General features: G+C 38.3%; 5 protein-coding genes and 2 long non-coding RNA genes across 7 annotated transcripts; 4 read left to right on the forward strand and 3 right to left on the reverse strand.

The window, feature by feature from the left end:
- Positions 1-6,267: 6,267 nt before the first annotated feature.
- LOC307163099 lies at positions 6,268-19,044 on the reverse strand. Its single transcript, XR_013822017.1, has 2 exons — positions 16,252-19,044; positions 6,268-8,645 (listed from the first exon to the last, which is right to left on the reverse strand). It is a non-coding gene; the product is annotated as an uncharacterized lncRNA (long non-coding RNA).
- Positions 19,045-24,403: 5,359 nt separating this feature from the next.
- On the forward strand, positions 24,404-28,797 carry sox4a (SRY-box transcription factor 4a). The gene has a single exon (XM_079880173.1). The coding sequence runs from the start codon at positions 25,971-25,973 to the stop codon at positions 27,054-27,056; it is 1,086 nt and encodes a 361-aa protein (XP_079736299.1). The 5' UTR covers positions 24,404-25,970; the 3' UTR covers positions 27,057-28,797.
- A 2,669-nt stretch (positions 28,798-31,466) lies between these two features.
- LOC307162701 lies at positions 31,467-174,861 on the forward strand. The gene is made up of 4 exons (XR_013821967.1): positions 31,467-31,622; positions 51,840-52,024; positions 151,344-151,441; positions 174,161-174,861. It is a non-coding gene; the product is annotated as an uncharacterized lncRNA (long non-coding RNA).
- LOC307163468 (sterile alpha motif domain-containing protein 3) lies at positions 57,213-63,825 on the reverse strand. The gene is made up of 6 exons (XM_079879507.1): positions 63,765-63,825; positions 62,686-62,719; positions 59,009-59,964; positions 58,768-58,926; positions 58,582-58,674; positions 57,213-58,407 (listed from the first exon to the last, which is right to left on the reverse strand). The coding sequence occupies exons 3-6, from the start codon at positions 59,948-59,950 to the stop codon at positions 58,084-58,086; spliced, it is 1,518 nt and encodes a 505-aa protein (XP_079735633.1). The 5' UTR covers positions 59,951-59,964; positions 62,686-62,719; positions 63,765-63,825; the 3' UTR covers positions 57,213-58,083.
- A 58,985-nt stretch (positions 174,862-233,846) lies between the features above and the next one.
- nrsn1l (neurensin 1-like) lies at positions 233,847-239,208 on the forward strand. Its single transcript, XM_079878212.1, has 3 exons — positions 233,847-233,963; positions 235,717-235,903; positions 237,497-239,208. Exons 1-3 carry the CDS (start codon positions 233,902-233,904, stop codon positions 237,896-237,898), a joined length of 651 nt encoding a protein of 216 aa, XP_079734338.1. The 5' UTR covers positions 233,847-233,901; the 3' UTR covers positions 237,899-239,208.
- An 8,313-nt stretch (positions 239,209-247,521) lies between these two features.
- On the reverse strand, positions 247,522-280,727 carry lpcat1 (lysophosphatidylcholine acyltransferase 1). The gene is made up of 15 exons (XM_079878211.1): positions 280,670-280,727; positions 280,446-280,566; positions 265,802-265,941; positions 262,535-262,749; positions 260,169-260,281; positions 259,946-260,006; positions 257,644-257,702; positions 257,120-257,154; positions 256,594-256,648; positions 256,181-256,263; positions 254,716-254,841; positions 251,108-251,261; positions 250,869-250,961; positions 250,574-250,715; positions 247,522-249,561 (listed from the first exon to the last, which is right to left on the reverse strand). Exons 2-15 carry the CDS (start codon positions 280,563-280,565, stop codon positions 249,365-249,367), a joined length of 1,593 nt encoding a protein of 530 aa, XP_079734337.1. The 5' UTR covers position 280,566; positions 280,670-280,727; the 3' UTR covers positions 247,522-249,364.
- Positions 280,728-283,519: 2,792 nt separating this feature from the next.
- On the forward strand, positions 283,520-285,076 carry ndufs6 (NADH:ubiquinone oxidoreductase subunit S6). The gene is made up of 4 exons (XM_079877897.1): positions 283,520-283,701; positions 283,912-283,965; positions 284,079-284,201; positions 284,915-285,076. Exons 1-4 carry the CDS (start codon positions 283,558-283,560, stop codon positions 284,981-284,983), a joined length of 390 nt encoding a protein of 129 aa, XP_079734023.1. The 5' UTR covers positions 283,520-283,557; the 3' UTR covers positions 284,984-285,076.
- Positions 285,077-288,358: the final 3,282 nt, after the last annotated feature.

Raw genomic sequence — 288,358 nt, forward strand, 5'->3', positions numbered from 1 at the left:
TATGTATATTACAGCTCATATTAAATTACACTGGAGTGGTCTTGCTGCTCTCAATGACACTCTGTTTGAACCCAGTATTATTTGAGATGCACATTGAAAAGAAGTGTTGCTTTTAATCTTTAAGTCAAAGATGCATTGAATGTCCTCAGGCAAGCTGTAAAATAAATAACAATGTGATCTACACAGCAGATATTTCATATTGTGCATTTCTCAAATGTCAAGCATGCCTCATGCATGACGTCTATGTCTTTTCGATGATATAAACATCCAAGCTAAATATATTACCCAATGCACATGTGGGATTTTCAAATGTCAGTATATTCATGGGTAAACTCACGAGACGAGGGTATTTAAACATGTTAGTTGTGCTGTTAAATGCGAGAGAGAGATCACTTCTGAGTTTTTAGCTGTGGTTATTTATTTGGCTTAGTCGTTATCACTCTTAAAAGGTCTTTTTAGAGGTTCCCATCATGGATTTAGCTTTAATAATTTAATTTAGTTTAATTTGAATTGTATTTTTATTAATTAAACAGCTCATAAACATACTTTATCACTATAAAAAACTGAAATAACCTGTTAAACATGAAATTATCATGCAATCATTTAAGACATTTCTTCTTATTTAGAACCTTTTGGGCTTAAATGATTCTTTAAAACTGAATCAAGAACCATAGGGTTTATATAGAACCCCACTGAACCTTTTTTTCTAAAACTGTAGAAATGTGCATTCATAGTTAACATTTATAATGGTGAAGCAAAAATGTGTCATTGAATTATTTCTAGTGCAGCCCTTCAGTAGGGATCTGTTAATGAAATCATATTTCCACTATTCAAAATAATATATTCAAGACACTTTGGTCAGATTAACCATAAACCTGCGGATAATAGAATGTGTAATTCATAATTACAGCGACAAAGATTCTGATTAGAGTGCTTTCAAAGCCCCTTTCAAGGAAAGTCTGTTCAATCGGTGGCCATATTTGCAACGTCTCAGGGCAGCTATTTCGGGTACCCAAGACCAAGTCCTATTGAAATGGGGGATCCTGAAATCTCAAAAAACTGCTTGCCGAACTCACAATTAACCCTTAAATGCATGAATGTTTCGGCAAACATTATTACACATTCGGGTCTTTAGCGACCCGGATCTATATCTAACACGGATGGATCTCTACCTGTCGCGACAATATAAAACTATCCTGATATTAGAGTTAAGATTACAGAAGAATAAAATAAAGCCTATTTTGTTACCTTTTGGAGCTTGAAAGGGGTTAGTTTGAGCAGATGTTTTATACCATTATCACTGTCCTCATCAGAGCTCATTTTTCAGTACATTCAGCATCTGGCTCATATTTACAATTTCAAACATATTCTTAAAACTATAATTTTCAACATCTTCAAAATCAACATTTTGCTCGCTGACGGCTTCTTCACCAGATCCACCATCAAATGTCAGTGACTCATAATGAATAAGAGTTATATTAGGAGTGAATCATCTTTCTATATCTATTGTCTTTTGTGCTTTTTCATTAGATGTGAGGGTTTTTACTTTAGTCTTCCATATTTAAAGCTGATTTGTGTGACTTTTTCGCTTGTAAATGGGATTTTCCAAAAACGTTTTTTTTTTGACTGGTCCAAAAAACCTGTTTGGAAACAGTCATTGGGCCTCATTCATAAAACAAGTGCAGAAAGAATTTATCTGTGGTTCGTAAAACCAGTCTTATGTTTAATGTTTTTTTGCAATTCTGCATTTTTAATTATTGTTGCTATTCTTTTTGGTACAGGTAGTGGCACAGAAATTGCATACATCAGCTTAACTAGTGAAAATAAATTCTGCAAACAATATCTTGAGTTTAGTGATATTTATACCATAGACTTTTTACCCCAGTGAATATTTCTCAGAGTAGGTTTATATTTGAAAATCCATATCTGGCACTTACAAGTATTGGCTACAAAAAGAGTATATTGAACATTTCCAACCGTTACTGCCCAGAACAGAGTCACAGTTCATTTAACACACACTGACCTTCTGTGATAACATCTCAGTCAGTAGCACATCACAGAGGAAAAATCCCACTAAAGAGCACACTAAGATTTTCAGCAAGTAAACATAACATAATTCATGAAACATTTTATTAAACAGCCATTCAAAAGTTTGGGGTCAGTATTACTTTTATTCAGCAAGGACACGTTCAATTAATATAATCAGCATATTCAAATTAAGTATCACTTGACACTGAATCGCTGCTGAAAATTCAGCATTGCCATCACAGGAACAAATTACATTTTAATTATATCTTAAATAATTTTTATATATATATTTATTGTAAATTGTAATAATATTAAACAATATTACTGTTTTACTGTATCAAATAAATTCAGCCTTGGTGAGCATAAGAGACTTCTTTCAAAAACGTTTAAAAAGCTTACCAAACTTTTAAGCACTATTGTGTGTGTGTATATACTCTATAACTAACAAATCATTAATAATTTTATAATATTTAACTTTTCCCTACTTGGCATTTATAGAAAAATACACTTCCCATGAGAACAGTTAAAAAAAAGGACTTCCTATCATTATCTATCCTATTATACAACATATATCAGCTTATACAATATAAGTAATGTTACTTTAAATATAACTGTTTCCATTTTTCATTATATAAACAAATATGTTGTTAGTTGCCATCATTGCTATACATTGCTTTTGTTTGTTGAGTGATTCTAAAAGCAATTCCATTAGTAATCTCTATATTCAAAAACAACAGGATTCACTTGTACTCTCCCTTATAGTAATTGCTTACATTTACAAGAAACATCCAAGGCTTTTTCAGAATGCCCTATGCACGGATACTGTATGAGGCCAGACTGCTGTAATCTATTGAAAGCGTAGAGTGCAACACTCTTATAGCTGAATTCCATCCAGCTTTTAAAATCAATATTCCTTTGAAAATGTTTCTTGAGCTGCTTAAGGATTTCTGGCACATACATAATGATTTTGCTGCTGGACATAAGTGATTTTTATTGATCTCCTAATGAATTTCCAGCAGAAGGTGAATACTACTGCATAATTGATAATAATGCTGACCAAAAGTTCACTTTTGAGAAAGGAAGACGGCTCCTGGCTAAATATTGTTATGGAAAACTGCTAACACACAGGGAATGCAGACTTTGTTCATTCTGTAGGCATTCATAAATGTTTTAACACTGTTATTTCCATCGTATTATAGATGGTGCTTCCTGAAAATCTGCACGTCTGCCCATCAGAGCGATGTCGGAATTGCTATATGAGGTTCTGGATATGAAGAGGGATTTATGCATATTTTCCTGTCACCATGGGATCAAAGCATAGATTTGGGTCAAGGGGGTTGATTTATTAGTTCGTGCACACCTCTGCTTCTTATCAATCTGTTTCAGATTACATATGCAAACACGGCACCAAATATCTTGCTACAACAGTAATGCAATTGTGGCTACGACTGAGAAAAAAAATATCTTCTTTCAGCTGCCATTTTAATATCATGAAATATCTTCACTTGGTTAATACCTGTGGCTTTACAGAAGAAAAGACATGGGCAAAATGAAAGTAGAGATGATTTCTTTATTTGATTCCACTTTGATACACACACACAAGAGGTTATTCGGTTAGCTGTGGCGATGCTGGAAGGAAAGCAAAAAAGAGGATTTCTCCATGGGAATGGAACTGAAAAGACACCTCGACAACTTTTGGATTCAAAGGCACGCTTTTCATTATTTAATGCCATAAAAAAAAAAACACATAAAACACACATATACATGAGGAAATCTAGTTATTGTTCACCATCAATATTTTACTCTAATCCGATTTCATCAGATAGTCACCCTGTGCCTGTTTTATTGTGGTTCTGGATGAAGTATATGAGTGTTAAAGTTGATGAAAAGCTGTATGTGTGTGTTTGAGGCACTTTGAACATTCAGCTATTCTCAGTAGTCCATAATCGCAAGGCCAAAAGCAGATTTGCTACAGTGGCTTAGAGTGCAGCGATAACGCTGAAGAGTGACGGTAACCTTGAGGAGTCCATTGAGACTTTAGAGAAAGTCACTGCAACACAAGGCATAGTGGGAACGCCGAGTGAAGGCATTCGGCCAATTAGAGCCGAGAATCTCCTCAGGCAGCCCGGACCCAATCCCCCTCCCTTAGGGATCTCTCTCTCTCTCTCTCTCTCTCGTCCCTTTGCTCAATCTCACTCGGCCAAGTTTCTCTCCCTCCCTTGACTCTTTCCATCTCCTTCCTATTCCAATGCGGGTTGGCTCTTAGTCCTAAACTCTATTAACTCTGCCTTATTTTATGCCTGTTCTTTACAACAGAGAGGCACAGATTGAGAGAGGTCAATCAGAGTTGAGCCCGTACGGCTGGGAAGGAGAAACTTTTCTATTTCAATTCAAAGGTCTTTGTGGAAGGGAGTTTCACTTTGAAATGCTGATTTAGTGGCCTCTGTAGGCCTGGAGTAATTGAGCTCCTTTAGGACCTGCGGAGAATTATTGAAAATTGTACGCCGTCTTTAAAATCCTCTGGTAGGAAGAGACAGGTAGGGTTAAATGTGCAAGAGAGGGAAAAATAAACCAGCATAGGGAATGTTCAGGAGGAATGTTCAGGCACATATCTATTTATTTATTCCACAGTGACAATAAGTTCTTTCACACAGACGTTGATGTAAATTAAAATGTATTTTATCCAGTTCAGAGATCTTGTGTGAGCAGGAACTGAATTTGAAGTGGCTTTATACCTCACCAGCCAGTTATGCTGTTCAACAGTTTATTCTGTTTATTCAACCTGTGTTGGGAAGTGAATAAAATAATGATAATAATAATTCAGTGATTTGTAAATGCTGCTGTTTCTGTATTGTAGTTTTTAGTTATATTTATTCAAATGTACACTATTTTTAAAAGGTTTGGGGTCTGTCATTTTTATTTATTTATACTTTCATTCAGGAAAGATGCATTCAATTGATCTAATTTCTAGTCATCGAAGCATATATACACATTGATAATAATAAAAAATGCTTCTTGAGCACTAAATCAGTATATTATAATTATTTCTGCAGGATCATGTGACTTAAGTAATGGCAGCTGGAAATTCAGCTTTGCCATTACAGGAATAAATTACAGGATTCAATTATTTTGTTGCATTTAAATGATTAAAACAACTGTTTTAAACTGTAGTGATATTTCACAATATAATTACTGAATAAATGCAGATTTTGAGCATAAAAGACTTTAAAAACATCTAAGACTTTGGATGTTGCCATGCATTCAAAAACCCTAATTGGTTGTGTGCCAAAAATATGGCAAAAATAATAATAATCAAAAAAACGCTTAAATGATAAATGAATTACCTGTATGACTTTCTTCTGTTTATATTAAGAGAGATGTCTTGTTGTTGTTGTTGTTGTTTTTTTTGGTCAATACAATGGAAGTCAGTGGTCACCATAACTGTTTGATTACAACTGATCTTCAAAATCTTCGTTTGCCCCACAGAAGAAAGTCAGGTTTGAAATGACATGGGGTGTACTCCTGGATTGCACATCATCAGAAGTGGATGAGGGAGACACTACAGTGTTTTAATCTGTCTCTTTTGTCCACTTTCGACCAATTATACAGTGATTTCTTCAAGGGGAGGGTCTATGGGCGGATAAATGGATGGGCTTTTTCAGATCTTTCAATCTAATGGATGAAATAAGCTCACAAAATTTACATGTGAAAACGAAAGAAGACGACGGAAAAACATACGGAAAGCAGAACCTTTCGTTTCTGCTCTGATAGCCACAAAACGACGTCGAACGCTGTGAGTGTGTGTTAGAAATCAGGAATTGTGAGAGAATATTGTGCTTGGTACGTTTTTCCAACCAAATTTGGGTCTTCAGCCGACAAAGTTTAAATCCCATCTGGCTGGTGCGCTTCCCATAATGTGTAAGCATCAGGTCATTAGGCGGGGATAAGGCGGTCTTTTGTGGCTGTTCAAACACATTCGACCACATGAACATCTACACTACGCTTTGTTTTCGACTACCTCTGGAAGGGGCTGAAAGTGGACAAGCTCAAAACGTTTTAGACCCTGTTGTCATCACCCACTTGTGATCCGATCGACCAAAACGCATCTTAATACCAGGTGTACTAAATGTAAGGGCCTAAATTATGATAGAATAGTTGGGTGAACTATCTCCAATTTAGCTACATTTTCTCAGTAGCTTGCTTCTACTATATAGAGTACATTGACAGTAGTTTAACTACTTTATATAATGTGTCTTACCTTGGCAAGCTACAGTTTCTAAATAGCTTCCCCAACAACATAAATGTTTCTTGGAGAAACGTAATGAATTTATGCATTCACATACTTCTCCGTGGACAGAAAAAAAACCCCATGGGTTTCTTTCTCCTTCCAAAGCCTTGTCTTCTCCCATGACTTGTGGCATGCTGGAGCAGGATTTTCTTGCTGAAATAAAGAAGAAAAATGTTTGAATATGAAAAAGAACAGTCTGTCATCCCATGTGCCTTAGCCTCTATAATTTTTAAACAACAATAAACAAATGTCTTGTATATGTTATGTTGTAGTACATCACTCAGACAGTAATTGGACCCACTATGTATCACTTACATGCCTTTACATAAGTTAACAACATGGCCTGTATTTCTGTGGGTGTCAGAATGTGTTTATATGCAGAGTCATTACGGGTGACTTATGCGTTGCTTGTGCAAGCAGAACTCATGTTGCAGAAAACATTTTGTCCTTCTCTTCGTTGATGGAGAGCAGGGAGGAAGTTTGGCCCTGCAGCTCCATTCATTCTGCTCCAGTAGTGCTGGGCTTCATGTACTGCATGGTCAGATCAAGCAGAAGGGATTGTTTTTGAGTTCGGTTTGATCGCGGACCACCTCCAGGCAGATCAACACATAAACAATAACCAGTGAGATAGACTCTCATAGGCCCCACTGGCCGGACAGCACTTTGATTACAGCATCACTATTTCTCTTTCATGCTGTTTAGGTAACTATCCTAGTCTCATGTACTGCAAGGTCTATATAAATACTTGAAGTGTGAAAGAAAGAAAAGTGAGGTTTTTCAAATTGAACAGGTGCCAAATGTGGCCTTATTTTGCTCATCTTTCCTGAAAAAGCTCTGAAGCCTTTCAGATTTATTGACTTAGCTCTCTGTCCCTGTTTGTACATGTTGTTCTTATGGAGTTGGAGTCTTTCCATCAGTCTGGTGTAGTGTTTATTTGTGCGCTGCAGGCAACTGGTGGAGCACAATAACACAACACACATCCTAGCGTGGGAGCAGCCAGTATCTGTTCAGCTAGACAAATGACTAATACCTTTATGTCTCATTATGTAATTGTTGTGTAAGCCACAGGACGTGGTGCGAACTCGTCTGAGTGCTTGGTCACTCGCTTCCATCCGCAAACCCGGACATTCAACTGACCCGACAGTGAATATCAACATTCATAAGAATAGTAGTGCACTGATATTGATAAATATAAGGCAGTGTGGTTGTTTCCTGATAAGGAAGGATGTGACTGCACTTCTCAAACAAAGGGCATGTTGGTACATGTACAACCTTGTGAAATAGAACTACACAGTGGCATACTTTTTTTAAAAAAGAGTACTTATTACAGAAATAATATACTTTAAAAGAATATACTCAAGTGTGAAATGTTTGTGGACACTTAAAGGTTAGTTGTTCCTAACCTATATGAGTTTCTTTCTTCTGCTGAACACAAAGAAGATATTTTGAAGAATGCTGGCAACCAGCCATTGACTTCCATAGTAGAAAAAACAATTACTAAATTAAATGACATAATTTAAATTATTGGGTGAACTATCCCTTTAATTGCATGTTAATTGCAATTAAATGAAAATGTATTATGTTTAAATTTATATTCAATTAAATTAGCTGGACTTTAAGTAGGACTTACAGTAAGTACATTTTTACATGTCATTTCATGATTGCTTCAATATCATATTGAAGAAAATCATATTGGAAAATGTAACTTTTTTATGAGGTGGTGATTTTTAAGCATAATAAGCATGAAGGTCAAGCTTAAAGCATAATTTAAACATAATTTAAAGTGTACTTTAAAGTAAAACGTTTTATTTGTACAGTAGTATAATTCTTAAGTATGTTAAGAAACAGTCAGGAAAGTGTACTCTCTATAAGTACACATAAGTGACCTTTTATTTTAGCTTTATTTCAATATTACATTATCTGTAAGTATGTTTTTTTTTAAAAGACACTTTTTCAATTTGAAGTACACACTACACATTCAATGTAATTAAGCATACTTCTTTTTCACAAGGGCATCCACTCTTCTGTTGAACTGCTTTTGGCATAGCAAGCAGGGACAGATGCCTCATGGCCTGACAAACTGACATTGTGCTAAAGGAACAGCTGCATCGTGGCGCCCTTGGGATTTGACACTAACCTTGAAAGATATCCCTTACTTTACCAGAGTCTCCTCATGTACGGTAGCTTGTTGGTGATTGCCCAAAAACTGCATCTGCACAGTAGAGCACATCAAAACACCACAGCGGTAGCAAAGCAGCAGAACAGCCTGTGGGTTTGGCAAGACCTGTCTGACCAACTCACTTCAGCACGCCTTTTATCCCGCCGTTTACTGTAAACACACAAACACAAACAGAGCGGAGCTCGGCTTCAGTGGGAATGGGTAATGATGCTGGTGTGTGTGTGTGTGGACTGCTGTCAAGGGTGAGCAGCAGATTGCACAGCCAAAGGATCCTCACAGGAAACACTGCTCACATCTCAGGCCCAAATGCCTCGTACTGGATCATAAAGTGTGCGAAGGAACGCCAAGCAACCTCTGCAGAGAGCTATTCTGGAGAAAATGGAATCGTGTTTATGCAGGCATGCTGTGTTGAACAGTATCAACTTATCTATTTATATAAACAACATTTCTGGGAGTCAACTGTGAAGGAGTTTATAGTCAGCTGTAACAAAACTAGTTTTTTTATGCTGCATCTGCTCTTGATATGTCAGGGAAAACTTGCAGTCAGCAGGTCATTATAAACCAAAATAAACCCCTAAATGGCAATTCGGGTTCAGATATGAAGCTGAGGTTATCATTTGTTTTCAATTGTAATTGCTGTCAAATGTAGCTTGGTTTAGAACAATCAATAGTAGACTCAAAAAGGCACAATGAGTAATGCAAGCATGGCTGGGAGCATCAGACCAACTACGACAATGAGTAATTAAGGATATTATTGAATTATTTTAGGCAAAATGCCTGAAAAATCATAAATACAATCACTATTAATTAGATTTAATTACTTATCACTTTTGACCATAGACTGTAAAAAAAAGATGGATGACGCCCCTTCGCTCTCTTCCATTGATGAGAACTGAAGCCGCCAGCGTCCCGATATGGCACTGACATATTGGAACTTGAGTCTGCGCAGTAGCGATCTCGGGACCAGACCTGCGCAGTAGTGAGCAGGAAGCAAAGCCGTGAAATCAACGCTCCGCCCTCACTCTCGCCGAATGCACTCAGGGAGAGTGGATTCTGCACACTTTTTTAAAAATTGATTGCAGTACGACAAGAGGCTTGTTAAAATAAAGTAAATACAATCTCCTCAGTCCTCCGAAGATCCCGAAAAAATGTCCGTTGGTGCTTCAGTGACTACTTCGCTCGGAGAACCTGTCAATCACAGCTGTCCATCATGACGTTACACCACCGCATCACGTAACTAACTAAAAAACAACTTATTTTGGAAACAGACACTTGCACTTAAATCAGCGTGATAAAAACGACAGCAAATGAAAGAAACCACCTTTGGAAAAAAGATATTTGAAGTGTTGTTTAGTTGGTCTCACGTCCCGTTGAATAACACGTAGAGGCGGGGCTTATGACCTATACTAGGACCAGTCACCGGGGGGCGATCAAGACGTTTTGGCTTCACTTTTCAGGGCTTGTGCGGCACGCTTGCTTTTGACCAATAGGTGGCCAAATTGATGTGGTGTGGTTAGTGTGAGGTGACAATGATACCTCCAAAGTTTGGAGTCAATATGCCAAAGCATGCAAAGTCACAGCCTCAGAATCAGCTTGGCACCATGCCATCAAATTCGTTAAAATTCAAGAATGGTTTGGTCAATCAAAAAAACGTTTAATAATTTTGTGCTGCCACGGTCTGAAGATGATCTGAGCTGATTTTGGTTGAAATCGGACCAACGTTTTAGGAGAAGGTAAAAAAAGTAGGCTTTCGAAGAAATTCAATATGGCAGACAGCAAGCTCAACCGAATATGGCATAATTGGTATCATTGTTCTCATATGATTCAAGGAATCTATCAAGACCAGTTTCATTAAAATAGGCAAATTTAATCAAAAGCTATTAGCATTTTTTAAAATTTCATTATAATTTTTGACCACAAGGTGTCTGGAAATTTTATGAGTACCAGGCCATGGTGCCAAAAACACGGAAAAAAGTTTTCTAACGATGCACAAATAGGTTCGTAAAATACAGCATTTTATGTCAAAATTTCGAAATGGAAGATGCTCAAAATGGCTAACATGGGATAATTTGGTTTCATTCGACTCGATATGCTGCACTGAATCAAAAGAGTTTATTGATTTTTTGGGCAAACAATTCAGAAGTTATAAGCAAAAATAGCTTAGAAATGTTTCATATCCCCTGACCAGTAGGTGGTTCTGTGCCAAAACGTTGCAAGTAGCCTCAGTTCATGCTTGTGATTAAATGTACCAGGACTCTTCTCAATACGCTAAAGCATTGCAGAGATAAAGCCTCAGTTTTTGTTTCTAGCCCTTATGGTTCATATGGTTATGGAGACTCCAAATTTGCTGTGGTTAATGATGAGAATGTCATCTGTGTGCCAAATTTCATAATTTTACCACAAGCGGTTCTATGGGCTGCCATTGACTCAAGAGTGGAAGAAGAAGAAGAAGAAGAAGAAGAAGAAGAAGAAGAAGAAGAACACTAACAGATACAGTACAATAGGTGCCTACGCACCTTCTGTGCTTGTCCCCTAATAAAAACTATATAGTACATAAATAATACTAAAATAACACAGATAAGGGATAATGTACATTTAGTGAATCACTATAAAAATAAACCCTTAAAGGGGTCCTAATGCCCTTTTCACAAGAGGCAAAAGAGTGTGTATGTGAAGTTTTAGCTAAAAATTTTTATAGCTTGTTAAAATTGTCACTTTTTGAGGGTGAGCAAAGACGCGCCATTTTTGTGTATGTTCCTTTAAATGCAAATGAGCTGCTGCTCCCAGCACAGAGGGCGGAGCTTCAAGAGCTCATGTGTTACCAGCTACCTCACGCACTATAAATTAAAAAAACTTTTAGCGTTTTATGTTCAAACCAGAGTCGGACAAAGATGGAGAGAGTCAAGAAGAAGTGACATGTAGAATGCAACAGGACATTTCTGAATGGTTAGTTGATGAATTTATGTAGCTGATGTGGAGTTAACTATCTTCTAGTCATTGATTAGCATTTTCTGTCATGATAATCTATAAATTGTGTTCCTGGGGGCGGGGTTTATGTCAATTGTAGGGTTAGTGATGTCACTAACCTGTGAAGAAGCTCATTGTAGTCCCTACCAGCCGTTTGTTGTAGTCCGTAAAAAGCGATTTCTGTAAAAAAAAAAAAAAAATACTCCCTTTGCTTTGAATTTTCGTAACTTTGCAGATGTTGTTTATGCTCAAACAGCAACATTACACACTAACTAAAATTTAAAAAAGTGAAATCATAATCAACCACCCCTAATGCGAAAAAGAGGGCTTATTACATGGCTACTTAAAGTAAATTATTTTAATACATGAGAAAAAAAGAGACCACAAAATGCTACAATAGCCATGAAACTAGCCCAGCTTTGTAGTTTAGGGGTCATAATGCAAATATATTTTACCAATCAGAATCAAGTATTCAAGAGAACCGTGTAATTAGCATGCTTAATGACTACAGTAAACATCTGAACTAGATTTCCAACAGTTACAAGCCATGGTTTTTAATAAAAACAGTCTGTGTACATGCGTAATTCAATTTTGATTCAGATATTGTGGCGAGTTAGCTTCAGGTGGTTATAAAAGGGAAAGCTCAGGGGAAATAACAAGCCCAGTGACCGCAGCAAAACACTGAGGCACAGTACACCCCATGCCAGCTTTAAAAATGGACATGAGCTCGGCTGAATATTACACAGCCATAATGAAGGCATGAAAAGTGCCCTGAAGTGCATTCCACGCATTTGCTTACTGTCAGTGTGTAATGAAGACAATAACAAAACTAGTCAGTGCAATACTCCTGCTTATTTATGCATTCAAAATACACTGAACTGATGGAAACAGCACGACCAGGCAAAAACATGCATTGATATGAACATCGCGCTGTGCTTTTAGATATAAATATTCAAATAAGTTGCATGCTGAAATTGTCAGCCTCAAACAATTTAGCAAATGTGTGTTTTTGCACTACATTGCATTTGAAAATGTTTGTCCCTGGTTTTGATGGCAGCGTGTGATTACATGTGATCTTTACGGTGGTTATTCAACAGAGTGTGTCCTCCGTGATTTCGCAGGTCGCATGTCACTGACCCACATATACGGATCAGGGCAGTCTGCTGTCAGTTAGAAAACATTATCAGTGACACATTACTGGCATCTCCAGGCTATGTAGTTAATGCCACAAAAATGAAATTGTATATTTAGAGGAATATACAAAAATGGACTGGATTCTGACTGAGAAGTTTATATTAAGCTCAAACTGAGAACACTGAGTGAACCGAGTGAATTTATGGTGTATACAGACTCAGAGAACTCAATAACTTCTAAAAGTGTTTGAAAAGTGTTTGTTTCTTTTTGGTTTTTGGTTTCGAAAATAATCCACAGCATAAGGAATCCTTCTGGAAACCTACGGATAATGGAGTGAAGCTATTTACTGCTTGTTCGCCTGTAAATTCTCACTTATAATCTAAGGACCTCAAGTGCATTCAGATGTGTGCTGTTTGCTGCGGCGGGGCGTGCGGGGGGATGGGTTGTGGGCTCAGTCATTTGATGTCATTTAAGAATGATTGAAGGCAGTTCGGAACAAAGGAGGCTTCAGAAAATAACCAAGCATCAAAGCTGATGCTCAAATGCACTGTATTAACTAAGCAAAAAGGGATACAATAACTGATGTACAGGGATGAGCTGGCAAATGAAAGTAGATTGAGCAAACATATGGAGATGAGTAGGGTCTGGCACGAGCTGAGATGTGTGACCCACTTTCTGGTATGAAAAGCAACAGATTGAATGCATGTACTGTAATCCTGATATGACATAATACACTTGCATTAAATGCTATGTTGCGAGTACTTAAGATTCCATGATTTCATGTAAGTCATTTAAGGTCATTTAAGGAAACTGCTGATGTAGCTAATACGATCTAACTGTCATTTTGATGTTGAGGAAAAACAAACGGAAAACTGGATGCTTGGCACAGTCCGTGACAATGTAACTGATGCGATGCCACTGAATCCTGTGTGAAAGTTGGCACAGAGAGAAACGGCATTGAATTCGTCCTAAAATCTATTATTCATATTCATTAACCTAGAGAGGGAAACTTAAACTCATCCACCACAAATGACTGGTGTTGATTGCAGTGACAGAGATGCTATGACAACAAACTTTACTGCAAGTGTCAAGCGGGGATACGGACTTCACCACCAGCATATGGGCACTGAAGCAAAAGAAAGTGAGTAATTTGAAGTACAATAGTTAAATACACTCATTGGGGATTAATAAAGTCCAGTTGAGTTATGAATTGCAGGGTAGCCTGTCAAAACTACCACTGATTTTTTGCAGTGATGGAGTGCATTTGTTTAATTGAGCTACAGGCCAATCCAATAAACCATACTGTATGACAAACAGTGGCTCTTTCTAATGTAAGTCTAAGTACTGTATGTTAGCTTTAAAATGAATGTAAAACAAATGATCTAGAAAATATGGTAAAACTGAAACGTTTAAGGGTGACAAGGTATCCAAAAAGGATATGCAAGGTGTTTATTTATCCTTTTCTTAATCTTAAAATAAATAATAACATTTCATGGCATATAGAAAACCATGCAAGCAATTAGGTATCATTAATGAATAAAACTGCCCTGTTGATACAGATGGTACTTTATAATTCTTAAAAGTCCCCCTGTGGTGAAAATCAAGCCTATAATGTTGTATATATGTCTATGTGGTGTTTTTAATATGCTTTGAGACAAACCATGTGCAAATTCACAAGTCAATATCATTGCGGAATATTTTCTCTGCAAAAACTACAGTGAACCAAAGACAGTGTCAAAAGCGCGGTTTGAAATTGCTGGTGTTTCTGACGTCACAAACTACCTTGTAACCAATCACATCAACATGTGATCGTCAATGAGTGGATCTCTTAGCTGGTGTGAGTGAGTGGAGGCGGGGCTAATATTGCATATTCATAGAACCGCGTATTTTAAATAAGGCAAGAGTGTAGAGTTACATTCAAGCTATTTTAAAGCATGAAGACACTTTTTTCAAGGAAAAAAACATTTAAATATGTAATTTTGTTGATCAAAGATGAGCTTTAAGGGATTAAATTATTGGCTAACGGAGGACTTTAAGGTAATTCATTTAATAAAAAAGAACAGCCTCTCCTACCATGTTTGCCAGTGGCAGAACTAGCACTATTAGGAGAGTTTGACAGAGACCAGAGTACAGTAAATATGAGGGGTCATTACTCATCCTAAATTGATCACTGTAAATGCATCAGTAAGAATTAGCATAGAGCTTTGGTTGCCAAACTATCTATATACTCAAAAACAATCCATGTATTTTGGACTGAAGTAAACAATAAATACTGTTTATAATAATATAATATAATATAATATAATATAATATAATATAATATAATATAATATAATATAATATAATATAATATAATATATAATGAGTAATTGTAAAATTACATATATTACATTTATTACATTAAGTGTTCCGCCATCTAAAACATAGTTGAAGTTATTCTACACCTGCATGGTTGACATTACTTTATGCCCCCCATGCAGTACAGATGGTCCATCTTGTTCTGGCGCCGTGCTGCGTACCCACTCTTTTTGACACTGAAAGTGCATTTATACAAGGTTACATATCTCACAGTAGTGAAATGTAATATGACACCTGTAACTTTTACCTGAGAGCCTCTTAACAGAGAAATACCTCTTTGAGTTCTTATCAAGAACAGCTGCGTGTGAGAACATTTACTGTGGCTCACTGTGCAGGTGGATTTGAATAAAACTGTAAAGTTATACTTTTCCAAGCAATGACTAATAAGTGATTTGCTAGCAGGAGGAATCCGAGTGGAGATGTTCTAGATATCAGTCTTCTGTTTTCCCCTGTGACCAGCATTGCGTTCCTGCTGAGCGTGGGATGATTTGTGCCAAGAAAAATATTTAGACGTTGGCATGTATTGTAATACTTGTTGCCAGGAGCAAATAAAGGCATACATTATACACTTCTACTTACTTTAACTCACTAACACTGTTAAAAGATGTTCCTACATTGATTCTACTTTTAAAAGGCTCCATCATTCCCACTATACTGTGATTAATCTACTATCTGAGGCGTATCTGAGTGATGTTATTAGCTGTCCTTCAGTTCAAGAGAAACGTGCACCTCAAGCATACCCCACTAACTGTACATTCATAATATTCCCTTGAAGTCTGCGCATGGGAGGAGGGGAATGTGCTCTTGTTCACGATATTGCGTTTTAATGTGCCTTGGATTTACCAAAAGCAAATAAATGCAATGCACAAAAACCGCCCTCCCACCCGCACGCACTCAAACTAAGGGGTTCGCATATTTGGCTGTCGAAGACGAATAAGTGAATGCCTTACCTGAACCCAAAAGTGCAAACAGGGGAGTTGAGGGGGACTACGACTCTATGTTTCGCTCTGCAGCAATGGTGGAGATAAACGCAGACACGCTGAATATGAACACCAGCTAATAGAACGAAATAAAGCGGTGCCGAAAAAGAGCGAGAGAGGGAGAGAGAGAGAGAGAGAGAGATAACTCCGTCTCCCCCCTCCCCGCACAGCCTCCTTCGTTTATCTCCATCCCTATGGCACAAAGATAGAAGCGCAGCCACAGACAAGCTAATCTCAGCTAAGGAAAGCATCAGCAAGAACTGAACCAAAACAGAAGGGAAACAAACTACAGGCTACTTACAGTCGTCTAAACCTACCGTAGTGCGAGTGTATGTACTAGTCAGTACGTGGGGGTCGCTTTCTCTCCCTCTCTCGCTCTGTCTTCCTCTCCGTCTGCCTCGCTCTGGCTGCGTCCAGACATGACTGGGGCTGATTTAGGTCAACACGTCTGTCTGGCTGAGCTCGGCTCAGCTGCTGCGTTGCCGTTTCTGTTCGGCTCTGCCCTGCTTTCTGGACAAGGACTAAGTCTAAGATCGAAAGCCACTTTAACCTTGGAGCGGAACGGCCACTTTGGCCGGTCGCCGCGAGTGGGAATGCAGGCGGGCCCGGCTGACTGGACGTCTCAGGGTGGGACGGGTTTACGACGGGACGGCTAGGTGACGCACTGAAATCCAAGTCTTTATCGTCGACTTTTCAGCCTGGGAACACCGTCCTGCACATGCAGGCAATGGCATCAGCAGCTCCCAAAAAAAATAATCTTGATCCGGGCTCGCTTCTCCAAATTTTCTGTCTGCATGTGAGACGGAGCGTAATTCCAAGTTGTTTGACTCTTCTTTCTTGGCTCTACTCTCTTCGGTTGCTCTGCCCCGATGAAAATGATCCCTCAACGGCGGAGAGGAGCAGAACGGCGGTATTTTGAGAGGAAGTGCTCGGCTCCTCTGCCTCCCCAAAACAAGCCAGTAGACTGCAGCTGCGAGCTCCTGTGCCTCCACTCTAGTTGTCTGGCTGTGCCGCAGTGCGTCTGGGAGAAAAAAAAAGACTCTACGTCTGTAGCCAGAGCGCTGCCACTCGCCTAAAACCATGCCGTGACACAGCAATCAGATGACTTGTGTCAGCAGAATGATGCGTCATCATTTCGTTGAGCAGAAGGGATGCCGGGAAAGTTTTTCGGGGTGTGCCATGCCACCCGAAAACCCTGTCTTAACATTCTGCTATACTTGTCTCCGCTGCCGGGGAGTAGCAGCGGCACTATAGAATAATAAACAAGAGAAAGCGAAATTGTATGAGAGAGAGAGATGGCAGCAATGCATCTTGTTTGCGCTTCATCCACCTTAATTTGTATTCCATTTTTTTGTTTGACTTCCCTCTCTATCTCACTTCCAAACATCCTCTCCACCGTTTTTTTCTTTCTGCCACTCTGTTCTCTCTTCTTACCCTATGAAGTGCATCAATGAAATGAAAATGGCTTCTAAGTTTCCAATTTTCAGTATGAAAAGGGTCTCTCATCCTTTAAATGTCACAGTCTCCTCTGATGGAACAAACAAGACATATAAACATGCTCACATGCCCAATCTCATACGCATGGCATTCTCAGTGTCTTTATCATGGTACAGGTACACCTTTGCAGTCCTTTGTCTGCACATGGCTGTTGTAATTAGCATAAACGTAATATGTCTTTGTTCTAAAATCCATATGGTTGAGACAGTTAAGGGAGAGAATTTAGAAAGGCAGCCAGTACGTGAGCTGCAGAACTGATCTGCTTTCTCCATCTCCAGTACTGATGCCCTGCTGTCTGCAATTGTGAAAGCAATAATTGTTCTGAGTCCAAGAAAAACACTTTTCTCTATTTCTCCTCCCTTCACTACTCTCACTCTCTCTTTCTCTTGCGTATGTGTTTATTAAAGGAGCATCTCGCTCAGAAATATTTCCCTTGTGAAAAAGTACACTTCAGCAAACTTAATAAAAAGAATCCTTATTATGGAAATTACAAACTCTAAAAGAATATACTTAAGTGCGAAATGAATGTTATTTTTATGGACACTTAATGTGGCATGTTAATTGCCAAAAAATGTAAATTATAGATTACATTAATAATACATTTAGATTAAATGCAATTAGCTGAACTGCTTGCTTAAGTAAGACTTAAGTAAATCTTTATATGCAATTTAAAAATTGCTTCTTAAAATGGTTAAAGTGTACTGTCGAATGTACTGACAAGCATTTATGGTAAACTAAAATATCCTTTGTCATTTCTATTGAACTTGTATGCCGGTAATTACACATTTGTAATGATCAAGTTGCAATTTAGTACGTTTAAAATATTTTAACTTTAAATGTAATATTGAATAACACATTACAGTTAAAATGATAATCAAGTATTTTAGTATGTTAGTAAACACATAAAATAAGTGCACTGATGTACAGAACGACAAACAAATCTTATTGATTTAAAGTGTACTTTCTTGAGTGGGACACAAAAAGAGAATTGTTTCTAAAAACTGAAAGTCGCCCTTTTCAGTGCAAAAGAGCTTTCAAGCTTCAAGAGGGACACAAAAACACCATAGTGGATTCATAAAGTGATCCATATGACTAGTGGGTAGCACTTTACTTTACAGTCTTACCCATGAATATACTATGTACTTATTATAATAGTAATTGCAATGGGTAATGACAAGGTACTAACCCTGAACCTACCCCTAAACCTAACATTAACCCATGTAGTTACCTTATATTAACCAGTACTGTAAGTACACGTAAGTGCATGTTCTGTAAAATAAAGTGCAACCGACTCGTGTGCTATTATATTCCAAGTACTCTGAAGACATGATATTTGTGTTTGGAACCAACCAATTTAAGTTGTTATTCAACATTATTACTACTGTTAATTGCTGCAAACGGATCACTGAGTCAGTGGGTTTAGAGAATCAGATCAGTTTAATTTGTGAAAGAATCTGGCAGACTGGTTTTGTGATGTGGACAGTGCTTGAAGAGTGCCGGTACGCGTACCACCAGTTTTTCTTACACACCGGCACTACTGACATGTTGCCCGTACGGAAGCCCGCTCAGCCCTCCCTTCCTCAGAAACGCATTTTGAACCGAGCATCGGGAGTACCGGCACTTTTTTTTTTTTTTTTTTTATCAAGCACTGGATGTGGATCAACTGATTCATTGAAAATATCTGTTTCAGAGGAATGATTCATTCATGAATCCATCATTGTTACTTCTCTCATAGATTCTGTCATGCAGAGCAAGTCATATGGATTACTCTTATGATAATTTACAGTGCTTTCACATCATTTTTGAAGCTTGACAGTTCTAGTCTCCATTTATTGTAATTGCGTCTTTTCTTTCTTTCTTTTTTTCTTTGTTGGTTAAACCTAAAACATATGTTGAATATCGCTCATCTTTGTAGACCTGACTGAGATTAATTTAGGTCACTGGGTTTGGGTTTCATGTACTAAAGGTGTGTGTGTGTGCATGTGTGTGTGGCCGGTGTATGATACAGCACCTGTTAAGTCAGTGTTGGGTCCTCTCTTCCAACAGACAGGAAAATGTCAGCAAACACACACACACACACACACACACACACACACACACACACACACACACACACACACACACACACAATATTGTTGTTCCAATATTCACCTAAACATATTCCACTTTTGGTACAAACCTTGAGCCAAATTACATAACTTAACGCAGAGTGGCCATTCACGCTCCATAACTGTATATATTTAGCCATTCTTTCTTCACTCGCTTTACTGTCCACAAAACATTTCCATCTCATGTTACTTAAAAGCACAGCCTACTTACAATAACCCAGAGAAAATCTACTGCTCAAGGTTGCTTGCAAAACATAAACAAGAACTTTCTACAAGTGAATGCACTCTGCTCATCAAAACACGTTTTGTTGCCTCCAGAGCAGCACAATCTCTATTCGTAACCTTGAGTAAAACCTCTAGTGTTTACTAAATAAGAGATCAAGTTTAAGCTGTCAGAGACACAAAAGTGTAAAAAAAAAAAAAAAAAAAAAAAAAAAAAAAATTCATTTGGTGACTATTGTACATCATATATGGACACTCGTTCTCTTCTTCTATTTATATATGTAAATATACACTTTACAATAAATAAATACATTCTCAACTTCACATTTTCAAACTTGTTTTTCCCGAAATCCTTCGGTAAATCACACTAAAAATATCTCCAAGTCACATTTTTGGGGGGGTCACACAATTAATGGGGGAGAAAAATAAATTTGATTTAGCATAAATATAACAAAGACTAATCTTAAGACACAACCTTTTTCCATTGTGAAATTAAATTAATTATCATAATAGATTGACACTTTACTTTTTTTTTTCCTTCAAGAAAGAATCATTTCCATTACTCATAATGGTGATTCTCATTATGCTCTCATTACAGTAATCCAGTGTTTTTACCACTTTAGCACATTGAGAGTTTTTTATTATTTAAATAAGCATTCTTTGCTTTGCTATAAAACGAATGCTGCAATGATAAAAAAAATACTTCACAAATAATATGCAAATATGTTTTTCCACATTAAAATAATAAAAAAGTAATGTTTATATTACATTACACTAATGAGAATTATGTGGGAGTGTTTAACTGTCATAAAATAATAGCACAATGTAAAAACTAAAATCTGTTGTAAAACAGGCTTTGTTGCTTTCCTTTCTTTTCATTTCTTAATGATCTTTCTTTTGGTTTCAGGTTGAAATATAACTTGACAGGTTTCATGAGATTCACCCACTTAATAAATAACATGGAGATGAATTGAAAAAAACATGTCTCTGGATGAACAGTTCTACCAGAAAGACTCGGGGAGGCGAAATAACGTAACAAGCATGCATTTATTAACAGCCCAGCAAGCAAGTATTGTGATATAAAGTTCTTTGGCATAGGCCAAATATTTAAAATGTTTTAATAATTAACTATAGCATCACTTCAGTTTATAACGGTTGGTAACACTTTAAACAAATGAACTGACTATATCATGACTGGAATCTATCCAACAAATTCTGTTCAGTTTTTCTATGGACTCTTTATCGAGAAAACACATCAGCTCATAATTAACATGAAACCACTTTTGAGAATAGCTGTGCTGATGAAGTGATGCTATCAAGATAAACGTTACTGTTCTTGGAAGCTCTTGCACTGAGTTGCACTGGTGAACGTTAGACACACGTGAAACCTGAAAAAGGAGGCGTGCCTTTGGGCGCCGTTCCTGATTTATTGCTGCAATGGGGAAGTAAACCCTTGTGAAAGATAAGGCATCAGCCGTTCACTCCTGAAGTTGTGTTCTTACCTCAGTCTTCTGCTCAGGGGGAAATAATCTGCTGAGCTGGACAATTGGCTGTAACCGTTTTGGCTCTCTGGTGCTAGTTATCTGGGTGACCTCACCACAGGCAAGCTTATCCAACTAAAGAAAGGGACAGACATTTGGGTGACCTTTTTGCAGAAGTTAAGAGTTTAAGTAATGAGAACTTAAAGCATTACAGATGGCATACACAACTTTAAAAGCTAAGAGGAATACCTGCTGGGGTCAGATTGGACCACAGTTATATTTCAGTTGAACAGTTTCAATGGAGCTTAGCAATCTCACGCAGATACACACACATGCTCGCATGCACAAAGACTCCATTGTGCGATGGCAGCAGCACAGAGAGGCTGGAGAAATTAGCCTGGTAATGAGGAAGGCAGCAATGATGGGACAGAAAGAATGTAATGAATAACTCGAAGGCACGCTCCTCCAGACCGTGTCATAACGGCTCCAACTATCATTCTGACCTCAGTGTACACACTGTGTGCACTGTTCCCTGCCCCAATTCATCTTCCTGGCAACTGCAGGGTAAGCTCATTTTCATAAACCCAGATCTAGTCTGTTGGTCGCTTGTCCATATAACCCAAGGCATCAGATTGACATCTATGCAAATCCCTTAATTTGTTTATGTATGGGTTTGGCGGCAGAGAAGAGATCGACAGGCAGATTGATAAGGACGTTCCCGTGTCCTTTTAGACTGTGTAGTTCAGCTCCGCTGGGCTAAGACTAGCAAGATCATGTACTTTCTTGTCTGAATGTGTTTTGAGAGCAAACAGTCAGGATTTCCATGGCAACACTAAGCCAAGCTTGAGGAGTGGGGTTTGGATTGAACACCGTGGTAGTGGGGAGTGAATGAGTGAATTAAGCAAGCAGCCGTCGGTGCGCCGTGCCGCCAGACCATTACTAAAGCCTCTCGTTTCAGCCTATGAGATCAAATACTCTCATTATGAGTGGATTTGTCCATCTCTGATCCTTCTGTTGTAGGTCATTTTTCGGTGGCAATTGCACATGAATTTTATCCTGTAGGTGATTTTGTTTTCTTAAAAAGACACCCCTGGTGAATAGGATACCGAATTTAACTAAAAGATATCACCACATTTTCTCAGTTGTTAAGAACTGCAAGAAAAAAAAAAAAACATTTATTACAGTTTTTCTGAAATTTGATGTTTAAATATGCAAATTATCTAATTACATATGCACTCATTTGCATAAATTTCCAGAACAGAAATCTGAACAGTAAATAAAGACAGGCAGGTTCGAAATTCTTGTTTCATTTTATTGGCATATTAGAGTCAAAGGTTTTAGAGGGGATCTCTTTTTGTCACTCTATAAATAGGAAAATACTGTTAACAGCTAAAAATCACCTTGTATTTAGGAATGAAATGTATAAAATCAGGCATATGCAGATGTGAATAAAACGGTGTTTGGTGTATGTAAGTGCTGCTGAATTTGAGATTTCTGTAGGAGAAAAAATAAAACAGTTTTTTGAGAAAACAGCCTTTAAAATATGTATTATAATTGGAATCTACAGATTCAAATAGATAAAGTGCAATCTGCTTGTTAAGACGTGATGTAAGAAAACCTGTTTCTGGATCCAGGCCTCTATTTGTTTCAATACTATCTCAACAGCTGTTTATGAACACTATTTATTCATATCACACATTTAAGCTAAACTTTTATAAAGTCTCCTGGGTCACGGCATCCCGGACACCAACATTTCAAAGATTCAAAACATGAATCATTGTCTGGCCATCTGAGATTTCAGTATGGATATAAAGGTTATGATCATGATTCTTCAGCCCTATTACAGCACACCGTCCCCTGGTTTCACAGACAAGGCTTAAAGGGATAGTTCACCCAAAAATGAAAATTCTGTCAGTAATTACTCACCCTCATGTTGTTCCAACCCCGTAAGACCTTCGTTCATCTTCGGAACACAAATTAAGATATTTTTGATTAAATCTGAGAGTTGTCTCACTCCTCCATAGGCTTCTAAGGGACTGAAACTTGCTGGCCCAGAAAATGTATTAAAGACATCCTTAATATAGTCCAAGTGACTCCAGTGGCTCAATCTTAAGTTTATAAAGCGACGAGAATACTTTTTGTGCGCAAAAACAAACAAAAATAACGACTTTATTCCACTTTTCATTTCCTTCTCTCTGGGCCTCGGGTCTTTTCACGTAGTGTTTAAGCGTAGCGCGTCTGTGTTGCACGTCACCACGTAGGCTCACTATTGGCCGACGCTGGTCATGTGTGATACGTGGTGACGTACAACACAGACGCGCTACGCTTAAACACTATGTGAAAAGACCCGACATGAGGGTGAGTAATTACTGACAGAATTTTCATTTTTGGGTGAACTATCCCTTTAAGTCCCAGGCTAAAATGCATGTTTGAGCTGTTTTAACTGAAAGCAACTTGCACTTACACTTAAAATCTTAAAATAAGTCAGTGCCATTGTTTGGTCTCAAAAAGCACACAAGTAATGTTTTTTTCTAATTTAATTTAAACTTTAATGAAACTAAGGCCTAATCCTGGCTTAATCTAAACCCTGTCTGTGAAACCAGCCTGTGAGAGTATATTATCACTGTTATCACTTATAAGTGTATTATGGATGTTTTATTTCCACTAGTCTGGAACACATTATGAAAAGTCAGATAGCCCAAAACCTCATAACTGACCATGAAAAAACAATGTTTCTGCCTGTAGTGACTTAAATAACAGACCTTTTGATATAATACACTTGCTGTGGTTGTCAATATTTTGAAAATTGAAACGTTAACAATCAAATTTTACAATCGATTCTGGCATGCAATAGTACTCACCTTTGACTCACCTGGAGAAAATAGCAGTTGTGTGGCCTATAGCTGGTGTGTTCCTGTTGAGGTGTAACTGCTAAAGTAAATAATCGTAAGTGTAGAAGGGTGGCCATCTGTCCCTGTAATGAGACACGATAAGGTAAACTAGTGTGCATTCTCTCCCAGCACACCTGTTTAAACAGTCAAAGGTGTTTGATTACTGTATTCAAAATCAAATGGCCACAGAATTGCCTTAGAAAATCTCATGCACACAGTGTACAATTGGTGTGGTAAATGGTTAACCTTTTTTTTTTCTTTTTTAACTAATACTTTAGCCATGAGGTCACTGAAGTATTGATTTCAGTTATATTGATTCAGGGTTTAGGAAGTCACTGTCTGCAGAGATAGTGGAGATGAATCTTCACATCTCACAATAATGAGACTTGAGACACTTGCCTTTTGTTGTTATTTTCTATCCATGATAGATGACTTGATTACGTAATGCATATTCAGATCTGTTTTATCTAGTTTAACAATTATTCAGAGCAGACACTTTCTGTGTGGAATAACAACTGTTTTCGGTCCTACGTTGGCTCTAGTACGCCATCTGGAGGCATGAACGAATGCAGTTTTAACAGAGTCACGTTGCCAAACGCTTTCTTCACCTCTTGCATTTGACTGTTTGCTGTGTGAGTGCATTCTGGTATCAGCTTCATTCTAGTAGCCTAGCTAGAAATATAAAATTTGGAAGAATATGAAATGGACTGTTTAAGAAATAGACATCGCTGAAAACCAACCATAAAACACTTTTATCATTATTTTATTTTTTTCAACCCGATAACTATAGCGCGAGCTATCAACACAAACAAGAACATGCTGCTTTTGAATGGAGAAGCGCGTGGCATGTGGGCGCGCGCTGTCTTTGTGTATAAATAAATAACGCACGGTGCTGTGCATGCTGAATATATAGAGGAGCGATTTTCTTTTTTTTACCAACTACTAGAAGATTCTATTCATATCGCCATTTATTATTGTAAATAAAACAATCATTTGTAGACCCTCTATGATACATGCAATACCCGCGAGAAAAAAGTAAACACTTTGTGGAAAGCTGGGTTTAACAATCTTACATTTTAATCCGTGTTATCGCTCATAATCGAACATCAGAATTGCTTATCCTAACTTACACCCTTGCCAAATTCGGCGTGCGATCTAGGAAAGGGGGAGTGCATAATGTGCCTTTAAAACTAAGTTTGCAGTGTAGATGGAATGAGGTCAGACAGAAAGCTTCTCATTGCACGCGCCGATTATTATTAGATACTATATTCAGCCAATGAACGGCGACGAGGTGTGGCTTTGGCTGTGGATAGGCTAGTGACAGCAGCTGATTGGCTGGAATCTCTTTCCTTTATACCTTCGGAAAAGGATAAATCCTTGTGAGGCGGTTTAGCAGAAGTATTGAAAGTTGTGAAGGGTGATAGGAAGTTCAGAGCATGAAAAAGTGCAGTCGTCTAAACCTACCGCATGGTCATACGACAAACTATGATGAAGACACTTGTCCGTTTCCATTAAACGGCTTCAGATACTTCGCGTCCAGAGCGCACTCTGGGTTCGTTTTCAGTCGAACCGGCAGTTGAACGGCAGACTGTTGATTTTGACGACGTTGCCGGGACTTGACAGGGATATGCGCTTTGTGGACGGCGTGCTGAACCAAAAGACAGTCAGCAGCAGAATCAGCAGCAGAAGCAGCAGCAGCAACTTTGTGTACAGACTGACTAAATCATATTCCACACAAGAGTGAAGAAGAAAGACTCTTAGCGCTATCAACGCGTCTCGAGCTGCAGCACGTGTAGGATTTTCGTGCGCAATTAAAAGTTGAGACTGTTTGTAGCGCATGGGCACAGACCTGGCTATGGTGGAGCAAACGCACATCAGCAGCAACAACAGCGACGTGCTCCCCGGCGATTCTATTGATTCGGGGGAGATGGACCTAGACATGGACGCGTCTCAGACCCCCGGCTCCCCAAACTCAGCTGGGGATAAAATGGACATCGCCTGGTGCAAAACCCCATCGGGGCACATCAAGAGGCCAATGAACGCGTTCATGGTTTGGTCGCAGATAGAGAGGCGCAAGATTATGGAACAGTCGCCGGACATGCACAACGCGGAGATCTCCAAGAGACTCGGCAAGCGCTGGAAACTTTTGAAAGACAGCGACAAGATCCCCTTCATCCGCGAGGCCGAGCGTCTGCGGCTCAAGCACATGGCAGACTATCCTGACTACAAATATCGACCTCGGAAGAAGGTGAAGTCATCCAGCGGCAAGACTGGGGAGAAGGGGGAGCGCGTGAGCGGCAGCCCCGGCGCGAAGTCTGCATCCAAAAAGAGCTCGAAATCTTTCAGCAGGACGCACAGAAAGTCCACGCCGCTTGAGCTGACCGCCCACTCCGTCCCTGCAGACCACCACGCGCTCTACAAATCCAGGTCCGTCTCCGCCGCCAAACAAATACCCGAGAAACCAGCAAAGCGCGGGCATGTGTTCGGGGGATGCAGCTCTGACAGCAGCCCGCCCTCCGTCGCCGTGCCGGCCAGTCCCACTCTGAGCAGCTCGGCGGAATCCAGCGACCCGCTGAGCCTGTATGAGGACGGGCTAGCGAGCGGGAAAGAAGACGCGGAGCCCGCCGCGCGCTTTAAGTACACCCGCGCGCCGTCTCCGACGCCCTCCGCCTCGCACTCGTCCTCCTCGCAGTCGTCCTCCTCGGATGAGGAGTTCGAGGACGAGCTGGCGGACCCCAGTCCCGGCTTTGACAGCTTAAGCACCTTTGGCACAGCGCCTCTGGACAGAGATTTGGAGTTCAACTTTGAGTCTGGCTCCGGCTCGCACTTTGAGTTCCCCGACTACTGCACCCCAGAGGTGAGCGAGATGATATCAGGGGACTGGCTCGAATCGACAATATCAAACTTAGTGTTCACTTACTGAGCGCTAATAATGAGTCTGGTTGAAAGGAGAACTTGAAAATATGACTGGAGGACTGCAAAAATCCTCCGAGACGAGTCAGAAGACGAATCAACGACATGATTCCTCTTGTTTATCATGCAGCAGATACTGTGGGCTCTCATTATCCACTGACAAGAGTGCAGATGAAAGTGCTTAGCTTGCTCGTTTGGTGCTGGAAGGAGGCGCGCTTTGGACGCAGAGGAAGGCGTTGCGCGGTGGCGAGTTCACGTTGTGCGCCCTCTTCGACTTAAAAAGGGACGTTTTTAAACAGAAAAAAAGTCTGGTCAAATGCTTGTTTTTTGCTGGAGGTACTGAATGGAGGTGCTCGCGCTTGAGGTTGTTTACCAGAGTCGTTTGTTAGACCAGAATCGCATGCTTTCATTACGATTTAACTACGAAAGGCTGTTGAGAAGCGTAACTGGTGTTGATTCATTGAAACCGAATGGCAGCGCCATATCAGACGCAAAAACAAAACAATCACAATCACCAGCTTTTCTGTCGTCATGACATCAGGATTCAGACGCAACTCAGATGATATTCGACTCTTTACACTACAAATCAGGACCAAAATTCATCCGAGGAGCGTTCTCTCTCTTTCTCTGCCTTTTACTTTTTTCACCCTCGTTCTCTCGCAAGTAACTTTTAAGCGCTGGCATTTTTATATCGATGTATTTATAATGGCCAAACATTGCTCCCCTCAGTCAGTTGTGTTCTAGTCATTCTGTTGTGTGTATAGGCTACACATGCACATGTCCGTCTGTCTCGCGGAAGGGCTAGTCTTGTTTCGTATTATTTAATTGATGACCTCTCACATGGAACGGAGATTAAATGTTTCATTATTTTCTGAGTGTATTTTTGTACAAAATCTATCGAGGGGGTGTCAATCGGTGAATATCGCTGTTTGGATTTCCGATTTTTAAAACCAGGGGGTTGGGTTGTCTCCAGAATCTGCCCCCTAAACATGTTTACAGTGTCAATCCACAGGCTTCTTAAAGAGACAGTATCTACATTTCAACGACCAATCATCATTAGCCTACGATGCGCGCGCTGAATGAAGTTGTATGTAGCTGTAGCTGCAGCGACAGCTGCGATTTATCGTGTCCTTATTTGGGATACTGTACCTTTTGAATACCGATTTCTTTGTGCTTTTATAGTGACACGTTTCGGTTTTAACCACTGGATGGAATTACAGATACGGTCGAAATGCCTATAATTCATGAACAATGAAGTACGTCTTCACTCCATAATTGTACAAGGATATTTAATCTTTTCTACTTGTTGGCTAAATGTAGCTAATTGTTTTAGTATATTATGGCATGGCGAATAGCATTTTGTATTTCTGAATTCAGGTTTATGTAGAGCAGTTGTGTTTAAGGCAGAGGATCAACATGAAGATTTCTATGTACATTGACTGTAAAATAAGTAAAAGATTGCGTGTTTATGTCTGACGATGATATATCATGACAGGAACGAGAACATATATCTTTATACATCCCTATGTTTAAGAGTGTTGTTCATGACTTTTGGAATATATAGATATGTTTTATTGTTTCATTTTGTGCAATATGCTGTGTACAATATTGTTTTGTCTTGCCATACCATATCTCAACATTTGAGTAGTTGAACTCAAAAGCCAGCCAATTGTGTCAAGTCACTGCCTGTCAGACCTCTGTACAGAACTTTGTCTTTTTCCAAGAAGGAAATAAAATCAGCTGGAACTGAACCTCAGTTGCAAGACTGTTTCTCTTCATATTCCCTTTTTGTTTTTCCTAATACAATTTGTCGTTAAATTTAACATAAAGTCATAAAACCAAAGAATCTTTCTGCACCACCATGCATGTTCATTTCTGAGAGAAGCACTGCCCCACAAAGGCAAAACACAGTAACTACGCCAACACTGAAACAGAAAATGGCTTCACAAATATTTTGATTGATTTGAAATCACACTGATTCACAGTAAAGTAATCATACAACTACTGTTACTGTGTTTTTTGCATGGCAGACCAGTAAACAAACCCTAGTTTGTTTCAGAAGTCTAAAAATGTAAACTGTGTTTCACAACTTTGATGCCTTAAAAACATTCCAATATAACATATTAAGCTCAAAAGCTGAGAATAAATAAGATTATTTATCAATACCACTGATACAGTCCCCTGCATCGTCACTCTAAATGAGACATATGTAGTGACGCATGGCCAAAAGATTGACTGTCAGGCCTGTTGCAACCTGGAGGGACAGGGAACTGTCACATAATAACATTACACCACTGTTTCAATTCTCTATCCTTAGTAAACATCCATCCATTCACCCCTCCCTCCCCGGTTGTCCGCAATAAGACACAGACGGGTGGGTATGCGTCTAACAGAGGTGATCCAGACATCACAAACATGCAATAATCACATTACATGCCTGCAGTATGGCATGTTTACATGAGGGGTAAAAAATAGATCAGATGGTTCGTCAGTGTCTCAAGAGCTGAGTGTTTCTGCAACTCGGCCTGAGTCATTATCTAGCATCATCCCAACTGATAGTGCAGGGTGTGAACCTAATGCCCTAGTCAAGTGTGAGCATGGATGCACACTGCAGCAAGAGGGTCTAGACGTCGGCTCTGTGGGGGAGGAGTGTGAGACAGATGAGATGTCTCTGCCGGGAGGCTACATTGGGGGCGCTCAAGTGGATTGTTCAGAAGGGATGACTGCTGAAACCAATTAATTCCTTCTGGGTGCACTGGTTTGTGTCGGGAATGGGGAGGGGGGCCCTCGAAAGATTTTTGCGTTAATCTGTTTACATCCCCCAAATGAGAAAAGAGACAGGAAGCCGTTTGAATACCACAGTTGTGCAAAGTAAAGATATGAATGTATCAGTCTGTCAAGCAGACTTGGATGATGGATTGTGTTGGGGTGCTGGTTGCAAACTCATGTATCTGTGTTACTTGCTATACACTGACTTGTTATCTGGAGTCAATGACACAGGCAAAGTTCATATATACAGTATATATTGAAAATCCCCATAAAACACGAAATCACAAAGTGTGTGTGTGTGTGTGTGTGTGTGTGTGTGTGTACAATATATATATATATATATATATATATATATATATATATATATATATAACATTAGACACACACACACACACGTTGTTTTCGTGTTTTATGGGGATTTTCAATAAACACAAAGATTTTATACTGTACTAACTGTATATTCTATCCCCTTACACTAACCCTGCACCTAAACCTTCCCATCACAGAAAACTTTCTACATTTTCAAAAAACATAATTTACTATGATTAATACGCTGTTTTCCTCATGGGGAACAAAAAATGTCTCCACAAGGACAAAGATTTTGGATATTGCCATCTCCGTAATGTAGGTTGTACTAGGCCACACACACACACACACACAAACATACACTCACACACACACACACACACACACACACACACACACACACACACACACACACGTGTTCGGGGTTACATACATCTATTTGTAACTAAATAAAAGAGATAATAAAAATTTTATGTTGTTTTTTATTTATTTAATACTGCCCGGAAAATCCATATCTCAAAACAAACAAACAAAAAAAATACTTGTTGAATATGATAATCAGAGTTGTATTTATTTTGTCTTCTGGAAACCATGTACATATCTCATGTAGCTTCTGAAGGGCAGAAAAAAAGCATATGTAACCTTTTGAACAGGGTCATTAAAAAAAAATAAGCTATTATTTTTTTCTTGTATATATGTGTATATGTATGTATGTATGTATAGCCTATATATATATATATATATATATATATATATATATAATACAGAATACAGATTTTTTTACTAATAAGATTAATTAATCACGATCAACACACTAAATAACTCTTTAGCACTGGCAGAAGGCAGCACAGATGGTTTGAATCAGTGCACGTATAGAGATTAGAAACACTTAGAAATATTTACACCGATCCACAAACTAGTGTCTCCACGCATGTCACCAATACAACCTGATAAGCTTTTGTGAATGTATATTTATTTACAAACATATATAAGCAATTTACTCAAAAACCAAGCCCTCAATACACTCAGTGACCTATATATTCAATTGAAGAAACAAATGTGAATCAACATATTTCAGAATCAACATATCTCTGGATGTGCTGTTAAGAAATGATTCATGAGTGCTCAATCATGTCAAAGTAAGATTATTATTCTCTTGACATTTTCTAACCTTTTGAAAAAGAAAACAAAAAAACCCAAAAAACAAAAATAAACTAAGACAAGCTTGAATAAAGTTCTTCACAAACGTTTGTAGGTGAAATTGTAGGTGTCAGGCTGCTAAGTGCATGGTATTGGACGGGGGGTGGGGTCATGGGTGAAAGGGGCGTGGTCTATCGAGCTGTCTAAGCACGTGCAGACAATGCACTATCATCAATACAAGCCAAACATCTGAACGCTGAAAGTTTTACGCTTTTGGATTACAACGATAAAACGGGATCACGCATCTATGGACTTAAACAAGTTTTAGATAAAATTCTTCGAAGATGACTTCCTGACATAGGTAAATGATTTTGCAATATTTTAGCGGGAGTTTTGGTGCGTCTGCTCTCAAAGTTGAGCACAAAGGGGGAGTGGAGTATTCCTTTGTTCATCTTGTAATGAACTGACTGGTCACAAACTTCACTTGGCCACACGATAGTGGGATGAGAACACAGTAACCGAATGGAATATCAGTACTGGATGACTTTTCATTAACCTGGCCTTTGATTTTAAGAAGCTCTTTGGGAATTGTATTTACTCACCACCACGATTGACACGAGGAATAATCAACAAAGAATGAACCCACACATTTTGGTCCATCTCTCCTAAACTTTATAATAATATATTATTATTATTATCTTGAGTGTTAATCAAGATTTTGACAAGAACTAGGTTAGCAACAGGTAGATTGTTTTTCACGAATTCTATTTAGCAATTCTGCAAAAAAAAAAAAAAAAAAAAAAAAAAAAAAGTGACAATCTTCAATGTATTTTTTTCATAATTAGATTAGGCTACTATCTATATTGTCATGATTATATTATTATCTATGTTTCCATCCATTTAACTCGTCACAATAATTACATTTAAACTAGACAGTCAAACTATTCTATTTTTAAACAGTTCATCATAATTGAAATATGATTAAAGTTTATTATTTTGACATACATTAATTTATTTTAATCAAGAAAAAAAGCGTTATAAAAAGTGAAAGTTGGAGAGGTTGTAAGGTTGTTTTATAAATAAATAAAAATCACAGTGAGTTATAGTATTAGAAAGTGCAATGGCAAGTTTAATTGCAGGGGAAATCTATTAATGCTTAATAAATGTTTCAATCTCAGAGAAAGCATTTTGGGATGTTTTTTTCGAAGTATTTCATTCTCACTGGTGCATCTTTTCAGAGACATGAAATCATGTTGAGGTCACTGGTTGTGCAGTACAATATGTGGTGATGACTACAGGTGTTCCTGGTCCTTTTAAAGTCATAGGTCACCCTTGTTGTTCAGTGTTACAGAGAGTGATTTTTTTTTTTTCCCCACTTGTGAATGATATACAATAGATAACTATTTTGATATTGATTAAATGCGACACAAGCAACCTTTTCTGAAAAATAAGAATGGAATAATGTGCAATACAGAAAGATCTGTAGCTATAACACCAAGAGAGAAAATCATTTGGACACTTAAAGCCACATTTTACAATGCATGAATGCCATTGCATTAGTTATCAAAATATCAAACCGATTGGCCTTTTCTCAAAACTAATTTCACTTTTCTTTTTTGCTGTTAACCAGCTGATTGTTGATGCATTCATGAAGTTAGCTCTCACAGGTGTCAGATCTCAGTGTTGTTTATCACATTGACTATGAACATGACGCAGAAACATTTGACAACGGCTGTGTATGAAAGGATAAAAATGCTACCTTCGGAGGATACATTCCAAGGCATGTCTGAATCCAATAGTTAGCTTCATTTCCTGTCTCCTGAGATTCATCTAAACCATTTTTGAAGGCAGCATGTATCCTTCTCTGCCTTTGTTATCCCACATTCCCGTGCATTCTATTCTGTGACAGTTGAGCTAAAAAATATAGATGGCATCTGAAAGTCGCAGTTGGTGGTCATGCATGTTTTTTGAGCAACTTTTCCCACTTTTGATGTCATTTCTAGTGAGACATTACTATTGAAGTGGTTCAATATTAACTCATTTATCACCAAATGTATCACTTTCGTGATGTACCTTCGTGTGCAAACGTTGTCATTACCTATGCTTTCGGATGCAGCCAACCACAAAGTCTATAAATACTTTCTGGCTGTATCTAAAATCTGCCCTCATTATACTTTTTCCCTGCTTTATTCCATTAAAATAGTCCAGTGAAAGAAAATTAGTTAGTGAATTTGGACCCTGGATATCTTCCGTCGAGAATTCTTTCTCACAGTGAATGGTGTATTCTGTGCATCAGTTATACACTCATTATTGAGGTGCATTGTGGGATGCCCTTGATCATGTCCACTATGATTTTGGACGCCACTACAATTGGTTGTCCCCTCAAATACTGCACTGTATAAGGGTATATGGAGCGATTTCAAACGCGTCCTTTGTCTTTTTTGAAACTGACAAGGGGATCAGCTGGAAACTTCTACCCATCACTGAATTTGTTCTCCAAGTAAACTGTTTAGAGGCTGTCTGCAGGGGTTTAGAGACACTGTTTGTGTATGTGTGTGAGAGAGCGACAGACATGGTGTATAATGTATGCCTGCTTCGAAAGGTTGCTACAGAGATAGCTGTGTTGCCTTGGGTTGTTGAAATGTCTTGTTTTGACATGCCTTGTCTTCCATACAAAAAAACAGGAGAAAAAAAAAAGACATTGCAGGCATCAGAAGACAGCACAGCTAATTAGTCACTTTTGTGCGGGAAGCGTGGTGAGATGATGTCACCGGCAGTGAAGTAATTACTACCCATAAATCATAGTGTGTGTGTGTGTGAGGTAGGTACAGAGGAGCGAACGCTGGTTCTGGCAGCTCTATTGTCTTAAACTCATGAGCCCACTTCTGTCTCCTTAGTGGAAAGGTAAATAGACACCTTCTAGCTCTCAGACGTGCTTTAGGATGAGGGAGATGAACCTGAAAACGCTTCCGTGCCTGAGAACTGCATCGCCTCCCTATGGCTTCCAGTGTAGTTATGCATCTGTTCAGCACAAGGGTCATTGTTTTAGAAATTAATTTCAGATCTCAGAGTTTTTTCGGAGTAAAAGCTCTCCGGCTGCGCCGTGACATCAGGCATCATCCGCAGCATTCATTTTCTTCCCAGCATCACAGCGGTTGTTTTGGCACCCCCTTATGTTTTTTAATAGTTTGGTATCTTAGGGCCTTGTCAAGATCGTGGTAGAGGCCTTTGAAATTAGAGTGAGTTTCTGTCAGCATATGCTTTGATTTACTTACTCCCCTTCTATCGCTCTCCATGCAGCCAAGAAAGCCTGATGTTTTACTGTCTCGAAACAGAGTGTGAATTTGCTGACGGTGCTAAACTGTAGGGATGCGCAGGCAGGGCTCCACAGGCTCTGCCCAGCCACACCACTTCTGAAGTTCTCCAGCACTCTCATGTGACAAGCTGTCGGTTTCTGACTGGGAGCAACTGGTAGAAGTTTATGACATGTTTATGTGTGGTTTGAATGCGCACATATGCTGAAGGGTAGCTTTGCGTCACGACTGTGCGTCGGTGCTTTTTTCTGCAAGAGTTTATGATTAAATATGTTGTTTTGAAGTGGAGCTGCTCTACGTTCTTCACACTTTTGCGCATTTGGAGGGACTGAAGGGCACATCTGGTTCCCCATAGGGTATTTCAATGGAGCTGAGACAGGCCTTTCTGAGTATATTGCTCTATTTAATGCTTATGTTTATCATGCAGGGCCTAACTAAGGAGAAAAATAATTGTAATTTTACAACAACAACTAAAAAACAGCTGTGGTTGCAGAATAATTCTGTAAAAATACAGTAAAATGAAACACTGTACATTTTACAATTTAAAATAGTAATTGACATAAATCCAACTGCCCCTTTCTGTTGATTTAGCAAGGCCATTCTGCTATTAAAATCTGTTTTGTATCTTTAACATCTATAACAACCACCATATAAACGTATATGGTAAGAGATAATCACAAGTACATCACAGGTGGTAGTTAATCACAAATAGCTTTTCAACGAGCTGAGGTAAATGCTAATATATAGAAGCCAAGGTGCACAATGTTAAATACAGAACACCATGGTAAAACATAAGGGAACTTACTGTTAACCAATTTTTACTGTAGCATTTTTACAGTCTTTAAAGTTACATTCATTTTTTACAGTGCAGCAGGCAAGGCCTAAACTCTTTCCCTGCTATTGACGGAATTTTCCGTCATTTATGACCCAACGCTTCCTCACCATTGATGGAATTTTGCCATTTTCTCACTGTTATGCATCCTCTGAAAGAGTACAGAATCTCCGGATTGTAACACAGGCGAAGCAGAAGCGTTGTAAGCGTGCTAATCAAACATTAAACTGCATATAAATCAAAACTTCTTATAAGGTTACCGAATGAAATGTTGCACCCACAAATAAATGTACATAATAACTGTGCAAGCCTTGGGGACGTTGATGGACGCAATCTATACTCTGATCTGTTTTGATAATTGCTCTGAATCACATTCAAGTGTTGTTAAAAAAGAATGCATGAAGCAAGAATTTATTTTATTTATTTTGCTTAAAAGCAGAGGCTCTGTTATTTCTTTTGGTATATTGTATGTTCAGATATTCATACAACAAAATATTTGGGGGGCATGAAATGTTTGAGAAAATTAACAAAAATGCTGGCGGTGGCTGGCAAATAATAAAACAAAAAAAATGCTGGCAGGGAATGCGTTAAAGATCTTAAATTCACTTTGATCAAATTTAACGCCATTGTAAGTCTTGGTGCATACAGTACAGTATTAATTTTATTTGTTCAGGTCTATAAAGTATTAAATTTGACTGTGTAGATATCCTGAGCAGTGAGACTGTTGCAAATTGCTCTCCAGCACACAAGGAACACATGAACCTGGTGCTCTATTCGCAGCTCAATGCAAATGCATCACAGATGTTACTGTACTGTGAAGTCTCCTATCCTCTCTTTTCCCATCCTCTCTCCTGCTTTCTCATCAGAAAATCCCTTTATGGTTCAGATTGGCACACAACATCCAAGCTTCCTTGTTCCACCCAGAATAACCTCCCCTCCTCTTCCTCTTCTTGCCTGTTTTCCATTGCTGCTTCTCACTCACACCCTGACACCTACATATTACTTCTGTTTTCTTGAATTCATTCCTCTGCTATTCCTTTTTCCATATTAGTCGACTCCTGTAGAAAATGTAATTTGAGCTGAATGAGATAAATTTCTGTGGTTTGGCACTTTGGCTGTTTTGTAGCTTGTGGGCTCACAAGATTTCATACTTTATTTCTCGCCTGTGCAATTTTCAGCATGCATTACTGTACTAAATTAATCTGTTTAATATTAAATAGATTCATATATTTAATCTCTGTGCTCTACAAAATGGCAGTTGTATGTGCACTATATATTTTTGGTATTTTATTGTAGGCTTTTTAATTAATTAATTAAAAATGTAATCTCCATACTTTTTGTAAGTATCTGATTATTTTACAAACAAAGTGTGCAGTTATTTTAGAGGGCTCTTAAAGCATGGAATGGATTAGTGTTATGTTAATAAACTATTAAAAATCGTTTTCTGTAATTGAAATAAAGCTTAAATAAAATATGAAAACTTAAAAGGTGGTGAAGTGCTAAAATGACTAAAAACGGAATTAAAAATAAGTTAAAACAAAAAAGAAATTTTTATATATATATATATATATATATATATATATATATATATATATAAATAAATAAAAATAAATAAATAAAAATAAATAAAATAAAAAATAAAATAATAATAATAAAATAAAAAAACTATTTCAAATAGATTGATAAATAACAATGGTATATAAATGTTAAAATAACACTGAAATTAACTATGGAATAAAATTAACTTTTTTTTCCCTGTCTGCTGCATTAAACGTTATAGGCCCGTTAAGGCCCGTTTACAGCAAGAATAACTAAAACTATAATGATAACTATATTAGCATCCACATCAGCAGATGATAACGTTCTGTTTATTCTAAGCGCGCGCTGCAGTTTTGGCGTCTGCCGCTTTAAATTCTCGAGCTCTTTAAAGTCTGGTGGATTCTGATTGGCTGTCAGTGTTTTTATCATTCATCAGCTGGAAAAAAAATAATTCTGAATGTGATTCCAATGATATCCTCCTCCTGTGCCGTTATCATAAGTCGTGATGTGCAGTCTGCTATTCTTTTATACTTAGAACGATTTTTAGAAATATACCTTTAGGTATCGTCGTTGGTGTGAAAAGGCCTTTAAAGATAAAGGTTCTTTATTGGCATTGATGGTTCCATGAAAAACCTTTAAAATCCACTGAACCTTTTCATTGCACAAAAAGTTAGCATTTTTATTAATACAATGTTCTTTAGATTTAAGAATAAAGGGTGTTTTCTTTATGAACTGTTCACTAAACGGTTCTTTGGTGAACCTAAAATGAATAGTCTTTGACATTGCTGTGAAAACCTCCTTTTGCAACCTTTATATTTAAGAGTGTGATTAATATTACAGGCTCAGGTGACTGGCTCAAAAACAACCACAAGATGCAGAAATATTTTATATTGTTTATTTTTGACTAATTAATTGAATGGAATATCATATTTTTAGAGATTAGAGTTTTATTCCATGCATTGCAGGGCTAGTTATAGACAATTGAATGTAAATTATGGGATGTGATAAGGTGACAATTAGAGATAAACTGAAAGGCAATGAGTTGCTGGAACTTTCTTTATAAGTTTTGTTACTACAGAACACATCTGTGAAAGCAATCACTGTATATTGCACTTGAGGATGAAGGTCAATGTCCTGTGACAGTTGGAGATTGGCTTTACACACTGTGTGTGTGTTTGTGTTTAAGCAGTTCCACATGGTTCAGAGAGGATTGAATAATGTTCCGGGACTACATGAGACCCAGTCACTGAGAACATTTCACATGGTGGAGACTGAGAGACTAAATGGTCTTCACTGCAATCTAAACTCGCAGTTTGCAGAAATCACCTTTGAACACTGTATTGACAAGGAACTCTTCCATGTCTGAGCTGCGTAAACTGGAAGGTGAGAGATGTTTTCCCATGAGAAGTTTTTAGCTAATGTGCGGTGGTTTAGAAAAGATGAGAAGACTCTGATTATGAGAGTAAGATCTGAAACGAGAGCTTTGAGGTGGGCGGCACAAATGAGAGAGTGGCAGACCTTTGGAACATCTGCCAATGTGCCTGTGAATTCTAGCAGATTCATTAGAGCAAGTAGGCGGAGGGTGTTTCAGTACTGACAGTTCACAATCTGCAGGAGGCCGCTCCACTAGTTAGGGTGTGGATTGTTCTACTCTCTTTCCTGACCCCCATCCAGTCAGCTGGTGTTCAAGACAGCTTAGAACCAAATGTGCATTATGTCTTTACACAAATGAAGGTTAAATGGGGACAGTGCATTACTGTGAGAGAGAGCCATTGCTTGGTTTGTTGGAAGCATCTCGGTCAATATACACAAAGTGTCTGAGACATTGTGGCCATTAAGAACTACATATTCAAGACTTATTACTCTTTTGTTTAGGGTCAGTGAAATTCCTTGTCTTAAGACTTAAGATATGTCATACATGCACTGGTGTGGAAAAACACCCTAAAGACCCTACGTATACAGTATATGGCTATGTTTACACCGCAAGCCAAATTGACCAATTTCTTTTGTCAAGTCAAGTCACATTTATTTATATAGGGCTTTTTACAATACAGATTATTTCAAAGCAGCTTTACAGAGATAACAGGAAAATAATGCAAAAAGTTTGTTTCCAGAAGAAAATAGCATCACAGTCTAGCTTAAGTAAGTTTAGTGATGTTTCATTTTTGTTTTAAATAAGTTATTAATTTAGTTCATAAACTATACTGAGCTGGACAATGACATTACGGTTTACTCCAGAGTGGAGATATATAGCCGCTCTGGAGTAAACTGTGATGTCATTGTCCAGCTCAGTTCAGTTCTTGTATAATAGTGGCAATGCAGGCAGATCAATATTATTGTTGAATATTAAATTAAATTTAAGTGTCCCCAACTAAGCAAGCCAAGCCAATGGCAACAAAGGTGGAAAAAGGTGACGGTGGCAAGGAACCAAAACTCCATCAGGTGGCAGAATGGAGAAAAAACCATGGGAGAACCCAGGCTTAGTCAGGGGGCCAGTTCTCCTCTGGCCAATGAACGAACAGTGTATGATTATGATTCAGGCAGCATTACAGGTCAGAAGTCAGACTGGTTTGGAACAATCAGAATATTATCCAGTTCCATCTGGCTGAAGATCACGCCAGTATGGAGATGGGTTTGTTGAGGATCCTTCCCGATGGCTGTTGTGTCGATGAGGCCTTCACAGGGGAGAGTCTAGTTGACACAGTCCCTGCTGACACTTCAGGGATGCGTTGTGGTCATGTCTAGGTCCTCGATCTGGTCTGGATACGGCCCGGATCCGGCTGACTACATCATGCGTTGTGGTCGTGTCTAGGCGCAGGTCCACCATCTGATCTGGATACGGCCTGGATCCAGCTGATTACATTAATCCTCGGAATAAGCAGAAAGACTAACATTAGCGTAGATGTCATTCTTCTTATGATGTAACGAGTACATCAGGTGTTATAGGAAGTGTTCCCGTTTCTGGCTGATCTAATTTATGCAGCCTAATAATCATTTAACTGATTTGAATAATATGAATGTATAATTTTCTATGTGTATGCAAGGTTAAAGAGATGTGTTTTTAGTCTAGATTTAAACTGACAGAGTGTGTCTGCTTCCCAGACAATGTTAGGAAGACTGTTCCAGAGTTTAGGTGCTAAATAGGAAAAGGATCTACCGCTAGCAGTCAATTTCGATATTCTAGGTATTATCAACTGGCCAGAGTTTTGAGATTGCAATAGATGTGAAGGACTATAATGCGTTTAGAGCTCGCTCAAGTACTGGGGAGCTAAACCATTTAGTACTTTGTGAGTAATCAGCAATATTTTAAAATGTATACGATATTTAATAGGGAGCCAATGCAGTGTTGACAGAACCGGGCTAATATGGTCATACTTCCTGGTTCTAGCAAGAACTCTAGCTGCTGCGTTTTGGACCAGCTGTAGTTTGTTTATTATGCGTGCAGGGCAACCACCCATATCATTTTGTGCATGCAATGACTTGAATACCCATCTTCTTCTTAATTAATAATTACTGAATTTTAAATCATAACAGCAGCCCTAATGATATAATGAAGACAAATTAAATGGATGAAATTCTTAAAAAGAAAGTCTTAAGTTGTTTGTCATAATTTGTTATAGTATAACCGCATAATAATAATTTAATATAATAATATAATAATATTATTAGCACCACAAATAATGTTTATATTAACAGCTAATAATAATTATTATTAAAGTTTTTTTTTTTAAATAATATATTAATAAATAATAATAAAATGGTATAAAAGTTTTTTTTTCAAAACCATATGAAACCAACATAACATATTTCATAATACACTTTAATATGACATTCAGTGTGAAATGTCATTATTTAAAAAAAAAAAAAAAAAAAAAAAAAAAAGGGGGGGAATAAAAAAAGATATGGACTGCATTTGGCTGCAGTGTGAATGTAGCCATAGTCATCTGCGCTCTACTCATATAAAGTAATTAAGAATTTGTGTGTAAAAAGAAGTGCTAAATCTGTCACTTGTGAAGTGCAGTGCTTGTAGTGGTTTGTCAGTGGAGCCTTTTACTTTGGAAATAATGGTCTTAAGCTCCTAGCCTTTAATTCATTAGTGGTACCTAATACCTTCAGTTGCTTCATCAATATTCACTAATTGGTTTTAAAACTTCTCATGGAGTCTGTGCTGACAGTATTGGATGGAGTTGTTCTTCAGTCGGCTTTAACATTTGTATTCCTAATGCTGCAGTTCCGCCGACTTCTCTTAGAGAATCTGAAGAGTGTTGGCGCCATTTACCCTTTTTACTTGTCTTTTCTTTAATTAATCCCTTTCTAACTGTGGTGTGCAAAGAGAATCCTGTCTCATTAAGTGTCTAAATTCATGTGGCAGACTTGTGCTTTTATAAAAGGTACCAATCAAGGGTGTTAGAATGGTGCACTGTGCTTTTATTATAAGAATCTAATGCATCACTGTTGGGTTTTCAGCACAGAGTGTGTAATGGCCAACTACGACTCATGTGCTCTGAAGTAAGTGCAGTCATAGCTGATTGCTTACTAGCTAAAGGGGACAAACCGAGCTCTACTTAATACAAAGTTTACTTTAGCATTGATGAGGTTTATGACCTCAAGGAACTCGGCCACACATTAAATCTTTGATTCACAGCGCTGTACTGTGAACAGTTTGTACTCATGTTGTACTCCTCTAGGTGACTAGTTGGAGATCAAGCTGCATTTACTCAGCCTGGACAAGTCCAGCTCAGTCATGTTGACTTGATCTATGAAAAATAATGAAACGTGGTGCTAGGCCATTAGTCATTTTGATGGAGTATGTTGACATTGTAGTGTCTGTACCAGTGGCTTTTGCTCCTGGTCCTTAGGACCCACAGCACTGCTCATTTTGTATGTCTCCGTCATCTGACATCAGTTCATGGAGCTCTCTGATACAAACTGATGATGGTCTGAGACTATGGAAAATCCTTCTTCCCTGCACGCACGCACGCACGCACGCACACACACACACACACAGACAGTGTTGGGTAGTAAATGTAATCTGGATTACGTAATCACATTATGGAAATTAAATAGGCCTACTTGTAATTAGGTTATATTGCATTTTAAAATACTCGTAATCAGACTACAGTTACGTTTTTTGGATTACATGATTACTTAATATTCACAAAATGGCAGCAAATTATTCATAATTCAATGATTCTCCCTAATTCTCCTAACTTTTATCTTTTAAAATTTCCTTTCTAAAAAAGCCTATTGCTAATATATATTGGAAAGTCTACCAGTTTTGTGGAATTGCGGACACAAGAACTGCTACTAGTTAGGCAGCTATAATTAAATACAGCACAAACAAGGAAAGTCTTTTTTGTGTTTTTATTTGAAAATATTTTAAAAATCTTGATTTCCTCGAAACACCAAAGTCGCTTTATTTTATGATGTGTTTTATTAGACAGATGAGCAACTGTTTGGATACATTCATCAACAACAACAACAACAAAAATAATTGTTACACAGTTAGTCTTTTTGTTTAAATCTCGTTTTCTTGAATTACCGCGAGTACCATATTTACCATGCCTAATATCGATCTAGCTCACTGCAGTGTGCAACAAGTGTCTCATATAGTAGCTGCCCTGAGCAAATGCAGAGTAGCATTATAACAACTTTCAACACACTCAAATGTATCTAATATGATAAAACAGCGTTGTGTTACCCCACATATGCATGACCGGAAGAAGCGGAGCAGTCTGCGGCATAATAAAAGATCCACTAGTCTCGAGCTGTGTGTCGTGCTTGTCTTTCATTAGCAATCGCTCCAGCGGCCTCGTTCAGCTCCAACGGCTTTCGTAACGTTAATAAATCTTAATACATTACCGGTCATCCATGAATAAGATTCCTGCCCGAGTCCCGTTGTATTCTCCACCGGCTGTAGAGGGGAAGACAGCAACTCCCATGATTGCATGAAATCAAGGCATCATCAAGCTACGCCTTTATGAATAAACGACCTCCAGTGGCGAAAAATTACATAGTGTGCCTTTAAGATTTAATTCATTATTAGCTTTTCATCAATTTACGAACCCCCTGCAGTTCCTACTAGGGTGAGAGATATGAACATTTTGGGAGATACCGATAATTCTTTATATTTAAAAGTTCTAATCCTTATTTACTTTATTAATGAACCACTTTTGTGGAAATTCCCTTAAGGTTTTTCAGAATTGGTTCTCATCTGAGGGCAAACTTGTCCCCATAAATTAGAAATACAAACACACTCTGACATACACGTACATGCTTTTACAATTATTTTACAAAAATTTTACAAGTATATATGATGATGACTTATAGTCAACCCGATCTCTTCTAAAACATACTGTACATGCACTCTAAGAGAGGGAGAGCAGCATAGTTGAAAGTGTGGTCTAATCCACTGGCTGATTCCTTGCATGCACATCATTTCTTTTTGACATTGGGCTGACTGGGCAGAAACACATACACAAACTTTCTCACTTGCAGTGTTGGAATTCAGCTAAATAAAGTGTTGTGAGGGCACAACCTACAGCGCTATTCTGTGCTCAAGACTTTCAGCTTCAGTCAGTTGTTTAAAACATCTATATAAAATTTCTTGAAGTTCAAAATAACCACATATTTGAGGGAATATGTATTGCTTTCTGGGGAGAAACTAGAAAGAACTTGAGCCGTCGTATGATAAGTCAGCATTTATTTTCCTAGCCTGTGGTTTGATGTATGGACTAGATGTTTGATGTATGTGCAAGGTGGACATGTTCCTCATTAATTCTGACGGTATCTAAACACAGAGCGTTAGTGAAGTATGATGAAAATCACCAAACCCCCCCCTCCTGCCTGAGTGCAGATCCTAAAGCCGTCCAGTCTGGGGGTGGAATGCAACTTTTGGCAGCGGTAACAGTGGCCGCCTTTGACAAAACACACCCTGTGAACTGCTGCATCTCGCACACTTGCGTTCCTCTCTGAAATATTTCCAGTTCCAGTCAGTTGCCGTTGTCAAACATGATTATTGATTCGCAGCTTTTATTTTCATTTCATAGCTCTCTATACCTCCCTTTTCCGCCGCAGACGTATGTTATCCATAAGGCGGCCTCAGTGCTCATGCGGGGAGGTTTCTCATTCAGCAAGGGTCCACACGAGTAATGATGCCTTTATGTTTTACTTGGGCACCGACTTTAAACAAAAATACACAACTTTCTGGCCACCTCACACATGCAAGGAAAGGAGCACACCCACCTCCTCTCACTTTAGCACATGCACAATTCTCAGCATGCTACCGGTTTCATCTACCCCACGCTCATGGGTTTGATGCTAAGCAAGGCATACGTTTATATCTGGTTCTTTTCCTGTGACAGGTCGTAACATAATCTGCAACTTAAAAGCCCTCTGCTTTCTTCATTTCAGCCTTTCAAATAGGTCTTGTTTCATAAGATGACTTGCTAGTAAAAGGAGACATCAACAAACATGGTAGCAACTGAGCCCAGGAGAAATTTTTATCCCTCTGATGTTGCGCTTGCATAGCTTAATGGAATTAATGAATTACTCAGTTAAGAATTAACCTCATCTCAGATGTTTCTCCTTAAATTCCTTAGGAGAAATATAATACAAATTAGACTGCTAAAAGATGAATGTAGAAAGGACAGCTTGGATAATTTGCTATTGAAAATTTGATGAGAAATATTTGAGTTTATATTGTATTCGTAACCCTTGATTTCAGATGACTTGTTGTTGGCAAATCTGACAAATATGTTGGCAAAAAAAAAAAGTGTTAAAAACATTGTTGGGAATGGGATTACTTTGAAAACTCTAGTGGAGAGTGGAGAGAAAGAAAAAGTCTCAATTTGTTCTACATTTTAATTTAATTTCGGTCTGGGACAGACTTTTTGATGTCAAGGTCCCCCAGAAATTGCAATGGCTCCAAAATATACAGGCAGCTGTATATTTTCTTGAATAAAGGCCTATTTATACAGTGTGTGAAAATATTAAGAGTGATATTTGAATCACCTTTATAAAGTATTGTATGACATTCATATTGTTACTATATTTTAATTAAATATACTAAATTAAAATATTATCTGGGCAATATTTATTTTGTATGTTGACAGTGTATCTCTTTTCAGCCCCTGTTAAAGTGATATAAGAAATATAAACATTTATTTTACAGTTTTTATATTTGACTGTTTAGAAACTAGTGCGGTCCGTAGAATAAATACGTTTGGGATTTATCACATTATTTCTGACTAATTGTGAAAAGCAGAATAAATCAGTGATCAGTAAGTTCTGTAAATGCGCTTAAAAAAGGTAGCACTGAACATAACAATAATAGCATTGAATAATATTTATATAAATATTTAGTTTTCTCAAAAATGATCTGCCGACCCCCTCCCGGGCCTCAAGTTTGACTCGTGGAGATCTAGTTTCTGTATTCTGTTCCGTATGAGACGATTTGCAAAGAGAAAAATACGTTTTTTTTAACTAGCCTACATGTTTTTTTTGTTGTGCATGGATAAATCAAATGTCCTGTTTGAAGGTGTGTGTCTGTGCGTGTGTGTGTGCGTGCACGCTTGTACTGTATGTGTGAGTGAGTAATTCCCTTATAGATCTGACCTTTACATACATGTTACGTCATCGGCTCCCCTGCGAGGCCACAGATCACAGAAAGCGGTGGGTACATTTATAAAGACTGGTACAATCTTGTTTTGTGCTTTCTTACTAGACTTTCACTGTATACTTCTGTCTTTAGAAACTCTTTTTCCATCCTTTCCCATGACCCCTCTCTATTCTCCAACCGAAAGCACCTGTGTGGCTTGACACACCTGTGTGAGCACTCTGTGTTTGATAGGTTGTTGTCATGGTGACTGGTCAGATATCTCACTGTGGAGGGCCGCTTGATAGGATCGGCCAAAGTGGACCACCCTCAGGGCAGCATGTGAAAGACCTCATTGTGCCAGGAACCACAACCAAATCTATTTCGCCGTGTGTGGCGGCCCAGCTCAAAGCTGTGACTAAGCGTTCTGTGACTAACCTATTTTCTCTCTCTGTTCACGTATGCTTGTCTGAGGTGTATTGACTGAGCGGGTTTTTTTATTTATTTATTTTTTATCACCTGACTTCCTGTTCTTAGCATTGACTTTAATACAGTGTCTTTTAAAGAAGACTCTCAGGACCTAAAGTGCCCTCAAACTTCCTGTCACCCTCATACACTTTGGCCATAAACATACTTGCAATGATGCAACTGCAGATGTGAATGCTTGGCCAATGGTGAATCTAAAAGTGCTCTCATGTAAGTTTGATTTCATGACAGTCAAGTTCAAGCAGGTTTTAACTTCTGATTACGATTTTATAATTTCTGGCTGACCTAGAAATCTTTTTTTTTTCTTTTTGTAGAGCAACTGTTCTGTAGTAGTGTTGTCACGATACTGGAATTTCCAACTTTGAGACGATACCTTGAAAAATCTATTTACGATACCAGGGGGAAAACTGCATGTATACCACCATAAAAATAATTTGTTAATAGATAATGTTTGATAATTTGTGTAATTTTGTTGTAATAACTTACACAGAGAACTACATTTACCAAAAAAAAAAGACAGGTGAAACGTCATTAATAATATAAGAACAAATATGCCTAAACAAATTGCCTATCATGATAGCACAAATAAATACAATAGAATAAAGAGGCAAATGAAATAAACATGGCTTTGAGATTTTCAGGTGGGTCTAACAGTAGTATTCAGGTAAATACTACAGAAATGAAAGTAATCAAATGTAAAATAACACTGGGTAGTTTTCATTGTAAAGATTAAATGCAGATTAATGCATAGAATTAAAGTCGAGAGCAGCGAGTGATTTTTCTCTTTGTCTCTTGTTCTTTGATTAACATGACAGACAGCAGCAGGGTTATTAGGTTGCTGTCACTTTAAGAGCGTATGCGCGGATCCAATATACTGTCATACAACATACGTTTTCTCTTTACTATTTACGTTGTAAAACTGAATGTATTTACCTGAATACTCAACAAGATGGGCATTTTGACAATTTTGAATGTGTTTGACCGTTTTAGTGCAATAAGTCACAAAAAAAAGTCAATTTGGTACTAGCAAGCTGTTTGAGAGGGAGCTTTATGAGAGCGCCATATAGATCAGTGGTGCACATGCTTTTTGGTGTGGGCGCGAAACCTGCGGGAATTATTAAAATGATGTGCAATATAAGCACTGTTCAACCAACTGATTCATTTAGTTTTTGTGTCAAGTGAGTTGCTTTAATGAGTGTTATAAATGATGAGTCACTGAATTATTCACTCAACCAAACACTGAGACAACCAAACACCAAAACAAGTCTTCTTATTCGTTATTAAAATTTGTGCGTACAAATATACTAAGAGACTCTAGAAAGTGTGTTTAAGCATCATTAGCATGTCCCCACAAATGATAACAAAGCAGACATGTCTTTTTCTTAATTTTCTCAGCTGCTGCAACATGCCAAATTGAACGACCATGATTCTGCCTCTCATTAGTATGTAATCCATAAATTAAATTAGAATAAGACACTAACAGGGGTCTTGTCAATCACCAGCAACAACACAATCCGTCTTTGCACTGTGTGTCAGACGCTGCATCTGAAGTGGCATTTCGATTTATTTACATTGACTGTTTTATGCAGTTCAGAGGTGGCATGAATGCATTTACGCTGCAATTATGCAATTACAAATGCATAAATGGTGTTAGATTGTTTTAAAAACAAAATGTATGGGTGCTGCACTGCTCTCACAGCTGACTTCCCCCCTTTTTTTCTGACAATGAAAAAAAACACAATTTTGACCTTTTTTTTCAGCAAAGCTGACAATCATTTTGAATCTGTAGAAGATAGAATCACACTTGAATGCTATCTGCTCATAGTCAGTCTTTAAAGGCAGGAAATCAAAACTGAGAGGCTTCAGTCGAAAAAAAAAGTGTCAAGTGAATTAGTCATTCGTTCACAAACAAAAAACTACTAGCTGAAATGCTATCAGTGTGAAAGAACAACTGCAGTCATGCCGCTGCTTCACTTAGTGCTTGTACGTATGGTGTAAAACAGGCCTTTGACTGTCCCCACACACTTACACACACATGCTTTCATTTATTATCATTATTTTCTTTCCCTCTCTGTTTCTTTGTCTTTCTCCCACCATCTCTATCTTTCTCTCTCTCCCCCCACCCCCTCCGGGGTGTTAAGTGAAGAACTTTTGATGTGTGTTTAACTCAAAGATGGCAGGCATCTGGCAAGTGCTTCAAATCATGTGGCTTTTTTAGCCCTTTGCAGCTGCTTGCAGGATTACTGTATCTTAAAGCAATGGATATACAGCAGTTGTACACAGTTAGCAGTGATGGAAAGTACATTAGAAAATACTGTTGGCACACAAACCGCAGACAATTCATTGTAAAAATAGCTTGGCACTCATATGCTAATTCCTAAGTAAATTTTCTCGCTTAGCATTTGCGTGTGACCAAGTTTCATTATAAATCCGAGTCATTTTGCCTTTTTAATCACAATGTGCCTTTGCTAAAAGCTTGCTTTATTAATTAGCTTGATTATGAGGTCAAGTGGTCTCTTTATGCGCTCACTGGCTGTGTGAAGGAACTTTGAGAATGCGCTTCAAACGACCTCCTCTGACTGTGGCGGCACGATCTATGAAGAGAAACGTCAGTGCTAAGTGCTGAGAATCCAGTGTCATTCGTTTTAAAGGACCGCTATACTGCTGAAGGCTGGGAATGCATAATCAGGCTCTTTAAAGAAGTGTTTGGCTGTTGAGCTGGGGGAATGTGGGCTGTCACAGAGCTGCTTTGGTGCCCAGCTCTGCCTCAGCTGTTGACCACTGCCAGCTTGGCCCAGCTCAGACAGGCAGCACAGCTGTGAACTCAGAGAACTGCCATATTTTGATCAATTTCAGCATATGTGCTCTAAAGATATGGTCAGTCCTTGCTGCTCTTTACCTTTGGACTACCCTCCTGGTAAAACAATGTCATAACATCTTAAGGTGCTCAAGCTGCTCACAGTGGTTTTTGCTTGACATTCCTTTGAAACAAGCGTAGTCTTAGTAGAATATTGTTCTTTTTCAGGACATTTGTCTTGGACTCAAAGATTCAGTAGTACACAACGCACACAACATGCGACAACAACATTAAAAGGGAAAAATAATAATAATTCGGATTTACTGCACAACACTGGGCCCAGTTGTAGTCCAATTCACATTTATCGACCATTGATCAGCAAAAATGTGTGTGGCAAAAACCAGTTATTTCAATGGGAATCTATGTGATGAGGAATTTCACCTGATGGAATTCCGGTGGCAAAGAACTGTGACACGTGAATTCGATCAATAGCAAAGTGACCTGGGTGTGGGTGGAGATCCATAGCTTGGAAACAAAGCAAACTTTCGACCAAAAAAAGTACATCAAAATGATAAAATGGCTGTTTGGAAAGCAGTTATTTAGGTTTGTTTGGTAGCCTGAAGAATAAGTTTGGATGTGTATTTTGTTGTCATTAGTCCTGTAATCCAGTAATTCATGGTCCAGTATTCTTTTGCCTATGACATTTCACTGAGCAACGGTAAAAGTGACTGCACCTTTTAGTCTAACTTTTTAAAAAGTTAGTGTTTTTGTGAAATTTGATCATGAAATTTTAACCCGATCTCATGAAAAATGTTGTATGTATTCGTACAATGTAATTTGTATGGAAACATCAGATTTTTGGAAAAAAAAAAGTAAGCGTGAAGGTCCACCCCAGTGTGGTGTAAACAGATTGTATGAAAATGTATAAGTGAGATCATACATATTCATGTAAATTGGCCACCAATTTGCCAAAACAGTAATACTTACAATTTCCCATTAGAGTGTGTTGACTGTGCCCGGTCAAGATAGATTTTGAAACGATGTAGGCCTAACTTTTGCTGGTGCAACACTGTAGAAACTCTACTGTAGGTCCAAGATTAATTATCTTGATAAGGTGGTTGACTGTTTAGCCTTACACTAAACTAGTCAAAAGTGTTTAAGGCGGATAAAGCTGGTCTCCCAGTCTTGCCTAGCTGGTGTTCAGCTGACAGTCTTCTACAGTCTTCTAGTCTGACCAGAAGAGATGTTTACCAGCCCTAACCAGCTTGACCAAGATGGTCTACCCGTCCAGCCAAGTTCCTACCAGCTGGTAATCTGGTCAATTTCCTAATCCAGTTTTGGATCAATGTAACTAACTACTATCTTAAAGGGATAGTTCACCCAAAAATGAAAATTCTGTCATCATTTACAGTACTCACCCTCAAGTTGTTTCAAACCTGTATGAATTTCTTTTTTCTGCTGAACAAAAAAGAAGATATTTTGAAAAATGTCTGTAACCAAACAGTTGATGGACCCCATTGACTTCCATAGTATTTTTTTTTCCTACTATGAAAGTCAATGGGGTCCATCAACATTTTTCAAAATATCTTCTTTTGTGTTTAGCAGAAAAAATAAATTCATACAGGTTTGAAACAACTTGAGGGTGAGTAAATGATGACAGAATTTTCATTTTTGGGTGAACTATCCCTTTAAGGCTTTAGAATGATTGTAAGTTTGTACTGCATCCAGATACACATGCATTTGGCACACTGCCTTGAGATGGAATCCTCTATGTAATTTTTATGTCCAATTTAATGTTTGTGTTTTTCAGGGAATCAATTGACTGTTAGATTCCTCTGCAAAGGTGTGTAACTCTATGTCCTATAGATCAGCAAAGTATGGCACAAGGGTCCATTCATAGCCTCAGTTATTAAGCACCGAAATATATTTTGATAGGTGTAAAAGTGGGGTATGTTCATAAATAATTACCAGAGAGGCTTTTTCACACTTCCTTTCCTGCTACTGAGTCCTTAGAGAGCACTTGTCAGTGACTTGTGGGTAAACTTAGCTATTGCTGATAGGGAAGAGGTGGGAAAAATTTCAATAGGCAAGTGGCCATGTTTGTTCTCTCTCTCTCTCTCTCTCTCTCTCTCTCTCTCTCTCTCTCTCTCTCTCTCTCTCTCTCTCTCTCTCTCTCTCTCTCTCTCTCTCTCTCTCTCTCTCTCTCTCTCTCTCTCTCTCTCTCTCTCTCTCTCTTGTGTGTGTGTCCATATTGAGTCATGAGCTCTGCTACAGGGATCAGTAGGGCTGAGGGGGAAAGTCCCGAGTCTTTTCGGTCTGCACCTGGACACACTCACATTCCACAGCCCACAGGCCTGAATGAAGGACCTGTATGAGAGTGTGGGTGGGTGTGTGCTGCAGTTTGTGTCCTGAAATGTAAAGTATGCTAATGCTGTATCCACATGAATCCTAACCACATGAAACAACCTTTGGAATGACATAAATTTAACAGTTCTGTTTCTTTTTCTCCACCTTAATGTGTGTCTCACTCAGAATGGTCTATTTACACAACCTCTCACCTGTTTTAGCACTAACAGTAGTCATTCAATCATACACACATTTACATAGCTATCTTACTGGAGACTTCTCATTTACTAATTATAGTTATAGCAACCAGTAAATTATTCTAAAATGTCTCCTAATGTGTTTTGTGCAAGAACTAAACTGGCATGAGGGTAAGTGAATTAGGACCGAAGTAAACAATTTTGTTCATCCAATCCTTTGGAAAAGGACAAAAAGATAAGACTCCCAGAGTTTAGTCTCTAAAAGTATAGCTTGGTCAGAAACGCACAGGTCTTTCTCCCTGCCTAGCCTTCTGGCTGATTGTCTAAGTGTTTGAAAACCCAGAGCTCGGAAGGAATGCGTTCCTGATAGCTTAAAATAACAGTAGGACGGGGTTTTTACACACACTCTGGGCCAGAACCTTGTTGTTTCCGGAATCATCTTTGACCTTCTCTCTTTTGTCCATGCCACAGATTATTGTGTGGGAGCTGAGGCCTTTCCGAGACACAACAGAAACCAGAGGCTGTGGTTCATTTCATGACTTCCTCCTCATTGTTTGCTTGTCTGTGTGACTGGAAACCGGCAGTGACAGACAGATGACTTTGGTCGCTCTTAAACCAAGCCTGTGGAGAAACTGGACCTGGCTCCTTCAGAAGTAGTGAGTAATCAAGGCCGACGGCCGAACGCCATGCTTTTCCCACACTTCTCTAACCTGTCATGCTGACCTTGTTGCTCCACTTTGCTTTCAGCTTGATGTCCAAATTATCCCGGCACACTGCTGCCAAGTTGCTTCAGTGGTTTACACAATCCTGTGCCCAGTGGTCATTGAGTATTTTGCTCTCCACTCTATTTCCTTTTTCGTTCGGTTGTGTGTGTTGTGATAAGAGTGTATAGCAGGCCGTATTGAGGTCAGAGATGGGGATCTGGCCTCTTCAGCTGCATATTTAAAGCACCGCAGTGAGCACTAACTTAGAAAAACAGGACCCGTAAATTGACAAGAGACGTTACAAGAGCGCTGATAGCTTAGCCAGATGCTAGGCCCCCTGCGTGGGTGTTTGTAGATGTCTGTCTTATGCTGTGTGTGTGTTTGTAGCTGTGTCCTCGGTTGACAGTGAGGTCCAATGTCATTCATTGCATTAACCCTTTTGGCTATGCCTTTTCAGGACGATTGTAAACACACAATGCGCACTGAAGTCGATATAGATAAACACATTTGCCTGTCAGTCATACTTGTTTTATCTTATGGTGGCTTCAGGCTCTGTCAATACTATTGAATATTGCATACAGGCAGGAAACCTTTGTTTTGAATTGGTTTTAAATGCAAGGATAATTGTAACCACATATTTGAGGACTGCAATTTAAGAATCAACCATTTAAATATACTATTTGTCTCATGTTGGAAACCTTTTATTGCCTTTTCAATTTAATGACTTTAAAGATGTTGTGGTGTAACCAAGTAAAAAGTAACACCATATTTTCTTTATACTTTGAAAATATATTTTACAAATATCATGAATTATTAAATTACTATCATTACTTTGCAGAGTCACACCACATGGCAGTGTATAATCTAACCATGCCTTGTCATAAAAAAGGACCAATTATTTGATATTTAAATTATTGACCTTAACACACAGTAATGACGGTCTTCAGGGAACTGATATATTTTCCCGTTTTATTTTTCTGTATGTTGGTTGAACTTGCACTACGACTTTGTCGCACATGACTTAACTTGGTGGCTAAAAGTTTTTTAGCTATAGATCCTAAATAACATTACAGCATTATTATGCCAAAACTACTTTAAGGTTTTAAATTGTCATCCTTTTGGTAACATAATGCTTGTATTGGTTTTGTGGAGCATTAACTTTGTTTGATGCAGTCAAACAATAATACTTGTTCAAAGCGAATGTTTTCATTGTCCTCAGTGCTCTTCTCGGCTGTATTTGACTGATTTGTGTTCTCTCAGCTGCTTGGGGTCCACTGACCTACTTGCTCACAATGACAGGGCTGTTTCTTCCTGGCGGTAACAAATCGTGAACGGGGGGCATCCTGCAGGCCTGGAGAAAGGGTGATGTATGGGACTCCCACCATTTCTCTCACGTCTCTCTCTCTCCTGCCATCTATTCTTTTGTTCAGGGGCCGCTCAGTTACCCTGTGTTAGCTCTTTCCCCTTTGACCTCCCCCACAGGAAGAACCAGTGACAGACTCTGAAATTCAACCGCTCTCCCGAGACACGTGTGTGTTACAGCTCCATCCACATCCAGGCAATGGGCCGTAGCATTGCTACAGATACTGACGCTATTAGTTTAACTACATTTCTCAGTAGTGAGGTAGTAGTGTGGCTATTTTTCAGTACAGTAGCAAAGCTGTCTTTACCCTATAAAGCCTATTGTATCATATTTGATACAAATTTCCAAGGCCTTTGAAAATCTTTAATAATTTTAATAAAGTAAACATAAGAATAACTTTTATATTGTAATAAATATTTTAAGATGAACACTTATGGTGCACATGGCTCGTCGGCCTTGACGCTTGATGGAGGGCGTGTCAGGAGCTTGGTACTGATGCGACCGTCATAGTGACAACAGCCAATTACATTACTTTTCCGGTGTTGCATGAACGCAGTTGGCTAGCGTCTGCGCTAGGGTATTTGTATAGGCGATCTGATTGGCTGACGCCTGTGTTGGCACTTAAAGTTGAACATTTTTCAACTTCTGCCGCAAGCAACACCAGTGACGCGATGCAGCAGAACCCACATTTCAGTTCGGCAAAGCATGACATCATCACCCATTTAAAGGAGACATATCATGCTTTTAAATTGTTCCTTTTTACATATAAATCATACATTTGTAGTCTATATAAAGCGGAACTGCAATGCTTGGGTCTGAATTCCTCATTATTATAGCTCCACAGGCCCCTTTTCTACCCCTTTTCTGATGTGCGTCTGAGAGCAACTCGTTTTGGTGCGGTCTCTTTAAATACAACTGAGACACTTCATACCCCGCCCCCTCTCCAGGTTGCAGAGGTTCAACTCCACCCCGTTCGGCCATTTTTGTAGTTTGATAGCAGAGATACGATTATCTAGCGGCACAGAAACTTTTTATTCACACGTTATTAACAAAATGTCAACAACGGAAGACTTGTCCAGCCAGCCTTACATGTTCGAGCCAGAGTCGGAGCCGGAGCGAGATGAAAATGAAGATGACGAACCTGCAGAACAACGTCTTCATATGGATGTATCGCAATGGTGTGTTACTGTATTTACACATGAAACTTTGGTCTTCCGACCTTTTACCACCGTGTCGATTTATTTTGATTAATATGTGCGAGGGAGAGAGAGCAAGACAGCGTCTAGTTTGGAGACGGTGAAGTCTTGTTTACACTTTCGCCTGGCTCCGAAGAGAGAGAGTGAGCGCGCGCGCGACCAGGTCTCTCTCTCTGCTCGTTCTTTTAGTTAAACATGCGTCCTGTCACAAGCGCGGCAGTTCATCTACTTTAGACGGTGTAATGAAGCGTGTGGGTTACTACATCCAACAACCGAACATTTTAACTTACCCTCTCGTAACTTCTGCATCCTTTAGCTTGAACTACAAAATTGCAGCGAGAAATAGAAATGGCGGATTGCTCGAAGTGTTGGGCCGGAAGTCAATGTCCTTATTTGGCAGTTCCGCTGCAAATACTGTGACGTAATAGTTCAAAAAACGTCATAGATAACAGAAAAATCGGAACAGGTTGAAAAATATGACCAAAACAGAATATAAAGATATCAACGAAGCACCTGAAGAGAATAATTTCATATTTTCTGTAATTCTAAACACTCCAAATATACAACAAAATGCATTTAAGGGCTAAAAAAGTGCATTTGGCATGATATGTCCCCTTTAAAGTAAATGAGAATGCACCGTGTGAATACACCGTTACTGGACTGAAGCAACTTTGGTTTACTTGATTATCCATACATATGTATATATTTTTTTTTAATTGCTAAAAATGTGAGTATCAACAGGCTTTTGAGGGACATTTATATGTACATCTCTCAATCATCATTGCTTTGCACTGTATTATGTTTTGACCCCAGCAATAAAAGTACAGAGCTTTGATCATGAAATTAAGCATTTAAATAATCTTACTAAGACATATTATAGGGAGATGCAGTATAGAGTGACAACTGATATTTAATTGCATTTTATAGAAGCAATCTGTAATCCTATTATAAAGATCTCATTGGTTTACAATACAAGCTCAATTTCATAATATAAACAATATAATATAATGTGGGGGAAAGTTACTTTTAAAAGTAATGCATTACAATATTGTGTTACTCCCAAAAAAGTAACTAATTGCGTTAGTTACTTTTTATGAAAAGTAGTGTGTTAAATTACATTTGCATTACTTTGTATCACCTGGGGCCTCATTTATAAACGTTGTGTACGCACAAAAGAAGGCGTATGCCGCTCTCTACGCAATAATTGGTATTTATAAAAAGCAAACTTGACGGGAAAATGTGCGGTCCTTCGCGCAAACTCTGACCCAGGCGTACGCACAAAAACGGGTGAAATGAGAAATGGCGACACCGTCGGCAGATGGAAGAAACACGTGAAAGTGTGTGAAACTGTAGACCGTTGTGTAAAAGAAATGGCAATACTGCCTCTCATAAATAACATGAAGACTTCACAAAGCAAGTCTTACAATTAACAGCCTACACGAACACCCGTTTGATCGTTCTGCAGTGTAAAACAAACAAAATCAAACAAAGATTACAACAGAAATGCCAATTGGCATGTATTTGCAAAAAGAAAAGTGAAATATGTTCTGCAATAATATTGGCATGTTATGCAATTCATCCTCATAACACATCTGTAGCTTGCCAGATGCAATCAAATGGATGGTAATAAAATGCCATGATGCCATCACAATGCGTAATGACGTGAGTGAACTTGCGTTTCTTGGTTTTCCAACAGGTTTTCCTCTGTTTGCCATGATTTCGCAATCGATGAATATTAACTTGTGGGCGTTTCACGGACTATTTATGGGCAACTATGGGTGTGACATGAAGCCGAAAAAGCTGCGCTACATTTAGAACTGATTGTGATGTATTAAGGGAAAACTGCGTAGGATGTGAGTGCGCACGGTTTTATAAATCCGAATATTTCTGTGTGTACGCACGTCCTATGTTTCATCCGTACGCCACTTCTGACGCAAATCCTACGCAAAGTTTTATAAATGAGGCCCCTGGGCTGGGGTTGCTTGTTTGTTTTTTAATAACAAAAAAAAAAAAAGTGGAAAAAAACAAACAAAAGTGAAATGAATAAGCCTCAGGCTGAAGGAAATGCATATTTACGCCTGTACAGTAGAGACAAACCCGATTAAAGAACAATAGGATACAGGAGAAGGAAATTCAACACTCTCACTGTAAATTCTAACAAGTTCAGTTTACTTAAAAAAAGTTTGGAAACCGATTGCCTTATTTTTGCAAAGCAAACTTAAAGGGAAAACTGAAGTTAAGATAATAATCAGCTAAAAGTAAAGAAAGCAAACTCTTCCCAAGTAAATTAAGTAATAAATATCAAGTTAGTTTAATGTCAATTTTAGTTAACATACTCTATAATATTTACTAATCTTACTGAAGATTTAATAGTAAGATTACTTAAATAATTCCATTTAACAGTATTAAAATGTATTCTGAAAACATATTAAATACTATTATTCTCAACATGGTTTTAATCTGCCATTTTAAGCTACGTAGACTTAAAAAAATATGTGCAATCGGTTTCCACACTTTCTTCAAGTAAAGTGAACATATTTTTAGTAGTTCAACTAGCATGGAATGCACTTACCACAAGTGTGAAATTCTCAACTGTTTATTTTTTTGTAAAAAACAAACAAAACAGGTTTTACAGTAAATTTAAGAACATCACAATGCAAATATGCTTTAAAACATCAGTGTTTTTAAACACTATTGACTTCTTGGCTAGCAGCATTCTGCTGTCATGACATTTTCAAAACAAGAGACACAAACAGCAAAAATAACAAAATAGGCCTTTACAACCCTAAAATACAGACCTTTTCTTTGATTGAAATACAAACCTTTCCTTCCTTGACACAGCATGTGTCTCTGGAAAGGTTTAAAAAAACATGGCGACTGTAACAACTTATTTGTGGCCACTCGAAATTAGTGCAAATGAATATGCCTACATCTTAAACACGGCAGCTTAGGCATCCAATGCAGAAAGTATAGACACAAGTTTAGCTTAAAAGCTGATTTTTAAGGGTTTGGAGTTTGGGTTTGAGATTCTTCCCTCCCAAAGACAGAAATACCCGCTGAATGAAATTTTTACAGTAAATTTAAGAACATCACAATGCAAATATGCTTTAAAACAGTGTTCTTTTAAACACTGTTGACCTCTTGGCTAGCAGCATTCTGCTGTCATGACATTTTCAAAACATGCAGTGTGCAAACAAAACAGCAAAAATAACAAAATAGGCCTTTACAACCCTGAAATACAACCTTTTCTACCTTGAATAGGCTTTTACAACATTGAAATACAAACCTTTTCTACTTTGACACAGCATGTGGCTCTTGAAAGGTTTAAAAAACATGACAACTGTAACAACTTATTTGAACTAGTGGCCACTTGAAATTAGTGCAAATGAATATGCCTACATCTTAAACACGGCAGCTTAGGCATCCAATGCAGAAAGTAAGGAGACACAAGTTTAGCTTAAAAGCTGATTTTTAAGGGTTTGGAGTTTGGGTTTGAGATTCTTCCCTCCCAAAGACAGAAATACCCGCTGAATGAAATCAAATGTGTTCCTCATTGTCTTTGGGTAGTCTAAATTTAGAGCATAGATCAAAGCAAAAAGGAGACATACAGCATGTGGCAAATTTGGGACATCATCCACAACAATTGTTCCCTCCAGAACGATTGCCCTTATTGCGTCCACGTTGAGGGCATTTGGACGCTTGGAAGACATTTCTTCGGGTAAAATTGTGAGCAGGCCAACATCTACTTCACTGAAGTCTGCATCTACATCCACATCCTAAGTAGAGAAGGAAAAATCAGAATTGTTTCACAAGAGACATATATAGTATCTACTGCAAAACTACAAAAATTATACCCAGAATTAATATTTTTTCCTAACATGAGCTATACTCTCATGGAATAAAACAAAATGGCAATTTAAGAAAGCAGAAACACCAATAACATTACTTACAAAGCACGTCCGGAAAAATTCCTCTGGGTCATCCCCCATGAGGACTGGAAGTCCCTGAAGTACTGCGGTGCGAACACATGTTACATCAGATGGCTACGAAAAAGAAGAGACAGGTAGACACATTATCGGCCTAGGGTAACAATAATATGCAAATCATGATTCAAAGATAGCATCATAAAAGAATACCTTTGAATTAACTTGTTGCAAAATTTCATCAAGTATTCTTCCCTGGTTTCCTCCTTTTTTTCGGAAAATTTCAAACAAGCGTGCAGAGTGCGTGTCCAACGCTGCGTAGAACTGAGATCTCAGATTTTTCCCAGATATGCGATTGAATTCTGCTAAGATCTAAGCACAAACATAGAGTGGTTGTTAAAATTCAAACACACCCACCCACAGGATTTTGAAGAGGAAAAGAAAACAAACAAACCTGGCTTTCCATGAAAAGTGCTGGCCACTTCTTCAAAATCTCACAGACAGGAGGTTCAGAGTGGATGATTTCTTTCCGTCTCAAAGCAAATGTGCTGTCCATCTTCTTGCCAATCAGGCTCATGTTTAGGGGCCTCTTTTTCATTTCTTCTACAAGTTCTATTCTTGTGCATTCTTGACTTTCTTCATCTTCCCCATTAGGAAAGTTTGGCAAGAAATTTAATTCAAATCGCCTTGGTTTTTTAAAGCCTGACTTTGTTGCCACCGTTGCACCTCTCTTCGCCCCAACTGCAACATCACTACAGCCACATTTACGCAGTTTTGTCCTATAATTGGCCATTTTAAATTTCAGGCTGTTTTTCCAGCCAGCTGAGCCTGTTGGGGAGCCCTGTTCAGTCAAACAGGGATGTGCTTTGATTAGAGCAGCAGCAACTTGGGCAAAATCTTCATCTCTTGGATATGCCTTAAAGGTGTACATGGCCCCAGCAAGTGCTTCCAGTATTTCATGTTTTATGTCTCTTCCAACATTAAGAGTTGTACCATCCTTCATGAAAGCAAGGTTTCCCTGACGGAGACGGTACTCAACATTAACAGATAATTTTGGTATTTCAAAATCCTCAGGCCATTCAAGCTGTCGTTCAGCAGACAACTGGTCTGATGTATCAGAACCTGAGAGAAGTACAGTGCTAGCTTGACTTGAGGAGGGAGATGTTTGTTGAGGAATTATTTTCAGTGTTGCCCTCTCTGGCAATTCATTAATGTCACTGACATTACATAGTGCATGATTAAAGTCAGGGTCTTCAAATTGGACACTGAACGTGTATGCGAGCTGCAGCTTCTCTTGCAACACTTGTTTTAAGGCATCAACATTAGCTGGTTTTTCAGGAATGGTTACTTTTCTGATGTCACTGTCGTGCACAATAACGCGGAGTATCATCGACATGGCTAAGTGAAATTCTAAAATGGAAGAAAAAGAAGAACAGAAGTAAAAAAAACAAGCTATAATACAAAAGAAAGTCATTTAGCAGCAGATGTAATACTTCAATGTGACATAGAACTGGCCTTGGATATTATAAGCAGCCAAAGGGAAGGGGTCGTTTAGTTCAGAAGGCAGAACAACTTTCAGTGAATGTAAGCTGCACAATTCATAAGAGCGCAAATGCTCAATGTACCATGCAGTCTGAGGTTTGCAGAGGAACATTATGTCAGTGTTGATCGTCAAGATTTTTTCAATCTGCATGAATTCTGGCAAACCTGAACAAGATCCAACTGAAACCACCATGTTTGGACAGTACTTAATTCCATCAATGTAAACACTGGACGCAACTAGCACAGTACTACAATTAGGACTCCTCAGCTCTAGATATTCCTGAACATTTTCAGGAAAGGCTGTGATAAGTGAACTACAGACCCTGTCCATTTGTACTCTTGGCTTGAAAAAAGAACCGGCATCCATGTGATAGGCAATTGCCATTTGGTGCTTCTTGGCCAGCATTAGGGGGACATTTTTGAAATTTTGTGCATCACGGATTACTTTCTTGAAGAATTTATGTTTCCCCTCAAATCTGATTGTCCATAAATTCCTCAATGGCCCATACATTCTGATCAGCTGAGGATAATGCTCCATGTAGTGATGCTTTGGACGCAGCACAAAATTTGGAAACACTTCTTTAAGCAAAGCTCTGTGATCTGAGATCTTGCAATTCAAGAAATCCACAGTGTCATCAGAAAAGTGGGTAGACAAAGCCAATTCGACAATATCTTTCAACAACATTAGAATTTCCCAGGTATGGTCATTCTCTCCCACTTCATGGCCAATCAAGAGTGGGAGGAGCCTCAAGAGGGCCCAATTCTCATGGCCGTTTCCCCCTATTGTTTGCTTACTTGTGTATGTTTTTGGAATTGGCTGTGGCTGGTCAGTCCTGTCTGAAAATTTGTATGGGAATTTTTTGATGGCATCATTTAGGGAATCCAGGGAAAAGTAATGTTTGCCAATTAAATCCTTCAAACACACCGCCATCTCTACAGGAACAACGCCCTCCAAGAGATCATGCAACAGATCTGGGGGAAAACCATGAATTACATTGAAGTGTTGCAAATTCTCACTCAATGGACAGCTACCCTTCACGCCATACTGTGCCACCAAAGTACTATCCTGTAGAACATCTTGAACATGCTGTTCGTGTGTTTCTTTTGTCCTCATTTCAAAAGAGCCGGACCTAACTTCTTTGACTTGAATGTCATCTCTTGTGGCCATGCAAAATCTACAAGGAAAATTCACTCTGAAGCTCTCCTGAAAGCCTGCCAAAGAATGGGCACCCAGATTATCTGCCAGCACATGCAGAACCGATCCCCTTACACATGATCCCAACTGTTCAACATAAACTCCCTGCTCTTCAAGACATTTCAGGTCTTCAATTAGTGGGTGAAGTACTTTTGAGTAGCCATGTTGCTTAACTACATTTGTTTTACACAGAAGAGCTAGCTGAATGGTGTGCAAAGATGATGTGTGTTTTGCAGGCAAGTTCGCAAGAACCCAGTAGATGGCACACAATTTGTGTTTTTTCCGAGATGTTCCTAGTGGATTGGCCACTTCAAAATCATCTATGTAGAGATTAAGGGATATTCTACAATCACCTTCTGCAAAAAATGAATTATCCCTATAATGGGTACCATCCCTGTAACTACTGTATCCCCTTGATGTCTCACCTGCCGCCAGCACCTCATCAAGAACTTCCTGTTTATTTAGCAATTTCTGCAACATTTGAATAATTGGGACATACACATAATATTGATCATCTCCATCAATTTTGTACTCAAAAGGAATAACAACTGGAAATTCTCTCATAAAGTATGATGCTCTCCTATTAATTGTGGATAGAGGACCTCCTTCATTTGTACAGTGTAACAGCACATTGCTGTCAGTAACTGCCTTGACAAGCTCTTTCACAACTGTGCTTTCTACCTCACCGTAGTGCTTAACCATAGTCTGCTGTATTGTGCTATATAACAGTGGCCCTGACAATAAATTAATCTGATTCAACTGTTGGATAATTTCTTGTGTTGCACTATCAGAAATATGCAAGATTGTTTGCATTTTCAGAAAAAGTGATGCCAAATTGTGTTCCAACTTTTGTTTTGTGTCATCCAAATTGTCTTGTTCCTCTGCCACATTACATTCATCTTCACTGCCTGATCGGTCAACAAGTGGATAAGCTGTATCTTCTTCTGTGTGACTAAGTTGGGTGCTTAAAACAACCCCTACTTTAAAATCTTCAAATAAGTGGTGTTGGTGTGCCTTACTTTTATGCGCATTAAATGTGGAGTACACATTAGTCTCAAATGAACAGTCTTTGAAAGGACACTGAACTTTCTCATTATTCCTCAAATGAGTACGCAAATGGGCAAAATAATCTGGTTCGCTACATGGCTCAGTTAAGTCACAAACATGGCACTTGTAAGAAACTAAAGCATGACCAGAACTACTTGATTCTACAGTTCTATCCTGGAAATGGATTTTTGATAAATGCACTTTTAATGCATTGAATGACTTAAAAGTACATGGACATTCAGTATGGAGACATGGTACTGGAACAATTCGTGAATATGTTCCATGGCTTATGCGGTAGTGTTTGAGAAGTTGTGCCCTCTTTTCTGATGTGTAAGTGCATAACTTACATTTCCACTGCATAGCAGCTCATCAACTGGTATTCTAAAAAAAAAAGAAAAGAAAAAAGACGACATCAATCAAAAGTCAAAGAACAAACAACATAATCAGATGCATAGACCAGTGTTCCTCTCCCTCTCTTTTTTTTCAAATGGTTGGACACGTGCAAAGTAGTTAATGAGTTAAATGGAAACATCACATGCATTAGGTATTATTTTAAAACTAAGACTATTACAGTTTACGTGCTAACTTGTATTTAAATAAGTTGTTTATACAAATGTTATACAATATTTATAGTATCTATGAGGAGGTGGGTTAATGGGTCTGCTAAATACTAAATAATCGCTAACAAACTCGATTGAAAAACACCACAATTTTCATCTTATTATGCTGCCAGCCTGCATATTGCCGTACTGATCATAATAAGCACGCACTATGTTTTCGAAGCAACCGGCTTGACTGGAGTTCAGCTTTTATTGTTGCGTTTAACGTGTCCTGTCAATTTTAAAAAAGTTATTTATAAAGATTTTAAAATAACTAATCTAAAAATGTAACGTATAGCGGTCTTTTCCATCCATTTGTACTTTGCCTGTATTGCGCGCTCTCTAGAGTGAATGCAGCCGTGTCATGCCTCGTTCGAAATTGGCGCGTCCAGCTATCCCATTGAATATGCTGAGCGTCAAATAAATCATACCATAACAAACACAACATTCAAAACGAGGTGACCCATTTGAAACGTTTTGTAGAATTGTCAGTTTCAAATTCTGTAAACATTCACGTCAGCATAATCATGACCAATCATCAGTTTAAATTACTAGCTAACCCTGCCCATCAGTACAACAAATTAACGAATTAACAGTAATTAATAGGCAAACGGGCAGCTGGATTTACAGATATAAAGCGGCAAATAAGTAGTTTGAGCAGAAATTGCTTCAGATAATGTGTAGTGGTCAAAACGTGTTTGTTAGTTCGTAACATGGGCTATATTCAACAAAACAGAATGCAACTAACAAAAGGCAGAACATTTTAAGATTATAAAGACTAGCAAACAAACACAATCAGAAAATGAAGTTTAAATTAAAAGAGTTACCTTGAACTTCACGAAGTAGTTGATCCTCTCTGCAAAAGCTGCTTGTGGTGCTTCTGTGAGTGTGGGGGAGGGGAAATTGTGGACCAGTACGCATGCGTGACAGCACGTCTTAGACATTTTGAGTAATTTTACTTAAATTACATTAGTTATGGTAACTATATTTTCAAATATTTCAGCAACAATATACAATTTTTAGTAAACTCAACATTTTGGTTAAAATCAAGTTAACCTACTAGTATTTTTATAGTAAGGAATACAATTTGATTTTACAGTGCTTATTTCTAAATTTTTGCTTATTAGTATGGTTGAATTAGATCAATGGAGGTCAGCAGCAAAGACATTGGTTAATAAAGTGAGATTAAATGCATAAAGTATATTTGTGTAATTTAATATAGTTAATTATAAAAGTTGTGCGTGCAATTCTGAGATTGCATTTTACTGTTTTTAATCATTTTGAGGAATACTGAATGTTTTTGTGCAAGTGAGATGATGGAGTTCACGTTTGGAGTTCACGCATGTTTGGAGTTCACGCATGTTCACGTTTAGTCTGCTAAAATAACTATCATGTTAACACAGCGCACACAACACCTCACTTTATTTCTCTCAACATGGGGACAGGAGAGCTGTCAGTCAATAAATGTGAAAAAGTAACTAGCGTTACTTATTTTAAAAAGCAACTTGGACATTTTGTTGTAAATTGAAAAAGTAATGCGTTACTTTACTAGTTACTTGAAAAAGTAATCTAATTACATACCTTGAGTTACTTATGAGTTACCCCCAACACTGAATATAAATATCGGAATTTGCAGCAAATTTAGTGTTTTCTTAATTTGGGCTGCTGTATAAAATCGAGGTCTCATACTCAAGGTGGAAAAAACACCTTGATTTTATACATGCGTCCATATTCTCCTCTATTGTACTATATGATTTAGACATTGAAATTCTGTACTGTTACATTTTCCCTCACAATAATTTGGCAATCAAAGTCAGTTCCGTCTTCTCTGTCGGCTGTTCTAGAGTGATTCATGTGTGAATCAGATGAGTCGATTGTTTACAATGAATTAGTCAAACATTTTTAGCAAAACAGTATGAATCCGTTTACGATTCAGTCTGAATCATTCTGACAGCTCAATCAGGCAATTAATCTTTAGGAGTAAAACAATAACAGGATTTATATAACAGATTTTTTAAGTGCTCTGTTTGTTGTAATTTGTAGTATGTTTTGTTACACCATTTAGGTGAACAGTGAAGGATACAGTTTTTAATGTTTTAAAAAGAGGAACTGCAAACTGAATTGAGCACTCATTGTTCTCTCATGTAAGACTTTCTTAAAGACAGCACTTATAATGCTGTACTCTGAAGATCACCATGCACAGCAGAAACTGTCAGATCTCATGTCTAGCTCTTCCTCAAACTCGTATTGTGAATTAATAACATAAGTATGATCAATAATAGATGCCACTATGACTTTTGCCCCCAGACTAGACAGAAGACTATGAATTATGGATTTTTTTATTTTTTTTTCATGGCTATGGAGGTTTTTATTTTCTTGTTTTGTTCATGAGATCTCCTGCTTATCACATCTAACAGAAAGGCTTTTTAATTTAAAAAGTGATGAAAGCCTTAGGAGCACTTGTTTCTGATATGAGAATTTCATTGATAATCTTACAAAAGGAAAATTGTGCAATAGTCTAAAACATATGAGATCTACTGGAAAGTTGTAGAACACAAGAAGTCAAAAAGTACTTTTGATTTTGACCGTGTACTTCTTAAAGGGATAGTTCACCCAAAAATGAAACTTGTCATGTCATTCCAAACCTGTATGGATTTCTTCAGTAAAGAAGAAAATATTGAGAATTTTTTTTTTTTTTTTTTGTCCATAATTCAGTGTCAGTGGTCAATGCTAACCAAAACTGTTCTTGAAAATATCTTTTCACAGAAGAAAGTCATATAGGTTTGGATCGACATAATAATGACTAAATAAAATGATTTTAATTTTATCCTTTTAATAACTAGAAGCATTTGTTAGAAAGATTTATGGTTTGCATTTCTCAATAGGAAGAGTTTACCAATCGGCATCATGTCTTTATTTATTCATAGTGATGATTTTATGATTTACTCTTTTATGTTAAATTCCAAACAGCAATATTTTGGCAATTTAATTGTCCACACTTTTTGCCAAGGAATAACAATGAACAGTGGCTGAAGCTTTCAAGCTTTAAAAAGGATATAAAGTCACCATTAAAGTATCATAAAAAAGTTCATATGACACAAAAGTAAGTCATATGCAATACAATAGTTAGTGTGATTATAATAAGTAATAATTCACTGAAAGTCACATTGATGTAGAAGGACATATGTCCCTTTTGTGAGCAAATTATTCTGAGTCTAGTCAATGATTGACAAAACCTGAATGATTAGCTCACAAAACATACTGAGCTGGTCCTTGGATTCGAATCACTCAATAGACTCAATGAACTCAATGGGGGAAAGATCGTCAGAGAATGAAGATCAATCCACTCTCTGAATTTCTGATCGATCAATCCGCAATCTGACTCGTGATGCAGCCTGGAATCATAATCACTCCATGTTCGTTCGTTTAACCAGAGGAGACCTGCACCCCCCCCCCCCAACTGAGCCTAGTTTCTCCCAAGTTTTTTTTCCCGCTCCATTTCTGTCACCTGATTTTTGGTTAGTTGGGACCAGGGGCGGCGCTAGGACTGGGCTAAGGGGGCTTAAGCCCTGAATGTTTTTTGGTAAAGCCCTGAATATTTTGTTACCTTGTCTTTCTCATAGAGCAAAACAATTAATCAGATGAACAAATGTGAATAATATTACAGCTGCCGCGATTACCTAATCATGAAAAGTGTCACATATCACAGTTTTATTTAAATTTTTCCCTTTGCATTTTAGGTACTTACAACGTGCTTTTGCAGCATTGAGCATTGTAGCCAATCACAGACATGTCTGTTGAACGCATCGGCCAATCAGAGGCGTTTAAATGAGTCGATGTGCTGAAGATGTGTTTTGCGCAAGCTCACAGAGTTCTACACTTTCTCAAACCTGTCATTATTATTGGCAATGAACTTATAGGGAATAAGGGATTCACTGCAATGTATTTGATATTCTTGATGCTGCTCTGATGCACTTTATTATGCACCGCTCTGTTTGTTGTTAGGATGACTAAAAGTTCAGCGGTCTAGCTCATCAATGTCAAAAATGATTAAAGAAAGCGGAGCTTACCATTCACAGAAGGGTGTTAACAGTGAACGAATGCCTTGTAAAATGTAAGTAGATAAACATTTAATATTTGACAATTGTTTTACAATATAAATGTTCAACTACAGTTCGACAGTATCCGGTGACGCAAATTACTCAACTTTTTTTTATTCATTAAATTTTGCCTTTTTGAATTGAAAATATGCTATCATTTCCTTGATTAATGTAGAGCGAATGTATGCATACTTAAAAATAAAATATTATTTACAAATAGTTTTAATTATTTCACTAATACAATAAGACTTTCTTTTTCTTTATTCCCTTAAATCGCTTTTATAACTAATTCATTCCTTTAAATAAAAATACCCAATTTCAGTTTGGGCTAAAGCCCCGAATATCCACTGACCTTAGAACAGCCCCTGGTTGGGACAGTATTATTGATTTGACTGCCCTGGCTCTCTATTGGATGAGAACTGGATAATGACATCACTGTTTTCTGCAGAGCTGCTTTATAGCTGAATTAAACTAATTTCATAGTTGCTAAACTTTTCAGTTATTGAACTGAATCAACACTTCACTGACTTCAGATGAATAATGGCACTATTGTCTTTTTTAGAGCTGCTTTACTGCATAATTGAAGTCTGTTAGCATCATTCATCATTATTTTCCTGTTTATCGCTGTAAAGCTGCTTTGAAACAATCTGTATTGTATAAAGCACAATACAAATAAAGGTGACTTGAATAATGACAAAATTCCTGAACAAAGTATTGTATGGCTTCAAAAGACTTTGAATGTAGTGTGTGAGTCATATAGGCAATTTTTATGATATTTCTGTGATGATTTTTACATTATTTTCCTTGTGATCTTCAGTCCCCAATCATTGTATTTGCATAGACTGAAGAGCTCGACACGAGAGAAAATCACAGGTTTGGAACAACATGCGGGTAAGCGATAGTTCACTTTTTTTTTTTTTTTTTGGTGAACTATCGCTTTAAGCTAGCATATTTAGCTTTCATCAGTCTGCACTTAAGTTTGGGTTTCCATCTGCTCATCAGAATGTTCAACATCAAAGGCAGGCATGTTTTAAAGACTATTTAGGAGAATTTGGAAGCCCTGCAAACAATAATGATCAAAGTTTAGCATGTATTTCTTGGTTGTCCGGCATGTTTAGTCAAAGTGCCGTTCCTTCAGTTCAAAAGCTAAAGATTAAAAATGTGCTTGTTAGCGACTGTGCTATTCATTGACACACCAGTCACCCACATGTTCATAGCAACCCAGCCACTTTGATTGAGAAACTTGATGCATTTTCTTTTGTGTTTTGCTGTGTGTGTGTGTGTGTGTGTGTGTATATTCAGCCACCCTGGATTCCTGAAGATTTTTCTTCCCACTTAAGTATTTTCATCTGTAGCATTTCGCCTGCTATGATGTGACTGACACAATACCTCCATCCCGCTCCCCAGCCGCCCCACTCCATCGCTCTCTTCATGCTGATTTACGCTGTTAGAAATTTTGCTGAGTAAATTCTGTGCCATATCCAAATCCCCTTCGTCCCGTCCTCCCGACACTCCCTCCCTCAGATGGATTTATACCGATTTTAAGACTTTTATCTTTTTCGGGTTTGTAATTTCTGTAAGCAGACACTTAACCAATGCAAAGCTTTGCTGACTAAGATGGTTGGGAGTTAGCGAGAGAGATCACAACCGCTCAGAAGCATCAGCAGTCACATATCCATCCATACAAACACATGCATTTAAGGACATACACTCATGCAATATCTGCATGAAAACCTTATGTTTATTGGTAATGTTTCCTTCCTCCTTTTATATGTCTATACTGTTTACATACGGACTCATTTATAGTGCCTATAAACAAATCCCTTATCATGGGATTTACACACAGATATGGGCATATGTATGCAGATCTATTTAAGATAATATGAGCACATGAGTAAATTGGCTTAAGATAAATAATTAAATAAAAATGCAATTCATATATACAATGGAATTAATACACATCTTCTATGATGAGCATGTTTCATTTCTGAGTTAAAAATAATAATAAAAATATTGGAGCATAATGTAAATCAGTTTATTTTTATAATAGGAACAAAGTCAAGTGTTGCAACCAGCATGCAGTGGGGGAAAAAATGAAGCAGGATATAAATAATATGATGGCCATTATGAATGTGTGTCAAGATCAATAAGCCGATAAATATTGAATAATTCAATATTTTAATGACAAGGTAATGTTAGTTCATGTTGTAAAGAGTCAGGTTATGTGACTTCCCCAAAATGTAATATTTTTCATAAAATTAAATAGTAACAGGTGTGACAAAAAATGTGTAGTTTGGGCTACTTTTGTGTAGTCATACTCTTCTGAAAAAGAGACCAGTTTTTGAAACATGGTTTTATTTATTTATTGTTTATAAATCAATAAATGCATTCATGCATATATTCACAAATATTTACAAAAATCTATAAATATTTAAAAAATGTATTCAATAAATGCATTCATGAATGCATTCATAAATATTTTAAAAATGAATCCATTTAAGTTTGTATATTTATGCTCTCAAATCAATTAATTGCGATTAATCGCATCTAACATAAGTTTGCTTATATAATATGTGTGTTTATATAGAGAGAACTTGGCATATTGGACCGTAGATATTGAAGTGTTAAATTGACTGTCATAATTATCATATTAATGATATAATATAATTAAACATAATATAACTATTAGATAAAAAAGGAATCTTTCCATAACTAAATAAAAGGATGAGCCATAATCCAATCCACTTACATCAGTTTATAATTTCCTATCCAGCACCATTTTACCTCATATCTTCTACCATTCTACAGCCAAATAAACATGTAGGACAGAGGCTGTTATTTGGACATCTCACCACACAATTACTGATTCTCATTCCAGCTGAAAAGGCCGCAGTGGCCCTAGAGAGAAGAACATTGTGTTCATTCAGTGAAGATAAATGTCTTTATTTTCAAGCCTTATAAGTTAACTGACAAACCATAAGTCAGTATCAGCCTTTTAAAACTGATATTTGTCCCCAGACTGGGAGTAGATTCACCCATCAAACAAACAAACTGAACAGGCAGACGCGTCTCCTCTCCCAAGCCTGTTTGGAGAACGGTGAGTTCCTTGTTTGTCAGTGTGTTTGGGGAGTTGTGAGGGAGAGAGAGAGGATGTACGTTTAAGTCAGTTCCTCTTTTTGTGTGGAACGATATGAGGTCTGAGTGGGGCAGTTAAGGGTGCGCTGGTGCCAAAAGCATTATTTGGAGTGAGCCAGACAGTAGCCGTCAAAACAGGAAAGGCAAACAGCAGATGCTGAGATCTGCAGCACGCCATGAAGGTAACCTCAAGCCTTGGCCCCCTGCTCTCACAAACTCAACTTCCTGTTTAGCAGAGCACAGGGGGATGACCCTGTGGTTAAACGCAAGTAGAAGTAGTAACAACTGACCAGAATCTAACAGTCACTTGAAGCGTTTAAATAGTAACAGGTGTGAGAATGAAAATGTGTAGTTTGGGCTGCTTTTTTGTAGTCATGCTCCTATGAAAAGTTTATTGAAACTACCTATCTATCTATCTATCTATCTATCTATCTATCTATCTATCTATCTATCTATCTATCTATCTATCTATCTATCTATCTATCTATCTATCTATCTATCTATCTATCTATCTATCTATCTATCTATCTATCTATCTATCTATCTATCTATCTATCATCTATCTATCATCTATCTATCTATCGAAATAAATCAAACAATTAAAAAATTGTTGTAGTTATAAATATATCAAAAAAATACATAAATAAATAAAAGAAAATAATTGTTTACTTGTTTAAATAGCCTATATATTTTAGTTTTAGAAATAAATACAAATAGTTATAAATATTTAGATTTAGAAATCAATAAAATAAAAATGTTTTTTTTTTTTTTTTAAATAAAATATTTTTTATTTATTTGTTTGTTTATTGATGGGTTGATTGGCTAAGCTAATGCACTCAATCAAATCTATAGTGGCCAAGTTGATCTACCAGCCCTCATGCAAAATCCCACTTAAAGGGGTGGTTAATTATGATTTCACTTTTTTAATTTAGTTAGTGTGGAATGTTGCTGTTTGAGCATATACAACATCTGCAAAGTTACAACGCTCAAAGTTCAAAGCAAAGGAAGATATTTGCTTTTAAAGAAATCGTTTTTTAAGGACTACAACAAACGGCTGGTAGGGACTACACGACATTCCTCCCGGGTTAGTTACATCACTAAGCCTAAAATTTACATAAACCCCTCCCCCGGAACACGATTTATAGATTATCATGACAGAATATGCTAATCAATGACTAGATGATACTACACATAAACTACATAAATTCATCAACTAACCATTCAGAAATGTCCTATTGCATTCTACATGTTGTCACTTCTTCTTGAGTCTCTCCATTATTGTCTGACTCCGGTTTGAACATAAACATTGAAATTTTCAGTGCATGTCTGTGTGAGGTTTAAGGACACAAACTGTTGAAGCTCCGCCCCCTGTGCTGGGAACAGCAGCTCATTTGCATTTAAAGGGACAGACACAAAAACGGTGCATTTTTGCTCACCCACAAAAAATTACAATTTTAACATGCTATATAAAAATATCTGTGGGGTATTTTGAGCTAAAACTTTGCATATACACACACTCTGGGGACATCATAGACTTATTTTATATCTTGTGAAAAGGGCATTATACCACCTCTTTAATCCGGCCTTTTCTGACTTTAGCTGGTTTAGGCTGGTATTATTTTGTTTAAGATGATCTAGCTGATCTTTCTAAAACCAGTCAACTGACCATGCTGGGAGACCAGCTAAGACCCGCAAGCCAACTTGGGACCCCCAACAGGGTGGACTAGTTTGAAATCATGTAAAACCACTGGTTTGCACTCTGCACATCATTATTTCTGCACCCCAAGGCACTTTTGTGACGAGAAATGCAGGCATTACTTTCACATTAGTGATATGATGTACATGGCTCCTTTCTAGTGATATAGTTGGTGAGTGAGAGCCTAGAGAAGGATGAAGGGTTGGACTGATGTGGTAAGACTGATCCTTATGGTTGCCCCCTGCTGGCAGGAGCAGACCGGAGCCAGCATTATTGTGCTCCCCTATTGATTTCAGCAGGGAAAGGGGAGTCGAGTCTACCTCATTAGGAGGGGTGGGCTATAAGGAGCAAGAAATAGAGATCCTACTATTGCTGTGGTCTTGTGCTGTATAGGCTTTTCATTTTTCAAAGCTTCTCCAGGCACAAGAATGCTGCTCAATTAGGCTGTCCACTCACGACTTAATGAGGAACCAGCCATGACGGCGTCCTCTAATTTATGACAAATTGCCTAATTGTTCCTGGCTATTCACATGCTCTGGGCGAGGTTTGTGGAACGTGCAGAGACAGCCTCACTGCCACAATAAGTCTGTATTTTCTTGCAGTTCTTCTCGTTTACTGAACACTTTCTTTTGTTCATTCTTCTATCTAACTTTGTGATGCTCCAAACCTTGCGTTAGTCTTGGTTGTCATTTAAACTAAAACCCAGTGTCTTAAACATGATTGTGATTGGTCCGCTCCTGGAGGTCAAATCGGCAGGATATATGTTTTAAAGTAAAAGTTTATTATTCAGAATAGCATACCACTCTTACTAGCAGTACATATCAAATCACTCTCTGCTGAATATTATATTGCACAATGCAACATGCTCAACTTGACATTCCATTTGCAATGTGATGAATGATCTGGAAATAATTGCAGTTTTTTTTTTTTTTTTTTTTTTTTTTTTTTTAAAGAATTTAAAATGCATAATGACAATTTTTACTTCCAATATGTTAGTTGGACGCCACTTGCTGTATTAAACATGCAACATGATGAGGCAGGACTCATCATTAAATTGACTATATAACCAGTGGCTCCTAAAATAAAAAAAAATAAAAAAAATTACAGAATTGCTTGATAAAGATGGTTTTTCAAAAGCGGTTAAGTTTCATTTGATGTAGTCATTGTAGTGAGACTGACTGTATGTGCGGCATATAAATGTGACTGTTTTTTTTTTTTTTTTTTTTTTTACAAAACAATCTAATATTGTTGATTTATGGTTCACCTACTTTACAGTTTTACATGCAATAACCTTTTTCTTTATATTCGATTCAACATTACAATTAACCCTCACAATGCTTTTCAATAATTTGTTTGTGATTTATTTGTTTTGTTTTACTATTATTGAATACAATTTATTACTACAAAACTCTGTTGTGCATATGTATCTTTCATTTTAATTAGCGGTTCCCAGTTCCTATAAAATTGGGGTTCAATGAGAGAGTCAGTAGCGAATCAGTAACTTCTCTGAACAATTCACACATTGAGTGATTCTGAATCGTTAACCCTTGAGTGAGTTTGAGACTGTTTCATGAATCTTTTTGACTGACTCATTAAAAAGAAGAGTCATTGTTTATGAATCCAACATTTCAACTCATGCTGACGTGAACTCTAAAGCTGTAATTAACTAACCGCACATCATGAGATTATAAATAACGAAACCATGCATAAACGCATGACTGTAATGACTAAAAAAAGATTAACTGTTGCATTTGTCATGCATTTGAACCATTTAAGTCCCAATCTGGAGCCCTGTGTTCATGTAATGACAATAGAGAAAACTGTACTACAGTTTAAAAAAAAAAATGTTTTCACATGTACTGTTTGTATTTAATATTTTCTGTGTACAGATTATATGTACATTTTTTATTTTCTGTTTTTATTTAGTTAGTTAGTTTGCAGTATATAGTGTGTACTTAGTATTCCATTCTAAATATTGCTGTGTCCAGGGCTTGGCATTAAATTGTTTGCTCACCAGCCACTGTGGCCAGTGGTTTTCCAGTGGTTACTAGCCGCATAGCATTTTCACTGGCCACAATTTTGACATTGATACCATGGGGTAATCTGCCATATAGATATTTTTAATATTATCTCATAATTTGGCAGCAGGTATATTAGGCTGCTGTCACTTTAAGATCTGAAGCACGGATCCATTAGTTACACGTGTTTTCTTTCTCAACTGTTACCATCCACTTAAAACATAACTGACTGTGTGCGTTTACGTGAATACTTGCCAAAACTGGCATTTTTACATTATTTTGTGTGTATTTGACTGTTTAAGCGCAATAAACAGTGAAAAAGAACTAAATTTAGCACTGAGAGGTGGCTTTATGTGTGCACACTTTGGTTGTGAGCACAAAATGAGTAGCCTATTGGAAGCCTTTCAGATATTTCAGTATCGATAATGTCAAGCCCTGCATGTGTCTCTCCATATAGCTTCTGTACATTTGTAAACTAATGATAAAGTAGAAAAAACAACCTCACCACTTCACTACACTCAGTAGAAAATAATACGATAAAATGTATCTGTATCTTATAAACAAGACATTAAAACAATGTTCAGCCTCCAAACCCATGTGTGAGGATATTGGCTGAAGCTGAAGGTCATTGCAAGGCAACAGAATATTTCCAAACAGTCCATTATTATGCTTGTGCATTTCAGTCTTGGACACACATAGAAAATGTGTTTGCGTAACCCTTCGGTAGACCTGAATTGCTTTTTCACCTCATTGAACATTACCCTGAATTCTGATGCAATACCCGTGGCTTTCAGCTTGTTTTCCGTCTCCTCCTTTCATGCAAACACACACACATATGCACATCAGTTAGAATTATGCACTTTATGTCTTTCCCTGGCTCTGTTTCTGCTTACACACTATCTCCTGTGCTCCGTTTCTGCCTCGCAGACATGCAGCCAAAAATTGCGAAGCAGTCTAGCACAGGCTTCTCCCAATCAGACACTCACTGGTACCTCCAGACACTGCTTTAACAGCCCTCCCCGCGCACAGCTGTGCCAGTGACCCAGTAAACTCTCAAATGAACCAGCGCTTGTGCCATCTCATTGGCTGGATCAGAGACGCATGACAAGCCTCTAGCCTTTCCATCTCTGTCAGCTTTTCTTTAATCCCATTCCAAAAAAATCCTCCTTATTTTCCCCTGCTATACCCACAACAGATCATTTTTCTATCGCAAGAGGTCGTGTCCCCTAATAATATCATTTTGACTGCAGACATGTTGCGATTTCCTCTAAATCTGTCAAATGAAACAACACGAGACGGATTAGTTCTCTCTGTTCTCATGCGCTTTCCACTTCCACTTTCCCATTGGCTCTTTCTGCTTTCGGAAGGTCTCCCTCCCTCCACGCTTTCACTGTAAATTGCTATTGTTTTTATTTATATACAAATCGTGGGAGAGCGGAGTGCTGGGAGTCTGTCTCTCTCGCTCCGTCTTGACCAGTCCCATGAGTAGTGGGTGGAGTATATGGCGGTCTTATTAGTTGGGAAGAGTTGCAGAAGAGTCCTCGTGACCTCATGCTGGTCTCTCTCCTTTCTCTATACTGATGTTAACTATTATTATCTTTTTTATTTACACTTTGGATTGATTATATACATTTAAAGGACAAGTTCGGTATTTTACACTTAAAGTCCTGTTTACTGATCGTTTCTGATGAATTAGAACGGTTAAGATTAAATTTTGGACAAATGCTGCTGTCCCGAGAATTTTAGGTTTCTTTCGCTTTCCCCCCCACCAGTAGACTGGTTGTATAGGTGCACTGGAACAGTCCTTCCTAAAACACATTAAACTTTCGTTTACAAAGACGTGAAACTCACCGAGTGGTCAGGGGTGTTCACTGATATGCTCACACAAAAATCGCTGCAAAAGATGCTTTCCAACAGGTGTTTTACCATTCGTTGTAAAACTGTGGACCTATTTTTCCAAACGTCTCGCACCCGTACATTCTTCCGTTGAGAGCTTGAATAATAGACACTCCAGCCCAGTTGGTGGCGATAATGCACCTTTGCAAGCAAACCACTGGCATTTCATTGTTTGCGATCCGCCGTAAAAAAAAAACACGAAGAAGAAGAAGAAAACAACCCCACTTCAGTTTCCGGCGGCGGAGTAATACCGTACCTCACAGCACATCCAATGCAAGTCAATGGAGTTGGACAAAAACTACGATAAAACCTGTTGGAAAGCATCTTTTGCAGCGATTTTTGTGTGAGCATATCAGTGAACACCCCTGACCACTCGGTGAGTTTCACGTCTTTGTAAACGAAAGTTTAATGCGTTTTAGGAAGGACTGTTCCAGTACACCTATACAACCAGTCTACTGGTGGGGGGGAAAGCGAAAGAAACCTAAAATTCTCGGGACAGCAGCATGTGTCCAAATTTTAATCTTAACCGTTCTATTTCATCAGAAACGATCTGTAAACAGGGCTTTAAGTGTAAAATACCGAACTTGTCCTTTAAATTGTTATTTTAGCTATTTGGTTATCTTATAAAATGGCATTGCTTAGTAATGGTGGAACAGGTCACAAAATTGATGGTTCGGATTATATACGTTTTTTGAGCCTCGGATCATTTTTCGAATCAGCAAAAAAAACAACTAATATATAGCTACATTACTAACTAATATATAATATACAACTACATTTATAACAAATAACACATTATTTAAAACCAGTGAACAGTCAGTAATAAAATAAGAACAAATACACAAATTACAAGCAGAGATGAATACTAAATAACAAAGTAACAGTCTTACAGTAGTATTCAGGTACAGAAATGAATAATTTAGCCTAAATGTAAAATAACACTATTTGTTCACTGTAGAAATTCAATTTGTTAAAGCTGTATTTTGTGGTTTTATTAATATTAATGACACAGACAACAGTAGGCATATTAGGTGTGCGATGTCACTTAAGACCAACTGCACGGACCGAAAAATCTGGTTTCTAGCTTTCTCAACTGTCAACTTATGACATAAACGAGAGAATACTTGCTGAGACGGGCATTTAGACGGGGATTTTGACATCATTTTGTACAATTTTAAAAAAGGCTATAAAATAAGTGTATTGTAAAGTCCATACTGGTCAAGAAAGAGTTTGGTGAGGAATGTTTGAGTTCATTGATTGGAAGATGCCAATGTTGATATCTTGTTCTGAAAGATGAGATAGCCAGATTATTTTACTCTTAAAAAAAAAACTGTTTAATCTTGTTGTCTTAGAGAAACAATTGAGATATTAAAAAGATCTCGTTTGTGATTTTTCTTTATGGGTGGGTTAGCTTTAACCTTTTCCAGAGGTCTAGATGCAACAAACACTGTTCCTTCTCTCCCTCAGGTCCTGCTCCTCTGGAGAGGTCAAGATAGACTGTTCTATTTTCATCGTCTTGATATTCCACAGTCAGATCTCAGAGAGACAGTGAGCACTCTTGGGAGAGTCAAGTGAAGATGTGTTTTCCTCTTAAACAACTTGGTGTTGATATGAAAATGATCTGAATCCTCTTACTTTGAAGAAAAACAACACTAGTTCATTATTCTGGGGTATAAATATTGTTCCATGCCAAAGAAAACTGTATTCCTGCTCTTGATATGTAAATATTTAGAAAGGGGGGGAAAAACTGTTTGATTGGATTACCACAAGGGAGGCGTCTCAAAAATCTCTATGCTTTTTCATTATGTGCTTCTTGAATTTCCTCGCTCTAAAACATAATAAGAACACTATACTTGGAAAATATACAGGCTCATATTAAAGTTAGAATACATCATTGAAATATGTCATGTGCCTTCACATTCATCTTGAGAGTTGCTGCCTTTTTGTGATAATACTCGACTGAGTGCGAACGTAGTCATCATTTCCTGACGGTTGGTATTGGATTGGAAGTCGTTTTCCATTGACTGAGGTCTCACTACTTCCCTTTGACGGCCATTTAAAGATAAATGAGAGGAAAAAGGATTGACACCCCTCATCCTTCCTTCTCGATGGTGACATCATCACTCACACGCTGTCACAGGCCCGTGGGTCATTCGCACACGCTCCCTATGCGCGGTGACACATGCTCTTCGAGCGTTGGTGTTGCATTTACCCATTGAGATATCGCACCTATCTGTCCATCTTCTTAACTGTGAATGATGGCGGTCTAATAATAGATGGAAAGCATGGAAAGAAATTACATTTTCCTATTTTCTGACTTTCTGGTAAGGATGTAAGCCACAGGTCTGGTAGCACTTGTGTCTCTTTTTCTCACCCAATGCTCTGCTGGCCGAAAACGGGCATGAAGGAAATAGAAATAGTCACACTTACTGATTAATTTATGACTTCTAAGTGGGGGTCAAATGAGATGAGGTATTTTCACACACTAGCGTTGGATAAACCTGAGAGATGTTCGTGCAAGGCTGTTACAAGATTTTTTTCACCTTTTTCCCACTCTTCTGATTTTATTAACACTGGGTTTCAAAACTCGTCTGAAAAGCCCAGATTAGGCTAGCATGCATTTGCTTGCTGGGAGGGAACCTGCATCCAAAACACAATCTTTTCTAAGGTGACCTGATTTCTGAAATTAAAATTAGAAACATAGATTTTATAGTTGAAGAGTCAATATATCAATGGAATTACCTATTTTATTATGACTTAAAATGTAATTTGACCATCTTAAAAGCAGTACAGTATGGAAGCTTGTATTAAAAAAAAAAGATTTAAAATGAAATAGTTACATTTTGAGACAAAAAAAAGCAAGAATAAGTGGCACTTGAAATATTTTGTTTATATTTTTAATTTATATTACAATTTTAAATAGCTGTTTTCTATTTAAATATATTTAAAAATGTAATTTTATTCCTGTGAAGGCCAAGCTGAATTTTCAGCATCATTACTCCAGTCTTCAGTGTCACATGATCCTTCAGAAATCATTCTAATATGCTGATTTGCTGCTCAAAAAACGTTTCTTATTATGATCACTGTTGAAAACAGTTGTGCTGCTAAGTATTTTCAGTGGAAACTGTGAAAATCGTTTTCTTAGGTTAATATTTAAAGCTGCAGTCCGTAGTTTTTCCTCTTTGTCGCCATCTCTGTTTGTAATCTGCAATTGCAGTTATTCGCGGAATGATCAACTTTACTTGGGTTGGGCCTCGGCACGGCACAACGCGGATTAATACAATGTTTTGAGGAGAATGTGCGGCTGTCAGTCACCGCGCCGGAGTGGATACTGTCATTTGGAATCACAGATTCTACTTTTTGGAAGTATGACCAACATAAGAATTTTCACCGGAAAATGTAATCTGAACAAGTAACATCCACTTTTGTTCTGACCAACTAAAAAAAGCATTGCAGTAAATCACTCTGATTAAATCTAATGATCGCTTATCATATCACGTCAAACCATGCAAATTATACTTTCTTCTCAAATTGTTAATGTTAACAACATCAGCATTGCCTGACTACATTTAATGTGTATTTGGGCTATCTGTAGTTCAGTACTCAGTAACTGTATGAATTAAGCAAACAAGTGTGCTACTGTTACTTAATTGAACCATTGAAATGTCTTACCTGTTCAGCAGAAAAAGCTGTCTCTGCGTCCGTTTTGAATCCCTTCAAAACACGGAGTTCGCGCCACCTTTCAAAAGCCCTTCCGATATTTATCCTTGTTTTCGCATGGGCCCGGTTGCAGTCTCTTTTTTTTCTCTAGCCACTCTGAAGTCTTTTGCATTTTACGACGGGTGAATATCCAGTTGTCATTGGGGATTGTCGTTTGAACCTTTCTGGATCCGCCATCAAACTGTTTTAATTATATCAAGTGCTGTGAGAAAGGCTATAAATCTCCACCTCCAACATCCTCATACGCAATATGTGACCATGGACCACAAAACCAGTCACATGGGTCAATTTTTTGAAATTGAGTTTCAATTGATGTATGGTTTGTTAGGATAGGACAATATTTGGTCGAGATACAACTATTTGAAAATCTGGAATCTGAGGGTGCAAAAAAATCGAAACATTGAGAAAATCGCCTTTAAAATTGTGCATTTATGTTCACGATTGTGCTGCATTCACTCACAAAAATAAATGTTTTATATATTTATGGTAGGAAATATACAAAATATCTTCATGGATCATGATCTTTACTTAATATCCTAATGATTTTTGGCATATAAGAAAAATCTATAATTTTGACCCATACAATGTATTGTTGGCTATTGCCACAAATATACCCATGCGACTTATGACTGGTTTTGTGATCCAGGGTCACATATAGCCTACTAACTGAGACCCCTTCTTTATGTGTACAGATGTGACGTAATGACACAAAGACATGCTCGAATTTCCTGCGGAAATCCACCAGTACCACTGGAATTATAATTTTTTTTTTTTTTTTACAAGCTTACAAGCTTAAACTTTTGAACGGTATTGTATATATAATGTTTTAATATAATTATTAAACATATTAAATAATAAATAAATAATAGGTGTAAAAAGCTTCCTCAGTGATAAGTTATTTAGCTGACTACTTTTAGCTATACACACACACACACACACACACTCGTTTTATAAAACCTCTAACATCTCTGTGGTAGGCCATCAGCAAGTAACCGAACAAAAACACAAATGCTAAACATCCATCATAGTTTCTTTTGAACTGCATTTCGAGACTAAAGGCTGGAGCCTAAATCCTTCCTGAGCTGAGAGGCTGTAACTGCTACCACAAGCTCTCTGTAGAGTCACGGCCCTGAAGCCAAGACGTACCTCCTCATACACACATTAACTCAGCTCTCTCACTGATCTCCAACACCGCAAAATACAGTCAGTCATCAGTAAGTGCACAGTGCGCCCCTTCCAATTACCACAGTGATGACATCATGAGCACATGTGCTCTGCAGCCCAGAGCTGAGTCTGAATTAAAGTTTGGCGCTCCAAAACGGAATACATCACACAAATGTAGAGTATAAGGAAAAGCTGTGGTGTCTCTGGGTGCCGAGATAGTCACTCATTTCCCTTCAATCGCACTTTAGTTGAGTCCAGTATGAGGTAAGGCACAATAAACTGCCATGACTCTTATGGAATTGGCCTTTATTGCTCTCTAGATTAGTAACAAATCCATAAAACCTTACGAGCCAGTTGTGTGACTGTATACACATATTGTCTCTAATCAGATAATCACTACTTTTTTTTTTATTCCCCAGAGGTTACCTTTTTTTTCATCTTTAGAATCTTAATTATGTTCTTGGTTATGTATAAGTTTTGTATCAGATGATTCTCCTAAAACTCTTTAGGAACAATACGAATAAATGGGACGATTGTTGGCAGACAGGAGCAAAGAGCTATGAAATTAATTTGGCTCACGTAACTCTGATAATCTGGTCTTTGAAGAATTGAATGAGAAATGGGTTCGTTGAGTTCATTTTGAAATCTTTAAAGTCTGAGCACAGTGTGTGACTTTGTTTGTTGAGATCTCTTCTGAAGCTCTAGAGGAGACTTATGTGAGATTACTGGGGACATTATCTGAGACAAAGGGGGCTTAAAGGAATAATTGACCTCAAAATTAATGTTCTGTCATAATTTACTCACCCCCTTGTTGTGTAAAACTCACATTACTGTTTTCCTTTAGTGGAACATAAAAGGAGAATGTACTTTATCATTTTTAGAATTTTTTTTTTTTCATGTCTTCTAAATGAATAAATCACCAATTTTATTCATTACATTGAACAGTTTTATCAACATTTTTTTAAATGTTAAATTTGGCATTAAAGTCAGAATACAATGTAAATTAACCTTAAACCTTTTTTTTTTTTTAAATGCATGTTATTGATAGTGACCTATTGTGAATGATTCATCCATTCATGTTTGTTTATCTTATAAAGATAATTGGTATGTCATATGAATGCTGGACTTCTCTAATCATTTAGTCTGTTTTAAACTTTTTTACAATGGGCTTCAAGCTTGCGTTCAGATCTCCCTCCATCCAATCAAAAACCAATGGATTTAATCAAGTCCCGCCCTACAATGTTTTTCTTAAAGGGGGGGTGAAATGCTCATTTTCACTCAATCTCCTGTTAATCTTGAGTACCTATAGAGTAATATTGCATCCTTCATATCTCCAAAAAGTCTTTTGTTTTATTAAATTTTTAACAGAAAGATAGACTGTACCGAGTCTTTCCGGAAAAAAACGAGCGGCTGGGGGCGGGCCGTGTGGGCGAAGCTTAGCTGTGCTAACGCGCCAAGCTAGTGACAACACACAGAGACATTTGTTCAACAAACAGTTTTACTCACCGTCCGGTTCCAACGCACGACCGCGAACCTTTATCATTGTGACTGCTCGATCCTTAAGCATTAGACGATCTGCAAATCCGTCGATATGGGCTTTGTTCATAAAACAATCATCGTCGAAATGCAGGGAACAACAGTCTTACACAACTCCGTTTATGCTCAGGAAAACAAACTCCATCCACGGGTTCCTTAACGCTGGGTTCTTTGGGAATCTGTGCAGGGTTGTCTTGCCCTGGCAACCAAAAACACACTTCTTTGGTGACATTGACTTCCCAAAAGCCGGGCAGGGCGCTTTGATGGCGAACTGCTTTCACTCTCTTGCTCTAGTCTACGAGTGCGCGCGCGGCCGCGATCTTACCGGAGAAGTGCCCTTAGGACCCATATAAGGAAATTCCGCCCTATCTTACGTAAGACAGAGCCATACTCGAAAAAAACTTTCCGAAACTTGTGACAAACCGGAAGGAGTATTTTTGGAACAAAAATACTCCTTCAAACGTACAACTTAGTTTTTGAAACTTTGTCCATGTTTAGCATGGGAATCCAACTCTTTACCAGTGTAAAAAACTCAGTATGCATGAAATAGCATTTCACCCCCCCTTTAAAATACTCCATTTCACTTGACATCCCAATTCAAAAGAAAATATCTGTTACTACTTCCATGCCACTTTAAGAATTCAAAAGCGACATTTTATACATGGAACCATAGAGAACATGTCCTTTGAAGAGCAATAACCAAATCATATCAAAAGTCTTACATATTTGAGACAACAAGAGAGTCAAGAATGTTCCTTTTAAGCAAAAGTCTGTTAGCACTCCATTCAATCTCATTACTAGCCTGGCTCCGCCCTCCTACGTACTTCCGCTCAATTTTCATTTTCCTTCAGTACTCCATCTGGGTTTGCGGTGTATTCGTGGGTTTTCTCCGGCCAAATTTTTACCGGTCCAATCAGCGAACAGAGGGAGTGGCTGAGGACGATGCCGTTGAGGTCGTGCGCTAGTTTGAGTTGTAGGGTTACATCATGACCACACATTAGCTATTGGTTATGGCAGATCCAGAGTGGCTCTGGGCAGATCCAATAGTTTTAAACTTCAACAGAGTACCCGCCTTCAAGGAAGTTAACGAAATGTACGAATGAAATGTAGGTCGAGTCTGGTAGGGCCAGGCTATCTCATTGCTGCCTTCAAGAAACAATTGAAATATGTTTTGTTAGGTATTGTCTTGACCTCTCCAGGCCTTGTCTGTGTGCATGTGTGTTCCTGCATATACTTTCATAAACATGATCAGCTCTCAGTGGGGTATGACTCAGTGGCGTCGTCAATAGGGCAACAAATCAGTGATGTGTGAAATCTGAAAAGCACACAGTGACTATAGAAAGTCAGCCATGCTGAAACAATGGCACAACAGCCTTTTAGAGAGGGTTAGACAGAAGCAGTGATGTATTAACAAGGTCAATTGCCTTGATATTTGACTTTTGATATGTGGCAGAGAAAGCAAATACGCTGTTTACTGAGAGGGTCCACTGAATGCATGGAGACAGGCGGCGTCTCTTCATGGCTTTTTGAGCTTAACCGTCATCCCCTGCAGGCACGTTTACTTCTCGTTTTGTTCTCGCCACTGTTTTGCAGAGGGATGTAGCCACTATCAAAATGGGGAAGTTTGTGTGTGAGTGGACAGATTATCATCCTTCAAACTAGGATCCTGAGGGTGTATGACATGAGCTGGAAGTGAAATGTGCGTGTTTGTGACTGTTAGATAGAAGTGGGCTGTTTAAAGCATATCCTGCGGAGAGCATGTGGGGATTTAAACGCTCTGTCCTGTTTGTGGGAATGAATTCAGAAGGTGAAGTTGCCTGGGAGGCAGACTGGTTTGGCAGACTGATTGTCTGTGGAAACTGTATTGATGGGACAAAGAAAACATTAAACGTTTCTTTCAACATCTAATCCTGACTGACAAACTACTTTTAAACCACCAATTTTGGAAATTATTTAGGGTAGTATTAGATGAATAATATATGTATTTGAATGCAGATTCACATATTAATAATGTTACACATCAGTGGTGGTGATTTTTAATGACCTCAATGACGTTTTTCGAGTCAGAATTCAGACAGAGACAATTTCTGTATTATTGTTAATAGGTAGTGATGAGTTTGAAGTCGCTGAATCATTCGCTCAATGATTCACTTTTGTGACTTTTGCCACAATGTTACACCAGTAGGTATAGCTTCTGTTTGTATGTTTTCAGCAAGTCATTTTTGTTTATTCACATGGTTCATAAATGAGATGCCTAGTTCAGTGCTGCGAGACTGCGAGTCCAACCAGTGAAATGTTCCATTATGGCCTGCATTTGAATGCTATTTACCTGTGCTTCAGTCAGTGTAGGCTAAAAATTATAACTTTCGTTCACTTAAAAGTTTTGCTAAAAATATTTAATTGTTTATGAACCAAACACTGCTATTACAAGTTTACACATTGAATGTCTTCAATGTCACATTGAAGGTTCCTTTTGTCAAACAATGTATAGTTATTGGAAAATGAAAACGGTATCTCAGAAATCAGTTCAGGTTCTTATTTGTAATGGAAAGATTAGTTGTTTTTTTTCATATCCATCATTTAGCCACATCCAGAGCAGTCGTCAGGAGGGTACGGCTGCGAATGTTGTCCAGGGCCCTGTGATTAGGGGGCCCACTGAGTTCCTCTTTGTATAGCTTACTCATTGGCCCTGGGAGAAAGGTAGAATATCCATAAAAATATTGTATTGGGTCCCGTGATTTTTAGTGACGACCCTGGCCGCATATTCTGTTTGGCACAAATACTCTTTGAAATCCACTTGAAACAAAAATCTATGTGTCCTTCCCCTTCTCAAACTCTCTCAGGGCTTTCTTTAAGGTGTTGACTTCTGTGAAACATCTGCGAGCAATGTGTTCTTCTTAATTACAGTTGGAGTTCAGCAGCAAAGAGCATCAAGGAAGCATTACCACATCACTCACAGTTCAGCTCTCCAGCATTGCCCTGACCTCCTGAACCTTGACTTCACGTGACCTCTCTTCATACTCTCGGTTTAACTAGCTCAGCGTCTCTCAGTATCAGGTCAAAACCTCACCACTTCCTTTTAAATCGCTACCCTCTCACTTATACTTGCTCCTGTGGATATTTTCAGATCATTTTCATATTTATGTCCACTATCTCAGGTATTCACTCAGTAGCAGTTTTCAGACATGGAAACATGTGCATGATGATGTAACAGACTCATGTGAAATGAAAAGGCCACTTCTATGTGTTTCACCACGTCAGATTTATTGGGTTTTGGGTTTCTATCAAATGGCTTAGTCTTGTATGGCAGGTCACAGAAGAGTCACTTGTTCTAATGTGAAACGTTGGGACTCGGTTTTGGCTTTCTGTTTTATTTCCTCGTGAAATTTATACAGGCATCTGAAAACACTTTTTGCTACTTGGAATATAATGTAATGAAGGCCTTCTCCCTATTCCCTAGGTTACTAAACAAAATTACAAACAGCTAAAGCCAGAATTTATTTTGTTATCTGGAGAAAAAAAAACAATACTTTAGCATTAGCAAGCAGTTTTAGCAGTAGTTTTATTCTCCTGGGTTAATAACATGGCACATATTTTTGTCTGGATCTCTTAATCACATATAATGCAGTAATAAATGCAGCTAGTAATTTAGTTTGAGCTTTTGACATTTTTAGTATATTTCCAGTATTTTTTATTATATTTTTTTAGTATTAGTGTTCATTTCTATTTAGTATTTAATACAATTTTATTTCAGTTTTAGTCATTTTTGTACTTCAATTTAAACTTATTTTATTTCTATTAGTTGCCAAGGCAACAATTCTAATTTACATTGAAAGTTTAAGTTCATCACACATTTTATTTCAGCTTTATTTCGATTAACGGAAATGTTTTATTAGTTTTAGTTAACAATATCTACACTGATGTGGTGTGTCCCAAAACAATGTAATATTTATTAATTTGTTCATATTTGTCATTTTTATTGATCATTTTAAATGCTACTATAAATACTATAAAATAATTCTGCAAAAACTTTTAAACAATAATGATTAAGATGTGTACATTCGCATGCATTCGAAATATGTTGTTGATTTTTACTTGACGGATACACCACATAACATTGAATTTAAACGTTCTGTGTGATACGTGAAATAATTTTCTTTATTATGGATACCCTTGGTTGATATTGACCTCTGTATCTTTGAGATGCTCAAAGGAAATGGCAGTAATTGTCTATGTCGATGTTAAAGCACTGATGTCAGTTTGCGTGTTGCACTAATGGAGTGGACTTTCTGGGAGAATGACCTCAGCGTTGGGCAGGATTAGGCGGAGTGTGGCATGGTGATTAAGAGATCTTCCTTTAATTGTATTAGTCTGTCAACAGATGTTCCACTCATTATACAAGGAGGACTGGGAGTGCAGCTTAGTAGCTGCTGTTAAGTCTGCTTTATCTACTCCTGAGCAGAACCATTAGTGCTAATAGAGTCATACTGGATGCTTGGTAGTCCTTGCGCCAATTAATACTTGGTGAGCTCTGATTAACATCAGCCTCGTTGGGTTCTGATTGGAATTTAGAAAAGTAGGCCACAAAAAAAGTTACAAAATTCACAAATCCACAACTTTTTGAGTGTCCAGAGTGGCTCCTTTGACAAATCCCTTTATCTGCTTTAGAGCACTATGAAATCCAAATAATCTAAAATGGCACAGGAGTAGAATTGTACAGGACGTATTCAGACAAACATCCCTACGCCGTTCCTCGTTCTCAGTTCCCTGTTCCTCCTCTTCGGCACGTCAGGCAGAGGATGTGGAGAGGAGCGAGGGGTGAGGAATGCGAAAGAGAGGAGGAGTGGGAACGAGGGGGCGGTTTAAGCTTCATCAGAAGTTGAGCTGGAAGAGGAAGCAACCAATGTGGGGAAATAAACAGAGTCTGAAGTGGCTTAACCAGGTTTGCTAATCTGAAAATCCCCTTTGTTTAGTGGGATGCTGTTAGGTGTTTAATTGGCCTGTATAAAGCTCTCCAGTCATGTTTTTCATGAGAGAGGCTGTCATGTTTAAAATAAGGTTTGTTGGGGATAATTGAAAACAATCAGATGACTATGGAGTTGAGAGATGTTTGTTGTGCCACCACTCTGGAGTCTGGACTGTGAACAAGCAAAATTTTAGGTATGGGTCAGGTTGACAAATTTAGTCCAAATTACATTCCAAATTACATTCATACTACACATATTCATACTATATAGAATATACTTTTTTTTTTTAAGTTGAGAAGTTCATATTCAAGTGTAGAACCTACACAGAGAGTAAGGTGGTTTTGGATGTTGGGATAAACTGACAGATTTTTTTTTTTTTTTTTACAGCATCTTGCAGTATGATCATTATGTAAAAAAAAAAAAAAAAAAAAAAAATGAATACAACATTAATGTAAAGTTAATGTTATGTTATGTTGCACTTTTAATATAGAACTTCCTTAAAGTTCACCCAGAAAAGAAAATTGTCATATTTACTCTTTTTTTTTTTTTGGGAGGTGAACTATCCCTTTAATTCTGACTAGCCAATTTAAAAAAAAAACTAAAAGTATTTTTACATTAAACTCTAGTTTGTGAAGGTAATTCCTATGGGTGTGTGGACAAAGCATGTCAGCATGCTAAAAATGACAGCGTTTCTAATTGACAATAGTTACTTGAGATTTACAGTATATGAAGTTGCAGGAAAACAAATTTCTGCACATCTGGACTGAGTGGGATTTTTGTCTTTCCTGTATTTATCGTGGTTTGTTTTATTATGTATTTCCATCCTTTATCTCTCAAAGCCTTCAGCGTGGGAACCACATATTACTGATGGCCGAGTGTGGAGGATAGCCGTGTTCTGGTTCTGAATGATACCTTTGGGCTAAAGCGGGAAACTGTGGACATATCTCTCCATCTGCTTCCATGTGACATCAAAGGAAAAGCCTTGGATTCTACGGCCTATATATAAAACCTGCAGGAAGACATGTGTTATTCTGGCTCTCTTCCTGTAACCTAAGGCTGATCTAGAGCACTCTTTTTCTCATTCTCTCTCACTTTGTGTGCTTTTATTCTCTCTGGTCTCTGCTGAAGTGGACCATCTAAAAACTATAAATGCAGTAATTTTTGTGGTCCTTTGGACCTTTCATGGTATTCAGTCTTGGGATGGGATCCAAGACTTTTACAGGACATCTTGAGGTTAAAAGGACAGTTCACCTAAAAATGAAAATTCTGTCGTCATTCATTCACCTTTAAGACATAAATAAAAAATATGGGTTTGGAACAGCATGGGTAAATAATGACACAATTCTCATTTTTAGCTGAAATATTATTTGAATTCTACCTCATCAAACAGAATTTCTATAAATAGTGCAGTTTCTAAATTAACTTCTGCTTCCACCCACAGAGGACCACAGTGTTAATTAGACCTCAGTGTTTGCCATTCTTTAGCGGTATATGAATTCACTTGTTTGCTAATGACCTGGACAAATAGAGGAATATCTCTGACAGGGTGTTAAAGAGTTCCATGCTCGTGACAATTAAAAAAAAAGCGTGTTTTGTGTTTGTGAGAGCACAGTTGATGGATCATCATGTACATGACATTACTAGAGCGTAATTTGGTTGGTTCCAATTAGCTTAGCATGTCATGCTCTAGTGACTAAAGACAGTCCACTTCTCCTGTTTTATTGACACCGTGGCCTTTGCTTTCATCAGTGTTCGTGGGAGCTATTTGGAGATATAGATTGGAACTCACTAGAATGTGGCTTCTAGTGATGCATTGAAAATCCAAAAGGGAAGGTTATATCATTAGCAGCAAATGGTCAATTTAGCTTTGACTTCACGTATTTGTGAAGGTCAAAATTCCAAATCAAAATGAGTACCAATACCAAGTACCAATACTTTTTCTTTTTTTTTTCTTCTGGCAAATAAATACATACATGCATGCCTACATACATACACGCATACATACATACACACACGCACACATACATACATGCATGCATACAGTAATATTTATAAAAACAGTAATATCATATGTCTTTTCCACAGTTTCAGAAAAGATCTGTGTTTCAGATTAGGGCTGTCAATCTTCCTCTATAATACTATTCGAATTCCATTCCTTATTTTATTTAATATTCGAATAATATTCGAATATTAAATGCTCAAATTCATCCTATTATTAATATTTACGACATTACACAGTCTTATGGATCGCCAATGCGTGATGTTTATCGGTCTAATATCTTAACAGATAAACCGTTAAGTTAGTTTGTCTGTTATTGCCCGTTTGACGGACAGCTGGTAAGCCCCGTGATGAGGAGAGAGGCAGAAAATAAGTAATTCTTGCCTGTTTTAGCAGCGGTTCCTCGGACAGATCGCCTAGCTTGTCAGGTTGTAAGTTGTCATAAAAAAAATAACGTATATTTTTCTCTCCGTTTTGGCCTTCCGTCCACAATGAGATGGCGTTTTTATTAATGAAAACGTACTCCAAAGTGGATACATTTGAAAACGCCGTTTTCACGTTGTAGTGTGGACTGTCTGTGAATCAAATTGTTGATCTCCGTTTCCGTGGAGACATTCCTCTCCGCGATTTTTGACAGTTATGATGATACAGCGTGGATAACGTGTTATATGATTCAAAAACTTTGTTTATCAGACGAAACAAAAGCATTTAATTTTCTCATGCGTGTGCCAAGGCGGCGAGAAAGGCAAGATTGCATTTAAAAAAAAAAAAAAAACATAAAAAAGCAATATTCGAATAGGAACTTCAGCATTCGAATAGTATTGTTTTTTTTAATATTCGAATTATATTCGAATTTCGGAATTCGTTCCAACAGCCCTATTTCAGATACACTATGAAAAGGTACTGCAGGCTGAAATCAAAGGTCAGACATTTCAGTATGATAAAACATTTCTTAAATTCCTCCATGACTGAATGTTCTGAGCTATGAGGTCCATATTGTTCTTTTTAGCTTATTATTATTGTATTACCTCACTCAGGATTTAATTTCTCTTCAGGTTTTTTAGAAGAAAAATCTGATACAAGGTTGAAATATTTTAAGTTTAAGTAAATCTTAAAATGTTATATTGAAATATTCATTGCTGTATGCACTGAAAATACACTACAGTTCAAAAGTTTGGCTGCATTTATTTGATCAAAAATACAGTACATTTAGTAATATTATTACAATTTAAACTAACATTTTGTGACACTAACACTAACTGTTTTCAATTTTCATATATTTTAAAATGTACTTTATTTTTGTGATGCAAAGCTGAACTTTATTACTTCAGTCTTCATTGTCACATGATCCTTCAGAAATCATTCTAATATGCTGATTTGAGAAACATTCAGCATAGGTGAAAACTATTATGCTGCTTAATATTTTTGTGGTAACCATGATAAATGTTTTTCAGAATTCTTTGATGAATAGAACGTTAAAAAGACCAGCATTTATTTGAAATATAAATTGTATAAATGTAACATTATAAATATCTTTACTGTCAGTTTTTATCAAATCAATGTGTCCTTGCTGAATATTATTATTTTTTAAATCTTATTGAGCCCAAGCTTTCGAACAGTACTATAAGCTTATGAAGTCTATTGGCCACTTCCTTTACAGCAGATTGCATTTTCCTCATAAAACCACATTACCAGCATTACTTAAGCTCTTGGGTTGGAAATTTGTTGACTCCCTGACTTGTATTCACGCAATCACAATGTTAATGATGGTCTCCCTCGAGTCTTTAATTGGCCTTCCATACAGCTATCTGCAGCTGTGCTGCTCCTGTGAATGTGAACACAGACCCGCTCGGGTTCTGCGCAGCCAAACCTCATCGTTAGAGCAGAGCCGTACTTAAACACAGAGGAAACATGTCTGAAATATCCCAGCCCCCTTTCTGTCCCAACCACATACATAGCAAATTTCTAAACCTTTTGAATGTATGGGTTATTATGCAATTTGGGAGTAGTAATTGTGGTAATTATGTAGGGTCTAGAGTTATTTTATCCTGCGCCCGTGAAATGGGAGGGTAAGTCCCCCTTAATTTAAGCACTCCCCGGTGCATTTGAAAGTCAAATGAAGCGTTCAGTCTTGTGCTGTCTAGACGGAGACCAAGAGCATGATGCTGCTCTTGCCCCTGTTAGATCTATGACATATTTTTAAGGAACTGGACGTTGAAAGAGAATTTGATTTAGGTCTTGTCCCAAATTACCTACTTGTGAACTCATGGTCTTGTAGTCTTAGCTTGCATGTGTCATTGACGTCCATGTGACCGTATGGTCTCCCATATGTTTGTAAATGATTCAGAAGGGTGCTCATAAGCGCTTGTGATCCTTCCCTTTTCCAATGTCACAATTACTCAACAGTCTGTGGGCAATTACATCCTCAAAGTTTGGAGCTGGAGGAGGACCACAAAGGCTTGGGAAAGGGCCATAGACTGTTTGAAATATGCAAGGGGTCAAGGTTTGACTGGTTTAGCATGTTCTAGGGTGTGTTGACAGTTGGCCTTTTTGGTTTGATTAAATCAAACCCTGGTGCGATTGCTCTGTTAATGCAGTTCATTTGAAAAAATGTGAACGCTGCCATCCGAACCCTGGTGTGCACCAAACAAGTGGACTGAGGCCACTTCCAAACGCGTTATGTCGCAGTTCGAATGAAACATGAACGCAACACGGACTAAAGACATGTAAACGAACCAAAAACGGAACATGATGCGACCCCCAAAAGGGACAGAATGCTGAAGCACACCTGTTTTTTTCTCAGCGTAGTTGAGAAACGATGTTACCCATAAAATTTCGGTACAGGCATCAGAACCGTGTCTCCTCCCAGCAGATCTTCATTTGTGGGAATCCTATGGCTGTTCTGACTTTTTTAACACGTTTTATAAGCTCTTCACAAGTTCTCAGGTGGTCAAAATGCCATCAAATGTAGGCTACGCACATACAGCGAGTGCATTTATCCCAGCACACAGCACTGTTGTGGATGTTCGATAAGTTCCGTCACAAACTATTATTTGGTTCCAAAAAGCATATTTTTCAGTCGATCATTCATTCAAGCATGGCTGTTTATTTTGATATAATACATTTGATAAATATTGAATTTATTATATAGATATTTTACAGATAGCCTTTTAAGTTTTAATTATACAATCAAAAATACAGGAAAAACAGTAATTTTCAGCATCATTACTCCAGTCTTCAGTTGCACATGATCTGTCAGAAATCATTCTAATATGCTGATTTGCTCATGAGACATTTCTTATTTTATCAATGTTGAAAATTACCCTGGAAATCCAGAGTTCTCACGAGAGCACAAATTGAATTTGCTCAGCGAGTTACTCTGGCGTCGAGTAATGAAGCTCATTAAATATGCTCTTGTATCCGACCAATCATATCGGGTTATCTGATATAGGCGGGCCAGAGGTGAACTAAACAGATGATGACAGCGCTGTGATGTCGAAGTCATTAGTAAACATTGCAAGATGGCTATGGATGAACACCAGTTTTTTTAAATGGCTTTGGCCGCTACAATGAACGAGTTAGACTTGGCTTTTTATCTAAAAGAGAACCAGAGGATGGCGCTCAAAACGTTCCTTTACAAGACGGGCGTTTTTGCTGTTTTGCCGACCGGATACGGTAAGAGTCTAATGCCGCGTTCCAGGCAACCTGTAACCCGTGTTTTTCCAACTCGTAACTGGGAGTACATCGATCTAGTACGAGTTCACGGGTGGGAAGTCACGGGTTTGACTGCCGTTCCAGTGCACTTTCACGGGTATAAGGTTGGAAAAACACGGGTTACAGGTTGCCTGGAACTTTACAAAGTCGTGAGTCGTGGTTTGAAGTTGTGATTTACGTGCTCAAAAACCTCCCTGGAACGCAGCATAATCTACCAGTTAGCTCCGATGGTAGCTAAGCGATAACTTGTTGTGATTGGTCATAGTGTTATCCAATTGCGTGCAATGAGATTTTCAAATGCATGCTTGGTGCCGCCCCTAGAGCTGGCCGATTTTCATTAGTCGATGCCAGACCTTAATCTTTCAGATTTAGGTCTGGATTTCCAGGCTAGTTGAAAACAGGTGTGCTAATATTTTTTCTATATAATTTTTTTGTATGTATGTATGTGCATTTGTATATACATACATACATACATGCATACATACATGCATACATACATACATATAAAAATATACATGTATGTGTGTGTGTATGTGTATATATATATATGTGTATATATATATATATATATATATATATATATATATATATATATATATATATATATATATATATATATATATATATATATATATATATATATGTATATGTATGTATGTATATGTATGTATATATATATATATATATATGTATATGTGTATATATATATATATATATATATATATATATATATATATGTATATATGTATATATATGTATATATATATATATATATGTATATATATATATATATATATATATATATACAGTATATATATATATATATATATATATATATATATATATATATATATATATATTGTGTATATATATATATATTTAATTCCCCTTTATTTAGCTTATCCATGCAGTCTGCTCATCCTAAAGAGAGTTCTGCTCTGATTGGCCAATACCAGGTGTTAATTTTCCGACGCAAACTCTAAACTCTCTCACTGTTAATCTGACAGTGGCGTTGTTTGTCATCTTGAGAGTGCAGAGGATCTCTGTTTTCCCGTGCCTCTACGTGACGTCTTTTTGAGGATTGCTCTTAAAGGCCATCAAAGAAAAAAGCCCTACTCTAAGCTGCTTTGCTTTAGCACTCTTTCAAGGTGCATGTAAAGCTGTGTACACTCCACGAGCGCAACTTCGCAAATCCCCTTTTTTGGACTCATGCTTAACCTGCTTTGAATAAAACTTGAGATGACATCAGACGAGCGGGAACGTCAAAGGACCGTGGGGAGGTTTGAAGTGTTGCATATGCGTATATGTGTGAGTTTTAGATAGTGAGCAAGTGTCTTTGTAAATGTCACTTTAGCGTGTGTGTGGAATCCTGCAGTTCCCGCTTCCTGTTGTGAGAGGTGATTACAGTCTATCAGTCACACACCAACCCTGCCTTCAAAACCAGTGCACAAAATACACTGTCGTCATAGCAACACGGCTAAAAATTGTCAATGGGAAGTGCAGTGGATTTATCAATGATGGCCTCATTCTAGGTACTCTAGCAGGGTTAAGCCATCATACATAGTGCTTTTAAAGGGCACATGGATATGCAGATTTCACCACCACGCCATTTCACGGCACTGATAAATTGCATTTGCATAGAGCAGGACCTCGTCCCGTATTTTAGTCTTCAAGACTTTAGATAGAGGTTAAGAGGTATAGTATGCCCATCAGTTACACAAGATAATTGGAAACTTCAGGTGATGTCCTTATCTCAGAACTAGAAATGACACTTCATAGTGAACCTGTTGAACCTTTCCTTCCAGCTCCTCGGGGCTTTTCTGTATTGGTTATTTTGCCAGACTTCATTGTAATGTCTTCTTGTGCTACATAGCATATTGTGTTAAACATGATAATACGCACTGTATTGTTAGCATATTACATTGACAGTTTACAGAAAAGGGTCATTCATGGGTCAGGGGATTTTTGCTGTCATTTGAATTACTTTTATCCCAGGATTGTGAGAAGGTTGCTAGGGCTGTTGGTATGCATTGGCGAGTAGCTAAAGTATCGACAGTGCTAACTTAACAGCATTCTTCCTTATTGTGACAGTGTTCTTTTTAAAACACGGTGGTTTCCTAGTAATTAGCTGGTATTAATGCTATAGAGCTATATTAACACTATATGGCACACCTAGCATTTATTTGCTAAAATGAATAAAGGTAAGAGAGAAGACATTTTCAGCAAGCAAGATTCAGATACAGAAAAATGTCTCTGCAAAAATTTTAATTGTTTTTAAATATGAAAATATTTTGATATTTATTAGTGATTTTGCTAAATATTTAATCAAAAGTCTTCATCAATATTTGACCTAGTTATATACTTTAAGGTACTTAATGCTTTCACCCTAATTGTTATTATATTATTCTTTATAAAAATAAAATGAAATTAAATGAAGTAATGAAAAAAAAAAAAAAAAAAAAAAAAAAGCTTCACTGTATGAGTTACTTACTTGGGACTTTTTGTATGATGCACCCTGAACAACAACAATTACAATTAAAGATTACAAGTACAATTTAAAATATTGAGTTAGAGATACAAAATTGTTTAGTCTGTTTTCTCTAACTTGAATTTTACTAAACCACTTTATTCATTGTATTGTTTGTACCTATCTATTGAATGTTAAAACTGTCTGTTACGCATGAAATCACATGCAAAGCTGATTTGGCAATAAACTTAAATACAACAATAACAACTTGCTTGCTTAGGGCACGTTTACATGACAACAATGTATTAAAACAGAAAAGATTTTCTTTTTGAATAGTTTCGTGCACAGACTACAATGTTCTCAAAAAGATCGCTGTTCACACGGATCTACAAAAATGATTAAAACCGTTGTATTATGCATGCCAGGCCAGTAGTTGGCGATGTGACTTCGTAAAGAAACTACGTGCATATAGACTTAACACATAATAAGCATGTGTATGGCGTCACCGTTTAAAAAAAAAAAAAAGCTTTTTTGTAGTTTACGTAGAGACGATAAAGGTATTGTTGTCAAAAATTTGTACTTTGAAATCCTTTTTCAAAAGTTTACATTTTCAGGCCCCCACTGTCGTGTAAATGAATGACAAAAGTGCAAAAAAAGTTCCCCATATTAGTTGAAAATGGTTTTGTGTAAACACCCCCTAAATTACACTACTTATTAGTAGCTGGAAGTGTTGGTAAATTTGGAGATTGACTGTAGTTCAACTAGTATCAATTATAAGAAGCTTGTAGCTTTTCAAGTTTAAAAGTAGCTTCCCCTGACAATGTCGGTATGTACGGAAGACTCTTGGAGCCTTGTGAGAAATTAACTCGATTCGCCAGAAGAGTTAATTACACTCCTTTGGAATTGCTCTTGTTTTAAAAACAACAACAACAACAACAACAACAACAAAAAAACACAACAGTGTGTTCTCTAATGAGTGATTGAGTCTTTTTTTTTTGAATTTTTTTTTTTTTTTTTCATCCCCATTATTTTGAAGCAGCTGTACATTGGCAATGATAGCTGCTGAATCAATAGGTTACTGTCGTAACCCCGGTTCTCTGAAACATCGAGTGGAGAGATCCACCTATGGGAAGGGCATCCGGTACCTGACCTCTGTAGAAGCATCCAATTGCACCAAGTCTGGTTAACAGACAGAAGCGCGCAGCCAATGCCCGGTAAGGTCACACCCCCTTACCTAAGGCATATATACCCCAATGCGCGCTCGTGTACCTCAGTAAGTATATTCGCTTCTCGTGCAGCAAGCGGGGCAAAGCTGGTGGATCTCTCCACTCGATGTTTCAGAGAACCGGGGTTACGACAGTAACCTATTGTTCTCTTTCATCATCTCGTTTCGAGATCCACCTATGGGAGACCTGGACAGCTCCCCGATTGCCCAATACACCTACAGTGAAATTCTGAGACCAGAGAAGGACGGTCACCTCCGAGAGGTGGTGCCTGACACGTCCTAAAAGAAAACATGGCCCTGCCAGCGTGACGTCACGCTGACTGCAGTGGACAAGCAGAGCATGCACATGCATGAGACACATACATGAAATTAGCCCCCCATTACCAATGCACATAGCTAAACCCAAGAAGGAATGCGAGTGTTTGGTGACTGGAATGAACACAACTGACCCGCCCGTTCACTCCTTGTTGGATACCCAACGGGGCTTGAGGGAAAGGGTTAAGAGGACCCTACCCCTAGGACCGAGTGTGCCACCGAGGTTCTAGTGACATCTAACTGGTAGTATCGCACGAAGGTATGAGGAGAGGCCCAGCTGGCAGCGGAGCAGACGTCCTGCAGTGACACTCCCCTGAACAAAGCCCAAGAGGTGGCTAAGCCTCTTGTGGAATGAGCTCTGATGCCCTCTGGGGGCTGCACTCCCTTCGCTTCATACGCCATAGTTATAGCATCCACAAGCCAATGTGAGAGGCGTTGCTTCGAAATGGGGCTCCCCCTGTGCGGGGGAGCCCATGAAACAAAGAGCTGATCGCTCTTACGGAAAGCACTGGTCCTGGTCATATATGCTCGCAGAGCGCGGACGGGACACAGAGCATTCAGCCTCTGATCCTCCGGGGAGGCAAAGGGTGGAGGGTGAAAAGCGGACAGCTCCAAAACCTCCGACGTGAACGCAGGGAAGCATTTCGGCATGAAGGCCGGGTTAGGCTTAAGAGAAACCTTATCTCCACTTAGGGAGAATTTGGCGCACGAGGGATGAACCGAGAGTGCGTGTAGCTCACTGACCCGTTTAGCAGATGCCAAGGCCAAGAGCAAAGCTGTCTTGAAGGACAGCAGCTTAAGGGAGATACTCCCCAGCGGCTCAAAGGGATGTAGAGACAGCGCTTCCAGCACCATGGAGAGGTCCCACTCCGGAACAAATCTCCTGGTGACCGGTAAAGAGCGGCGTGCACCCTTCATAAACCTGCGGATTAGAGGGTGCTGCCCAACCGACGAGCCCTCAAAACCCACATGGCAGGCTGAAATAGCAGCCAGATAGACCTTAATAGTGGAAAAAGACCTGCCCTTTTCCATGAGGTCCTGCAGGAAACACAAAATATCGGGCACCGAGCACTGATAAGATGTGAGACCACGCCCATCACACCACCCCTCGAACACTTGCCACTTACAGCCATACAGGGATCGCGTGGACGCGGCCCTGGCATTCTGGATCGTGGCAATTACACGCGGCGGGAGCCCTAGTGCATTTAGGTTCGTCCTCTCACGGGCCAGGCCCAGAGAGCCACCCTGTCCGGGTGGGGGTGGTAAATCTCCCCGTTGGCTTGGGACAACAGGTCCGTGCGAGGGGGAAGGCGCCATGGCTCGGCGTATAACAGAGGGATTATCTCTGCCAGCCACGGGGCTTTGGGCCACCTGGGTGCTATCAGAATAAGAGACAGGCCATGCTCCCTCACCCTGGCCAGAGTAGGAATTATCAGGCACAGAGGAGGAAAAGCATACAGCAGCACTTTGGGCCATGGGTGGGCCAGTGCGTCCACCCCGAGGGGCGCGTCCACGTCCTTTAGCGAGAAGAACATAGGACAATGATGGTTTTCGCGCGAGGCGAATAGATCTACGGCTGCCTGTCCGAATCTCGCCCATAAAATCTCCACTATCTGCGGGTGAAGACGCCAATCCCCGTAGATTGGGTTTCCCCTCGATAGCAGATCCGCGCCTCTGTTCAGAATGCCTGGAACATGAGTCGCGCGTAATGACAGAAACACCCGTCTGCTCCACACCAAAAGCTTGTACGCTAGAGCGTGGAGTTTCGACGAGCGCATGCCGCCCTGACGGTTGATATAAGCCACTGCCGTGGTATTGTCGCACCGTACTAGAACGTGATGTCCCTGCAGACGAGGCAGAAAATGGTTTAGAGCTTTCCAGATGGTCAGGAGCTCTAAATAATTTATGTGCGCTGAACGTAGTCTGCTCGGCCACAGACCGTTCACCGTCCTGCCTTCCTGGGTGGCTCCCCAGCCTGTTAAGGACGCATCTGTCGTCACAACTTTCCGCATCGTAACCGTCCCGAGGGGGGTTCCCCGTGCGTAAAAGTCCTCGCTCTCCCAATGACGCAGGGCCGCCGAGCAGGCGCGCGTCACCGTTACTGAGCGGCAGAGATCGTGAATCGGGCTGAAATGCAGTGACAAAACCCATTTCGTGAACGCTCTCATTCTCAGTAGACCCAATGGCACAACCTGGATAGATGAAGCCATGAGACCCTGCAGCCTGAGGCATGTGCGGTATTGTACTCTCGCCCCTTCTCTGAACCGAGACAGACAGTCCATCAGAGAGCGAACGCGCTCTTGAGAGAGACGCGCTCGCATGGAGACTGAGCTCAATTCCAAGCCCAGGAAAATGACATTCTGACTGGGAGTCAAGTTGCTTTTCCTCATATTCACATTGAAACCGAGGGATGTGATGTGCGCGAGTACCCGGGTGGTGTCCCGCGACACACTTTCCTTCGATTCGGCTATGATGAGCCAATCGTCTATGTACGTCAGAATTCTCAGCCCTGATAGTCTCAGGGGTGTCAAACCCGCTTCCGCACATAAACAGAAGGTTCGGGGACTCAGACTGAGTCCAAACGGCAGAACTGTAAATTCGTAACAATTGCCTTGGTAGGCGAAACGAAGATACTTCCTGTGTGGGGGGTAGATGCTTATGTGAAAGAAGGCATCTCTCAGATCGACTGATGTGAACCAGTCGTTCTGCTTTATGGCACGGGCGAGAGAGCCTTGTGTCAACATTCTGAAATTGTATTTTCTCAAATGCTTGTTCAACACTCGAAGATCCAATATGGGGCGGGGTGGGCCGCATTTCTTTGGAACAAGAAAATACCGGGAATAGAAGCCCTGGTTTATCAGATTGGGTGGTACCCTCTGAATCGCTCCCTTGCTCAGGAGAGAGGAGATTTCCTCTTTCAGAATGTGTGCGGCGTTTTCCTCTGTGTGAGAAGAAAGAACACCGTTGAAATGTGGAGGTCTCATTGCAAACTGCAGCCTGTAACCCTTGGTTACGGTACGCAACACCCACTCGGGAGCTGAAATGGTCTGCCAAGCCGCTTCGTGGCTCGCGAGCGCCCCCGCTCGGACTGGAGCGGAGCTGTGAGCGTCCAGCTGGTTTGTCAATGATGCAATGCCGCCATCCAGAGGGCACACTGGGGGCGGCATGCAAGGATTCGGAAGAATTTCCTCTTCCTGCAATGAGATGGGATCTCTCTGCAGAGAGGGGATTTCCTCCCGAAACGAATTTATGTGATTCGTGTTTTTTGTGTGTGTTTTGTGCTGGACATGCACTTGGGCCGAAGCCTTTATTGAAACCGTGAGGGGAACAGAGGGCGAGTGGTGCTTTGGTGCCACTACACATGAACGTAACCTCACAGAGTGCCCCCTGAACGTGGGGGGAAAACACACACTTGCACCCGCGAACTGGGCAGTCTCGTGGCGCGGTGAGCCGAGGGCACCCCTGGGTCTTTTCGACGGGGGTCCTGAACAAAGAGGGGAGTCCGACGGGTTTGTGACCCGCGACGGCAGACTCGAAGCCCCCATCGGTAGAACGTCAGGCAGGCCGCTTGCGTTTCGAGTCGGTAGAAGTGGGGTTAGCCTGTCTCCCGGCCGCGGCCGCGGGGGGATTAGACTTTCCCCAGCGCTTGGCCGGCGCTGGGGCTTGCTGCCGTGGTGGAGGGACGCTGCGGGGTTTTTCCTTGCCCTGAGCAAACTGTCGACCTGTGGCAGGTGGGTTAGGCCCACGCGCAGGGGGCACCTGGCGTGGGGCAGCCTTCCTGGGAAGGCACAGCTTAAACGCCTCATCTTCTTTCTTTTTATCATCGCACCGTTGTTGCATCAGTGCGACGGCGGGACCGAAGAGAGCCCGGCCGGGCTCCACCGGCGCGCCTGCGATGCGCCGCTTCTCGCTGTCTGGCAGTCCTGACAGATTGAGCCACAGCGCGCGCTCTCCCACTACGGAAAGCGCCATGGAACGCCCGCAAGCTTGGACGGCCTGCCGGGCGTTACGGAGAACGAGGTCGTTCACCGTTAGGATTTCCTTCCAGAGGGTATCCGAAGGATTTCCTTTCACCAGCTGCTGTCCTAGTTCCTCGAGAATCTCCGCCTGGTAGGCGGAGAGGAGGGAGGAAACGTTAAGCGCCCTGACAGCCACGGCCGAAGATTTATACGTGGCTTGGTGAATGGAAGCAGCAAAACGGTCCATCTTATTTGGTAGGACCGGCTTAGGCGGGGCGAGTAGCCCACCCTGAGCGGGGTTAAGGTGTCTGGCGATGGACGGCTCGACAGCGGGGGGGTCGCCCATACCGTGAGCCGCCATATCCTTCGCCTCGAGTCCCGAGAGACCGTGTCTGAAGTCGAGCGGGTCGCTCCAGTACGTTCTCATGTGCTTCGCGCACGCCGGGAGGATGGGGAAGAGTTGTTTCCTCGGGCCGGGAGGGGGTCCCAGCACTTTCCCATCATAAATGTCCCTCTCCTGGTCGGTGACGTTCTGGGGAGTTGGCCACTCAACGTTGAGACGAGCGGCCGCTCGCTCACACACTTCCAGGAGAACGGCCTGTGGTAAAGCCGTGTGGGCCGTGCTAGCCTGGGGAACACCGGAGGGCGGGATGGCCTCCTCGTCCTCGGAGACCCCAAGGATAACCGCATCATCCTCCTCGCCAGAACCGGCCGGTTCGTGGACGAGAGAGAGGCCGCCCTCGAAGATGTCCTCTTCGGGGAAGGCGGGATTGGGCTGGTCAGCCCAAACGAGCTGAGTCGCGCCCCGGGAGGCCCCCGGTAGCGCGTCATCACCGTGTCCTCCGTCCGAGTCCGAAGTTAGGGAGAGCTCGGTGCACTGTGTAACAGCTACCTTGAAACGGCGCTTAAGCAGCTTCCTAGGCAGCATTAGACAAAAACTGCAATTCTCAGGATACTCCAAGGCTTCCCGAGCATGCTTCGGACCCAAGCAAACCACGCACAGCTGGTGAAGGTCCTTAGCGGCAATAAGGGCTCCACACGCGGCCGGGCAGGCCCGTGATCGGGAGTCCCCCGACGTGGCGGCAGGCTTGGAAAGCGACATATCCGCGAAAAAGCTGGAGAAATCCGTGGCGGGCAGCCGTTATAGGAGGAACGGAGATAGAGAGCGTGGGCGGCTCAGAATGCAACGCAGCAACAGTAGAAAACACGACTGTCACGTCCGGCGGAGGCTGATCGAGTCGATATGTCCTCCTGCAGACACGCGGTGAGCAGTGTGCAAATTTTCACTGAGCTGAGAGATACAGAGATCGCGAGAAGCGAATGACAACTGAGGTACACGAGCGCGCATTGGGGTATATATGCCTTAGGTAAGGGGGTGTGACCTTACCGGGCATTGGCTGCGCGCTTCTGTCTGTTAACCAGACTTGGTGCAATTGGATGCTTCTACAGAGGTCAGGTACCGGATGCCCTTCCCATAGGTGGATCTCGAAACGAGATGATGAAAGAGAACCATTATTAATATGTTTATGCTGGAGTTCCTCTGATGACTGTCACAATTTCAAAATGGAAAATTAAGCTATTAGCGGAGTCTGTGTGTGTGTCTGTATTTTTCATAATAACGTGCATTGCAAATTTAACAACACAGTGCCATTTGTATAATTGGAATAGTGAGCTGAATTAGTAATTTATTAAAATTGCCCTTTCTTGATGTACTCTTTTAGGTAATTCTTGCCTGGAGCATTCCAATCTCTCAGTATGTTAATGAGTTACACAAGGAACATGTTAAATATGTACACTCCTCATTTGCATACAAATTCAATTAACCTAGTTGAAGGGGGAAAAAAAGAGAAACAAATCTTTTGATTGATGTTTTTGTGTGTGGTGGGATACCCAGTATGTGCACTGACTGACTGAGGGCGATATATCTCAATAGACATTGTTTTGCTTTGATTGTCTTGCATGATGTCCAAAACCAAAATTCTTGACATCCTGAGAGTAAAATATCAGGTTAATCACAATATCATACCTCGTAAAGATCCTAATGCGATCATACTGTATTACAGTCCGCCAACATCGGTGTGCAATGTCAGTGCGTCCAATCCGCAAATTAACGACTTGCTTCGAGCGCATATTCTAATTAAGGATAAGCTTAATTGGGACATACAAACCTCTGCATATTAATGAAGGTGGAGTGGGTGAACTACAGCAGAACGTCATGTCAGTGCATCGGCGACTGAACGTTAGCATGGCAGCGGCTTGGATATATGGGACCTGGACTCTCCCAACATTTACATATTAGACAATTAACCAAATTGATTTCTGCCGCCTGTGATTAGAGGCGATGGCAGAAGCTGCTCTTTCTCCTCTGGGGTTTGGACACTCTGGCTCTCCATCAAAGATGTCACAAAGAACTCTGGAGCTTCATTAGCATCATTCTAATTAGATGGTCACATGTACCCGCTAATTAACATATATACTATCTTTTGTTGACACCCTCAAAATGTATGAATTTTCAATGTAATATCACCTTCATTTGCGTGAGTGAACCATTAACATGGGTTTAATTGGCTTTAAATGTCTTCACGGACACTTTTATGCAAGGCGGAGGCCTATTGATGAGTTCAGCTGTTTTGATCTGAAACAAAATTACACATTTTGCTCATGTATTAACATCTTGAAAGAATATTGGCCTTTCCTTGAACTACGTCCTCCGGATATTTCCAGTATGCTTTTGTGTTACAAGAACAATTAGCTGACAGTTCTGAATAATATTTGCCGTATGATTTACTTTGAAACAGTTTTTACTCTGTAATTATTTGTGAAATTTACTAGCAATTTCTAAAAATTAACACACTGAACTAAACATAATATTTTTGAGGTAGTATTTTCTTGTAAAGTTTACTCTATTTTATTAACAATTTTGTAAAATCTTGCATGACTTGATGTAACATTAAAGTTTGCAAAACAAATATTTCTCCATCCTTTATCTTTACTCAAAGAAGTAAGAACAACAGACAATCTGCATTAATAGACACAGTTTTAGGTAATAGTGGCCCACAGTTGATTAGCAGAAGTATTTCAGTAAGACAGTAATAATGCGAGTTAGCCGGAGACAATATAAAACACAAAACTATGTATTTTGAACACCCGGTAGAAAATATGTACATTAATAATTTTTCATACAGGTTGTGATTCTGAGGAGCAAGCTGGTCCAAATAAACTGAGTACTGACCCATCTTTCACGAGCAAGCGTTTTGCGAATCCCGCTTTGAACTCAGAGATTTGAGAAGCAGTCATCAGTAAAATGATGTGTTTGAGGGCGGGTCAAGTTTTTCGCAGGCGGACAACATACAACAAAGGCGAGCATTATGCAGTTGATGTAGAACCATCGTGCAGTGGGATTCGAATTATAGATGACTAGTTTATAGGCAGTTCAGAGTCGATTCTTTTTTCGTGCACTTTAATCGTGCACTTTTGACTATACAACTTTGTAGAATGTTCACAAACAGTTATATTACACACTGCATAAAAGGGAATATTCGGAAAAAAAACATAATTGGGGCACTTTAAATTCAACGTAATCGATTGGGTCGCAAGAGTTAACGGCTCATTAGTGGATGATTATCATTGAGTCAGTATCTGACTTCAGAATGTGATGCATAAGTTGCATGGCCTGATTTTATGGTGCTTTTTGCATCTTTTTTTGAAGCTTGAAAGCACCATAGATTGTAATTGCAAGGAAAAGAGTCACCAAATGATTCTCTGTTTGTGCTTATACAGGTTTGGAACTACATGAGGGTGAGTAAATTATGACAGGATGTTCATTTTTTGGGTGAACTATCTTTTTAACTCTGCCCTCTGGTAATTAATAATAAGAGTTCTGATAATACTGTCTATCCACAATACTCTCACATGTGGAAAACCAGTCTCACTCTTCTTTTCTGAATTCACAAATGAAGAATCGGGCTGTCGTCCAGTGCCGGAGAGTCATGGGATAAAGTATAGTGGGTGGGTGTGTGAAATCAGTTCTCAAGGGCTGCGAGCAGGCACCACAGTTTTTCTGAGAAAGCCAGAGACACTCAAGAAAAGTGGAGTTATCCTTGGCACAGTCTGTCGGTCTGTTTGACATCCTCCTCTCCCTCGTATGAGAATGATGGGGGTGTTTTCTCAGGGTAATGAGGAAAAAGATTCATGAAGCAGAGTTGACTTTTAAGCATATATTACAGCTCACATGCTCTCATAATTTAATAAAGCGATTTATTAATGTAGGGGTTCTCAGTTGCCTACATTTTGGGTTGTTTATTTAATAAGTCTTGGACTGGCTTCAGGACTCTGTGATCTTTTAAAGCAGTCTAAAAAATGAAATAGGAGAGAATGTAGAACCTTCACAAAGTTAAAGTGGAACAGAAGCTGTCGAACAATGAACTCTCTCCATCTTTTTAGTATATTTTTTTCAACATATGAAAGCCATTGCCGTAATTTTGCATGTTGTAAAGCAGCACAGTATCCTTAAATAAGAAGAAAGTAGGAAACAACTGTGTTTAGCACCTCCTTAAGCTGAGTGGCCACCAACCAAGACCAAACTGATGAGAAGCATTAGGCAACGATTGTTTTCATTTACTGAAGTGCACTTCCTCTATAAACCATTAGCAGAGCTCAGTGTAAAATAGCACAGTTTTAGCTCCCAAAGCTCTCTCTTCCACATGTTAATCACATCTTGTCCAAATATCCGGGTTTTCCCAGGAAGTACGCCTGTAATGTAATCTGTTTAAGCACAATCCTGTCTAGCACATTCTCACTGGGAAAATCACACAGTGTGGTTCAGTTAAAGACCTCATTGCTCTAAGGCCTGTCTGCTTAATGCTAGTGTACTCCTCAATTAAGCAAAAGGAACATTTATCAGATATACAGATTTAAAATTAAAATAGCTTAAAGCTTAAAATTAAAAATTTTAGGAAAATGGTTTAAAAAATGTTGATAACTGATCCTGAACTGTTGGGTGGGTGGGTGTGGGGTGTTAATAGGGGAGGCACAGTTACTTCTAGCAACAACTGTGATGTAAGCTAAAGGATAGTTTCAATAAATAAATAAAAAAAAGGTTATTTCCCACTTCAGCTTCCTGTTTCAGTATGACTTGTCGACACGGGAATAAAATTGTCTCATCAAGCCATTATATGTGTTCTTTAAATGATTTAAAAAGTATCTACACATCTTTCAATGTTTGAGTATACGGAGCCCCTAAAGCCTGGGACACACCAAGTCAACGTCAAAGAACTAGCGTTGACGAAAGCTGACTGTTGCCGGCTACGTCTCGGACGAAAAGCTGTGCTTGAACACACCAAAAGGATTAAAGGCGGCTGTCAACTAGCATGTGAGTTCTGAACCTGCTTGCAAGTAAATATCTGTCTATATCAGAATCAATAGTCTATTTTCGTCATTTAAAAAGGGAAACCGAAACTAGCAGCGCTTGCTTACCCTTTGAATATCAATCACGCTGATCACTTTCTTCATTCCAGTCGGCTCGTGTTATTATGAAAATATTTGTGCATTTGAATGCTCAGGTAAGATGACCTAAAATGAAATAAAAAACAGCCAGACATTGTCCGACGGTTGGCTTGGTGTGTCCCGGCCCGGGCCGGCCTTAGTGATGATGGCGAAGAAAAATATGAGATGGGAGAAAAAAATTTAAACTTCAAGTGCTTTTGCGAGCGAACGAGCTATCGCAAAAGTATTGAAATATAATTTTTCCTCCATCATGCCCCCTTAATGGATTCTGTAGAGTATTGATAGAAATATTAGTATTTTCATTCATCCTTAATTAGTAAACAGTGAGGTCAGCGAGAATTTAGCGTGAGTGAATCTTTGTTGTGGCCAGTTGTGTTAGGTCTGAAAGTTACTTCTGTGCCACTAGTGGCAGCAAACAAAATGGCAAAAATAATTTCCCAAATCTACCTTCCAAACAAATTGTCCCACCCCAGACTCACAGCATTGGCTGAGGTTGCTAGAGAACCACTTCAAAGTTATCTGATTGGTTAACACACACAGGCCACAAGTCCATTTGGTCTGCAGGGCTGTCAAAGAACTGTTATTTTATGCATGGTAGTTTAAAAAGAAAACATTTAAAGCAGTTTAAAGAGTCAAATATCCCATGTCTGAGTGATGAAATAGATATTTGGTCATTCCATGGACATTCCTCTGATTTAACCCTTTCCTCCTTTTCAGTCTGAACACACTTTCCTCTCAAAGCCTTACCTCATCTTTTTCCAACCGTACTTTGCAGTTTTGCTCTCTGTTTTTAAAATGTCCTTCCTTTTCCATTTATATCCTCCCCTTCTTCTCTTTATTTTCCATCTTTCTTGTTGGCCCATGAGCGAACGCTCAGGAATGGTTTGAATTAGGTTTACATCTGCTTGTGGATACTTGTACTGCACTTTGAAATATAGTGTATGTACAGTCCTGTGCTTTAAATAGAAACCTCATGACCCCTGGTGCCTATAGATCAAGTCAAATCAGGAAATTCCTGACTAGCTAGCATAATCAAACACACAACTTTAGGAATCAAGTCATGAAGGGATCCATACAACCTGACCTTCTGAAACTTTTATCATGCAGACTTTTTCAGTGTCAATTCAGCAAACTTTCTTCTTGGTTAATTCCATATTCTGAAACTATTCCATCTTGTTGCATCACTGAATCAAATCAGCATCACTTAGAGTCAAGATACATGTAATACAAGAGTCAATCTCACTTTGACTCTTGTATTACATGCTGTAGTGTTTACTTTAGGTATGCATCGATGCTCTCACACCCACACTGGCTGCAATGTGTTTGTACCACACTGGTCCATTACACCCTTATGGTATCCCATTATTTGTACAAGTCAGTTAGGCTGAGACTAGTCTAATAACTAAGCATCACAGACATATACCAACATATAGTGTAGAATTAAAGGGATTGTTTGCCAAAAAAAATATATTCTGCCATAATTGTTACACACACTAATGTTGATCCAAATGGTTTAATTCTATAGAACACAAACTTTTTTGACGAATCTTGAGGAAGCTCTTTTCTTACACTCGTTATTGTCTGTCAACCTCTAACAAGGTCAACCAACATCTGTAGATGTTGGACTGATATGGTGATATTTTCAAATTACTATTCACAATTATTAGTGAACTTGACAGTCACATGACTTTTTTGATGCACATCAAGAAAATGTATTCAGTAAATTTGTTTCCATAAATATACACATACATTTTCAGGAAAAAAAAAATAGATATCCATCCACCTCAAACCAGTGTGATTTTTTTATGCTAATTTGGAAATTTTACATCTTGGTGTTTTGTGCAATATCACAAATTTGCATAAAGAATATGTGGATGAAAAACCTGATTCTTATTCAAATTGTGGATGCAAGCACAGACTAAGCGGTAATTTCAGGAGAATTTCACATTATTATAGATAGACTTGGAATATAGTGCATAGTGCAATTTCTAGCATATTGACTTGGAACGATATGAGAGCAATTTTAATTTTTGAGCAAACTATCCCTTTAAATGTAGTCCGCCTTCATCTTATGGGTGAATGTGTTTTTTCTGAATGGTAAGCATGACTATATCGTTTACATAGGCATTTGGACAACAAAAAACAATAAATACAAAAGTAGGAAGAATGTGCTTCATGATTAGTCACCATAACATAATTTGAAAGAGGAAGTATTATTGCAGTTCACAGAGAAACACGTGAGGATGCATCTAAACATCAAGAGCTTTTAAAATTTTAAACATGATTTTTAAACGCGCTTTTAATATTTCACCCACGCTGACGTTTAAATATGCATTGTTACTTACCAAATGTACATTAAGGATTGTCACTGCGGTTGGTTATGTTTTGTTATTCTAACAAATGTGTTCATTCATTCTGTTTATAACATTTAAATCATCTGAGATGACTAATATTTTCCTCTCTCAACGGTGGAGGGCTTTTAACTAGTTTTCCAAAGGCTTTTAACACATTAGGGCTACACATTCTCCCTTATATTGAGCAAATTTGCATACTTAATTAGCCAGTTTTATTCCACAAAGGAATATCAGTTAAAAAATCCCACACAAACTCTGCCGTTGGAAGCCTGTATGTGAAAACACATTAAAAATGAGACGCTCCTCTTGAGATCGGCGGCTGGAACGATGCCCTGCCCCTTCACTTCATTTTGGCTCGATTAAGCGTGCAAATGTAACGTCCGCTTTTAAACATGTTAAAGAGTGAAATTACCCATCAGCCCCATGGCTAAGTGATGCTGACATCCTCATAATTATGTCCACGACATAGAAAATTAATCAGACGCACATCTGCAGAGACATATTTAAACATCTGTCAGTCACTTTGGCAACACATGATGGACAATTGTTGTTACCGCTCTCCATCAGGCACTTGTTTTTCTGCTTGAATATTTGATTGCTTGTCTTTTATGAAATATGTCTCTATGGCTGGAATGACTGTCTGCTTGGAAACTATGTCAAATAGATTATTCACAATACCATGTGGCTCATATTCAACGAGGGCAAAAAAGTGTGATCATAGACTTTGATATATCTCGAACATTAACATTGTTATACACATTATACTGCACATACACACATGCGTGAACATGTACAACCCATGTAGAATTAAACGCAGTAAAGATCTCCTTCACACTCATGTATTTAAGCATGGACAAGGTGTTAATTGGTGAGAAACAGTTATTTGACACCTTGATGCTGAGTACATTTAATAATTATCCTCATTTATAGAGATTAATAATGCATCAAAATATTTTATAGAGTTTTATAGAGTATAAACTTGTTCACCACCTCCAATGTCTCCCCAAGGCATTTTTCCATTATTTTGCTGCAGCTTATGCATTTATTCACTTCGCCTCAGGTTTTTCAAATGCCCACATTAGCAGTGTCACCAAAAGTGTCTCCTAATTATGCATGAAAATTGATATATGGAATTACCAAGATCACAATTAGGCTAAAAAACGATATGGTTTCATCTGTTAAAAAGGCCAGGATCTCACGTGAGCCGGAGGTGATGGTGTAGTGGTCTTTCCTTGAGGGAGAGACTCGGATAGAATTACTGAAGCTTAGTTTTAGAAATCAGTCCATAAGACAGAGGAATGGTCCACTTGGCTTCATAATCATGTCAATCCTCAGGGTTCAGTTCTTGGTCCCCTCCTCTTCTCCATCTACACCACATCACTGGGACACATCATACAGGCACACGGTTTCTCCTACCACTGCTATGCTGATGACACACAGCTCTTCCTCTCATTTCAACCAGATGATCCCACAGTAGCTGCACGGATCTCAAGCTGTCTGGCGGACATCTCAGCATGGATGAAGGAACATCACCTGCAGCTCAACCTGGCAAAGACTGAGCTTCTCGTCCTCCCTGTCAATCCGTCTCTACAGCACAACTTCACTATCCAGCTAGATTCATCATCAATCTCCCCATCAAGGTCGGTCAGAAATCTTGGAGTAACGTTTGATGACCAGCTGACCTTCACAGATCACATTTCAAAGATAGCTCGATCATGCAGGTTTGCAATGCACATCATCAGGAAGATCAGGCCTTTCCTAACTGAGCATGCAACACAACTTCTCGTCCAGGCCCTGGTCATTTATAGGCTTGACTACTGCAATGCTCTTCTGGCTGGACTTCCATCATGTGCAACCAAACCTCTACAGATGATCCAGAACGCTGCAGCTCGTCTTGTCTTCAACGAGCCCAAGAGGGCCCACGTCACTCCTCTGTTCATCTCTCTGCACTGGCTACCTCTCGCTGCTCGCATCAAGTTCAAGGAATTGACACTCACTTACAGATCTATCACAGGCTCAGCGTCCTCCTACTTTCACTCACTACTACGAGCCTACATCCCTACCAGAAGCCTACGATCGGTCAACGAGCGACGTCTCTTGGTTCCATCACAGAGAGCCACAAAATCACTTTCCAGAACATTCTCATTCACAGTTCCATGCTGGTGGAAAGCTCTCCCCACCCTCATCCGGAATGCACAATCCCTGACAACCTTCAAAAGACAGCTGAAAACCCATCTCTTCCGTGAGCACTTAACCTCATAGAAAAAAAAACAAACAAAAAAACTCCCCTTTCCCTTTAAAACCTCACTTATCGGGCTTATGCTACTCTGAATAATGCCTGAACTTCGTATCTTGAGCACTTCTTGCGTTGTTTTTTGTTTTTGCCTCTTCATGATGACTCGCTTAATCTAGTCCTAACTTGTAAGTCGCTTTGGATAAAAGCGTCTGCTAAATGACTAAATGTCTAAATGTCTAAATGTCATGTCAATGTTCTGAACACTGAACTGAATCAACATTTAAAACGACACTATTGTCTTCTGTAGAGCTGAATTGATGAACAGAATTATTGAACTGAACCGAATCAAAAAGTTTTCACGTGTGTATATGTCACCAATTATGATTTTATTCAGTGACCAATGTCCACTAATATAGTTTGTTGAAATACAGTATTCAGCAGGTCATGTGATTGCAAAATGGCGGCCAATATGAGGGGGGACCACTCTAAAATAAAATAACTTTGTGCCATGGATATGTTGGAGTGTTTGTCTGACCAATGACCATTATAAACTTCTTGGTCAAAGTACTATTCATTTCTTTTGTTGTAAAACTTTTTAAATAATTACTTGGTGCACAATAAATTCAGCTGTGTCCTCCGTATAACCCTTATGTGGCACTAAACAGCCCGAGTTTTATTCATGTGGTCTTTTTACGTAACTCTCAGTGGTAACTGTATATCATCAAAACATTGTATCTTGTAATTTTCATAATTTACTGTTGTGGTGTTCATTACTCAACGCCTCCCTATAGTTACACAGGAAGAAAAAGCTCCTTTTTTTTTACCAGTTTGAAGTGACTTATGAGCTTTTGAAGGTACCAAGTGATGTTTTGTGCTGGGAGTAATTTCAAAGGATGTGGCTGACAATCTCTCTAATCGACTGTGTAACACAAAGAGTCTCTTAAATAAAACGGCTGCTTATCCTGAGCTTACCTGGAGGAGATGAAACATGTCAAGATATGCTGCTTTGAAAAACTGGGGGTCTGGCTTTGCTGTGGTCTCTCAAACGTCGAGCAGCCACGCGTGCGGTTAACGTATGTGTGCGTATGTGTGGGAAGTTTTTTGCCTTTGTATGTTTCTTGGCAATGCCCTGGACTCCCACATAGACTCTCAGATCACAGGAAAGATATGGGTGGCAGATCGCAGGCCTACAGATGTACACAAAGGAAGAGGAAAGTCATGTGTGCTCGGCACCAAAGATCTGTTCTCAGCATGTGAACGGCAAGATATGTCCTTCATGTGTCTGTTTGGTTTATAAAGGTGTATGCCTCAAGTTGTTATGTATGCCATATTTGCGGTCCAAATATTTGGGATTGGTACAATTTTGTAATGTTTTTGAAAAAATGTTGCTTACCAAGGCATTTATAATGATAAAACATAATGTTTTTTTGAAATGTTATTACAACTGAAAATAACTGTTTTCTTTTTTAATATATTGTAAAATGTATGTAATTTATTCCAATGATGGCAAAGCTGAATTTTCAGCATCATTACTCCAGTCTTCAGTGTCACATGATCCTTCAGAAATCATTCTAATATACTGATTTGCTGCTCAAGAAACATTTCCTATTTTTAGCAACTTTGAAAACAGTTGTGCTGTTTATTTATTTATTTATTTATTCTTGATGAATAGAAAGATTATAACCGTGATTATGATTATAACCGTCAGTTTTGATCAATATAATGCATGCTTGCTAAAAAACAACTTTTGAACGTTTGTGTTTAATCCTGAAATAAATTAATTACGTAAACCAATATTTTATACAGTGACTACAAAAAAGTTTTCATGACATTTCTAAATTTAAACTATATATTAAACATTTATAGTGTAATGATATAAAACTCTTATTATAATATTATTCAATCATATTATAATATAGTAGTGTTAGTTACAAAATGTTAGGAAGAAAAAGCTATTTTTATATAGGGATCCCTGAATGAGTCTCAGTGGGGGGTCCTTGAGTGGGGGGTCCATGTTTTGCTTGAAAATTGTGCTTAAGATCTTTCTTTAAAATAAATTCCACTTTCTTTGATATTTTGTTATCTAAAGCTGCATCGTTATGTTTTAAAGTGAGGCTTAAGTGTGCAAATACGTCTTGGAGCCACTGTATGGCTATTTGAAAGCCCTCGAACCAATCAAAACAGGCAGCTGAATGCTAACATGGTCAAATCAGGGTGCTGGCCAATCACAACAGAGCTGATCGCACAGAGTAAAGAGTGAGCTGCAGAGTGCATTCGGTGTTATTCATGCTATGCTGACTTTATAGGCCTTTTGCCCCCCTGGTGGAGAGATTTTTAACTGTCTTGACTGTGTCTGTTTTCTCTCAGTGCATGAGGGTATCAATGTGGTGGGTCCATATTTCCCCCCATTATGAAATCTAGGTTTTGCTGAGCAGGAAGAAGGAAATTGGCCCTACATGTCTTAGATATTCTGGGTTTGTGGCCCTGCTAACACACACGTATACATCTTTCATATATGTTAGTTTCTCTTGAGGTCCAAAACTCCCACATTCAGGAAACAAACTGTCAAGCAAGCAGGATTTTTGGGGGAGTTTTGTATCAGATAACAACTTCCTATCGACTATCCACATCATGAAACAATCGACTCGCTGAGACGCTGTTTGATAAAAATAGGCAAATGATTTAAAATGCTGTTGCAGGTGCAATGGAGTAGATTTATGTTTGTAAGTGTATTTATATGAATAGCCAAAGGAATTCATCTCTAAAATAAGCAGACCTAAATATCATATTCTTGCAAACAGACAAACTCTGAGGTTGTTTTTACCCTATTGGTTTGGTTACGTCATACTTTTGCTTCCTGGCAAATATATTAAAACCAGCCACCCACGCCAAACAAAAATAGCTCTTTTTCATTCTCATTCTCATGTTAATAAGTCTCTTTTTAATCTTCCCCTCTACATGCAACCACTTTCCCATTCCCTGGTCTCTCACCCGCAGAGAAGTCTATCCAATCCATTTTACCCATCTGCCAATCTCAATCTTAGTGATCAGCTCTCATCTCCTCATCCCTCTAACTGTATCCAATCAATTATATTCTCTAATCAGTCCTTTACTGTCATCACTGCAAATCTGTGAGCAATCCGCCTCTTTTAATGCGGCCTGTAATACCAGGAATGGGGATTTAACTGAGATAATATATGCAGGTTATGAAGGCAGTGTAAACTTGTTCAGAATGAGATATGCGAAGTTCACAAAAGATCCTCTCAGACCCGTTAAATCTCAGTTTTGAGAGAGAATGCAGCAGACTATGACAGTCTGCTTTACTTTGCTGGTAGTTTATATCTCTACAAAACCTGAATCCCTCTTTAAATTGCAGAGATTACACTGTCTTTTCTTAATATATGCCATGAGTTGATAAATTACTCTTGCCATAATTAATAGTAAATTTAAACAAACATCTTTTTAAAATGAAATTGTTTAATGCCTGCTTTCCATAAATGTTAATAGTGCAACGTTAATTGTGCCAGTTAAATAGAGCTGAGTATTGTGAATAAGGAGCAATATATAATGAGCCTAATTTACATATAAAGGAGGCGTGTTTACAACGAAAAAAAAAAAATGACTTGGACTTAATTTAAATACTTATGGAACAGCTCAGTTCCAGCACATTTAGCACCGGTTAAGCTGGATGGTGGTTAGTGTATAAGATGCAAAAGTGGTGCAACTGTTCTTGCCCCTAAATATATGTATTCTAGCTTTATGCACTGTCCTGTGTCATAAACGTGTTTATGTGAAGGTGTTTTTGGTGAATCAACACAAGGCGCTTCGGCAACCCCCAGGCCAGGATGTTATGTTCTTAAAGATGGAGACTGTTAAATTTAATTGACACATCCAACTGGCGGCTGTTCTTCATTTGTTTTACAGTCAGACAATTAAGCTGCTGAACACCAAAAGAAAAAAAATCATTGTTAAATACCACAGTATGAATAATACATACGGACGACTCTTCCATTCTCTCTATCACAATGGCTTTATCACCGGCAAATGCGCTCTGTAAATCAACTGGGACGTTTGCACGCAAAGCCCTGTTGGATAAAACATTCCTTATTCTAACACTTTTACTGACCCATAAAGCTTCAGGGGCCATTCCAGCACAAATTACCGAGCAGAATGCGAACACTAAGTATGAGACACAGATATCCATTGCGTTCTGGTCCCCTTGATTTAGGATTATTTGCATTCTGCCTGGCTTGACAAAGAGTCCATTCAAATTGTTTATGGAAGCATCACTGCCATTCCTTATGGGGAGAAAGACTGTAATAAAAACAAAAGAACACCATTGCTGTGTTAGCAATATGTGAAATATGTAGATCTCTGAATTCTGTGGTTTGACAGAGTCAGAGAAAGTTGAAATGATGTTATTCGCAAGCAATATTTTAGGGAGAATGTTATTATTACTTAAATATAAAACATTCTTCTCTCGTGTGTCTCACGAGTGGCATAACAGACAGTGTGCTAATTTCCTGGCTCAGCATTTGCTGTGGAAATAGTTTGTGAAGGGGATTGTGTTTATGAGTGTGGGGATGTGAATTTCTTGATAAGAAGCTATAGCTGTCAGTCGGAGCCACTCAAATGGCGGTGACTTCATGGGGGATTTTTGTAGAAGTGGTTTCTCTGTTTGGATTGTGTCTATTTTTAAACTCTGGGGCTTTTGGGTGGAGCGAACTCAGGAACTGAGGGTAAGAGTTCAATGTCTCAGAGCCTGAAGTCACACACTGGAGAAGAGAGACTTACAGAGATAGAATAAGTGAATATGTGAATGAATTTGTAAGTGATTTAAGGCAGAGAATAAGTGAGTGAGTGAGCAAACTGTGATTGAGTGAGTGAATTAGTGTGCTCATAAGTGATTGAGCAAATGATCAAGTGAGGGAACAACCAAATGAGAGACCATGAATGAGTGAACGAGCTAATAAATGAATGAGGGAATGAGCGAGTGAATGTTCTAGTGAGTGAATGAATGAATGACTGAGTGCATGAGTGACTGAGAAAAGGATTGAATGGATGAATGAGTGAGTGAATGAGTGATCAAATAGTAGTCAGTGAATGAGTGAGTGAGCGAATGATTAAGTTATTGAGTAAATGAATAAATTAATGATTGATTGAGCGAGTGACTGAGCAAGTTTGAGTGAATGAATGAGTGAGTGTGTGAGTGAGCAGATGAACAAATGACTAAGTAAATGAGTGAACAATTAAATTTGAATGAGCGAGCTAATGAATAAATGAGTGTGAGTTAACGAGTTAGCTATGATTGAGTGAATAACTAAATGACTGAAAGCTCATGAGTGAGTGAGTGAGGGAATCAGAATGCTACTGAATGAATGATCTATGAGTGACTGCAAATGAGTGAGTGAATGATTGAGAAAATGATGGTCACTGAGTGAGTGAGTGAGTGAGCGAGCTAAAGAATGGATGACTGAATGATTTAGTGAGTGAATGGCCAACAACTAACAAGTATAAGTGAGGGAGTGAATGAGTGAACATATGATTGTTAATTAAGTAAATAAGCAAGATAATGAGTGAGCGACTGAGTAAGTGAGAGTGTGAGCAAAATAGATATGGCAGAGAATATGTAAGTAAGCCTTGCGCTAGCATGTGGCCAGGAGTATCGTTTTGGCTCCATCAAACTTTACTGGAAAAACACAATAGCAAACGATGTCATAATGCTGAAACGCTAAGCGTTCATGTCACGCTGAGCTTGAGGGAATCCATTTTTTTACTGTGTTTAACATGACATCATAACCTAGCAAAGCCACAATATGAAACACCCTGCCAGCACAACAGGGCCACATCTAAACACACCTCCCCTAAATATAGATCCAAGATCTGCTTAAATAGTCAGCAGAAGTGCAGCGTAGCAGTTTTATTTCTGAAGCCTTGGCTCACATTGTTGTTGACTTTGTCTATTTTCACAGTGCCCTGAATTTCCAGTAGGGCTGTATTTATAGGTGTTTTACCCAGAATATGCCATGTGTAAACCATAAATAATTAGAGCTACTTTCCTCACCACCATCTCCAACAAAGCAGGCTTTATTAAAACCATCACCACCGTGGTCAGCTTCACTGCAGCCCAGTCCCACAAACCTCAGATTCTGCCCTGGCGGACAGGTTACGAGAGGGCCCAGACACGGGTGGGGGTTCTTATTGGGAATCAACTGGAAAAATACAAGCTCTAAATACTGAACTGAGTAGGAGGTGGTTACATCTCATGAAGTCCTGTATGATTAAAACCATATGTTGGGTCAGAATTGTCTATTTCACAGTAATGCGTCTGGATATTCCCCATTAATATATGGACTATGTAGAGTGGATTGTTTTGACAATGTGTTATTGCCAGAGACATTTAGATAAGGGCTGAGGAAGAGCAATTGAGTTTAGGCTGAGGTTGCGTATGTGTGGTATCTCTCAGGCAGGAGAGAGAGGGATGCTGTAAGGTCAGTGCAGTACACACAGCTCCATTAGTGAGTGTTATGACAGGAGCTGCTGGGGTCAGAGCAGGACAGTGTCAGCTGTATATCTCTAAATGCTCTGTTTGATTGCACATCTTCCATATTTACACTGCTCGCATTGGGAATGTTCTGTAAAATGTAAACCATTTGTATTCTCTATTATCTGATTTCCTCTTGCTTGTACAGGTCAGGAGATTGCCTCTGACTTTTTTTTTCACAATTTTAATGAAATAATTCCTTACCATACATGTTTACTTCAACTCAGTCTGCAGATTGAAATACATATTTGAATTTGTTTGAAAACAATTTAATGTAAAAGTGCAAAATACTGTAATACATTGATTTTCAAATCATTTTGAGTGCAAATGATCAGGACATTCTTGATATCTTTTCTGAAACTCACCCACATAGACACAATCAACTGTGTGTGTGATTATGTGACACACGCTACACATTTCCCTGCACGCTGTGTGATTTTTGTAAAGGACTCATCTATACTTTCAGTAAGTCAACAATGTTGCTTGTTAACGTCACTTCGAGTAGGAGAGATTTAACCAGAGCTTTCGTGGCTGGTGTCTACCCAGCAGAAAGAGCAACAAATGTGGTCAGCCGATTAAACAGTCATTATGTGTGCCCGGCATGAACTGGCAAAGGTGCCAGAAGGAAACTGTGCCACCTGGCATAACTTGCCAGAAATGACCCGTCATGGAGAAATGCCCGGCAGCTCGCTATCAAACTCGTGTCCCGCTGTTTAAATAAAAAGACAACCATGTGCACGCATGTGTGCTTGTCAGTCTAAATAGCCTCTTTCTCTCCAGCTTCCAGTCTTGTATGTGAGGGACTGTGTAAGTCTGCATGTGTAAGCATACGGTGTTAAAACTGTTTGGCTCCAGCGCAACCGTGACTTTTGGCAGGGACGTGCCTTACACCACCAGCGCATGTGGATCTGTGTCTGTGTGTGTAAGATCTCTCACGGCCAGAGCTGCTGCTCCCTCCTGGCCAGCTCAGTCAATGCACTCTGGCCGATCGCAAAGCTGAGTTCAACTGAGAGTTTGACATCTCGTCCGGCTGGAGGCACAGACCCCGGACGACTTCTTCTTTTCCGTATGGCTGTCAGAGAGCTCTAACTCGGCATTGTGGGCGGAAACCTCCCTGCAGAGCTCCCGCCGGGTCATAACCCCATCCTCACCCTGTCATAACCCTCTCTGACAGCCTCGCAGATGGTGGGGAAAATGGGGGTTAAAACCCAGAGGCCACATCACCGCATCCCCACGTTCCTGTCCTCCCGCCTCCCCTGGATCCCCCTGAAAGTCGGATTGACCTTGCACTGCCATTCTATCATGCACAGAGGGAATGATGGATCAGGGGATGTGAAAACCAAACTTGGGTCATATGCATTTTAACGATTTGGAAAATAACTATTAGCTGGAAAATGATTTGGAGGATGTACATCAGCTCTTATCAGCTCTTAAATGGAGCACACAGTTACATGGATGCCTTAAATATGGATGAGGGTTGGGTCAGAGGGATGCCGTACTGGCTCCTGGGAAAGACTTGAGATATCTGGCAGGCTTACACTCTAAGCTTGATCCATAGCACACAAGTGAGGGGGTGTAAGGAAATTCTGAATATCGTGATTAACAGTATTTGCAATAACATGATCTTTCAAATATATCCTGTGATACAGTACTGTACATGTGTTAGGCCATTTAACAAAAGTTTTTACTGATCATAACTTACAAAAATGCTGTCATTCAAAATCACCTTTAACTTTTTCTGGGTTTTCTATTTTTATTTATTTTTTAACCTGAATTACACACAAAATGCAAGTGTAGGAGGCAGAGATCGAGCTTGTAATTAGGGATGTACCGATATCCAATTGTTCAGAATGACATCTGCCATTTGGTGGTAATGTTGTTTGGTGGAAATGCTATAAGCTTTTGAGCCACTCTTAGAAGAAAAGGTATATACAACCTTAAAGTGTTCTGTCGGGTATTTCATATATAAAACCTTTTAGGTTTTCCTATCATGGGATAGTTTTATGGACTTAGTTTGAATTCATTTTCAATTTTAATTACGTTTTATTAATTAAACAGTTTGTAAAAACAATTATTAGTAAAAATACTAATATTATATTTCTGAACCTTTTTTTGGCATAAAGGATTAAAAACTGAGTCAAGAACATTTGGTTCTATGTATGTAGTTCTATGTATGTGGTTCTATATATATATTATATTATATATTATATTATATTATATTATTTTTTTATTTTTTTCTAAGAGTGTAGGCCTACGATTTGAATTTGAATGGCAATTTTTTTTAAAGAAAAAAATTATCTCCCAACTAATGCAGCAAATGCTTAAAAATGTGACGAGAACGGTATTTATAACTCCATTTGACTGATAGGTGGCTACTTCTGAATTGTTGCATGTGCACACAAATGCACATATTGGTCAAATCTTGGTGAGATTTTTATGTGTACAGTCATTCTTGTGTTAATGTAAACAGGCATTGCAAAATAATCTGATTTCTGTCAAATTATTGGATCTTTGCATGAGTCCTTGCAGTGCAAATGAATTCCAGTGGAAGTGCTGCTTTATGTTGCATCATTAGTCATAAAACGTTATTAAGGAGAAACTTGATTACTTGGAAAGTTCAAGTATTTAATTTGAGAAGAAAAAAAAAACTTACTAGTTTGGGTTTTGGGCACTGAGATTGGGATCAAGTATCATGAAAATTCACTGGTGTTGGTAGTATTAAAATTGTATTATTATTACATCATACTGTGAGCATTTCTCATGCCGGTAATTGTGTTCCAAAAACTGCCACAGTTGATTTTACTAAATTAGCTCAGATTTGGCTTTCACATCTCATTAGCAGAAGACAATTTCTGGTCCATTGCTGGTGTGCAATGCATGTTAAAACCTCGGCTCAAAAATACTGATTGATTAAATCACTAGAAATAACTGAACAATTTTGCACAGTATGAACTCAATGACTCAGGCTGTGCTAAAAATCCCATAAAATGGACAAATGGAAAGCTCATAGTGTTTCTATGGGCTAGAAAATTTGAGGAGGGGCCACATTGGCTAATATGTGATGCAAGCTAGTTGAAATCGAGTGGTACCCAACTGGCTTGTTCTGTACGGCCACCTCCACTTGTAATACCTGTCTGAAATCTGACAGTTTAAGCAATGGTGAAAGCTGTTTTTATAAAGAGCATCCAGCAGTGGATTCATAGGCCATTTAAGCCTTTTAACGTGATTTATGGTTAAGGTGGTGAAATGTTAAGATTCACTCTGTTAGTTGGGATAGAGGTAAAGTGTGTGCATTAACAAATTAAGAGACGGCTCCCGTAACCAGCGCCAGAAAGGTAAGAGCTTGTAGCTGGGGACTACATTTGAGTCAAGTGTGTGTTTACACCCGACACTAGGAAATAGGGGAGCTAAGGGTGTGCATGATACATACAGAATCACTTCACATCTGTGAACAAAAAAATATAATCTACAAATACATACAGGTCATTTTCTATATTTAGATTAAGTCCTGAGAGTTTACAATTATATTTAGGGCCCGAGCATCGATGGTGTGAGGACCCTATTGGAATTGCTCCGTTTATCAATTTAATAAATGTACAATTTTGTTTTTGTAGACACTTTTGAAACTTCATACACTTTCAACCACAAGGCCACGTTTGTATCAACAATGTATAACTTGTTTATGTGCTTTTTTGATTATGCTTTTATTTTCATTCATTCATTCATTCATTCATTCATTCATTCATTCATCCATTCATTCATTCATTCATTCATTCATTCAACGTTTATTTATGTGACAACATAATGTGGAGAAAACAGGTAAACATTCACAAAACTATGCAAGAGATAGACTAGAACTTGCAACACTCTTAACAATGCACTAATCACTGAAGTCAAGTCAAATTGATTTTTATAGCGCTTTTCATTATACAAATTGTTTCAAAGCAGCTCTACAAAATCATGATGCATTTAGCAATTTAGAGCTGGGCGATTAATATATAGTTTACTTTTTTTTTTTGAGAATGAGCAGTTGAGATTTATGTTGTACACACCGCTTAACGTGAGTGTACTGCATGTATCTGGGTAAGGTTAGATATACATAGTAGTTGTATAATACACTATTAATTATTAATTCATTATTAAATTTGTAAAGTAAAGTGTTACCAATTCATTATGTGGTGATATTGAGAATTATGAAACCTTTGAGGTTTTGTTTAATTTATAAAGGCCAAAGCACCAAACATGCATACAGTATTACTTATCTAAACTTATACATATCATATAGTTTTTTGGGATTTGTACAGTTTATGCAGACTCCAGTCACAATGAAAAATCTTGCTGATCTCGTTCATTGCCTACCACAGTCTGAATTCAGAGCTGGATTATGGACCACAATGGGACTTGTGCTCGAGGCCTCAGACTATCAGGGACCTCCAAAGCCTCACGGTCAGAGACTTCCAAAGGAAAATGGGCCCTTAGAGCATAGTGTTAGCTGACCACTAAGCCCCCCTGGCCCCTCAGCATGGAGCACAAGATAGGGCCCCCGGCTACTATTTTTTAGTCAAGCAATATTAGCCCATCGAAACATTCATTTCATAATTTTTTAGCCTTGTCTCTTAAAGTATGATAATGTGTCTACCACTGGGGTGTCTCCAAAGATGAAATGCCCAGGAGCCTCACAGAACCATGATCCAGCCCTGCATTCATTACTGCAGTTACTAAAATTGCCTGAGGAGAGACATAGAGTACCTGTTCATTTTGGCAACTATTTGATTTTTCATTGTATAAAATGATGTTTTAAGCAGTCGACTAAAATTCAAACATTCATCAACATGCTGCTATAGTAGGATTTGACGTTAAATCATTTCCGCACCAAAGGAAGCTGCCGTCTTCTACAGTTTTTGCCGTCTGGCAATCCATTTGCGTCTTGCATGCGCTGTTAGGGTTAAGCATATAAGACGAAAGGAATTATTACCACGCATTTGAATAGCATGTTGCAGTCTTTCTAGCCAACCCAGATTGATCGATTGTTTTGTTTATCGTTCATAAACCCATCTGTAATAAATCTATTTTCCCCCCTCTCCTTCTCGTTCCATTTATTTAGGCATAATTATGCATTAATTGACGCATGGCTGGTTCTGATTGTGTCAAACGATCCATGCATTTAGTTGGAGATGTACAGCACGCAGCCCAGATGCTCACAATGGGGAACGTGCTCATTAGCCGCCTGCTCCACAAAAGCCTCAATGACTTTCTTTTGTGTGTCTCTAGATGAGGGGAAAGGCTTACTCTACAGGGACTGAGTTATCCTGATGAAAAAAAAAGGTGAGCGGTGGTTATAATGTTCATCTAGACAAATGGTTGTGTGCCACCCCATTGTCTGGTCATATTGAGTTCTCCTGCCATGGCCTATATTATTAATTTATGTGTGAGCGCTACACAATGTATAGATAATGGTTAACGCTTTTTAACCTGATGGATCTAACTGTGATTTTGTACATTTAAAATTTAAAACCTGACTACTTGTTTCAAGACATTTCACTAATACAGTTCAACCCCTTCTCTTATTATTCTTAACTCTCTTAAGTCCTCGTCGCATTTTCCTACACTGTTGGAAGTCTGTTTCATCCTCTAAATATATATATATATTTTTTTTTAAGAATAGGACAAAATGTGCCTTTTATTTCTTATTTTCTTAAAGCAACACTAAGTAACATTTTTTACCTTAAAATAACGTTTCCAAAATGGTTTCAGTGGTTCATCAAGTCGTAACAGGGTGAAAGGCACTTCTGGATTCGCTTTGCGGCCCTATATCTGCTATAACCACGCTATGCAAGTTTGCCAAACCGGGTCGCGTTCTGTAGTTCGAATGAGACATAAGAAAACTACAAATTTGACTTGCTTTACGTCAAGCGTTACAATAGTCATTATTTAGTTTTTCTTCGTTTCTGATGTCGCAATACATCATGCTTTCATGAAATCATGCAACATGCTCTACCTTGTCTGTGGACATCGTTCATTCAAAGCCGGTGCTGGATAAACAGTGAACGTGCGTGCGACGGTAGGCTGCGGGCGGCGAAATTATTTACGACAGCGGTAATGGACAATTCCGCTTCCAACCTGTAGGGCGACCAAAGAGGAAACGTTCCTTAATGTTGCTTTAAAGTCACAGTTTTCAGATATTAAGTCACATTGAAGCCCGTTTTTGCAGACTTGGATTAAGCCAGTATTAGACCTTAGTTCAATTAGGACATTTAAGTAGCTTTTATAAACGTGCTTTAGAAAAAAAATTACTGGTGTGCATCTTGAGACAAAACAATGGCACTGACATATTTTAATGTCCCCCTGTAGTCACTAATTATATTCCTTAAAAATCCTCTTTGATCACCAAAATGACTAATTTAAAAAAAAATTCCTTGAAAAAATAATTCTCTTTATGCCTTAAAATCGCTTGAATGTAACTCTACACCCTTGCCTCATTTAGTATACACTGTTCTATGAATCTGCTAATTAGCCCCTCCTGCACTCACTCACACCAGGTCAGAGATCCACTCGTTGACGATCACACGTTGACGTGATTGGTTACAAGGTAGTTTGTGACGTCAGAAACACCAGCGATTTCAAACCTCGTTGTTGAGACAGCAAGGGTGTTTACATGAATCTGCACATGGTTTGTCTTAAAGCATATTACAAACACCACATAAACAACATTAAAAGCTTGATTTTCACTACAGGGGGAGTTTAAGATATGCAAGTCCAAGTTGTTTTCCGTTGTAACAGCTCAAACATGCATTTTAGTCTGGGACTAGGCTTAAGCCTTTTCTGTGAAACGGGGTTATAGTTGCAATTGTGAAATATAAAGTTACAATTAGGAGTAAAATAAAATCACATTGAGAGATACAGTATGAAGTCACAATATGAGAAACAAAGCAGCGATTGAGTTATACAAAGTTTTTATAAATTATATAAAGTTACATTTATGCGAAACCAAGTCTCAATTGTGAGAAATACATTTTCAATTGCAAAATATAAAGTCACAATTTAGAATAGTCACAATGTGAGATGTGAAGTCACAATTACTGAATTAAGCAGCAATTGTGAGATATAAAGTCTCAATTATGAGAAATATAGTTGCAATTTGGAGAAAAAACTGTTGCAATTGTAATATATAATGTCACAATTACAGGAAACAAAGTTGCATCTGGGAGATATTCAGTCACGTGACTTTTAAAGTCTCAATTTCGAGATATATAGTCACATTATGAGATACAAAGTTGCAATTGTGAATAATGTCGGAATTAGGAGAAAGTGTCACATTGCGAGATATGATCACAAGTACAAGAAACAAAGCAGCAATTGTGAGATATAAAGATTAGTTGTCATATATAAAGTCATATTGTAAGATATAAAATCACAATTACTTGAAACAAAGTCGCAATTGTGAGATATTAAGTCACATTTTGGATTTTACAATTGCAATTATTGGAAACAAAGTTGTGAGATATCACAATGCTAGATATATACAAAGAACTAATGTGCCAATTGCAAAAGTCTCAATTACGGTGTTTACTTTTTTTATTTTCGGAGAGCTTCCATAGTAGACACACTCCCATTTTGTTAACAAACTGCCTGTCACTCTTTTCCAGCCTCTCATTGATTATGCCCACTCGAAGTGGTGCCCATGCGGCCTGTACAAGCTAATAAAGTGGAGCTACTCTCCATGAAGAAATGTCTTGACCCTGAGTAACTGAATGATTAATGAGAAGTTGAGCGTTGCTGTTTTGATGTGGAGATGTAATGAGAGGGGATACGCTCACCTTGCCCTAGGCCTCGCTGGGAGGTAGATGGACCAGATGCGTGTCCAATCCGATACCTCAGTCAATGTTTGGGTTTCTTTAAAGATGAATGCTCTACGAGACTGGATTCAAAATGCACACCTTCCCTCACGGGGAGTCAACATTATTTTGTTCATAGAGCAAATATGAGCTTATGCAGAACTCATTTTAGAACTGAATTCTAACAGGCAGATTTGGAAAATAATAATAATAGTGTTTTGGAAAGATTGTGAGATTTGACAATCCCCGGTTAGTCTTGACCAGGGTGAAATTTGTTTGTGTGTGTGGTCACTAAGTGTTGTTTTCTATCTGAGCACAAACTCAATCCCTGGATGGATGACCTCGCTTTACCCATATGTCTATCAAATGTGCAGACACAACACAGACACAACAAGCTATGTTTGAGTGTGTGTGTGTGTGCTTGTGAGCACGCATTAAGGGCTTTCATTCTGACCTAGTTTGACTTGCCACTTGTGTTAGCTTCAAACCTACTGACCCCCGTCACCCAGAGTAAAGCTGCCACTGTCACTGTCTGCATCAGTCAAGGCCGTGTTCAGTGTACATATACACAAACCTCTCACTGTCAGCCTTCAAGCCTCTGACCACAATTCTACCACAAACGGCAGCCAAAACAGTAACGTAATCCGCAGTTTTATCAGAGAAAGTGCATACTGATGACATACTGAATCAGGTGTGTGTGTTTTTTTTTTTTTTCTTTATTGAATCAAGATCAAATGAGAAAAGAATCACATCTGAATAGAATAGTCATTTATTTCTCTTTAACTTTCTGGCCATCTTCATCTTTTCTGTTTTCATTTTGCAGTTGCATGTTCCTTCACTGGCTTCTTAATTTTTCATCTTAATTTTCCTACACCTAATTAAATTATCACTTCTGTTTACATTAACAAGCACTTTGCTTCACTGACACCCAGCCAAATGCATGCTTAATGTGATTTACATAAGCAGAACATGTTGCTGGAACAACATCTTGGAATAGCACTCGTATCAGGCCAATCAGATTGCATGTTTGGGCTTAGGGCTGCATTTATGGGTTTCAACAGCATTCTTTTCAACTTTTTATTGCCCTCTGATTTTGGGGTGCAAAGTACTTAAGTAACTACATTTCATTACTATACCTATTTTTGAGTACTTTTTTTTTTTTTTTTTTTTTACTCATTGAAACTTTTACTTGTTAGTTATTTTTTTAAGGAAATAATAATACATTTCACTCCTTAAAATTTCATTTACAACTTTAAAGTACAACATGTATTTCACTGATCATCAAGTTTTAAAGGTGCCGTAGAATGGATTATTTTATTATTTTATAATGTTTCCTGGGGTGCCCTTATAATGTTAGTATGTTTTTTAGATCAAAATTTGTTATAATTTAGAAATAAAAGGCATATTTCCTAGCCTGATTTCATCCTCTGATCTGAACACTCTGTTTGAAGGGGCGTGTCTGCTGTGAGACTTCAGTGTAAACGCCCTCTGCTGTGATTGGCTGACATGCTTGCATATGAAATATCTGGCATTACATGTAGAGCTATCTGGAAAACTTTTACTATTACAGCTTTTATACGTTTTTACTATTACAGCTATCGGGATTAACGAATCATGAGAAGTTTTTTAAGCATTTAGATCTATTACCATCACATAAAAGGTTGCAGTGATGAGCATTGAGCAGATGACAGCCTGTTGATCGCGTGAATGAAGATCTTATCACTGCAACGCGATTTACTGATGCATAAACAGTGTTGAACGACTTTGAGAGAAAGATTATCTGTCTGAACTTGAACAATTACACATCAGAAATTTACATAACCCACTGGTTCTCCAGAGGCTCGGATGAAGGAGCTAAAAAAATATTTTTGTGTTCATTTGTGTATCCAAACACTGAGCAACTGCCATGCTTCGTTCGCTCGTTTGCAAGCCACGATGTCTCTCGAGGAAAAAACAATATCGCGCTGGATCTAGATAACACATTGTAAATTATCGTTAATAAAATCACTACTTACCGCTTGCGGGAATATAACGTTAGTTGAAATTGCCCCCTTCGTCCGTTTGAGACGCCGAGAGAAGCCTGGCTGCTTGATATTGTTCCAGGTTAGAAAAACAGTCCGTGGTGAAATGGGCAGAGCAACTAACAACTTCGAATTAAACTGTAGCGGTATCCGATTAGATAGATAGATTAGATCTGCCATTTTCCCTATGATCCTCCTCCTGCTTGTTTCTTCACCTGCAGAACTTCTGATGATTCGGCTGTGCAGTTCCGCCTGGCACTGAGCATGGGCTGGCATATGCACATTTTTGGAGGCCTACATATTAATGATCCCGACTGTTGCGTCACAGTCGGTGTTATGTGGAGATTCGCCTGTTTTTCAGGGGTGTTTTTCAAAAACGAGATTTAAATAAGAAAGAGAAAACTATGGTGTTTGAGACTCACTGTATGTCATGTCCATGTACTGAACTCTTGTTATTTAACTATGCCAAGATAAATTCAATTTCACATTCTAGGGCACCTTTAAATATATCCTTTTACTAAAGACTTAGTACACCAAAAATGAAAAATCTGTCATTATTTACTCACCCTGGTGTTGTTCTAATGCCAGAGAGAGAGAGAGAGAGAGAGAGAGAGAGAGAGAGAGAGAGAGAGAGAGAGACTGTCCACATAATGGTAGTGAATAGCGTTCAGCTTCAAGCTTTAAAGAAAAAGATGCAAAAGTATCACAGAATAATATCTTTCATCTCATGGTGTATTTTCCTTTTTCTATAAAGTTTGAAGCTGGTTGCTATTTTCTGGCATTATATGGGCAAGTGGGAGTAGAACAATTTCTCTTTTTATGGTCTGAAAGAGACAATGCCGTTTCAATGTAAAAAATAATGATCATTTGTCTTTAAGAAGAGACATTCACCATAGATTATTTGACCTAAAGCAATGTTAAAATATAACCGTCACTGAGGATCAATCTAACTATATGTCAAACAATAAATAAAAAAACACTGAATTCATTGTTTAAAAATTTTGCATAACAGGTTTCAAGATATAGCTTTCAGTTTGACATGAGGTGCATCATGGATCCTTAAAGCCCATTCACACCAAGAACGATAACTATAAAGATACTATATTAGCGCCCACACCTGTTTATTCTAAGCGCGTGCTTGTCTGTCACTTTAAATGCTCGAGCTTGTTACAGTAGGATGGATTCTGTTTGGCTGTCAATGTTTTTATCGTTCATCAGCTGGATAAAAACATTCTAAAAGTGATTCCAACGACATCATTTATCTTTGCCGTTATCGTTATAGCTGTGGTGTGAACTCTGCTATTCTTTAATATTGAGAACGATTTTTAGAACTATATCTTTATCGTTATCTTTATCGTCCTTGGTGTAAATGGGCCTTTATTCGGGAAATTGAGAACATTGTGACTTTTTACCAGGAAAACTTTCAGGTTTGAATAAGGTTAGGGTTGTGATTGTTCAATAAGAACGCTGTTACAGGACTTACAACGGATTTAATCCAAGATAATTTCCTACTTGGATAAATCATGTTGTGCCCAGTGGGCATAGTGTCACTTTTATAGCTCACTCTAATACATAAAATTGTCACTGTGTTTTACACAGATGTGCAGTATATAAAGTATGACAGAAGATATTAACCCTTTTTTCATCACATTTGGCTTTTGCGTGACTCTTTGTATGTCTAGAGGCAAGACATGACATTTGCGTGTGGTGTCATGTGTGGTTACATACTGTATGTGCACAAAGTTTTCTACAAACTTCCTCATTCCATAGTTTTATCTCTTATGTTTTTCTGTCTGGTTGGTTACGGTCATTAATCTTCCTCTAATTTCTGAGAGTTTACTGTAGTTGTGGGAGCAACTCTGCTCCTGTTTTTTAAGAGACCATTTCACCCAATTGCATCATAACTTTAGATAAAGGGTCATTTCTCTGGCTCCCGGTATTCCCTGTGTCGCTGATGACTTTAGCCATTCATTAAAGTGACTTGACCTTCATCCATTAATAATCTGTGTGTCTCTCCGAAGCCCCAGCGTTGAACTCCTACTGCTCTGGGTCAGTTTGGCGCAGACATTATGTGTACCAATATGTAAATTAGTCTACCTGGAAGGAGTTGTTAAATTAAAACATGTTCTTCTTGTTTACTGAAGACTAATATTTTTTAATACTTTGTATTTACTGCAAGTGGAAGAAGGGATATTACATGTGTGTTTAAAGATCCAAAATTTCTTGATAATCTTGTTACTTATTATTGTTACCTACAGACTCCAGTGAGTTTTGACATGCTGTCAAAGCAAACCAGAGCAGATCTCCAGCGATCATTTGCTGGAGGCCAGAAAATACCCTCAGAGCAGGTTTAGTCAATAATTGTAGAACTATATAAAATCATCCTGGAAAACCATATTAGTATTGATAAACAATTCAACTTAAATTCATCTGTATAGAAGAAAATGAGATACCTGTAGGAAAAAAAAAAATATTCAAACAGAGAAGTTACATGTTGCATAGGTTGTCAAATTAATGTGTTAGTCAAATCAATTTAAAAAACATGACACTATTGAGGTATTGATTTAAATAAGTTACATTTTGTCTATTCAATGTTTGACTTGGTTTTCTTGTTTTATGTAATTATCATGTAATTAATTTAAATTAAATTGCAATATAAATTATTAGGGTTCATGGAGGCTTTATTGCCATTGTACGCACTCTGGTTCTTTAGTACAATGCCATGATGGCGATCACTACTTTTTCATATTGCACAGGCCTCGTCCACAACACCACAGTTCTGATGTAGTTTTCAGACAGTTACAGTACTTTGTAACATATGTAATGCATGCAGTGCTGTTGTGTAACAAGTGACATAGCAAGTCCGACTTCCGTGATTATTTTACTATTTCTGTATGCGTATTCCTGTAGCTCAAGCAATAGAGCATAGACCAGGGGCGGACTACTAAAAAGTGGCCCTGGACTGTTGTGCACACACCCGGTCCACAGCACACCACACCATAAACCCACCGGCTCATTATGTATAGAGACATTTTTAGCACCACTTACTATCGTAAATATTATAAAACAATACAGAAATATATATTGCAGGTTAGTCTAACAGTAATTTTCAGGTAAAGAAAACGAATAAACAAATGTAAAATAGCACTTCATAGTCCACTGTATAAATTAAATATAGATTAATCCTTATTAAAGTTACAAAAGTTATTCAGTCAAGAGCAGTGAGTGATTTTTTTTTTTCTTTGTTTGTCCCTTGTTTGATTAACATTAAAACAAAGACAGCCGCAGGTTTATTAGGCTGCTGTCACTTTAAGAGCTGCACTGATCCAATATACTGTTTCAAATGCATTTTATTTCTCAACTGTTTGTTCACTTAAGATATAACAGACTATGTTAACTAAGATACACGCCGAGACTAACATTTTTTGACGTAAATTTATGTCCTTTCAAGTGCAAGAAGACGTGAAAGAGAGCTCAATTCAGCATCCGCACGCTGTCTGAGAAGCAGCTTTCTGTGCGTGCGCTTCGGATGTGCATTGCGCACACAAAACTTATCATGCTAATGACAATCTTTTTGCTATCGGGCAAGACAGTTGCGTCAACTGACCTGAGTGACAATTACGCTGGCCCCAGGCCATTTGGCAGTCCTTACTGTCGAGCCCTGGCTTCTGCTGAAATAAGAGGTAACATTCCTCCACCTCGTTTATAAGCAAGGACTAAAATAAAGCTATTTAATATGAATTAATATCGATTCTGCATTTTATAAAAAAAGATTTAAAAATCATTATCATTAAACTGGAAGGCTTTCCATGCATCTTTTCCTTGCCACGAAGTGCATGGCCAAATGCATCATCTCGAATAAGTTCACGAAAATGAGGACCAACAAAGACACCTGACCTTCCTTTATCTTATCTTCACTTAACCTTGGAAGTTTGCGTCCCTGGAGATTAATGTCGAACGTTTAACATTTTTTATCGTAAACAGTTGGCAAAAATTGCTGTATTGTCTCGTCAATCGCCATGTTCAGCTGCTTACATCTTACCTCGCATTCTTCAAGCGGTAAAAAATGCAGCAGTGTTCAGCTTCTCTGAACAGTAAACCCCACCTTCTTTCAATTTGATTGGCTATCTCAAACATGTTAACATTGACGAACACTTTTAGACCATGAACTGAGCCTGGGCACGCTATAGGCTACGTAAATTTACTTTAAATCATTCTTATATATTTACGTAGCAAAGGGTCTGACCACATAGTACAGCGACCCACTGGGAAAAAACTCATCCAGATGGCCAGTCCGCCCCTGGCATAGACCTTATTCAGGGTAACACCATATTTAATGTTTGACTGGCATGAAAACGTGGCTGTGAGGGATAGAATTACAGTGTGTTCAATGGATTGTACTCTTGTTCCATACCACAAACTGACGAAATATCTTTCCAAAAAAAAAGAAGAAAAAAACTTTCAGTAGACAAAAACTCAATTTTTCCATTTTAAAACTTGTGAGTTGTGAAAAATATGTGATATAGGACCTTTATACAGTGAGTGCCATTGTAAAGACTGTAAGTCTATCCCTCACAGTCTCGTTTTCATCCGCGATAAGTTAAAAAAGGCGTCTAACCCGACTAAGATTTGTGGCGCTAGAAACACTAAGGTCATGGGATCGATTCCCAGAGAATGCATGAACCGATAAAGTGTATACCTTGAATTCAATGTAAGACACTCTGGATAAAAGCGTCTGCCAAATTCATACATGTAAATGGCTATTTGCAAGACCTGATCCTCATGTGAATGCATTTAGAGTGCTCAAAGCCGCCGTCTGGAAAATGTTCCATGAATCTTGAATTCCAAGACCCTGTATACCCTGCAGAAACACACTTGGCCCATGTATATGACCCAGTAAGGAGGATTTCTGAGTATGGCTAAAGAACTGCCTTTTGGAGAGGTGCTTTTTGGCTGACATCTCTTGAAATTGCCTCCTCATGTCTTTCTTATCAAATTCAAAAGTCCTTTCCTAGAGATTTTCTTGCAAAAAGCAGCCAACCAGATTTCCTTGCCAAATTGCAGGCTCCATGCTTTTTTAAAGCAGGGCAAAATGTCATGCACTTATTTATTTAATTTTTTTGGATCCCTACTGTAGTTTTATTGACTGGCTTTTATGTTATCAGAGCCGCACAGCCCTGTCTGCAACCCTCCGGAGGCATCAGGCGTTTGGACAGACACTCTCAGGTACAATGCGAGCTGGCCCAGACAGTTCAATCAAATAATTATGGAGCTTTGCCCACTCTTAGCATGAGCTAATGAATGGAAATGACTGATTTGTATGCGGTCTGTATGCATGGCTTAAGTAGTACTGACCTGATAAGTACTAAAGCTCTCGCCCCGCGGTGATGAACTTCTTTCACACTGGGTGAAGATGGAAGCATTGTTTGAATGAATGTGCTCCGAGGCCGGTCTGCTTTTACATGAATTTTAAACAGTACCTCTGAAAGGTGCACATCAGTAATAATACTTACTGCTGAAATAACGGCTGGAAACATGTCGGAGCTCTGCCGCTGGGATTTGAAGCGAATGCTGCGTCGTGTTTAACTTTTGAAGTATATGCATTGCCATAAATTACATTCAAAGAGGTCACCGAGTTTTCTTGGAAGTGCTCCATAATCATTACCATAGCACACAGAGCTCAGATGACCTTTTTAAAACCGTGGATAGTTTGCCCTCGTTTGTCAGAAGGAAACCAAATAACGGTTCCCTCTTGAAGCCATCACAAGCATAGAGCGCTATTGAATGACCTCTGACCTTTTGTCACTGATGTTATAATCACCCAGCAGAGCAAATCAGAGACTAAAAAAGAAAAAATGGTCTTTTGGGATTTGGATATCTGATGCGCCGCTGCAATCAGGGCTGGTTGCAGTCAAAGCCACAAGTGCTGCATTGACCCTACTCACAGAACTAATGCTGTGCAGAGAAGCCCGACTATTTTTAGAAACAAGGACACATGGTAGTGAACGTATTACTGGCCCCTGCGTACATCTGCTGCGGAGAGCAGACTTAATCATGCAGCATCAAATGATGTTCTCAGAAAAATATCTTGTATTTTCATAATTCAGTAGTTTAATACAGTTCTAATCAATTCCTATAGCACACGCTATAAGTTCATTCCAAAAGAATTCAGAATAAAATTATGACTTTTAATAATGAGTACTTTTGGAGGACAAAATTTTTAAGTTTGTTATAAATTGTTTGTCTCTTATTTTAAAATATTTAATTCACAAATGTAACATTTTGAAAACAGCACCACACTTTACAGTCGAGGCCTTAAAAATTTATGAAAATGTATAAAACCAATAAATTATATAATTTGGATAAGTTATGTTTTTTAAACCCCTACCATATAATAATAATAATAATAATAATAATATATGTTGTAATAACTATATATTATTAATAATTGTCAGTCTGTAAGGACTTTGCCTGCAATGTTATTATATGCAATATCCGTTATGTATATCAAGGTTATGTATATCAGTTCGCTAGATGGTCATCTGCCAAAACATTGCAAACAATTATATCATTAAAAACGTAACATTCTCATTTTCACATTATATGTGGGTGGGACAAGACCCAACCACTTTTTAAGACCAATGATATTGGACCCACAAATCTTTTCTGTCTCTAATTCACCGGTTACATCACTTTCCCACCACGGCACAGCCCTCACCGTCGTTTAAATGTACATATAGTAGCCTAATAATAATCATTTAGTTCAGTTAGAGAACAGACATGACAATTAAAAACTAAACACGTCTGCTCAATTCAGCGTGAGCCGAGAGAGTCGCAGCAAAGATCAGCAGCAGGAGTCAGATTTCATTTATCACGTTACGAGAGTGACAGACAAGACGATGGCGGAAGATTTGGTTTCAAAGCGAAATGTAAAATCACCTATTTTAAACCCAATGCAAATAGGTAACCTGCAAATAATTAGTTGTTTTTCTAGTTGTTGTGCGTCTCCGAATTGGCGCTAACTTTAAAGCGAAAGTAAAATGCGCATGGCCGCCCAGGCATTCATAACATTGCGTGTCAACTGGTGAGCAGCAGAATGTTTCTATGGAAGCTCAACTTCCATAGGAATTAATTGAAACGCTCGCTCTGCTCCGCACCGTTATGAATGGCCGTGTGCATTTTACTTTCGCTTTCTGGCTAGAAACCTTAATATTTTAACTAGTTTTTTGTTATAACTAGCCTGGAAAAACCCAGACAACTTCCGGCAAATTCAGATTTGTTCGAGAAGTAGTCTGGCAAAGAACTCATTCAAGCCCATTTCCATGGCCTAGAAATCGCAGCACCAATCAGAAACGTTGAGGCGGGCTTTACACAATGACGATCACTCTGATTGGTTTTAGGTCTATCCAATTGCGCCCAGAGGCATTTGAGCGACGTCCGTTCAACTTTTAAATGCATTATTATATTCAAATTGCAAACACATGAGGACAGTCTCCATGAAAGACCCACTGGCAGATGAACGTGCTACTACATTTCTCTCAGAAACGGTAGGAAATTAAATTAGATTTAATAGAGGATTTTAACTGTGACACGATGATTGACAGGGCAGTTTAAGTGACAGGATGCACGCGACAGATCCATCTGATAAAGATGACGAAGTATTATGTCCCAAAGCTTGCCTACTTTTTTGCTACACATACACATTTTCTTCACAAAAAGAGTACATACTTTTATGGCATAGTGTAGGCGAATTGGGACGCAGCATATGGCTTTACGCGATGACGATCGCTCTGATTGGTTTTAGGTCTATCCAACTGCGCATTTGAGCGATGTCCGTTGGTGACGCCCCTTTGGAGATGATTTGTCTATGGAGCTTTGCCAGACCATTACTACTGAGAATGGTCTGGTTTTAACTAGTCTATGTTATAACCACTGTCTACGGTAAAACCATGAATACGGCATATTTGGTGTAGCCTATTTAATCTAATTTAATAAATAATATTTTTAATTTTGTTGCTGGTTTTGTATGCTTTGTTTAGTTTGTGTAGAACATCTAGTAGCGTATAATTTGGTTGGCGTTTTTTGCACAATAAATCACGATGCTGGCTCAACATAGTGATGTCTGTCAGCCATCAGCTGCATTACTTTTCTTAAAAAGTAACTAAGTAACGCAATTAGTTACTTTTTAAGGGAGTAGCGCAAAATTGTAATGCATTACTTTTCTCAAAGTAATGCAACTTTACCCAACATTGCTCTGTGATTAATAATGTATGGCTCAGTGTTAGGGATTGGCTCAAAAGCCTACCTGTATGTTCCCAAAAGCACTTATATATAATCACAGATATCAAATCACTTACTTTCGGGGAGTCCTATTCCCTGGCCGACCAACTACCATTGAAATGAATGGGAATGCTGATGATAGCATTCTCTGGGTATTGTATAGAATTGTACTCATTTCATATGTGTTTTAGCTGTACTGATGCATGCTGAAAGGAAGTTGAGATATGTCCTGAATTCAACTGTGCTTCACACCTTTCCTGTGGTTTTACATGCACATACTGGCTTTTTTAGGGAGGAAGTTTGTATTCCCTCGTTCTTTAAAGAGAGTGTGTATATTTGTGTGTGTTTACGTGTGTCTGAACGTGTCTGTGCATGTTTGTGGGTATTTATGCAAGTGCATGTGTGAGTGTGTGTTTGTGGTTTACTGGTTTGAACCATAGATGGACAGTTAGATAAGCCCCTCGTGTTGACACAAGGGTGAGCATCTCAAACACACAGTTAGTCAGATAAGTCCCTCATGTCAGCAGGAAGCTAAAGAGAGAACACACTGACATAATGGCAGTTGGGGGTGCACTGTCTCACTCCTAAACAGAGATAATCTAACTGAAAACAGACGCGAATGGGTCAAGGCCAGGGATACTTACCATAATGAATAATAATCAGTCCTGAGCTGCATGTTAAACAGCTGAAAATGAAGTTTTAAATGAGATCAGATTCTTTCGTAATAGGCCGTTTGTGTTTGTAAGGATTATGCAGTGCAAAATGGGGTGTGTATGGCACATACAATGTGTATTATAGTTCACTGTGGACCAGCTAGACTTTTCCCAGCCAAGTTTAGGGCATCATATCATGAGGAATCATTTTTCCTCTGTCTTTTTGAGTTATGTGTTTTGAGTTTTGTAACATCCAAAACACACACCCCAAAAGGATTTTTTTTTATTTTTTTTATTGAAACTAAGCTGTAAAAGTGGATCATGTAATGCTTCTACAAATTTTTGACACGGTGTGTAGCACCTACAGCTCTGCATATGCTTCTGAACAATCCCTACATCAGGAAAGAGCAGCTGAAGTTCATTTGTAGCAAGATCCCTGATCATTTCAGTGTGATCTTAACAGTTTGAGCAGAACATTTCAGCACAGTAACATTATTAACGACAAGTAAACAGCCAGTAATAAAATAAGAAAAAATAAACAAATGAATAGCACAAATTAATACAACTGAAAATATATATATATTTTTTGTAAATTAAAAATAAATTAAAAATGGAAAAAATAGATTCATCCTTATTATTAAAGGTGCAAAATTTACTCAGCCAAGAGCAGTGAATGATTTTAGTTTTCTTTTGTTATTTCATTTACAAAAGAATGACACAGATGGCTGCAGGTTTATTAGGCTGCTGTCTAAGGCCTTGTCCACACTAATACTTTCTCTCCGTTTTGGGAGACGGAGTTTAAACTAAGCTTCAAACAGCTCTCCAAAGTGGATAAATTTGAAAACGCTTATCACCTGACACATCAGTGAATGGTCAGATATTTTGCTAAATAAAATGATCCTGCCAGAAGAATTGCGTGATAACTTGATTAGGCGTGATTACTTGTTCTGTAATCTCAATGAGCTTTTATGAGGGTTTAGGCATGCGCTGCAAGGTGAATTAAACGTTTTCCGACATTTCAGTGAGGATAAGAAACTTTTTGAAAACTCTAGTGTGGATGGAGACCGTTTTGAAATGAAAACTCTGTTTTCAAATCTATCCGGCTTAATGTAGACGTAGCCTAAGACCGAATGCACGGATCCAATATACTGTTACACATGCGTTTTCTTTCTCAACTGTTCCACATGCGTTTTCTTAACTGTTCATTTAAAGGATAGTTCACCCAAAAATGAAAATTAGCCCATGATTTACTCACCCTCAAATCATCCTAGGTGTATATGACATTCTTCTTTCAGACGAATACAATCGAAGTTATATTAAAAAATGCCCTGGCTCTTCCAAGCTTTACAATGGCAGTGAATAAAAGTCCATAAAAGTGCATCTATCCATCATAAAAGTGCTCCACACGGCTCTGGGGGGTTAATAAAGGCCTTCTTAAGCGAAGCCTTGTGTTTGTGTAAGAAAAATATTCATATTTAACATGTTACAAAGTAAAATTCTAGCTTCCGACCAAACAGCCATACGCAGTCTACTTACGCCTAAAGCGCAACATACGCAACTTATGACGTCAGAAGTAGCGTAGTGCGTCATGGCATAGCGTAAATATCAGCAGTACGTCGCATTACTCGCATAAGTTGCGCTTAGACTTAAGTCGAATCCGTATGTCCGTTTGGCTGGAAACTAGTTATTTTACAGTATAAAGTTTGAAATATTTTAAAACTAAAATATTTTTTAATATTTTTAAATATTTCCTACACAAACGCATCGTTTCGCTTCATTAAACCCCCAGAGCCGTGTGGAGCACTTTTATGATGGATAGATGCACTTTTATGGACTTCAAAACAGAAACAGCCATTCACTGCCATTGTAAAGCTTGGAAGAGCCAGGACATTTTTTTAATATAACTCCGATTGTATTCGTCTGAAAGAAGAATGTCATATACACCTAGGATGACTTGAGGGTGAGTAAATCATGGGTTAATTTTCATTTTTGGGTGAACTATCCCTTTAAGACAAAACCGACATATTTTTCACAATGCTGTGTATATTTGTCCGTTCAAGTGCAATAAGACACGAAAAAGAAGACAATTCAGTATTCGTGCACTACATGAGAGGCAGCTATCTGTGTGCGGGCTTCTGATGTGTGTGCAGCACAGAAAAGCATGCAAGTGCCGAATTGAGTTCTCTTTTGCGTCTTCTTGCACTTGAACACTTTAAATTACATTACAATGCAAACAGGGGAATCTTTAAATGCATGTGTCTTATTGAATTCTTGTTCTTGCAAATTTGAAACCGGGTTTCGATACCCAACCCTTCTTGAGAGCACGCCTGCAGTTTGCACATGTGTGCAAAAGCACAGCTGCACTTATTAACTTAGAGGAAAATGAAAAGTCTGTCATCATTTACCTTATGATGTTTTAAACCTGTAAGACTTTCGTTTAATCTTCAGAACAAAAATGTAAAAATTTTGTCCCTCCTTCAACAGCTACGCAACTACCACTTTGATGTTTCAAAACGTTCATAAAGAGATCGTAAAACTAATCCATTATGAATTGAGTAGTTTAGTCCAAATTTTCTGAAGAGACACGATCCCTTTATATGATGAACAGATTCAATTTAGGCTTTTATTCTCATATAAGCATTGAACATAAACAGAAGCTCAACCAAACCTGCTTGACGCACAAGAACGAACCTCATTGGTTCTCATTTAGTTTCGTAGCTGTCAATGGAGGGATAGAAATCTCAGATTTCATTAAAAAGATCTTCATTTGTGTTCCGATGATACACGGAAGTCTCAACATGACAACATGAGGGTCATTTTTGGGTTAACTATCCCTTTAACTTCATTTTTTACAATTTAGTTTCACAGTAAACAAGCTATTTAAAATGAGTGGCAGTGTAGCATAGTGGTACAACAATGTATTTCATCACATTACAGCTGATGGAGCTTACGCAATAATCAAATGTGTTCCGTCCTCATCCTAGCATACAGTGTCTCGAAATAATATCTGTGTTCGTCTGATTTAGTTAAATGCTGCTTTTCAACACATCTTTTAGACTGAATCAAGGTTTTTTATTGAAATCTGTTTGAAGTCGGCCTATTTGAAAATAATATCATATCTTAATCAAATGCCATGATGAAAACAGCTGTTAATGTTTGTCTCGTCACATTCCATTATGAATTATATGAATCACGTAAACGATAGCATTTTCGTTTTAAAACTCTGATAATTGACAAAAAGTCATAGACCAGTCTAAGAATATTTAGCTTCTAACAACAAAAGCTGTGTGCTTTTGCAGTGCAGCAGAGCAGCATCAAAAATATTAATTTTGTTTTGTTTTGTTTTCCAGATTAAATAGCTAGCTTATATATTGCATATATAGTACCATAGTTTTTATACATGTATTAAGATATTCTCTACTTAAATTGGTGAGATGTATTTAGCCGTTTTTTTTTGTTTTTTATTTGGAGTTTGTAGTGCATCTAAATACTATTTTAGAGTAACTTGTCTGGTTGAACTTTTAAATGAGCTTGTAGTTTTCCCAACACTGGGTAGCCAATACGACCCCTTTAATCTACAAACAAGAAACCTGAAGAAAAAATCAGTGAGGAAATAGTAATGGGCTTCAGAGTTGTCAACGATTTCCACAGCTTTTTGTGCATTAAACTGTTTTTTTATAGCCTTTTCTTTATTCTCAATAACCTCTGTTACCCATACTGTCTCACATCTGGAGAACATTTCCCTGCCTCACCATGGCCCTGTTAAACACAATCTGTAATCTGTTTTTTTTTTCTGTTTTTTTTCCTCCCTTCTCTGTTTTCTCTCTCTCTCTCTATCTCTCTCTCTTTCCCTTCAACTTCCTCCTCAGTTTCTGTGACAAGCTCATGTTAGGGTGGAGAATCCGTGTGCTTCGCAGACGTGCTGGACACTTTTTCGAGGCATGAAATGGCACCTTCTCAAATGAGTCAGGAAACTGTGCTTCATACTTCTCAAAGGCCTTTAGTCTCTTTGTTTGTCAGGCTTTTCTCAAGCTTGCTGTAAGTCAGCTGTTGGTGTTTAGAATGTTTCTCCAAAACAAACCGTGCATCTGGAAATCTTTTAATCAAGCTTGTGTGCGCACTGAGAACTTCAGCCTGTCACAGCTAACCCTTAAAGGGACAGTCCACCCAAGAATGTTTGTGTATCTGTGAGTGTGTGTGTACATTTGCTTTTATTGTACATTTTTGTCGGACTTGGCACTAGTGTTTGTCTTTGACCTGGAAAAGTTTTGCCGTTTTCCTCTGGAACTGTTTTACATTAGGGTCTAAATGGTACAGCTGTTAGGACTATCATGGGTTTAATCAACGCAAAAGAGGTTTTCTTAGGCTTTCAAACATGAAGCTTGCGTGACTCCACTTGTTATTTAACAGCATCAACCCTGACAGTTAATAGCTTTCCAACACGTCACGATCTGAAGATTATGCTCTCTAACAGAACACTTTGCAGCTGCACTTGCACATAAGCCACTGTATCTCATGTACACAAACTCTTCTCTGAGTAGCTGTCAATATACACACTGAAGGATTTAAGTGAGACTTTGCCTGTATTTAAGAATGATTCAACATGCACAGGTTTATTTCAACTCACTGAAACATCATGCAGGGTAAAGCGAAAGCTGCCTCTTATCCTGTACTGTACACACATAATAAGAGTGTGTACACTTGCTTCTTTAAAGGTAAAATTTTTGAAAGTGGACTAATCACACAAATTCAGCCAGTGATTGATACCCTGATAAACCACTGTGAGTGAATGAATAGGCAAATTTAATTTGTAGTTGTGCATTGTATTTATAGTTTGAGTGTTGATTTCTAAATGACTCTTGAACAACCAGTGTTTATTGCACTGCTCATTGTGGTCAGCAAAAAACATTTGTATTAACGTTTATGGATTTTTCTTTTTTTTTCTTTTTCATATATTTATTCTTTAAAGTACCACTGCTCCATGTACTTCAAATAAAATTAAAACAAGTTCTTAAGAAATAGTTCAAAGTAAAAAGCGTTTCAGATCTTTGAATTATAGAGAAGTTGTTAAAATATCTGGGTGGAATAGAAGCTCAAAATAGCACAATTCTGGCTAATTTAATATTCAAACACTCTTAAAATATCTTATGCACATTAAAGTACCACTGCTCTAAAGTATTTAAAATCAAATGAAAAGTTGTTGAAAAAAAGATAAGTGTGAACAAGAAATCCACTGATTTCACAATTTTTGGTACAGTAAATGCATTTAATACATCTGTTATAGAGGGGAAGTTAAACTATCTTGGTGGGAGAGAAGCTCAAAATAGGGAGGGGGTGGGGGGACTAATAGTAAAAGTAATAATAATAATTATTCAAATTAATAATAATGCTCCCTACAATGATTTTACTGTTATATGTTTTGTTGTTAGTATTAATACAATAATAATAATAATAAAAAAAACACTTTTTAAACTAACTTTTAATGAAGGCTGCACTGTGCAATGTATCGATACACGCCAAGCATTTACATTATAACACTGTGTGCACACTGAAGTGAATGTTGGACTATTGATTAGACACGGCATTTATAACAGTACGTGTGCTGCAGTGCTATGCTGTACATTAAACAAGGCAGAGTATTTGAATTCAGCTTAATGAGAAACATATGCAGCCTGACACCACCGCTAAAGCATTCAGGCGTTTTCCATACAGTTGCTGAGTTCATACCGCTCTCTCTCTCTCTCACTGTCAGACTATACTGAGATATCCTATTCAAGCATCACGCCAATCAGATGCTGTCAGGGATATTATGAAGCGAGTTTGTGTGAGCCCCTAGTGCCTCAATCAGATATGCAGACTTGATATCTTTACTCGGGCTGGTTATTGTTTCACTATAGCTCACCAGAGTCAGGTTATCTCTCTTAGTGAATTGGTTCGCCCACATACAGTACCAGCACACCCACCCACACACACACACACCAAATGATGTTACAGTGTATGCAAACAGGGTCCACCTGCAGGCCGTTTTAATGGCACAGCTCACAACAGAGACAGAGAGACAGGCAAAGCTCTTGCCTTGAGAATTCACAGCCCTGTTTTGTCAGTCACTCAGAGTGTGTGGCTTCTCCAGAGACTTAATCAACACAATGTTTGAGAGCATCCCAGTCTGATTGATCATGACACCTGGAACTGTAGCTTAACTCTTTTCCCACTTCCAATTTTATTTTATTTTTATTTTTTTTCAAGTTGCCAGTCACCCCTGGAATTTTTGATCATTTTCACAAATGTTTCATGGCCCCTTTTTCATGCATTCTTTTTTTTTAATCAACATTTGAATGTGGGTAAGTTTTATAAAAAAGCAAAATTTTGAGCAAAAAGCTGAGAAAAACGTGTTTTTGTCAGGACGATATAAAAACAGATTGAGACCATCAACAACCCTAAGGTTGCTCAGTCCTATAGCTCGTCCTGGGTCGACATTTCATACAGTAACATTAGGCCGTTTTGATTTATATGCTGTTTAATGATGATCGTTCAGTACTGTTTCAGAAGATGTGTAATAGCATCCCCTACTGTATAACAGTGAAAACACGGAAATTTCCGTCAATGGTGGGGAAGGGTTTTCTCATAAATGACGAAAATTTCCGTCAATGGCGGGGAAAGAGTTAACTGTAAAACGTTATAGTAAATTTATCTGTAATGACTGTAAAAATGCGACAGTAAAAACCTGTTAATTGGTTAACAGTAAGTTCAGTTTTATATACGGAGAAAAAGTGTAATAGATCTAACCTTAACCGTATCTGTAACAAGGTTTAAAGGATCAGGGGAGGAGGAGGCGGGAACCGGCGAACAATCAATGAGTTTTAATCATAAAATAAACTAACAACAAAAGGAAAGGAAAGCTGCAGCCCCTCACGGACGACTGCCGCATATACACATAAACTACACAACATACATGGTACAGGCCTGGTCCTTTCTCGTCTTGCACTGTCGTCACTCCTCCTCTTATCCTTCCGGAGCTCCTCCGTGGGACTCGAGACCTTGCTCCTTTCCCACGGCTCTCGGCCCCACCCTGCTTGCCACATATGCCCCTCACAGACCAGGGGTACCCTCGAGACTGCGCTCTCCTCCCCCCATCACGGCGGCCTCAGCACTTGAGGGTAAGGACAGACTGGGTGAGTGAAAAGGAGACAGAAGGTTGAGGAGAGGCTGAGACGAGAGAGAGAGAAAAAATAAAAAAAGATTAAAAAATGATTGGTCCAGTTCCCAAAATGCACTGCCATCCGGTCCTCCACCAGCTGGGTGAACTCCTCCACGATGCCTGGCGGTGGTGCTGGATATCCCTCGGTGGACGGCCCACTAACTCCTCAGACGGCTCCTCCGGCTTCGGGCAGCTGGCAGCTCCTCCCCATCATGGCGGACAGTAGCAGGCTCCGGCCTCAGGCTCTTTGGCAGCTCGTTCCACCTTCTTCCCGGATTTCAACACCAGTGTAACAATGTTCATGGCTCAGGGAAGGAGGAGGTGGGAACCGGCGAACGTTTAACATAAAACTTTAATCCAAAACTAAACAAACAACAAAACAAAAGTAAAGCGGTAGCCCCTCACCGACGACTGCCACATATAAACATAAACAAAACACAACATAAATTCCAGGCCTGGTCCTCTCTTGTCTTGCACTGTCGTCACTCCTCCTTTTATCCTTCCGAAGCTCCTCCGTGGGACTCGAGATCGGTGTGTTAACACTCACGCCACCGGCCTCGCTCCGTTCCCACGGCCCTCGGCCCTGCCCTGCTTGCCACAGTATAATTTTACAGTAAAATACTGTTAAATGTACAATTTTTGATGTAAAAAGTACAAATCATCTTATAGTTTATAAAGAAAGAATTCTGTCAAATTTTTTTTCTTTCTTTTTTTTTCTATGCATTATATTTACATCAGCTTGTGGAAAAGCTACTTGTGATGAACTTTGATGATTCATCATGTGGTTTTCACTTTATCACCAGTGTTAATATGGTTGATGTCATATTTAAAAATTACAAGACAGATTTAAGTAGCTTGGCCTTGCTAATTCAGCAGAAAATGGCCTTTTTTTACTGTATTTTTACTGAATTAATCTGGCAATCATAGCTGCAAGTTTTTTTTGTTTTTTTTTTAAACGACAGAAAAATGTTCTAAAAAATGTTTTTGTTCTAAAAAATATGCATTTCAAGTCTATAATTTGGGGTTACACAAACACTGTAAAAAAAAAAGTGACACACTTTTTTATAGCTTCATGTCTTTGTCTTGTTTCTTTCTTTCACTTTTTCTCAAGTTGTCTATGGCACCAAATGAAATCACAATAATACTGATTGTTTCTTAACATGCCTCTCAAATATTCCTTCTACCATTATTCAATAAACAGTTGAAAACTCATATTTTTTGTTTGGTTTACATGTGTGAGACACAGTTAAAGACTGTTACAATGACACGTGTGCTTTCTCGGGACACAATTTCAGTAATATATGTCAGGTTGCAGGAACATTTTAACTGAAATCCTTAGAAAATTCTAAACTTCACCAGTAGAAGGATAGTTTACCCAAAAATGAAAATGTTGTCATTATTTGCTCAAATTATTCAATTATTTACTTTTTTGGCATAATACAAGACTTTTGAATCCATAGTATAGCTTTATTTTAGGAAAAAGAAAAAAACTAAAACATAGGTCATTATTCACTGAAAATATTCTCCTTCAGTGAGCCGCTAATTTCAGAACAGCTGTGAACGGATCATTGATTCAGTACATTAAACAGTCTGTCACATCAGTGAATGAATTGTTCTTTTGAGACAGTTCTTTTCAATCAGACTTAACGATTAATTTATGAATCAGACTTAATGATTGATTTAGGACCCCTTCACAACTCAAGAGTCCAACTCAGACTCTATGATTGAGTTGCGACAGTTCTCAAATTAACAGCTCACTGGAGAGGAAAATTATTAGTGAATAAAAATTCAGATTTTGTCCTTTAGTTCCTCACATAAAGACATTACCCACGTTTCCATTACCCTTCAAATTGCGCATTCTGAAATTGCGAATTGAAAATACGCCCAATGGAAATGCGTCCATTTCTCAAAAACTCCCATTTATCGCAAAAAAAGTGTTTACGCTCGCATGAGGTGGTTTTTCAGGCAGTTCGAAAAAGAAATATTTCGCAAAACTGCAATGGAAACTGTTTTTGCGCATTTACAGTCACCTGACTCAGATGACGTGGTATATTTGGACAGAATACGAGACAGAGTTCTTTATTAAATTCATAAAAGACAAAAGAATTACAGGAATACTGGATTCTAAACCTATACATAAGGTATACATAAACCTACCAATGTCCGTTGCCATGATTTTTGGAATGACTTATCGCGAGAGGATAAGTTTTAGTCGCATAACATCGGTTAATGGAAACGCCGTCATTTCGCAATAGTTTTTTGTCGATTTTAGAAAAAATAATGGAAATGCGCCTATTGACTTGAAATGTGTCATATGGACTGCTTTCATGTTTTTTCATTTAAAAAAATATATAATAATCAATAATCATAATTATCATTATCATTTTTTTTATATATATTTTTCTTTTTTTGCTAACCTTGCAGGCTTTGACGTGTTAACTTGCGCGTGGGTCGGAAAACCTGTCACTCACATGAGATCATAGCAATAGCCAACCACAACCATCCAATCAATTCCTGATGGACTAAATTAAGTCCCATCCTACTTTTTTTTCTTGATGAGAAGCTGCAGAAAATTTGTTTCATTTCATGCTGACTTTAAGCTATCTATCCTTTCAGAGTAACCTTGATCTCTCTTTCTCTCTCTCTCTCTCTCTCTCTCTCTCTCTCTCTCTCTCTCTCTCTCTCTCTCTCTCTCTCTCTCTCTCTCTCTCTCTCAAACACACATCAGTGTCTCTCTTCTCTTTCAATGGCTCTTTTGTGCTTTCTAGCTAGACAGTAAGTGAGCACTGATACCCAGTGGGATAGTTAAGAGAGAGAGAGAGAGAGAGAGAGAGGAGTTAATGAACTTTCCCTTACAGGGCCATGATCAGCGCTGAGGGAAACATCTCTCTCGTTCCCACTCTCTCACGCAGGGAAAGCCCTCCCAAATCAGGGGCCGGCTGAAGTGAGAAGAGCCCACTTAATCACGAAACTCATTAATCTACACAGACACAACACAAGATCTAGCGTAACTCAAGCACCAAAGCCTGAGGAGGCTCAATATGAGAGAAAGCCAATGGAACGTAACATAAAAGGAGGAGAAGGTGTGGAGATAAGACCGAACGCTCGCAACCATTTTGTTTAGATTTTTGCACTTTCATCTTTTTTTCTTCTCATTCCTTTTATGTTTTTCTTCTTTCTTTTCAAGCTCCTTTGATAGTTAGACCTACACCACACGCTCAAACAGCGCATAAGTGAAGCAGCAGAGGAACAGCAACAATTGCTTTCGTTGTGCACAACTTAACTGCAGATTTATATAGAAAAAGTTTTCTGAAACATTTACTATGTTCCTGCAATGCTGCTGCAGTCTGCTTTGTCAGGCAGTTTGAGAGTATGATAACCTGTTAATACAGATGCAGTGTGAAACAGACCTTGAGTGATGGAATCCTTTCATGTAACTAAATGTCAGCAGTGAAACCATCCCTCACTCAAGTGTCACAAAAGTTTGTCAAGTAGCTCATTATAATGGTGTAAATGCTATGATACATTGCCTTTAGTGAGACGAAGGGCTTGGGCTTCACTTGACATCCTTCACTTGACACATGACCTTTGAGGTGAGTTTACCAGCAGCTGATTCAGAATGGCAATATGTCAATTAAGGTTTAAGGACAGATATTTTCATCAACTAGATTTATGATTGCTGCATCGCAAGGGCTTTACTCTTGAAAAGTCACAAATTTACTATTATGCAGAAAGGCCTTCTAATTCGTGCATCCAAGCGGCAGGGGAGACCGAGGCTACAGTATTGTCTATGAAAAAACAAACAAACAAAAAAACATCGAATTTTGTGTGTTTTTCAAACTGTATGGGGAACCTACCATTAAATACACTATTAGTGACTTATCAGCCAAATTGAATCATGTCAAAAATATATCATTTCATTAAATTGATTATAAAGACACAAAAGCACTGTAAACATACAAAAAAAAAGTGTAATTATTATCCCATATATCTACGACCATATTTTTTTATCAGCTACCAGTTTGTGAGCAGATTAACAACTTTTTAGACAAATTATTATTCTTTGATAAAGAACAAAAGGACAACATGGCTTTTCCTTCTCTGGAGCGAACTCTCTCACGTGTTATTTCCATGTGGAATCGCAGGTGCTTTGTCCGGCATGCACAAAACGCTGCATGTGCAATAATGTCTTATGAACTAAATCAGTCAGATGAAAGAAGCTCCAGCGCTGCTCGATCTAGACGGTCCAAGTACAACGCAGGAGTTTCCTATTGTTGCGAGTGATAAATGCTGTGTATGATCCCTCCAGTGTACATTTGGTATGTTCCCCATTTGCCTCATAAACAACATTTTTGAGTGACCTTCAACGTGCCGAGCCAGCATAAAATATGCATTTAAAAGGAATTGCTGAAATAAATATAGGGGCCTAGGTGGAGATTGCTTCTTTTGTACTGAGTTAGGCATGTACATGCATCACTGTCTACACACGTGTGCCCGAGCCCGCTGCCCTTTCATTTGCAGCCAAATTAAGTGTGTTCAGCACATAAATAAATGCAACATGCACGCTGCATGACAGTCGCAGCTGCTTATTACACTGCAGCTTTGTCACATTTGTTATCCGCACTTCCTGTAAAAGACAGTAAAAACCAAAAAAGCATTCCCGTGCATGCGCCTGGAGATGGCGTGAAATGATTACATGTACCTGAAAACCATCTCCACCTCTGTCAGCGCTGTTTCTGGTGTTTGTCCACGGGCGAGACATCAGTCACAACACTGAGACCTGTCCTTGGCCATTATTGAGCGCTTCAAAATCGGCACCTTCCCTTAATAGGCTTTGGGAATTGTGCTCGGCCACCCGATGTAGATGGCTGTTTATATTTGAGAAATGTAATAAAGTCGGCAATTTTATTGGACAGTGATCCCTTTTGGGCTGAAATTGAGTTTTCTGGTCTCGACCCCTCACGCCCTCTTTTTCTCACAGTGATTTCATTTTGCAGATGTGATATGTTTTGCGCTAATGAAATGCATGTTAGGAGATGTCTCCTGTTGGCCCTGAGAGATGGAGATGACTGCTATTGAGTAACAGGATTGGTGTTAGTTGAATATATGGGTATTATATGCCATCCGCTGTCTTCCGCCTGCAGACTGGCTAGACTCACTGCATACTAAAAGTGGCTCTGTCTGAATATTTAGCATTAGAGGTCATGGTACAATCTCTGCGTAACAATGACAGACTAAAAAAAAAACAACCTTTGGTCAGTCCAACCGAGTCGCACAATCCACAGATAATAAAAAGCTTTTTCTTTGTCGGATAATTGATGCTTTAGGTTGTTGTTGTTGTTTTTATGTTTTGTTTTGCTTTGCTTTGCTTTGCTTTGCTTTGCTTTGCTTTGCTTTGCTTTTGCTTTTGCTTTTGCTTTTGCTTTTTGTTGTGTTGTGTTGTTGTGTTGTTTTGTTTTGTGGTTTGGTGTTGTTTTGTGGTTTGTTTTTTATGCTTTGCTTTGCTTTTTGTTTTGTTATGTTTTGTTGTGTTGTGGTTTGGTGTTGTTTTGTGGTTTGTTTTTTGTTTTGTTTTGTTTTGTTTTGTTTTGTTTTGTTTTGTTTTGTTTTTTTGTTTTGTGGTTTGGATTGGTTTGTTTTGGTTTGTGGTTTGTGTTGTGTTGTGTTGTGTTGTGTTGTGTTGTGTTGTGTTGTGTTGTGTTGTGTTGTGGTGTGGTGTGGTGTGGTGTGGTGTGGTTTGGTTTCATCTAGGATGCAAAGTGGGCCAGGATTAGCACTGCTGCTCACTCAAAACAGTCACACATTCAGATATTAAACACTTTTATCCCACCATGTAAAACATTAATGACACCTCCACAGCATTGCAGCATCGCCTCCATCAGGTGAGTGACAGTCTCCGTAAAGTGGGTTGAAATGGCACGCAGCTGTTAATGTCAGCGAGAGTTTATGTCAGATAAAGAATTAATAATGCCATCGGTGGCTTTGTTTGTGTGCAGAAATATTTCATTGCTCTTTAATGAGGCAGCATGTCACAAGTGTAAACTTAATTGATATGTGTTTAGGAATTTAGAACTCCCACACCAAAGAGCTTTTATGGATCACATTCTCTCACGAAAGTTAATTACCAATATACTTTTATAATGTAACTGTGGGGACTATACAGGCTGTCTGAGAGAGACCCGGTGATAAAAGACCTGATAAAACGCTCCTTCCTGATAATGTTCTCTGGCAGTTGGTTTTAATTTGTCATTATGACTGGGAAAACAGCGTAGTGATGCATTTGTATTAAGTCGCTAGGTGAACGTGCAGTGATTCCGATGTCAGCATGAGGCAAAGACAGGGAAAGTTTTAAAAGCTGCTGAAGGGACAGGTGTGCAACATTTGCTTGTTTAAGTCATTTCATGTTTGTGCAGTGACAGATTTTGATGAGCTCCGGTATTTTTTTCAGTGTAAACATATGTGAGTCTGTGCATAAGCATATATGTGCTTGTTGCACTGATATGTGCATCTGTCTAAACATGGAGGTTAGCGTTTTACTTTCATGCTAGGATTCATGCACAAGACCATACAGTATTAGTAAAGCAATAAGCCACTTGAGACAAAAAGCAAAATCATTATAATAAAATTAAATATAAAAAAAAATGTTTGTCAAATTTAACCATACAGTAACAACTTGGCAGATTAAAATAAAATTAAACTGAACATGTCTTTAGAGATAGAACCTCATTGATTATTGTTACATTTATTATTTTATCAGTTTATTCCCTCACACATTTGTGTAATGTATTTTTTAAAATAACATAATTGGACACATATATGAGTAACTACACCTGTGGATCAGGCTATCTACGGCCAATAGATGCATTCAGAAAACAAATGAGTTTTTTTTGTTGTTTTTGTTTTTTTTAATGCATATTACGGTTGGCACAGGTTCATGGCCTCCAGATTTTTTGATTTTCATATGCACTTGATTTAAAGAATAGGTTTTTATAGCTCTTACAGTATGTTGGTGAGCAAGGAGGTTATACACCCCTACTTTCCTTACATGGTATATAGAAACCATCTCTGTGGACTCTTATACACACCTACATTCACGATCACACACAAAGGCTCATTCAGTTGTAGAAAATTACAAATCTAACACCTTGGATTATGTGAATGGAGGTTATTTCTGTGGCCTGTTACAACCAAGAGTGAGCGAGAAAGAGAATAATAGCGGTGTATTAGACAGGCAGGGCCAGCAAGAATGGTTGGTATGAAAGAGGGCACTCTGAAGAGGGCAAGAGGAGGATGGGCAGATACACAGAAAGATAAGAGGTAGATAACAAGGGATGTATAAGGAGAAGAGAAAGCCAGCCTGGGTATGGCTGATCTCTTGATCTTGTCAGCTGGGTAAGGCTAAAGATGAGCAGCCTATCCCAGCATCCTCTCTAAATCCCTCCTCCCCTCTTGGTTGTCAGCAGGCCATCTCCGCTCTTCTTACGGGCCTAACTGGGCTTTAGCACTGGCATGGGAAGCTCACACCAACTGATTGCTGTGAATTAGGGAGTTCTCCTCTAACACCCCTCACCGTTACAGTCTCAGTGACAGCTGCAGTGACATTCGCCCACTGACATCCCACTGTCAGCCATCAACCAGCCATGAAACTCAATGTTAACACAGTGTTCGAATGTAACCGAGGAAGCGGCCAGCTGTTGTGTTTTGCATTTGGGTGTGGGATGTTGGGTATGTACTGTAATGTGAATGTGTGTGCGGGTTCTCCGGTGGTGCTCATTAGCCGATTCCAGCTTCTCCTCACCTGGTTCGGGCTGTCAAAAGAGGATTATCAAATATTCACTGGCTTATGTAGATCTACTCTCTCTTTTTCAGATTCAGAGTGAGAGAGAGAGAGAGAGAGGAGTGAACGAGGTGTCGCATCAGGATACCAGCCTGCCTGGAGCTGCACCCAAAATATCAAGGGAGTCTGGGTAATGACCTGAACTCTGCTGTACCTCCCTCTTCCACTTTTTTCTTCGCTCTTTCTTGTTACTCTGATGTACCCGCCAGGAACGAGTTCTCATTTGAGCAAAGACACATGAGCAGACATACAGTAAGCGCATGGCATTTTAGGGATAATCCCACATTTTCTGGTCATCATGACAGAGCAGTGAACCATATTTCCAAATGAAAGTGTACTGTAATCCTTTTTTCCCAAAAATAATCATAAAAAGCGTCCCTCTGGATTTAGCATTCTCTCTCTCTCTCTCTCTCTCTCTCTCTCTCTATCTCTCTCTCTCTCTCTCTCTCTCTCTCTCTCTCTCTCTCTCTCTCTCTCTCTCTCTCTCTCTTTCCACTTTGACTATCTTTATTTTCCCCTCCACTTCCCTTTTCCATGATGAGATGGAAACTTTAAGTGGAGTACACATGCCCCAAATCATAACTGGCACAGGTGCAGGGAAACATACTCTGCGAATGTGTGTGTTCACTTACTGTAAGAGCGTGCGTGTGTACTGTAATTGAAATACCTCTGAGGGCCTCTGGTATGCTTTCTAATAGTGGCACAATTAACATGAAAGTGACTCTCAAATTCCAGAACCAGCTATCCAATCTGTTCAAAAATCTAAACCTTTCCCAGAGACAGAGGCCCTTAACAAACACATTTCTTCCATCCCCCTCGCTTTCCCTCTTTTGTCTCCTCCAGTGCACCAGCTCTACATTGTAGTTCAATATGCCAATCTAACTTGTGAATGGCCTGTGAATTGAAGATCCATTTTTGTCATCCCACCTGTATGGAACGTGTGAGTGTGTGTTTGTTGGGTGCGTGTGAACGCTGTCTAATGACCCTCGCTCCACTGCGCAGGCAGAGATAGAACCGTGATGTCATTTGTTTTGATGTCATAAATCGATGGGATTGAGTCTCCCAGGAGCTTCAGCTGTTCCCTCGGCTTGACAGCAAATTGCATCACACTCTCATCACTCACCCGCAGATTTGTGTTTTTCAGCCACAGCTCTTTCAAAGTGATATAGACTCAGAATAGGACTGAACATCTCCCACTGTATCAATCTTTATCAATTCCAATATATCACCCACTGTATCAGGGTCTGACATGATCTTTGAAATGTCTCAAACTGTTACATGTGAGGAACCTTTAGCTACAGTATTTACATGGGGATTTCTTGCATTTTTCCCATAAAATGTTTCATACAGCATATATGTAATTATTAGTTTTATAATTGTATATACATTGCTTAGCATAAGTGAACACGCCCATGCTAAAGTTGACTATAAAGAGGAATAAAAAATCATCTTTTGGAAATTGATCTTAATGCCTTAATTGAGGAAAAAATGAGGAAAACTCCAACCTTTAAGGACAGCGATTTTCTTTGTGAATGAATAATGTATCATAAATAAATAATTGTTCTTCCTTAAAATACAGGGTGCATAAGTCAGGACGCCCCTAAAGTTCCCTTGGCCTTTGGAATTAAAATAGCCCCACATCATTACATAGCCTTCACCATACCTAGAGATTGGCATGGTTTTATTTCAGTTAGCCTAATAGCTGGTTTGATTTGCATTGAGAGATGATCTTACGGAAAGTACCCCATGCCAATCTCTAGGAATGGTGAAGGGTATGTGATGATGTGGGGCTATTTTAATTCCAAAGGCCAAGGGAACTTTATCAGGATGCATAGTATTCTGGATCCATGAAATAACTGGCCTTTAAAAATAAAAATCTGCTTGCCTCTATGGGAATTTAATATAGGGGTGTCCTGACATATGCACCCTGTATTTTAAGGAAGAACATTTATTTATTTATGAAACATTATTCATTCACAAAGAAAATTGGTGTCCTTAAAGGTTGGAGTTTTCCTTTTTTTTTTTTTAATTAAGGCATTAAGATCAATTTCCAAAAGATTTTTTTATTTTTTTATTCCTCTTTTTAGTCAACTTTAGCATGGATGTGTTCACTAATGCTAAGCACTCTACAGTATTGTGATGTTCAACCAGTACATCAGCATCCTGTGGTCAACCAGTACACCAGCAACCCATTATGGTTAACCCGCACATCCGTATTCTATAATGGCAAAAATGTACACCAGCATCCTGTGATGGTCAACCAGTACGCCAAGCATCCTGTGATGGTCAACCAGTACGCCAGCATCCTGTGATGGCCAAACAGTATGCCAACATCCTGTGATGGTCAACCAGTATGCCAACATCCTGTGATGATCAACCAGTACGCCAGCATCCTGTGATGGTCAGCGAGTATGCCAGCATCCTGTAATGGCCAAACAGTATGTCAACATCCTGTGATGGTCAACCAGTATACCAATACCCTGTGATGTTCAACCAGTACGCCAGCATCCTGTGATGGCCAAAAAGTACACCAGCATCCTGTGATGGTCAACCAGTACGCCAACATCCTGTGATGATCAACCAGTACGCCAACATCCTCTGATGGTCAACCAGTACGCCAAAATCCTGTGATGGTCAACCAGTATGCCAACATCCTGTGATGGTCAACCAGTACACCAGCATCCTGTGATGGTCAAATAGTACGCCAGCATCCTGTGATGATAAACCAGTACACCAGCATCCTGTGATGGCCAATCAGTACACCAGCATCCTGTGATGGTCAACCAGTACACCAGCATCCTGTGATGGTCAACCAGTACACCAGCATCCTGTGATGGCCAATCAGTACACCAACATCCTGTGATGGTCAACCAGTACAACAACATCTTGTGATGGTCAAATAGTACACCAGCATCCTGTGATGGTCAACCAGTACACCAGCATCCTGTGATGGTCAAATAGTACACCAGTATCCTGTGATGGCCAATCAGTACACCAGCATCCTGTGATGGTCAACCAGTACACCAGCATCCTGTGATGGCCAATCAGTACACCAACATCCTGTGATGGTCAACCAGTACACCAGCATCCTGTGATGGTCAAATAGTACACCAGCATCCTGTGATGGCCAACCAGTACACCTACATCCTGTGATGGCCAACCAGTACACCAGCATCCTGTTATGGTCAACCAGTACACCAGCATCCTGTGATGGCCAAACAGTATGCCAACATCCTGTGATGGTCAACCAGTATGCCAACATCCTGTGATGATCAACCAGTACGCCAGCATCCTGTGATGGCCAAACAGTACACCAGCATCCTGTGATGGTCAGCGAGTATGCCAGCATCCTGTAATGGCCAAACAGTATGTCAACATCCTGTGATGGTCAACCAGTATACCAATACCCTGTGATGTTCAACCAGTACGCCAGCATCCTGTGATGGCCAAAAAGTACACCAGCATCCTGTGATGGTCAACCAGTACGCCAACATCCTGTGATGATCAACCAGTACGCCAACATCCTCTGATGGTCAACCAGTACGCCAATATCCTGTGATGGTCAACCAGTAGGCCAACATCCTGTGATGATAAACCAGTACACCAGCATCCTGTGATGGCCAATCAGTACACCAGCATCCTGTGATGGTCAACCAGTACACCAGCATCCTGTGATGGCCAATCAGTACACCAACATCCTGTGATGGTCAACCAGTACAACAACATCTTGTGATGGTCAAATAGTACACCAGCATCATGTGATGGTCAACCAGTACACCAGCATCCTGTGATGGCCAATCAGTACACCAACATCCTGTGATGGTCAACCAGTACACCAACATCCTGTGATGGTCAACCAGTACACCTACATCCTGTGATGGCCAACCAGTACACCAGCATCCTGTGATGGTCAACCAGTACACCAGCATCCTGTGAGGTTTAACCAGAACACCAGCATCCTGTGATGGTCAAACAGTACACCAGCATCCTGTGATGTTCAAACAGTACACCAACATATTGGTCAACCAGTACACCAATATCTTGTGATGATCACCTAATACACCAGCATGATGGTAAACCTGCAAATCTGCATACTTTGATTATCAAATCATCAATCAGTAAACCAACATCCGATATTGGTCAACCAGCACACCAACATCCTATGATGGTCAACCAGTTAATCAGCATCAAAAGTGCAACTTATGCTGGTTAGTTAACACACAAGATCCCCTGATGAACCAGAATGTCATCCCATTCTGAGAACCATTAAACCATCATCCAAATCATAATACGTATGCTGGTTAGCAAGCACACCAGCATCCCAATTGCAACATATGATGGACACCAGCATTCAAGCATCTCATGCTGGATACCAGCATGCAGAGCAGAACATATGCTGGTGACTGGAAATGCTGGTCTTTTCTGCAAAATAAAAATAAAACTTTATACTTCTAGAATAGTCCCTGTGTGGGTTAAAAGGCCTTGCCAAGCCAGTCATCAGGGGATCCATTGCCTAAGACCTGTGGTAAGTACATTCTCAACAATCAGTATTCAGAATTGATGGCCTGCACAGTGCACATCCCGTATCCTAGTGTGTTTGTTTTCAGCCCAGGGTTTGTTTGGATCCCCAAGAGCAATGCCAATTTATTCTGAGTTTTAAAAGATTTAGACTCAGACATTTCGGCAGTCTGGAAGTGTATTCTCAAGGTCTGTACACATATGTATTTGTTCTGTCTGTTTCACACACACATAGACACACAAACACAGGGGCAATTGGCTTAAAATGTGCACGCCTGTCTAATAATTAAGCAAGGCCTTTTGATAAATGTGCATTGACTAAATTCAGACATGTTTATTCTCTTGTCTCTCTGGCTGTGTTGTCTATATTTTTGTTGACATCTGTAGAATTCCATAGCCTTAAGAAAAACAAATAGATTATATTCATAATTTCTGTGCCCTATTTGTAATGTTTATGATTTTTGACCTTCAAAATCTGTCATCTTCCCTTTGGTTACCATTGAGGTTCTATTATTATTCTTTGAAAACAGTCTGGTTGGATTAAGGTCTATATTGAGATTGAGACCTACAGGGCAGAGACAGTTCTGTCCAGAGCTTTAGCTCTAACTACTCAGGAACAGTTGTCCTTTTGTATAAGCTTTGATAAGGAATCCCATTTCATTGGGTCTGAATGTTTTTGCCTAGTGGTTAAGATAAGGACAGCTGACGGGAACAAGCATTTATACATGAACACGATTTGACTGTCCCCTAACAAAGGTCGGATTTCAGTTCAACTGAAGTCGCAATGCCTGAGAACATCATGCATTCATTTATTATTTCACACATTCTCTGGCTTAGACTCTTGCAGTTTAATTAATGCTATCTCTTTTGTAATGGGCTTTTCACACTAAATTAGCCCAGGGCCACACTAAACACTAGGTAAATGTATGTGTTTTACACTGTTCATACTTTACCCTCAGTTTGTAATTAAATCATCAGTGTTCAAGCTTTAAAATCTCACCTGTACATTTCTAAACCCAGGGTTAACATTGTTATTTACAGATTTAACAATTCAGTGACCTGTTTTAATGATTAACTGTTTGTCTGTGAAAATGACACTACTGTATGTAAATATACTCTTGCTGTTTAATGTTTTCTGTCTGTTTTTTTGCTGTCACCTTCAACATTCAACATCACATGAAAGTTTGCACATCTGTACAACACTCTCATGAATATTTAATGAGTTAAGCACTATTTAGTTTGTGAATGGTGGTTTGATGCTCTCGTTGTAACATTCTAACACTGCATAGGTTCACACTGTATATCTATGGCACCTAAAAATTGTGTTAGCACTGCAAAAATATGGTAGCCTGGTCCTACCAGATTCTCATACATTTAATTTGTACAGAGTCTGAACACTCTCCATTGACAAGTGTTAACTTCCTTGAAGCCGGGTACTCTGTTGAAGTTTAAAACTGGTTTGGAAACTCTGGCCAGAGCCTGGAATTGGATCTGCCCAGAGCCACTCTGGATTTGCCATAACCAATCGCTAACGTTTGGTCGTGACGTAACCCTGCAACTCAAACTAGCGCACGACCTCAACGTAATCGTTCTCAGCCACTCCCTCTGTTCGCTGATTGGACAGCTGAAAAATTGGCTGGAGAAAACCCAAGAATATACCGCAATCCCAGAAGGAGTACTGAACGAAAATGAAAATTGAGCGGAAGTACGTAGGAGGGCGGAGCCAGGCTAAAAATATGGTGCTCTGAATCAGGATTTTATATCCCCGACTTCAAAATTACAAGTGTAAACATTGCTTAACCCAGGGTTAAAAGTGTTTTTGATCTTGGATATAAAAAGATTATTACCCTGATTTAAGCGCACTGCGAAAAGCCCTCCAGAGACTTAAAAAACAATCTTTTGTTGTCATTCAGGAAAGGTCAGTAAAGCCAACCTGTGGGAACGGGGAGTATTGCAAATCAACTAGCTCATTTCCAACAACCTCCTCAATTACAGTATTGATTGCAAGTCACAGCTACAGGTTTAGAATGACAGATATCAACAAGAGACAGGAAGAGCGAAAGAAGAAAGGTGACCCCTGACTTGACGAGATTCCATCTGTTCAGCATATTGTCATTCAGTTTAAGGTCGGGAAAGGTCACAGGGAAGCAACTTCTGAAAAAGATAGAGGCAGATGACAAGTGGGAAGGTACGTTCCTTCCTTTAATGACAGTATTGCAATTCATTCCCAACCCAGAGAAAGAACCTGCATTCCATCTGTGCAATTTGATGTAACTCCACTCAAATCTTATTGCTGCACTGAAAGGAGATATTGTTTTCCTCTAGGCACCTGTGACCCAGCACGCTTGACCGGCTGACAAGTGTGAGAAGTGCTAAGACAAAAAAAAAGTGGTCAACCCTGCAACATGAAGTTTGATTATATCTGCTTAGCAGCAGAAACCCCTTCATCCAGATTTATCAGAGGAGAGGATGGATTGAACAGCAGTGCAGAGCGTTAAAGCAGACTGCACACTTATGTTCTTATTAGACAGCTCACTTTCAGTCTAGGTATCCTGGTATGTCTCTCTCTTTGGATGACCTTATCTTTCCAAGTTTAACAGTCGTGCAAATGGCTGGCTGCCAGGATTCTATAAGAGAGATCCAATTCACTGGCCATACAACCTAGGTGGTCTAAGTTGCACTGCCTGCGCTCCATGCGAGATAACCACAAACACACAGGCATTGTGCAGAATAGTTTGTGAGTATCAGAAATGTCCCTGAGGGTTCTTTTTGTTTGGAAAGGCAGAGGGAGAGAGAGAGAGAGGCATGTGACCTGCTGTTGCTTGTTGTCCCCAATGAATAGTCATTTATCACACGGCATGCTGTCTAGTGTGTAAGGAATCCGTGTCCCTAATTACATTAAACTCACTTTGCCTCCAAGGGTGAAAAAGTTTGGATGTGGCTAAATATGATGCATTACAGCGGGATGTTATTGAAATTCTCATCAAGATCTCGCTTATCAAAACTACTCCACCCTGTTGGCAGTTTGAAGACGCCTTTGAATCAGTTGAAACATACTTAGTATTAATATGATGCATTATAGCTAGGCCGAGACGGAATATCCATCTTTTTTTCACATTTCACATGCTGATTTGGGCAGAAAATCTGCAGTAAGGATTGATTGATATGTTGATATGTTCGATCAAATTAGCCAACATATTCAATAAACAAACATACAAGGTGGAGGACGTTTAGAACTTTGTGAGTGATAAGCATTGCAGTTCTATTATAATATAATATAACGTAACATAAAATAATACAATATAATTATAATATATATATGACAAGGCAAAGTTTTAAAATGTCAAGTGGTGTGACTCAAAAAATTTAAATGATATTTATGAATTAATAATTCATATATTTGTTTAAAAGAATTAAAAATATAAAAAATGTAAAATAATTTGATAAATATGTATATATTCACATGTGTTCAAAGGAAAATGTTATAATAATAAAAAACAAATCTATGTTGCTTTTTATTTAATACACCAATTAAAATGAAACTTTTTTTAATTCTGAGAACTTGGTTGCCACATGCATTTTAAACTAGATTTATTTTTATTTTTTTAATCATGCACTGTTATACATGTCATTGACCTAGGTGCAGATTTTGTGTGGGTCTGGTAATTGCAGACTTGTAAGTATACAGCATAAGCTATAACAATTCTTAGCAGAGTTCATAATATATCGCTGTTGTCAAGATGAAATGCAACACATTTTATATCCATTGCTCCATTCTGATGGAAACGAAACCCCACATGGCTCATCAGAATCATGGGAAATTTAGATCCGGTATATGGCAGTTGTTCCTAAACATCATCATGATAGTGCTGGTAATTATTGAACAGATACCGTGTGGGATGTTTCACGCTTTATGAATAATGGAGATTAAAATGAGATTGGATATGTCTTTATGGCTGTCATGAATCAGCCAATATCCAGCTGTTTGTGGTGTAATCTCAAATGTTTAATTCATCAGGAAATAGATTCTGGGGTGAGATATTACTCATTATCTTTGATAGAGTGACATTTCACTGGTTGTCAGATTTAACTACCCTCGTTTCTGATTTTAGATGTATGCGAGGGATCTCCTCGCAGTCTGCTATCACACATCCGACGATAAAACAGGACCTCATTACTTAATTAAATCTGAGCCCATTAATTAATTAAGTTATGGCTTTCTGGGTGTTAATGGTGATGCCTCTGAATTCCCCGCTGTTAGCCTCTAATGCTAATGGTTTTGTGTGGGAACTTGCTTGGAAATGGTGACCTGACTTTGGGAGACGGAATCTTCAAAACGTCCCCCTCCACCCCCAAGTTCTCGTCTGACTGACTCTCCCAGACTGCAGGTAATGATTAAAGTGATCATGGCCCCATTTTCATTGCTTGTTCTGAGGGATGTCATAGCCCGAGCCAAAATGCATTTCCAGCACGTCTAGAATTCATAAACCTGTTGGCGTAGCACTCGGGGCGTCTGTACGTTTTGTTTAAATTGGATGAAAAATAAGGTATTGACTGTGTTATTGATCGGTCTGGTGTTGCTGTAGGTTCGCGTTCTCTATATGTACGCCGCTGTATACAGCTGTAAATGAGCTTTGTTGCGCTGGGCGTCCTCTTCACCATCCTCAGCACATTACAATGAGTACACAGGGCGGAGGTCACATACGCCGCCGCTCTGCTGTGTGCACGGTAGGGGCTCTGAGAGCTTACTTTAACAACCTGGACTCCATTAGTTGCTGACATTTCAGTGTATTGCTTCTTCACATTTTTCATATTTGTTATCTCTCTCTCTCTCTCTCTCTCTCTCTCTCTCTCTCTCTCTCTCTCTCTCTCTCTCTCTCTCTCTCTCTCTCTCTCTCTCTCTCTCTCTCTCTCTCTCTCTCTCTCTCTCTCTCTCTCTCTCTGCGTCCTTTAAGTGTCCACAAAGTGCTGTGTTTGCATAGTACAATTAAGAGGTACATGAAGGTTAAACTTTTTCATTTTAGTACAATAAAGGGTTAGTTCACCTTAGAATTAAAATAATTTATATATAATATAATATAAAAATAATTGTCATGTTTATTACATGCAAGGGATAAAATGCATTCCAACTAGTTATCTCAAAATAAATCCTGACAGACAGGGTGATCAGGACCCCGACACGTAAAAGTATTAGACATGTCCCTAGCAAGCAGCTTTGAGCCTATATATGATCAAACATGATGAACATTTGAGGGATAATGTACAGTCACATGACTTACTAAGCCTGGTTCACACGGCAGGATAATTAGGCCGATTTTACCCCTGATTCACCCCTTCCGACAATCTTATGGATGCTCTGATTATCGTAAAATAATCTGATCAGATATTCCTTCCGTGTGTGGTGTGTTAAGACTGCTCTCGTCTGCTCGGAAGGACGTCGGGACCGCTCCGATCTCAAATCGGGGATATCCAACATGTTGGATTTTTCTGGCCCGATTTCTCCTCGTGTGTGGTGTCCCCCGGGGACAAACGAGCCTGTGGACTGTGACGTGTAGCCAATCAGAAAGCGAGGTGACGAGGCGGCGAGGAAGCACCGGGAAACAAAATCAAAACAGCCGGCGGCATGGCGCACCAGAAATTCCAGTAGACGTCTTTTGATAACGTTTGATAACGTTTTTTTCCGGTTAAAAACAAACTATCGCCACTGCATCCTCTTCGTCCGCCATAATTGTTTACTCTGAAGTCACGTTTGATCTCGAGGGATTTTGCGAGATTTCCCGTCTGATCTGGGAATGCTCGGGAGTCAAATCGGTTCGTGTGTGATGTGTTGATTTTGTCGTGTGGCTGCGCACCACACACTGTACGACCAAAACTGTTAGACCGGTGATTTTTTATCGCCGTGTGTGGGGTCTCTCAGGTTTGGAAAATCGGCCGACAATTTTTAAATCGTCCCGTGTGAACCAGGCTTTACACAGCTTTCACCGCATAAATAATGAAGGCGACATGACATATTGATTTGAGAAGAGCCTGTTTTAAAATCTTACGTGTTTCTTGTCTTACAATCCATTATAGTGTACAAAACAATCATTCTAGGTAAAAGACAAATTAACAATTTGAACATTATTACCATAGGCCTACTGTTTATACTGAATTCCTCCGGTTTCATTTATAGTAAATAGTCAATAATTGAGGTGCAAGATGGCACCAGCTGTGAAAGAATCACCGGCCTATTATATATGATATAATATTTGAAATTGTTATACATTTAGAGCACCACATGATTTAAAATTTCTCCTTTTGTGTTTCATGGAAAGAAGAAAGTCATATAGGTTTGGAACAACATGTTGGTCAGTAAATTGACAATTTTCATTAGGGAAGATGCGCTAAGTTTATAATTGAATCTCTTACAGCTAGTGCACAGAAACAATCCATGTACAAAACTGCAGTCGTTTCATTTACTCAATTATATTGCAAATGCAAACAGCTAGGACTTTATAGAATTTATAGTTACATGCCCTACAATTCTGTTAAGTAACAGCATGAGTTTCATATAAGGGTATATGGCTTGTTTTGCGGCAGTAGTGCTTCTTATTTTGTCAGCAATATTCTGTTAAACACACCTCTCACTGACTTTTCCAAGAGTGTGACCTTGCGTGCATCTGTGAGCGATTCTCTGTAAACTGTTTACTCTCCCCATGCAGGGGGTCTTCATTCGCTAACGCTCTGATGACATCTGACACATCAATGATAGGATTTAGGCCCTGTATGCTGGATTAGCCCCATTTGGTTAGCATGGCATTATTCCATTACGAGTCCTGAGAGCCCACCAGCTGATGCTGCGTCTGTCCCGCTGCCTGAGTGCAGAAATGCAGCGAACCCATGAATGGCTTGAAGAAGCGCAGTCGTGCTCTTGACGTGTCCTTCACTAACCTTGCAGATTCTGTTAGCTCTGGAAAATAATTACTATCCACTTCTGATTTATTAGATGTTAGACTTGCTGCTAAAATATGGTTATGTGTCACTATGTCTGAATGAATGTGTAAGTAATAAACTTCTATGTAATCTAGTGGTAGTGATTTAAACAAACCCCTGATCATAATTATTAAACATTTATGCATAATTTAGCCCATACTGTTTATGTTACAGACATGAATGATTTCTCAAAAACCTGTTTGAGAAGACATGCTATTATTTCTCAGGGCAATCAAACTTACCTTTTTCACCTTTTACTTTATATAAAGGTTGTAATAATAATAATTATTATTTTTTATTAATTTTACAAAGCATATTAGTTAAACTGAAAATATTTCATTTAAAGGGATCTGTCATCATTTACTCACACTCATGTTGTTCCAAACCTGTATGGCTTCTATGGAAAATCTTCTTCTGTGGAACTTGAAAGAAGACATTTTAAGAATATTGGAGGAAAAGCAACATTGAAGCACACTGGCTTTCATTGTATGTCTAAAGAAAAAATAGACATTTCTCAAAATGTATGTTTTCGGTGAACTGTCCCTTTAATTTCATACCACTTTTGATATTCAGGCTCCACCCACATCCAATTAGGTCTGAACACAGATACGGTCGCTGGATCCGAAATCACCCCCTATACCCTCATTCACGCTTCCCTACATTAGTCCACTGATAAAGTTAACTTGAGGGAGTGAATGAAAACGAGTGAGACGTACAGTGAAGATTTACGTACAGTGAGAGTGTGCCGGAAGAACTGCCGCTTTTGCATAGTTAGTGCTTGCTATTTAATAATCATTTGAAACTTGGCAAACTGGCAGCTCCATTAGTAATGAAAAGATTTATCTTGAACTCTATCATGGAAACTATGTCTAAACCTTAATTGAACAATTTAATAATCAATTAAAAAGGAACTTATACCTGTATTATATGATGCTGTACGCACATTGGACCAGCAGTTTGGAAAATGAATGGACTGATGATTCACCATTTCAATCGTCGCGTGACTCTCACAGTGCATTATGGGTATTCTCTAGCTGTTGAGCGTACGTCGGTTGTACACTCATTATTGAGATTGAATGAACGCACTCGATAACGTCCACTATGGTTTCGGACACCACTACAAATGACTGCCCCCTCAAATAATGCCCTATTTAAGGGTATAGGGGGCGATTTCGGACATATCCAGACACACTCCTAATATAGAATTAGCTCTTTCGGACTACCTAGCAACTACATAGCAACACCCTGGCAACCACTACTTAAAATACTGCTTATTTTATTCAGATCATGTTAGTCTTGTTTGAGTTATGATGATGAGTGTGATGCATCAGGAACATCAGGTTTAAATATATTTGCTTACGCCTGTGATTTGAAATATAATATCATGGTATGCAGTGTCCTGAATTGGTAGAACATCCATCTTGCCTTGCCAGCGTATGTTTGTTTAAACTCACTCATAGCGTGTTGCAATGTCGGCACAGTCAAAAAGCGCACAATGCAGCACAACATTTCTCTTTATGAATCAGTTTTATAGTCCATCTATAAAAGTGTGAGATCTACAGGATTTGCACCTGCAAGTTTATAGCAAAACACATAAATCTCTTGTTACCTCTAGCTGTCAGAGAGCACATCCCTCTATAGGAGTTCCACAGCTGGAGTCAGTCAGCTAGAGCAAAGGTGCAAAAAGAAAGAGAGAAAGACAGAGAGAGAAAGACTCAGAAGTCAGGCCCAGGCAGCGGAGTTGGCGCTTTACTTCCTGTCCATTTTAAATCCAGTCTGTTATTTGTAAGCCTTGTTCTAGTTGAATAAAACATGCCATTAAATAATGCAAATGTCAGTGGACAATGCTGAAAACTCTTGAGAAAGGTCAGCCGAGACACAGGTTGCAGCACTATCAGATATTCAGTTCTGATAAGAGGGACCTGTGTACTGTGTGCCAAATCCCTGTGATCCATATTTCATTTTGTTTGCAGTCCAACAACAGTGGAATAATTATTGCGGGCTGAGTGGCGTGAAATATTTAGCTCTGATTTTAACGAAAGCTCATGAGGAGAATGTGACCCAGTCCTTTTTAAGAGTGAAGCGAGACTTTGATCTTCTGTATGTTTTTATTACTGTGCTTTACATGGCTTTAGGGCCAATGTTTTAGTGATGAGTGAGGAACGTGTGGTTGACTTTGACAAACGAGAGAGAGAGAAGTGTGCAGACTCTTGTTCCTGGAGTTAGGTTTAGGCCTTGCTATCCTCTCATTAGAGTCATGGTTTACACACTCCATACCATCAGTGTGTGCTGTGTGTTTGGATTCTGGCCAGTGGCAATGGAACATTCTGAGGAAAACAACATCTGTAAGAATGCTTCCATAAGAAGGTCCAGCAACATAAAACAAGTGCACATGGTAAAAAAAAAAACTTCAGTGCTCATGTGCAGCACCTTCAGTTCAGCAAAAACTCTCTTATTATCAAGCACCCTTTTCGCTGTAAAGGGTTCTTTAGAGGACTTCAAGAAACTTGGGCGATTAAAAAAGGTCTTAAGGTCACAATGAATCGCAAGCAGCGACAGATTTTTATTTAGTTTTCGTATTGTGACGTGCATCCGAGTGTAACGGATTATCAAAAAAAGAAAAATGTAGGGCGGGAACTTGGTTGTTTTCGCTCATCGATTGGATTATTAGATGTGGGCGTTACACTCAAAAATGTCGGGGGATCGAATGCAAGCTTGCAGTGTATTGTAAGAACGGGTAGAGTTTAAGCAGACTAGATGATTGGAGAAGTTCAGGCCGTCACCAGAGAGAAGTTATCTAATTGGAAAATCAAGAAAAAAATAATAATTCATTAATTAAAGTGTATGCATGGATGAATCATTCTCAATAACATAAAAATAGATAGGCTGAATTTTCATATCATGTCAACTTAAAAAAATAAATATTGTGTCATAATTTACTCACCTTCATGTCGTTCCAAACCAGTATGACATTCTTCCTATTGTGGAACTTTGGGAACCAAACAACATTAGTTGTGTCCCAAATGATGCACTTATACACAATGTACTTATGCACTGTGTACCCAACCGTGTAGTGTATGGATTTTTTGTCATTTAGTTATTTTGTCATTCAACATCAGAGTCTGATAGCCCTGCCCTCTCCCCTATGTAATGAAAGCTGCGACAGATGAGTGCATGAAGTGTCCAACATTCCACACTTCGTTTTTTTTTTTCTCTGGTTAATTAAATGCATCATCCGGGTATTTAAAATGCACTTTTTCTATTTGGAATTTTCAGTGTGAACACACTACTCACACTATTTATACTACAAAACGGCATAGAATAGTGCATAAGTACACAAATTGGGACGCGCCTATTGACTTTCATTCTATGGACAAAAACACTGAGACTTTTTAAAAATATAAATATATATATTTTGTTGTCTACAGAAGAAAATCATTAAAAAGTTGGTAAAAGCCAGAGAGATCTCTGATGGGCTCATTTTCAGACTCTTTTTCACTGCTTACAATCTTAAGCTTCCACAGAGACAGCTTCTTCTTTTTTTCAATGATATCTCTCTGCCAGTAGGTACATTTGGCATTCTAATACCGTACGTACCGTACATATGAATGCTAAATAATAATCATGAGTTCCCAAACATTTCTTTCCTAGTATCTTCCGGTCAGCCTGAGTTCTGTATTAGTGCAGGAGGCAGGAGTTTTTCCTCAGATTCTTAGAAAAGATATGCATCTTCACAAAGATTCCTCACATAATTCAATAGAAAGTAATCTCAATTACTCAATCAATTTAATTAAAGATGTTGCCCAAGGATAACTATAGATCTCTCTTTATGTAAACCGTCTTTTACACACTGCTCCCTTTTTCATCTATTAAAAGCTTTGCACATGTGCAAGCTTGTGCATTAATAAAAAAAAAAGACACCAATTCTCGATTACATTTAGATTTGGAATTCTGTGAAATGGCTAGCATTTACATTTCTCTCTCTGTGTGTCTTCCTGGCACGGTGTCTGGGAGCCGAGCCACTAAAGAAGGTGCGATCTGTGCCCATAAATCCCCTGCCACCTGATAAATGCCTGTTTCATTTACATTGCTTAGGCTGAAACAACACACTCTAATGTATATTTAGCCCCAGCGAAACCACTTCCTGAAAGCCCTGGAAGAGAGCAGTCTGCCTCAGCTAATTACTGCAGGAATGTCAGATGTGAGATGAGGACACGTTTCGGGAAAAGCCGGTTCATATTATGCAGACCTGTTGGTCAGTGACTACCTCAGTGTCCTAAAACATAGCTGTGTGTTAATTTAATACACACATTTCAAACTCGTTCCAAAAAACACAGTTTATTATAGATAGATAACTCTCTTCATGCTGCAACACAGCAAGGTGTTTATTTTTGTGTCATTTTTCAAAGTTATTGCCTCAGATAATATTTGCAAAAAAGGTGATGTCAGTGGGCCATCTGCCAAATGTTTCAAATTACTTATACTGAGAAGAAATGTATTGAGACTATAAACCACAAGGTTAAAAGGTCAAGCCTGTAAAGCTCTATATGTTGATTTATATAGATTTTAGAAAACATTAAGAAGGTTGCATTTGTTTGGTCTGGAGCGAGGCCACTGATAAATGATCTGTGTCCCTTCTTTCCACTGAGTTATGGTGTGATTATAGCGTTCATCCGTGTGGGTCACGTTTTTAATGCTTTTCTTTGACGTCGCACATGGTACGTTGCGAAATTATGCCTAACTGGGAAAAACTCTCCTCCAAATCACTTTGAATCAAGAGAGCATATTTAATTTTAAAGCGCCACCATTCTCCACGTCTTAAACAGTCATAGAGGAATGAGCCAAGAATGAATATTATCATCATAACCCAGTGATATACTGAGCCATTTACCATAGCTATCATGCTACAACATGGGGAGAATGGAGACCGTGGCCTCAGCTGGTGTTTAGAGGAGAGGACATGAGCAGCATTTGAAAACACCTGTGGGTTTAGCAAAAGAGATAACACGAGAAGTACTATCTGTCAAAACAAGAGCCAGAAAAGCTCTCTCACTCTTTTTAAGCACTTTCTTGAACTCCCAGCCCTGTCAGCAACTGTCAATCGGTCTATGAGACACAACAGCCTCAGGAAAATATTGGTTCATACATACATACTAGCGAAGCCAGACTTCTGACTTGCGGCATAAACACCGGTCCTCATTTTAACGTTTTCTGGCCAATAACCACCTACTTAGGAATAGACCATATTACTTGCATGTAAAGTGACCATCTACAGTTTTTTTATTATTATTATTACTTATCTTTTAGAGGCAGAGTTATATAGTCTATCAAAAATATTTTTTTTTACTTTTTCCTTGCCATTGACGTAATTTTCTGGCAATCCAGGTTTTACGGTAATACGGTAGGGGGCGCTATTACGCATCTTCTGACAAAGTACAAAATCTTTGGATCAAAACACAGGTGAAAAAAAAGTGATAGAATCATTGCTTATGCACATGTAAAATAACGTGATCATCAAACATTAAACAGCATATAAATCAAAACTGCCTAACGTTACCGAATGAAATGTCAACCCAGGAAGAGCTACATGACTGTTCAAGCTTTTGGGGTGTTGATGGACTCGATGTACTCCACCTATGTTTTGATCATCTCTCTGAATCCGATCCGGACGTAGTCTATTTTCTCAGCTTTTTGTTTAAAATGTTGCTTTTTTTTATGAAACTCACCCACAGTGTTGATAAAAAGAATGCATGAAGCTAGAATTAAATGGTTTTGTTTAAAAGCAGATGAAAATTTGTTTTGTTTAAAACCTGGGCTCTGTTCTTTCTTCGATATATTGCATGTTCAGATATTCATACAACAAAATATTCTGGGGGCCATGAAAATTTTTGTATCATATTCAAGTTAGTCACATGATTTTTCTGTTAACTAATAGAAAGCTGCTTGGCTAGAAAGTGACTACTTGTGAGCGATAATTCATGCATCACTTTACTTACAATGGACAATGCACCTTTTTGTTAGTAAAATGTTGCTACTTTTACAAATATAATTTTTTACATTATTCATTTGTAATATAATTAATTATTATAGATATTATTATTATTATTATTATTATAACTTCAAAAACAAGTGGAGTATACAGTTCTGCTTATTTAACATGCATCTAAGTGTTTCAAAGATTTATTGCTACTTAAAAAGTTTTTGCAAATTCAGTAGTTAGTTACCAAAAAATCCTGTGTCCTTACTTTCAGAACCTAGGTTGCACAAACTAATCTGATTGGATCTGGTGATTTCAGTCAACACTTAACATCTCATCATTTTGGTGTCCAATATGCATCCAGACTAAAAACACACACTTCAACCACACACAGACACAAACGCAGATTAGAAATATGAAAGTTTCATGGACATTATCTATCAGATTGATATCAAAATGACTTCACGTCCATGATAAATCACCAAAGATAACTTGCAGGTGCTGCTCTACAATCAAAGCACAGATAAGAAACACTATTAGGACCTCTCATTGTGCTGCTCTTTCTTTATTGAACATCTATAGCTTGTCTCTATTATAAACGGCAGCCCCATTTGTCATTCCGGCAGGCCACTGGTCTTCTCACTCAGATACTTCCTGACTTATAGAAGAATAGCTGATTTAATGACTTCCGATAGAAGAGGGGTTGGCGTTCAGCTCTCAGAATTGTAATGCTCTAAAGCTAAAGTGCGACCTGCTTATTTACGATGTTGGATGCCCCAAGATGCAGTCCCTATGCTCTCTTTTCTGTTTTCATGGTATTGATTTTTTCCCCCAGTATCCATCATATCAATCCTCCGCAAAGAGACTACAGATCCTGAGACATGGTGCCCTAAGTGGGGACGCTGAGACCTGTTCCCATGACCACTTGGTGCTTGATTCATGGCTTCTGGTGGCCATGATGGATGGATTAGCCATCACTGGTAACTCAGTTAGCATCTTCTGGCCTGTAAGTAAGTGGGGGGGACGTGTGGCATAGTAGATTCCCAGTGTCCATTTGTGTCAGGTTGTGATTTCATGTCCTGCACTGACAGCCTTTGACCTCCACTCCGTAAGTTTGTGCTTGGCTTGATTTTATATCAGCTCTCTGTCGAAATCTTTATGTGGTGTTTGGCGGTAAAGCAATAATGTTTTTTTTTTTTTTCTTCTTTTAAAAAAGAACATCAGGCTGCTTTATGGTCACGGAAAGTCACTGCAGTCCTCCCCCAATCCTTTTAAAAATGATTTATCTGAGATTGATTCATGGAGGATGTGAATCTTTAAAGTGTTCCAGGAGAAGATGGTATAGCTGAAATCTGTTTGCTAGCGTTTGTGTCCGATGAAATAATGTTTATGGCTCTATTACTTGATTTGTATTTATTTATTTTAGTTATTTGTCTATGATTTATTAAAAAGAAAATAATAAAACCATACATACAATGACATGAATGCATATTTTAATATTGGATCAAGATGATGATGATGATGATTTTTTTTTAAGGTTAAAAATACCATGGTTAGGGTTAGTCCTGATATTATAATGAAGAAAAAAAGCAAAGATTCTTAAAAAGAAAACCTTTTGACCATATTTGCAAAGCAGTTTTGTTAAAATGTTATATAATTGACAAATTTTGTCTGCCAAATCAAGTGGTGCAACCAACATGAAGAAACAATTAGAAAAAAAGCATAAAATGTTAAATGAAACCATAGAGATGACCCCTGTGACTTTTGATCTAATAAACATATTTTAATAAATGTTTCCTCGCATGATACAATGTCAAATGTTTGTACTTGTTTTTGCATGACATTTTTTGAGCCATTAAAAAATTGTATAAATGTTTTTCAAAATAATATGAAACCAACATGAATAGAGTATTTCAAAGAAACTGGCACATGTTTTAAATTAGACTTTTTGAAGATTTTTCTTCTTTTCCTTCTTAATACGAGTCAACACACTTCTTTGTCGTTGACCCCGTAGTTGGTTGTACTCAGACTGGGTCTCATGGTTATGATTAAAAAACTGAGAATATTGCTGCTTATAATAAAAGAGTCGTTGAAACTGACAAAAACATTTGTGTTTACAACAGCCATGCTGTGGACTCCAGTGACGAACTTACTACGTGATGATGAATACGATGAAAAAGGCAATGACAATCGCCCACTGTCCCGCCGCAGAGACCTCATGATCTGCATTTGTGTCCATGGCACCATGCTAATCTCTTCATTAAGTTTATGGCCGGTCAGCCAACATAACTCCTCACTGCGGCAAGCCTTTGTTGTACGAACTCTGTAGTATGTTTACCAGTCGCCCTTGTCCTGGGGCCACTGCCAGGGTGTGTAGGAGAAAACAGAGGACAGTGTGTGCTTGTAAATAACACCATTCTCTCAGCATGCCTGCGTGACCGTCTTACTATATGACCACCCCCACCACACCTCAAAACATTAGCAGAGGATCCCTCTATGCCCAAGGACTCGTAACCTCTGTGAACCTCTGTGCACTGGGAGCTCCCTGTCTTCTCAAAGAGAGTCTGTTAGTCTCCCTCAGCTTGTGTACAACCGGCACACAACTCGAGTTTTGTTTCTCGTGTAAATTTTGTTCTTTAGCTCTGTCCGTGAACAAGCCCCGGTTGTGTGTGGTGTAGTGAAGAGAATGGCTTGGTGACGGAATAGAAAGAAAGAGCAGACTGTGATGCGCTCAGTCTTTGTGTGGACTTCTGCATTCATGGGCCCATGTGACTCCAACAGCAGGGCCTTTGGTTTGGCCCGGCACAACACCAGTGCGTTGTAAATACCCAAATGTGTTTGGAAGCTAATCGCTGAGCATATTTTCATTCTGGGCCATCGTGCAGTAGACTTTGCCACAGTAAAGTATCTGGGAAGATGCTGACTTGTTTTGAGCTCTAAGACTACGACATGCACCAGGGGCAGTCCTGACTCACTTGGTGGCCTTGGTTAGATAACACATTAGATAGATAGATAGACATGGCTGAATAATGACTCCTATTGTCTTTTTTAGCACTGCTTTACTGAAGAATTTGTATTTGTCTCATTTCAAAATTTTTCAAATATAAGTTCTCATACTTGAAAAAGCCACTCTCGCACACAATCCTGGTAAATTACCATAAAATTACCAGAAAGACTTTTCCAGTAAATACACAAATGCGCTGTTCACAAAAGCAACAGCGTTCTGTCTTTTTACCGGTAAGATACCATTCACACATTTGTACCAAAAAAAAAAAAAGCTCAGGCCACTGAGCAATGTAATTGGCCCAAAGCAGACTTCTTACGTCAACACGTTCTGACCTCGCATCTGCTCTGGTGTTGTGCCGAATTCTGACCCTGTCAGATTATTACTCCCATCCCCCTGACTGAGTCCCCAGTATAGGTGGGTTTAGGATTAGGTGTGAGGGGGGTTAGAATTAGGCAACCAGGTAGCGGCCTCAACAAGGGGGGTAATAAATTAAACAAGTTAATCCTGTTCTTTGTTCACACACAGCTTAATACTTGTAATTTACTGGTATTGTTACAACTTCCCATACTGGGAAATTGCCAGTTTAAGTATAGTGCAAAACAGTGTAAAAACTAATTTACCTGTATTTTTTAAAAGGTCATGTCCTGTTTATACGTGATCTCTTTACAGTAATTTACTGGTAATTTACCAGTAAAGACTGCATGTGTGAAAGGGGCTATATATTCTGATGGTGTCCTGTTTATTACTGTGAAGTTGCTTTGAAACAATCTGGATTGTATTAAGTGCTATAAAAATGACTTGACTTGACTAGATCTGCATGAATGTGTAATCTTTGTTAGTCTTGTACTTGAATTTTTAATTAACATGCAAGGCAACCTGGGTTTAAATCCTGACTTTTTTTAAGCTTTTATTTTTAACCAAGCAAAATTGCAACTGAGTTTCACAGCCAGCGAGCAGCATTTACATTCATAATAACTTCTTTTGTGTTTCACAAGTAAAACGTTTGTAGCGACATGATGGTGAGTAGATGTAGTTTCAATAAACAATAACAAAGGGAATTTTTTTTTTTTTTTTTTTTTTTTTTGTCTACAATAAACATGTAACTTAATTTGATGCTTTTTTATTTTGAAAATTGCATTCAAAATTTATTTAGCAATGTGGTAAATTAATTGGAAAAATTACTTTGGAAAATTCATTTAGCAATGTGGATGATGCTTCTAATACTGCAGTGCTTATTTTTTATTTTTTTTCTCTATTCTCGAGAACTCAGATAAGTACTGGATGAACAAAGGAGTTTCATGTATCTCAACTTGTAATACAATAAAAAGTGATGAAATCAAACAGCACAAAAGAGGGACCGGGCCGTCTCGACTTGCCTGCAGCAAATATGCAGTAGCAGATTTGGGATCTGGCTTTGTTCTGCCGGCTTCTTTGTCTGGCTCGCTCTGCGTGTTGTCTGAGGGCTAACACTGCTTTAAAACAGAAGTCCTACTGGGCTCCAATTAAGACCAGGAGAAGAATTAATGAACAAGTCCTCCAAGTCAGCCTCAGCTCTCAACTGCTCTATTTATCAGACTGCTCAGGGGGACACATGGTCTCAATTCAAACCCACAATTTCTGTCTTCACTAAATTAAATATGTGTAATTTATGTTTTTATAAACATAGATGACCTTGCCATCAGCTATAGAAGTTCTAGTCATTTGAATCTTTCTCATTTTTACCCCTCCTCTCTTCATTATATTGCATTTCATTTCCCAGCATGCCCATAAGCCATGTTCAGGTTTCTCTGCTGACTATAAAAATGGATGGTTGGAAGGCAATTGGGAGAAGAGGGATGTTCCGTAGAAACACATGCTGTTCAAAGTATTTTCCAGTCAATAGGTGCAATAGAGTTCGGTGTTATTTTTTCTCCCTGAACTGTAAATGAACAGCTTTTTCCCCCCAGTTTTTTTCCAGTGTGACATGCACCAATTTGTATAGACAAGTTCCTTTGGGGAAAATCTTGAAGGTAGAGATGAAAATGAAAGTAAATGAAGATTTATGTATGTGATGATACTCCATCATCTTCCTTTGAAAGCAATACATTGCTTTTAGATGCTATGCTTGCTTGAAATGAATCTTGGGACTTGCATTGATCTTTCGAAATACCAAGATAAATCATTGCATGTTTCAGAAGATCCCAATTATTATTATTATTACTATTACGAATATTCAGGTATTTTTTTCTTCTTGAAGCTAAAGATGCAAATACTAGCATGGGGTTTGCGTATTATCTTGCATATGCAGTGTTGTGGTCCGGATGCATTTATACCTGTCCTCCTGTGTGCGAGCAAACATTATTTAATGTCACTAACTCACGCCCTTTACCTTTCAGGTTTCAGCATCCAGCCAAATTTTCCATCAATTAACATACGCATATTGTTGCGTAAACAGAAGCAAGCGGCCCAGAGCACTCCTCCCAGAGATGGCATAACGGAGAGACCCTGATGAAGACAGATCCTATCGTTAACTTTGCACTCAAACGGGGCCCCATGGGGAACCGTGTAAATGCTACTAGCCTTTTCTCCTAATGTTGGTGTCTCTGTTATAGATTGTTTGCCATTTTGAAAAATATGCAACTGTGTCTTTTGCCATTTTTTACATCTCTGCATGAGGTACCACCACCACTATGCTTGACTGCAACACTAAGAACATACTCAGTCATGTATGATGATAATCACTGCCTGAGACTTTTGCTGTTATAAATGTATTTTTTTAATGTATTTTTCTGTCATATTCATGTCTCAGTTATAGTTGTGACTAAGCTTAGTTGAGCTTTTTTATTTTTCAACACAATGAGCTAATGCTATTGCGCAACAAATTTACTCGCAAAAAAAGCTGTGATATTGTTAATGAGCATTTGCATGGCATGTGAAATGGTATCACTGATTATTTTTGGAAAATTAGCTATTTCTTAAATACTTTTCTCTTTATTTATATTTTGCTTTATATTTTAATTAAGTGTAAATGTGGTGGGGTACACCAGGTCCAACATTTTACGATTAAAAAAAATGTAAAATGATACTTTGAGGCACCACTTGGGGAGTCAGTGTTTTTTTAACAAATCAGTTGAGTGAATGATTCAATGGCTTGTTTAGGCATAAAAAAAAATTTGTTTGGTTCCGGTTTCCGACCGACCCTGTCAATTTATGTGCGACCCAAATTTATTTTATGAGCTTGGGGAAGAAATAATACAAATTAAATAAATACACAAATAAAAAACTTTGAGGCGAACTATAATTTACGTTGTTGTACACGGTGCTGCGTGACGTTAGCAGGTTCCAGCTCACCACGCCCTCCCTTGGTACGAGCTACCACGCATAGTATTGCATCAGTTAGGATAGCTTCAAGTTAGCATAGATTTTTCTGTATTTAGTACAGTGGTCAGGAGGGTACGTAGGTGTAGTGTTGCTGGTTGCAACAGCACTGCTGGACGGCATAGCTTTCAGACTTGGAAATTAGGCACCAGTGGAGCTCAAGTGTGCAACCTGAATTTTACACGGGATTGCTTCTCCAACGCAATAGAGGTGGAAATGGGCTTCTCCACACAGCTCGCGCTGAAAAGTGACGCAGTGCCAAACGCTGCTCCTCCTGCATGGACTCCAACACCGCAGTGGCGTCTTGATGTGAGTGATCATATATATAATCACAGTTTATGGTTAGGCTAAAGTTAATCCTCTGGGGTCGACAAACGCGCCGGCGCATTTTGCTGGATTTTTTCCACATAGCGGCAAAATATGAATATGCCTACAGAGAGTGCGCGCTATTGACATCAATTCGATAAAACTCATCAGATGCATGTACATTACGTCGTCCACGTAATGGAAATGGGCTAACATAAATAGGCTATGTTATGAAAAAATAGAGTATCCATCGCTACTGTAAAGTTAAAAAAAAAACAAGAAAAATTATAATTTCCTACCTGAAAAAAAAAAAAAAAAAAAAAATTCCCTACTGACCCATGACCTCAACTGACAACCAACCGGAACCAAACTTTTCTCTTTTTTTTTTTTTATGCCTTACAAAGACAATTGCTGAATTCTGAACAGCATACTACATACTACTACGTTCTATGGCAGGAATAGTAAAAGCAGTGTGCAGTTCAGAATTCGCCAAATCTCTTGTCTAGTTAAGTTGATGGTGACGTGTAGCCAAGTATGGTGTTCCATACTCAGAATTTGTGCTCTGAATTTCACCCATCCAAGTGCACACATACAGCAGTGAGTATTGAACACACATCGCGAAGACACACCCAGAGCAGAGGGCAGCCATTATTGTTGCGGCACCCGGGGAGCGATTGGTGGTCAAAGGCACCTCAGTTGTAGTTGTGGAAGAGGGCGCTGACCTTCGGTTTACAAGTTCAACTCTCTAATCATTAGGCCACAACTGCCCATGAATAATTAATTTGCTCTATGCACGATCGCTGCTCACGTATTTCCGGTAGAATCTCAGCCAGCGTCTTTACTTCCGCATAGCGCGTTCTATAGCGAAGTGTACTAGTGGCAAAACTTACATAAAATTTTCTCAGAAACGGAGACAACGATTTTAGAAACCGATGTAGCTCGAAATATATAATTTAAAGCCCTACTCTTTCTTGCTCTTAGGTGTGACAGCTAACTGCCTCACAATATTGTTAACATCATTCATGTTAACCGCTGCAATTTTTTTTAACAAATTGCTTGAGTGCATTTCTAAATATAAGCCTATCAATGCTTTTGAATGAATCATTTGGGTGAATGATTCAGTGAATCACTCAATAGCGACAGCGTCTGAATTTAGAATAGAACACTACCATACTAATCTATGCACAATATATTTGTATTGCAGAAATAGTAGGAGTAAAATGCGTTCCAAATTCATCTACTGTAGTTACTTGTTTCATGTGACTCTCTCACTTGTCGCCACCTACTGGCATGGCAAAGTAACCTGCAGAAAGAGTCACGGAAAATTCAGTTTCAATAATGCATAGACTGACAGTTTGTCAGGAACACAGACACACACACAAACACAAAATCATTCTACTTAGGCATATTAACAATTATATAATTGGTGTAACTTAATGTTGTCATATGGTCAGCACCTGCAGCCCCAAACAGTATCCTGTATGCCAGTAGCCCAAACCCTGCCTAGTAATCTTAGAAACTACACCAATCACTGATGTTTGTGTCAAGCTGTCATACTTCCCAGCAGTACAGGAGGAGAAACGCGAGGAAGAAAGAAACCATCTCTCGCCTCTCATGAAAAGAAAGCTAGTGTTTTGTTTGTTTGTTGTTTTGAGTTCAATCAATACAGCCGCTATTTCTTTACAAGGCTGACAGCACTCCGTCAACAGCAGATACCTAATATTCTGATTTCATACCTCCCCCAGTGCTGGGCCTCCAAAGATGGACTGCTTGATATTGACAAACAAAGCTCACAATGCTCCTCATTCATTTTGGGACAGCGGTTGGAGGCTGTTCTTTAGCTCTGGAAAAAAGAGAAAAAAAAACCTAGGTGCCCTTTTTTATAAGCCCTGAGTCGCAGAGAAAGAAAGATGAGGTAATGCAGAGTGAGAAAAGCAGCTGATAAAGAGCTTCTCTCTCCTCCTCCTCTGCGCTCTGTCTTTTTAACCCTCACCCTCTGTCTTTCTTTCACTCCCCTCTATCTCCAGGGCACAGGCACAGGTATAAAAGAATCACAAATTGTTTTTGGCCCGGGCCCAAGTAAGCCAATCACTGTCTAACCGGAGTGATCTCATTCCTATTAAGACCATTTGTTCCATTCTAAATCCAATATCTGTACTGTCAGTAATAATGCAATTTCAGAGGGGGTGCAGGCGAAGGGAACGAAGAAAGGATAACTGGGAATGTGACTATGGTGATTTTACCAATGTAAGCCTGGAAGCAATGCATTGTGGGCTGTATTCAAATTTATACGTAAATGCCAGAATAGATATGACTCAAAGAGGTGACCTGAGAAATCACACCTGTCTCTGTAACAGCCTTTGGTTCTGTAAACAACCAAAAATAGCTGAAAAGGAACCGATCAGAGAGAACTCACTGCCTGTCATGTTTGGATTTGATGAAAGTGGGTGTGCTGTCTTGTCTTTAGAAAATGGTATATTGCCAAGATGAGGTGTCATTGGGGTGGTTTAATTGCAGGGATCAATATTTAGCTAGTTAGCCTAGCAATTAGCTCCTGGAGAAAAGCAAAGATTAGTATATAACATGAATACATATTTAAATTGACTTTCAAAATTAAAATGCATGTAGGCTAAAACACATAAACAAAACAGATATTATAACAAGTATAATAAAACCTATAACCTAAATGTATAATCATTGCAAAAGATATCATTCCCATTTATTTGACTGACAGTTGCTCTGCAAACTTTTATTCAAAATATGTGGCTATTCTCAAGTGTATGGAAGCTTGTTTCCGCCACAGAATAAATATAACACGCAATTCCAACTTAATATAAAAAAAATAGTCGGTAAAAATGGTTATTACAGTTTATAAAAGACTTTATTACACTCAATTTTGAGCAATTCTGACTTTATAATGCACAACTGAAAAAAAGTCAGTCTTTTTTCCCCTCAGAATTGAACTTTGATTTTGATTGAATATAACTCGCAATTGCAAATTTATATCTCACAATTCTAAGATATAAATTCACAATTCTGACTTTATAACACGCAATGACAACTTTATATCATGCAATTCTGACTTATTTCTTATTTCTCGCAAGTGCGAGTTTACATCTCGCAGTTGTGAGATAAAAACTTGCAATTATGTTTTAAAATGTTTTTGGGTTTCTTTATGGCAGAAACTAGCTTCCATACAAGGCCATAAATGTAGAAAAATGTTTTTTGCTTATGGGATGTTTCGATATGATTGACCCAAAAAAAAAAAAAAAAAAAAAAAACTGTCTCTGGAATTCATTACGCAGCATCCAAAGCTGAACGCTAATGCTAACAGCTAGCTTTGAATATAGATGTTAGCTGTCTTATTTGAGTTAAGTATGAGCCTCATGAACTAGCCTGAGTGAACTACCACCCAGAGTATGAAAATTTAATTCCATCTGTCACTCACTGTCAACTATACAGCAATCCCCTGTTGTTGCATCAACATTTTGCTTTAATATCTCTTCATATTCTTGACATTTATCAACTCATATTGCTGTCTGTGCAGAACTGTAACTGCAGGTATCTCCCATGGTGCCGTGTTAATTGTGAGAAGCTGGCTCATATCTACGAAAGTGATCAATAGTGATTTCCCAGAGTACCTAGTAAATCATGGGAAAAGTCAAACAAACATGTGTGTAAACAAACTCAGCAGTACTCAACTCCAACACAGCACATGTGAATTGGTCTGTCTATCTCTGAGGACCCATTCAGAAATAATGCTTTTGTTGGGAGAAATTTTGCTTCCATGCAGACTCTGTTTATGAACTAGGAAGTGCTTCATTTCGATTACCCGCCTGTTTTTGGAACATACAGTCCTTTTGTAATTTGATCTAAAAATGCATTCCCTCAGCATTTGTACTGTTGAGAAATGATTGGTAGCTTATGGTGTTAGTATGAAGTGATGCTGGCTTTTGTCTTGGGACTTTAGAGCGTGGTACTCAACCCACAGTAGCCTTGAGCGGCTCTTTAATGCAGCTGTTGCTGCTCAATGACTCTATGACTCACTTTTCTCTAAAAACTGCAGTTAACAATTTTTATCTGAAGATTGTTTGTTGTTGTCAAAAAGTTGCAGCACTTTGACATGCCTCTATGCTGGGTGATAGTCAATTATAATTAACCTTGTCTTGCTCACCGAAGTCTTACAGATTTGTCAGTAGCAAGAAAAGTATCTACAGCTATAGGCTCAATAAAGGAATTCAATCAAGGAAACATTTATTTTCAACCGAATGTTTTACTCTCCAGCCTCGTCCCACTTGTGTATTCATTTATTATTTGTAAATTATATATATATATACGCACCCAGGTGAAAAGGACGTACTATTAAATGCATTTGGAATTCAAAAAGTATGATCATGCATTTGTATTCCAAACATGCTTGGTTATGTTATTTCTGTTGGTATTACTTTTGCAAAACTCAGCTCCATGCAAACAATGATTTATTCATAGTTACAGTACACCCTTCCCATCTTCCATTCTGGGATACTAATAGTAACCAGATTTATCTTTTTAGCTCATTTCATGAGTTGGGGGACTGAATATAATCAACTTTTATAAAGTGAGTCAGTCTTGATGAAGGGAAAAGGCTATTTTTGAAATGTGGCTCTTGGAAAGAAAAGACATTTGTCCACTTGGCTCCTCAACTGGCTCCTGAAAGGGTTGAATAGCTCTAGTCTAGAGAATGGCAATGTTCAGAACAGTAATAAGCTGAATGATTTGCACACAATGAATCATAGGTAGCATAAATGGCTCGACTGGTTCACTGAATATATTGTCATTGCAGAGCGAGGACTGCTGCTTCATAAAAGCCATTGATGCTGGCTAAAGTCTTTATAGTCATCTTTTACGAAACAAGGCTTGGCTGGACAAGGGTCATCTCGAGTGAATTAGAAGGCCAGGCTTGATTTATCTGCTGCCATGGACAGCCACTCTCATGTGTGTTTGGCTGCTAATTAGTGCCGGCCCTCCTCTGGAGTGTCACCTCAGCAGGCCCACACAAATGGACAGTGCTTCATCTTGCCCAGAAAAGAAGGGGTTGCCACAAAGAGGGTCTTAAATTACTGCTGTCACTTTAAACACAGGGTCGCCCCGGGCCTGCTGCATGCTGGGATACCTTCAGGAGGCCTCTCTTTGTCTGAGGGGGGAAGGCTGGTCACAACAAACAGCAGTTCCTTCACGCTGGCTGCTTTGAATTCCCCTCTCTCGACCTCCCGTACGGACCCGGCTTGAGGCGCAGCACGCTTAGGAGTAATTCAGGCTCCCTCAGAGTGGATCACCATGCTGTAATCCATAAATGCATGAATGTCCGAAATGAAAGAGACGGTGACGCTGTAAAGAATACTGTATAAAGGAAGAGAGGGATGCAGGAAGGAAGAGATAAATAAAATGGCAAACCTCACTTGTGTGGCCCCAGTGTGAGGCCGTGACTGAAAGGCCGACCGAAACGCTGCCTGAGGAAAAGGATACAAAAAGGAGGGAGAAACAGATCTAGATGTGTTTCTTTTTCTAGTTGCACTTTTGGTTGTCCCTCTGTGTCAGTATCTGTTCTTTTCTCATCGCTGCATGTGCCGACTAAGAGCAAGAGGTGAAGTTCAAGAAGTTCGTTTTTTACATTTCAATGAGGCTTATAGTCTTCCTTGAGTGTGGTACCTGACATTCCGGTGGTCAGCGTCCCCCTCCCATGCTCCTGCAGGTGGGCATTAGGTGAAAGAAAAGAGTTTTAAGTCTTGCCTCACCTTTTCTTACATCTTTTGAAGCTGTATTCATTCTGATAAATCTCGGAAGCGGCTCCCTTAACTCGCACCGCAGCTCCAGATAATGTAGTGTCTCTGTAATTGGTCTTGAAGTTCCCAGGATCTTGCTCTCTCACTTTTAACAATGATAAAGACTCTACTGCAGCTGGTAAGGTTTTGAATCATTAAGATTCCCCTTTAATCTTCTGTCTACGTGCTGAATGTTTTAGGTGTATGAAGGAGGTGTGCTTCATTGTGAGAATATACTCCTTGTGGTGAGGCTCGCAGTTCATCTCGAGTTCACTGTCAGACCTGTTTCTCTCATCACATCTCTTCTCCAGAGGGTTCTCATGTTGCGGAGGAGTTTTAACTTTGGATTCTCATCCTTTAAAATCTATATTGAAGTGTCATTAATCACTGGGATTTTGAATGATACACTTTGGCTACGTCCTAGGTTAGTCCCTGTTTTGTGATGTACCACATTAGTCAAGAATGGTACCAGTTTCCAGAGTTGAGCAAGAAACTTGGCAAAGTAGAAAACCTAAACTCGGCAGTCTTTGTGATGTCAATTTAGGCTGTTTTGACCGCTAGTTTGGCTGATTAAATGAAAGAAAGAGTCATTTATCCAGGCCAACCCATTCTCTCTCTGAAAAATTAGAATGAAATGTCACTTTTGAGATGTTAAAGCAGGGTTCTTCAACTTATTTCCTACAGTGCCATCCAAATCAAACCTTGATTATCTTGTTCAGGTGTTTGATTAGGTTTGGAGCTAAACTCTGCAGGACAGTAGTCCTCCAGGACCAGATCTGAAGAGTCCTGTGCTAAAGGGACCCTTTTTTTGTCCTTATGAAATCTACTGTATGTTGGGGTTTGGTTTTTAATTTCAAAAGCCACAATAAATTATTTACATTTCACTGTTTAGACATTTCAAGCACCTAACACAACCCCTACTCCTAAACCTAGCCATTTCTTATTATAAAACATGGCACATTCAGGTAGAGTCTCAATACTTTATCCAAAAATTACAAATATTCCAAGACCAAATGATTGAATTTTGTGAGGAACAGACCAAAAATGGATCACTGTCTCCATCCAGCATAATGCTAAAATCCCAATCACATTCTAAAACTGCCGCCGAAAGAAGCATTTCTCTCTCTCTCTCTCTCTCTCTCTCTCTCTCTCTCTCTCTCTCTCTCTCTCTCTCTCTCTCTCTCTCTCTCTCTCTCTCTCTCTCTCTCTCTCTCTCTCTCTCTCTCTCTCTCTCTCTCTATATATATATATATATATATATATATATATATATATATATATACATTAATCTAATAGCTTTCTCCTAGTGACATTTCTGCTTAATACTGCTAACTTTCTAAAGGTTTTTTAGATGTATATGTATGTATTTAGATGTTTTATGATATTTTATTGCAAGTTCTGGGAGCTGACTCTACAGTTGAATGTACATTCCATCAGCATTTTCATTAGTGAAAGAGCTTATTCTCCAAGGCCATTTTGCTATAAAGAGCATTTGTTTCTGTTCTCTCTATGTAACACGAGCCACTAACACTCCTCGGCAGTCTGAGATACTGGCCCTCTTCCCTGCAGTGTACAGTAAATACCATGTTCAGCACATTAGCGCAGCTATACCTGCCCTCATTGCTGGCAGATGTCTGAGTGGAATGCAGATAATGAGGAGGAAATGTGGGACTGTCGAGTGGGTGATAATGCTCTTGGGAGGGGGACACGGTTTGGGAAACCAGATCCAGTCCCGGAGACGGACAGCCAATGATGTGAGTTCTGCACCCTAGCAGAGTGTGCAGCATGTGGGATTTTACAGTATGCGCTCTACCCAACAAAAGAGAGGCTTCACACTGTTCTGAGTAGCATAAGGGCACATCTGCCTGATGGAGAGGCAATTCTAGGAGGAATTAATTGACTTTCTACATCTGATATGTGAGCAGTTCACACATCCCATTCAGAAATGCTATGAAACTGAATTAGTCACTCCTTTTCTGAGAAAAAAAAGAAAACAAAACTTAATTATTAAGTTTGCAGAGTTGGTTTGAATACTGTAATGATTAATCTCATGAACCAGGGCTGGTTGTATGATGTTATGCGCCTTGTGACAGTAGAAATGTGTCAACCGGTAGAGATTTTGCCATAACGTCATACCACCTGTTGTTAAAAAGAAGTACACTCTAGCATACTTTAAAATATTCTACTTAATTACAAACTGGATATAATGTTTTCTTACACTTAATTGCATGTTAATTGCTATTAAATTGAATCTTTATTTGTCATTTCATAATTATTTATGTTGTCTTTTGAAATATGATTAAGTGTACTGTCAAATATACTGACAAGCATTTGTGGTAAACTAAATTATAATGTCATTTCTACTAAAACATGTTTAAATATATTTTTAATTACACATTTTAATGAGAAAGTTAAGAACTAAATGAACTAACTAATTTAGAATAACACTACAGGTAAAATGTCACATGTACTATGTTAGTCAAAATAAGTGTACTTTTTTAAAGCAGATTTTCTTTTTTATATACCTGTAAAGTAGACTTAAGTGGCCTTTATTTTGTAAATATTATATGCAAGTAGTTTTTTTAAAAATATACTTTTAAGATTTTAAGGTCATTATGTTCACATTTAATACAATTAAGCTCACTTTTTTTCACAAAGGACGGTAGATATATATAAATTTTCCTGTGAAAAAAGTGAAACAAATGCAAAAATACGTCTCTGTACATGTCCAAAACAAGTTAAGTACTCTATTCACATAATGTGAAGCTATCTTTTGGTTCATGTTCATTAAAAGACAACATTATCAAATTAATTTGTGATGTATTTTATTCACTATCCCAAGTAGGCATTAGCACATGGTATATATATATATATATATATATATATATATATATATATATATATATATATATATATATATATATATATATTAGTTATTAAATATACCATATAATCAACTATATCATGGTATTTACAGTTACAGTGATATAAGATTTTTTTTTCTTTCCACTGACTCCTAATGTGACCAAATAAGGGAACAAATTTAGCACCATATCATTTTTTTTTTTCTGCAGCCACTGTTGCTTTATGCCCAAAATAAGAGCAGGGAATGTGTGTTGTAAAAGAAAGCCAGAAGAGCTTCCTCATTCATGTATTTTATTTTCTGTTGGGACTTTCTCAGTCTGCTTGCTGACTGTGTGTTTCACAGCTCACTGTTGCCCCCTATGGAGACTAGAGCGACACTTCCTCCTCCTTTCAGCATGTCTCAGACTCTCTCCTTCCTGCCAAAGGATCCAGTTCCTTCTCAGTAATCTCTCTGACACCTTGGCTGGAGATGATTAATTGGCATTAAGCACATTAGTGGGGGTCTAAATTACCCCCTCCACTCATTAACGACGAGGCCGTTCATTTTTCAGTGCGTTTTTAGACAAGTGTGGAATCTGTGTGACACAGGCGGACCTGGGCGAATGCTCCACTGGGGTCTCACTGGGCCCTTCATCAGCCACTCCATCTACTCCTTCTCATCAAGCAACGCCACAGAGCATAAATGGGATTGTGATGGTGTCCCGAGCACGTCTCAGATCTGTCTGACTGCCTGCTGGAGAAAAGACAGGGGCTTGTCGGACCCGAAAGGTTGCGGCATTAGCGTGCGTGCGCAAAGCGTGACAGCTTATTATACAACTGTTTCCTTAGATGGATGAATTTCGGTAGCCATATCTAAGCACTCAGCTAATTGTTAATGGACATCCTGAGATGACTGAAATTAACTCTTGCACTGAACTGTCATTAGAGTTACTGTGTAGTGTCTGCTTTCATGCCCTTTGTTGCATTTAAATCGGTCCACGTTTTGATTAGCATAACAATACCCGAAATTAAATAAAATTCTCTTTTATTAGCTTAGTAAGGTTCTTTACACCCAGAACGTCTGCATTCATGTCAGTGTTGCAAAGTAACTAAAGAAGCAACACTACAAATGTAAATGCTTTATTCAGTAGCATAACAGTAGCTCAATTGTTTCAATAATGTAGCATTTATGCTAACACTTTTCCCAACATGTAGCAAAGTACAGTGAACAAAATGTTACAATATCACATCGTATTGTGCACAAACTGAGGAAATCAAACGTGTTCTACTCTTAAACTATTGTCTTTCTCTCATATGAAGTTTTTAAAATTCTGATTCCTTTTAGTGAATTGTTCACTTACATGAACTAATCGATTCAAAACAATGATTCAAAATCCCTGCATAGTATTTCACAGCTCTTTTTTAAGGAAAAATATTGGTATTCTTATCCGTTATTAAGGTGTTTTCTAGCCTGTTAGTATAATTTAACTGGTTTTAACGTAACTGATGGCTCAGGCTAGTTGTGTTTATAGTGAACCTTAATGCAGTTGGCAAGAGCAAGAAACAAAATAAAAGACTCAAAAACAACATGAAACCAAAAAACCTTACACTAGTCGAGTTTAGTGTCGAGATCCTTATTGAGATTCCTTCATTCATAAACCCTCCTTGTTTTTGTGCCAGAGAACAACAGCTCTGATTAAATGACAGTGTAAATTAAGTAGTCATAGGCCTTTATTTTAAAAAGATATTGCACCCTTAACTAGCTTTAATATGTTTTGTTAGTAGCTTGCAGTGTAGCTACTTTTTCAAATTAGTTGCTTAAATGAATATTTCACTTAAAAATAAAAATTCTGTCATCATTTACTCACTCTCAAGTTGTTTCAAACCTGTATTCATTTCTTTCATCTGCTGAACACAAAGGAAGATATTTTGAAGAATGTCAGTAACCAAAGAGTTGATGTACCCCATTGACTTCCATATTATTTTTCTCTCCTACTGTGGAAGTCAATGAGGTACATCAACTCTTTGGTTACCAATATTCTTCAAAATATCTTATTTTGTGTTCAGCAACAGAAAGACATTCATATTGGTTTGAAACAACTTGAGGGTGAGTAAATGATGACAGAATTTTCATTTTTAAAGGAACTATTCCTTTAAGCTCTTAGCTTGCCATATTTTAAAAGGAGCTTTGCCAGCACTGAATTGTACATATTTAGTGCTTGAAATCCATTTGTTACCTTTGTAACACAAACAGCACATTTCCATGCCAATCATCGAAAGCAGTCTTCTGTACCACACTTATTTATCTTCTACAGCCATTCATTCCCCTGTGCTGGTCCCCCTCCACTGGCTTTCACTGGCACTTAATTTCTATTAATGGCTTTGCATTCTCAGGTTTAAATAAAATTGAATGTTAGACGGGGCGCATTCGCTGCACATGAGAAAATATGCATTGGCCATTATCGGCCATAATGTGTTGGCTCACAAGTAATTCCATTGTGTTCACTGTATGTTTGAGTGAATCATTTGAATGGGGAGATTTATCAACCTGCCTGCATATTTTAGGCCTGAGCTGCATCCTACGCTGTGAGTGGCTTACAAGTTTACGACCTTACAACCAGTTCGAACAAACACATTTTGTCTCATGTTGTCTTTCGTGAACAAAGATGCACTGAAAAACAGTTTGGCACATTAGTTTATCCAGTTTCTCCTTGTCTCAAGGACATCTTAAGTAAAAAAAAAAAAAACATGCAGTTTACCTCACTCTTCCCTATGTTATGTCTTGTTTTTGGAGTGTGTGAACTTGTTCGTGCTCTCCAGAGAGTTTTGAGACTGCCCAAAATAGAAGTGGGTCAACCCCGTACTAACACAGTATTTTAGGAGTGTCTCCCCTGATACTGTGCAATGGCTCAACTGTAATGTTTGACTGATTGCTGTCTGCAGCGCTGAGACTCCGACACAACAATGCAGCTATTCAGTTTTGCTGACAGCAGGTCTTTTAACCCTCTCTGTTCCCCCAGAGTTTCCTCTCTCTGTTTTTTTTTTTTCTCAACACACACACATACACGTTCATTTATTGATAAAACGCATGCATCACCTACAATGCTTGTAACATTTTTAACATTAGTTCAATTTTATAATCACATTTATATTTCATCAATTGTCTGAAAAAAGGGCAGTACCCTTTAACCATGTTTCAAAGACAATTTAAGTAATTATGAAATTACATATAAAGATGTACTTATATCATACTTAAATGGGTTTTTAAAAATCACTCTTGAGTTCAGGTAATTGCATTCATTTAAATGTAATCATTTAATTCTAAATAGAATGCAATTAATTCTGAAAACATTACATTCAATTTGCACATGTATTTTCTTTTAAAGTATATTATTTCGGTAACACTTTATTTTGATGGTCCCCTTTAGACATTCCGTTGACTATAAGTAACGTTGCACATACATGTCAACTAACTCTCATTAGTAGAATATTAGAAGAATGTCTGCTTAATATCTGCTAACACTTTATTTTTATGATCCCCAAACATTCTGCTGACTATAAGTAACTATGCAAGTGCATGTAAATTTATTCTACTAAACCTAACCCCTTATTCTACTAACCCTACCCCATCTCCAGTCTATTAATATTCAACTACTCTAATGAGAGTTAGTTGACATGTAGGTGCAACGTTATTTATATTCAACAGAATGTCTAAAGGGGACTATCGAAATCAAGTGTAACCATTATTTCTGTAATAAGTACTTGTTACACTTTATTTTAAGGTGTCTGTGTTACAGTGTAATTATACATTTAAGTACTGAATAACTATACTTTACTACAGTACATGTACTTACTATAAGGTTAGGATTAAGGATTGGTTTAGGGTTAGTTGCATGTAATTATGCATAATGTATAGTTATTACTAAAGTAACTATGTGTATCAAGGGCACTGTAAAATAAAGTGTAACCTAAGTACTCTTGAAAAAAATATAAGAGAAAAAGACCCTAGAAATCTTAAATGTGTCCTTATACAGTTTCAGAACTGATCAATTGCTCAGGTTTGCAAATATACAAAAGTCTGCCATTTCTGCTATAAAGTCAGAGATTCCAAAATGAAATAAAATAAAAAACTCCAAGGCCAAATTTTCTGAGCTATGATATTAATTCAATAGCTTGATATTCTTTATCTGTGTTCTCTATCTATAATGGCACAAATCTGTCTCTGAGGCAAAGACGATACTTAAGTGTAAGTTAGAGAGAAGTCTTTTGATTTTCTTGAGCTAAGAGCAACCTCTCATCAATACAGTTTCCCTCCGATTGTATGGTTTTTTTTTTGTTTTTTTTGTTTTTTGAAGACAGGTCATTAGATTAATTCATTCCACATTCACTATCATTTTTCAATATGTGGAAAAAATGCAACCTGACATTCTCTTTGAGAAACTCAAGTCAAGCGCCACATGAAAACACACTCACAGATGAATACTCTCAATCACCATCAAGAGAGATATTGCTTATCCTGTGTATTATATTTACAGTTTCCAGCCCTGCTCGGATCACTCACTGTAATATAATGTTTGCTGGGATAGGGAACATTTTTATGCATTTCATTTTTTCCAGTCCCATGTGTGCTAAAAATAAGTCAAGCACATTGTGTCAACTCTGAGGTGATTTCGGAGAATGATGTTTGAGTGGAACCAACTCCATGAGATCTCAGGCTGAATTTCATTGGAGGCGGTGAAGCGTGTAGAAGGATGTTTGAACTGTCTCTCCATAGCCTTTGCATAAGGATTAAATTCACCTCCCTAAATTTATTAATCATATCAGATATGAAATTCACTGTCGTACAGGCGGGTATTTGTTTTGATGGCAGTAACTTGAGGCCGGTGAGAGAAAGGAGTCAAGTAAAGGTCGCACTTTCTCATATGAGATGGTGGGACGTTTGGACTTTGCATTTGGAGTAGCCCTCTCAAGAGATCCTGCTCTGTTTTCATACCGCGTCTAATCTCTGTCATTCAATATGAGGCGGTGTTCTCTCAGAACGAGTGTCCCGTGCTCCCGTCACAAAAACAGCTCATGCAGGCACATTTCAGTGAGGGTGTCACATTAAAACTTGATAAGGAACATGGTTGGATAGGTCTTACGAGACAAAACTGAATATGGGACCTCACTACTCTGGTAAAGCTGCTCTGACACTATTTATCCGGCTATGCTTGATAGCACTTATTTGTCCGCTGAGATATGATATGCAGAGGTAAGAAGGTCACGGTTACATCAGTGCATTCGCTGTACTTTTACCCTTCCTATATGTTGATGTCAGATAACTATGCTCCCTGTCCTCCCATAGGAATCTCAATATTTCATTTGGCTTCTAGACATTACTGGGATTAAATGGAGAGCAAATGGAACACAAAAGGTGATTTTGAAAAAAATATCTTAGTGTTTTTGTCCATACAATGAAAGTGCCCCTCATTGACTTTCATTGTATGGACAAACACAGTTCAAATATTGATCAAAATATCTTATTTTGTGTTCTGCAGAAGAAAGACAGTCATTCAGTTTTGGGACAACATGAGGGTGAGACAATGATAACAGATTTTTCATTTTTCAATAAACTATAAACAATATCTCTTTCTGAGTTTCAAACGAGATTAGTTATCACGTTTGCTCAGAAGTCTGCGATCAAATGTCAAATACCATGTTGTAGCCGAGACCAGCTCATTCAATTCAAGACCAAAAGAGGGTTGAGTCTAGTCTAAATATTCCATGACAAGACCAAGAGTACATAGGCCTACTTAAGACAGAGTCCAGTCACGAGTGCTATAACACTGGTCAGAGATTTCATTATAAACTCATACTTTTGCCTTTACATTTTTTCCAAGACTAAATTCTGCTAACAATGTTTTTTTTTTAGATCTAAATCCATTTGTGTAGTAGAACCATCTGAAAGTGAATACTTAAATGAAACATAAATGTGAACTTCCTTTGAGATAATGTACTGGGTCTTTGGCACCATGCAATCCTCCAATACTACGTGCATCAACCATAAGCTCCATCTCAGCAAGAGTCTAGTGCCAGTGGATGTTCAACTGATTGGGTTTTCTATTACTTTCTATTACATTCTATCACCTGATACAGCAGTTTACACACATTATGGCAATTATGAATTACAATCATCCTAGCAAACTACCGGCTACCAATAATGCTTTTATTATAGGACTATCGACCAGTCGTCCTCGGGGAGGGAGTGGACAGTGGCATGTAATCAGAAGTTTGATTGATGATTTGTTTAGGGTGTATTGACTCAACGTCAGTCAGCCTGCAATGGACTGTAATTCACGCATTTCTCTCCATCTCCGTGACATTAGGGCATAAAGCGACACCCTAAAAACCCACCAGACGTCCCCTAAAGCTACACTTCACCAGAAGCCATTTTGGAGCCTGTAATAACACCTTTTACAGCAGAGGAGAGTATTACTGAAAGTTTTTACTGCATTAGAGGCGTGATGAGGTGCAGTGTAAGTGTGTTTATAGTGGGTTGGGGGGCTAATGGAGGCCAGCCTCATTTTGTTTACTGTCCATTTTCATCATCGTTTTACAGCTGAAAAAGGCGACCTGGGATATCAAGTGTGAAGAAGACTTTAAGACTAAGGGAGCAGCTGATTGTAATGCTGTATGCTTCTCACATCGCTTTACACGGATGAGACACAGCAGCAAAACTGGGCGGCAATCAGGTCTAGAAGACTTTCTGACTTGTAGGATATAGAGTTGTCAAAAAGTACCAACTTCGGTACCAAGTTGGTTCTGAAATTTGAAAAATGTGACGATACCACATTTTGAGCGCTATTGAACGGATTCTTAAACACCTCTGATTGGATATTGTGTTGACGTGCTCAACATATATGTCTCTGATTGGCCATTGTGTTGACGTGCTCAACGTATATGTCTGTGATTGGCCATTGTGTTGACGTGCTCAACGTATATGTCTGTGATTGGCTACAATGATCAACAATGACATATTTGATGCTCTTCACCGCGCGCTTACATAGATACGCACGGGAGCGGGATCCCTAATATATCCGCTGATTGATGAATCCACAAACGCTCCCGTGTGTATCCGTGTAAGCGCTCGATGAAGAGCATCAAAGACATGTTTTTGAAGGATTGATCATTGTAGCCAATCACTGACATATATGTTGAGAGCGTGAAAACAATGGCCAATCAGAGGTGTTTAAGAATCCATTCAACAGCGCTCAAAATGCTAGAAGGAAATGCCGGTATCACCATATTAAGTTGCTACTTTTGACAACTCTAGTAGGATGCTACTCTGCAAGGGCTGATTGGAAAAGGTGTGTAGGTTTTTGAACATGTAGGCCTAGTAGTAAAGACAAACTGTTGAGCCATGACCATATTTAGCGCCATTCACTGGATATTTTATTTCCTAAACTGCTGCAATACATACAACAACCAATATAAGAAAACGTTGCCAGATTCACGTTCATCTGTTCACGTACATCAAATGTACAAGAACATAATATCATTTTGCAGAAATGTTGCCACAAGCATGTTTTTCCAATGAGCCTAGTTTGCGAAAAGCTTTTTTTTGCCCGACTCTCTGAATATGATTTGGAATGGCAACGTTACCGTTAATTTTCCAGTTTTTCGATTGTCAACAAAGAAATCCCCAAGCAACTAAATCGCTATGCAATGCAAGCATTTTTCTATAGAAGTAAGGTAATGAACAGAGAGAATTACACACTTGTCTCTATAAATATTTGCCAAGCAAATATTACAGTATGCAGTATCGTGTGAACTTTGACTCACTGATGCATTTTATTTGCTTAAAATTTGCGTGACAAGCGCATTTCTGTGAAATGGTGTTGAAGATTTGCACAAGTTGGATGGTTGATTCCATGTGGCATGTTATTGCTTTTTTCCAAGTAGTAAGTTGATAATTCCGGATTTCTGAGTTGAATGGAACGCTGCATCAGTTATCTGTTTAGTTCTGGTGGACTTACTGCGTATTTTCTGCCAGGTTGTGTTGACTCACCAAGTTCCACGCAGGGTCTTAGCATTTTATTAACTGGCTGAGTTGGGGAATGCATGGACTTCTGCATTGACCCGTGGATAAGTTCCAAAGCGCGACGTCAGCCCTCTGTCAGGGACAAGCATGAAACCTCAGGAGAGAAGAGACCGATGTAATCACATTGAATCTGCTGCCCTGCATCGTACAGACTAGCAAAACAAAGATCAATCTGTTTCGGCAAGGAAGAGTCAGAGAGAGAACAGAGGAAAGAAGGAAAGAGAGAGGCCAATACAGAAAAGCGTAAATCTATTCAGCGGTGGGAAATATTGCACAGCATAAGACACAATTGAAGATAAATAAGGCACAGGGCATGACTTTAAAATAGTGCATTAAAGGAACTCTTCGGGGGATTGAAATCACTGCCTGTGAACCCAATCCTAAAACTAAATTACAGAGGGGGAGTGGGCATGATTTCATGGTTCACTACCTAATTTTCCTATACTTTTTTGCTCTCTCCTCCATTCGGTTTCTTTTTCTCTTCTCTTAAACTCCCTCAGGGACAAACACTCTTAAAGAGTAAGCGTATGTTAGTTTAGTTTTCTTACAGTGGCTTTCACATAAGTCAATACTGTAACTACTGTTAGCAATAGCATTTTTTTTAGTAGCACTCTATTTTACAGTCTGTTCCCCATGTATACTATGTGCTTATTATAGTAATCACAGTAACTGGGTAATAGTACTAACCCTGAACCCACCCCTAAACCCTTAATCCATGTTACCTAGTTAAACCTATATTACCTCATATTACCCGGTACTTTCTAAACTGTAAGTACTGTACATGTAAGTGCACGTACTGTAAAATAAAGTGCAACCCTTTTTAAAGTCACAATCGCAAGGACACCTTTACTTTAACTATAGGATGGTTCAACTTTCTTTCAATAGACATGAATTTTGAGCTCTCGAAATTATTAAGATTACAACATATTATTTTACTTTTTTAATGATTTAATTTAAACTGTTAATATTTTATATTCAACTTGACCGCTGGGTAAGGTTTTGCTTTATTTATGGTGCATTCAATCTGTTCTCTTTGGATTTTTTTTCTTTCATTCTGCTTTTTTAATTGTTTTCAAGGTAGTTTTAATTAATTGCATTTTTTGATGAAGGAATCTGTTAAATTAGAAAATGTTTCACTAGTGTTCTCAGACTTTTGTATATAAACGTATTTTAAATATACATAAAAGGACAGGCACATGTCCTGTCTGTCCTCTGGGCAGAGAAAGACAAACAAAGAGGGGGGGAGGAGGATGGTCATGCCCTGGATGTGGGCATCCTGTTGAACAGCAGTAATGCAGTGTGTTTTTCCCCACAGCAGGGGTCAAAGAAAAATAGGAGGGAGTGTGTCTGTCCACAACCATCAATCTTTAACCCCGAGCACCTCCCACGGCCCATCGCTGGGCTCTCTCATCCCTCACCCACATCTCCCCAAACACCTCACAATCACTGGAGCATAGCCACTGAATGCATTTCAACTCAATAACACCCTCAGTGTAAACACACACACTTACAGACACACTGAATCTCAATAGCAGCTTGTGTCTGCTTGTTTTTTTTTTTTTTAAATTGTAGTGTATCAAAGGTATAAACAGAAAATAGCGATACTCAAATCTTTGGAATTGGTTAAAACATGGATGACAGATTATAGTACTGTAGATTGTCAGCTACCATACATGATTTTATCATATCAGTGAGGTTGAGAGGGGAATTGTAACAATAGTTTGGAGAAATTGTGATGGTTAACTCTTTGAAATATGTTTCCAACTGATTCATAAGCATACACATTCAATTTTCTTTGGGTTACAGAGATTACTTGTTGTCTTTCTTGAGGTCTGAAATGATATTCAGCTGTCCTGATTTATAGCATATTTATGCACATTAGCATATTGGATGATATTTAACTGAGAAAAATCTTATAAATTAAAGTAAAAGGAATTTTCTTGTAAGGCAGAATTCAATTATAATTGTTATTATAAAAGTTGTATAAGTGCAAACGTATTACAATGTAACATTAAAATATGTTTCAGTGATTTAAGTGTGTGTGTGTGTGTGTGCGTGCGTGCGTGTGCGCTTGTGGTATACACGCCTATTAACCATGCATTATTTGAGGACAAATCTGTAAATCTGTGTAAGCTAAATCTGACACAACCTCCTTTTGAGGATCTGCTTTTTTTTTAAATTATTTTTTTTTTTTATGTAGAATATAATCAGCTAGTTATAAATAATATAACCTATAGCTGTATATTTAAAGGGAAACAGCTTTTAAATCATAAGTAATGATGTTTTTTCCGGTGAAGTTTGTGTTTAGGATTAGGGTTAGATTACACTGTTTGTGCAGTATAAAAATCATAATGTCTAAAGAAAGTCCACATATAACATAAAAACTTAACAAAGACATTTTAGAAGATATATTTAAACACCAGAAGCAGGGGTTAATAAAAGCACAATTACAATTATGAATGCCACTAAATATACTACTAAGATCCTTTTTTTATTATTATTATTAAAAAGGGATTTAAGTTATTTTAAATAGTTTGATTTAGTAGCAATTAGGCTTGCTATTATTCCTCACAGTGAAAAGATTAAGCACCACATAAATGGAAAACCATTCAGTAATATTAAAATGTATTAGTTCAGTAATAGTATTCCTTTGAAGTGTGCTCTTAATTGAGATACAATAAGTTCACACAACAAAAGACCTCTTTAATAGAGGAGTTTAATACTCTCATTGATATTATGTTTTAGTCTTATCAATGTCAATTCATTAAGGAGATTGTTACGTTTGGCCTATGTTTCTTATACTCAAAGACATTTTCTTTTTTAAAGAGAGAGAAAAATCAATAGTCTCCTCTGCCCTGATGGTTTCAGCAGTAATGAGTTGTGTTTTTATACTCAGCTCACTGAAATCCTTTATTCAAGTCTGATTGTGTCCACCTGACAGAGTCTGCATTTTCATTTAAAAACCTTATAGAAGATGAATTCAAACTTCCCAGAATGCCTTTCTAATGACTTTCTCCAAGTTTCCCTCAGTAGATGAGTGGCGGAGAGATGAGAGACGGCCTGGTTCAGTCCCCGACTCCTGCAGAGTGAACGTCAGAATGAGAGAAAGAGTGTGTGTGTGTGTGTGTGGTTAACCCTCAGACGGGTTAACCCTTTAGTCGAGTAATCACACTGGGCTAATCCTCTCCCAGACGGACTAGTCTTTGCATCACCCTGCATACAGAAGTAGCCGCTCCGCACACCCGCATGAAGCGGAGTGAATGCAGGAAATCACCCTCCATCCCCTGTGATATCTGCTAGCCCGAGGCTGTGGGGATAAGATGATTGAGGTAACACTGGAAAGAGAGAGAGAGAGAGGGATGAGGAGGAGGAGGAGGAGGGAGATATGAAATGGAAAAGAGGAAGTCCAACCTAAGATAGAGAATGAGTGAACGATAGGGCAGCATGATGGAAAAAAAGCCATATATTGGTGAAGGAGAGTGTGAAGAGAGGGACAGGAAGGGAGAGATGAGAAGGGAAAGAGATTGGAGGCTTAGACTGCTAGACTGGTCTGTGAATGATAAGGGAATTGAAAAAAAGTGATTGACATCTAATCCATCAGGTCCAAATTCACACATTCAAACACAATAGAGCAGAAGCGGAGGATTTAGATCATCAGCGGGCGACTGGATGATTATCAAATGTCATATGTGTCACTCATGACTATAATTTTTAAACCAATTAATTTTCAAGCACGACAAAGTAATTGTGACCAACAGGAGGTCTTACGTTTAAACTTAAAATAAAAGCATGTTGAGTTGATTTAACTGAAATTATGGATGAAAACAAAGCGAATTTATGTTTCTATGCTAATGGTGTAATTTTGAAACTGGCATATAATTAAATTCCGAAATAATTATGCCTACAGAAAAAGAAAAAAAAAGCTACACATTCACATCTGGTTATTTCAAATCATAATGTTTCTCACTCATAATTAATATTTTATTTGCATTCACACAACCTGCACACCTCCCTGCATCTGTCACTTTGTCATTTTGTGTGTGCGTGGAGTCTTTGAATATTCTTCTGGAGTATTTAAATCATCCTCACCACATGCAGTCTGCATTCATAACTACACCAACCACCTGGGATCCCTTGAAATTCACAAACACAAATATTTCAGCCCTTTTTTTCTTTGTACAATAACCTCATTAGGTGAATTTTTGGTGCAATTGTGTCAGGAATTAACTAAATTATTGTTTAGTGTGTCAGTAATCGCATCCCTGCTGACAAGACTAGCACAGATAGAGGTCATCAACATGTTTAGATATAAACATGAGTTTACGCTTTATTTCAATGGTCCACTTTAGACATTCTACTATAACTTTGCAACTACATGTCAACTAACTCATTGTTAGTGGACTGTTAGGTTAGTTGTTAGGGTTCGGGTTAGTAGAATAAGTTGACGTAGTTGCAAAGTGACTTATTCAGTAGAAGGTCTGTTGGGGGATCATAAAAATAAAGTGTTAGCAGATATTAAGCAGACAGTCTATTAATACTCTAAAGTTGACATGTTGCAAAGTTATATATAGTTAGTAGAATGTCTAAAGTGGACCATCGAAATGAAGTGTTACCAAACATAATCCCCCACATATCTCCACCAGGGTTCTTAATATCCTTATTAGTATTTATTTATTCGTTTGCTCATCTTTTATTCGTTCATGGTACATGTCTTCTTTGTGAAATCAATATGATTATTAAGAGCATATCATTTCTCTATTATTCATTCATTAACCATTTCAGTCATATTCGACTCTTGGTGATTCCATGGGCCATCTCTCGCAAAAAAATGCATTTTTTATTCACAACATAACAAAAAAGCTTTACAGATACACTTGAAAGACAAGAATAAGTTACATGTGGTGACACTGTTGTAAACTGGAATTATAAAATACAGACATGTTTTTTGTTGCATGGTATATTTACCAAAATAGAAGTGGTATATTTACCAAAAGTCAACTTACTGTATCAAGATACCAAGGTATTTATAAGAGGCAACCCTCTCAATATGAGTGCCATCAGATTTTTTTAACCATTAAACCATTAAGTGATTATCTGGAGCATGTTAAAAAAAATCAAGCGTTGCATCAGTTCTGGCAGGTCACATTAGTAAAGCTGACTCTCAGCTGATACACGTCTACCTATAGGAATACGACGCCTATCACTGTACTCATATAAGCTCCTTCAGTATTATCAGCAGCTATCGTGTTTCTCAGGAGCCAATTCCCTCCTCCATCCCCAGCTCCTCCTGTCTCAGACTGAAATTCTCTAATCATGTTGCAAACTCCACACATAAAGGCATCCTGGCTCAGCCAGGACCTGAAACTAGGGGCCTTCTTGTTGTGAGGCAACAGTGCTACCCACTGAGCCGCCCATCATCACTTTATCATAATATTCTCTGTTTCTCTCACCATACCATCAAATTAAACCTTATCATGTGTCAGTCTATTATGCAAATGGAGGCCCAGTGTGCTGTGGAGCCTGCTGTTTTAAAAGCATTTTTTTTTTTTTTTGCTTACAGTTTATTATTATCATCAGAAATATTGTAATAGGTTTACAATGATCAGAATGCATTATAATTCATAAAGCATACCTTCATAGTTGTTAAAGATCTGAGAAAGATAAATTAAATGTGAACATAATGGACTTGCAATAGGGTTCATTTACAAATATTTTTACGTGCTGCTTAGATAAGGATGCTATTGGGAACTAGCAATTCAGTTTGTTGTTGAGTAGATGGTATTTTTACCTTTAATACACAGCTGAGTTATACCATTTTTATTTTATCTGTAAAACCCTCATGAGCGGGTATTTAGCAGCAGATGACAGATGAACTCGGCCAATGAACTGAGCCTCGGCTTCCCTTATGCATCTTAAACAGCCGGTCTCCTCAAGTTCACTTTGATTTTCACACCTTCATTCACCTGTTTGTTAACTGAGAGTTTGGTGAAATTGTCTGAAAGCTGGTACAGAGAAGCAGGAAACCTCATTGAACAGGGTGAAATCAGCCCTGCCTGAAGCCCCTGAAGAAAATGGGTCATTTCACACACACATTCTCCCCGTCTGAAGAATCCTATCAGGATTGCTTATTTCTGAAGAGTCATGACAAGCAAACCCCCGGAGGCCAATAGACTTGAGAGATTCAGTGTTTGTGATGGACTGCCAGCAGTGGACAGCAAACCAACTTTAATATTTTCTACTATTGCTCTTCTTCATGGTGAAGGAAATGAGGTGTTTTAAATGTATAGTTTTGTTCAATTGCTAGGTAGGATTTTCAAAGAGCTTCCCTGTGTGTGATTGGTACAATTGAAGATATTAGGCATGTATCTGAAGTGTGTCTGCATTTGAATGTGAAAATCGTAAGCGCTCACCTGTGAAGAATACATTTTTGAAAAATATTTATGATCATGCATGCAGATTAAAAAAAAGTATGTCTGTTTGATGTGTTCGCCACTTGCAAATCAGTCATGAGCAGATGTCTAAAAACATTTAATCACACATACCTAAAATTATGTTTTTGATTAATTAAGCACTTTCTTGCTGAGCGCACATCCGTGTTCTCGCATGTTTCATTAGTTCCATAAGAAGGTGACATGGGAGACTGTGAGTGGGACCATGGCAACGCTGCTTGGCACCACAGGAAAGCTGGTATGGAATTATTTCCATGTGACTTGACTTCAGTAGTGTTGGCAGATGCTGTTTTTCACACATCAAAAACGATAGGAGGTGCAGTATGAATATGTCAGGGACGTAATTTTTTAATGTAACACAAATATTGCAAGATTAAACACATTGTTTTACAGATGTAATGCATTTTTATTGGAGGGGACAATGGAAGGTTTGATTAATTAAAAAATGCAAAACATTTAAAATGTAGTGTCCCTTATCAAGCATTTTGGCTTTTGGATTTATTTCTTTTTCAAATTTCCAAATGTATTATTTACAATTTCTTGTCATCCAAAATTTTGCCAATGGACTTTTTAATAAAGCATATTTCAAAGTGTATCTAACATAACTTTGTGCTTTTTTTTTAATGGGCCTGGTTCTTTTTGAAATCCTTTATAACAAGCAAGTCTTTTGAAATGTTTGGTTTTTAAGCAGTAAGCAAAGTTGGCCCCTGTTTTGAAGCTTCAACCATTGCAGCGCGCTAAAAGCGGGAATATTAACTCATTCTCTACCTCTCTTTCTCAGTAGGAGGAGGTGCTTCAGTAGATGAAAGTTCCCCCAGTCGTACTTTGAATTAGAATCGCTCTTTGAAGCGATTTATGTTTGTGTTTGTGATGGAAAGCACATCATCAAAATGCAAACACCAATTCAGATGAAATCCCAACAGACTCGCTGTCTTCCTTTGTCCTCCAAACTAGCCGGTTTTATCTATTTGTTTGTATAGGATATCAATGACTTTGAACATGCTAATGCATGTGAGAACACATTTATTGATTTCCGGGCAATTCACATTTGGACACCAGTTAACCTCAAGCATTGTTTCTCTTGTTGTGGTCCAAATCAAATTAGGAAGCTACTAAGTTAATTAAGAAGAGTTAATTTCCTTTTTGTTCTTTTCTCAAATAGACTGAAATAACACAAAACAGCATAAAATCACACAAATTTTTTTAAAAAAATGAGAAAACTATTAATATTATGGCAGCTGTGATGACTTTTAAGTACCTAACAGGACTAAAATGTTTAGCTTTGCGCTAAATTTCAGAGAAAGGTTACGCAACTTAAAGGAAAGGAAACTTTTATTTTGTCATTATTTAACATTATCATGAATAGTGTTAGATTACTATACAAATATGACAGAATAAATAAAGTAAAATGCAAAACAGTAATATTGTAACAACAAATTTATCATGTCACAATGCATGCTGGGAGGTCACAAACTCTTACAAATCAGGAACAGTGTTCATGAAAAACAGTGCTAAAAGATAAAATGTAACTATTCATATAATCATACATATTGCAGTGAATATGGGTGTGACGAGATCTCGTGCCACGATATTTCATGATATTAAAACGTGACGATATTTCTAGTCGAGGTGAAATGCTGTCTTGCGATATCAGCATATTAAAACCATATACAGTTGTAATTGAAATTATTCAACCCCCATTGCAAATCAGGTTTATTGGTGAAATGTACAGACTTTCAGCTGTTTGCATTGAACAAATCAGACAAAAGTAATTGAAAAAGCTCAACACAACAAATGTTTCAAGTGGTTTCCCCAAATTCAACTGAAAATTCGTTCAAAAACGTTCATCTGGGAACGCAACTCGTGCCATTTCACCAGATTTGTAATGTACTGTAAATCGTTTATTAACCTACGGCAACACATATCAATATGTATAAATATGCTAATTATTGTTCATCGCGATTTCAGGAATTGGCCAAATATAAAAAATTAAGGGCCAGATTTACTAACAGCTTGCGCCAGCGCTACTGTCAGGATTTACTAAAGGCATGCAGTGAAAATTTAGCGCTGTAAAGGCGTGGACAGGGTTATTTTTGCGGTTGACCCAACGCTATCTCACAACCAATTCGTACGAATTCGTACGAGTGATAAAAAAGTGGCCAATTCGTACGAATTCGTACAACCTCACTCGTACGAATTTGTACTGTTTGTCTAAACCCACGTGATGGGTAGGTTTAGGGGCGGGGTCAGGGGTAGGTCATTCGTATGAATTCATACGAATTGGCAATTCGTAAAATATGTACGATTTAGCAAAAATCGTACGAATTCGTACGAATTGCCGTGAGATCAGGCTGGTTGACCTTATTGCATATGCATTTGTAGGAATTTCTCTTTCAGGCGCAAAATTCATGGGAGGAGAGATGAATCACGCAAGGTGATTTACTAAAATTTGCGCTCGTCAATTTCCCGGTGTTTGTGCCATTATTTACCGCCCCAAAAAAGCACGTCTTTTTGTCTAAACACGATTGTGTTGTCTATAATGGAAATGATCTGACTGCGTCTGTTTTCTTAATTTGCGCGTTGTCTTGTCCGTAGATCACGCGCAAAACTTTCCACTCCCATCTGCGCTGTTTTGAAATGGCGCTCTCACGCTAATTTGCCCTGTTTAGTAAATCTGTCCGTGAGTAGACATTTGAATTAAATGTTGTTTGGCCAATATTAAACAAGGATCATGCTGTAAAGTGTAACGACACCAGGCTGTTTGCGCACTCTGCAGGCATTTGTTAAAATACATAATGCACATAAGTTGATTGTTTATATTATGTATTATCAGTGTTGTTTAATAAAACCATATGATTACTTGCTTTTGATACTTTATTTGAACCCAATATGATTCCCTCATTTTTATTATATAGGCTATATATAGGTTATATATTTTAAGTCATTTTAAAGGCTATTGTTCACTTAACAAAATTAACAAAATTGTTTTATCTGATTATTCGATTCAATTGCCAATTCAATCGTTAGTGACATGCACCTGCATTTTTTTTATGTGTTTATGTTTTTAGTCTTTCAGTCGAATAAAACACTATTTTACAGACTATTTTAATAGTTTTAAAATATCGCCTCGTTTCGTTCTCATGAACCCAATATCGTGTATCGTCTCGTCTCATGAGTTTATAGTCACACCCCTAGTAGTTTGGATAGTAAATCAAATGGGCTAATTAACTTTAAAAGTGGAGAAAGTGCTTCCCATATCATTTTTAGTGGCGTCAAAATCTGTGCATCCAATGCAACTCTTCAGCATTTCAGCACAAAATCATCTGTAACTTTGTAAAAGACAGCCAAAATTGGACAGATATTAACCTGGACAGACAATAAATAAATAAATAAGGTAACACTTTATTTCGATAGTCCACTTTAGACATTCTACTTACTAAGTAACTTTGCAGCTACATGTCAACTAACTGTCATTAGAGTATAGTAGACTGTCTGCTTAATATTTGCTAACACTTTCTTTTGTTGGTCCCCCAACATATATTCTACTGACTCTAAGTAACTTAGCAACTACAAGTCAACTTATTCTACTAACCTGAACCCAAACACTTTACCATAACCTAACAGTCTACTGACAGTCTGCCTACTAATACTCTAATGAGAGTTAGTTGACATCAGGCTTGTGCACAATTCAGAATTGAATTGAGAATGACTCCTTAATTCCAATTCATTTCTTGAATTTGAATTGAATTTGAATTGATGTCAAAAACAGGATCTAGAATTACAATTCGAATTTGATTAAAGGAAGCAGAATTGCAATTCAATTCAAATTCATGAATTGAATGGAGGCCAATTCTGAAATTCTGAATTTTGCACAAGCCTGGTTGACATGTAGTTGCAAAGTTACTTATAATTAGTAGAATGTCTAAAGTGGACTTTCAAAATAAAGTGGAACCATAAATAAAACAATAAAACAAATAAACAAACAATAAATAAATAAAAACTAAAACAAAAAAGATCCAGACTACATTACCAATCGAAACCAAGTTGTCATTTTTCTCATCAGTGTGTCATGTTAATAATTTTACAAGTCATTAGGCCTACAAAGTTCAAGGTAATGTTAATACAGCTGAAAAAGACAAAGACGTGGTGGGTCACCAAAACCGTTTCACAAACCCAGCCTTAAATAGCTTGTTTTCACCTTGTGGGTGCTTGTGTAACCTGGCATTATTAGGAAATTGCTGTTGCCATGAGCTGAGTAACAGGGATACGGCTCAGCCTCCCACAGTCGACGTGTCCACTGTGATTACAGAGCGCACTGTTATCAAACCATGCGCTCATAACAGCCCACTCACTGCTCACATTTCATAACAATACTCTCAGGATGGATAGGTGTGCCCGGCCTCTTCAGTGCAGCATGACATCACCCACCCTCCTCTGTGTGCTCCCTCTCTTTGGGTTGGGCATCCATGAATGCCCTTTTAGCCTGTGTTCTCTCTGCACTTTCCCACACTGGTCACTTAGTCAGGCCCCTGCAGTGCCCATCTGTCCACACACACACACACACACAAACACAAACAAACACATGTGAGTTTGACGCACTTCTGTGCTCTGTGTGTGTGTATCTCTTATCGCTCTGGGTCCTTTGTGGTTTTGGGGTGCTTCTTCCTGTGCAAGATGAGGGATATTTTAATCACAGACCTTCCCCTCTGCCCTTCCTCTTTCCTCTCGGACACACCGTACAGCTAAACTAATGCTAGCGGTGCTGCGCCATACTGGGTCACAGCAGGACATTTAGTCTCTCAAAAGGACAAAATAATACATTTTTCAATTGTTTTATTCAATAAGCAAAGCCTTATATTGTCATCAGATGTTTGTTTTTGTACTATATCGGATGTTTATTTTTATTACTGTGTTGTATCATCACTGACATCACTCAAAAGCATATGAAAACTATGAGTCCTAAGTAACCCTTTGCATAAATAAATAAACAGTTGAAAGTTGAAACTTTAAGCTGGAAAACGGAATGGAATGTCCAGATGAAAAAGTTAAAAATTTCATTTTACTAAACACTAATTTCAGTTCATTTCAATTCTACATTTGAATTCCAATTTTGCTTCAATTCTCAAATCAAAGGATTAAACTGGAATGTAAAAGAAATTCTCAACTGAAGTCTTAATGGTGCACAATGTCATGCTGCGGTATTAGCATGACACAATCTACAAAAACTAATACAATGGTACTTTTTGTAAGTGCTATTTCAGTATTAACATAAATTTCTTTAGGAGTGGACACTAAATTAACAATACTCATTGGATTATATAAAAATATTGAAATGGATATTGGATTTTTGCCGACATCGGATAATGTACAGATATTTTTCAACTCATTTTGGCCGATAGCCGATAAATTATTTTTCATTTTGGTTAGTTTTGAGCAAAAACTTACTAGTTAGAATTAAAGGGATAGTTCACTTTGAAATTAAATTTTGGTATGTTTTAGCTTACCTCAAGGGCATCCAAGATGTAGGTGTCTTTGTTTCCGCAGTAGTTTCAATTTTGATATTTTTAGGTCAACCCGTTCTTGTCTGTCAGTCGTATAATGCAGGTCTATGGTCACCACCTCAAAGAGCATGCACAGAGAAGTCCAAATTAAACAATTCCCCATCGTAAGTACACATTGATGGCCTGAGACACGAAACAAGCGGTTTGTGTGAGAAAACGAACAGTATTTATATCGTTTTTACCTCGTCTACACAACCACATCCAAGTGATCTGAGGGTGCGCTTGCTTCCGGCGCTTTCTTCTTCTTGTTTTTTTTACGGTGGATTGCAAACAAATATGTGCATTACCGCCACCTACAGTATCTCAGAAATGGACCATTGACACTTTCCTATACTTCTTTAACCTATCAACCGACATAAATTCCCCTTATTTACCCGCATAGAGGCTTCATAGAATTTCATCCGGCGCTGCGGAAAAATTACCATTTCCCCCCCCCACATGACAGGAAAAAAAAAACTCATTTAATTCCGGCTCTTTCCGGCGCTTGCGCAGCGTGCACACGTCACACACCAAGAAGCCCGCGCGCCCTCAGATCACTTGGGCGCTTGGACGTGTTTTTTTTTTTCCTGTCATGGGGGCTGAGAGTGGACGGAGGAGCTGAACACGCAGCGCCGGATGAAATTCTATGAAGCCTCTATGCGGGTAAGTAAGGGGAATTTATGTCGGTTGATAAGTTAAAGAAGTATAGGAAAGTGTCAATGGTCCATTTCTGAGATAGGTGGCGGTAATGCACATATTTGTTTGCGATCCGGCGTAAAAAAAAAAAAAAAAAAAAAAAGAAGAAGAAAGCGCCGGAAGCGCGCGCGCCCTCAGATCACTTGGATGTGGTTGTGTACAAGAGGTAAAAAACGATATAAATACTGTTCGTTTTCTCACACAAACCGCTCGTTTCATGTCTTAGGCCATCAATGTGTACTTACGATGGGGAATTGTTTAATTTGGACTTCTCTGTGCATGCTCTTTCAGATAGTGACCATAGACCTGCATTATACGACTGACAGACAAGAACGGTTTGACCTAAAAATATCAAAATTGAAACTACTGCGGAAACAAAGACACCTACATCTTGGATGCATACCAAAAAACATACCAAAATTTAATTTCAAAGTGAACTATCCCTTCAAAACATAATTAAAGTTCCCAGTCCCAGTTAAAGTTCCAGACAGATGCAACTGTAACCATAACATTTCATTCGTGGATTTAGAAAATTTAGCAAAATAACTAAGAAAAAGGGATCTTTTCTCAAATAGAACGACATACAAGTGTTTCAAAAGTAAAATACTTCAAATTCTTTTGGGGGGCACTTTTGCTGTACATTACAGAGCAAATGATAATCAGCAGAGACTTTCAAAAGAGAACATTTTCAAAGACCTGAGTTTTTACAAAGCATTTAGCATAGGGCAGCTTCATTAGTCATGAACAGTCAGAATATTTTGAAATGACATACCATCTTATTAGACTAGATGCTGATGGTTATCACTCATACATTACTTTAATGAGACTCACTTTAAGCCTAAACGTTATGATGGACAAGGCATTTGACGCCATCAGCCCTGTCACTACGCATAACAGCAACAATTATAGCAGTACTTTCCAGCTTTATCTTGCTAATGTGCGAACATCCTTGTTCAACATCGGCTAAACAGCTTTATTCGAACACGCATCTGATAAGAGTGGAAATGTATGGAGTTGAGAGGAAAGATTTGGGGCTTAATTGCACCCAGAAGCAGCTTTAGGAAAACGATTTGCGCTTATGGATGGAGATAAAAGCCCGGCTTATAACTGAACTCATGCCTCACGTCCCAATTCATCTGTGCTGTGTGATAAACAGGTTTTCTCTCTTTTAAAGTTGTAGCGCATTGCAGAATACGTTTCAGTAAGCGGCGAAAATTGAGAACATCCAATGATTTGGCCACAGGGTGGATTTGTTCAGCTGTCGGTGTAATGACTACCATAATAGTCTATGAAAAACTCATGCATGCTTCTCGTTTAAACTGCGATTCAGATTCTTGGGAATTGTGCTCTGACTGTGCTTATCTGGGGTGTCATATGTCACATTTACCATGCAGTTTTAGCTCGAATTGTGTGGAGTTTTATCTCAGAATACTTAGTATGGACCGACATGCCCAAAAGGCCAAATCCATAGTGCGCATGATATTTTGAAAATGGCCATGTATGGTGCACAAACATCCGCGTTCAGCTCCAAATTTGAGTGTGAAGATTCATTTCTTGGTCAGGCAAACTTTGAAAAACACATTAAAGAGCTTTTGAGGTGATTTACTTTAACATTTCACCCTCCAACGCCAAAGAGATCCATTTAATCCCCCTTTCTAGCACACACACACGCACACACACACGCACACGCACACACACACGCACACACACACACACACACAATCAGTCTATGTAATCAGATAACCACACTGTGCACATTGGTGCCCACCCAGCTGAATATTCTCCATGGTTGACAGGAACTGGGATGTATTTGGTTTCAGATAGGAGATAGAAAACTCATTTCCAGTTAGCTATCAGAATATACAAGTAGCCACACACACACACTCACACACACACACACACACACACACACACATATACGCTCATAAAGACACATAAGCTGCTTCTAAACAAACCTCCCTTAATCACAAAACACTAGTCAACACCAGTCTCTACGTTCCCAAGCACACAAATGATTAGTGGTACTACAACATAGCCATGGTGATAATGAGTTGTGACGCTTGGATGTGATTACACTCAAAACTGCTGTAAGCTCCCAAAATGCATTGCAACAGTGCCCCCTGTCATTACCAAGGCAACTCACTGGGTCTCCACCTACCTAATTCAAACCTCTCTCCATTCAACTTTAACATAAAGAGCGTGGACGCACGCGCTCTCCTTCACTAGATCTCAATGAACCCGCCGTAGCAGCTGCAACCTTTGCTTCACAATCAGCTTCATCACAGCCATTTTTCTCCTCAAGCGCAGACATAAATATTCATTTGATCCCTCTCGCTGCAGTTTCTGTAAATCTCTTTGTCTGTGTTATGTCTGAGAATTAAACCGGCACAGGAGGTAACCGTATATTTATCACAAATGGCGTTTAATGGGGTTATATTAGCCGTTATCATTCTCACTGGGCTTCAAAGCTGTAAAAATATTTTGCGGGCGTCCATCATTATTGTGTCCATGTATTATTTACACGGTCACACAATACCAGGCTATTCACAGGAGCACTTTGCATGTTCAAAGAGCTTTCTGAGAGTGGAAGAGTATCAATGCCTGTGAGGCCGTTCTTGTGTTTTGCAACCACGCGCTGATGGTCTTTCGCTTGTTCCCATGCATGGTCGTTCTCATTGTTTCCAGTATATTCCAGCCAGGAATTACACTTCCCCGAAATTATGTTCGGATGTGGTGAGATCCAGGGCTCTGTCAGGTGTTAATGATGGACTAACAGATGGTTGACAGACTCAGAACTTACACACTTTTTTTTTTTTTTTTTTTAATTGGACACTTGATGCAGGAGGGAGTGTGAATTGCGCTCCACGAGGGAAACAAAGAGCTGGTGGGTTGAGATGCAGATGCACACTGTCCATTTACTGATGGGAAACTGTTCTAATGGGTTTAGTGATTTAGTCTGAATTCATCTGAGATTTAGTGTGGGAGATGGTCACACAGAGGGATGTGGTGTTCTTTTTTTTTGGATCTGCAAGTTCACGTTCTTGTTCTCAGCAAGATTGATTAGAAATTCTAATCTTAGATTAGCAAGTATCAAAGAGTTGAAAAGGGTCTGGCTGCACTCTCAGGCACCTCCTGAATCCTAAAAATGAAAACTGATACACCCTATGGTGAATCAGTCCAAGAGATCTCAAATTAACATCAGATGCCCAATTTGGGACAGGAGCTTCCATAGAACAGGATGAATGTTGCATAAATATAAATTTGACCACTTTTCACTAACGGTGTTATTTTATATACTGTAAGGTTTGGAGTCAGTAAGATTTTTTCATGTTTTGATCTTATGTGCACCAAAGCTGCATTTATTTGATCAAAAAATACAGTAATATTGTGAAATATTATTACATTTTAAAGATAACTGTTCGATGTGAATATTTAAATGTAATTTATTCCTGTGATTTAGCAAAGCTGAATTTTCAGCATCGTTACTCCAGGCTTCAGTGACAAATGATCCTTCAGAAATAATTCCAATATGTTGATTAAGAAATCATCAATGTTGAAAATATGTATGCTTAATATTTTTGTGGAACCCGTGATACTTTTTTTCAGGATTCTTTGATGAATAGAAAGTTTAAAGGGGTCATGACATTGATTTTTGTATTATTATTATTATTATTTTATGTTTCTTGAGGTTCCGTCAGATCTAATACAGTTTCAGCAAAAGCTTCTTCGCAAACTCTTCATTACATTGTGCCTCATTTACAAAACAAACTGCAGTCCGAACAAACATATAATCCTCTGACGATCCAGAACCATCTACTTTTTTCCGATGCTGGGTGGGATCTTTATAAAGTCTGTAGAGACTCAATGATTATAATAGGTTGTATTTGCTTTTAATGCGACTCTCACATCCAGTGTAGGCAAATGTCAGCAGTTAAGGGACTGAATGCAAGTGAGCAATGATGTATAACTATAACTATTCGTTAATGTCTTTTTTGTAACAATGTAAACAAAAAAATATTATTTTCTGTCTCTTTTGATTTATTTAATATACAGTAATTGCTGAGTAAAACTAATCTGTGACCCCAAATGAGGTATTTGTTTATGTTGTAAAACAGCTTTAATTAATATAAAGTTATATTATATTAATGTGATTATATTTAATGTGATTAAAGACACAAATGTTTAAATAGTTACCATTTTTAATAATAATATTTAATCATTATAAACAGTTCTTCCACCAAGTATTATAGTTTAATTCAAGACTGGTTACGGCTGACATGTTATGGGGTCCCACTTGTAACCTGGCTAATTTCATGGACTGAATGAATCCTTTACGTGACACGAATGCAGTTGCACATTAATGCATTTTGCACACCGAAACACAAAAGCCAGTTGCACTGCAAAGTAAGCATTTAATTTCATGCACAAAAAAAATTGTGTGCGTAACAGTGAATGCACTTTTCATTTCATGGATAACACAGAAAGCACATTTCTTGGACACAGTGCACCCAGGAAATGCATTAAGCATCTGTTATAGTCCTAGAATGTGCAGTATATCAGCATTTTAAAACTGCTTTGATTGTGGTTCGTCCGATCAGAATTTTGTCTGTTGTATAAGCTGAGTTTTGTGTAAGCTTGATTGCAGCTGTCCCTCTATTCACTGCACAGTAATCCAGTGGGCACTTATAGAAGTCTGAATATACAAAATACTTCCATCATGCCAGAATTAAATGAATTCCAGACCACAATGAGCATTAACCCAAACGTTTTTGTTCCCGACTGAGCAAACAAGCTTTAGGTGATATATGATGTCTAGGCTTTATATTAGCAGAACAGCTAGAAGACATTTGATGCAATGCCGTCAAGGATTGTTTCAGCAGGACACTATTCTTAAGTCATTAGTGCCTTTTGGAAAATAGATCACGATTCTCTTCCCCTCATTGAAAATGTCATACAAGAGGCCTCGTTTATTGGTTCTTTGAATTGGCATAAATGCCTGTTATACTGCAACAATCCTTAATTGAATTGTGCTTGTTTTTATTGTACTTTATCTTCCACTTAATACGCTCTAACAAGCTTTCAAATTCAATCAGGCCGTTGACTCAATTTAGCGTGTGCTCTTGCCTGTCCGTGCACATCTGCAAGCACAATAAGTCACTCCGCGGTGACGTATTAGTAGCCGACACTCAAGGGCATTCACGATTACTCTCCACCACTGAATGCATCATTAACGTTTAAGACATTTTTTCAAGATGTATGTACGTAATAAATCAACGTGCGTCCCGCGGCGTTTCCTGGGTAGTGTGTGATTGTGATTGGGGCGAGGTAAAAGCAATCAGGGTGGAAAATATCAAGAAAAGGACTGTGCAGACAATTGTGTATCATTCCCACGCCGCAGGGCTTTTGCCCACATTTTTGCCAAAAGGATTCGGTCTATTGCAGGCGTCTACGTTTGAGCCTCAGACACACGTACACACAGCAGCTGAAGGCCCTCCTCTTGTGGACTGGCCTTGTGCCTGGTGAGAGCTTGTTAAGTGTAGGGCTGAATAGTTGAGGCGGCCCCCCTATCTGCCTTCAGCTGGCCCCTTACTGCACCAGGCTTTATGTCCTCATCTGCAGGCCAACCAGACACCCTATACACACCTCATACACACACTCTCTCTGAACGTCTAGCAAGTGTCCACATTCACAGCCGTTTTCTTACACAAACAGAATTCACAATCAGATTCAGGGCAAAACACAGAGAAACACAAAGTCTACTGCAAAAAAAAAAATGCAATGCTGTCACTGCACAAAAATATTTTCTTCCTCAAATACAGTATCCAAACATTCTTAAATCAAGATACAATTACTTGAGATGGAAAATGACAAGAGATAAAAAGTCTTGTTTTCTGAAAAGTGCATCAAAATTAAGTGACTTTTAAGTGACACTTAAAACAAGACAAAAATGTCTGCCAGTCGGGTAAGTTTTCCCTATTTTTCTTACCCCATTTGCAGATTTTTTTTTTTTTTTAAGCATAAAGTCATAATTTTTATCAAGACTTAATTTCTAAAAGTAATACATTACAATATTGTTTTACTCCCTTAAAAAAAAACTATTGTGTTAGTTGCTTTTTTGGAAAGTAATGCGTAACGTTACTTTTTCGCATCTAGTTTGTTTGCTAGTTTGTTTTTTAATAAAAATAAAAATAAAAGCCTCAGGCAGAAGGAAATGAAAACAATTTACCTTTCAGATGTGCTGCTATTCTGGATTGCTGAAGAATAGGACATAGAAGTTCAGCACTATTACTTTAGCAATAAAAGAAAATGAAATGAAACACAAATATGAGGTTTATCTAAAGTCATTTTTGCTTATTAGTATGCTTGAATTGGATCATCGTTGGTCAGCAGTAAAGACATTTGGTAATAAAGTGAGAATAAATTCATAAAGTATATTGTTGTAATTTAACCGTTTCTGTTTTTATTCATTTTTGAAGAAAACTGAATATGTTTTTGTGCAAGTGAGATGAGTAAATACATGCTCTCATTTAGTCTAGAAGTACAATAACCATCATGTTTAAACAGCGTACACACAACGCCTCTGCACCTTACTCCTGATTTCTCTCAACATGGGGACAGGAGAGCTGTCGGTCAATAAATGTGAAAACAAAGTAACTTGCATTACTTGTTTGAAAAAAAAAAGTAATCTGATTACATAACTCACTTTACTTGTAATGCATTACCCCCAAAACTGCATGTTTGTACTGGACCAAGACAAGACAAAAATATATTATATATTTTGCTATTGGGTTGGCAACTCAGAACTGGTTCTGAATGAAAATACTGAATGATTTTCATGGCATGGCCATTTTGTTTATGGTTCCTGAACATCTGTGTACAACATGGAGGGAACGCCATAATACACTCAAACAATGTTACCTGCACAACATAGTGAGACAGTGTTATGATGGCACTGAATCTACAGCAGCAAGGCTAAAGAAATCATGCGGTCTGCACTCAAAAAAAATACTCTTTAAACTAACTTAATTCAATTATGGACAGTGGTTCCACACAAGCATATTATTTTTTATTTACATTAATTGAACTTTTTTAATCTATGTAAGCTCCTTGCGTTGTGACAACACAGCTGAATGAGAATCTATGTGAAATAGTAATGTCCAACCAAATTAGTAGAATTGACTCCTTGTAACTTAAACTGGTTAAGTTTAGTGAACATGTTTTAGTTTATTTAAAACTGCACTGGAAAAAAAGTGTGTTGGATTTACATGATTTCTCAATTGAGTTTCTAGACTATAGCTATTAGTTCATAATAGCTCTGAAATGCTAAGATTTATATTCTCCTTCAGCCACAGGAATTAACTTTATTTGAATCAGTCCACATCCTAACCAAATGCTCCACTCTTCTCCACAATGGTAACCCACTGTAATTTAAATGGTTCTAATAATTAATTAACATTAAACACAATTACACACAATCAAGTCTTCCCCTTTCCTCATTTTCTCAAAAACACATAAAATAACACTTAATTTCAACATTTATTCTCTCTTAATTCAGCTATATGCAAAGCATGCTGGGAACTAACAAGCACTGCCCAGTTTCAGTTAATGCAACACAAATCATTCATGTATCCAACACAAACGGATTAAGTAAACTTAAATTTGACATATATTTAAGCAGATTGAAAACAATCAAATTAAGTTTGGACAAAATGTACAGCAATTGTGTTGCTTAAGCTCATTTTAATGAAGCAATTTGAACAAGCAGCCAAAATATTACTATTTTTTTTTTTTTCAGTGTGAATTGAATGTATGGGGAGAGAAAACTGGTCACTGTTAAAATAATACAAACTATTTCACATCAAAACATCTTTCTACTGCATTCAGTTACTGAATTGCATTACTCACTGGCTGTACACAACAACAAAATGCAGTATGACCAGTGTAGTCTGATTCACAAATGAAGAACACATATGAATGAGCCAGTTCTTTTAATGGACCAGTGAGTCATGAATGAGTCTTGAACTTTAAGAGTTATTGGTTTGGGAACTTATAACCCACCAGCAGTCAATTATGGGTATTTTTTGCTTTGTTTACCAGCATTGTGGTGGTTGACCCAGACTTGCCTTTGAAAAGAAATGCTGTTTTGTAAGAATGACTAAGTTACACATTTCATTCTGTATTATGAGGATAGAAAAGCTTTTTCTTTTCAGTTTTTCTTTTGATACTTTTTTTTCTTTAAAGTATTTCCAAAAATAGTTAGGACAGGAAATCAGGCACAAATATAGAGAATTTTTTTATTATTATTATTATTATTAAAATATGTTACCAATAACAATATTATAAATACTAAACAAATCAATGGTATTGTTGATACCAATTCTTTGGGTGGTGGTGGGGTTTTAGTTTCTTTAGAAGTACTAAAAGAATCGCTAATGGAATCGTCAAGGAACCAGAGTCGTTAAATTCCCTGCGATTCCCATCCCAAACTGTGATAAATGTACATGCCTGATCAAGACCTCTGCAAAATTACAGGGTTGTCCGGGTTCCTCGGAATGGATGCATGATGGTCTGATGAGGAATGACGTTGGGGGTTTTAATCCGCCGTATTGGATTTTATACGCATAAATGTTTCAGGATCTGCTAAAGTTCATTCACATGGAAACTGTTTATTTATTCAGCGCAAATGAATCTTCTCTGTCTTTTCAACCACTGATGTGCGTGTGCGAGGGGGTTGTGTGTTGAACATTCACTTGAAGCTGTCTAATGATACCCCTGTCTGCGCATAATTTTTTTTCCCCCTCAAATGCAGTGTATCCTCTGCCAGTTCACCACCAATATGTTTTCACGCAGCAATAATGCAATCTTACTTTCAGTCTTATGGAATCAGAATCCGTTACATGCTTGAATCACTCAATATTTTATTGTGACCTTTGAATGCTCCTCTCAGCGTGTTATTGTCCCCACGACTCTCCTGCAGTCCATCTCCCTGTGTGTTTGTCTTCATGGCAGGCCGCTCTGTCTCATATTCCACCTAGTCTTATCTGTAGTGGTCCAGTGGCTTGTAAAATGGTGTGGGGAGAGTTTGTGGAGCTTTGTCTTGGGAGCAGGAGTGACAGATTGAGCCGAGAGGAAAGGGCATTGAGCGTTAAACCAGCCAGAGCAACTTACCATTTTTTTTTTTTTTTTTGCATGCCGCTACTGCGCCCATCAGGAGATGTGTACATGCAAGTGATTTATGATAGTATTGCATTACTCTCAACGGCTTGATCTTCAGAACTCAAGTTTACTGGTTTCATACCGATAACTTGTTTTATTGATCCACGAAGGTCACGCTTAACCTACTGTACTGCACTAGTGCTTATACAGTATCATGAAAATTGGAAGCATGTGAAATTGGACCGATCTGGTGATAGCAAGATCACAAAAGAGCATAAATGGATTTAATTACAACGCTTTGGATTTGTAGCATGCGGACAATCAAGCACATTTTAGCCCACTTGTACATAAATTGATTTCACGTTTCATAATCTTCACTAGAACCTTTTGCTGTGGCGGATAATTAGATGTTCATTCAGATGTTCATGAGCACTGTACTAAAATACTCTGACAGTGATTCCTGAACTGCTACTGAATCTACAGCACTATAGAAATATTTTAGCTGTGAGCTTGCTGTCTGAATTGACTATAATGAGAGAGAAAGACTGGAAAGACATGTTACACTCCCTATTTACTAGTAAGAGAAACTCCACTCCAAGCGATCAGGGAGTGACTTTGATAATACTGGTGCTGGGAAACTTTGCGCTCACAAACTCTGGTCTGGAACGCCGTGAACACAGACAAGCAGCACTGGGACTTTTCACTGTCTGTATCCCTCCACTTGTCAGACTGTCAGTCTGTGCATTATTGATGGGGATTTTTCAGTGACTCTTTCTGCAGGTTAAATGGTTATGCAAGTAGGTGGCGACGAGGGACTCTTTATGATTGAGTCATTGATTGATTCATTCATTCATTCAACTGATTTGTTCAGAACACTGATTCAATCAGGAACCAAACAAGTGACTGTAAATTCAGAAACAGCACTATCATACTAGACTTACTGAACCATAACAATATTACAAAAACAATATGTGTAAAGACAAGAGTATGTCAGAATTCACAGTATTCCTAAAATACCTGAATACTACTGGCGAGATTCTGAAGGGCTCATCCACTGGACACTTTACTATCCCATGAGGCCATGGGGGAGGAGCTATGAATGGCTGTGAAGCAAACGCAACCGATGTTGTAAATCACATGACAATGACAACAAGGTGGATGTACTATAATCCGCCCAGATTACATTCATACAATTTAGAAAATACTTTTTAATACTTTTAAAAGTATTTGCTTATTTAAAAGGAGTACCTACTCAGAGAGTACACGATTTCGAACACAGCCTGTGTGTTGCTCGAAGACTCAACACTGATTCGGCTTTAACTCAGTTCCCACAGACTGCGTTTATCAGTCCTGTATTTGAGTCCTTAATACTATTATGTTCACTTCACACAGAGTTATGACAAGAGCATTCTGTAACCAAACCCACAGATATACATTTTCAGGATTCGCAACCTCATTTTCAAGCCCTGCTGTGTGATTGTAACCGGATTAGACAACTAGATGTCTCTCATGACATGTTGCGAGTTTTTATATATGTAGCTTCGGTAACTTACAGAGCTGCAGATATGAGCTGTGTATCATTGGAAGATTGTAAATCCAGACTCTGCTAAACATGCTAAAACTATTCAGAGAGTTGTCATTAGTGAAATACTAGTATACTGTTAAGACCAATTACATAATATTACTCTCATTCAATATATTTTTCTTGTAGTTTATAGATAACTTACAGGTGTCTTTTCAAGGGCACTGGCCACAGCTTGGGTACCAAAACATATAGTCATATCACAGGCCCAGGTAAAGAATATAACCACTGGCGAAGCACTTTAATGTACAAATAGATGTTTTTGTCATGTACACAATGCACACATTACGTGAGACGTTGAACCTCTTACCCTTCGGGTGATTTCCACTTAACCCCAGTGTGACCCATGATGAATTATTTAGTCCAGAGCGATTATGATAGGCCTCTCTGATGACAACGCTGCTCTTTTAAACCTATGATAAGTGGCATGACTTATGGCCACTTTACAATCATGTTGATCCTGTATGAAAAGGTTATCTGGATGGATGTGCTTTCTAGATGGAAATGTTAATCGCCCCCCCAAGGGAGAGGAGGTGGTAGAGGGGCCAATGTGGGAGGATTGACCACTCTCCCCAAGGCTTACAACCGCCCATTTAAACAGCTTAAGAGCGGAGCTTACGTATGAAGAAATGGACCATCGCTGGTTTAAAAACCTTTGAAATGACAGCAGCAGGTCAGATGCGCGATGGGAGGGGTTGATGGGTGACTTTTGTTTGCATAGCATGTGTGTGGATGTAATTAGAGCGATGTCAAGCAGTCACAGAGGAACTGATGGCTAATGTTAAGTGCTGTGGGCACCTCACAGTTAGGAGGGAAGCCATTCCCAAGGTGTTTTTTCCTGAAGCTGCCTCAGATGACCCCTAGTTTTATTCTGCTGGGAAAAGTAATAAACTAGAATAGAATGACATTGTTTGCACTAATAAAATTACCTTTAAAAAGATAATGGGATGTGATATCCTTTCTGCTGGACAGCGTTTCAGTGTCTGGGTTGGCTTCTTTGTTTGCTCAAGGAGGTTTAATGCAATAACCTCTTGGCCTCTGTGCGAGCGTTTACATGCAACAAGCGAACATGGCAAAAGGAAGGCCATTACCTCAGTCTGGTGTAATGTTAACCGTTTGAGCACTCACACATGTATACACACAGACACACACAAACGTGCTGAGCAGAAGTGCCAGTGGAGCTCAGATTAGCTTAGAGCAGTAAAGTGCCTCTCTGCTCCTAATGGGCTATAAATCAGTGCAGTCGCAAGCCTGTTTACTGCTGCAGTGTCCTGCTCCTTCACTTTACAGCCCGTGATGGAAAAACCATTTAAATAAACACAGGACCCATTACATCTGAATCACTGCCACCTCAGCACAGAGAGTCGACATAAGCCAGCACATGCTGCCAAGTTTGTAACCAGTTACCCCTGGATTTTATTATTCTAAGTGAATTTTTGACTCAGACATTGTTGTGATGGAGCAGTCAAGCATTAATATTAATCTTGTATATATTAGGCAATCAGACACGGGAATGGCTCACATTTGAAGGTAATGTTTGGATCACTGTTAGTTTTTATTAGTTTAACACTTAGATGATGTTAGGTGGAAATGCACGTCATGTTTTATGAATTCCAACATAACAAAACACAGGGATAGTTCAAGCCGAAAAAGGGATTCTGTCGTTGTTTACAAGTCCTCATGTCGTTTCAAACCCCATATGACCTTTTTCTTTCAAAAGCAGATATAAGGGAGGATGTCCAAGCTTCTGTTTGACATATAAGGACTGGATGGTGATCAAATCAAAAAAAAAACAAAAAAAAAAAAAAACACTTTTTAAGCAAATCATGTCATGACAATAAAGAACCAATGGTGTTGGGTGTCAATGAAGTCATAGCAAACTTGGTGGTATAGACACATAGCTACAGTAGAACAGCTAGTTCCATTAAATTTAATTTTAGTAAAAAAAAAAATAAATAAAAACTTGCCCTACCCTGTGTAACTTACAATAATGATTAAAATGTATCAAATCAAATCACATATCAAAAATCCAGGTTTCTATCATTCTTATTTGTGTGTATGCGCTTTCTGTAAGATAGAAAAAAAAATTCCAGCAACTACAGTATGCTACACAGACAACTTATTTATTGTAAGTCTTGTAGGACTTACTTCTTACTAACAGTAATCTTCGTGTTGTAAGTAAGAGCTCCTTCGATATGGTGATCACAGAGAGCCTTGGGTACACCATAAACCATCAGATGCGTAAAAGTAAAAATGTAAAAATATTCCACCGCATGTAATTTGCAGTTTTAAGTTTCAATCACAGATGTTGATAGATAGCCAGAATACAATGTTTGCCTCTATAGAAGTGCATGTTTAAAAGGAATAGGAAAATTCAAATGATTTCTAAGATGAAAATGAACTTTCTATTCATCTTGCTATTTTAATATTTCATAATACTACTATTTTTTACTGTATTTTCATCAAATAAATACAGCCTTGGTGAGCATACAATACTTTTTTCAAAAATGTTAAAAAAAAATAATAATAATTTTGTGCGTCTTTCAATGTTGTCTTTGAAATAATCACAAAATTGTTGCATTTGATGCACGCTTCAAATGAAAAAAAAAAAAAAAAAAAACTTCAATACTGCCATAAAAAATGCCTTACTCATTTACTATTGGATTTGGTATCATGTTAAGGTTTTCATGCCTTTACGGTAGAGCCTCTTCACGTCACGGCAGCCACTCCAGAGCCTCCAAAAGAATTCACCGACAGTGGCCCATACGCCAACACTTCCAGGTCCAGTGGTCCCAAGTCCTTGTCCAAATTATCCCTCTGTCAACGGTGTTGCCTGTGATGGTAACCGCTATCCTGTGTGATTGGGCCGCACACACTTCCCCAGAGGCGTCGGCATGTGCTACAGTTCCTCCCGAGGCGCCGTTGTCGTCCGCTACAGCTCCCCCCGAGGTGGCAGCATCCTCTTGTGAAACTCCTGCTTGCCCTGTCATGGCCAAGGAGGCCATCTCTGAAACCTCTGCCTGTCCTGGCCCACCATTGCTCAAAGATCCAGGACTGCCACTGTACCACTGTGCCACCATGCCATGCTCCAGGTCCAGTTCCTCTTTACAGGCATGGCCATCCACCCTCCTGGACTCTTTGTTTGGGTTTTGGGTGGGTGTGCTGTTAGGGCATCTGGAAACACCCTTTGAGGGGGGGATATGTCACGTTTGGTTTTGGGTTTGTTATCACATTTAGGTTTTAATGTCTTTTATTTTGTATTTCCACAGTCATGTTTCCTGGTTCCTTGTCATGTGTTTCCCTTGCCCTCATGTGATCTTGACATGATCCCGGCCATGACTACCGTGGCCCATGTGACAACACTTCCAAGTCCAGTGGTCCCAAGTCCAAATTATCCCTCTGTCCACGGTGCTGCCTGTGATGGTAACCGCCATCCTGTGTGTTTGGGCTGCACACACTTCCCCAGAGGTGGCGGCGTGCGCTACAGCTCCTCCAGAGGCAGCAACGTCCTCTTGTGAAACCCCTGCCTGCCCTATCATGGCCAAGGAGGCCATCTCTGAAACCTCTGGCTGCCCTTGCCCGCCATTGCTCCACGATCCCGGCCCGCCACTGCTCCAAGGTCCCAGCCTGGCACTGCTCCACGGTCTAGATCCGCCATTGCTCCATGGTCCAGACTCGGCACTGCTCCACGGTCCAGGTCTGCCACCATGCCATGATCCAGGTCCAGTTCCTCTTCATGGGCCTGGCCCTCCACCCTCCTGGACTCGCGTTTGGTTTTGGGTTTGTTATCACATTTAGGTTTTAATTTCTTACATTTTGTATTGCCACAATCATGTGTCCTGGTTACTTGTAATGTGTTTCCCTTGCCGTCATGTGATCTTGTCATGAACTTCCCCTGTTCATGAGTCATGTTCTGATTGGTTGTTCAGGTCATGTGTTTTTTCTGTTATGTTTTTGGTTCATTGTGGTCAGGTCTTTCTTGTTAGTCTTTTTTTCCTCGTGTTACCATTGTTCCTTGTCTAGCTTTATCTTTGTAACCTGCTGTTGGTGAGTTTGTTTAGTCCATGAACTGCACATGGGTTCTCACTTGCCTTGCCTTCAGTGGACATTCGTTACACATATATATCTTAAAAGAATATCTTGGCACAGCTGCACCAACACCACAAAGGGCTGAGAGTAAAATCTTCTAAGCACTGCAGTCACTTTATATGTCTTGTGAGGTGAGCGTCTCTGTGTGGCAGCGCTCAGCTTGAATCTTTCTGTTCTGAAACACATTGAGATCAAAACACTCTCTGCATCTTCCTTCCTCTTTCTTTCTCCCTCTTCCATTTTTCTTCTTTTGTCTGTTAGAAAACAATAGTGATAATGGGGAAAACAGTGAAGAAAGGAGCGGGAACTTTGCCCAGACATGTTCCACATCTTGCGCACAGCAGGAAAATGCTTTGACAATCTGACACTTTAAAATCCAAGCATCATTTGTATTAATAAAAGGATGCATAATCCTCGCTTTGCATTAACAAACATCTTAAAGAGCTCCGACTAAATGTGAGGAAATTCTTCACAGAACTTTTTTCGCCTTATGTTACATTTCATGCTGAATATCACTAATTGTTTTGCACTGCCAGTATGGAAATATTGAACGTTTCTTGGCAAAATGGTCCTATCTAATATATGCTCTGTGAGTTTCCTCTCCTTGGCTGGTCTAATTAGCGCCAATGGAGGTGTTGTCAGCCCACCTCCATCTCTGCAGATTGCAGCAGCTGTTTTAATTCCAGCGAGAGCAATGCTAAATTTCATTAAGACCCAAAGCCTCCTCATTACATGCAGACAGGTGCAGGAACTGCAGTGGATTCACACCATCATGAGAGACGCCTCCTCTGTATTTCATGTAATGTTTCATTGATGCGCCACATTTTTGTTCTCCCTGCATACGAGATGAAGTTTCTGAAAATCTCACAGCTCAGGGACGTTAGCGAAGCAAAAAGGTCAACCTAACAGCTATGACCAGCAGAATTATCCGCACTGGGGCCGCCGGTTTGTCAGGGATCCTTTATGTTGGGTTGACAGATCCTTCAGCTCAGTAGGGAGATGGACCCATGTTACACCAGGCATGGATGTGCAGGTAATTAAGAGAGCGCTGGAGTCTTGTCATTGACAATATCCAGTGCTGTAGCCTATGTCCATTACTCATAGTAAAGCTCATTACAGAAGCACAGAACTCTGCGTCTTATCACTACATTTCACACTCTATGTATGGAAACGGAGCAAGATAATTAACTCAACAGACCATCTTTCAGCAGGAAATATGGATTGATATAAAAAGAAGCCAATATGTGGAACTCTGACATTTAATGAGTCACCATGGTACAGTACATGAACATATAGCTCATGATGTTTGATTTCCACTGATGACTTACCAAGAAAGTCATTGGAGCACTGTAAGCCCTAATAAGTTTGCAGAACTCAAAGATTAAGTTAGTAAACCTTAATTGTGCAATTCAAAATAATGTAATTTAATTGAAATATTGACTCCTATCTGGATTACGTAATCAGATTCCAAAAATGAAGTTCTTGCAATTAGATTATATTGCATTTTAAAATCAGACTAGTTACTTTTTTATTGATTACATGATTACACAATGGCATTAAATCATTTATAATTGATTGATTCTCCCTAATTCTTTTGTCATGTTTTACATTTTTTTCTTTCTAAAAAAAAATATTTACATTCAGAAAGTCTTCTAGTTTTGTCAAATTGCACACACAGACCAGACATTATATAATCAAATGGAAAATTGAGAGGCGATAAACCATTTGACCACCGGATTTACAGAAATCATTTAACTTTTAAGGAGTGTTTTCTCAACATTGCATATTGAATCAACTCCTGATGAACATTTGAATTAGTTTTTGAATTATCACTCAGTCATTTTAGGATTTATTTAATTATTAGCTTTTGATTAAACTCACAAACCTCCTGTCCTTCACAAACCCCAGTACTTAATGTAATATTTAATGCACATCATGTTGTTGATAACAAAGAATGTATATGAATATAATTTCTTTCTCTTTGTACTTTTTATCAATATAGTACAATATTATCCTATTCAATTCAATGTGATAAACGAGTTAGATAAAAATTAATCAAAAAGTAGTCAAATTATATTACCTAAAATGTGTTATGTAATGGATTATGTTACTAACTACGATTGTTGTCAAGTACTTTGGAATCAGTAACGGACTACAATTTGTACGTATACCCAGCACTGGCTAACTCATACTAGTGATGGGTTGATCATGAGCATTTTGTTCATTTTGAATGAATCTTTTATATGACTCAGGAATAACAAGTTGTCTCAAGTTTTGTTCGTTTGTAACAATAACGTGAAAATGGTTATTTACAGGAAACAGAGATTATTATTTCACCTCCCGAGTGCGGTTCGAGTAAGTTTTTTTCATTTGTCACATAACATGACAGCCGCATATATTCTGTATCGGATTAAGAAATGAGTACATAATTCCCAACCGTCTTTACAAAAAATATTTCTGTCATGACAACTCTCGGAGAGATTGGCATGGTAATGGATATGGCAATGTTAATGTATTTGGTCTTGGTGGAATAGATCTGCTATGCTGCTGCTGTTGATTATTGCTGCTACTGCACATATTGGATAAATGAAATAACCCCATAGCAGATCTATACAGGTGGAGCTGGGGATGGAGGAGTGTTTCTGAAAGCACGCTACAGACTGCTAACAGCAACACTACCGGTATTTGAATGTTGAGCAGCGAGCTCATTGGCTGCTGGTGCCACAGCAACCAATCAGCTGCGCTATGAAGATAACGATGTGATCGCTAACAAATACGAGTTAAGGACCTATCAGTCTGCGCCATCTAGAGTTTAATGACAGAACTTTGTATTTATTACATGTCTTTGATATGATGATTCCTAAATAAATGCAACATTACATACAGAGATTAGCGGTCACGTGACAAATGAACAAAAGCGACTCAAACTGGAGGAGAGACTAGAGGTGAACTAATCATTTTGAATTTGATTGAATCTGTCACTTGACAAAAGAAAGAACAACTCGGACAGGAAGACTTGGGAGGTGAACTAATCATTTCTGTTTCCTGTACAGACTCACAAACTATGTGGCCTTCACGTGACAAAGTATAACTAGGACCAGTTTCTCATCATTTCTCATTGGCTAAAAAATATATATATATATATATTTTTTTTTTCTTTCTTTCTTTTTTATGAATATGATCAAAATTTGAGTAAGTAGACGTGTTGGGGGAATCTGGCTATTTGTAATGTAACCTTTAATTTAATTCTGCTCAAATGAACGAAATGATTTGAATAAAGATTTGTTCATTTTGCTGAACGAGATTCAGAGATCCAAGTCAGTAAAATTATCTGATATTCCCATAACTAACTTATACCATTTTATTATATTGGAAAACAAATATTTTGCGGTTAACTGCAGTACTCTTGCATGTGCTAATGTAACTAGCAAAGAGACTATCTAAACACTTGCATGTATATAGTCAAGTAGCATTTATAGGCTTAAGGTTTTGATTAAGGTATTCCTAACCACAGGCTGTACTCCTTATAACTGCAACATGACAGATATATATAAATCCACTATAAATCCCAACATAACAGAGCATTAAACATGAACACATCTTTCCATATATTAATCTTGTGCAAAACCACACACACATACACACACACGATTATCTTTGTGGGGACTCTCTATAGACATAATGGTTTTTATACTGTACAAACTGTATATCCCTTTACACTAACCCTACCCCTAAACCTACCCATCACAGAAAACTTGCAGAATTTTTACATTTTCAAAAAAAAAACAAAAAAAAAACTCATGCTGTATGATTTATAAGCTTGTTCCCTCATGGGGACCTCAATTTGAGTCCCCATGAGATTGAAAAACATGCGCACACACACACACACACACACACACACACACACACACACACACACACACACACACACACACACACACACACACACAAACAAACAAACAAACAATTAATTTCAACATTCTCCTTATAAAGCATGCTGGGAACTAGAAATCTGTTGCAACCCATTCAGTTTAAGTTCAGTTTAAAATAATCAGTAATTGAGAATACATAACTTTTTTTTCTTTTAAGTAGTAGGCTATTTGATTGAAATGAACTCAGTTTATTTAGTTAATTTCACTGTACGGTTTTACAGTGAGGAGAGGCCAAGAGGGAGAGAAAGTCCGATCGCTACATGCTCTCCCAAAAATGGAAAAAGTTTAGCTGAGGTTATGGAGAGGAACGGGCAAGGTGCCCAATAAAAGTGTAATTTATGCAGCTGCGTTCGGTACAGTTAAGGCCTCCGCACAAAGATGCCCTGTTCTAGGGTCGCCCATAAATTGGGGGTCTATGAATGGCTAGCTGTGCAGGACTATCAGGGCCCTTTCTCTGTCGCTCCTCCAGAGGGGAGAGTCTGAAAGCTATTTCCCCCCGTTAACCCAGCTGATTTGTGGGACGCTAATGGCCAATGTTGACGCAGACCTCACTGCTCCTTTTTTTTCCCACTCGTGGCGTCTCCTGGAGGGAATATCATGCCACTTTATCACATCGTTCCCACAGAGGCTGGAAACTCAAGGCCTGTGTGTTGGATAAGGCCCGTCCTGCTCACATCCACACTGGGTTAGATTAGACACGCTGCCATCATTCTGCCAACACTGAGATGTAGTGTATCCTCCAGACGAGGAGGACATGGTCATCACGGTCATCACAGGGAGGGTCAGTGTCAGAGACATGTACTGTAGGTAAGACATCCCTGAAGAATCATGGGGGAGAGTGAAAGATATTCTTTCCACTAAATGTCTTTGTGTGGCCTGTTAACCCTTGGAGCAGCAGGCCTAAGCATGCACTACAAAAAATAATTTTCTTAATTATTAATTCATTTTTTGTCTTTTTTCCATTCTTGAGTTCAACTGAAAAGCAAAAATGCATAAGTATGATAGTGTTTTAGTGCCATGTTCAAATAGAAAAGGATGATTTGAGGAATTGAAGACATAACGTTTTAAAAAATAATCTCATTATAGGCCTTTTATGAAAATGAAGTCACAAAGTTTAGAGAATAAAACTCATAATATTAGATTAACATTAGCGAACCTTCAGAAATAACATATGGAAATTGTGGAAAAAAATATATAATTGTAGCATTATGAGATCAAAATCCAAATATTACCAAATTTAAGTAGCAATATTATGACAATAAAGTCATTGATATGAGATTAAAATTATAATATTATGACAATAAAGTCAGTTTATAACATAAATTCTTCTAAAAAAGGCTTAATGTTGCTACTAAAACAAACTTGCTTGTAATATTATGGTTTTATTCTCAAAACTGTATTACTTTATTCTTATAAATTGCCTATTATGAATATAAATCTAATTAACATAAACATTATGATTTTATCCTCATAATGTTACCTCTCGTGGCAGATGTTTTAACATGGCACTAAAATGTGTGTGTGTGTGTGTGTGTGTGTGTGTGTGTGTGTGTCCTACAACATCAAAATATTCAAAATCCACAACGACACTGACCAAGCAGATAAATATACTGAACAAAAGGATAAAAAAATGACAAATTGTTTCCATGTTTTGGCCACAAAATTATGTTTTTATTAAGCACAGAAAAACTAAATACAAATAGTGAGTTCATTCATTGCCACTGTAATTAACAAAGTCATATTGTTTAATTGGCTCATATGAAAAGAGTTAAATAATGCTTTGTTAACAACGTATCAGATGTAAATAGTTATCACGTTAGATTAGGTCACGGAAAATGAGAAAATCACATTAATTAAGTTCTTTAAACATTAACTAAGATTAATAAATGCCATAGAACTATTGTTCATTGTTAGTTCATAGTGTTTAACTAATGGTAACAAATGAAAACTTTGTCTTGAATTATCTTCCACCTCCCAATCTACCCAGTTGGCTTTTCTTTTTTTTTTACTAGATTAATGCTGAAAATGAGAACTAAAAAAAACAGTTTTCCTTAATATATTTTGCAAGTAAATGTGTCTTGTTGTATGAGTGTTTATATATTTTTACTGGAAAAAAGTTCTGAGTTAGAAATAATTTTAGCAGTGCATTGGATATGAAGACCACATCAGGTAGAAGTTTAAGTGCATTTAAATATTTATCGGTGGGAAAGTGCCTTGAATAAGCACCTCCAATTAGCCCTGGTCAGTGGGCCTGCAGCACAGTGGGACACTCTGAATGTTTTATTATAGGCTGATGCATTCAGCAGCGTCAGTGTTTGTCATTACCGGCTCTCAGCGGCTCACACGGTGACCACAACAGGGCCCGGGCCTCAGCAGAGAGCCGCCGAAACCCACATCTGCTGGAGCACACTCATCAATACCACATCTGCAGAATGGCCAACGTTAACCTCGTGGTGAATGCATCTTTGTTGTCAAGTCACATCAGATTTATTAATACAGAGCTTTATACAATACAGATTGTTTCGACAGACTCTTGCAGAGATGCATTACTGAGCTTAATGACCTAATGTGGATTCACAGGGACCAAGCTACATTTTGCTGCATAAGTTTTCGCCACATTGACAAAGCCTTGGCATCCCAGCATCCCACGATGTTGCAGCCGAGCCCATTACATCTGACACAAAGTTGTTTTTTTGCCACACGTTTTGACATTTTTCTTGGGAATGATAAAAAATGAATGATGACCTCAATAGTCTTTAACATCTGCGTGAAGATCAATACGGTGTGGGCGAGTTGGTTAGGGGGTCTCCAGAGGTTAGGGGGAGATGGAGGGGGGGGGGGGGGGTCTTCTCTGAGATGTGCTCCCCTTGTACACAAGCTGCCGGATTCTCTAAGTATCGTGTTTAATTGGAGGCCCGGGCCGGGGCTGGCAGACGGGGTGCTGAGCGGGGCTGTCAGTGCCGAGCGGTACGGCAGGGCGGCAGCAACGCTGGAGCTCCTCTCCATAGAGAGCCCGGGAGTCCCATACATTATTGATTGCTCCTGAGATAAAAGAGGATGCTATGCCGTGCACCCTGCTTCTCAGGGAGGAAAATGAAAAAGGGAGACATGGGGAGTGAGAGAGAGAGAGAGAGAGAGAGAGAGTGATGCCCTGGCTTCCAGCGCAGTGTCGAGGAAGAAAAACAAGACCTTGAGAGTTTGATTCTTTTCCTTTTACATTGTTAGAGTATCAAAGTACTTCTAATATTCATTATTCATAGGTAGGCTCATCACAAATGGGTATTCTTTCACAATGCTGCATCTTTTTAAGAGCTTCTTGTACATACATACCACAAAAGAATAGCAATTCTCACAAGAATTCTTAGGCATAATGAAGAATTACAAGCGTTTGGTTGTGAAAAGAAACAGCAAAACAGTAACAGTAAATCACACGACTAGGGTCTGGAACTGACTTCCATTGATTTCAGGGGCATTTTTATAATCACCTTATTAATTGTATCTGTGTAAACTGTGTAAACCAAACTTTTTACGCATCCACCCGTCCTTGGTGTGAAGGAGCCTTTATTCAAACTGGGAATAAAATATAAACAGAAAGCGAACAAATAACACTGAAGTGGTCCATGACTTCTGAGTCTAGTGTGAGTTATGCACTCTTGCAAAAACTCCCATTATAATCACTGAAGATGTCTATAATGCAAAATTAATCTCTTACTTACATCATATTTGTTGTAGTTGATGAGAGAATTCGCCTGAGCTCAGAATCCATTTTCAGCGTTGATGACTAATCGAAACACCTCTGATTTTCGTAAACACCTCTGAATTTCACACACTGGAACGGACTCGGGGATTTCGCACACTAGAATGGACTCTGGGATTTCGCACACTGGAACAAACTCTGGGATTTCAGTAGAATTTTGAAGGGATGATTTCTTCCTTCTTCGCCTCCTCTTTTGAGCTGGGTTCAGTATGGTCTTCAACCGGGAGAATGTGGAGGATTCTCGAGCTGGAATGAACTCTGGAGCGACTGAGATGGTCCCAATGTTAAGGGATGTGGAGGGTTTGGTTGCAGGTTTCGGGTGAGTTGGAGTGCCCAAATGCTTTTGGATGGGATTGGATGAGGGTTGTAAAGGTTCTCTTTAACTTTTTCCACCAAGAAATCAGAACCATTTAGCCAAAGGATGAAATTACTGGAATTGGCTAATGGTGTATCAAAATGACCTGAAGACAGGAACCGAATTACTTCATCATCCAGTCCCCTCTGAAAGCAGGCATTAAGTGTGGTGTCGCTCCAACTCACCTGGTGGAAAACTCTAAAAACTCTTCCACATACCGCTCCAGAGGACGGCCATCTTGCCGGAGGCAGAGGAGATAATATTCAGTCATTTCTGTTCTTCAGTCTTGCATTTTCTCACTGATTAAGTGGCTGTAAACAAGCGCACGATGAATGAAATACTATAGGAGACTTTAATCCAATACTTAAACAAGAAAATTTAAAACCACATATCACAGAGAACTGAAATAATGCAAGACAAGGAACAGACTGAAACAGAGGGCTTAAATACACAGCTAACAAGAGGAACTAACGAGACTAATTAACGAGGCACACCTGAAATGAAACTCAAATCAATATGTAACTATGGTGACAAACAGGCAGGGGAAACTGAGGATGAAAGAACCAATTAACACACTGACAGCAAAACACAAGACTAGAAATACAGACATGAATGAAAACAAACATAAAACGTGACAGTACCCTCACAGAAGGCGCGTTCTCGTGCCATATCACATCCATGGGAGAGTCCTGGAGGCTGCCGAGGGCGTGGCTTAAAACAGGACCCCTCCAGGGCGGCTCTGGCAACTATGGGGACCAGGGAGGCGCCAGCCACTATGCGAGGAGCTATGGGTTTATGGACAGGAGAGGGCTCAGGAATGGGCTCATGGGCTGGAGTCGTTTCTGGACTCTGGTCAGGGGCTGTAGCCATCACTAGACTCTGGTCAGGGGATGGGGCTGGAGCAGTCGTGTGTGCAGCCCACACACACAAATTGGCCATGACCATAATGGTCAACGCTGCATTCTCAGGCACTGACTCAAAAACTGGAAAGGCCTCTGGAATTCCCCTCACTTCAACGGACTGGGGAATTTCGCACACTGGAACGAATGGGGAAATTTCTCTCTCTGGAGTGGACTCGGGAATTTCGCACACTGGAACGGACTCGGAGATTTCACAAACTGGAACGCACTCGGGGATTTCGCACACTGGAACGGACTCTGGGATTTCGCACACTGGAACGGACTCAGGGATTTCGCACACTGGAACGGACTCGGGGATTTCGCACACTGGAATGGACTTGGAGATTTCGTACACTGGAACGGACTCAAGGATTTCACACACTGGAATTGACTTTAATCCAATACTTAAACAAGAAAACGTACAACCACACATCACAAAGAAATTAAATAATGCAAGACAAGGAACAGACTGAAATAAAATGCTTAAATACACAGCAAACAAGAGGAACTAACAAGACTAATTAAGGAGACACACCTGAACTGAAACTCAAATCAATCTGTAACTATGGTGACAAACAGGCAATGGAAACTGAGGATGACAGAACCAATTAACACACTGACAGCAAAACACAAGACTAGAAATACATTCCACAAGAAACGTGTCAGAAGTTGTCCACAACGTAACACTGCACCAGCAGGCACTTCTAGATACAGAAATACAGACATGAATGAAAACAAACATAAAACGTGACACAGTAATTATGAGTGAAACATCACATCATCAGTGTGTATCAGAAAATGCCACCCTACAGAATAAAGATGAATGCAGAAGAAAAAAAAAAAAAAGAAAAAAAAAAACCTTTTACTTACACTATTACATACTCGGGTCACTAGCGACCCTATACACATTTGACAAAAAAAAAAAAATCATTAGAAAGCAGATGTTCTTTTATAAAACATTTTCTTGCTATATAGTTGACAATTAATAGATTGAGGAATATTAAGAAAAAAAAAAGAAAAAAAAAGAATGAAGGGGAGGGTAGTGAATGACGTCCCAGGTTGATAAAGACCCAGAGAATGTGTTTAAGGGTTAAAACAATCTGTATTGTATATAGAGCTATAGAAATAAAGGTGACTTATTAGAATTAGTTGAATTGTGCAAAGGCAGTTTTTGCCCCTTAACTTGAATTTGGGAAGCATTTTTGTTCCCCCGTTAATTTCCAACCCTGCAACTCGCCCATTGCATCTGTATGCCAACTGTCACACAAAATATTTATATTAATTCAGGTCAAATTGACCTTACAGCACAACGACCAAGGCAAATGGCACAAAACGCCTTCCACGCTTCACCCAGAGGAGCGTGAATGGTGATTGCTGACACCACCATGATGTGGTGGAGAGACAATAGTACCCTGCAGGACAGTGTGGCTGCTTTGGCCTCTGCCGCTTTTCCCCGGAACCCAGGGGGCCTCCGCATCCACCCAGCCCACGGAAGCAGCAGATGTCAGGGCTGCTGTGCCGCGGCACCCCCCGCGCCTGCCCTGGGGCTGTGTGCAGAGAGAGCAGCGTGTGTAGGACACTGGGACAGATGGCAGGGGGTACGGGCAGGGCTATACAGAGGATGCGAGCTGTCCGCGGTGCCAACACTGGATTCATAGGCATGTATGACATGTTTACCTCTGTGGATTGAAACCTATAAATGTGCCCTTTATTGGTGAAGGGATTTTTTACGCATCTGGACTGTTAATGTGGCACAGCAAACATTTGACTGGTAAAGTCTAAGAAGGCTGTTTTTAGGAATTAAATAGTCCTGGGAAAGTGGAAAGAATGTTTGTGGTAGAGTAACAAACAAAAATAATCAACAAACAGCATTTGTTCACATACTGTACATTCCACAAGAAACGTGTCAGAAGTTGTCCAAAACGTAACACTGCACCAGCAGGCACTTCTAGATGACTAAGTGTGTCTCGTGGACAAAACAAAGACAAGAGCTGCTCTGACATGAGCTGTCTGGGATGATAGCGCCATCTAGCGTTTAGGCGATTTGGGACTTTCGCTGGACAAGCAGTATCTCTCAGACACAAATGTCCATGTGTGAAATGTAGGCCACAGTGTCCGGAAGAGAGACAGAAAAAGAGAAAAAACAATATGCTTATGTAACGAGAGATGACAAAAATGGTGCAGGATTATTGAATATAAACTCTCAAGACTGAATGAAAACAACATTATCTTGGCAATAAGCTTGAATCATACTGTTTTTCCTACTTATTTATTTATGGTCAAAACTAAATGTGCAGACCAAACTTCCATATTGAATAACACAAAGCAGACACCCAAATGACATACTAACAGTGACCACAAAAATAATTCCCTTGGGTGTTGTTAAACTAGTACAATTTAACCACACACACACACACACAAAAAAAAAAAATGCTTTTTTGTTACCTCTTGTTTGTTTGTTTGTTTGTTTTACTGCCAAAGACCCCCAATATATGATTTTTCCCTTGTGATGGACTCCCTTCCTAAAATATAAAGGCAGATATATATCATGTACTGTGCAAATATGTATTTATACACTGAGAAAAATAGTATTATAATACTATAGTTAACAAAGTAATATATTTTTTTATCGTCTTTATACAAAAGGCAAAATAAATGATCATGTTTAAAATATTACTTTGTATTAAGTGACCAGTGTATCTTTTTTCAGTGCAGTATGACAGTTTATTAGTGTTAGATGTAAAAAAAAAAAAAAAAAAAAAAAAACATTAAAATACATTTGCATACCGATTTACATAATACAAATACTGTTCCAAAGCAGTTTTACAGTGAATGGTGCCACAGGGAGCAAGATAAAGGCCACAGTGCTGAGGAGTATACTCTAGAGTAAACTCTGTAGTAAGATATACAACAGAAATGCAAACTATTCATATTCATATCTCTATATTAGACTATATTATACTCTTAATTGTAATAATAATCACTGTTGATGATTTCTGACCTGACTTCAGAAAGTAGAATGAAGCAGTAACTATGTCAAGTTTGCAAATGTGTTAAAAAATGATCACACTGTGCATATTTAATTAACATCTTAGGTTAATACTTTGACATTCATGATAAATCCATTTTATGGAATATTTTTTTGCAGCGCTCTTACATTTAAAAAAGAGCTGTCTCCGCCATTTTTATTTTTTAACTTCTAAATTCTGATGGCTTCTCAGCTCCAGTTGCCTCATATAATAGCAAATATTCCTCTGGTTGCACAGAGGACTGTTCACTAACTGTATCATGACCACTTCGTAGTCTGACATCCATTTGACATATAGCTTTTGCATACTATTGCATACTTGGACGCGGGGTTTACCTCAGCCCCCATGAAACAGGCAAGGCTTAGGTTGAGATGACATGTTTTATTCATCGCAACGCCCCATTGTTTGACCATTAAGATGATGTAACATCTCCATTTTGGCACGCAGGCGAACCGTCTGGGTCCCGCTACATCAGGAGACGCGTCTCTTGACTTTTTGAACTCAGTTGGCTTCTCCACACGACGCCAGCCGTGTTAGCGCATCGTATATCACGGGTGAGAGGGAAACGATGGCATTGCCATTGATAGCGTTTATGCATCGCCGCCTCACCGACATAATGAGCACATTATCTGCGCGCTCTAGGACTGCTGCTCGCCCACGCACTTTAAATATTCACATCCTATGTTTATGGAAAAAGCCAGGTATGAGACAGTTGGTGAAGAAAGACTGCAAAATGACTGCATTGTGTTTTTCTTCATCAATGCAGCTAGTGAAAAGAATTTAAGTTGATTGTAGTTCATTATAAATAGACAGCTGTCATTCTGGGGCTTCAGCACCATGGACAGGTCCAACTATCTCTCAAAGGTACCACAGGAATTCTAACACGATTCTTGTGTTCTCCACCTTGTTGGAGCCTGCGAGCTGTTTTATTTTATAACCAATCATTTGCTTTGTACAACCAGACAAACAAGCAAAACAGGAAGAATGCTTGGTAAGTCCTTGAATTGTACGTGATTGGCACAAAGACATTTTTTTTTTTTTTTTTTTTTTTTTTTTGACCTTTTGTTACACTGGTAAGGAAATATTTAAATCCACACGGAAAATGTCTCTCTGCATGTAAGGCCCTTTTAAAATACTGAATGCTTCTTTTTATCTGCTTGTGTAACCTTGGAAATAACACTTTTGGACTGAAGAAGGAAGAGTGTTTGTTAACATGAACATAACCTGTCATGTGAGGACATCCATTTTTCTAAGCATTCATAGCCACAAAACATATCCAAAGGTTAGTTGTAATGTGCAGGCATAGAACTACTTGATGAGTTTGTGGAATTTCTACAAAAATTTAATTTCCATCACTCAGAGCCTCATAATAGATGTGCAACCTTGAACATGGCTTATGGTGTTGCAATGCTAACAAATGCTCTGAGAGCACTTAAAACTTTGAGGAATTTTTTTTCACATCTCTTTCTTTCTATATGGTTCTCAAAGTTAAAGGCAGGGAGCAAAAAGCTATTTTATTTTCTTAATCATTCATAGCTTTGCTTAAATAACTTTTAATGTGAATGTGTGTTATTGATATCCTGTTATTCACATTAGGCACATACTGTCACCACGCTATATGTTTTGCGTTCTGACAAACACACATATGATTGATACTTTGCCAAGTGAAAGTTAAATTCACCAAACACGTGTGTAATTTAGTAAAATGGCAGTAAAATTCTACTTAGACTGTGGTATCATTTTGCATGAAAATAAAAGCCAATGTTCAAACTGATTTTATGGTTTGGAAAAAAAAAAGATCTACAGGATATTAAAATCACACAGTGTAGCCTATGCTATATGATTTCAGCTATTTACAGATTTATCATTATACAATACAATCAACATTGATTGACTGATAAACCATTGATTGATGGCCAAAATACCCAAATATATCTCTTTTTAATTATGTTTACATTCACAAAATTCATTTGAAAGCATCAAGAACTCTGATTTGTTTGTTGTATTCACCATTTGATCGAAGAACAATAGTTTCCTGAAGTTCAACTTGAAATTGACAAATTGTTCTCTGTGGTTGTGCAGGTTGGAAGGCGACCTGTCTAAAAGGTGACTTCCTCAAGTACTCATTATTGTTATTATTAATATTTTCTTTACGTAGAGTCGCAATTGTAAATAAAACGGGAAAGATACAGTGTAAATGCTGTGGAGATCAGCAGCGCATGCGCATTGTGCGCGCTCCAGCAAATGCAAACTTTGGCTGATGAAGACACGAAAACAAGCAACAAGGATCGATTACTGAACATTCGGTAGTAGCCAAATTTATTTGACCTATTTTACATTTCAAAATAATGATACATTTGCACAGATAGGTTAGTCTCTCGTTTTGCTTGGCAAGCGCCATATCATAGACATTATGAACACGAATAGTCTATAATATGAGTGTGTCATTTAAATGAATTTTAATAGCGACGTATGAGCAATATCCGTTGCCTGTGGCATTTTAATGTACTGTTGCCATTGTGATTTATATAATTACGCTAACTCGTTAAATCCTCTTTATTGACTTGGCGTTTATTGACATGTTTATTGCTGTCTGTCTCCAATATTTCAGCATCTCTGGATCCGCCTGATTTAATCGCAGTAAACGTAACGATTCTGTACAATCCTATTTGCATATAAACGTTTGCTCATAAGACACTGGATTTGATCGTGCAGATATAGATAAGAAAATATCTTTAGTGTTCTGAATGTCACGGAAGCAGATCACGTCGTATGATTGATTTGCTGCACAATTATGGTCATAAACATGCAGTATAATGAGTCATTCTCATCAGCACTTTGTCATAGATGGGATAATGTAAACATTTATATAACATGCCTACTGTAGATTCACTGAATGCACAAACCGGTTAGCTAGTGTGCAAATAATATAGCTAAATAAAGGACTTTAAAGGGAGTCGATTTATGAAATTTATGGAATACATTCCTCTCGTGCGGTTTAGTCAGGTTAGACTTTTCACGGTTTTGATATGTGAATCCTCTTTATGATCGAAGGATGATTTTATGTTCTCTGATATAATTGTCTGACAATGATCTTTGGGGTCTGCTGTTGTTGCTATGGTTACCTCCTCAGTCCAACTCAATTTAATAATCTTTAATATATTACCGAAACGTGCGTAAATAATCTTACAACATATGTTTATATGGATAAATAACTTGTACATATAGTCTGTTTTCTTTGAGGGTGTATTAATTGCCCCACCACAACCAAAAAGTGCGCCATGCCTTGCATATGAACGACTAATCTGCAAATGATTTATGAACTCATTTGCATAATTCTCTTTTTAAGCCTCTGTGTTCATTATTCTGATATTCAGTTTTAGCTAATGAACCATTTACAGTGCCTCCTGAGTATTCAGAATAGGAATAAGCTTAATTATAAAGCAAATAAACTCTTTGTTTAAACTGCATTTTTAATCTAAAATCTAAGGGTATAGTTAAGTGTACAGTTAAATATAACGTATCATTAGGTAATACTATGTTAGAATCTATGGATCTATAGTATGCAAATGGAAGTGTGTATGAACTATTATTAATTACATTCAATGATGCTCTTGAGCGTGTTGATGACTGTGAGAGAGTTATTCATCTGTGGGTGGTTTTTCATTTCTACACCATCAACTGTAGTAAGCATATATTATGTATTTTCTTTCATATTGTGACATATATCAACAAGTACAAATATAGGGTGGTACTTGATTTTACCAGGAAAAGATAAATAATTTGTAATCCATAAAAAAAAATAAAAAAAAATAAAAATAATTTTGCACGTTTACTTTAAGCTTTTGTGGTAATTTGCGCTATTGTAGCCTATATTTGATCTAAGACCAGAAAAGGCTGACTTAAAAAACCAACAAAATGAATTAAGGTCACATTGAGAAATGCTGGAAACTGTTATAGCTCAATGACAAGCAAAATCTAAGAAGGTTAAAAAAATGTTTTTCAATGTTTTGGGATGTCTTGTTTGTTGTCTGTAATGATGTGTGGTTGTAATCACAGGTCTGAGATGGCCTCTTGCTCTGAGGTTTGTGGGTCCGGTCACGCGGTCGACTCCGGCTGTCATGTTTTGGGAGTGCGCTCCTATTTACACCACTTCTACGAGGAGTGCACAGCCTCAATGAGGGAGCAGCAAGAGGACTTTCAGGACCAGAGATCACCGCTGCGGTGGAGCTCAGGCTTCTGGAAGGTATCAGAGAGAAGTTTTGTAAAAGAGATCCAAAGTCCTCATTTAATGTTGTTTACACTATTGGCTTGTTTGCTTGAGTCCAAAACCAAATTCGATCGACTCCACTTTGCCCCCTCTGGTCTTTCAGAATGTGTTATGCTGTTTTGAAACTTGGTAAATTTTTAAAATTCTTTTGTTATCAAAATGGTATTCAAAAGCTTTTGTTATCAAAAAGTTTCAAAAACACTGAAGATATCTATTTTCCATAAAATGTGCATCAATAGCGGTTCACTTTCAGATTCGCATCACAAATAAACTATCAATCACATCAACTAACCATCAGACTCTTTTCTGTCTTGACTGGTCTTTTCAAAAGTTATAAACTAAACCAACACTATAAAAGAAAGTTGCTGCCTTAAATATTTAAGTGCAATCAACTTGGATTTTTAAGTCATTTCAACTTAAATTACATTAAACTGACTTAAAATGAGTTGAATCTTGTATAACTTTGAAGCAATGTTAAAACATAACTGATTGATCATATAATTTTTTTTACAGTAAAACTTTTTGTCTGGAAACCTTACAAAAGATAAATGAGTGATGGCCCAAATAGCCAATCAAATCGCTGCACCGAGAAGACTTGTTGCCATCCGCTATTTTGTCCGTCAACTAAACTCAGACACATACAAACTAGCTCCTTTTTTGACAAATTCCTTTAACTAAGCCAAAAAGGTGTTGTTATGTGACATGTAATTTATATTCTAGGTATCCAGAGTGGCTATTTAATAGAGTTTTGTTCATTACGTTTCCTGAAATCAGCCAGTAATCATGAAAAACATAAACGTTGGATAAGACTTGTTTTTATGACATTGACCTTCACTTATTTTACACATCCGTAAACTAAAATAAAAATACTTTATGAATAAAGCTTGCCTGTTTGGACAGTTTTCATGAACGCTAGATTTAGGCGATTACAAGGATTTTTATATGGCATTGTGCTTCAAAGTCAGATACATCGAGCAGGATAATTGGTTTATTTCCTCCGCATATTTCTACCTGCTGTTCGAGTAAATGCACATAGGCTTCATCCAAGATACTAATGATTTCATTTAATGTGTGGATTATTTGGTTTTATTTGAAAACAAACATGCTGAATGGATTTTCTACAGCTCTGATGAGTACATGCAGCCAACGATTATTTTATTTGAAGGAAAGCACACAAAAAAGACAATATTTACTCTGTTTACATCTGTAAATTGTCCATTACACAATATTCTGTGTCAATGTCAATTAATGTTAGTCAAAGTTTCTGCCATGTCAACTGTCAGACTTCTTGACACTTGGGTAGATTTCCCCTTGTGTTTCATTGTTTTCTTGTCTTCTACCATTATATTTAGTGTTTCAACATAACAACCTGATGCTTTCTGATTTTCGTGTGATGATAAACTATGATTAACTGCATTTTGTGGTATCGTGGTTGTTTTGTTTGACGGACATAGATAGATTACTCGCCCTTGAAAGGCTGTGGCTGTGGTTAAGTAACCGCTGTCGTAGGGTCAATAGAACCGACATATAGTGCAAGAGAATGAAGAACACTCTTTTGTTCACTCTTAGGTCACACTTGCGGTTGGTGTGGTACTCCTGACAGTGGGGCTGGTGATCATGACAGTGGGCTATGCCATCCCCACTCGCATTGAGGCTTTCGGGGAAGGCGAACTGCTGTTTGTGGACCGCCAGGCCATGCGCCACAATCACTCGCTACACATATGTGTTCTGGTCGGGACGGGGCTTCTCACTCTGGGCGGGGTTCTGATGGCAGGTGGAATCCTGACGTCTAACTTCTCCACAACTCCCACAAAAAAGGAAGACTCGAGAGGAGAACGGAAGGGGGGGACCAGAGTCCTGAGTGCAATGAGAAGCCCAGCAGACCCTGTAATGAAGCCTCCCAGTCCGGCCTCTGGCGAAGGAGTAGTGTCTCCTCTTGCTAGGGACGATAAAGTTCAGAAGTGCTCATAAAAGAGCTTTTTGACAATGCCCGTTCAAGAGTGCTGTCAAAACAATCAGCAAAAGCTCCTTGTTTATTTCAATGAGAAATTTGGGAGTGTTTTATTTGTGTTTGATAATTGTGTGATAAGAGCCTTACATTATTAATTATTAGTGGAGCAAACCTGTGCCATCTGTTGTCCTTGTAGAATTGTCGTCGAAATAAGTTTTGTATTTTTCTACATTACAGTATTGATCAAATGAACAGCCACTAAGTAGTTCCAAGGCAGCAAAAGAAAGCTTTTAAGTAAAAAATTTTTTTTAAAGAAATTAATACTTTTATTCAGCGATTATGCATTAAGTTGATCAAAAGTTCTAGTAGTATAGTAAAGACATTTATAATGTTACAAAATATTATTTTTAAAAAAAGTGGTTCTTTTGACCTTACTATTCATCAAAAAATCCTTAAAATCGTGGTTTCAGCACAACTTTTTTCAACATTGATAATAATATGAAATGTTTCATGAGCAGCAAAACAGCATTTTGAATGATTACTGAAGGATCATGTGACACTGAAACCTGGAGTTATGATACTAACAATTCAGCTTTGCCATCACAGCAATAATTTACATTTTAAAATAATTCAAACAGGAAACAGTTAAATTGTAATACTTTACAGTGTTACTGCTTTTACTGTATTTTTTTATCAAATAAAAGCAGGCTTGGTGAGTCTTCTTTCAAAAAACATCTCACAACCCCACATTTTTGAATGGTAGTCTCTAGATATTAAATATAAAAAGATAAATATTTAAAGCATCTTCTGTGCCTAGTGTACACCTTTTAAATTGTAAAAATGGTTTAAGAAAAGACCAATCACAATTCAATATGCAAATACAATGTCATTTGGAATGCTAACGTTTTTGAGCACAAGTTGGAATGGAGTCTTAATTTAGGAAGAGGTTTAGAGTTTAGTAGTTTAGAAAAAGCCATAACCACAATGTTTGAGGAATAGCAATACAGTGCTGCCTTGCAAACACTGTAGAAAACGCAGGTCTGTCATAGTAATATGCACAATCCGGCACAAACCTACTCTTAATGTCTCTATTTCTGGATCCCTGACATCTTTTCTATCAGATATTCTGCTATGTAAGATATCAGGTAATATTTTTCTCTTCTATCTTACTCTTTCATCAGCTGCAGTTAAATAGAATGTGAGAGTCTAAATGGGATTTACTGTACACAACACCTTAATTGTCTACAGTCTTATTGTCTCATTATGTTAATGTATTTAAATGCTCTTCTCTAAACAAGCCCAATAAATCAATGTCAGCATACTTAATCCACTTCTCTTTTGGTGTTTTTTCTCTCCCTGAAAGATCATCCTCATCTACACCTTTTCATTCATTGATGGTGTGAATGAACTGAAAGCCACACTCAGAAAGGTGTGATCTTTTATAATAAAAAAAACAGACATCTCTTTTAATATTGTAAAGCGTTGTCTATCAGTAGGCCGTTTGAGTGACTGTAAATAGATGCAGGAAACGGCAATGACTCATCCCAGCTCTATTCCTTGCTTCCACAAAACTGCGTTCTTCCTCTTTCTTTGTCTCGCGAGGGCTCGCCGTGAGTCACCTTCTCTCATATAACAGTCATAGCTCACAGTACGTGGGCTGTTAACAATCAATTAACCAGTGCTCCACACATGTAGAGCCATCATCAAGGATCGTTCACTCCTCTGCGGCGACGCTGACCCAGAAAACAAGAGTGAGATGGGAAGAAATGTTGTTTGTCTTCAGCTTTAGGTCATGTGCTTGATGCCTGTAATGTGTTGGCAGCTTGTTAACACATGTTTGTTTAGAACAGCCAAACCAGATGAACGCTACAACGTGTTGATGTGTGCCTAGGTATACAGAAAATAGGCCCTAACACTCAGGATGAACTACCCACTTGCATCTTTTTTAATGTTGGGAATAGGGTTTAGGGGTACAGGTGTGGGTTAGTCATGGTACCAATGGTGGTACATCTAAATTCTAAGTTCTAAGATTATTTCTGCCTAATGAAATGTTTAACCAACAATTAAAAATAAAGGTTCTTTATTGGCATTGATGGTTTCATGAAGGACCTTTATATACCTTTTATATTTATATATATATATATATATATATATATATATATTACTAAAGTTATTACTATATAGTGTGTATATATATATATATATTACTAAAATGCTCTTTACCCTGAGTGGTTCCTTTAAAAACGGGATTCAAAAAAATTAATAGGTAAATCTATTGTCACGGAGGCAAGCTAGTAAGAGCTGTGTGTGTAAACTTCACTCCTCTAGCCTCAGGAGGTGTACTAGCGACTGCGCTAGAGACTGCAGTTTTTAGCATCCTTGCCTGCGTCCGACGTAGGTTAGAATCCCGCTCGGAGTGGTTCGAGCAGGACCAGTTAAGGCCAGGGGAGTGAGGTTTACACACACAGCTCTTACTAGATTGCCTCCATTACACTCAACCCCCTAAACCTCACTCCCCTGGCCTTTAAGAGGTGTACTAGAGACTGCATCCTTGTTAGCCTGCATGCCGGAGACGCCGGTTCAAATCCCGCTCAGAGCATGTTGTTTCAAAGAACAGTTCCCCCAAAAATTCTCTCATTTGCTCATCCTATTCTGGTTGACAGATTGACATTTTAAGTCTTCGCTCTCATATAATTCAAAACATTGCATGCAAAGTCTATAAAATATGGCAAACCACAAACGACATGACATTTGATCATGTGATATTCGAGAACCAATGAGATCTGATGTTAACCCAAAGTATACTTCGTGAATGTTTCGAACATGTACAACCAAACTCACAGCCTTTTGTTGACCCTGTCCCAATACCCACACTTGTGGTCTTTGCACTTAACCACTTGTCTGTGGCCACTTGACATATTTCCTGTATTTGACTCAAGTGTTCAAGTGGGCGAGAAGCCCGCAAAGTGTGTGTAGAACTTTTGATTACCCAAGAGGACACACTTAAAGTGTTGTAAAAATCAAGTAGCACTTCTTCTTTTTTTTTTCTTCTTTTTTTTTTACAGAGCTTTATTTAAATATTTTTAATATACACTTGCACTTTAAGGGTGTGTTCAGATTCTAAACAAACCAAAACAGGATGTGATGTCACAAGATGCCACCCTAAAAAGAACACAACGCTATAGTCACAATGTTGCCCATTACAGTTCGGTACAGGCATTGGAACTGCATTGGTCTCCTTGAAGCAGAACTTTTATGTGTGCAACAGAGGAATTCCTACCACTGTTTTGATTCCTTTACACATTTATAAGCTCTTCGTGAGTTCTCAGCTGGTAAAATACAGTATCATCATATGTACACACACAGTACTACACACATACAAAAAATGCATTTAGGACATTGTTTTGGATGTTTGGTAAGTTAACTTACAGTTTTTCTCGGATTCATGCGATTTCCCTTGAGTTTCTGAACATGACGAATGATGGGATACACAGCCTACAATATCAGTCCATAGCGTTATTAGAGATAGTGTGAATTTAGAGTGCATTAATGGCACTGAGCTTTGGCATTTATCAGATCTGGGGCAGTCTCACTTCCTGTCACATGTACGCGCTCAAGTGGCCAAGACTGTAAGTATGTGTATTGGGACAGGCCCTATATTCTTTGAACTTTGGCTGATGTTTGAGGTATGTGGCACCATATTTGATATAGTCTCTGGAATATACCCAAACAGCAACATAGTGTCGGCCCAGATCCGGTCCACATCTGGTACATGTGGAATCCATGTGTACCAGATGCGGGCCGGATCTGGGCCGACACTATGTTGCTGTCTGGGTCCCAGTTGAGTTAATTTTGGGTCCCAAAATAAGGTTTGGGTCCCATTGACTTTCATAATACAGACAGCAGAAACATTCTTCAAAATATCTTTTTCTGTGTGTCCTGCAGAATAAAGAAAATCATGCAATTTTAGAATGATATGAGGGTGATTAAATGATCACAGAATTTTTGTGTGAATTATCCCTTTAGGTCAGCAGGCAGGTCAGTTTTTCAGTACATCCATCACTCAGGTGCATTAACTGACAACTCACAACTGTATGTGAGTTGGAGTATCTAAGCTCAGGCTGCACGGAGCAGAGAGACAGGCGGATACATGGAGGGTCTGCGACACCAGAGCAGTCTGTTCCGTTTGAGGTGGGGGGTGGGGAAATGAGACGAAACTGACATGCTCCATTGACTGAGCTGTGGAAAATGACTCACTGCTCTGAGAAACTGCACACAGCAGAAATTCATTGAACCTATGAACTCTTGGCACTGTTGAGTGATGCTGATGCGCTCAAGGTCTCAAACCACAATAAAGAGCCTATTGCTATTTATCCATAAAAGACTCTAAAATGTTTATTTCATTAAGACATCTCAAATAGTTTAAGAATGTGAGATAATTGAGATCTATGACACTTATTATCCAAGAAGTCGAACGATTAACTGATGCAATAGCATGAAACATTAGCAGATACAGTGTTAAAACCACTCTTAGAATATTTTTACATTTTTATTTTTTAATATGGAATATCTGACAAGTGATGTTTTCTATATTCTCTAGATACTGAATTATGGCTGTATCTCGAGTTATGCAAACAGTATTTTGCACTACCAATTTTGAAAACACTTGACAACTGTATTATTTATTAATATTGAATTCTATTAAATTATTTATGATGCAATATTCATGATGCTAAAAATATTTGAGATGATTTTTGTAGAAACTGCATATGTCATTCATTCATTCATTCATTCAAAGTGGCTGGTTACCAGATAATGAAGGAAAACATCCAAAAAATGGTCAACATAACTCTTTAAAAAAAAAAACATCTCCCGTTCCATTACATCCCAAATGTGCTCTGTTGGATTGAGATCTGGTGACTGTGGAGGTCATTTGAGTATAGTGAACTTTGAGATCAGTTTGAGATGATTTAAGCTTTGTGACATCAAATGGTTACATGAACTAACCATCGGAATATGTTCACTGTGGTCATAAAGGGTTGGACATGGTCAGCAACAATACTCAGGTAGGCTGTGACGTTTAAACGATGCTCAATTGGTACTAAGAGGCCCAAAGTGTGCCAAGAAAATATCCAACACACCATTACACCACCACCAGCAGCCTGAACAGTTCATACAAGGCTGGATCCATGCTTTCAAGTTGTTTATGCCAAATTCTGATCCTATGACCCTAATCGAGACTCATCAGTCCAGGCAACGTTTTTTCCAGTCATTCAATTTTGGTGAACCTGTGTGAATAGTAGCCTCAGTTTCCTGTTCTTAGGTGTGTTCTTCTGCTGCTGTAGCCCGTCTGCTTCAAGGTTCGACGTGTTGCGCATTCAGAGATGCTCTTCTGCATTCCTCGGTTATAGCGAGTGGTTATTTGAGTTACTGCTGCTTTTCTATCAGCTCGAACCAGTCAAGCCATTCTCCTCTGACCTCTGGCATCAACAAGGCATTTTCACTCACAGAACTGCCACTCACTGGAGATTTTCTGTAAAACCAAGAGCTGGTTGTGTGTGAAAATCCCAGTTGATCAGCAGTTTCTGAAATACTCAGACCAGCCCGTCTGGCACCAACAACCATGTTCAAAGTCACTCAAATCACCTTTTTTCCACATTATGATGCTCAGTTTGAACTTCAGCAGATTGTCTTGACTAACATGCCTAAATGCATTGAGTTGCTGCCATATGTAACGAACAGTTGAATAGGTGTCCCTAATAAGGTGGACAGTGAATGTATATAGTATAAAGTATATAGTGTAGGGTGACCATACGTCCTGTTTAACCAGGACATGTCTGGCCAGGATTTCGAGATCGCCCAAAATGCCCGGGATTCGGCTTTTGCGTTCTACAGTCACCATTCATTATGTTTACATTATTACATTATTTGACACTGTCACGTACGTGCCAGCTTTGCAGGTCATGCATTCTGCTTCACACGGATCCCGATCGAGACGAAAACACAGGAATTTTCTTAGCAATGCTAAAACGCTCGGTTCATCAACCGATCACTTGTTTAAAGGATCATGTAAACACTACATTCAGATTCACCAATCAGAATTAATTCAGTCCTATTGAATCAAAAGGTGTGCATGCAAACAAAATGAATGGCGACAAGAAAGCAAAAGCCGAATCCCGGATATTTTGGGCGATCTCGAAATCCCGGCCGAACATGTCCTGGAAAAAGACGACGTATGGCCACCCTAATATAGTGTACATAACTATATAGTTACGAAATATGCAGTGATCACATGACTGACAGGTGATCAAGTCCCTCATTTCATTTGTTCAGAGTCAGTGGCTTCTTCAGGCCACAATGTGCTGTGATCACCCGTGATGTGACATAAAGACACACACCAACTAGACAAGTTCTGGCAAGCAATCACTAAAGCTAATTCAATGTTATGCAACGGTGAATGGAAATCTGTCTTCATGATAAGGGCTCTGACATCCACTGTCACCGCAAAGATACGGAAAATATTTTTCTGCTTTTGTTTAGTGACAGCCACATTTGAGTCATCACATTGAGGGCCATATTTAAATCTCGCCTGTCGTGAAATTAAAAAAGTTTTTTTGCAGCTAGTTCAGTATCTTTGAAAGACCCATTATAAGATTTCACAGTCGCACAGCCCCGGTCCTATTTGCCATCGTTGCAGTTTGTCAAACATAAAATGTTAATTGGATTGCTAAGTGAGAAATATCGCATCCAATAGAATCCACCTCCAGTCAAAATATTGGGAAAAAGCAATATTTCAAATGAGATTTTAATTTGGATAATCTTTTGAACTTTAATAGAGCCCGAGCCAGTGGGCATATTGAGATTACCACATCATTATTAAACAAAAGTGACACAAAACCATCAATTCTCAGTCCGTGACAGATAAACGCTTTCCACTGCACAAATAATATTAGTTCTGCCTACTGACGCCAGCTCTTATCTGCCTCTGGTTTATTGGGTTCACACTGCTGTCAGGTGCTGAGAGATTTGACAGAAATGTTTGCATATATGAATAGCGGCACACACATATAGATGTTGGCAGGTTCTTGAAGGAAGCCCGAGGCACGGCGAATGAGACTAGTCCATATCAGCGGTTTAATGAAATTCTCCCTGCTCATCAAACATGGGCAGAGAGTGATTATACATGGAGAGGGACAGACAGACGAGATGAAACGTATGCTTTTCCAAATATCACCCTCCATATTCCATATCATTATCGTATTAATGCCCGCCATAAGGATGGACATGTCGCGGGGTCGGACTGATACTATTACAAACGTGTGTGGATTCAGATGTAGACGCAGTCATTTCTTCAAACTGTCTGTGATACCATCATATTGTAGGCTTGTAAGATTAATGTATGTTAATCTTTAGATTCAGCATTGGGTGACTTTTTCCCAGAGTCTTATTGGATATTCGACAGTTTGGAAATCTGAATTTCCAGAAAATTGAACACACGTTCACGTTGAACTAATTTCATAATTGATGAACATTACACACTTACTTAAAGGAGAACTCCGGTCAATTTTAACATTGAGCTCATTTTTTTTGTCAATTTGGAGTGCTGTCAGTACAGAGAACAACGACAAAAATCGGTGTTGCCTACACCGTGTTATCCTCTTTTTAAAATTTGCACCCTGTTGACTTCAATGGGGCAATATTTAAACCTGCTTTTAGCCTCTTAACATCCTTGATGTGTCATTACAAGTGCACAGGTCATGTGAGTGATTCCTTCAGAGTGAACACGAGTGAATCTGACTGCAGTAGATGTGAAAGAAATGGATAAAAATGATGTTATTTAAGCCAGCGCAAATACCTGTATTTACATCCTGTTTTCGGTTGAAGTCCAAAGTAGTCGATTGTCGAGTTCACGCGCATAGGTTTAGTTACCTATGATCCTCTATAAAAAGAGGATAACACGGTGTAGGCAACACCGATTTTTGTCGTTGTTCTCTGTATTGACAGCACTCCAAATTGACAAAAAAATGAGCTCAATGTTAAAATTGACCGGAGTTCTCCTTTAACCGAAGCAAATCAACACTGAACTGACTTGAGCTATAATAGCACTATTGTGAGAGCGGCTTTACAGCAGAATTAATATTTGTCTAATATTTGAAGCAGCTTATGTTTTTTTACAGCGGAGCTGCTTTGAAACAACTTGTGTTGTATAAAGCACTATATAAATAAAGGTGACTTTACATTTTAAATGTAAATTTGTATCATTTATATCAGCAATTACGCCGTGGTCTTGTAGCTGATCGCATTGTGCATAAATATCAATAATCATTTCAGATCTTTACAAGACTGAAATATTTTCCATGAATTTAGTGCCAATGCTCTAAATAGTCAAGCCACAGATATTACAACTACAGTGAGCTGAATAAGCAAATGACCTTTCAGAATTCACATTTGACTAGCTCACACATTCTGTCAGACCACACTAATGTGACTCTGCTCCGTCCATTCATGTAAAAGGAAAGCGATGAACAAAGAATTACACTGAGGGAGAATTTCAAGGGCACTTTGGCTAATTCAGATGACCAGGTTGCATAGCAACTTCATCCATTCAGTCCATCCGAGTGTCAAATCCTGCTTTCCATGAGCCGTTTCAGATGATGTCATTATCTATTAACAGCTTGGACACAGGTGGCAAAATGCTCCACTTTCAAGAACTCAAGAAGCAATTCTTAGTCTATTTTTACAACAGGGATGATGTAATGCTTTTTCTTGCCGTCTTTCCAGTTGATTTGGGGCGTTTTGTTAATGTTATAGCGCCTCCCTGTGGTGCAGCGAAACATTCCTTTATGTAAGTTTCTCTAACAAATGACATCATGTGTTTACATCGTAGGCTTAGGTGACAGATCAGAGAGGAATGGAAGAAAAAGGTGGGTGAGGGAAGAAAAAATAGAGCGAGAGGAAGAACAGAGAAAGAAAATGGGAGAAAATGTGAAAGACTATACATGTGCATGTGAGTGAAAACAGTGAGTCATGTTCAAGAATAATGATGAAACAATTTTATCAGCAAGGTTAAATATTCTGTGCTCGTGGCATTCTATTATTAACCCTTATGAGCTATTCATTTTTTAATATAGGCCTACACTCAGGATGTTGGGGACCCCATAAAATGCATTTTTGTAACATACATGTAATAACGTATTTAAAAAAAAAATTAATAATAATATCACTCACTTTATGTTTTTACTCTATTTGAGCAGTGTTGGAAAGATTTAAGGTGTTTTGTAAATTTATACAAGTAGCCTACATTTAAAAAAATAAATCCTGAGCAGTTTCACGCCAACATACAATCAGATATCATTCCGATTTATTTAGTTGTAGTGCTAGAAAGTGTCAACCACGACATCAAGTGCCAATTAGATGAAAGGATTTTTTTATTATTATTATATTATTTCAGCAAACGTCATTTGGGGTCAAAATACCACAAATAGCTTATTAGCATTAAGAAAAGAAAGAAATATTTAACCTAGGCTACCGTATTACCTTTCACGGAGAAATAATTTAAATAAATAATTAAACGTGATATTAACCTGAATTAATACCTAAATTAATTAACCTGAATTTTTTTTTTTTTTTTTTTTTGTATGTCAAATCGCTCGGGCTCAGTGACTCTATGACGTCATATCCCAGGAGGGGCTTCCAAAAGTAACATTGTCTCATCCTCCAAAGTCAAAAGCTGAAACATTCTTTAAACTACTATCACAAAGAAAACCAGCGCAATGTCCTAAAATGATTCGAATTCACTCTCTTGAACATTGCGCCTCTTTGTGGTGAAGTCCTACACTGCTAATAAATAAACTCCACTGGAATTTCGTTCTTCTTTTTTTGGAGCCGTCAATGAGTAGTTGGGTCGTCTGTTGCATATTAATCTTTCATTTTAAAAGGTCAGTGATAAAAAAAGCACATTTATTTTACCCATAAAGCAGTGAAAAAAGCATTAAGGAGTCATTGAAGAAAAAAAGTAATTAATAAAATAAACATCTTTTTAGATGACTTTACAAACCAGAAAATCATTTTATGATTTTAAACAAGACAGGCTACCAATAATATTGTTCTTAAACACGCATTCGTCTTAAAGCGTCTCTGAACAAACCACACACGTCAGTTTAACAGAATGAATAAAGACATGCATACTACTCTTTTTTTTTTTTTTTTCCTTCTTCTTCATTGTAGGCAACTTTGAATTTTTGGTCAACATTATTGTCTTCTGTTCATCAGAAAAATTATCAAATGTAACGTACAGCTGTTTCAATGTTCTTATTTGCACATATGTTTCATTTGAAGAAGGCGTGATTATCTGCGAATACACGGTGCTGGTTCATGTTCACGAGATTAAATATGTCCATCAAATTTGAAATGCACTTACTTACTCCAGTCAGTATAAAATCAATGATCCGCGTTGTTAAACTCATCGCGGCGTTCCGCGCAGAAACCGTTCTCATGAATGTTGTTGTATACTAAATACTGTTAGTCATATTTCCATGTGTTGGTAGTCAAACTCCATCTATGACACAGCATCGTGGGGAAAATTAAACAACATATTCTCATGAATAATGCAGAGAAATGCTCAGAAACTGCTGACGTAATTTCGTACTGTCCGGCAGTGGCAGCCAATCACCACTCCGAATTAACGCATATACCTCACTTTCGTCATTTTTGGTTCAACTTTGCTTTAGACCGAAAGAACAAAATGGCTCAGAAAAATACAAAAATAATATAAAAAAAACCACTTTTCCTTTAACAATACATATAAGTGCTATTGTTGTTTTTAATGTACATATCTGTTAACATCTCAAAATGTGTTTTAGGGTTGCATGACCATTTAATGTAATAGTGTGAATTTGTTTTAGTAATATCATCAAGACATATTTGAGTTACTTAATCTAGTGTAATAGGATTTATTAATGAAGGAATTCCTTTCGTGTAAAAACAAACCCGAGACATTTACAGGTTCACTCACAATTTCTTTTTACCAATATATTTGTGAAGCACATGGTGGTATGTTTTGTAATATTGCACCTCAACACCCTGAAAGACATCAGCCAAGACGTGTTTGGTTTCTTGCATATATTAAAACCACACGCTCATTTTATAAAGGAAACAATACTTTATATAGAAAATCTGTAATCTCTCAAAAAAAGAAAGAAAGAAAGAAAGAAAGAAAAAAATGCAAGGCATTCAAATGTAGTCAGTTTGGATTCCATCCGTAAGATCTGTCAGACAACGAACCGCCTTGAAGATTTTGAACAGATCTCTGAAAAAAAAAAAAAAAAAAAAAAAAAAATTCCCTGGGGTAATGTACCCAGGTGCAAATTCCGATTCAACTTCAAGATAACGTCTGTCATCAACTCTCCTGCACACAGAAGTACACACATGCACACAAAATACCCTTCAACACTGAGGGTGACAGGCTGTGATCGTAAAAGCTGCTTTCAGTCCTGTTTCTTGCAGTGTGCAGCACTGTGAGTGTTTGGATCTCGAGGGCTGAAGTCAGCACAGAAGCCGTTAGTAGAAGGCCGAGACTCTGTGGGTGAAGTGGATTCTCTGGAGTGTTGAGGGATTGGCTCAAGGAGACAGTGGTACTGCTCCACAAAATCAGGACAATTCTCCATAAACCGGCAAAAATCATCTGCCACAAAACATAGCATGTTTACAAGGTAATACATACCAAATATATGAGACAAATTGATTCATTCAATTCGATGCAAAAACATAATAATCAATATTTCATTATTTTTTTCAAGAAAAAAGGGCAAACCTTCTACACATTTCTTTAGCATGCAATTGATTTTTTTCTTTTTTCTTGAATGTGCACTTGTAGTGAACTTCAAAACTTAAAAAACATTACTTATTTAACATTACATTGAAAGGTAATATATTTTAAATATATTTACTAAATTGCAACTTTATCATTACAAATGTGTAATTAGAAGCAATTATGAAATTACATGTAAAGATGTTCTTAGGTCCTTTTAAGTGATCCTCTCTAAAGTTCAATATAAAGTGCATTTAATAATATATATTTAAACTATAATATATTTTCATTAAATTGTAATTAACATGCATTTAAGTGTCCAGAACATTAAAAATATATACTGTGAACTGAACAGTATTTTATTTCTGTAAAAAGTAACCTTGTTAAATATAGATTTTTTTTCATCATCACAAACATTATAAGAGGCACAGACTTCCATCTAACTGAATGCCAATAGATTAAATCAAATTCCAGACTACGGCAATTCTCACTCTATATTATTTTACTCAAAATTGAAGTGTAAATGTAATTTCATGTTAATTACAACTTTGTAATTATAATGAAACAATAAGCCCCTCTAAAACTGTGGTTTTAGAACAGTTGAGGAGTTGTTGGGCATGATGCAGGTTTTTTTTTATTTACTTTTTTTAGAATGCGGCTCAGCCAATTAAAATCAAGGACCAGAGAACTATTCATTTCATCATTTTGCTCACTGTGACCCCAAACAATGATGAAGTGAAGCCGATTCTCAACTGAACACAAGGATTGAAGTAGCAAAGCAGTTTTAATTTCCTTGTTGATATTTGTGTATATAATAAAGCAAGCACAAACACCTAAGCAATCAGACAATCACATTCAACATGTAAATCAAAGTAAAGGGTCCTACCAAATGTGATCTTCCCTTTGTCTTGGCAATCTATGGCCCTGAAGAGATCGCAAACAGCAAAATCTCCAACGCCTAGAGCCGTTTTCAAAATGATGGCCAGCTCATCTTCTACAACTGCTCCATCCTCCTGTGCTTCAAACATCTGGACATAAGGAAAAGTTCAAATGTTAAATTTCTCACTTACAAATACATATTAATAACTATAATCTATTAAGCAGAATATATTATACTGCACATTTATTGTGTGAGATCTTGTCTATTTGAAACAACGAGAGATTTTAGAAACTCAACTCACCCTAAAGGCCAGTTTAATGGTCTCCAGATATCTGAAAGGTCTACAAACCACTGACAGGGCGATGACATACTCTCTCACATCCATCTTCCCATGCTGGAAACAATTCATTCAAATGTCATCACAGTCTGACAGACATAATGTAAACGCAAAACTGATTACAACTGATCTGTTTGAAATGCAAGTTAATTTGTTTTCCATACAGTCACGCTCTAATAAAGAACATGTGATAAATGTTTAACCTCCTCAAAAAGAGAGAAGATGTCCTGGACTGCTTCTGTCGTGGATTTATTCAGGTACTGAGCAAAGCCCTCCAGATCCAGCCTGCTTCCACACATCTTATGGGCCCTGGAGGCTTCTTCATGCAGGACTTCATCAGTGACCCTCGTCTTCAGTCTAAGAGAGAGGACGAAAAATCATTCATTATTAACTTTTTTATTATTATAGTATTATTAACCAAATGTGCCACTGTCTGGTGAACTGAGAAAATTTAAGACTAGTTAAAATATTACAAATGTTTCAACCTAGAAAATCCTATATACTGATATATGATAAGATATCTTCTATATACTGATATATGATAAGATATCTACAACTACGTCCTTTTTTATCCTTGTGTTGTCTAATGAATTGCAACAATAAAATTCTATATCTTTAAAAGTATTGAGTACACATGCATTTCTAACAAGACACCTTTTTGGTTTAAAAAAAGAAAGAAATATTTCTCTAGAAACTCTGTGAATTGTTATATTGAGAGATGAAGGTTGTTCCATGAACTACTGTCTAAAAAGAAGAAAGCAAAATGGATCTAACCAGCACAGGGAGAGAAGTGGACGACCCAGAATAATAAGAGGACGAGAACATCAGGGTCTCTAGTTTGAGAAGCAGACCCCTTATTGGTGCTCAGCTGGCGGCTACATTGAACTGTACACACTAAACAGCTTTTCATCACTAACAGTGGAGAGAAGACTCTGAGATACTGGGCTTTTAAGAGTTTCAAAGAAACAGTCACATCTGACACTGGCAGAAAAAAAAAGAATGAAAGGCAGAAAAAAAAAAAAAAAAGGGGCAGGATGGGCAAAAGAACAAAGACTGAATGGTAAAAGATTACAAAAAGAGTATTCTAGATGAATGCATCCAAGTTTATAGTGGGAACAGTTTGAAGAAGCATCCTACAGGCCAATAACACCTACGGGAAGCACAGCAGAATGCATGAGATTAAACTTCAGTTGAACCTCTTAATAAACTGACTGCATATGGTCTATGCTACATGTGGTCTATGCTACATGTGGAGGATTCTTCTGAGTTTGAAGAAAAACATTTTTGGGAAATAGAAGATTTTTGAAAAGAAATGAATACTTTTTACACATTAAATTGATCAAAATGGACACAAAAGACATTTATAATGTTACAAATGATTTACATTTCAAATAAATTATATATTTTTGAAATTTCTGCTCATCAAAGAGTTAAGAAAAAAATCTATCATGGTTGTAAATCCAAAAATGTTAAGCAAGCACAACTGTTTTCAACATTGATATTGATTTTTATTTATTTTTTAGCACCAAATAAGGAAATTACAATGATTTCTGAAGGATCATGTGACATTGAACACACGTGATCATGTGACACGCTAGTGCTTTAGGCACTGGGGCCGTAATCCTCCAGGAGGACGATACTGGTCTAGTTAATCCCATTTGCTAATTTTCTCGAGTTTCAGTTTAACAATCATCAGATAAATTATTCTAGAGTAGAGAAAGAATCTTGAGGACTACTTTTAGCGTTGCAATACTTTGAGGTTTACATTGGTTCATCTGTACTGCCGGTGACTGTATATACCGACCATAAACCTATGTTATTTTTTTGTCAAGAATGTACAGTAGTGTAAATGTCTTTATTGTAAGTTAATGCATCCTAGGTGAATAAATGAATTTCATGTTCTACGAGGCCCGAGACCTGGTTGCTGACCGCGGCCGACAGGCAGAAGCTGGCAGTGACCGAACGCGATGGTCGGCGTCAAGAGGACAGACCACATCAGCAACGAGCTACTGAGGAAGACGAGCAAGGTCAAGGACGCCAGCCAGGCCGAACAGGCCAAGAAGCGATGGGCCGGACACGTGGCCAGGAGGTCGGACGGGCGATGGACGCGGGCCGTGACCGAAAAGCCTGGCGAAGTTGCTGTGGCCTGCATCAAAAGACCGAAATACAGGCCAATTGAAGGAGATTGAAGGTGAATAAGTGTATTAAATTTCTTTAAAATAACATTTCAAAAGTGATTCCAAATTTTAAAGTAGTGTGTGTCTCTGGTTTTATTTGCTTACTTCACTTATTATTATTATTAATAGTAGTAGTAGTAGTAGTAGTAGTAGTATAAGATACATAATTAGACAGAATTACTGGCGATTTACTACTTTATTTACCTGCCAAAGTCAATTTTTATTCACCTTTGATGCTCAAAGAATATTATAGTTTGACCATTATAACAGCAAGCCATGTTTGTTGATTGTATTTCCTCATCATATTCACTAGAGGGCAGCAGGTTCACTGCCTGATGAGAAGCATCAGTACAAACCAGCCCACTGCTGTACCACCAGAGTAAAATCAATCATCAGCCTCTAAATCCAAAGCAAACAACGCCCATGTTAACTTCTCGTTATGAGTGCAGTGCTGGCAGGCAAAGAGCTATGTTTGATTTTTTCATCAATCAGCACAGCACTGCTCATACTATTGAACGTAATGATCATTTATGGTGTGGCTCTACTGAAGAACCATAGATCAATACTATGATATGTAGAGCCGAGCGATGGATGAACGTGCTAATGGATTGATTGGCTGGATGGTTGATTCAACCAATGACCAAACCCAGCACCTTGTGTACCTGAGACTGTCCTTTACTGTTATAACCTACTTAACTAAAACATAAGCACTGATTCTTTCAACCTACAAATTGAGAGATCAAGTATATTAAATTAAAAAAATAAATAAGTTTGCTGTTCTGCTAGACACACCTACAGACCACCCAAAGTCCATGTTCGTTCAGAGATCATCTGGTGCACAGTGCACAGAAAAAAAGGCTAGAGCTTTTACAAGCTATAATCTGACAGACCCCCTTTAAGCAACTTCCAGGAACCACAGGAAAACTTTTGACAGGCTCTCTTCCGGTAATTCTCATTGGAGCCTTGTCTGATTGGTCACTGCTTAGTTACTCACCAAATCAGGACATCCTATGATAATAACAGATGGAAAGTATGGTATCAAAGTTATGTTTACAAGATACTGGGTTGCTAGCATTGCATACTATTCTTTGCTTTTAGATTCATATCTTTTGCATGGACAAAAATTCTTAATATAAATTCCTTAACATTAACGTACAGTAATAGATGAAAAACTCATCAACGAATGTGGAAATACTCTGAATTACACTAGTGCTTTAATTTATTGATTAAAAATACATTCAAAAATGAAATATTGTGAAATATTATAACAATTTAAAATAACTGTTTTCTATTGTAAAATATTTTAATATATTGATGACAAAGCTGAATTTTCAGCATCATTACTCCAGTCTTCAGTGTCACATGATCCTTCAGAAAACTTTTTTGTAGAAACCATGATAGGCCAACATTTTTTTCAGGATTATTTGATGAATAGAAAATAAAAAAAGAGCATAATTTATTAGAAAAAGAGAAATCTTTTGATCAATTTAAAGCATTCTTGCTGAATAAAAGTATTAATTTCTTAAAAAACAAAAAAACAAAAAAAACAAACTATGAACGGTAGTGTATGCCACCGTACATCGTCCTAGACATCATGCGGTGGTGTTAAAACTTAAAACTACTGATCTACTCACCCCAAACTTCGCACCAATCTGGCTAACTCCAGCAAGCAGGTGTGTCTGGGTAAACGCAAAGGGCCTTTAGCCATAGCAAGCTGGCAATCCTCAAAGGAGTAATCGATAATGGGCAACCCAAGTGCCCTATGGAGAAAACACACAGAATGAAAACAAGTATGTTTTATTACTTATTACAGGACACTAGTAGGGCCTTTTAGAATGATTTTATATATAAAGGCCTGGTTTCACAAACAGGGCTTAGATTAAGCCAGGATTAAACCTTAGTTCAATTAGGACATTTAAGTAGCTTTTATAAACATGCCTTAGAAAAAACATTACTGTGTGCATCTTGAGACAAAACAATGGCAATTACATATTTTAAGATACGTCAGTACAAGTTGCTTTTAGTTAAAACCGCTCAAACATGCACTTTAATCTGGGACTAGCCTTAAGCCTCATCTGTGAAACCAGGGATAATAGGAAGAAATGTAAAGCCAAACAAACAGTTCTTTTGATCAGCATGAAATAGAGGGTATGCATTGACGTAACATTTCCGCAGAAAAAACACGCCCCCTCAGCCGGACTGAGTGGCAAAAGAGCCTGTTTCATGACTGGATTTAATAGGGGAAACTGCGAGAACGCAAGTAAAACAAACGATTATCAGTTTAAACTAAAGGTTGGACTTGATATAGTGTTCCTTACAACTTATCAAAGATCCAGTGATCCATAGATATTGACATGCAGCCAGGAATCATGTTTCCTGACATTTATATGTGCCCAATTTCGACGCCGGGGAAATACATACAGCACATTTGTGAATGCTTAATATAAATATACAATATAGGTAGGTCTAAATCCATGTGATCACTTATATCAATGTTATATATATATATATATATATATATATATATATATATATATATATATATATATATATATATATATATATATATATATATATATATATATATATATATATATATATATATATATATATATATCTTATCGTCCAGCCCAAAAGGTTTTTGTCAGTGTTTATTTAAAAACATCCCAATTTTGCAGAATATAAGATGGTAAATAATTGATGAGTTGTCAATACAATATGTAGGGTATGATTTTACCTCAAAATTCAACATATTGACACAAAATGATAACTGCAAATCAATGTTACACTGCCTGGAGTCCAGTTGTTTCTGTGAATTGCAGAGATCCATTTGCTTCTCTTTTCTGTAGCTTTCGGCAGTCTGTAAAAATATACCTCAGATTTCTTGTCAAATCTATATGTACAGTCAATCTCAAAGCTCTTTCCCATTTTAAATGTATTTTTCGCTACATTCATGCTGAAAACCAATGCTGCAACTTAGTCTTTTTGCCACTCAGTGGACGTAACTGTGCGTAACAGTGACGTCATGTGCATACCCTTTATAAAGTGAGAATAAAATCTTTGTCATAAGTTTGTTAGGCCTTTTTAAAATTCACTCACTTGGCCATGATGCGTCTCACATTGCTGGCAAACAGGGCTGGATCTTCCTTCTCCTCTTCTGATGGGGTATATGTAGGAAGATACTGGACAGAAAGAACAATGTTTTATTATCATTATATATATATATATATAACCCTACATGTCAAAAAACTAAGAGTATTAGTAGACCATCAAAATAAAGTGTTAGCATATATATATGTATGAAATGAAAATTAGAAATGTTGAATTGGCAACTAACTGAAATAAATACATTTGAAAAGTACTAAAAAATAAGTTGTTGAAGTACTAAAGTCACTGACTAAAACTGGAAAAAAAACAAATGAAAATATAAAAGCTAGAACTCAAAACATTATTGTAGTAAAGAAATAATACCAACATAACACTGACATTTACACCAAAATGTGAGTTCTCACCTCTATTTCTACGAAGTTATGTAGCTGACATAATGTGAGCCATAAAATCTTAAACCTGAAAAAGATAATGGTATTTAATTTTAACTCACCAATATACATACAAGCACATAAAACTTGACCATTACTCTAGACCCAGAGGACTCTCTAAAGGTGGTTTTCCCTTGTAATGTTTTTTCCATAAAGCAATACTGTCATTATAATATACTAAGAGGAAGGATAAGGGTATAGCTTACCCAAAAACAAAAATTATGTGTTTTTTTTTTTAGAATTATGCATGTTGTTTATTCACCCTCATGTAATTCCAAACCTGTTTGCATTTATTTATTCCGTGGGACATAAAAAGAGAAATTGAGAGAACCCACTGATCTAGAAAAAAAAAAAAAAATACATTCTTCAATTATCTTATTTTGTATTCAGCAGAAGAAAGAAACTCAGACAGGTTTGGAGCGACATGAGGGTAAGTAAATGATGACAGAATTTAAATTTTTGGGTGAACTGTCCCTTTAAAGGAACTCAAGAGACTCACGCTCCAGGCCCTTGCCACGTCCATGAGATTGTATCCTGTCAAGGAAGTGAGAAGAGAAAGATGTAAATGAATGGGATTAGCATCTCAAACAAAACCCTGAGTCCCTGGCAGTATCCACCTAAGCAAGTAACTAGCCTGCACACACACACACACAAACATGACCCAACCACTTGAACTTGTCCTTGCTCCTCTGACAGCACAACCTTGACTCTAAGGGCCCCGTGCTTAAATTCCAGTAGCGATAAATGCTAAGAGAAGAGCCAAGTTTTCAGGGAGTCTAAATGAAACCTGATTGCTGGACTTGTATTATTTATGAGAAGGAGACAAAGACATTACAGATGGACAGACAAAAAGAGAAAGGTTTCAACAGTGGAACAAAAAACAAAAAAAGTATAGCTTGTTTGATTGGGCTGTAAAATTAAATATAAAGTCTTCATGACTGAAGACACATAATCCACAAATCCAGACAGATCAGTGACAATAATGACACACCCTGTTTGGGCGTTGAGGTTGTTCCTTCTTACCATCTCATTAGGATACCGCAACAGCACAGGTTGCACAGGAACACCAGGAATGAACGCACCTGCAGGAAAGGAGGGACAAAAGGACGGTAAACGAGTGGGAATCAGAGAGATCCTGTGCTTTGACCTCGTTTCACTCCAAGGGATGGGTGTGGCATTAAAACTATAGCCTGACCCATTTGAAACATGACCCTTCTGTGTGACTGTGAGTGTGAACTTAAGTATCCAAATCCACGACCTCATCCAGCTTTAGTGTTTCTAATATTCAGATTTCACTGCAAACCAATTACTTGCTAACATTAACATAACGATAATACTAAATCATTTAGAGGATTAACTGTTTCCATCAAGAGACAATCATAATTTTATGAGCTGAACATTCACTCAAGAGATCTTTACACTTAAAGGTGTCTTTTAGTAAGGTGGGTTGTTTATTTTTGTCATTTTCTTTCTAGCACTTCTCAAAAAAAGTGGCCTGCATCTTAATATGGGAGTTGCTTGCCATTTTTGCTAACTGTCCTCTTTTGCGTTTCACTTTTAAAAACAACAAAGCAATACACGTGAGTCGTATCCACAGTCTTGTTTTCTCGACATTTTGAGCATCAGTCTGTGCCAGTCAAATCTCATCACTTCTGGGAAGGTTTAGAGAGATGAGAGATGCCCTTCAGCTTACAAGCAGCTTCTTATTACACGTTGTTAATAGAAACTGACCAACCCTCCACAGAGACTGAACTCACTCACCTTTGGCAAACTCAATGCAGCTCTTATACAGAGCAGGTCAATGCAAATATACAAAACACCCATCATTCATTTGCATCTTTCACCATAGAGATGGTCTGTGCTGGTATTTGACTAAAGCTTGGTTTATACTTAAAGCGTCCACATGTGCCTGTAATTTTTAGGCAGAGCAGAACTACTGTCAAAAGTCAAAAGCACCATTTTGCATACACAGTTGCAGCTTCTCTGTTTTTCAATACAATAAAATGTAATGACTTTATATTTAAAAATCCAGGTTTTTGCACAGTTTGGTAGTTTTATATGGAGCAAAAATTAATTTATTCCCACAATAGATTTATTCTATCTTGCAGAGAACACTGCTCTAGACTTGCCTAAAACACATCAATCAATGTCCAGATATCACATCCGCAAAAGTCTACATCACATTTTGAAATATTAGCATAATGCCCACCCAAAGAAAGGCGGCGAGGCTTTAGAGAATTGTAGTGTTGTTGCCATGTTGTGGCATTCCAATGTAGGTTCCGAACGATCTGCTTGATCATCCGCATTTTCAGAATCTGACTCTGGCTCTAACTGATATGGTAAAGCCTACGACATTATTAACTGGTTGTGTTTACAAAGACTTCATAAGCCTGGGAAGCTGAAACTCGTGATTATGGTAAGGGGTGTTACATATAAGATACACACTTGAGGTGTTTGGCCAATCACAACACAGTGGGTCATCTGGCCAATCAGAGTGCCCTTGGCTTTTCGGAAGGATGGTCTTTGTAAAAACCAGAAATCAATCAGTCAGACTGGGAATAGAGGTGCTGCAATGTACAGTAAGTGTAACATTTTCCTGAAGAAGAAGAACTAAAAGTATTCATGCAGACTATGATGCCCTTCGAGTCATCAAAATACCAATGGAAGCCATACTATATGAAAATGGAATGCAATTTTGACATCTTATGCTTAAGAAATTGATTACCAAATAGTTTATTCCAAAAATGCACTATAAACATTTCTGTACTTCATCAAAAAACACCAGAACTCACTGCACACATTCAAACTCAGATTCTGGCCTTGTTTTTGTTTTGGAGAGCTATCTGGCTGCGGACCAGCAGAGCTGATGTTGTCTGGTACATTGAGAGCTCCAGTATTAAAGGTTGTAGAGAGAAAAGTGAGATAGCCAGACAAGAGAAAATAAGCAAGGGATAGAGAGAGGAGGATTGGGGATTAGAGGAATAGAACCGATACAATGACTGACAGAGGAGAGGGGGATTTGAGGAAAAAAGACCATCAGACTCCACAGCGCACACAGGAAGTGGAAGCCAAGCGCCAGATCTCTCAGCGCTGTGAACCATGATGGGCTGCAGATTAGAGAGGGTACAAAGAGAGAGCAAACACCAAAGCACACATATACCCACTATAGATAGCTAAATATCAGCAAATTATCTTCAAAAAACATTCTTAACATTTCTATCACAAAGACTCAAAAACAAAAAACACAAATCACTCATTCCAGGCATGAAAATTGCGTTTAGTCGGCAGATATCAGAGGTGGGCACAGACAGCGTACTACACATACCAGGCTTAAATGCGATGAGACAGGATCTATTGGTGCATGTGCCCTCCGGGAATATCATGATCTGGAAACAGGCCACAGTCAGAGGAGAAATACCTCAGTACTGCTCTAACTCACAAAATCATGATACAAAGTGGCCCACAAATGTGTTTGGACACTTAAAACTGTACGAATATCATTACGTTAGATGCAAAATATCAGATGTCTATGTGTGTTTGTGTGGTACCTGAGGCCATTTGCCATCAGAACACGCTCGGCGTTTGATCTCCTCAACGGTCTTCCTCCGAGAGTCCTGATCAGAGCGTGACACAAACACAGGCCGAATGAACTTGATAAGAGCTAAAATGGAGAAAGAGTGGAGGGTGGGGCAAATGAGAGAATAGAGGGTCACAGAGAGAGAACAATAAAATATTATAGGGCTCTACAGTGCGCCCATTTCACTCGCACATGCGAGTAAATATTTCGGCGTGCGAACGTGAAAAAATATTTGGGCGCACTCGTGCGAGTGACACAGCATTTTTTAGAAACAGCTGCAAATACATCATCATGAGGAGGGAGAGAGTAGGACACTATATTACCACTATATTATTTAGGCCTAAATCTTCAGTAGATAGTCTGTAGCCTCATAAAAAAAAAAAAATACAGTGCCCACACACGAACTATTTCAAAACAGCGCGAATTCATTCGCTCTTAAAACATCCTCTGATATAAACAAGTAGGCCTAGACTTAAAATGTATTAATTTTTAGCATTTAGTCATTTATTTGTAATAACCACTTTAAGTGGGCTATTTAAATTTTTTTATTTATATGTTAAATTATGTTTTTAAAACATAAGCGCAGAGTGTTACGTAATATTGTGTATGTCGAAAGAATTTGTCCGCAGCTGCTCAAAAAAAAAAAAAAAAAAAAAAGTCAAAAACCCCACTGTCAGTGTTTTGTAAGGAACAGGCAAATATGTAAAATATAGCAGGAGACATTTTAATTATTTACTAATAAAACAGTTATTTTTTATGTCAGTGTCGGCTAGACAGATGAAGTTGACGACTCGCGATCTTCGCAGCGCCAGAGAGAAATGCACATTTCATACGAATTACATAAGCAGCGCAGTCTGTTTTCTTTCGTTTTGAATTGTTCTGCTTAAAAGTAGACATTTAAAGCTATCTATATGTCTCAGGTCTGTGAGGCAATAGGCTACCTTATAGCCCTACGCTGAGTTTCGGTTCATTTATGAGACGAGCTCCAGGTTCGCCAGCGCCTCCGTGTCCTGATTATCTATTTTCTAATAGCCTATAGGCCTATTTACTTATTTATTAAATCCAGACAATTGGTTGATGAAACATCGATTAAAATTACAGTAAGATACAATTAATACAAAACGAAATTAAATTTAAAGACAGGCTTTGTGCTTTCAGTTTGAGGTCTCTGTGAAAGTTTTAAAACATTCGTTTAATGCCGCTTTAGAGCGCTCACGTCCGTAACGGAGAACTGTCTGTAACAATTTTTTTTTTTTTTTTATGAAATAAATTTCTAAAAAAATACGACTTAGTCCAGTGCGACTTAGGCTATATATGTTTTGTGGCACATTTTTTGACTGATATGCGACTCCGGAGCGACATAAAATAGGCTACGGTAAGTTATGTATTCTTTTTGTGCAAATGTCCCATAAATTCCCATCCTTTAAGGATTAATTTATGTCCCGTTGACCGGTCCATTGCATTACGAATAAAGCTAATCAATAAAGTCAAAAATGTGATGTGCAGTCAAGTTTGAGTGTGTGCGCTATTTGAACGAGTGTTCTTCTCACTGATATGCTTGTTGTGATTTGCGGAGTTTTGACGAGTTTTATTCAAAAGTGGTGACGTTCCTACACCCCCCCCAACAGAATTAAATAAAAATCTTTTGTTTGAAAGTTTTGGTCTGATGTTCTTAACCTTACAATGAGCATTGTAAATTTAATTGTTGAATAATTCTAATAATAAAACTATAATGATAAACTTATACAACAAAAATGACTGTGCCCCTAAATATTTGTCTGTGCTCCTAAATTTTTTTATTTAGGCGCACCAGTGCTCCTTGTTCAAAAAGTAAGTGTAGAGCCCTGTATATATTTTTTAAAAGTGACTAAAGGGAGACCTAAAAAGTAGAAAAGTCAAATCTTGCAAAATGCTAAGAGTATAAATTGAGATTTTCTATAATAAACAATAATTAATAGGCCCAAAGCACAAACAAAAGTTTTCTTAACTATCTTTCCTTCCAAAAACATTTAAAAAAATCTTTGACCACAAACTTTTGAACAGCAGAGTAGCGCTTACCATAAAGAGGGAAAAAAAATTCTCTTATCACATCTCATTTACATTTTCATTTATCAGACGCTTTTGTCTCAAGCAACTTGCAAATGAGGAGAACAATAGAAGCAGTCGAACCAAACTACTGTTGAAGTTAATCCCAACTGAACAAAAGAGCAACAATATCTAAGTCCCAGTTAGTCAAGCACAGTACACATCTCAATTTATCAGGTGCAAAAGCTTTAAGGTGAACTAAACAAACCAAAAAGTTTAAATATTTGTCTATTAATATTTTTAAAAACTTACTGCCCCAGACTGGAATGTCTTTACTCTCTGCCTTCATCACTATTGACGCCATTGTCATGGTGACAGGGATGGCGTCAAAATAGGATGAGTGAGGGGCCATCGTGAGGATGGGTGCTTCACTGGGCAAAGCCGGCCGTCCCTTTACACGCACCCAGTGAAACCCTCCGGAAAACCACATGGCTCTCATGATGGTCTTTAAGGCCAGATCTACCAGCCTGGAGAGAGAGAAACAAACAAAAGGGAAGACAGAGACAGGGTTAGTAGGAGAATCTGATTCCTGACATTGTGGGGCAATTCAATTGCCTTCACATACAACTGACTGTAGTACACCTCATTTAGCAGTCAACATGAAACTGCATTGCAAACTATTTTACTTCAATAATGTGACACATTTCTTAATTGAATTGGATATTCAATTACAACAACAAAAAAACTGAAAAAGAGTACAATACATTATAATGTAATAATGCAGGAACATGTATAAAGAAAGGCCTAATTAGGATTAATTCATGGTTTACTGTACGTTTTTTGTTTTCACAGACTAGGTTGATATTTTAACTGTTGGGATGTCGAAAAATGTGTGTCTTTAGAGGAGGCTGAAAAGGTTTTGAACTAGTTAAGCCTTAGCTTTCTACATAGACTTCAAGCTAAATATTTACCAGCACTAGAAACACTGCTCGCTCATGAACACACTTAAAACACTCTCACGCACACATGCACACCCTCTTAGACATGCACAGTAGTGAAATGCGTTGTTTCGTGACATGTGCCTTTCCAGTATTGGTAATTGAGCATTCCTGTTCAAACTTTCACTGTTGACAAAGACAAAAACTTTTCCTCTCCACACCTCACAAGAACAAACTTGCACACAATGGGATACAGAAAGACACACAGACATACAAACAGACAGTGAGAGAATATAAAAAGCCCTGTTGGAAGCTACCAGGTTATAGTGGAATGGAGACTGTGTGAATGGAGCAGTGTGATGTGACTCCGTGTTTGTGAGTAGGTGTGCCACACATACGTCATACACACAATACACCTCTCTTATTTTTAGCAGTTTAAAATTGTGAGAAAGAGTAAGCTTTCAAATATCTGAGGATATTTAGACTACTGCTTTGTTCCAAACCCTAGTAATCGCCTATGTTGGCAGCAAGCTTCTAACCAATGGATCCTCACAAGTGACTGAATTGAAACATTGTACATGGTGAGCAACCGCAGTAATGCTGATTCGCACACGCCACATAATGCTCACCACATGAACTGAACAGACTCAATCAGTTAATTCCAAGAGTTTGACGTTAGCAACTAGCTTTTTAAGTGTCTCAACCACAATGGAACCCAATGATACTGAATTAAAACACTATAGATGTGCAGCGAATGCATTAAAACTCATACGACACTCCTAATGTGAAGCAGAGTTACTATTAATACAGTTAACAAAATTAAAACCCAAAACATTTTAATTAATTAAAAAGAAAAACTAACGTGTAACTGGGAAAACCTAAAACAAAACTAAAATACATATTCATGACTCTAAAGCTAAAATAAAGGCCACAAATTAATTGTAGATGTTGCTACATTACACAACGTGAAACCTTTACAATCTGCCTCCTTTAAACAACAATGCAAACTCAAAAAAAAAAATAATAATAACAATGATAGTGTGAAAACTAGTAAAAAAATTAAATAAAAAATGTAAAAAATAATAACCCTGACGTAAAGCACATGAGAGATTTGACTATGGCACAATTTATTACAAAGTTGCATCCGAAAACACACTCTTTGGAAGATCACTAGGGCTTGAAACAGACCGTAAAGGTCTTTTCACCTTACTTGCTTGCTAGTAGAAAATACTGATACACGTGAATATCGCGATACTATGTTTGGCGATTCTCTATCGATTCTCAAAAAAAAAAAAAAAAAAAGTATTCGATTTAAACCCGACCACTATATGGCAGTTATCTCAGAACATAAACTGTGACAGGGAGAAATGCAAGGGTGCATCGCTAACGTTAGCATTAGTAAACCCATCTCACAAGAAGACAGAATTATACCAGTTCTCGGCTGGGTTCAGTGCTGAAGTGTGGACTAATTTTTCTTCAGCTATAAAGAAACCACTAAGGAGATTAACAAGAGTGATGTTGTTTGCAAAATAAGCCATGATAAAATACAATAGGCCTACTCGGGATACACATTGTATCTAAAGGTGATGATACACAGGGCAACTTTTTGAGCAATGTTGCTGGGCAATCTTGCCGAGAGATTGTTGCTTGGGCACTTTCCCATTGAAAATGGGCAATACAATTCTATCTGGATAATTTAGATCAGTTGTGGGCCCTGTGTCTCACCTGGTTGCCCGTTGATGGCAACATTGCCCAAAAAGTTGCCCCGTGTATCATCACCTTTAAAGCTCACTTAGCATCCTAACGCCATCCGTGCTACTGGGCGTTATTATTAAATTTGTACAAATTAAATCTTAAATATAAATATTAAATATGTTCCTCTCAAGAACAACAAAAAGGACTGCAGTGAGAAAACAATTAAGAAAGCATCTGATCGAAGCGATGTGGATATATTTGCACGAGCTCTGCAATTCAGAACTTCAGTCACATTGTGTTTATTCATATGGCGTTTTATACAATAGATTGCTCTAAACCAAGTAGCTTTACAGTATTAAATATTAAGTGAACTTTGCCTTTTCTGTAATATAACACTGTGAACATTTAAAGCAGCATCCAAGAATATATATAAAGCCAATATACCTAAAGAATCCTGCAAGCAATCTACTATTTTTCCTTTAGATTGCACAAAAACTAGTCATATAAATGTGAATGCAGATTCCATGGTTTTGATTCAATTTTATGCATATGGGGATATGTTCTTTATGACAGTTTTTAAAATGAGATGATCTTCCTAAAAAAAAAAAAGTAAAAAAAAAAAATATTGCAATACTATATTATCTTTCTTATAGAATTGCAATACATCACAATATACCTTATCGTAACCCCTGTATCGTGATACCATATCGGCAGATTCTTTGTGATACACAGCCCTAGTAGTTAACTGACTGCAGTTTATTAGGAAGTTAATCATGCAACCGTCTATACTCGCATTGGCTACTCATTTGAATATGCCAACGGTTGCTGTAGCTGTTGCTGTTGGCCTGTTTTAGCAGTGTAGTCTCATGCAGAGGGCAGAAATGTAGAGGCAGTGTAATGTTCCCGAACTCTCACATCTGATTAACATTTCTGATCTGTTACTCACCCCCTCCACCAGGATAGTGGTTCAACTGCATCCTCAGAACGGCCAACGGTAGCCACGAAAGCAAAGGGCCAGGCCAGCAACATCATGAACGCAGCAAAGAGCAGACGGACAGGGAACAGTGTCACAGACATCACAGCTATCTGTGAGAGAGAGAAAGAGTGTGTTAGAGGTAACCAGAGGTTAAAATCCAAAATATTTTCACGTTGATCCAGAATTTGCCAGGATAGCTTTCAAACAGTGCCGTGGAGCTGGAGAACACATAAATTGTGTGGCATGAGGGTCATTTACGGAAAGAGATGGGAAACAAAAATATGCAGGGAAACAAATATATGCAGTGAGACCATACTGCATTTTGCTATGCTGTGCAAAACTTAGACATAGAGAGACTGGCCTGGAGAACATAAACATTTAGACTACTCAGCCCTAGTTAACTGACAGACAGGCCAATAGTTCCAAACTCACATTCGGCTCTTCTAAGCAAAACCATCGAGATTTCAAAGAAAGATAGTTGATGTAATGGCTACATTAAGAGACCTAGTGTTTGAAATGCTTGAGAACAAAAGCATCAAGATTTTTGTTTCATGACTTTAAGAGATAGGCCTAGATTCTTTGCAGTTAATGATCTAAAGTTTACTTCAAACAAAGCTGACTATAAAGAATGAAGAACCCTGGGGCTTAATTTAGAAAATGCATGTATGAACAATTTTGATGATAAATTCCATGGATTTGATCCAATATTAAAAGTATCAAATCAATTCTGATGACTTAGTGATGCAATTGCAAATAAGTCACTAAAAACATTGCACACATTGCAATATTCTATTATATAGCCTATGTGTGTAATTTTTAGGAGCTAGGAGATGGCATTTATGAGACATTAAACATATCTTTGGAGAAAAGAAAAAAACATTTTACAATATTAAAAGAAATCATATAACATTAATTAAACCGTTGTATGAATTCATTTGATTAGTTTTTAATATTATTTCTGTTCGATCACAACACACAGAATCCAGAAATATTAGGCTATACAGAATTTAGAGGGGAAAAAATAATATTATTGTTAAAATTCTAATAAATTATTAAATAGTTAAAATTGTATAGATTTTATTGATTATACATGCTTTTTCATTTAATTCAAAATTAATTAAATAGTAAAAATGAACACTCAAAACTGAGGAGGAAAAGGTATTTCATAGGACCCAAATATAGTCTAGCATTTCAAAATGTGGATTTAGAAAAAGAGAATGTGTGTGTACTAACATTTTATACGTAGCAAACAGAAACATTTTACATTAGCATGATTCGAGACCACTGATTTCTACAAAGTTCACAATAACATAAAATCCAATTATGCTTTTGCAATGCCAGAATTAAATGCGTATGGTGAGCCATTCATGACTGCACTAACAGAACCATTAGCTCAGAGCACAAGGACATCACATGTCACGCTTCTATAGGCAAATCAGGAAAACAAGATCACATAAGAAGGACATAAGAGGGAACATGAATTGAGGAAGAGATAAATTTCAACTGATGTTAGATGCTTCTCCCATGAGAAAGGGTTTTTAAAAGCAGAAGAAAGAGAGATCATAGTATCTGATATGGACTTTACACAAAAGCATTGCACTGTAATAGTTTTATCCTGCAAACTCAATTCAATGTTCCTGAATATCCTGTGTCTGATCACACACAACTTCATGTACCAGGCTTTTCTCAACTGTACACTGGCTACTGATACAATACATCATCGGAGGAGCAAGATTAGGTTTGCATCAGCGTTTCTGATGACCTCTTGACCACAGATATCTCATGTTCTCATCAATGGTTTACATCTAAAGACCTCAGCTCACAATGATAAGCAGAAGTTTGTGCTTAAACACTAATTTTCTGTTGACGTTCATGTAACATTTGGGATCCCAGAGACTCTAATGCTGTACATATAAAATTAATAATAATAATAATAATAATAATAAAAATGAATAATTTTCGCTTCAATTTTTTTATGTTCCTCTGACCCAAACAAACCCAGTAGAGATATATTATTGAAGCTTTAACACTGTTGAACCACAAAGCAGCTGTGCACTTAAAAAAAGTAATTATTATCTTGTCCAGAAATGTGTCTTCAGTTTGAGGTATATTTGACTCAGGCAATAAGACAAAATAAACAACTGTAAAAAGTGTGTGAAACTAAATTTTGTATAAACACATATACATTTATATGCAGTAAATAAAACCTTTTTTTATCCCCATGAAGAACACTATGTTATTAAATTAGTTCCCATAAGGGAAATTCATCAGTTTCAACCTGATACTACCAATATATATGAAATACCATTTCCTCCTCTATATCTATATATATCTATATCTATATCTATATCTATATATATAGAGAGAGAGAGAGATAGATAGATATAGATATAGATATATAGAGATATATATATATAGAGAGAGATATATATATAGAGAGAGAGATATTAGGGCTGTCAAACGATTAATCACGATTAGGCTAATCGAATCCAAAATAAAACTTTGTGTTTACATAATATATGTGTGTGTATGGAGTATAATTATTTTCTATATATAAATACACACACATACATATATATTTAAGAAAAATGTGTTATTTATATATAAAATATTTATATATAATATAAATTATATATAATATAAATATATATACACAGTATATACATGCAAATATTTCTTAAATATATACATGCATGTGTGTGTATTCATATATAGAAAATAATTATACACCGTACACACACATATATTATGCAAAAACAAACTTTTATTTTGGATGCGATTAATCGCGATTAATCGTTTGACAGCCCTAATATATATTTTATATATATATATATATATATATATATATATATAAAAAATTGCTTGCTCTTGGGGTCTTTCAATTAAATTTCTAAACAAGAGAGTTAAACTGGGTTTATTCTGGAGTATATTTCTCATGTAATAATTCGTTACATTTACTTATTACATGGCTTGGTTGAATTCTAATGTAGAATGCGGTCTGTCATTTCTTGATAACAGACCGCTGCTAAGTATAACACACCGTTGCCATGAAAAACAGAGCGTTGCTATGGACGCAGGATTCTAACCGTAGAGACGGAACGGACTATTTTCTTTAGCGGAAGCAATACAATCGTTTTTAAATCAATAAACTCCTTTCTAAATCAATATTTTGTGTCAAATTATTGATTTATTTGGTAGGTAGCCATGTAATAAGCGGGATAATGTAGAGCGAGGCGGTTGTTATAGCAAATACAACCCCTTCAGGCTGATTCAAGTCCTGATCAGCCTGTCGGGGTTGTATTCGCAACAACCGCCTCGCTCTACATAATCCCTTACATAGCGCTTTTCTGGGTACTCAAAGCGCTTTACAGGAATCTCCTCTCTACCACCACCAATGTGCAGCATCCACCTGGATGATGCGATGGCAGCCATATTGCGCCAGAACGGCCACCACACACCAGCTTATTGGTGGAGAGGAGACAGTGATGAAGCCAATCAGTATGGGGATGATTAGGAGTCCATGATGGACAGGGGCCAATGGGCAAATTTGGCCAGGATGCCAGGGTTAAACCCCTACTCTTTTTCGAAGGACATCTTGGGATTTTTAATGACCACAGAGAGTCAGGACCTCGGTTTAATGTCTCATCGAAAGGACGGTGCTTTTTGACAGTATAGTGTCCCCGTCACTGTACTGGGGCGTTAGGACCCACACAGACCACAGGGTGAGCACCCCCTACTGGCCTCACTAACACCTCTTCCAGCAGCAACCTGGTTTTCTCAGGAGGTTTCCCATCCAGGTACTAACCAGGCTCATGTTGTTTGCTTTAATTTAAAAAATAACATGCAAAATAAAAAGATACTTAATTCAAAAATAAAATAAAAAAGCTTCAACCAACTCCTAGATCTGAGAACACATAATACAATTTAGAGGGCTAAATCAGCACGTTGAGGACCAATCTTGTTGAAGCTTGGAGTAAAAAAAATATATGGACAAAAACTTTGTTGATTGCAGCTAAAAGCTAATTGGAATTTTTTGTTTTTTTTTGGTTAGACTGTAGCAAGAACCAATGACAAAGTAGAAGACAGGAACGAGCTCACATTAAGACCCGGAATGGTTAATGAATATTTAATCTGCCTGAGAGTATGTGCTTCCAATTTCCAAGAAAAATCGACTGTGACACGTGACACGAAAAGCGTGAGTTGCTTGACCACTGCTCCATTTGTTGAGCCTAAAATAAGGTTATTCCTGTGCGTCTCTCATTCACAAACAACAAATTTGTAAAATGACACCCATCTTGTTAAATTTACTAGCAGTTAGCCATGACACAACGGGCTAAGGTTGTCATCGTGATTCGTGAGATCCGAGCTGGAGTGGAGCATCTCTCTGAGAGTGGTGATTAAAAGTGGATGGGCTCACGCGTCGCCTCCATTAGGAGGAGATGAACTGCGTTGCTGGTTTAGTATTTATATATTTATCTAGAGCTGCTGTCAACTCCTGCAGTCTGCCCTGACAGAAAGATTAAACTGAGCTAGAGGCTGAGGCAATGGCTCTCGTGGGAAAGGGAGGGAGCAGCAGAGAGCTAGAAGGAGCTAGTGTAAAATGTATTATAAGTGAAGACTACATACAAAAGCACTTATTCCCTATGGGATTTTAAAAAAATATTTTAAAAACAACACATACTTACTTTTCAAACAGAATAAAGAGCTAAAATCATTTGCTGAGAACAAGAATTATAACCCGGTCTCGACCTTCCCCACCCCAACCCACTATATAATGTCCCAGGAGTGAGAGGCGCAGCCCTGATCCCAGCCTATAGGGTCCTGTTAACAGCCTCCCCCTCATGTCTACACTCCATCTGCTTCAGCCTGAGGGAGGATGAGGGGGATGTGCTGGTTAAGAAGCCCATCTTCTCCCTAACCTGCATCTGATGCTTTTAGCAGCGCTGTAAAAGAGCAGGCGGACGATGCTGGTGTCTTTTAGAAGGGTTAAAGGGGGGGTGAAACACTCAGTTTCAGTCAATCTCATGTTAATTTTGAGTACCTATAGAGTAGTATTGCATCCTTCATATCTCCAAAAAGTCTTTAGCTTAATTATATTTATAAAAGAAAGATAGGCTGTACCGAGTCTTTCCGGAAAAAAACGAGCGGCTGGAGGCGTGACGTGTGGGCGGTGCTTACGCGCTGATAGCTAACAACACACAGACATTTGAAGCAGTTTTACTCACCGCCTGCGATTCCAACGCACGACCGTGAACCTTTATCGTTGGGACTGCTCCATCCTTAAAGGGGGGGGGTGAAATGCCATTTCATGCATACTGAGTTTTTTACACTGTTAAAGAGTTGGATTCCCATGCTAAACATACACAAAGTTAAAAAAATTAAATTGTACGTTTGAAGGAGTATTTCTGTGCCAAAAATTGTCCTTCCGGTTTGTCACAAGTTTCGGAAAGTTTTTTTCGAGTATGGGTCTGTGTGACGTCAGCTGGGGCGTAATTTCCTTATATGGGTCCTAAGGGCACTTCTCCCGGAAGAGCGCGGGCGCGCGCACACTCGTAGACCAGAGAGAGAAGAGAGCCAAAGCAGTACCTCATCAAAGCGCTCTGCTCGGCTTTTGGGAAGTCAGTGTCACCAAAGAAGTGGGTTTTTGGTTGCCAGGGCAAGACAACCCTGCACAGATTCCCAAAGAACCCAGCGTTAAGGGACCAGTGGATGGAGTTTGTTTTTCCAGAGCATCAACGGAGTTGCGCAAGACTGTTTGTTCCCTGCATTTCGACGATGATTGTTTTATAAACAAGGCCCAGATCGACGGATTTGCAGATCGTCTAATGCTTAAGGATCGAGCAGTCACAATGATAAAGGTTCGCGGTCGTGCGTTGGAACCGGGCGGTGAGTAAAACTGCTTCAAATGTCTCTGTGTGTTGTTAGCTCGGCGCGTTAGCACAGCTTTAGCTTCGCCCACACGGCCCGCCTCCAGCCGCTCGTTTTTTTCCGGAAAGACTCGGTACAGCCTATCTTTCTTTTATAAATATAATAAAACTAAAGACTTTTTGGAGATATGAAGGATGCAATACTACTCTATAGGTACTCAAGATTAACAGGAGATTGAGTGAAAATGAGCATTTCACCCCCCCTTTAAGCATTAGATGATCTGCAAATCCGGCGTCGAACTGGGCCTTGTTTATAAAACAATCATCATCGAAATGCAGGGAACAAACAAAGTCCTGTAACTGCAGCGAGCACAGCGCTTCGATGGGCGTACTGCTTTCACTCTCTCGCTCTGGTCTACGGGTGCGCGCGCGCCCTTCCGGGAGAAGTGCCCTTAGGACCCCTATAAGGAAATTCTGCCGCATCTGACGTCACACATGCCCATACACGGAAAAAAACTTTCCGAAACTTGTGACAAACCGGAAGGAGTATTTTTGGCACAGAAATACTCCATCAAACGTACAACTTATTTTTTTAACTTTGTCCATGTTTAGCATGGGAATCCAACTCTTTAACAGTGTACAAAACTCAGTATGCATGAAATAGCATTTCACCCCCCCTTTAAGAGCTACTCAGAGTCACAACGAAACCCACGCAAGAGCCTGACCTCAAGGTTGTTAAGGTGTTATGAGTGGTTGCTATGGCTTTCTCAGGGTATTCAAGGTGGTTGCTTACTGGTTCGAGTAAAAAGACACCACCCTTAAAGTGGTGGTTCAGGATTTTCGACATCGGACCTCTTTTTCAAGTGAGCCTGGTTGTTATTCACCAGTGGAGACAGTTTTCAAAAAAATTCATCCAGTCCTTACTTTTGGATAGTTCGCCTATGCTAGGCTAGCGCCAGTCAACGGTGCACGTTAGCCTGCCATTAAAAACAGTTTTACCCACTCCACAGTACACCAAAAGCAAATAAATTATAACGCCAGACTATCGATGTAAATGTCTGTTGAGAGAATAAAGTTAGAAATCAAACTACCCTTTCATCACATTGCATTAGTTATAATTTGTTCCCTGTATTTATAAGCAGTCTACAGCAGCGGCGGAGTTATATTTGGTTACCAAGGAAACCGAGAGAGACGGTCCACATAACAATCACGCAAGTGTATTTACCTGCCGCAGATAATTGAGATACAAGAGTACTTTGATTTCTAACATTATTCTCTCAATAGACATTTACATCGATAGTCTGGCGTTATAATTTATTTGCTTTTGGTGTACTGTGGAGTGGGTAAAACGGTTTTTAATGGCAGGCTAACGTGCACCGTTGACTCGCGCTAGCCTAGCATAGGCGAACTATCCAAAAGTAAGGACTGGATGAATTTTTTTGAAAACTGTCTCCACTGATGAATAACAACCAGGCTCACTTGAAAATGAGGTCCGATGTCGAAAATCCTGAACCACCCCTTTAAGGCCTTGGTATACTCATGGCAAACTTTTTTTTTTGCTCTTCACTTGGGGGTAAAAAGAAGTTGAAAATACCTGAGCAGCGGTATACTGTTAGCAAACATCACGACACTACCCACGCTGCTGAGAGCGGCGTTTAGATGAAATTATTAATATACAAAATAAACACGACAAAATAAACACAGGACGTGGATATGTTTGCACGAGCTCAGCAATTCAGCTCTCCCTTCAAGTCACATTGCAATCACATGAAGCCACATGCCAAAATACATTATAAATAGATAGGCCTACATTTATTTGTATGTAAATATTAAACACGTTTACTAACAATCAGTACGGGGTCAGAAAGAGTTTTACATGTTTTTTATAAAAGAAGTCTGCATTTATTTGATCAAAAATACAGTAAAATAGTAATATTGTGAAATATTATTACAATTTAAAATAACTTTTCTATTTGAACATATTTTAAAATGTAATTTATTCCTGTATAAATGATCTTTCAGAAAAATATTCTAATATGCTGATTTGGTGCTCAAGAAACATTTTTATTATTATCATCATCAATGTTGAAAACAGTTGTGCATCTTAATGTTTCTGCTTAATGATTCTTTGATTAACAAAGTTAAAAACAGCACCATTTATTTGAAATAAAAATCTTTTGAAACATTGTAAATGTCTTTATTGCCTCTTTTGATCAATTTAGTGCATCCTTGCTCAATAAAAGTCTTAATGTCATACAAATTTTTACTGATCTTTCTGACAATACATCGTTTATTTTAACTATATTTGCACTATATTTGTCATTATTATTCTGGTGTAATGAATGCTGAGAACAAATTCATTTTGAGAGAAGCATGGCCATATTAATTGAGACTTTTGCCAAAGTATAGCATACTTAACGTATGCTCAAATCTGATCAACCACATTCATGTCAACAGACTTCACTTGTCCGACTATGTAATATAGGTAGGAGCTAAGCATTGTAGGAGCTTGAGGCCCTTACAAAACTCAATGACTCCCAGATGATCATTTAACTAAGCCAGAACCCAAATCTGCTTTGTAAACGATCACATTATACCAATAAAAGAGTGTGTGGAGACAAGACAGCAGGAAGCTGTTAGGTCTGTCTTGGTCAATTACACTGCTTGCAATGCCATCTCAATCATGCATGTTTACAAGGGAAATGACTCTTGTAAATCATTCTAGAGAGCATCAACTAAGATCAGTTTTCGCTGTGAGCACTTCACAGCCACGTATGGTTGAGGAGACCGAGCTCTTGCTTACTCCACAATCCCTTCGGATCACCATCAATCGTTATCTCTAACAATAGGGATACACCGATATGAACATTTTGGCCGATATCGCTAACAGACAATTCTTTATATTTGAAAGCCGATAACCGATATATTGGCTGATAAATCTAAATTCAAATTTTTATACAATTTTTGAGAGGCCTGATTACAAAAACAAAAGTCTCACCATTAAAAGCCATGTCCCAAGCATTTCAACATAAATCAAACAAAAAAAGTACAGTAGTCTAGTTTGAACCAGTGTAAGTACACTCCTATGGCCAACTTCCCTTACCAAATAAAATTCTAATCATATTTCAAACAAATCAAAACCATCATGGTGAACAGTGTGCATACGAAGTGTCTCAGCTGAAAGAAATAGCTAATCCATTAGCCTATTTATCGGCTAAAAGATATCAGCCAAATCTTCTTATCGGACCGATAACATTAAAAATTAACATATAGCGGCCGATACCGATATGGTGGCCGACATATCGTGCATTCCTATCTAAAACTGGTGTATCCAAAATGGTCAATGTTTATGATAATGTCTTTATTTATAGAATTTATTTTTATCATACATTCATTTATGATTTATTGTTACTCGTTTATGATTATTCTATTTAATTTTATCAATGTAATACTGTTTGAGGATATGACTCTTATATTCAAATGTTCTGCAAAAGTTCCTATTTGACAAGATATATTTCGATAACTCATGTTGTTAGATATTGGACGCCTTCCTAGTACTGCATAAGTGACGATGTTCTCAGAATTTGAGATTCGTGATACTAGATGCACCTTTCCTGCAATAATATTTTGTAACGTAAGATTTGATATTTGAAATGTGCAAGCTTTGCTTTCTTTTGTTTCAGAAGGTGTTAAAACCACACCTCCTGCATCTATTTCTGTCTCTCTTGCAAGTTGCAAAGGTCACGACGACCTATCACGACCCTTTAACAGGAAGACATATTAATACTGACACAATGGATAATTTAGTTTGAGCTTTCTTATCAGACCAACAACATCGTAAAGTGAGATGTAAGTTTTTCCTACACTTACAGGTATCTTCTGCTGCTTCTCCTGCTTCGTCTCTTCTACCCTCCTTTCATTCTGCAAAGATCTTACTTATTTTGCCCTTCTTTCTCTATACTCTTATCTTCACAATCTTCATCTGTTAGGTACAATACTTTGGATTTTATTATAAACTTTTTACTTAATAAATGTATTAATCCTAATTCAAATTTGATCTTTGATATAATCATTGCTTGACTGCCTGGATCCCACTGTACCACAACATAAGCTCTACGCTCACTGCAGGAAACACAATGAGACTTACAATGCCAACAGACACCGTAAAGTGACGAAGCTCATGTTACAGCTAGAGCAGTTTCAGAGAATCTGAGGAATTCTGCTTGTCTTGACCATAGTTGCTCAAAGATACATTACGTAACTGTAAAAAAGCACTAAAGGAACACTTGTTGTGACGCGTGCATGAAGCAATGCCATCAAAAACAACAGAAACCCGAGTGAGCAAGAGTGGGTTTCCGTGATGGAGCATTCATGCAAATGTTTTTCCAAGCCTACTCATGATCTTTCTATTGGTCTTCATTGATTTTACCAGCTTGCCACTTTGACTGTCAGCAAGGCTTATAACATTTTAATGCCAATAGCTCTCTAGAACAGATGTCTGGTTAAGTTTCCTCTCATTTACAAGAGCCGGCAAAGAAGAGTAGGTGATACACCTACTTTCACAGATTTCCAATATGGCAAGTAAATGCTATAAATAGATGTTGTGCTTTTTGTTTCTAACCCTAAGGCCTATAAAAACAATCTTGCATAATACCACAAAGGTCCATTTATCTTGGAGTCTGATGCATATGGAAATCACGTGAATCATCACTACCTATTTTGGATCCTTCAAACAATTTTTTTTTTTTTTTTTTTTTTAAAGAATGCTATATTAGAAAATAACAGTGGGCTAATGGAACCAAAAAAAGAGAAAGAGAGAGAGAGAGAGAGAGAGAGAGAGAGAGAGAGAGAGAGAGAGAGAGAGAGAGAGAGAGAGAGAGAGAGAGAGAGAGAGAGAGAGAGAGAGAGAGAGAGAGAGAGAGAGAGAGAAAGAGAGAGAGAGAGAGAGAGAGAGAGAGAGAGAGAGAGAGACTGGACTATTTCCTAGTAACCAATTATCTGACCTCATCAGATTTATGAAATGTGACCGTACTTGTCCCCTTCTATCTACCTGCTGAAATGTGAGGATAAGTGGATCTATTATCAAATCAGTGGCTCTGGTGGATTTCCTGCCTGATAGCAACTGATGTCTTTGCTTTCTATTTCCCACAAAAAACACAGGAAAAGCTGAGAAGATCGAGATGACAGTTAAACAGGGAGAGAAGGACAAACGGAAGTTGTGATAGTATTTTCTTCCCTTTTATAGAAGTATATCCTAGTGAAACAGATTCTGGAATGAGAAAATAAAATGTAGGACGAGACTTGAGATTGTCATTGGGAATTGATTGGATTGTAGGAAGTTTGGCGTTGCTAACTAATTGACCCAGATTTGAATGCCAGTTTGCAGTCAGTTGTAAAGGATTTTATACTAGATTGAGTCAAAATTCCATAGGAAACAAATAAGGGTCAATTTGACCCCCTTTATGCATTCTTGGGGTAGTGATTATAATCGTATGAGCAAGAAATATGATAATTACATTGATGCGGGTGGGAAACAAGTTGTTTTAAAGAATTCATGAAATATTAAATAAATGTTTTCATTGACAAAATCAAAAAAAAAAATTTTTTTTAAATTAACTATTAACAGTTCCAATGAGTTTTATGTTGTTGCTACAATGTAAACAAAGGGCGAAGCTGTTTGGCTCCGCTCGCCTGCCAGCCAACATTAGTGTTGTTACAGTGTTTCTGAAGCTTTTGTAAGCTCTCACTTTTGTAAGATGGTTCACTGCCCCTTAGGAAAATGAACCATGATTTTGTGATTGATTACTGTTTGTATTACCAGAGTTTTCCGAAAAGTATCATGATTAAATGGTGGATAACATTGTATCTAAAATGTATAAGAAAAAGAAAAAAAAGAGAAAAAAAACACATACCACTCTGAAATGTCCTGTGAAATCCATGCTTGCAAAGTCCGTGCATGAAATCAGTTCTGGGCGATCCTCTTGTTAGTTAACATTCTTAAGTCAGAATCAGGCTTGAATTGGTTTGAAATTGATGGCATCCTTAATATTTACACCTGAGCAGATGAAACTCATTTACGGTAAAGGGGCGTTACATTTCCAAACGTGCTTCTCCGCTAAGTGGTGCCAATTACAATACACTGGGCCAGCTAACCAATCACAGCAGCACATTGTGTATTTCAGAAGGAGGGGCTTCATCGAAACAGGAACTGCTCAGCGCGTTCGAGCCAGACTGGGGAGAGAGGTACTGTGATTTAAAATATGTGAAAAACTGTGTTTTTTGAGCAATCAAGCATGAAAGCATATTCTAGTGCACCCCAAAAACAAAATCAAGACTTTGTAAAAGGGCATAATAGGACCCCTTTAAAGATTACGAGGGCATATTATTGTTTTTTTAAATAATGATGTGCAAGGGTGACGGATAAATCATTCATAATTAATAAACACTGCAACATTCTGTAAAAAAAGAAAAAAGAATCGTCATGTTAATTTTGATTTCATGGCGACTTTAAATGAATAATATTGATTATATTACAGCACCACCTGTCAATAGGTGAGATATATTAAGCTGCAAGTGAACAGTCAGTTCTTGAATTTCATGTGTTGGAAGCAGGATAAATGGACAAGCAAAAAGGTTTAAATGACTTCGACAAGAGACAAATAGTGATGGCTAGACAACTGGGTCAGAACATCTCCAAAATGGCAAGTCTTGTGGGTTGTTCCTGGTATGCAGTGGTTAGTGCCTACCAAAAGTAGTGCAAGGAAGGACAGCCGGTGAACCGGTATGAGGGTCATGGGCAACCAAGGCTCAACTTGCAGCGTTTCCATTACCCTTCAAATTGTGCAAATTGAACTTACGAATTGAAAATACGCCCAATGGAAACATGTAATTTCACAAAAACTCCCATATATCGCAAAAAGTTTTTTATTTAAACTCGCATGAGGTGGATTTTCAGGCAATTCGAGCAATATTAAAGCAATATTTCGCAAAACTGCAATGGAAACCGTTTTTCCGCATTTACAGGTCACCTGGCGTACGTAAAAGTCAGTCATTCTTTAAAGAAGGTGCGGTATGTTTGGACAGAAGATGAGACAGAGTTATTTTTTAAATGTGGTCGGCAAATCATGCATCGCATTTGCATTAGTGACGGGCCGCAGGTTGAGAACTACTGACTGATCTGCTGCTAATGTCTTGGTGCCACAGGAGTTGGGACACATTCACAGGTCTTGTGGAGTCCATGACTCAAGCAGTTTTGGCAGCATGACGGGGAGCTACACAATATTAGGCACTAGGCAGGTGGTTTTAATGTTGTGCCTGATCGTTGTATGGCACTATAAACTTTGATCTATGATCTGTATGGATCAGGCAACCTTAAACAACCCAAAAGTAAAAAAAAAAAAAAAAAAAAAAAAAAAAAAACTTCCTAAAAACACAAAACATGACAATCCCCAAAATCACTTAGAATTAGATGGATACACATCCCATAATCGTGCTTCAGTCTATCCATACAGTTGGCTACAACAAATTAAAACAAGCCTAATATTCCCTTTTCAATGCCATCAAGAGCAAAAGCCTTTGATAATATAACATATCAATAAAATATGAGAATATTAACCCAGGTGCAGAGGGATTATTAATTTTAGCATTCACCCTGTGTCGTGGCATGTCCATCTTTACAACAAAACACTATGCATCTAAAAAAAAAAAAAATGCATATCTAAGTTTCCATAAATTTTGTGAAAATAAGTTTAATGAACAAAGAGTAATTTCTAGCTGAAAAAATATGTGATGCAAACAAAGGCTGTAGCCTATTAACTATAGAAATATCTGTGACGTTCCATGAATTTTCCAAGCCTAAAAATCACACTTTTGAAATTGCCTGATATTTCCAGGTTTTCTAGGACAATATTGACCCAGTGCCAGGAAATAAATAACGCTTTTCATGCAAGTGATATCAGAATACCAATGAAAAAAGATATTCTGCACTATGGGCATACTTTGTTACAAAGTTAGAAAAGACAATAATCATCTTAAAACCCGCTTTGTGTGAGATTTAGATTATAAAAGATGGCTTTTTCTACATACCACCAGTGTGAGTTTGTATATTTATTTAATTTCATTTTAGATCCCAGGAATTGGCTCCCTGGTTGCCCTGATCCCTTGTCAATTCTGATCTTGCTACAGACCCAAACCCGGGTGGGCAGCCAGGCAAACATGACCAACACACACTCAGTGATTCATACTATAACAACAGGCTGTTCCACTACTACGGAAATACATTCTGGACAGCCTTGAAATAACGACAAACTGAGTAACAGAAAAAACTGTAACTTATCTGTAAATCTGTATTTCAAACAAGGAAGGCTAAACCCGGATTCAAACCCCATGTAACGTTAGATCAGCACTTTTGAATCTAATAGATTTCACAACTGTAAAGAACAAACAAACATGCAACTGTATCCTAAGAAATAACGCAAGTAAAACAACAACTAATTCTGACATTTAACCTGCAGAGTATCTACACCTGCTTAAAGATTTTAACCAGTCTGTCGATTTGGGGACACTCAGGATGATTTTCTGCATTTTTGGCAGATGACGCACGACGAGCCTAAACAGACCACATTCAGCGTGCTGTAACGTGAAATAGCAACCATAACTCCTGCTGAACGTTTCACTCTTTCTCCAGCGGATGTATTCAGTGAGGAGGAAAAATTTAAAACGTGGTTTATAGTTTACAGTTACTTTACCTTGAGTTTCTGCAGAGGAGTAAACCTCAACTCGTGTACGAACGGATTTTTGAAGTGTGCTGAAACGCCCGAGTCTCCTCCGTCCACCGCCGTGTGTAGTTTTCTGTTAGGGATCCTCATGCTGAAAGAGTAAACATGTATCTCTAAAAATAATAATAAAAGGAAAAGCAAATGCGTCCGCGCGGTGCTGCTCTCAAGAACTTTTCTGATTGTCCTGGTCTTACGTGCGCTTCAAGTCGATTTTAAACAACCAGCGTTCGGCTTCTCTTTTGACGCTGTCAACTCCTGTAATTTACCGAGCGGGCAGCATCATGCTCGTTTTAATTGTGCGCATGCGTGATAGACGCAAGTTCTGACATCATCCAAACACTGGATTTTTCTAACGATATAGACTGGAGGATGTGTTATTTGAACAATTAATTGGTCTACTCACCCTTGTTTTTGGTATAATTTGTCTCTTTTTTTCCCCTTTACTGACAGTAGGGCTACAGCTGAAAATAAACAAAGAACTAAAAACAACAAGGCACTCTCGGTGCTTTTCATAACAGTTTAGTTCCAGCTCTATTGCCTAGAGAATCATTTACATGCACGTGTTTAACCCGTTGGGATCTTGTAAACATAACAACTTTCCATAGTCGGCCACAGCTGAGGGGTGTTGTGAATGGTGATCATTACAGCGTTCAGAGCTCAAACAAGGATTCTACGTAAGAATCATGTTATTTAACTCGGTCTGCATATAATTTGAAGCTTAACAGTTGTCCTTTCTTATGCATCATGTTTTCAAACTAGTTTCCATTCATGCATCTCCATTGAAAGCGTTTTATATAAAATTCTGAGAATAGAAGTGCGCATGTTAGATCTTATTATATAGGCTACAATAAGAAAAAACAAAAGAATGCAAGAAACATTTGAATCAAATCGCTTGCAGCCTCATGAATGTAGCATCGCCCCCTGCTGTACAAATACATTCCTGCTAACTGGAATAATATATTAATCCTCATAAATTCAGTTTGCAATTATGAACAAACAGGAAATATCAAGAGATCTTTTAATTTGTATTATTATTAATATTCTGGAATTGGAAAAGTCAAGCATGTTTTTTCTAGTTAAGTACTTTGACATTTCAACAGACAAATATTACTTAATTAACACTTGCTTGCCAGACCAAACCGGTTTACAAATAGCTGTGCATGATTCATTGGTAAAAGTCTGAATTTGAATTATTTGTAATAAGCAACCTCTATAATATTCAGTGGGTTTATATGCATATTTAAGATCTGAATTAGGTTTAGGTAACTGATACTCTCCTGAGCATATATGAAAATATATGGAGAAAAAAAAAAGTGAATAATTCTCAAAACCTTTGAATCTTTCCAGATGCGGATGTCAATATTTATTAGAAACTCTATGATCTTTACATGCTCAAATACATCATTCAAGACAAGTGATTCTCAAGTCTTCATTTGAGAAACAGCCAGTGGCATGAGAACATACATTGAGGTCTTCATTAATTCACCCCTGCCGTTGCTTGTGTCTGGGGTGGGACTTGCAAAAAACAAACAACCTTCCACGGCGGCGAACGAAAAAGCAGTCTTTACAGCGTCTTTTAAGAGCTGTTTTTGTCTTCATGCCAGCAGATGGTTGAACACACAGGAGCTGCTGGCATTGTCCAAGCAGGGGTGAGAGAAAAGCTGTGTGTGGCTTGCACATTGGGTTGAAGAATCTCCTAAACTGCATTGTTGCAACTGTGATGGTGGAGATACATCTCTGTGCACCTACTGCAGGTAAGGAGCAGGACGCAGCACATCTGGCAACTTGGGACATCTGCCGAGTCAAGGAACCAACAAGACTAGAGAGCAACAGAGGTGCCATGGTGTCAACACCTAGTGAAACAGAAAATACAACATTTAGGTGTGTGACCAGCATCATTTAAACTCAATTGACAAAATTACCATATTTTGCATCATATATTAAAAGCAGTACCTGTTGCTAGCTGCTAGTATGATCTACTTAAAATGAAAGAAATTACTAAAAATGTCAAACAATTTCTTATGTACTTATAACAATTTATTATAAATTATCATAGTTTCAACAAAAAATACACAATTACTTACCTTCTGGATGACTGCTGACTTATATTATCTATTTGTATGACCATATTTTGTAAATGATTTCAAATATCAATTGTATCTGATGGCGAAGTGACAACGGAGTGAAACCTTACAAAAGACAGTTTAGAAAATACTGCCTGAACATAACCCATAACCAGTATTGAGTTATGGTCTGAGGACAGGTACAGGGAATGAGAGATTGTCATTTATTTGACAAAATAAAGAAAAATTGAAATGTTACGTTCAAGTAAGTTAGTCATCTCTGATTAATTTGGTATTTTGAAAACTAATACCTAGATTGCTAGATTACAACTGGCATTAATTTTCATTCTGTCCTTTTAGTTCGTATTCAGAGCTGCATGCTACAATTTAATACGGACTAACCCCACTTCCACACATATGAATTTCCTTAGATTATTATGTAGAGGGCGTCATTACAACAAAGTTGGCATAAAAAAAATAGACTGAGCGCTTAGTGGACAGCTAACTAACGTTAGCTTGTAAAACTGAACACTCTCTCTTCAACGGCATATAACTGTGTTGATTTCAATACAATGATTACAGTCAGACATACAAACAAAACATAAGCATCGCGTACCTGTCTGAATATACCGATAGAAAAGTGTATAAATCTATTTATTCCCAAATGCATTGATGTTAAGGTAGCATGCTTCAAGCGTGCGGAAACTGCACAAGTTCCTGTGACGTAATGACTTTCAGGAAAGTCATAACGCACGCATGCGCACAGTACCCTTATTGGAACCAGGAGGACTCAAACTTGTGAATAATAAAGGTTTTGTTATATGTTGTTTTGTTATTTAAAAATAACGAGTGGATTTTCTAAACAAATGTTCATTATATATTGTAAAGGGAAATTGTTTAAATGCACAAATCAAAGAAATATAAATGTATTCAGTTGTTTTCGACCAGCAGGGGCCAGCAGTGAACCATGAAGAGTTTTTATCAAAGCAAAGGCTGCTGGGTAATACTTACAGGCAAACATGGCAGCCACCCTTCCAAAGATCTTGTCCTTCGGTAAAAACACGAAGGCTCTGCTCAATAGCATGAGGTTATCGGTAATTCCAGCCCAGCAATACAGTGTACCGGTTTCTAATTATGGAGAAAAAGTGACTCACACGGGACAGGTGAGGCACAGTTTTACAGTCTTTAAAGGATTCAATGCACGTCTGTTTATAGTATTAGCATTTGTTGTGAGAATTGACTCTCAGATCTTGCTGTCAATGATTGGTTGTTTGTGCATTTAATGGCAATTGAATGATGTAGGATGCTGCTGCCTCTTGTCAGTGTTATGATGGGACTGGAGTGATTCATTTTGCTGCTTGTTTTTGTTGCAGCTCTTTGACGAAAATGATGTGAGAAGAGCTAGATTCATCGGTAGACTAAAAGAGGTAAAGATAACTATTTACAGACCCCTTAACAATTTCCATACTGTACTAATCTACCCCTAAGTAAAATATTGTCTTAGTTTGTTCATTCATGGAGCTTTTAATCTCTGGTGCAGGTGAATGAGAACTTTGCAATCAACTTGGTTGCTGAAGAACCAGTGTCAAACGTAGAGTCAAGAGTGGTGTCCTGTGATGGAGGCGGAGGGGCTCTCGGCCACCCCAAAGTTTACATAAACTTGGTAAACATGTATTTTATAACAGTTTCTGAAAGTGGGAGAGGGAATGAGAAGGTTACCTTTTAAACAAAGCAGCAAAATAAAAATAGAAATGTTTCCCTTTGAGTTTTACTCCCAGGAAACATCTCAAACAATTTAACTCCATAAGGTTCACATTTTTGAAATACCATGTGACCCTGGACCACAAAACCAGTCACATGGGTACATTTTTTTAAATTGAGATTTATACATCAAACATCCGAAAGCTGAATAAATAAGCTTTCCATTGATGTATGGTTTGTTAGGATAGGACAATATTTGGCCGAGACACAACTATTTGAAAATCTGGAATCTGAGGGTGCAAAAAAATCTAAACATTGAGAAAATCACCTTTAAAGTTGTCCATTTGTGTTCGTGATTGTGCTGCATTCACTCTGAAAATATTTCTTTATGGATTTACGGTAGGAAATTCACAAAATATCTTCATGGAACATGATATTTACTTAATATCCGAATTATTTTTGGCATAAAAGAAAAATCAATCATTTTGACCCATACAATGTATTGTTGGCTATTGCCACAGATATACCCATGCTACTTGTGACTGGTTTTGTTATCCAGGGTCACATATTCAGTTGAACTAATCGAATGCTTAGAGATTAAAACTAAGTCTGTCTTTATGCTGCATGTAACATTTATTATTGCATCATGCATTAATTAATTCAACCTTTTCACAGGACAAGGAGACCAAAGTTGGCACTTGTGGATACTGTGGGCTGCAGTTTCAGCAGAAGCATCATCACTGAAGAACTGTCTTTTGTTTGTGTGGGGTATACATTATTCACATTTAAAGATATCTTATTCCTTTCTCTGTAAAATAAAATATTAGTATAATATAACTACAGAAGCTGCAGCGTTTCATTGCCTCTTATTTACATTTTTAGTTCTTTATTTTCTGGTGTCTTTTGCACCTTTCCAAGCTTGCGTCTCAAGGTCGCCAAATCATGCACATGAATTATTCCAGCATTCACGGACAGAGGGCGCACATGGTCTTTGCAAAATGCTATGATCACTCAAAGGGGTAGTTTAGTCATAATTTACTCACCCTTGTGTTGTTCCAAACCTGTATGAGTTTCTTTCTTCTGTTGAACACAAAAGAAGATATTTTGAAGAATGTTGGTAACCAGAGAGTTGACGGTAGCCATTGACTTCTATAGAATTTTTTCTTACTATGGAAGTTAAAGATATAGCGGATGTTTTTCCCGAATTTTAGAAAAGAACCGCCCTCTCCACTTTTTGAAAAAATGCACATGCACAACACTCTACCTGCTCCCGAGAGGGAACGCCTATTAAACGTATGCACGAGCTAATCATAGCTTACATTAACTTTTACTAGCTGTGATTTTAAATGGATTTCTCCCAATAGCATGCCAAACTTTACCTGTCAAGTAGAAACTTCGCGACTGAGGCATCAGTGGGAAGCCCAACCTGTGTTTTGAGCGCATGCCATCGTGTGAATCGTGTGCACGAGCACGTACGACGGCCTTACGTAAACATATCACCAGAATGATTGACACTTAGGAGGACCAATAGTCTTGATGATCCACCCGGAAAAAGAAAATCCTCCGCTATACCTTTAATGGCTACCATCAACCGTCTGGTTACCAACATTCTTCAAAATATCTTCTTTTGTGTTGATTTTGGGGTGAACTATCCCTTTAAAAGAATTAGAATGTAAATGTACCCTCAGCACTGTCTAGTCAAATGTTTTCAGTGTATTTTGGATCTTATCTTTCCATTACACCTGGTTTTGATGTCACTACCGGGTTCAGCTTACCTCAGTGATTATTTAAATTAAATCATATTTATTCATATCTGTAAGTTATTATGTTTTCCGTTTGTGTTTGAGAGTAATTCTATAAAAAGTTCCTTTGGGGTTTGGTTCACTGAGTTCAGACAGCATATGTGCAATCCCATGAATGTAATACATTTGTGCCCTAAATGATCTGACAGGTCTCGTGCATAATCATATAGCCTTCTGTCTTCTAGCACTGAAATAAGACCAGTCAGCTTTCAGTTCTAATACTAACTTGACATTTTCCTGCTCCGACAGACTCTGTAGGGTGGATGGTGTTCATTTTACTCTGAGCATTGTTTCTGAAGCACATAGGGCCGTATTAACAATAGGGCTAGGCGGGGCTTAAAGGATTAGTTCTCCCAAAAATTTAAATTCTGTCATCAATTACTCACCCTCATGTCGTTCCAAACCCGTAAGACCTTCGTTCATCTTCGGAACACAAATTAAGATATTTTTGATGAAATTCGATGGCTCAGGAGGAGCTCCATTGACAGTTATTTAATTAACACTTTGAAAGCCCAGAAAGGTAAGAAAAACATTGTTAAAATAGTCCATGTGACTACAGTGGTTCAACCTTAATTTTATGAAGCGACTAGAATACTTTTTGTGTGCCAAAAAAAACAAAATAACGACTTTATTCAACAATTTCTTATCTTCCGCATCAGTCTCCGTGGTGACGCATGTGTGTGTGGTGCTGACGCTTCTGACATATGACCCGGAAACGCAGGGCTGTGTTTAAAAGCAGAGGAAGACTCATGATCTGTGTTCATATGTGAACATTAAAGACTCTGTGGTGAACCTAGCTGAAATCAGAATAGCTCCCATGCAAACTGAATTGTTGAGGTAAACTGCACAAAATGGTAATTTCAATCTTTTTAATACATACGCCGCCACTACAATCGAAATGACCATGTCGTACTAAAGCTGTAAAAATATGACGTTGTGTTGTCTATTGATAATGTTGCTATTATAGGGTATATGTCGAACGTCGCATGACCAGTGAAAGTGGTAACAGCAGAATGAACTGACGCGATATCTACTATGGACTTTTAAGGTAATCAGCTAACCTACCTAGATCACTTTGTTATTGGCGTTTTATTCCATTTAAATATCTAAACGTTAGTGTGAAAAAGAAAACAATTTTAGATAGCCCGAGGGACATTGGTTATGCTCATCTTTGCTCGCTCCTTTTAAGTAAAACAGCTTATTTTTTCACGAAGCACATACAAAAGACCTGGACCGGAAGCGATGTGTTTGACAGAATGCGGAAGTTAATTTGCACATAACCCCTATTAGCCTTACATTAAATATTGGCTAATATAAAGGCAAACAAATTACTTTTATATAGGTTGTTTTATAGTGCTTAAGTTTTTCATTAATGCTATAGTTTATTATCAGTATTAGTATTATTATTGTTGTTTTTATAGAAACCATGGTAATTAGGAGCTAGTTTTTCCTGTCATGATTTTAGTTAAACAATGCAGCAAAAATGGTAACTTTTCAGGACAATACTTTTTTCATTCTTTCTAGTTCAGTTCTAATTAACTTTAAATGCAAAATATTAATAAAAAAAATTAAGAGCCTTTCATTATTAATATTGTTAAACACATTTGCAGTATGCTAAGAAAATCTGTTATTATTTTTTTCTGTCCTTATTTATTCCAATTTATAGAACTTACCCCAGCAAAACGTTAATGGGGAAACCTGTGGGAATAATTAATTAACCGCATGAATAATTAATATTTTTTAAAAATCATATCTTTAACACAAAGAGATACAATGTATTGTATCTCTATCTAAAATATAAAAATATTTCATATTTTAGATAGAGATACAATACATTGTATCTCTTTGTGTTAAAGATAGGTTTCATGCAGTATGAAAACATTGTGGCACCAAAGATAGGCTACTATGAAAGGGGGCCCTTGGGTTTGCCATAGCCCCAGGGCCCTGTGTGTTCTTAATGCGGGCTAGGGCAGGACGACATGAAAAGAAGCAAAGGGTGAAAGAACGGAGCAACCTGCATCTTTAAGCATTGGTGAGCTGCGTTCCTGTCTTGTTCCTGCTAAGTTTGGAGAATGTCAAGGGGGGTATAGTCTGATAAGAAACACTAGTGCGGAACAATACATGTTTGAGGAAGATCATATATATATTTCATCAAGAGTATTCTCTGCCGGCACGGCCATGCCAAATTGGCCTTGTGGCAGTGTGGAGGAAGCCCGGTCTCTAGTGGTGCATGCAGTGGAACTGAGTTTTCCGGCTGGAGACCCCTCAGGTTGAGAGAAAGGCAGCCATGCTGCTATAATTGGGGCTGGTGACAGAA

This window comes from Squalius cephalus (assembly GCF_949319135.1).
Source record: "Squalius cephalus genome assembly, chromosome: 8".
In the NCBI taxonomy this organism is placed as follows: domain Eukaryota; kingdom Metazoa; phylum Chordata; class Actinopteri; order Cypriniformes; family Leuciscidae; genus Squalius; species Squalius cephalus.

Bases quoted from the DNA above. Each gene is read 5' to 3' on its own strand.
- LOC307163468 (XM_079879507.1), bottom strand. From the start codon at position 59,950: ATGTCGATGATACTCCGCGTTATTGTGCACGACAGTGACATCAGAAAA. The intron at 58,675-58,767 runs GTATTCTTTTAT...TCTTTTTCGTAG, and splicing joins TGCAACAAGTTAATTCAAAG to CCATCTGATGTAACATGTGT. The intron at 58,408-58,581 runs GTAAGTAATGTT...TTCTCTACTTAG, and splicing joins AATTTTTCCGGACGTGCTTT to GATGTGGATGTAGATGCAGA.
- sox4a (XM_079880173.1), top strand. From the start codon at position 25,971: ATGGGCACAGACCTGGCTATGGTGGAGCAAACGCACATCAGCAGCAAC.
- lpcat1 (XM_079878211.1), bottom strand. From the start codon at position 280,565: ATGAGGATCCCTAACAGAAAACTACACACGGCGGTGGACGGAGGAGAC. The intron at 257,155-257,643 runs GTAAGAAGGAAC...CTTCCTTGACAG, and splicing joins TGCGGTATCCTAATGAGATG to GATACAATCTCATGGACGTG. The intron at 249,562-250,573 runs GTAGGACCCTTT...GTTTTGTGGCAG, and splicing joins CAAAGGGAAGATCACATTTG to ATGATTTTTGCCGGTTTATG.
- ndufs6 (XM_079877897.1), top strand. From the start codon at position 283,558: ATGGCAGCCACCCTTCCAAAGATCTTGTCCTTCGGTAAAAACACGAAG. The intron at 283,966-284,078 runs GTAAAGATAACT...TCTCTGGTGCAG, and splicing joins TCATCGGTAGACTAAAAGAG to GTGAATGAGAACTTTGCAAT. The intron at 284,202-284,914 runs GTAAACATGTAT...ACCTTTTCACAG, and splicing joins CCAAAGTTTACATAAACTTG to GACAAGGAGACCAAAGTTGG.
- nrsn1l (XM_079878212.1), top strand. From the start codon at position 233,902: ATGCAAACTTTGGCTGATGAAGACACGAAAACAAGCAACAAGGATCGA. The intron at 233,964-235,716 runs GTAGTAGCCAAA...TTGTAATCACAG, and splicing joins GATCGATTACTGAACATTCG to GTCTGAGATGGCCTCTTGCT. The intron at 235,904-237,496 runs GTATCAGAGAGA...GTTCACTCTTAG, and splicing joins GGAGCTCAGGCTTCTGGAAG to GTCACACTTGCGGTTGGTGT.